Genomic DNA, 249643 nt, shown 5'->3' on the forward strand with positions numbered 1-249643 from the left:
ACACAGCTCAGCCCTCATCCAGCTCTTTAACCTCTCTCCCAAACAGGGTGGCCCCATCCAGACCCCTGCTGAGGTTTACCCCGTGCTAACTCCTGGGCCAAACCCCACCAGGGCCCCATTAACGGTGTCACTGCCCCAACGATGGTGTTTTGGGGCCAGCGGTTTTCGGCACTGCTTTGCTGCCTCATTGAGATGTAGCCAGGCAAACCGTGCACGGAATACCAGTACGACCAGTACAGCGCTGGTAAAACAGCTCTCGTTCAAACACCCACCCCAGCATCGCCCGTGGGGAGCAGCGGGGAGGCAGCAGTGCCTGGAGGAGCCAGCTCTCCTCTTTACCAGGAAAAGGACTATTTTGCCACTAGATGTCAGTGGAGACGGTTTCCAGGGTGGGAAAAGCTTCTTTTCTCTCCTCCCTCTTCCCCAGGGATTCATTTGTCCAGGATTTGAGGGACAACAGTGACATTGGCGAGACAGAGCCTGTCCGGAGCAGCCAACGATCCACTTTGTAAAGACAGCTACTGGTGAGGGACTTGTACCCCCTCTTGTTGTCACCGAACACCTTTCTCTCACTCCTGGGGTGTCCAACCATCACACCCTGCCCTCAGCCAGCTCCTTCCCCTCTCTCTAGGCCTGTCCAAGCTTTGGCTGTCCCTCACCCTCCACCCTTCGACCTCCCTCCCCACCCTCTGCAGAGAGCTATGATCTCTCCAGAGAGAAGGGACACAGAAGGACACGCTGTCCCTCACCCCCATCCCCCTTTCCTGCTCCAGTTGTGCCCACTGTCCTCTGCTCCCACTCTCTTTCCTTGCTCTCGGGCTGCCAAAGCACGTTGACCTCAGTGGTCTCTCCTTTCTTCTCTGTGCTCCTCAAGTGCCAGTTACTGTCCATGGACTCCAGCAGTGCTGTTCTCAATGGGGACTTCCTCTTGGCCAAAATTAGGAGCCACAGCTCCATTGATCCTGATCTCTCCCTTGGGGACTGAGGCTGGGGCCAGGCTGGAGCCAGGTTGACCACAGATGGATTTGAGGGGCACTGAGGGCCCAGAGCTCAGACTGGGTGACACAGTGTGGACAGAAAGACCTGCTTTAGGCACTCTGTGAGCTCCAGATGCTCTTCTCCATCTGCATCCCTGGGCACAATGAGACCAAGCCAGCTCACATCCAGATGGCAGAAGAAGTGCTGGTCCTTTCCTAGTGCTGTATAAATCACCACTGACCTTTCATCCAAGCCTATCTCTGCAACAAATTGACCTTGGTGTAAGCCACCCTAATTTCTGTCCCCCCATCTAAGCCTGCAGGTTGCTCCTCATGGTGCTTTACGAACTGACCCCTCAGAGGGACCCACTGAGCCTCATCCTCTGGAGGAGCTGGGGCCGTTGGGCTGCATGGAGCTGTGGCAGAGCTGCAGGGGAGTTCAGGATGGTCCTCAGGATTTAAAGCAAGTAGGAAAAGGGCACAGGGTAACCACCTTGTGAGGAGATACTAAAGCCAACAGGCCAGGGCTGTACCTTGACCATCCCTAAACTATCCGGATGGAGCATCGGCCTGACCAAAGAAGTGTGAGTGTGCATGTCACCTTTCCCCAGCCCATTGCTGAAACACGAGATGAGCAGGAGAAATCACAGCTCCAAGGAAAGCTTTCCTTTTTTCTTCCAGCATGGTGCAGTATCGCATTTTCCCTGGCAGCAAAGAGGCTTAGAGGAGCTCCCCTCTTTCCTCCCTCACCCCTGCCCTTCCTCCCCCTCTTCCTGGCCCATCTCGCTGTTTCTGGAGCCTGGATGTCAACTAGCTCCCAGAAATGATCCAACACAAACACACATATATTTTGGAGGAGGTTATTTAAAGCCCAGCTCCACAGCAGCCTCTAAGCACCAAGGAGAGGGCAGCGAGTTGTGGCAGGGGGATGGGGCCAGGCAGGAACATCTTGCTCAAACGATCACGAAGGAGGTCAGGTTCGGGGTGGCACTTGGGGAACCATGGTCCCAGCACTGTGCCAAGTTGAGGGGATGTTGCGTTTGACATCCTCACCCCAGGGTAACGCCGGACCATCAGATACTGGCTTTGGAGAAGTGGCCAAGAGCTGAGGATGCCTCTCTGCAGGGATCCGAGCCCAAGACCCTATTAACCAGGGTCTCAAACAATTTTTAAGGAAAGACCCTCCTAAGCTGCACAAAACCCACTCTGTTTGCTGGCTTCCAGCTTGGGACCACGATACTTCAAGAGCAGGAAGCATCTGCCGAAGATCATCTTTTTTTTAGGCTGAGTTTACCCAGGAGGGGCTCAACCAATGTATTTCTGGATTGTATAAAGCCAGGGAAAGGCACAACATTAGCAAAAAGCCTGGCTCTGACGTGCATCGCCTTTTCCATGCCCTATTAAGGAAAAACTATGTGTTGTGTCAGCATTTCAGGGTCAGCATCGACAACCAGAGCCGGGGTCAAGCTGCACCCTGGTATAAAGCAGGGGCCTCGGTGGCATTTGGCAGCAAGGGAATGTCCCCTCTCCCCCCAGACGTGGCCTGGCTAAGCCAGTGGGCTCCGAGCTGCGGGCTTCGCAGCCGGGAACATTTCAGTCCCTTCCACAAATAGCAATGTGGGATTCCTCCCTCAGCTCCAGCCATCCCCCTCTGCAGCCCAAGCCAGCCAGCGCGGCTCCCAGAGATACGTGGTGATGCTCCGAGATGGTGTTTGCAGCCAAACGGGGTTGGATTCACCTCTGCTCCAATCCCTGCCGAAATGGAGGCTGGCAGCATCCTGAAAAAGCTGTGATGTGCCCGCACCCATCACCCCAGAGAGCTCAAATCTGGTCCAGTGAAGGGCCCTGGTGGGTTCCCAGCCCCAGCAAGGCTGGTTGGTGACTTGGATCTGCAGCAGACCCATGACTGTCCGTAAACCCCACGATGGGAACGGCCATTGCTCAGGTTTCTGGGGCTGGAGGGAGTAGGGGAAGGCGTGGCCGCCCTCAGGGACTGCAGCCCCGCTGTCCCCCATGTCCCCACTGCTGTTGTGAGGAGCCAGTCACGAGCCTTGCCCCGGGGAAAGGTGCTCGCTTTGTCCCCAAGGCCCCGGGTGGATGGAAAAACCTTCAGCCTCCCGTCTGCTCCCAGTTGTCATTAAAAACCCCACTGCAGCCCCCACTCTGGTGCGCAGCACTTGGATCTCCTCGTGCACTCGCAAAACATGTTCCCTCTCGCAGCTGTGGGCAGGAGCAAAAGCAGGGGATGCCCAGGAGGGGTGTTACCCCCGGACGTGGCATTTGGCAGCACCAGAGACCCTCCCCTCCCCGTGCCCGCGCCGAGGGCCCTTGCGGGTGCCAGGGGCTGAGTGGCAGGTTTCCTCACTGTTGGGGGTGCTGACTAGGAGCAGGTTGGGGAATCAGGAGCTGTCCTGGCTCCCCTCAGCTCCTTTCATTGCCCAGACAGCAACATGGTTTATGGCAGCCGACGGCCATTGAACAAGCTCAATTAAGCCGGCATCCCAGCGTTTTCTCCCCGGGAACCTGGCTCAAGTTCAGAGCATCCAGGAGGGGCTGGCAGCCCTTCGCAGCAAAGGGGCCAGGACAGCCAGCGGCTTTCCCAGCTTGCAGGCACGCTGGATTTTGGGATACCCCGTGCTTTCCCTAAGCGATGGTGAAAGGTGGCACTGGGAGCAAATATCCTGCCTGGGAAGGTCCCCAGCTGCCATTACTGCTGCTTTTCACGTGGTAAAATAATGCCAGCACTGCAGGGAGATCCTGCAGGCACCCAAGGACCCTGCTGGCTCTGTGAAGGAAGAAAGAGTCAGGGAACAGCCTCGGGGTCATCAAAACTGCAGCCGGACAAATTGATACAGGCAGAAGCACAGGGCCTGCCCCTTCCTGCCACGCCATTCCCCAGTGACACGGGGCATCCGTGGCCCGATCTGGCCTCTTCCACCTGCGCTCGCAGAGCGAGATGCAAACTGAATTTCTCGAGGGGGAGGGAGTTGAGGTAAAACCTCATCCCCATGGTCCCTCGAGCTCAGATACCTGCAGGATTTTGGGTTACAAACTGGGTCCCTGCTGAGGACAGGCCAGGCCCCCATCACCTCTCTGGATACGACACCTGAGGAGTTCAGAAACCTCCTTTGCAGGAGCCTGTTTCTTCTGATTTCTCTCCCTGAAAAAACAAGCCGTGGCACAGTCCTTGGGGCCATGTTACGGGGGGATTTCAACAGCTCAGCAGAGACCTTGTCTCTACCCACAACAAACCCCAGAAGAGGCCCTCGAGAGCGAGTCCTCACTGTGGACTCTCTTCTGAGCTCTGGCTCTGAGGACGCCCCTCCTTCCCCATAAAGCTTTTTGGGGTGTTGGAGGGATGTCACTCCTGCCTCTAAAATCATCCCTTTCACAGCTTTTCTCCTTGCAGCTGTGGGCAGCAGGAGATGGAGCTGGTGCTAAATGAAAGGGGTGGCTGCTTGGAGGGAACTGTCTGGATATAAATCTACTGGCTGAGGCTGAGAGATGGTCTCTAACGGATGGACCCCCTGGAGCCGGCTGTTCCCCAGCAGCATGGTGTACTACAACCCCGGGCTGTCGGGGCAGAGACTCCTGAATCTGTGACACTGGACCGAGGGCCAGCATGGGGCTCACCCAGTCACCTGCAGGCCTGAGGAACGGCAAGGAATGGCGTGGAGAACCAAGATGGCCTCTGCAAGGAAAGAGATGCCCCCAGCAGCAAGAAATCTGATGATCACTATTACCGGAATAGCCCAATCATATAAAGGAGTTAAAAAAAAAAAAAGCACTTACGCCAGTCAGCTCTCAACCATGTTTCTCAGCAGCAAGGAAGCTCTCCTGTGACGGGGTGGTTCCCAGGGGAGAATGTCTGCTACAGGAAATGGGGCACGAAGCAGAAACCTGAGCCGAGGCCCTGCTGTGGGCTGGGAGCTGCAACACGGCAACCCAGTGCTGCCAGGACCAGAGGAGGGGACCAGGATCACACGTACAAGAAGCCAAGGGCAGAAACTCTCTTCACATCCCTAACGGAGGGTGCTGAGCAACTTCCTTGTGTCCCTGAGAACGGGGCTGTTCCCCTAAAGCAGAGTAATCTGAACATGAACGATCCAAAATACCTACATGGATGAGTATCTATTCAGACCCATCGTTCAGACTTGTTTCCATCAGTTTTGCCCAGCTGGGATGAGGGCTGGGTGAAGTATGGGGCATAAGGCCCAACAGTTTGATGTGCTGACCCAACCTTGTGTCCACACGGCCTGTGAGGGGCCCCAAAACTGGGCCATCACCATCCTCAGAGGGACAGGCTGTCTGCCCCGCTCTCCTGAGGGCCTAACCCCCATCCAAAGCTCCCAGGCCCTGCTGTGACATCAAGAAACAAGACCAAGGTCAATATTCCAAGTTAAGCCTATGTCCCACCACCTTTTTGTACAGGAGCCGGAGGCCTAGAAAGGAAAAACATCCAAATCACCATCCCTACAACCAGCAATTTCATCAGACATGCCACAGAGTTAATGAATTTTCCCAGCAAGTAGCTGTGGAAAATGAAACCCAGGGTAGAGATGGACAAGATGAGATAGTTTGCATTAAACGAATGGAGACCAGTCCTGGAAAGTAATTCAAGTAGAGATATGATGAATTGCAAGCACCAGTTGTAAAGCATTTGTAAAGTCTGACTCAGATGGGAGTTTTATTGCAAGAGTCGGAGTATTATAGTTTATTGCTGCAGTTGGAGCAGCTGCTACCATTCGAGTTGAATTGCCATGTCTGTTATAAATCCCCTCACCGAGTTCCTCATGACTCTCTGGCAGCTCTGGAAAAGTTCCTGGGAAACGTGTCCTGCCCCTGTGGAGCCAGTTGCCTTACGGGGAGCCCAAGCCCTGCTCCGGCGAGCCCCTTCCCACACGGAGCAGCCTGAGGAAGCTGTTGGAGCAGGGTGAGATGGAGTGGAAACACATTCGGGAGGAGCCGGGAGTCAGGGCCACATTCACAGGCTTTTTAAAAACATTTTACACACAGGAGGATTTACTGTTTCTTGGCTTGGCAAGGACATGGGGGACTAAGTCCAGCAAACCTTCCGGCAGCACAAGGTGGCACAATCCTGCAGGACAGGGAGGGGAAAGGGCACCATGTTTCCAGGCAGAGACAGCATTCAGCTGCCCCAATTCCATCTCCCTCCCTGCTGCTGGATTGAAACTGGGGCACAAACAGCTCAGGTCTATGCTGAGGACAAAAACCTGTGGTCTAGTGAAATGCGGCTCTGGAAACGTGCGTGTGAAGCTCCAGGAGGAGACTTCACACGTGTGAGAACGTGGTTAAAGCTTTTGAGTGATGAGGCTTGAAAACCAACACCCCTAAACTTCCAAATGGGCAAACTGAGAAGTTCTGCACCAGAAATTCTCTGGGCTTAATCCCCAAATTGCAGCAATCGCCAAGCTGTTACTGAAGCCCAGAAGGCCGCCCCACCAGCCTGACTCCATCATAATCCTGGCCCATTACCTCTATTAAATCTGATAAATTGTTGGCAGCGTTTTAGTGGTTGTTCACAAATGGGTCCATCACTCTGACACTTTCCTTTGGGCATCTGCCTTGGTAAACAAGATTTGGCTTCAGTGCCTGGATTCACTTAAAGAACTTTAAGCACATTAGTAAATAATTTATACTTCCTTTAAAAACAGGAAATGAAATAAGGATGCTCAGTGTGCTATTTAGCTGGAAATTGTTCGGCTCTTTATTATTTAATGAACCGACTGGCTGCTAACAGAGGTCATTCCAGCAGCTCACACCCTGGCCCTATGGCTCTGTGCGAGCCACGTAAATTGAAACTTTAATGGGCATTTCAAAGAGAGCAGTTTGCCCTGGTAGTATCACTTGAAACCCATCAGCTTAAGTAAGTGATTCTTAATCAGCTTTCAAGCTCCGGGAAATAAGCAGAGGGCAGGAGGTGGCTGTTTTCCCCTGCGTACTGCATTTTACGATGATTTATGGGTGCATCTGGATCAGCCGCGCTGAGATAAGGCCGGTGGCAAGGGCCATTACCTGCTCTTCCACTGCTCTCCCCGAAACGGCGGCTGGTGGTTTGACCGCTCGCCGTGGTTCTGTGAGACAGGAGGATGTGGAGACCTCAGGCCTCTGTCGAGATGGACCTGGCTGTGCATGCACTCAGTATGGGGAGAGAGCAGGGCAAAAAGGGTTTTTTTGCTCCGCTGGCCGACAAGCGAGGAACTGCGCAGTTTCTCTGCGCCCCAGCCCAGCACGGATCCCGCAGGAGGCATTTTTACTGCTTTATATTGAAAAAAAGTGGAGAGTGGGAAAGTGCCGCGGTGCCAAGTTTCAGACTCCTCGGTTCCTGATGCTGCTTTTCGCCCGAACCCTCGGCCGCACGTGGCGCCTGCTCTCAGCAGTGTCTCTGGAGCACTCAGGCTGCTGTAACAACGCTCGTGCCTCGTTAGCTCACCCGGACAAAGCCCCCCGAGCTGATGGTGATCGCAGCTGCGGCAGCGTGGAGCCGATGAGGGCTCTGCTGTGTTTCTCCCGCTACCTCTTCATGCCACTTTTGATTTTCTGCTGGGAAGCTGGTCCTTGAGGGAAGTAATACTAATGCCCCAAAGCACAGAGGGAAGAAACACAGCGTGAAACCTCGATGTGCCTTCTCCCCGCTGTGCTGCAACCTACAGCCTTATGCTCCTTTCTCCGCTAGGTAATGAGGTGATTAAAAGCCATAATTACAGCAGGAGAAATACAGCGCCAGAAAATTAAACCCCTTTTCTATTTTTCACAAAGACGTCGTGCCGCATCGGAGACTAACTGCAGAGGAGCTTTTCCTCCTGCCAGCAAACATTTCCTAAAATGGTCCAGAGGCCCCAACATCGTGGTGGGATCTTGGCCTTGCACACAAGCACTCTCCCTCTTGCACGTGGCTGGAGGAGGATGTCTGGCTGCGGGCACACAGGTCTCTCCCCTCTGGGCTCAGAGTGGTGGCGTGTGTTTTCCACACCTCCCCGGCGCACATGTACCCTGCTGCGATGGAAATGTCACTCGTTTCACTGTTGTGAAAGGGGACAGGCAGGAGAAGAGCACACATGAAGCTGCAGCAGTTCAGTGGAGAAGACACAGGTGTCCTATTTACCTTTTCCACCTCACTGGTGTCTCATTCCCCATGTCCCCCACATGCACCCCACGACTGCTGCAATCAGCTCAGCCTGCGTGGCTCCCCTTTCCTCCCAAAGAGGAGTCGTGCTCCTGTGGTTCCTAACCACCAGCAGCTGTATGGCCTAACACAAATCCCCATCTCTGCCATTCTTCACCCAAAGTTTAGGCAACAGTGTGGCCACACCTGGAGTGTTGTGTCCAGTTTTGGGCACCTCAATACGAGAGAGATCTCGAGGTGCTGGAGCGAGTGCAGAGGAGGGCAACAAAGCTGGGGAAGGGCCTGGAGAATAAATCCTGTGAGGAGAGATTGAAGGAGCTGGGACTGTTCAGTGTGAGGAGGAGAAGGTGAGGGGAGACCTCATCACTCTCTACAGCTCCCTGAAAGGACGTTGTAGAGAGGTTGGTGCTGGTCTCTTCTCCCAGGGAATTAGTGACAGAACAAGAGGGAACGGCTTTAAACTGCAACAGGGGAGGTTCAGACTGGGCATGAGGAAAAAATGTTTCCCAGCAAGAGTGGTCAGAGAGTGGAATAGGCTGCCCAGGGAGGGGGTGGAGTCCCCATCCCTGGGTGTGTTTAAGGGCCGTTTGGATGAGCTGTTGGGGGATGTGGGGTAGGGGAGAACTTTGTAGAGTCGGGCTGAGGGTTGGACTCGATGATCCCGAGGGGCTTTTCCAACATGAAGGATTCTGTAATTCTGTGAAAAGCACGGGTTTATAAATACACTTTTCAAATGCTTTCCCCCGCCCATGCTTCTAGTAATGGAAAATGTCAGCACTGGCCCCAGCTCCAACAGGAGAATTGCAGGCCGCCCGCTGACATCCCACGCTGCCACTGTGTCACTGGGGGATGATCACGAGCCCGCCCTGGTGCTGGGCTCGGCCTGTGGCACCAGCCAGCAGAGCCTTGGCAGGCAGCTCCGGGCTGTCCATGCCAACACGCACACCGAGCCCTGAACCCCATCGCTACCACGGGCAGCAGGCGGGAGCACAAGTATCAGGGTTTGAGTGGTTTCACTGGCCTCTTTTTTTTCCTCTTTTTAGTGCCGGTGGCACAGCTCTGCAGAGCTGCTTCCCCGAGGAGCGCAGGATCCACAGGGTTTCTCCACCTGGCTTCCTCCTGTGTGATGTTCACACAACCCCGCCTGTGGCCACCACCAGTCTCTGTGCACCCAGCAGCATGGCTATAGGTGCTATAGAGCCTGTTCTCATCATTCCCTCCTTTTCCTGCTGCGGGGCAGCCTGCAGCCCTCCACGGGCAGCCAAACGCAGCTTCTTCAGCAGTCACCGGGCCAGGGCTGCAGATGAGCACCACATTGCGCTCACATCTGCGATGTCCTCGCGGGCCAAGACTCTCCAAAACATTCCTTATTTTCACACTATTATGGCCAAGTGACAAAGCTCCGAATAAAACTACAGCGTTCTCAACAGCCTGTGTATAACGAGGCGATCAAACACCAGACACTGAGGTTGGGTGATGTGATTGATGGTGGCCATACTCAAACAATTTAACTGCCAGTTCCGCGTCTCTATAAACAGGCAACACCTACGCTCAGTGCTGCCCTCACCTCCGGAGCAGAGGCCGTGCTGCTTAAGAATGTGAAATCTGTTATGCTGCAGAGTGATAGTGATTTGGGGTTTTTTGGGGGGAGTCTGGGGATTTGAAGAATGTAGGATTTTCCCTACTCGGGGGAACAGGAGAGGAGTGGTGCTCATCCCTGTCTGATGTGACTGAAAGCAAAAGTGATGGTGAAAGATTCCCGGTGGGGAGCAATAAGATGCAAGGCCTGAAAGGGCCAAAACTCAGCAACGTTTGCTCTGTCTCCGAGACACTGAACTTCTCCGGGGAGCCATCTGTCTGCAAGGATGACACCTGCAAAATATTTTAAGAGAACCAGAGGCAAGTACCAGTGAAGCGACTTGGTAAGGCTGCAGCAGGAGTCTCGAGGCCCAGAACTTGGTCCCAGAGCTGCGCCTCGAAAGATTTCAGCCGTGTCACCTCCCTGTTGGGGCTAGGGGAAGCAAAACTGCTTTGCGACGCAGAGAATGAAGATGAAGGCATGAAAGAAGCAGCATCTTTACTTGTAATCCCACACCAGGGCTCCTCGGGGTGGTTTTCTGATCCAGCGCTGGCTCGGTGACAACCCAGGGCCAGCCAGCTGTGGTGAGCAGGGACGCTTCAGGCTCGGGACCGGCAGCAGAGCCGGGGCTGTTCATGAGCAGCCTGGCAATAACCTGGTTCTTGCTTTGCCCAGCTCCTGCAGGCAGTTCTCCACCCCCAAGAAACAGCAAGAGAGCAGCAGTGATAAAATGGCTCTTAGTCTAAGCACAAGGTCATTTTCTAGGACATGGAGCGGAATCCTCAGAAGCCAGCTTGCAAGAGACCCCTGAAGAGCAGAGAGACACCTGACCAGAATGCAAAAGCAGGGCCACAAACTTAACACCTTTTTTGTTTTTTCTTGTCAATCTTTTAAAAATAGCTTTAAAGGAAGGGTGAGCTGAAAGCAGTTAGCGGTTTGAATGGCTATTTGCCTTTGAAAACAAGCCGCTTCAGCAAAAATATCAAATGACTGCTATCCAGAAAGCTCCTATTTTCAGTTTCTCAGCTATTCACATCTCTAAATAATAAACATTCAAGCTGCAATACAACACAACTGTTTTGCAGGGGCTAATAAATAAATGAAAAGTATTTACCAAGCCTGCTTTTCTGTAGGAATAATACCCCTAACATCCTAGAATTATCTCCATCTACATCTGGCTAGGACTTCAAATCAATAAATCGTCTCCTCATCCTCAGATTAGCTCAGTCAGATAATTTCGAAAGCGGCAGCAGCAGTTCCCCGCTATTAGTTGTAACAGCTCTGCCAGCTGAATTAACATGAGATCCCCCTTGTTATCTGAGAACAATCACACTCTGCCAGTGTCCTCGGGTAATAATTTGCACTGACCTCGACAACAATTTGTGGTAGTCTGAGAATGGGCTGCGACGCGGGTTTCCTTTCCAGGAACATTAACTGCCTGGCATTTAGTCTTCTCGCACCCGGCGTGGCTCTCTGCTGCAAGAGCCGGGATGCGGCGATGTCGGTGGAGGGAAGCAGCGCTGATTTACGGAGCAGGGAGACCTGGCCCTGCGAAGCCAACGGCAATCAAAAGCCAACTAGTACGAGCCCGTTCAAGAGACGAGAGCTGGGTTGAAGGAGATCACAACGGTAGATTTACCAATGCACCTCTCGGTCCAGCCACCTCTCTCCTCTGCTGCAATCCCTCTGATGACACTCTGAGCCAAGTCTTCAACACTCTCTCTTTCAATCTTACAACCACGCAGCTCCTGGGGCTGCGTCCTGCATTGCAGCAGGCTTCCACTTCACATCTGTGCAGGCTCTTCGCCAGGGGGATGCTCAAAATGTGGCATTTCTGTTCTGCTCAGAAGTCTTAACGTGTTAAAAATAGGTATTTATGAAGTTTAATACTTGGAATGAAACTTCTGTTCAAGCTCTGGCAAAAAACCCCACCTGTTTTGGAAAAACTGAAGGCAGATGCCATGAATCCCAGATGCATTGACCCAGAAGAGGCCCTTGGTACTGGGAGTGAGGAAGAAGTCCCCATTACAGGGAAGCCCAATGAGGCATCGGGGGCTTCTTGGCTCTGCACATGGCTGGTCTGCACCTCTACGTGCCGCTCGTGGGCTTCCAGCTCCGCACACGCAGTCTGCAGCCGCGATGCTCCTTGTCCCTGGGAGGAAACCCAGGAGTTCCCAAGGCCACAGCAGTGTGTGCAGGGACTCAGGGGGTCATGAGCCTCAGCTCTGCAGGGAGACAAAACTTTCCAGCAACGCTCACCAGGGTGTGGGGGAGTCCTCTACGCTCACCAGGGTTTGGGGGAGTCCTCTATGCTCACCAGGGTTGGGGGAATCCTCTACGCTCACCAGGGTTGGGGGAATCCTCTACGCTCACCAGGGTATGGGGGAGTCCTCTACGCTCACCAGGGTATGGGGGAGTCCTCTACGCTCACCAGGGTGTGGGGGAGTCCTCTACGCTCACCAGGGTGTGGGGGAGTCCTCTACACTCACCAGGGTGTGGGGGAGTCCTCTACACTCACCAGGGTGTGGGGGAGTCCTCTACGCTCACCAGGCTTTGGGGGAGTCCTCTCCCAAGTTCCCACGCGACTGATTGAGGCAGTGAAGTGTTCTGGTTGACATACTGCTACAAATCTTTAAAAGGTTTTGCCGAACCAGCGTTTCCTAATGAAATCTGCTTCATGAGAAAAATATCCCAATGGTTCTCACAGTTTGCTTTTTTGTTTCAGAAACAAGACTCAGCCCAGTGTCCCCCAAGGCCTGGCACCGGTTTGTCTCTGCTGCACCGCTACAGCCTCCAGCACAGAACTCACACCAGCTTTCCCTCACCGTGCTGCCTGCAAGGGGACGTGCAAAACCTGATTTGACGTATTTTTGCGACCCAGACAGATAAAACCCGGCCTGCTGGTACAGCACTTAACCCATCGAAGCGTTTTGGTCACGTGTGAGCTGGCAGAGGGAGTTTATCCAGACCAGCGCTCCGTCCTACGGGGCCTTGGCATTCCTGGATTAGCACAAGGTGCCCTGAAGCTGGATTGACTCTATCACCAACCCACGGCCTCAGGAAGCCTCCTGCCACTTTCACGCCTTAACAAGTGATTAATATCTGGCTTAGTCTCAGCTCTGCTGGCTCAAGCACCCCAAGAGGAGTGCTCAGATCCTTTCACTGAAATTCCCAGGAAGTCCAAGCACTCGCTGCTTCCCTGTCTTCCACAGCTCTGCCAAAAGGAGCTTCCCTCTGCAGAGTTCGTTGTCTCCCACCATTACCGATGTTCTCAGTAACCACACGCGCTCCTCAGCCACAGTCCCCTCTTCACCTCTTCTCCTGCTGCCATACAGACCACCCCTTTCTCCTTTTTAAGGAGCAGCAATAATTCCTCATCTCATTCCCGAGAAAAATGCCAGTTCTTAAGTTTTAAAATCAACTCTGCTCACTCCACAGCAACGCCTGCAGCAATAAACCGAGGGAGCATCAACAGAAAACCACACGATGCAATGGATCAAACCTCCCTTCTCAGAAACCAAGATATTCTTACAAAGGAGAATGTGAAATTAATAATGGAGTATATATTTTAAAAATCCTGTAACCGCACTTTTAAACGATCAGCCTCTCATGTCTCTTCACGCAAGTTTACTCAGCAAGTTAATCGGAGGTTGCTGTTTTCTGTCCACACTTGATGCCTGCAGAGTGCCCTCACTTCATCCTTCCCTTGTGTTAAGCAGGAAGGAGGCCCCAGTCTTAGAGAAATTAATTAGTGCAGTAATTTGCCCGGGACACAGAGGTGAAGCCGAATTTGGCCCACTCTGCAGGATTCAGCTGAGTAAAAACGACAAATAGCTGTGCTATGGGATTTAAAAAAGCTGCTGTCAGCATCCCAATGCAACTAGACCTGGAAATTCATTCGTCTTTCAATAAACAATGGAAAAAGGAGAAGCAATTACAGTAGACAAAACTAATTACACCAGAGCAGAAGCATACCTCACAGCAATTGCTCTTGAAACTGCATTAAAAAAATCTAAACCAGACCCCACTCCATCAGAAAAAGGTAAAAATTTGTGAGCGAAATAAAAACAATTTCAAAACAGAAGGGTACTTTCTCATGCAGCTTGGTAACGCCCAGATTTATCTTGGTAAAGAGCAACAGACAGATAAAACCCGGCCTGCTGGTACAGAACTTAACCCGTCGAAGCATTTTGGTCACGTCCGAGCTGGCAGAGGGAGTTTATCTGGACCAGTGCTCCATCTTACGGGGCCTTTGTAAAGTTGAATCTTCAGGTGACACTGGCACTGCTCTGCAAAACAGGGTGCAGGGGCACAGAGAATTTGTCCAGGGAGGTTAACGTCGGGGCACGGAGCAGAAACGAGCTCCCAGCTCCTCAATCCAATGTTTTAATGTAACCGTTTCTTCCCCGATTGGGCCCATTTCACATTCGTCTCGGTAACACCACAGCCACGACTGTGTTCATCGGTAACGCCGCTCGCTCGGCCCGACCTCTTCCTTCAAAGCATCTGGTTAATTTTGTTTCTGTCCTCGCTGCAAATCCAGAATGCAACGTAAAATAGTACATTCTCAGGCAGGTCGAAGTGTAACCGTGTATCTCCTGAGCCGTTCTCAGCCGTGTGGCGACATGCGGACGGATCAGTGACCCAGGCCTGAGCACCGGCCTCAGCTGTGCGCTCCCTCCCAGTGAGCGCTCGGAAGAAGCCCCAGATCTTCTCCATCTGGGGGTGTCTGCGCTGCCTGTTCTGCATCCAAGCACATTTTTGGCTGAAATGATCTATGTAGGTGCAAGAAGAACTGGAGTAGCTGGGGAAACCATCTGTGGAGCTCAGCTTGCAGACTCGAGGTTGAGTAGCTTCTACTTTCGTAGCGAAGATGAAGCACTAAAAACAGAAGCTGAATCACATCTCCTTCACGGAAATACTGGATGACTCAGGAGAGTATTTAAGAAATATTCACGTGGTTATGGTTTTTTGTTGGGTGAAATGATGTAAGAGAATCCGCAGCCTTCTCTAAAGTCCATTTAATCCTTGGCCATTGCCCAGGCTGTCGAGCAGCCGGGACAGGAGCGGTGACAGTCCTTGTGAGAGGCGATGCCTGTTGAGCTGGATGGAGGGCGCCAGGCCCGTTTCCTCCACCGTGCCCTCTTCAGCTACCAGGTGTGAAATTCAGAAGACAGCAAAAGAGGGTTTTAAACAAAGTGGAGGAAGAACTGCTGCTTAACGCATTCGAGAGAGGCCAAGAGGCTGGAAAATCGATTGCAGGGAGCAAACTTGAAATGGGAAGAGGAGGAGGAAGGAGATCGGGCTGCAAACTGATCTGGCAGACACCGCAGTGTGCCTCATTCACTGGTGATGTGCTCTGGGCTCAGGATTTAAAAGCTTCCACAAGCCACTTCCAACGCCCAAAGCAGCCAGTCTCTATAGTAGGTGTTTTCTTCCAAAGCGTTTTGGGCAATAGAAACAAGGCCACGCCAGAACAGTTTTTTGCGGACCGTTGAGGAGGTACCATTTGAAGCCTCGATGCTCTAATCTCGATCTCTGCGTCTCTGTGGCGGTTGCGCAGCGCCCACCCTAACGCACTGTCCAACACAGAGCTGCTGTGTCAGACCTGAAGCAGCAATCTGGGACCCGCAGACAACACAAAGTCCACAGCACTTGCTTTCTGAGAGGTTTCTGGCTGATTTAAAAGCTCTTCTTTGCAGGGAGAGCATGCAGAGATGTACAGAGAAAGAAGCTTGCAGCCTGGAGAAGGCTCAGGGGATCTCACCAATGTGTATCAATGCCCGAAGGGAGGGTGCCAAGAGGACGGAGCCAGGCTCTTCTCAGCCGTGCACAGGGACAGGACTAGAGGCAACGGGCACAGACACACACACGGGAAGGTCCCTCTGAACATCAGGAAACACTTTTCACTGTGAGGGTGACCAAGCACTGGCACAGGTTGCCCAGGGAGGTGGTGGAGTCTCCATCCTTGGAAATACTCAAAAGCCACCTGGGCACGGTCCTGGGCAATCGGCTCTGGGTGGCCCTGCTTGAGCCAGGGTTGGACCAGGCGACCTCCAGAGATCCCTGCCCACCTCAACCCGTCTGTGATTCTGTGGCCCTTGGCCAGCTGACAATCTCCTCAGCTTTCAAACAAAGCAGCGCCATATACTTAGAAAACTCGGTGATGGCTGTATACAAGAAATAGTTTTAATAATTTACTAGGAGATGCCTTTTTTTCACTCAGCCCATCTCAATTTTATCCCCCGCTGGGTCTGCTGCACGTGATCTAAACTAAACCGTGGTCTGCTACAGATAAAATACAATTCCAGGGTGTATTTTTGAGGGCTGAGTTTTCCCTTGGGACGTAGAGCACGTTCCAGCATGGTAACCGACAGCCTGGCTGCCTGCTGCCCCTGCTGCCTGCAGTTCTGCTTCTGCCTGCACAGGAGAGCACGGCTGTAGCACGACTGTACACCCAGACTCCACATACAAACGCTGCCGTGTTGAAACAACGAGCGGCTGCACTTGTGCTTCAGCAAAGCCGTTACCATCCTCCCCCTCCTCGCTGCCAGCAGAAGTGGTTATTCACCGCACGTCTGGTGTTCGACTCCACTAACCACAGAGATTTCTTACCTTCTCCAGCCTGGCACCGGTATCGCTGCAGTGCTTTTATTTTCGGGATGGAATGACCTGCAATGCAGAGGCTTGCTCGCTACAGTGATCCTTCTACCAGATCTCTAATCCTCAGTCCCCCTGGGTAATGCCTGGAGTAGGAAACTACTTGGCATAGTAAGCACGTCAGCATTTTCCTAGCTGCGTTTATTGGCTCATTTGCTGCATCCCTGACTTAAGTTTTGTTTCCTTTTAGCCCTCACTTTCTCCAACCTCCTGCTGTGCCTTGAACTTGGTATCCCCCAGCTCACCTCTCGCTGGCCAGACGTAGGCTAGAAGGGGGCAGCACGCTCCCTCCCCTCATTTGTATGAAGGGCGGCAGATCTGAGAATGGAGGAAACGTGGGGAGACAGGACTCTCCAGGGCAGCAGCATCTCCCCTCTCGAACTTCCTGGGAGGCTGAGGAAGGCTGATGAAGGTAGAGCCTCCCACCTCTGCCGTGCTGAGATTTGCAGGTTATTAATTACAGGGACCTCGCCGGAAGAGCAAGCAGGAAAAAAGTGCAAGTGGCAGAGCTGCCAGTCTCCAAGTTATACGCAGAGAAGCAAAAGATCCTTTGTTTGGAGAAAAGGGTGGGGGTTTGGTTTTCTTTTTTAATCACTATTAACCGTGAGAGATATTAGTGCTATATGGGAAAAAGAACTCACCCCCGTGCCTGGGTTTCTTTTAATATTTCTCTGAAACAATTAAAAAGAAGCCCCGGCACAATTAATTTGTAGTAAGGCACATACTACATCATTTACCCCCATCACTTCTGTCAAATCTCACTTTTATTATCCTTTTTGAAAATCTGGGAACCAGAGGCATCAGAGGAAACCACAGCTGCAACGGAGACAGCGACGGTCCTGCTGCTGCCTTCCAGAGACCAACATTTCAACCCCTGCGCTGGGCCCGTTCCCCATCCAGCTTCTCTAAATATCCCAAGCGGAATATTTAACCATGGAGCCTTTGTTTTGCCTCAGCACCTTTTTTTTTTTTTTTTTTTTTTTTTTTTTTTTTTTTTTTGCCACTAAACGGCCGCCGCTGTTAAAACCGCAGCCATCTCCCACTCGCAGGCAGCAAGGGGGGCTTCCCGCTCACGTGGGAAAGCACTTCAGGGTGAAGAGATTTTCATGGAAATAAGTTATGCTCATGTTAATGGCAAGAATGATGCAATCGCAGCACACCTGCTGAACGGGCATTATCTGCTGGGTTTGTTTTGTCACTGCCTGGCTTTTAAGGAAGGGGGAAGGAGAAAAAGTAGAGGCATGAAGGGGGCCTGTTAAAAAATGGAAGAAATGAAAAGTGGCATCATTGGGGGATTTGAGGATTAACATCATTTATAAGCGATACTGACGGTGAAAAGAATCACAAGCAAAAAGGTTTGTGTGTGATGCAGCAAGAAAAGGAGAGATGCAACGAGCAAGAAGCTAAAAGGACAAAGCGGTCAAAGCAGCAAGCCAGGACAATAATTTTTGGAGGAGCACCGTGAATGCATATAAAAAGCAGGGGAAGATGGGATTTCTCAAAGGAAGAGGCTGCAGGAGCTCAGGGGAAAAAAAAAAAAAGATGAAAGCCTCTGTAACAGTTCTGTGTGAAGAGTGGAAATGAAAGATTAAAGCTCTAACCCAACACCGCAGCAATGCCCAGCGGCCGATCGCGCAGCGAGCTGTGTTCAAACGGCCTACAACAGCCTCGACTCCAATCAGCTGAAAGCAAAACTCGGGAGGAAAGGAACAGGCGGAGCTCACGTCTCACCCGGCACCTCCCGCAAAAGGTGAGAAACCTTTGAGAAACTGCCAAGAACCAAGCGAGGAGCTGGGCACCGGCGGGCGGCTCCCGAGAGCCGGTAAGAAAATGTAACACGGAAACCCGGCGCAGAAGGGGATCCTAAAGCTACAGAGGTTTGGGATGCGGCGGAAATCCTCCTCGCACGAGTAGGGAAATCACTCCTATTAAAGGATGATCACGCCGAAGAGTTATTATCGGTCACTCTCCCTCGCTTGCTTTATGCAATTATCCTAATTATCCTAATTGCATAGAGGCTATTCAGCGATTAGTTTGGTAACTGGACTTTTGTTACAGGCTCTCCGTTTTTGGCATAATTTTGTTCCTCATACAAATACCACCTTAAAGCGATATTTAAAGACCTCTTTAAGTACGTGCACAAGTGTTTTCCTGAGCAGGAGATTCAAATTTCTGTGTAAAAGCATAAACCATAAAAATGATACCCAAGCAAATGTACGTTTTTATTCTCCCTCCGTCACAGACCCACACCCAACTCTTCGAATGACATTTCGCCACAGGCATCGCGGTGTCTGTATCAAGACAGCGTCATGCATTTAGTTCCACTTTTTTATTATTCAACTTTTTATACATAATAAATACAAACTTTTTACAGCCAATATAAAGAAAGCATTTGCAGCTATGCTTTCAGTGTACTGACGCTGTACATGATGATACGTCGAATACATGCCCTGTATGAAGAAATCATAGTTAAAAAGGAGGCATATTTTTACAACTTTTCTTTTTTTTTTTTTTTTAAATAAAATTAGCAGCTCTTACAGAAAATATTTTAAAATACAACTAAAGAGACTTTAAATAACACTTTCTGAATTTTGAAAGTCCAGGTATGAAGGACACAGAAAAACTGGCCAAAGAAATTGAACATGAACATTATGGCAATACTTGCTTTTCTTCTGCATTGTGAAGCTTTCAAAATTTTTGCAAACAGTTAAATCTTTTTTAAAAACTTTTTTTTTTTTTTTAAACTTAAGAATAAGTTTGATAAACACATAAAAAGACCTCAAACAGATCAACAGGACAAGAGGTGCAAAAGAATGAAAAATATGGAAAAGACTTCATTGGACAGTCACTGATTTCATAACTGACCCATGAATTGTTTTCTTCAAACAGCCCCACTCTTGGTTAAAGATCCCACTGGGAAAGGAGATTGGCAAACACAAATGTCTCAGAGACCCAGCTTGGGTTGGGATTTACAAGTATGTGCAAAGTTTATGATAAAATCTTGTTAGATGATTTTTTTTTTTTTGTGTGTAAATGCAGCTTCAAAAAATAGCCCTTGTTAGTAAACTAAAGGTAGAAAACTTACTGGCTTAGAAAAAAAAAAGAAGACATAAGAGCGCATTCAACAGAACCCATATAACAGCTCAAAAAAACCAACCTTGTGATGCCTTTTAACCGAAGCTTTGATCTGATGGAGATTGCTGAAAACAATTTAGTAAGTACACAAAGAAAACCCCGTTTTCATCCAGTTCTTCCCTCTCCTCTGACCATTTCTCTCCATGTTAAACCTCAGAATACCCCCGGTCCTTCCCTTTCAAACAACAACAACAAAAAGCTTCCTTTCCAGAGATCTCCGATTGAAAATCAGTTTTGAAAGCCTTTTAGTCTTTATTTCTTGCCTAAGAGTAATTTGAGACCATAGTCTTGGCCACAAAGGCGGGCTGAAAGCGTCGCTGATACCAGAGCTCTCCCTGGCTTCTGGCTTTGGCTAGTCAACGGGCTTCGCACGGGAAAATGCTACAGGACCATCCAATGCAAAAACTAAATAACGCATGTAAATACTCTAAATGTAACTTCTAACTCTAGCCAGATGTTTTGATGACAAAGATATACTGCTAATGTTGGATAATAAAGTACACGGCAATAACTGGGATAAGAGTGACCCAAATACTTTAAAAAAAAACCCAAAACAACCAAAACCCCCAAAATCTGCTAAGAAAAAAATGAAGCTCAATTTCCAGATCTAGACAAAATCTCACTTACTTTTCTACCAGTTGGTTTATGCTATGGAACAAGATGTTGCTACTAATTCAGCACCTCCATATTAGATACTCTATTACTAAATGTACTGCATAAATATTAATACAAAGAACATAACAGTTTAACTGTTAATTATTGAAGAGGTGTGCATTAATGTAATTAACGCCATATGATCTGCATCAGTTTTCCTTATCTATAAGATTATTTTCCTGTTTCTTCCTTTCTGCAAGGGGATTAAAGAGGAGCCAGCCTCTCCTTATACTTATTTTTCAGTTCCCTTTTTCATTCCGCAAGATCTGATTAATACCTAATCAGACAAGTAATGCTACTTGAAGAATTGACAAATCTTTAACACATTTCTATGGCAACAGTAATATACTGTACTAATGCACGTGATCGAAGTATGCTATGACTAAGTTGCATGAACGAGGCTCTTTCCTCAGCCTCCGTATAAAAATTGACCATCTTCAGCCAAGAGAGAAACCTGCTCCAAGGCAATCCTCTGCTCGCTGTTTGGCCCGTCTTGGTTTGTGCTAAGAGAGGAAGAATGATGTATATAAATCAAAACAAAAAAAAGGCACAAAATATTCATGACTGTGGGAAGGAATCCACCATGTCACTGCCACATAAAATCCTCCCTATCTCTTGCTCTATTAAAAGTCTTCATCATGCAAAGGTGCCTAAAAACGAGATTGACCAAATATCGCGTTTGGTCTTGATTGTAGCACTACTACTTAACTAGTCCAATCATTACACCAGAGTGATTTCCACGTCCTCTATCTTCTCTGTTGTCCGGCGATGATGCTGTGTAGGGGGTGGTGGAGCTGCTCGCACCTGAAACAGCCAGAACCAGCCTGTAACTATCAGAAAACTGACAACATTTCAGAACTTGCACAGACTAAAACTGCAACTTCGGGCTCATACCTCAAGATGACACAGATATACAGATTGTTTATTAAGATCGACAGAACTACAGTGAGTATCTAGCTGAATTCAGGCCCAGTAGTCTCAAATTAAGCCATCAAGGCTTTTTATTATAACCTGTCACCATGCTCTGGTGATTTTTCATAAAATACCAGGTTGGACGGGACCTCAAGGATCACCTGGTCTAACCTTTCTGGCATCTTGCTCCAGGATGACTAGCGGTCACAACGGGGCAAACACACCGGGTGAAAACACCCATCTATTCTGCCTGTACCATGCATAAGCCGGTACATAAACCTGGGACGGACTCTGGACTTTACACCAAATGCTGAAATCTGATGACGCCCTTGCCTGGAATTTCTGGAAAGTACAAAAATGTCTTGTTGCATCTAAGTGGCTTACTCATATTTAATCAATCACTGACCTGAACGATCCACACCTGAAATCTGGTGCTATTTTTACACTCTGCCACATCAATAAAGTTGTTATTGCTCCTGATGGAGATTAGCTTAAGCACTAACAACATTTCATGCGGGATTTTTAGGATTTCAGAATACACCAGAGTGGAGCAATACCATTAACAAGCTTCACAATATCTTCAAACCAGGGATATTTAAAATGCAATACTAACAGAAATCCTTTCAATTAAGGCATGACACTGTAGTAATATCTTGAAAAGACAGTAAATTGCAAGAAACTTGTGAAGAAAATATAAATCTACAAAATGGAAAAGCTGATTCGCTGTCTTTTTATAAGGGAGTAAGACAATGTGAAACTGTTCATTACTTAACGATGCAGTTCTACCTCTGCCTTGTGTGTGTCAGAGAATAAAACTAACTCACGGGCTACTGGGATGTTCAGAATGTAATTTTTGAATACCCAAAAGTGCTCTTTTTCTGCAACCTCATTCATTGAGAATGCCAGGAAAATACAGATGTTACATCTTAATATGGTTTGGTTTAGGACACTGAACCCCCCGAAACTTGATTTCAAAGTTAATCCTAGGAGATGGATTTTGCAAGTTCTAAGTGATCAAATTCTTCCTTTTCTTTTTCTGGCAAACTCTCCCTTTCTAGGTCGCAAAGACATCACCAAATATATAGACCTCACCGTTTGGAATTTTTAATCCAAAACCTTCAAATCAAGGGGTTCGGAAATAAATTTAACCCTAAATGCAATAGAGCCCCAAGGGCCGCGTATTACATCAAACTGCTGGCCAGCAGATTTGTCTGCCAGCACATTGGAGAAGAAGCAATTGTACAAATGATATGATTAAACTGTTCTGGCATTTATTCACCACCTCTTTTTTAGTTCTGTTTAGGGGTTATTACATGTGGCAAGAACAGAAACAACCTCCCAACGCCTGAAAAGGCAGTATAAGTTTATCGACTAACATCTATTTTACTATCGTTAGAGGTGTAATTTCCTCCCAGGTTCGATTTCACCCAGAGACACGCAGGTATTACAACTATAAAAGCAGATACAGAAGGGCAGGTTAGATGAAGGACAGGGGAGGAACAGGATTCAAGGTCATCTTTAAACAGTGACTTACTGTTTAAACAAGTGCAGCTCTGTTTTGTTCCAGCGTTCACTTAATCTCAAATAGCTCTGATGTTCTATAGCTTTTTATCACATCTATGGTATTACCAAAGAGACTGAACAGACCTTTCCTCGCAGTATTCATCTGAGATACTGCATTTTTATACACACTAACTGGATTTGCAGAACACAGAGAGCCAAATCATCAGGTGCTGGATCACCACCTCGCTTTGAACATACCTACCCCAATTTACCTAGACTTGGCCTGATAGCTTTGTAGCATCAATAAAAACAACAGCATTTGTTTTTAACTTACAGGTCGCAGTTTGCCATACGAAGTTTCGGGAGGAATTCGCGGAGGCTGTGAGAATCCAGGGGAGTCTGAACTGAAGTTGTTTTCTGAAAGAGTAAGCAGCAACCCATCACAGAATCCCAGAATTACCAAGGTTGGAAAAGATCCTCCAGTCCAACCATTAACCTCACCCTGACCGTTCCCAACTCCACCAGATCCCTCAGCGCTGGGTCAGCCCGACTCTTCAACCCCTCCAGGGATGGGGACTCCCCCCCTGCCCTGGGCAGCCCATTCCAACGCCCAACAACCCCTTCTGCAAAGAAATCCTTCCTAAGAGCCAGTCTGACCCTGCCCTGGCGCAGCTTGAGGCCATTCCCTCTTGGCCTGCCGCTGGTTCCTTGGCTCAAGAGACTCATCCCCCCTCTCTGCACCCTCCTTTCAGGCAGTTGCAGAGGGCCAGGAGGTCTCCCCTCAGCCTCCTCTTCTCCACACTAAACCCCCCCAGTTCCCTCAGCCGCTCCCCATCACACCTGTGCTCCAGACCCTGCACCAGCTCCGTTGCCCTTCTCTGGACACGCTCGAGTCATTCAATGGCCTTTTTGGAGTGAGGGGCCCAAAACCGAACCCAGGAATCGAGGGGCGGCCTCACCAGTGCCGAGCCCAGGGGTAAGATCCCTTCCCTGTCCCTGCTGGCCACGCTAGTGCTGACACAAGCCAGGATGCCACTGGCCTTCTTGGCCACCTGGGCACACTGCTGGCTCATTATCAATCAATCCCCCCCAGGTCCCTCTCTGACTGGCAGCTCTCCAGCCACTCCTCCCCAAGCCTGTAGCGCTGTTGGGGGTTGTTGTGACCCAAGTGCAGCACCCGGCATTTGGCCTTAGTGAAACTCCCCCAGTTGGGCTCAGCCCATCGCTCCAGCCTGTCCAGGTCTCTCTGCAGAGCCTCCCTACCCTCGAGCAGATCAACACTCCCACCCAACTCGGTGTCGTCTGCGAACTTACTGAGGGTGCCCATCACAGACAAGCCACTCAGTATTACTGAATTAACTTCATATTGCAAAAGCTTTTTTTTTTTTTTCCTTCTGAACTGTGAACATTCTAAATTAAGCATTTAGCTGAAATGTTTCTTCTACTATCACAAAATTCCTTACCGTTAGTTGATGGTGATCTGGGGAAGTACTGAGAACCTCTTTTATCCGGACTGTGGTAGGGACTAGTGGGAGGCTGGTCATACAGTGGCAGCGGTGGAAGGGCATTATTAGGCTTTGGAGTCGGGGATACCTGCGTTAAAGAGAGAGGGGCTGCAGAAAGCCTTATTCCTCCACAGTTTTTACATACAGACCGAGATGCAGCAAGTTCTCTGACACATCAGTTTGCTAGGAACTTTCATCTGGAGAAAAACTGTCAAAAGTGCTGTCAGGTATGTTTGGGAAGGAAAGCCAAGACATCCCACTGTGATTATATATATTTTTTTAAAATCATAGGTTGCCACTGAGCAGAAATGTTCATCCTCTCCCAGACAATTTCGACTTCTTGAATGTTATTTGGAAAAAGTCATCTGGCCAAGTGTGCCTCTCCACATCTATTCCCACAAAAGCATTAAGATCACGAATTTTATCCCAACTCAACTGCATATATATAAATTAAATGTTAAGTTTTCATGGTTTTCTCAAATCAAAGTATAAAAATACTGGAGAAATTACTTTGTAGGGAACATGGAAGTCCACTTTCCAGCACCACAGTTACACATGAGAATGCGTCTGTTTTTCTAATATGCTCTAAGGATTACAGAACTATATTGAAATGAGGGCATTTTAGCAAAAATTACTGTAATACAATATTTGGTAGTCAAAAATTGAGAGGATACAGAACAGATTTAAGTATGAAAACATTAAATTAGGGCTGAGAGAGCCCGTAATTCTCTTTTTGCCAGGTTCTGTTTGATGTCTCAGTCTGTGCCATAAATTAACTACAGGAAGCAGACTGTGAATTTTCTCCTTTGGTTCATTTCCTTCCTACCCCAATATTTGCCTTTATTCACAAATTTGTTACATTTACCAAAATATATCAGTTGATAATTATTAGGCTGGGTAAAAAACTAAAAGGTAAGTACTCAGGGTTTTTTTTTTTTATTTAATTTGGTTCTAATTTTTTTTCCTAAAGAAACAGCAGATCTTTCCAGCCTTGCAAAATCACCCTAACAAACTAGTATCGTCCGTGCAAGGCAGCACCTCAACTCTTTACGTACCTGAATATCTCCAATCCACTGAGTCTCTCCATTTTCTGAGGCCGTAAGCTCTTCAACTAATACTGATGGGAACACCCCAATGCGCCCGTTGAATTCTCCTTCCCAAAAGCCATCATCGTCTTGATTTTCCTTGTTCAAGATGCGGATGATTGCTCCTTCCGGGAAGGAGAGCTCATCATCTGTCTGGCCCTCGTAATCATAAAGTGCTTTTACGAAACAGACTGAAGAATGGAAACGGGGGAAAAAAAAAGTGTAATTGGCAAGAGTTTAAAAAAAAAAAATAAGTACTATATGTACTCTTATGGTTGGACTCGATGATCTTAAAGGTCTTTTCCAACCTAAATGATACTATGATACTGTAATTGCTGAGTCAAATCACTTTAGTTTTCACTGGTTTTAGTTAATGTTAATCTCAACTCTATGCCACAGCCAGGTTAATTATGCAGATGTGATAGGAGACAGATAATTCTTGAGAACAGTTGTACTCAGATACAAGTCAAATACGAGACATTCTCAGGTGCGACACCCAGACTCGATATGCAGAATGCTTTCGAGAACGAGCTTAATATACTCTTTATTTTTTAATCAGTATTTACCACTGGAGTCTCCATTCAGGCTGCCTGAGACTAAGTCAGCCTCAGTGGAGTTATTTGAGGTGTGTGATCGACTGTCCAGTGCCGCGAGGGACTGCAGCATACTCAGCAGGCTGCTGGATGTCGGGAACTGCAGGTACTTCTCCGGCACGTAACCCACTTGACCCGCTTTATTCCGTGCCTGGAAATAAAACGACAGAAAAGATGCTCTGCTTTTGTGTACTACTCTGAAAAGAACTCAAATACTTTCTCCCGTCCCAAGTTCTATTTCTAATAGTGAAAAGAAAACAATCTCAGAAAAATGATACCTTTACCCAGTCTTCCATATCTCCGTCTTCAATAACCTCCAAAACCTCGTGCTCCTCTATGGTCAATTCATCTGGCTGAGAAGCCTGAAGTGTGTAACAGAAGATTAGAAAATAAAAGTGTTTTCAGATGCACGGGACAGGCAGTGTAAAGAACATTCTCACCCAGACTTCTATTAAAACTTACAGGTTTTAAAAAATTCAAAATGTTACGATGTAACATACTCAAAAACTTACTAATGAGGAGGGTTCTGTATACTTACTGACATTCACAAAACCCTTTTCCACTCTAGAGACAGATGGAAGCCCCCTGAATGCCACCCAGCACGTCAAACCCTATTTACTTTTGAAACTCTAATTACTCCGTACTCTAAGACTAAGCCTAAGCCTGCCGTCGGCCTCGGCTGCCGCAGCGGTGATTTACAGCTGACCCAGCAGTGCTGGCCGAGGTAAATTGCACGAATGCAGTTTGTCAGCAAAGCTTTAACTCACAAATGGTGGTGTCGCTATTCCAGCACAAAGAGGAGCTTTGTGGTGCAGCGTACAAGCGTGCCTGACACCCAGAAGGCATTTCTAATATGGCCACACCGGCTCAGCAACAAAAATTAAAACGTCTTCTAATGGCAGGCACGCAGCTGGTCTCCTTGAAGCCAGACAGGGACATCTCCACGCACATGCACAGGCTCCAGTACTCTGCCAAAGTGTAGTTTAAGTGTGTTTCACAACACTGCTGCAGTTTTTCACTAGATGCTCGATGTATTTAATGTGTGCCATTACCGAGTCAAGTGCTGACAACCTGCCTCAAACTCCCAGAGGCACAGTCACATCTATTATCTGTTTGTTGTATAATTCACTTTTCTAATCCGTTTTTTCAAAAAAATCACAAACCTTATATGAATAAACAACTTTGCAGGTGAGAGGATAATTTCTTAGAGTACCAGAAGGGCTAGAACTACTGTCATCAAAAACATCCATGCTGTCTTCAAACTCTTCACCTTCTTCCTTTTCTGCATCAGCATTAATCTATGAAAACAAAATAAATTTGGCATTATACCATCAAATAAAAATAAGTGAAGAAATAACAACAAAAATTAATCGAACGATATTCTTCAGTGTAGGGTATTTACTGCTCATGATTATTAAAACTGGACAAAAAACAATGACTCAATAATATTCAATACGATTCTCAGGTAACATCAGGAAAACAGTCACCAAACCAAGCAAATACAGGGAAACAAAAGAATAAGAGCTGTCACCAAATCCCATCTTTGCTGAACTCAGCTCTATTTCTTCATTCAAGCACAGGCCCATGGCCTCTAAAAAGAACTGCGGAAGATTTTGGAAACTCAACTGCTGGACAGTTATTTGCATAAGCTGTGAAACAGTGACTAATGTACTTTGGAGATGCTGTTTCAGAGGCATAGTGAATAGTTTAATGGAAAAAAGAGTCACTTACTGAGAATTTATGCTATTAAAAGATTAATGTACCTGTGACCACAAGTTATAAAATGAAACTGCAGTGGAAATAAACTTGAAAAAATAAAAATTAAAAAAAAAAAAAAAATCAGCCTTCCAGCTGGTGTATTCTGCACAATAGATTTGCTGCAGTTTATATTAAAAAAAAAATAAATCCTTAGAGAAAGCATGATGATTAAAAACTAGCTATAAAAGTTTAAATAAAAACTGAAGTCAATACACTGGAAAAATACAAGTTTCTATAAATGTAGTTTGGGCAACATTGACATGAGCTGTGCTTTGGCCTTGTGCCTGGATTAAACTTTGAATAAACACTTTATCTCATGTGAAAACAGGCAAGTCCTTCAAATCAAAGCCACACTGTTATGGTATTTGCCATCTCCCCTTTATTTATTCCTTTTTATTTGAGAGTGAATTTGGTATTCCTCGTGAAAGCTGAAAGGCTGGTAAATCAACAAAAAGTTAGGCTGAGACCAAAAAGCCACTGTGCGGGCTCCCTAAAGCAGCTGCCTCCATACCTCTGCTCCGTAACATCTTTGCTCTCCTACACCTGGAGTAGAAGATCACCAAGCTTCACTATTTTGTGATTTGGATTAGTTTTATGTTACAACTTTTACCATATGTCCTTGTAATTCATGTTATTTTTTCCCTGCTCGTTGTCATTCACGTGGAGTTTGCATCCATTGCTACTTAAATGCATTAATGGATGTTGTAGTAACAAAAAAATCGCTGTCCTACCTAGCTAATGCTTTGATATATTACCAACCAACTATAAATTACAGCAAATTTAAGGTCTCCCCCTCCAGTTTCTAACTGCCTTTTGCTGTGCATGGTCTACATCCCAGCAGCCAAAGCTGACATGCAGCTGACAGCCCTACGAAACATCATGGAAATTAGTGTATCATGTCTAGAAAGACTCGTTTGTAAAATATCTGGTCCTGGTTTTCTAACACGAGGAGGAAAAACACATTTTAATTTTCAGTGTGTGGGCTGCTCAAACTCCTTGAATAGAATCATTTGCAAAGTAGGCACACAGAGGGAAAACAGCACTAATGATATAGAAAACTTAGCAGTTTGTTTCATAAAGCTCATCTTTCTGTGGAGTCTGGTAATGAAAAGACATAATAAATAAAAAAAATAAATAAAATAAATATAAATATAAATACAAATAAATAAATACAAATAAATAAATAAATAAATAAATAAAAGACAGTGTAAGCAAAGAATAAATACATCAGCTACAATCATCCCGAAGGTATGTAACAGGGAACAAATGTAAGAGTAAAGGCGGGTAAGGCGACACGATTAGCTCGATTATACATATGAAAAAAGGCATGTGAATAGATTTCTCGATCTGGTTTTGCTGCCCATCCTACACAAAAGGGATTCAATACCAAAAAGAACACCAAAACTGCTTTTCTTCTGTCCTCAGAAATGCACAGACCCTGGCCACAACAGAGAACACATTTATACTGAACCGCCTCCGGTTTGATTTGGACGTATGACCTGTAGGAGCTTAAAAAGGCTGAAATTTCCTGCCAGTTCACTAACAGAGCAGCCACCGGAGCACGGGGAGGTGTCGATCAGCCAGAGGCAGTTTGCCATACCCGTATTTAGGGACTGAAATCACAGTTGGTTTCGCACAGGTTGCTGGTACCAGATGACCATCAGGCCTGAATATGAACCAGTAACCTAATAATTGAAAGAAACTATAAGCTTTGACAGTTAAAAGATGCTCTATGCCTTTACTAAAAGCACCATTTTCACGTTCACAGTAAATGTACCAACTGCAAACTTTATTTCTAACCCTAAAATACTGTACTTCTACTGTACAAATGTTTCTCATAACTGTACTGCTTCAGGTCCCAGCAAATACAGAACAAAACACAAACCCTGTAAAGACGTTATTCTTGCCTCCTTTTTGAATAAATTACATAGTATTTACAACACATTTGTTGTAGGCAGCATAAAGGTTTCCCAGAGATGTTAATATGTAAGAGTAGCATTGCATACGTTTTCCAGGTGACGTTAGAATTAACTTTTTTGGGCATGTACACTGGGAAAAAAAGTCTTATCTCCTCAGATTACGCATTTCATCATTATGGCAGAAAGTCAGCCAACTGGATAGGTGATGGGATATTAACTCCTTCAGCTTGTTACATTATTGGAGCAGGTTAAATAAATACAGTGATACCAAGCCATCGGTGCTGCCTTCTTCTTTTTAAGCTCTTTGAAAAGAAAATTTCCCGAGAGCTTTGCTGATCAAATTGTATCACGACAAATACGGGCATGAAGCAAAGCAGCGCACAACGTAAGGATGGCAGAGAGCTGCTTTCTGAACATTAAACACTGCCTGCTCTTCAAGGGTGAAGTGAAAGCACTGCTTGTTATATGCTGCAGTTAATTCTTCTAATCGTTGCAAGCAGCGTAATTTCGGTAACAGTGCTAATAATTCCATCTTCGGGCTGTCCCCATCTGGCCTGCCAAGGTCAACAGCATCTTTTTTTTTTTTTTTTTTAATACGGGAGCGTACGTAAGTGTAAAAGAGGAAAATAAGAATCAGAGTTTAACCTCCCACGCTGTGGCATCTGCTGGCTCGCCAGGGACTAGCAGAGGGTTTGGCTCCAGGGCTGACTGTTGGCATGGCTGATGAGACAGAGAACAAGGTACTGGGCGCGGTCCAACGTGCACAACGGGAAGTTAAAGGAGGTGGAGTACAAGAAGAAAGGGGAAAACCACTGTTAAACACAGCTATGTAACATATCCTCATCTACCCTGGCTAGAAAGGATCTGAAATGGAAGTCGGCACAAGAACTCCTTTGGGATTGGGAGGGCTGGAGCTCGGATCTGCATACTACACCTTTAATCTCTAATTATACCACTAACCATGGGAGTAAGGCCTGCAGAGACAGGCTACGCAGAGCAGGGACTGTAACAACCTTTACTGCAAATCACCGTCACCGTGTTGGAGCTCTGTGTGTAACATCCCAGAAGCAACACCCTAACACCCTGAAGAGAGCAAAGAGTGGGTCTTGTCAGGATTTGCTGAGCTTCAGCGCGCGCTCACTTTTTTGAACTAAAGTTGACCTGTACATCCAAAAAAACCTTTCCCTCTAAGGGTTCGCCACCATTACCAAGAAAACAATAAAGAAGCAGAAAAACATGAAGAAACATGGGAACAAGCAGGATTTTTTGTGTGTAGATAGCACATACTTGCTGAAATGGAGATTTTGTTTCTCTTAGGTGGTCAGCGAGAGCAAGCCATCCTCTAAATTGTTTGCAATGCAATGAAAAACCACATCCCCGTTCCCCCTGAAAGCTTTGTTAGACATATTCTGTCTGTCCAAAGCATTGAAGATTAAAAAGAAAGTGTGAATTAATTAATTTTAATAGCGTATGAAGACTATAGTTAGGAAAACATCCACATGCAAAGTGAGACTTTATAAAAGCCTCTGCGTTTTGTTAAATATATAAACACACAGAGAAAATTTAAAATTTGTTCGAGGCAAACTGACCAAACCTTCAGGAATTTTATTTTAGTTGGTTACTGGTGAAGAGCAACAGATTGGTTAGTTTTACTGCCCAAGGTGACAGCTCAGCATCGCATGCCATGTAGGGGAATTGAAAAAAAAAAGTTTTTATGAGCTCTTTTAGCAGTTCCTCTTTTCTGAACAGGGTTCAGGCAGCTGTTCGATTCAGCCATCACTATTTATTTTTGAAATATATCATTCTTGGGGGGCTAATGGGGAGGAAAATGAGAGTTTGCTTTTTATTTTTTCTTGAATTACATAAAAATGAGCTTTCTTCCAAGCTAAACAGATGGGAGATGTCTCTAGCCTATTTTGCAAACCAGCCATAGACATTACAAACGCAATTAGTCTTACGCAAAACTGAATAAAAAATAACGACCAATCTTCCACTGATCAAAGTTGCTTTTCAGTTCAATTTTGGGTATATTGGATAAAATTTTCAGAAGAGTTAGCTTGACTTTGAACACAGCAAGACACACGCAATTGAATTTAACAGTTTAAGAAGTTACCAACTCTTTGGATGAAATGCAGTAGTGATCAGGTTTGTGGTCTGCTCCAATTTAACTTCTTTACTGCTTTAAGTGAAACTAGTGATTCATATAGAAAATGCCAAATATTTACTGTGTCTCAAATAACACGGCAGTAACTGGCAGGTGAATCGCAGTAACATCAAAATCTATGACAAATCTTTGAGGGAAACATCTAACCCTGCTCACAGGAATGGACAGTCTGTTTTCCAAGGCCTTACGCTGATTTTTAATGAATTAAATTTTCATCTCAAATATCCAAATCAATTTGGGAAAGAGGCTTTGCTCTGCCAATGCCTTTCACTGTGATCTCTACATAAATGACTCTTTAAGAGATGATGTAGAGTCTACAGTTTTCTAAACATTTAGAAGAATAAAGCCTTTCATCCAAGTATCTCGGATAACATCGTAAACTATTAATGAAACTTCAAAAAACCACGCAGACATTTTTCTTTTCAGGAGATGGCAAATATATGTTATGGCACTTATCCAAGGTCAGAAAAATCAATCTAAATAAACTCAGCAACAGAACCCAGAAATCCTTTTTTTTTTTTTTTTTGGTTGGTTTCTTTTGCATTAAATTCAGCCACATGCTTCAGCCACATAGCTACAAGATTTTTCCAGTTAGCTAACAAACAACCAAATATTATCAATTTTGGTTTACAATCAATATTAACTTAGGAGTTGCTACTAGGGAAGAGCCACATGGGGACGAGGTGAGGTGAACTGGTTGGAAGGCGTACCAGGTGTGAAGAGCCGTTGTTGGTCACCGAGGGCAGGCTGGCCCAGCGTTCGTTTTCCAGTTCTTCCATCACTTGGTTCATGGCGCTTTTTAGCCACGTATCCACGGACACACCAATCTGCTTCAGCAGATCGAGACGGGCTTCTGCTTTCAGCTTAATTATCTGAGGAAATAAACACGCACAGGTCAGAATTCTTTCAAGATTATGTTTCGCTCCTTGCCACGATTCAAATGAGTTATTTCCTGATCCGCAAATTACTCAGGTGGCTCCAAAAGCTGCTCAACGTGGAAACGAGTCCGGCTCTTCATTTCCTTGCCTGCAGGAACGTGGTGTGAGAGCCAAGAGACAGGGAATGGTTTTCTAGAGATGCAAAACTACAGGCACAGCCAATTTCACAAGTTGGTGTTTTTAAAATAACATCTGTTCGTTTACGCTAACTTTCTATTCATATATGCTAGTGGTTGGTTAGTTTAGATTCTTTTCAAAGTGCAAAAACTCAGACAAAACCCAGTGCTTCACAGTATTTTTAACATTAGGAATACTCCTGGGCTACGGACCCTGGATGCCCTCACAGCTGGTGACTAAACTGGATGTGCTACACAAATAAATCTGATGCGATACACACACGCAAACCCACCACCCCCCAAAATGAGGCCATTTTCCACCAGCGCTTGCCAGAGATCACAGTAAGTTTATTTGTTATGGAAACAGAATATCTTAATAATTCCAAAATTAAATAAATATCACACTTCAGTGAACAGATTCGTGATTTTTGTCTTTAGAACAGAACGAAAAGTTAGGTTTTCTGACAGCTGGGTTCAGCTCAGCATCCTGGCATGCTTTGTGGCCTACAGAGCCAAGGCTTTAACAAATTCATGGCAAACCACCACCCTGATCCAAATTATTTAACAATCTAAACAGGAAAGAGTAGCATGAAGAAATTCACAATTTCAAGAAAAGCAGAATTTCCAGAAAAGAAAAGCAGAATTTCAAAGACCGCATCAAGAAGTGGGGGGCAAACCTAGGAATAAAATCGAGGATATTTATGTCCAGTTCAGCCCTATCATCATCGGCCTGTTGCACTTGCTCATCAGAGGAACAAAAATCAAGTGATTTACCAAAGGTCCTTCAAGTGAGTCACTGATGGAGGCAATAACAGAAACTCACTGAACCGCCCTGGAGTTCTTCCTGCATTTCCTTTCACAGCATTGTTCATTCTTAGCACGTTACTGGACAAGTAGCAAAGTTCCATCTCCCTTCTCGCCCTTCCGCCCCCCTCCACGGGGATCAGAAGCCCTTTACTTCAGCATCACTGCCTGTATTGACACATCAAGCTGTCAGCGGTGCTGGGGAACCAAGCAGAACCAGCAAAAATAGATGGGTCTAAGCCAAAATCAGAGGGAAATTACTTTTTCTGTAGTGACTGAAGCACAGTAGACTGTGTAAGAATCGACGTACAGTGAATTAAAATGCCAACAGGTGCTACATACTTTTATCTCTTACCCATATCCTGACTACATACAAAATTTTGTGTTGAGCTGAAATGATACTGGTATTTGTCTTGTTTTTGACATGCTGCTGCACTTTACTATTATCTTTCTATTAAGAAGATAAATCAGAAAATAAATGACTGTAACTTTCATTCAGCTGAACACTCAAACGTGGATCCATTTTAATTTTAAAACTATTTGCAAAGGTGACTTTAAACCTGTTTCAAACAATGAAACTACTTTCGAGAGCTATTATTTTTAATTCCCTTTAGAAGAAATGTGATTTTTACAAAGTAGATAAGTTATTAGAGTAAAATTTATTCTGTGACATGTTATCTTCATATGGGTACAGCTGCATGCTCATACAGAGACTGAAGGATCGGACAGGGTGGAGAAATATTTCCCATGGGAAAAGCCAAAGCCACTTAGCAAGTGAAGTGTCCACTTCTCCGTGCAAGTGGTCTTCAGGTGAATAATTAACACGTACTGTAAATACTGTTCATATAGCTGAGAAAATGAGGAAAAAACTAAAATACATTAATATGCATCACACTACTTCAGCCAAGATTCAGAAAATACTGATTTAAAAAGAATAAAAAGTCCAAAGATTGATCTCACATCAGCATTTACACTGAAAGGCAGATCCTTTCAATTCAATTGTGGCATCAAGCATCTTCTGAAAACCTTGTAAGTCAGTGTGGCCCAAGCCCCAACCTGAAATTTGTAAATATTTACAAAAGCAATACCTATGAAAAGGTCTGAAATCACAAGTGTTAGATGGTGTTAAGAGTTTTGAGTTCCAGGGGTGAAGGGAGTAGGAATTTTATCCCTTTCCTGGTCTTAGAAAGGCAATACCTCTCACTTAGATTGTTTCATTTTGCCCCTACTTATATTAGTTTGCATATTTTAAAGCTGTAAGAACATGGAAACAATAATAATTTTAATTAATCATTAACCTTTTATTTCGAAAAATTTGTTTTAGGAGCACTTATTAAATTGAGAAGTGGATTTCTCACTCTATCAAGCTAAACAGAGAACACACTTTAAATCAAAGATGTTAGCACAGATGGGTTGCACCAAAAAAGCTGAATCCAAGGACGCCAATTTCTGCACGTGAACACACCTCTCTCCTGTTAATAAATATTCAAGATTTTGAACAAACCCACCTTCTAACTACATCTGTTTTGAAAGAAGGGGTGATGAGTGGCTCTACAGCACCCAGTGAAGATGAGCACTGCTCCTGCCTCTTATCTGGATGCTCCTACACCCAAGATGAAGTGTTGGAGCACGGTCAGCTCCAACCCTGGCAGCTGCACATCAACGCGCAGGTCAGACACCTGTAGTGGGAGCACAACCTAGTCCAAGGCTACTCATCCAGATGGGGTTAATTTGTGACTCTGGTAGGGCACGGGTGGGTTAGCGGCTTCGGTGGCCACATCATCCTTTTATTGGGTTCTGTTTGAAACTGTGATAGATTGACTCAGTGCAGGTCAGTGCAAGTCATTTGCTTTAGCTTGTTAATGAGAAACTCCCCATTTCATCACGTTACCAAGCTGAGGTGCCTCCGTGTATATATGTACTTGTGGAGTAAAGTAGCTATCCCCTAATTTGTCTTTATATTCAGACATCATATTACGAGGACTTTCCATATTCCTTCAACAAAAGTTGCCTGGGAAATGATCAGCCTAGTTGTTCTGCTGTTTTACCTTGTTATGCAATTTCCAATTAGCTTGAGTTATGCAACAGCAATAAACATTAGTCTAGGCATGCTATAAACATTTGTAGTTCATATTAGCACTCAGTCTGCTGTAAACCATGTTGTTTGTACAAACTTGTTAGTTAAAATAAACAAGCTGCTCCAAGATCCTTGACTGTACTTGCTAAGGGTCAGACAAGAGTTTTTAATTCAAGGTACCCAGCGAATCCAATCGAGTTACCCCACTCTATTTACACACAGTAGTCTTAATATTCAACAAATGTTTGTTCCAAACCACAAATGTTTTGAGTTTCATTCCACTGCAGACAAGCCATAAAAGTACTTACAGTATTAGGTCAGGCCTGCACTTGAAAGATGGATAACGTTATTTACAAGCATACATATATTTTAACCTAAATAATTATACTGGTAGACCAGAGTTAACAGCTTCCTACCTATATGAAAATAAAACCAAAACCCAAAACCAGACAGTAGTATAACTTTATTCTGCTTCTCACACAGGAACAGCTACATATTTAAAAATACAAGCACCTCATTCAAATATCACTATGTCTAAATTAGCTGGGGTTTGATGCTTTCATTATGCCAGAATAAAATGTTAAGTAAGAGGGAAACAAGGGATCATCCTGCAGAAATACTGGTGTTTTCACCTGCACCAAGTCATGCAACAAGCTTTTCTGTGTGTGTACCCAGGCACAAGGTAGGCTCTTCCCTTTGGAAGGTGAGGGTTCTGCAAAGCTGGAGCCCTGACTCCAACATGGAGGGACCCGCCTTGCACGAAGGTTGCAGCTCCACGAGGAGCCAGATTCCCACAGTTTCTGTTCCCCAAAAAAGAAAAGAGCTCCACTCTCTGTTTGACACGGGAAGGTAGTCAGAAAGTGATGCAGTGACAGGAGACACGGTGTGTTTCCTGACAAACAATACCCTTAAAAAAGGATGCACTCGTCCTCGAAGCCTTGTTCCCTCAAAAAGATCATATATTTCAAATTAAAAACTAAACAAGGCTTTAATCATTGATTTTCCCTCTCAGCCAAATGGACTCTAGCTGACACACATGCTTCCTGACTGAGTGACCTCCACTGACAGAGGCTCACCCACTTGAAAATATTTGAAATCAAGTAACCACTTATATACTAAGTATCTCCAGGAAGGCTGCTGAGGTTTAAAAGCACAGGAATGCTGGAGTCCAGCACTCACTCTGAAACCTGGGTGCTGCTCAATTTTCATTATTAAGTCTCATTGTAGGACAAATGTTTTCCTATTTAACAGTGAAATTGCTGTTTACAATTACTATTTACCAATTACTGTTGATAGCTAAGGACTGGGATATCTTTGCACTGATTTAAAAACTGTCAGCCACCCACAAAGTTTACAAACAGTGTTCTGGGTGGTTCCTGTTCTCTGAGCTGTTCTTTTGCCTTAGCTGATGGTAGGTTATAAGAAGATGAAAGAAAAAACCTCCAAAGTTTTTAAAAATATAAATATTGTTATCTATTTCTCACATACCTATCCTTGCTCTACATGGAAGAAGGCACAGTTTTGTTTATTTACTGTTCCAGTCTTAATTAAGCAAAGGCTTTAGACCTACAGCTTGCACAAGATGAAGATAAACAACTGCTTTGGAAGTCATGAAAATTAAAACCAGCAAGAATACGTTACATAGCTGTTCTCTATTCCCAGAAAGAAAAGGGCCTGTAAGAAACCAAATGTTCATTTACATCCCACAAACACCTCGCTTACAAGTCTTTTAAACTCATTTATAAGTGTTGGGGTAAAAAGCAAACACAGAAATCCAGCAAAGCTGATCTAACGCGGCCCCTTAAATATTTCAGTTTATGACTGTTAGATCACTTTTGAATGGAGTTTCTTGAAAGTAGAGTTGCTTTAGTTTACACGATTTTTCAGGGCGCAGAACAAGACCGTGACTCTTGCCCATCAGAGCGCTGCCCTCCCTGTCGTACATTCCCTGTGCTTTTTCATCTGTACTAAAACCACTTGAACCCCACTGCCCAGCCCAGATTGTTTCTCTTAAAGAATTCAGAATTATTTATTTTAGATGAAGGTTATACTTACGAGCATGTTCAGATATTAAAATCAGATTAAATTAGGATTACAAGTAGACCTGAAGTGTCTTTTGTGAGAAATATTTGACTCCACTGCAATGTTTTTCTAGTGGCAGGAACAAAATCATTAGTGGGTTGGATAGTCTCATTTGGCAAATTGTTTTAGCTAATAAGAAAACAACATGGAAAGGCTGGAAAGATACTATCTTTATTTTTCTCATTTAGAGTAATTTTTGTTTAAATTCTACGCTTTTTTAATTAAAAAACTATGAAAACAAAACAATGTTTTTTAATGAGAAATACCCTATCATTTAAATTTTGCGTCACCAGAATTAATTTGCCCATTGACAGGTAGAAGTAACTGTGAGTACAGTAAAAACAAGTATTGGAATGCCACAAATTTCTCAAAACACAACGTAAGCCCTCCCCTGAAAATCAGTTTTAAATCACAGTCCAGCATTATTAAGCAGGGATGCATGAACAGATAATCCAGGTAGCTCAACTTTCACTGCCTTGTTGATGTTTTGGGTGTAGAGTTAGATATGCCAAAAACGCCCCAATCAAATAAAAAATCCCATCTGACACAACTCATCTAAAATTTTGATCCTTGAGGCACAAACTTGAGCTCTGCCTTGAAAGGGGAGTCTATCGGTAATTTTAGCTGTACAGTGCTCACCTGCAGTACTGTAAATCAAGACCGTACAATGCCAGAGATTTATAAAAAACAGGTAAGAAAGATATTCTTTCTGCTCTAACCTGTGTTTCCCTTGTCTTCTCTGCACCCCAAAAAATACACTTGCTACCTGGCTCCAGGTGAAGCTCAGCCTGTGCCTGCAACAGAGCAAGAGCAGTGAGTTCTGTCACAGCCTGGAACCACCCACTGCTATGAATCCACCTGGCCAGGACCAAAAACCCCAAACCCAGTGCTTTTTCTGCACCAGCTAGGGAACGAGCTAATAAATGACATTTTTCAGCACAACACTGAGTGGGTTGTTTTAAGTGGGAGGATGGGTGTGAAGTTTCTACAGATATTACAGCAGAGTTAGTTAATTTATATGCTAAATATTCTGCATGGAGTTAAATCAAACGAGCCTCTTAAGGTGAAGCAAACAGGAAATGAAACACTGACACAGATAACATGTCTCAAGAGTGAATGCCAAGGTTAAGAAAACAGAGGTGAAGCTATTAATGGAGAAGAGCCCACCTGCGTAGCTGCAGCCCAACTGGAAGGCTGATTTTTTTCCCAAGCTCAAGAATATAAAAACACTGGAGATTCCTAAACAGAGAAAGCAGTTGGTAGGGAAGGAGATGGAGAGGAGATGAGAGCAGTAGCAAAGCATTTTGTAGGGTTTAAGAAGTTGTTCCCAGGCTACTGGTAATGGAACTGAATGGAAATTACCCACATTCTGTAAGTAGAAAATGAAATGGATATAAAATGTATGTATGCAAACCTTTATTAACACATTTCTCTGCAGTCCTGGTAATGAATACTGGTTCTTAATATAATGAAAGATGTTGCATACATTTCATAGTCAAAAGAGGCAGTAAGACTTAAGCAGAGGCTGGACTAGATTCACCCCCAACACTCCTAACCCAAAATGATACCACTTTCAAACCACAGGTTTAAGGAACTGAGTTGGATTTGCAGTGTGATCCACCTTTCAAAAGAACTGAATATTAAAAAAAAAAAAAGACAAAAAGAAAATCTACAAAACAGGCAACTTTAATATTCTTGTGGCCCAGCCTAATCCCTGATCCCTTTACCAGAAAGACTGAGAGATCAGATACAGCAATCACTCGTCATCTCAGCAACATTTAAAGTCATGATGACTGTTATTTGTAGGATGTTTTCAAAATAACTTATCCATTTGTTTTCATATATAAGGATATCTAACCTTTATAGAACAGAGGGATCTATATAGAGAGCACATATGGCTCTTCAGTTGACTATATCCTTCCAGGAATCTTTACGACTGGATTTCATCATTAGTTTCAAAACATCTCTGTGTTTGTTCTTGCCCCTTCATCCCACAAAATACTTTCCTCTGTTAAATGTCCACTAATGAAAAAAAACTCTTTATCATTATTGTGAATTCATATACCCCAGTCTTATAAAGACTTCCCTTCTCATTGTTCATACCAGAACAAGCAGGTTTGTCAAAAAAATATACTGTGAAATATTTAAGCAGGATCCGAGCCTATTGCATGCTCTCCAAATTTCTCACAGCAAGTCCCTGAAAAATAATTATGAGAAAGTATGAATTCAAGATAAAAATTCACAAATATGATAGTAAAATTTTTGCAACACTGCAGTTGGAATGATTAAATGTTGGGATACGGCTGAAGAACTAAGGCTCGTACATCTTCCTAATACCATAATACAGCTTCAGGGCTCTGATGATGTTCTCAACGACATTCTCATCTCTGCACATGTCCTCACTAAACTGTTTTACACCAAAAGAGTTCAAAATTCCTGATCTGTGGATGTTGGTGGCATTTTTCCAGGCTAGTCCTCAATCTGCCTAGCCGGAAAGACTAAGAGCTCCTACAAATCTCCTGCCGAGAAGGCAATCTGTTTACCTAGCACAGCCCTCCCAAGCATATGTTTCCTGAGCAAAGCCATAGATGGTAGCAAGTGACATTTTACAAATTCAACTTTTTTGGGGTTGGTAGCCTCATTCCACGTCATTTATTTTAGTGAAGCATATGGAAGTAGCTTTCCTCACAGTTCTTACGAGCAGAGAATGACACCACTCTTGCAGTTGAAAGGTTCCACTGCAAGAACACACAAATAAAACCAGGCTGAAACGTAGCTACGTCTACTTGAGACGCAGTAGGACCACATGCAGCATACGATTAATAGATTAATCCTAAGATAGAACAGGAGCCCAGCCAGCAAACACAACTGTTACCACAGCACAATAATAAATATTCATAGCCAAATATAAGGCAAGGGAGAAAACAGCCCTCTATTTACAATTAAAAATGGACCTCAGCTTCTGAACTAATCAAATGAAGTAAACAGCACCATAATAAGTCTTAATCAAATCTTATCTGGTACAAATACTCCCTTGAGAGTTGTAGATATCCTAATGATGACACAAAACACATCCCCTTACAATGAAGTGGAAATAGGACTAATTGCTGTGGAGGCCCCAAGACCTTCCTTGAGCGTAGACCTGAGCACAAATGGGGAATCTCCCATCATCATTGAGAAAAATTATGTCAGCCCTGGGACCAGCTATACTGCTTGGTGAGACCCACACTGGGCTGTCAAAGTACCAGAGTCTTTAGTTTGATAGAGACAAAATAAGATGAGAGGAAGAATTTGAGTAACCCAGCCTCAGGGTCCAGGATGCAGGCTGAAAGAAGGATTATAGAAACCAAGGGAACAGCTTCAACTTTTGTCTTCCCTTATTTCTGCAACACAAATCAGTGGAGACAGTAAATTTTTCTCTCCAATAGTTTAAAGGGACATGGACAGTGGAGAAATAGAAAGCTATTTTAAGGCAAATCAGATCTATTCAACTGGCTGAATTAACAGCTGTAAAATGCCCAGCAACCTTCCTTACTGTTGTGACAAAAATGAAAGCTTCAAATACAGAAGTTCTAGTTCAGTTACCTGAGTTGGTTGAGTAAGTACAAAGGAGCTACAAGAATACTTTATTTTCTCAAATTACTGAATTTCAAAGGCATTGACCTCCTTTAGAGATGATGCTTGAATCGTGCCACCTTCAATTTAAGTGAGCACCCTCTGCTTTCAGTGCTTGTCTTTATCAAAACCCAGCCCTGATGCAGCAGTGGTTAAATGCTGTTTTGACAAGGCTGGAGTTCCTCTGTGATCTAAACTCTATGGTGTAGCATTAACCACAGTCAATTTGAGCACTCTGCCAGTGCCAGAGGTATTATGAGACATACTCTAACATTCCCTTTAAAAACAAGCAAGCAAAACAAACAAAAAACCTTTAACAAAACAGAGACTTCCCATTTTCAAGAAGAAATATGTGTTCTAGTTATCAGTTACAGTCATTGTACATCATCTACCATGTATCAATTGTACAGGAGCACTCCGGCATAAGCTGTAATTTTCCCCAAACTTTAATCAAGCATGTTTCTGCTGCCTGAAACATCACAAGGAAAAATACCTTCTATCCCGGGGAGAAAAAGATCAAAAGTAACCCACTGAGCAGTGAATATGCCAGTCTAAGGTTTCATGTTCAGGCACTGCATCTTGCAGAAGACCAAAAAAACTTTAGTTTCTCCAATGTGTCTTGATCCTGTGCACACTTTTTCTGTATTTCTTTCCTGTATCTTCAAATTACGCCTGCTTCCACACCCATCGTGCTTGTCAGAAAATACATAAGTTATATGTATGGTACAGTTCCTCAGCTCCTCTCAGTTGTTAAGATTTCAAAAGATTTGGTGTCTCTGAGGCAGAGGGCAACGAGATGAATACATCTATGCACAATACACCCCAGAGAAATCACATTACCAATATTTATCGTCTCTAAAAGGTTCTGACTCAGCTCATGTTCTATTAGATGGCACACAGAGACCTGTTTGTCTTCTGAGAGTTTAGCAGGCTGGCACTGGAGCAGTGTGTCAAGAATGTAAAATTCCCCAGGGAGAAACACGCAAGTGGAAGCATCTAGCGATGACCAAAATAGCTTTGCCAGAAGAAAGGCAAAATTTTATCCCAATCTGTTTGTGAAGTTATCTTCCCCTTCAGAAAGGATGAAGAAAGAAAAGGAGGAAGAGAGTAAATTTGCAAAGGAAAAAGCACCAAAGAGTGGGTGAAGAAGCCAAAATGGGATAGATCAACAGGCATGCTAGTCCAGAAAGGAAATAAAAATAAAAAGCATTTCAAGAGAAAAACATTAAAAAAACCAAAAGGAAGACGGTAGAACACCTCTGGAATGAGGATACATACTATCTAACACACCACAAGAGGAGAGAAAGCGTGTGCACAGACACATGCACACACATGTGACCTACAAATAACATTCAGCAAAATGTCTTCAAAGTGCTGGCAGTGCACACACACCGTCATTTAGAAACAGTAAGTCCTACACATGCTGCTCTGCAGGTATTGCAGGTTGATGCAGCCACTGACTTGAGGAAATTATCTCAAGGTTATGAAATTCATACCCTGCAAGCACTGCCATCTTCTAGATGTGCTACCCTCTAGTGCTTTATTCAATGAGAATAGATGGGAGCTTTCCTCGTGAAATTTGACCATCGTGGCAAGAAACAACAGTACATTAACCAATACTTGTTGCAGCTGCGAGTAAAGTGTGTTGATACCTTCCCAATAAAACAGTTTGTTTTTTTAAAAAAAATAAATCTACATGCTACCATCAAACACTTTCAGACACGGCCCCAGAATATATTACTCTTCCAGTTACAATCACAGCAGTATCCACAAAGTTTTGCAGATGGTAAGACTTAATGTGACAAGGTGATAATGAACTAACTAGTGTCAGAGGGCAAATTACTTTGGGCTGTTCACACAGTGCAGCCGTGTATGGTGTCAGGCAACCATAAAATATCATTCCTTCAGTAACAGCCACAAAGGTAAATCCAATAAAGAGTTCTTTGTATGTTTTGGGGACTTCTTTTTTTGTTGCTTTACTTTATAAATTGCACACATCAAACTGACTTTCACAAAAAGAAACAAAGCCTGTGCAATCTTTCTTTTCCCACCTTCCAAGTCCTCTTTTTCTGAATAACGTGGAGGTGTTGAAAAATCTTTCTCCTTCCTAAGCCAGGTCCTTCCACTAATTGCCCACTGACTCCTGCCAACTCTCCAGACACTCTTCTTTCCCCACCTGCTATCCTGAAAAGGACCTCTTTGAAGCAGGGAGATAAATCAGGGGTGTCTTTGCTTTGCTTTCCTCACCAGCTGCAGCTCCTTGACCCAAATGCAGTGCAGCGGGATGGGGAAAAGGCAGCTCCTCAGCTCCCCTACAGCCTAAATACATGACTATAACTTTTTGCACAAATACCATTCCCGTACCCAACCATCAGTAATTCCAACTTAATCAGTTGCACTTAAATATGCAGGAATGCTGCAAATGTTTGGTTTTCACATACTGAAAAGAATTATAATTGTATTACAAAAGAAAATGGTTTTACTCAAAGCTTACATAGTTTATTCTTCTACAGATCGTACGTGTGCAAAAATCTCTTGTCTAATTATTGGTCCTGAAATTACTTAATAGGGCCACTTAGAGGACTGGGGACTAATAAGGGTTGAAGCTAAAAGAAAAGCCCATTCCTAAGTAAAAAGGCTTACTGAATTAATTTACTAGTCTCTCTTAAAAAAAACTCTGTACTGTAAGTAACTTACATAGCAATATGTAAAAGTCACGAAGTGGTTTACACACCTTCCATTCAAAAACTCAGAGACAACTTCATGCCTTTGAAATACACACTAGAAAACTTGTACCAAAAGAAAAGGAAGAAAATAAGTGAAAATCACCCAGCTACCGAATCTTCCTGGACTCAAGTACTTGGCACTTTCACCCTTTTCTGTTGGAAAACAGAACACGTGTTAAATATTAGAAAGGTAAGGGACATTTTAACTACAACTCACTGGCTAGCACTGGAAATCCACGGAAACACAGTACTTGGTAGAAAGCATTTAATAGAGACAATAATGTAAAACACATCTCGGGGAAAAATATTCATGCTCTCTCCCTCTTTGGAGTACTGTTTGGTGTTTATAAGGATGCGCATATATGACTCCACATTTGCGCCTCATTACATCTGAGAATTATATGCTATTTTTGTCCCCCTCCACTGCTTCATGAATCACCTTCCTGGCCGTGCACTCCTTGCCCAGTATGTTTCCCAGCGGAGCTCTATCCCTCCCTCTGCTTTTGGAAAAGACTGCTGCCTTCTACAGCACACTACAGGGCTTATTTCAGACCTCACATCTCTTTTTTTATATAGAAACCTTGCACTTCTTGGCACTTTCCTTCTATCCTCAGTTATACTCTGTGGCTGTGGCCAAGGCAACTGCAATTTTGTCTCAAGCTCTTTTAGCTAATTCTCGCCGAAAAGCCAACCTTCTGCTGGGCAAAAGTCCTCATGTGCTCTTAAAATTTCTTCTTTGCTAAATCTGCATAGGCAATAATTGGCATGTTATCCCTGCCTTTGTGCTCTCTATAACATTCATACAGGACCATGGCCTGATTTCTACTGCCGAGATCCTTCTTAGCCATTACTATAGCAGCACTTACTTTCAAAGTTCTAACTTTCCAGAATTTAACAAATTAAAAATATTCCTGTCAATTTTTCTCTCCCCCAGGAAACATGTTATCTCTTTGCTCAGTTTCCACTGATTTATTGGGTTCTATTAATTATGCATTCTTCAGACTTGCAAATACTTAAGTTCCAGACTTATTTAATTTGTAGCTCTTGTAATATTTTTGTGAGAACCTTCTCCTCTGCAACTTCTTATCCTGATTTTATTTCTTTCTGCTGCTGCTTTTATCTTTCATTCTCAAGCTCTCTGTCCTTGCATATTTAATCATTAACTTTATATACACTAAAGTAGTTTGGAGTATAGTCTGTTTGAAATAATTCACTCAAAATGAAAGGCTATTGCATTTTATAACACTTTCTGTTAAGAGAGCATATTCTGGATTTGTTTTAAAAAGAGAGCCTAACATCACACCAGTAGGAGGAATATTTTTACTCTGTATTTTCTAACCTCTTGAACTGTAAATCACATTTCTAATTACATCAGGTACTCTGAATATCTAGCGGTATGAGAAGCATTAACTGAAACAATTACATTTGCTCTACAGTTTTAATTAAGCAACCCGCTCAGCTGAAAACTAATAGATTAGTTCCTGTGGCTTGCAATAGGTTTTCTGAATCACTGGCCATGAAAACGGTTAACTTCTACCAGCCCAACACTGGCAGTCAAGTATGAAACTAGTTTATCTTTTCATGAGTCTTTCTTAACCCAGAACACGCCTCATAAGGCTCCGTAACTGTTACAAAAGTACCTCAGAGTAAAAGTAGTAAGAGGCACAAAGATTATTTCAAATATTTTCCCATCAACATTATAAATTAATATGTATATTAAAAAATACTAGAAGGCACACCAGTGTATGGCAGTTTCTTCTAGAAGCCAAAAAGCGTGAAGATAGAGATACATGATCACCATTTTCTGGTATTAATTCCTTCAAGCAGAAGGAAACTAGTAAATGTGAGATTGTTTTTTCTCTGTTTAAGACAAAGCCCCTAAATATAGAGATTCTTGACCTTTGCACAATAGCAGAAAATGCAGCAAGTTTAATCATTCTTCATCAGGAGGTTTTTTTAATATTACTCTTCTAATCTTGAGGTTTTCATTAAGTTGGTTCAGTGATTTGAGAAGAATGAAATCAAGGAAAAAACAGGATATCTTAAAATTCCCTGATTTTTGATGCTAAAATTTCCATATTTCCACAGACAAAATTAAATAGCTGTAACATAAATCCTTCTGTGCCAAAATAATTTCCTTCTTACCTCAGCTTTGCGAATACTCTCTCTGGCTTCATCTATTTTCTGCTCCAGTTCTGCTCGGGTTTGCTCAGACATCACAGGCCCATGGCACTCTAGCTCTTCAAGTGTCTGTCAGAAATAAGAAAATACACCACAGATGTAGTAAGTGCTAGCAAGTCATTTACATGATAAATATTTATGATGAGTCAGGGAAATTATTGTTTGATTAGATGCTGGGTTGACCAACAATGGTCCATTCCAGGAAAAAAGATGATGACCAAGGCAAAGCACCATTTAAAAGCACAGTATTTCACATGGAAATTCCACTTGGGGGAATGCTTCAACATCTTCATGAAAACATGATATTGTGGTAGGAATCAACTCATCTATATTTTGATAATTACGTATTTAAAATGGATATGTTGCTCCACATTTATGTCAGGGTGAAAAAGAGCATCTTAAACATGGAGAGAGAAGTTGCTAATGGCAGCCCTGCTGTAGGGGAAGCCAAGACAGGTTTCCTGCATTCACAGGAACGTTGTGTCCAGAGGATTTGCTGAATCATGGAAGATTCTTTGGAGCTTCTTAGGTTCACGTACATGTATGTTGACTGTACAGATCCAAATGAAAAATTAAAAAAGTGTGCGACTGTACAAATCGTCACCGGTTATCTGCAAATCTGTGCCTGGTTCAGTGACTGTTCATGCACTTTGTGTTAAAGAGTCTGGAGAAAGAGGAGAAGGAGCATCAGGTGCTAGGAGCAGAATCCACGACAGCCCCTCCTTCCTCTGAGGAGAGTTTTTTCCTATCACATTTTGGTTACAGACTCTGTTAATACCCCCTGCCTGGTGCTACAACTTCTGATTTTTTGCTATAGAGTGACCCAGGTTCAGCAGAAGACAGGTAAGATGGTGAACGCCTACTTGGGCCTTGCTTCCTCCTTGGTGTATTCTCCTGAGGAATGGCTCAAATCTCTAAAGTGGAACTAGAAGCCAGGTCCTCCACATCCTGGGCAGCACTCACTGAATACTATATATTATATATATTGTAGTATAGACACATCCTCTTTAACTGAACTGAGCCTATGCAAGTTAGACTTGATTTGAGCATGTGAAACACATGTTTTTTAGGCAGAAGCTAGCCTGGGTCCCAACGCTCTCTCTAAACAAGAGCATGAGAGCCTTGCTATAGATGTTTAAGGAACTCGGTGACCCAAGGGATGCATTTCTACTGGCTGACTTTATTCTCACTCCTAGACAGTCTCAGCTGCATACAGCTACCTGAAGCCCCAGTTAGGACATCCTAGTACAGCTCTAGGTTCTTCTATGTTGAGCTGCATATGTAGAAATAAATTTATCAGTACACAATTTTGCATCTTTTCATTAGATTTAAATGCATTACTCTTGCATTTTCCTAGTGTTGAACAGACTTTTGATATCCAAACGAATGTATTTTTTTCTGCGGGTAATATATACATGATGTGGTGGAGATAAGAGAATCCCTGAAACTTGAGTTGGAACAGAAGGATGCTGTGTAGAATAAAAGTAGGTCTCTAAGTTATCTGCAGTAAAGTAGAAGCTGTAACTTCAGATTTGTATGGGAATAGCAAAATGTATTGATGAACGAAAACGTCTGAGGAGCTGCTAACCTGGCAGTTTGAGTGTATCACATCAAGAAAGGCTAAGATGAAAATGGCAGGTTGCCTGGAGAGATAACAGGACAAAAGTAATTCCTTAGCACTTGGAGCAGCTCCTCTTTCATGCAGTGGGGAGCTGCAACAAATCAAATCTGTAAATGAATGCTCTCCTAACCTACCCGCTGACTGTGGATGATGTTTTTGTGCTCTCGGGCTACCCGGGTAGCCCATTTCCGAGCCTCCTTGTTGAGGCTGTGCTCTTCAGTCGTTCCAGTTTCTGATTCCAGTTGTCGACTCTGGAACAGAAAACAACAAGAGAACGAGTTATGACATAGATCCAGGGCTACCTCTGTAGATATGATGATATTTAGTTATAGGATAACTTTATATTACATTTATCAGCCTGGGATCTGGTTTCATACAAACCAAGAAATTCGATTACACAAAGTCAACTCTCTTCCTTATGACCTTTGTGATGGTACCATGTTGTGGAAAGCCAACTATGAAACCAAAGCAAAGTTCACAAGAATTCACAACACAACTGTCTTGGGAAAATCAGCGTGACACTGAATACCAAACACAGTTCTATTGCAATGAAAGACATTCATGAGGAATAAAACTGAAGTACTGTTTCACCCATACACTGTATCAAAGACACGAAGAATAACTAGCCAAGGAAGTCACCTAATTTCTAAGGTAAACATGCATTACAGGAAGCAAAGAAGAAAGGTTGTGATCCAATGGGCCATTTGGGCTCATTCTTTGCTATTTGTGATAATGCCATCAAATATTTTAGAAGAGCACAGCAATTTCTGTCCAAACAAAAATTTGTCTGCAAACCAACTCAAATTTCAAATCACATTTTTGATAGTTTCATCTTATGCCTGTTTTTATTGCGTCAATAATAAAAAATTCTCCCCCTCAAGAAATGCCAACTAAAGCAAGATGAAGCAGTTCTCTACTGTCTACAGATTGAACAGAACCCATGTGAAACTCTGAAGACAGAGACTTCCCAGCATTTAATTACTGAAATCAGTCCCAATCTTTCTATGATTTCTATTACTGCACTACCCAGTGCATTTACATATACGTCTCAGTGTTTAGGATGTAAATCAGTCTCCATCTTTCCACTGAAGTAGGTTTCTTGATATTCATTCTATATTTGTGGGTATTCTGTACACATTTACCACACCTATACTACATAAGGATAATTATTAATAGTGATTCTGGAGAGAGTCCAACAAAGGGCCATGAAGACTGAAGAATCTCTCCTATGAGCAGAGCTGAGAGAGCTGGGACAGCTCAGCTTGGAAAAGAGAAGGCTCAGGGGATCTCACCAATGTGTATCGATACCCGAAGGGAGGGTGCCAAGAGGACGGAGTCAGGCTCTTCTCAGCCGTGCACAGGGACAGGACCAGAAGCAACAGGCACAAACAGACACATGGGAAGGTCCCTCTGAACATCAGGAAACACTTTTCACTGTGAGGGTGACCGAGCACCAGCACAGGTTGCCCAGAGAGGTTGCAGAGTCTCCATCGTTGGAGAAATCCAAAAGCCACCTGGGCACGGTCTTGGGCAACTGGCTCTGGACCAGATGACCTCCAGAGGTCCCTTCCAACCTCAATCATTATGTGATTCTGTGATTATTATTTTTTTTCTGAGCCAGTCTCATACTCTTCCCATCAGTAAAGTTAGCTGTGAGATGTTATATTCACCCCACCCTCCCGGGGTGTGCTCCTGGCGCAATAGAACAGATTCTTACAACATACATTTCAGTGGTTTCTCCAATTTCAGTTAATCAATACTCTGAAAGGGATCCTCAAGAACAAAGCCTTTTCCTGGAGGACTCGCTGACTCATGCACATCTCCCTACTGAGACAGTCACTGCAGCCCAGAGCCACCCTGCATTCCTTTTTATCACAAGTCCTCTTCAGGCTGATATAATCTTGCCCAACCTTTGAGATTGACCAAAAAAATCCTGTTATAAATTAACACTCAAGAAGAGTATGTTTAGTGCTGTTCAAAACAAACAGAGGTTGCGTATGCACGTGTGAAAGAAATGACCGTTTCATTAATTTCTCACTCTCTATGGTTCAAAAGACAGGATTTCTCTTCATCAGGTGTAGTGTGAAACCAGAGAAGATCCCACAAGTATGAAAAAGTTGTTTAGGAAGGAGAAATTCAAGATTAATTAGCAGGAAAAGGGTAAGAAAGCAGAAAGACAAGGAATTATTTTCAGGCTAGCTAAGAAGCCTGCAGCTGATGCAGAAGAAGAGATGGTGTTATCAGGTATTTTAGCAGGCAAAGTGGTAAGAGTTGTGTCAAGGAAGGAAAACAATTTTAATACCAGCATTTGGTATAGACTGGAGTCAAATCAAGAGATACCAGGAAGCAAACCAAAGTGATATTGAAAGCAAGATTTTTATGCCTTTAGATTAAACTGCCCTCGTGGGAGAGGCAATAATACTAACTTATGCTAACTTCCTATCAAAGGATTTAATTGAAAATGAGGCAAAAATTGGTTCAGCTTGTTATTTTGTTCAGCTAAGCTCCTTTTCATCAAAATTGAATCTGGCCTTTATTCTTAGTCATCCTCTTATTACAAGAGAGTTGGGGGTAGCGGATTCAAGGGGTTGTGAAAGAGATGATTGTGGTAGAGGCAAGGGAGGGAAAGCAAGACAACGCCTACATACACACACAAACACACACACTCCCACCATAGGGCTCTGAAATATACCTAATGCATACATTAATAGACATTAAAAGAGGGGTGGAGGGGAGGTAGCATCCGTGTGTTGCTCACAGTGAGCAAAAAAACCCCCAAGAGGCTTTTACAATCCGGTAAAAATTGTCAAGATATTTTAGCTCAAAGCCAGAAACGAGTATTTCCATGAAGTTCACCCCCTGGAGCGGGACAGAGCCACAAGGGCCATGTCAATCGTATTTTCAAAGTAAAAGGAACTGTTAGACAAGATGTAGAGCAGCCCAGAAGAGGAGGAGGTAAGTTATAAGCACGTGGTTGGCTCTGGCACAAAGAGGCAGGAAGGCAAAGCTGCCTACCAAGCAAAGAACAAACAGGTGAAGCTCTCTTCACCCATCCCCTCAATTTAAATATTAAGTTGGCTTTTGCCCGCTTATATATGATCATGTTTCTTCATTGCTGTTTGACCTCCTTAATTACCTAAGTTAAGCTACTGCACTAGGTCATTGCAAAATGTAAAGAGAACAAACACATGGATTTGTTTAGGCACATCCAATCCTTAAAATAACATTTGACCTCAGTTTTTTCCAGCTTCTTCCAGCTGAGTCTTAACAGCTGCAAACCTGAGCGGAATCGTTTGACATTGCCTCTCCCCTATAAAACATCTCATAATGAATTTTCAGTGTTCCCATTGGTCTTGCTCCTACTCAGCATCTCATTTTCATTAAGAAAGAATACTGACTTCTATTTAGTCTCTTGATAACCTTCTGGATTATCCCAAGTGTGCTTCTGGTTTTTAATCTATTTATCAAAAGCACTTGACCGAAAAATGAATGCAAACTTTGTGGCTGCTCCTAAGGGCATACTAAAAGAGAAATGATTTGTTATTGGATCAGAGTGGTTATATTAGTTATTCATAAAGCAGTATTGTATTGAAGCAGATCTCACCCTTGCTTAAAGGTCTAAAAATAAACAACATAAAAATGGGGTAATAAAAAGAGTTGGGGAGAAACCTAGAGCTGTGATCTGTGTTGATACCAAAAATATAAACAAAAGCAGGAGACAAGATCTAGAGGCAAAATTTAGTCTCCTGGGGAAGAAGCTGGAAACAGGGACTCCTGTGCTGGACAAGACCAGAGACAGCAGTGGAAACACACAGTCTGAATACTTGGCCGAGAAGACGGCGCAAGGAGAAAGGTTTCAAACCCATCAGGACTTGGAATGCTTCCGGAACAAATGGAGCTGGTATGGCATGGAGGGACTTCACCTGGTCTGTAAAAGACCAAGCTGCTGGCACTTAAGAAGACCGTGAAGAAACTCATAAGTAGAAGAGCAGTAGTAAGCTGGAATGGAAGAGTACATGCTTCAGGAGGACCTCAAGGATGACCTGAGAAGTCTGTATCCTCAGGTAAAGATAAACAGGCTAGAGGGGTACATCAGGTAGGAAACGAAAAACCAACTGCCACTTAGGTAGGTATGAAGAAGGAGCTAAACCAGAGATTTATCTGCTATAGACATAAAAATCAAAATTGTAAGGAAGAAGGTGGGGCAACTGAAGTGTCTGGTCTTAACCTGATTTACTAAATTAAGCACTTGCTTAAATGTTTTTAGGACTGGAACTCGGTGGTGGTAAGATGTCCAGTGACTCAATTTAACCTCTTCCAAAAAAGAGGGAAACCAAAACCACTCACCATGGCCAAGGAATGAAGGAAGAGCCAAAAAACCTGAGCTAAACATAGATGGACATTCTGCTGTTCTCTCAGGGTTTAGATTACAGTGAAAGCAGTGTTTAGTGCTAAAAATTCAATCGCACAACCAACAGAAAGTACTAGACGACTCCAACCAGCTAAAGAGCTTACAGGCTGGCAATGTTGGTTCTTAAATTAACAAATGCATTTGGTCAGTAGACACATGTCGCTTCTCCATTTTTGTCTGAAATGTTGTTGCAGGTGCAGAAGCTCCCTTATGACAGGGACAAACACACAGCTTGCATTCTCTTATGTATGCAGTTATATCTGGATGCAGATGGCACATGCACAGTTTTTGGAGCAAAAAAAAAAAAAAAAAGTTGGCTCCTTATTTTTGTAGCTGAAGACTAAAAAAGTTCACTTCAAAGGAAAAACGTAGTAAACATTTATTGCATGCAAATCGCCAACACAAAACACACCTAAAAATCATAGCCATTTCTTTTAAAGAGGTGAAAATAAGACGTTACCATGCCAATGTTGAAAAGCAAGCTCAACCTCATGATCAACACTTCTCAGGAGGAGGAAGGAATATGCATGACATTTTTCACACAACTCAAGAGCTAAACACAGCAGTTATAAGAAAATCGTGAGTCAAGTTTGGTGCTCGTTTTAATTGAGCTAATTTAATTTTAGTTTTGCCAAGAGTGAGCTAGGACTGACTTGCATTTCAGTAAATTTTCAACGTTACAAACAGGACACCCCCCGATCTTTAAAAATAAAGGTTATTTGCATACAGCGTTGGGTTTTTTCTACTCAAAAGAATAAAAAAAGTACCTACATCCACTATTAATAAGTCACATAAACCTCTGTACATATGTTTCGATAAAACTAAAACCAAACCAACCTACTACTGCTGCTTTATATAACCACATTCTGGTTTTTAATCTAATAAATTAACGTCTCACAGTGGTGAGTGCTGGGCGCTGCAGAAGGGTAAGGAACATCCTATCAGGGGATAGAGAAAATAATTACATTTAAACTCATCACAGGAAAGATGGTTCTGGGATATCTGAAGAGAGAAAGGGGATCCTGGGACTTTTTGACATCATCTGGGCTGAAAAATAGTCCCACCATGATTGCATGTTTTTTACTAAAGAATTTTTCTATAGCAAAATATTTAAATCCCAACAAATAGTGAAGCTATTGTCTGACATCTGGTGTAACTGAAACTCTCCTTACTGAAAGTACCCATGAAAGGGACAGTTGTACAGCCATATGCATGAAATAATTTATCCGTTGGTTTTTAGGGGGCTGTTTATTTTTAATTCCAGTTCAATAATTATTTTGGGGGGGTCACTGACCGTTAGCTAGAAATCTCCTCTGAAACACACTATGTACGCAGACTGTTGCAGCAGCTGATGCCAAACATTTTAGGATCGGGTTGTTGTAAAGGCTGTAGATCTGGTTTTTCCCATCTCTGTTCTGGGGGTTTTTTGGGGTTGGGTTTTGGTTTTTTTTTTTTGGAAAGACTAGAATCTTAAAAGTACTGTTTTTTGTTATATGTCAGTGATTAATACAGCTTTGTTGTTCCTAGCGCCTGATGGTTTTGTATTAAGCACTTTGTTATATAGCAGAGATTAAAAGCCACAAATATTGTTTTAAATTTTAATCTTATTTATTTTTAAGTTTTTAATCTTCACACTGAAATTCATTTTGAAATTAGTGCAGTATATTTTTGTTAGTGTACCTCCAATTCTCACCCTCATAATTATTCTCATTTGCCACAGCTATCACAGCAGCTGCATTCACATCCAACTTTTCCAAAAATCTATCGTACATTCTATTACAACTAGAAATATAGAAAAATTGCTCTCATTAGGTAACCAAAGGAAAAAAAGAGTAACTTTTGAATCAACTCTGACACAGAGAAATTGATTTCAAATGCAATATAAACAAAGATCTATTTCTTAAGTGGCCACTTCTTTCAAGTATTACTTCTGCTCTCTAGTCTCACTGTTAGAAATTATTCAGAGCTTTGCTTAAACAGTGTTTCCCAATTGTAAAAAGAAGAATACTAACAGCGTGCTCTCTAAATTAAAATAAAATCAACTAGGTAGTGAGCCAATTTCAGCTCATACTTTAAGGAAATCAGAAACGATGTTAACATGCAACCCAAGATAAGAGACCCAGTAACTCTAAGGTGTGGCCTTTCCCTTTTCTTTAAACTAAACTTTCAATATCAACCACAAATATGAGTATTATATCTCAGACCTTTTTTTAACCATGACTGGGGTGGGAGGAATTAAGTAAAATTGGTTTTAGTCACGTCAGCCATGCACAAGACGTGTCAAGTTATATAGGGAATGTACAGCTTTGCCAGGCTCCCACTTGCATCTCCTGAACATTTCTTTACCTGAATGGCTGTATTTCTCCTCAGCCATAATTCCTAATATTTTATACATTGATAAAATTAAATCATAACTTTTTTTTTCTTATATTCAGCTTCAAAAAAGTTATAGTTAAAACCAGTCACTTTGTTCTGGTATCAAGAGCACAGACTGCTCTAAATACAGAAAAAGTAGTGCATTCTCTGAACTTGTTAGTTTGGGCTTACTTAGGTGAGGGATTATTTTTTACTAGCAGTTTATATTTCATGAGCTTTTTTGTACTTGAATATTTCTATCAAACAAAAATGTTTACATTCAATAATTACAAAAAAGAATGTTATTTAGAAAACAAAGGTATTTTAAAATATTTAAAAATATTTAATACTAAACAAGTCTTAAATATATTTTAAATATTTAAATAAATTCAGTAGTAAATGCTGAAATGTGTAAATACCTCTGCATGCATGCAGAAACCTGGTAAAAGAAAGTCTTACAAAGCAGAGCCCTCGACTGAGTCCTGATTCCCATTTTTGGGAATTTCTGTTTACTTTCAAATCCCTGAGCACTTGCAGAATTGAGAACACGTGCCTTGCCACAAGCAAGAATGATGTCCTTTTTTTAAGTATATCTTATATAACTTATATATTACAGCTTAATATAAGCTGCTCAAGATATTCTTCTGCAATAGTGAAGTGAAATTCATCTTTATTCTCACAATCTATCCACAGAACTTGTACCTCCAAGTAACAAGGGGTGAAACTGCAAAACTTTCCACTGATCTGAGATGATTTTTTTCTGCAAATTACACTGAGAAAAATATTTTTTTTTCATGTCGATAAGCTGTCATACAAATCAGATTTGGCTCTATTTTTTACTTGCGTGCTCAAAGAAAACGACAGCATCAGTAATATAAGGGGAAACTATAGTCACAGGCGACATGTAGATAAAAAACAGGAAAAAGACCTCAAAAGTTTAGTGTCAGCTTTTTGTTGCCATTATCCTCTCGCATTATGGACATGCTCTTTGTCAGCTGGCTCATTTTCTCACATGATAACACGCAGTTCAAGGAAAAAGAATCTTTTCCAAACAGGAAACAGAGAAAAGCTGGCTAATTTCCTTTATATTTTGTCCTGTTCTTATGGCTAGAGCTTATCTGTGAAGCATGGGGACAGTATGTTTTCAACACGATAGATTTCTGCGGACTTAATAAATATCACTTGCCTCATGGGAGGATGTTTGATGATTAAACTGTCACTACACTGAATACAGCGTGTGTAAGGCCAGCATGTGCTCACTGGCTTTTCTTGTTAGGCTAAAGGTATTTCAGAAGACTCTCCATCTTGCTGTTCATAAAGGCCCAATCCATTTTGGGAATTTATTAATGATTTCTTACTGAATACTTTTAAAACAAACCATTTCCTTAAGGGGAAATGGTTTGTTTTAAAAAATGTTAAAAACTTCCTTTTTTAAATTATGAATTTATGTTAGTCAAAATTAATGGAGACACTGAAACAATCTAAATAATTCAGTAACATGAACAAATGTATGATGTTAAGATCAAAACAATTTTTTAGATAATGGAAAATAGTAGTGGGCTTCTCTTTGTGGACACTCAAGAGTCTACGTTTCAGCCAGTGTTAGTGGAATGTTGGGGAAACAAAAAATCCTGAAAAACTGATGGAAAACCATTTCATACCTACCTTTCTTAGGAACAGTCTCTTTTGGAGGCTCTGACTGTGCACATTGAGAGTATTTTGAAAGGACATTGAGCTGAGGGTTTTGTACCTGACTCAAGGATTGCATGGCAATCCATTCTGTGTTACTCCTTGACAACAGCTCTACCCTCAAAACAAAATTTTAAGATGGACCACGTAAAACTAGAATTTACAACAGCATTCACAGCTTTCCATGTAGGTGAGTTCCACATCCAGATTGCTGATAACATTCTTGCCTACAATACTCAAAATTTCATTCCAGTAATACTTAAATGCTCCAAACTTTGACCCCAGTTACAGTGGATCGGGTATTTAGTCTGAAGAGAGGCCATAATTTGTTCTTGGAAAAGGTTAATATTAAACATTTGATTAGATGTATTAATCACTCTACTTAGATTTCTGCCAGTGTTAGTCTTTGGTGTGAAAATTATCATGCATAACCCACAAAAACTAAAAGCCAACTGATAATCTCTGCAGATCATCTACAAAGAGAGTATGTGGCAAAAGAATGCTTGATAATGGTTCTTCAAATAAATGTCATTCGCTTCATTAGAAAACATCCAGTTTCTGACAAACTCAAAAGCCTGAGCAAAAGGTCTCATTCTCTTGTGCTCACTGATTAAAAATGGTGAATGTGTAACCTGCAATTGCCCAGGTAGGATCCTGTTAGCTGAGCATAATTATATGGATCATAAAGAAGCCTGCATAATTTATTTATTTTGTGAGAATTAGTTACAGCGTAAGCAGCTAGAAGCTCAAAAAAATGCAGTGCAATGAAGAAATGCAGTCATTCTACAGCCCATGTGGGTTAGGCAAGTAAAGAAGTCACTGCATCTGAGGTCCCGAGACAGCTTTAGACATGAACAACCCATTCGCTGCCTTCTGAGAAGCTCCTGGAGTTGAGCAGTACAGGCAGCGCACATGTACACTGTCAGACCACACAAGTGCCATGTCAAAGAATCATGTAATTTTTCATGTTGAAGAGTTTAATAAGAGTGAATTACAGTTCCATTTTACATGGGGATAGCCCTCTGGAAAAAGAACAAAATTAAATTAGTAATAGGACTGCATTTCATCAGTGCATACTAATAGCCTCCAGTTGTTATACAAGCTTCCCCATCCACATTAGAGAAGTAACCAATTACACACATCACTATCTTGAGCTGTGAAATTTTAATTCATGCCCCCAAAAGATTAGAATATCAATTACAAATGCTGTGCAAGTGCAAAAGATAAGTGTGAAGCTGATCCCCACAAATAACACAGTTAAATTGCTTTTTCCTTCTTCAACTTAAGTCTTATTGCAGAAAAAGCTGTGCTTTTTTTCATTTTATATATATATTATGCATTCTGTTGCCACCTCTACATGAGAGTAAATTCAGCATCCCGAGTCACATGCATAGCGATAAGGACACAAATGCCAAAGGCTGATTGTAAATACTACAATATACCTCTGCTATAGTCATTCTCATAGCACTGACAGGTGAGGGCTCAATATCCACCAGCTGAACTGCATTAAAACTCTAGATGCAGAGATTGCACAAGGATGAAAACACACAGCAGCAAAGGTTAGAAAGGCAGGGCAAAGACAGAAAGATTCTGCTCAATGTATTAAGATCAACCTAAATCTTTATGGAAATAACTGACTCTATACAAAGGAGCTGGAAGAAAAATCAAAATCACAGTTTGTTAAAATGAAAAGACAAAGAAAACTGTGTTACAGATGTTAGTATGTCTGGAAAAATCACTCTTGCATATCTATTAACACGGTTCTTGAATTTAATCACCCGAACTGGAAATCAAGACATTTCTGTCCAAGTCAGTTTACTTATGAATTCAAGCAATAAAAAGCTGCACAAGGTTAACTTTTTTAAAGATCTAGACTTACTTTAAACTGCTATTTCTTAAAATAACATTAGTAACGTTGGTGGGACATCAACAACCCACTTCTGTTAAAGTGCTGTTTGGAAATGTATTTACACACCATGATTTACTCAATTTCAATATCATTAAAGACTGCTTTGGAAGCAACACACACACCAAAATAATATTTTCTGAGATGAGTTCGAAATGCAGTGTTTTAACAGTACTCTTTTTAAATCAAGAACAACTTCTTCTACGTATCTATAGGTATTCCTCAAGTAGTTTAGAGGTATATGGACACCTTATTTGGCTTAGCATCACACAACCCAGTATTAGTGAATATTACCAGAACCTTGCTGGCGTGATGAAAAGCTAACAAAATGTAGTAAGAATTACGCTGAAAGCAGAGAAACACAGGCCTGCTCTAGTCACAATCTGGAAGCAAAAAAAAAGATTCAGCTCTTCTGTGGATGACACTGAGCCTGTTTGATGCTTTTGTTACGATTACCCACCTACTGCAAGCAGAGCTGGTGGAATCAGGCCACTCTCCCTTTCTTTTCCAAAAATATAGCACGAAGTTAAACCAGACTGGGATACCAGTGAATGCTATTCTCTTACCCATTTATAATAACATTCTTAAAAATAGAGCGAGAACAAATGAATCGAGGAATTCAGCGGGGTTCTTACAGTGTCACTGTCACTTGGTTGGAACTGGAAAGGCTGCGGTTTGTGAAACACAGAGTTCTCTTGTAAAAACAGCTGTAGATTGTAATCCCGCACCACCTGAGAAAATAAAAAATGCCATTTAGATTTGTTATTTTGTAAACTTAAAAACATCCTGTATGGCAAAATTAGGGCAGCGTTTCAAACGGAGATCAAATCTGCAGCAGAATCTTGACTGCAACAAAAGGAAACACAGGAGCTGATTCTGGGCAGTACTACCCATGGTTAGTCAGAAGTGACTGGCAGGACACACACTGGATGACAAAGACCTAAAATATGTCTGCCATGAACCTATGAAAAATACCACAAAGGCAAAAAAGCCAAGGGGAAAAAGCCAACTATCAAGTATAGAGTATGTGGTGTCACCACCATAAATATTTTTCTCTTGTGCACAGTTCCTTCTTAAGCTGAAATGTCTTATTTCTACACAAATTATTACTTGTGGGAGCTGAAAAGACTATTTGGAATAACGCATACAAAATCAGTTGCAAAATTCATCTCTTTTTATTAAATTGCTTTCAGAGAAAACTCTCAAAGCTTGTATTTTGGTACACCAAAACTACTTCAGCTACTAAATGTGTTTAATGATACATTTCAGACAGCATGACATATATCCCTAAACAAATCTCTTATGTCACAATTTACACATATTTATGAAGAAAAACTCAGTGATTGCAATATGAAAAAAATGCTATCGCTGGTTGAAGAACTCTTAGAGAGTATTCACTGCTTCAATTGATGAAAATGCATAAATAGCAGCATGAAATTATAAAAATCTACTACAAACTGAGGGTATAAATGTACAGAAGTGTATAATAAAGATGGTATTTATCCAGAAATAGCAGCAGCATTGTATATGACTGAGAATTCTGATTACATTGTATGTACAATGGTAAATACAACATGTTCTCTAATGCATCAAAATGTTGATGCTTGTGTTACTGAAATACTGAACTGTAAAAAATTAATCTTCAGTTAAAGAACGTAAATAGTCCTCCAGGGCCAATAATAACGCACTCATTTAAAACAGTAAAGTACATGATTACTGCACCAATTTGAGCAGCTGAACGTAAACATATTCAAATGCATAGAAAACATACAGAGAAGGCATACAGGGAGTCTATACTAGGAACTCCCATAAATAGAAATTCAGAAAATGCTAAAGGAGGAATCATCTGCAGCTTCAGATAATGCTCAGCACTGACCATGGCACTGAGATCATTTCTGTTAAACTGCTCCAGTCTTCACACAGTCCTTTAGATATACGTGAACACCGACCACAGCACACAACTCTGTGCCGTGTCAAATATATGTAACTATTTCAAACCAACTTCAATTAGAAAAAACCCCAAAGCGTAGTTACTGAGGACGTGAAAACCTATAGTTACTTTAATGCAACACGCTTTCACTGTAGACCTCTAACTCAAAAGCAAAAGCAACTCAACTCAAAAGCAACTCAGTTCTTCAAAGAAGAAAAACCATCTTTACAACAGCACTCCTAAGAAATTTTCCCTCAAAGCAACAATACTTATAAATGAGAACAACTGTTATCATAACGTGAAACTTGGGAGAGTGTGTAAGTCCAGCAACCCTGGAGCATTCTGCAGGATATATTTGACAATTGTTAGAAACAAAATAAAAAGACTCCTAAGCAACATCGTATTCTCAGGATTAAGCAGCAACTTTTCCAAATAGACTTCCTGTTATTCAGAAATTAAGTCAACGTTCTTACACAGTTTCTTTGTGAAGTCAATGTCAACTGACATCTTAAAACAGACTTGAAATCAAATGTTAAATATATACCATATGCAGAAAGAAAGCATAGTCAGAGACGTGTAAAAACATAATTATTTGCCCTAGGTTGGTGAAGCTTCTTACCAGAAACATCACAGAAATGTTATTCAAAACAGCAAATGGAATTTCAGAAAATGTTCCAAAGAAAATCAGATTTTTTCCAAAAGAGAAGTGCAAGAAGAACAAGTCTTGAATAAGATCGTTCAAGGATGAAAAGGAAGTTAAATTGCATTTTCATATGCTCAGTGTCAGAGAGTAGTATTTCCTGGACAGGCCAGAGGAATGCCATGGGTCACCCCAACCTAGCCGTAATAAAACCTCCAAAGTTGCAACAAATGATGCTACAATAAACTGTGAAAAACCTTCATTTTATATGGAAAATTTAGTTTTGAGATGTTTCCCTCAAACTGTGAAAAACCTTCATTTTATATGGAAAACTTGTTTTTGAGATGTTTCCCTCAAACTGTGAAAAACCTTCATTTTATATGGAAAACTTGTTTTTCAGATGTTTCCCTCAGTCTGGATGAGCTTTAGATGACTGACAATCTCCTAAGCAGCTGAGTACAACACTGCCCTGCCCAACCCAAGCAGCCACCTCCGGCTCTCTGACATTCAAGAGGTAAGCAGGCACTTCTGGGAAGCAGATGTAATTTAATTCCATCCTGTAAACAGAAATACAGTTCAGATGGAAAACCAAAAGCATTTCTACCAACGATCTAAGGTGTCTTTTCTAAACGTAGCTTGGCAAACTTGTGATCTTGAACATAAAACTAACAAAGAACAGGCAAAGTACTAAAGAAGCCCAACAAATATTTAAAGTCTTTGCTTTGATGGCAGGCTGGTTTTTATTCCAAATTATTAAATTGCTAACAAATTTGTTCCGTGTTTAACTCTCAAGCTACTTTTGAAACACATGCATGGCTTTCAATATAGAGTTTCTATTCCAGCTTCACTTTGCCTTTTGGAGCTGATTCCTGCAACGTGGACCTGCAGGGAATGCAGAAAGTTCAAAAAAAAGGATGAGCAAAGCCTATGTCTGTGGAATAATCCACTGATTAATGTGTTTAGTAATTAAGAGCAAGACACACATTTTCAGTAGTAATATAATACAAATTTTTCTTCTCTGCATTCTTGAACTGCGAGAAGAAAATTGGTGCCACTGAGCTATAAACCAGTTGTAAAAATCCTGTTCAGACCTGACAGCTGTATTTACAGTTCTGTTCGTTCTCCAGGCATTGTACTAACTTAGTAAGGCCGAAACAGAACTATTTTCCTCAAACATACAGCATGACGCTGTTACTGTGTAAAATAAGCCAGACCTGCAGGCTTCTGGCCGCACAGAGGCTTGCTAACACAAGCTACCACAAGCTCAGCGCACACAAATATACGACCAAGGTATTCCTACGCAAATGAGCTGTTTGGAAATGACAGTTTAGTTAGCTGAAGTCCCAGCCAGGCAGCTCTCCAAGTATTCTGAACATAAAGGATTTAATATAGTACCGAGAAATTAATTATGAATACGTAGACATTATATATAAGCATATTTAGTTAAAAGATTCAAAAAAAGCATTTTGGAGGAAGATACTTTAAGCTGACCTGCATGATATACACCAAGGTAAATTATTGAAAGTCCATTTCCAACAGAAGATAAAATGGTATTTTCATTATCTTTACAGTTGCTGCCAAGTAAATTCAAAGACAAGCTAGCGTGAAGCCAATTTTTAATCCACTCACTTTATATCTAATAAGGTGTGAGTTAGCATGCTTGCAAGTGAATAAGGAACGTGTTAAGTATGTTTTTTTCTACATAATTCCCTGCATAAATGAGCTCTGTTTCCGTGCGGGTGGTTAAGGTAAATGCATAAAGGAATATTGTGACTGCACCAAAGCAGCTCGTTTGAGCTCAATGGCAATTATTTTTTTTTTAGCCCAGCAGATGAATTATTTAAGTATCAAAATTATCCTGGAAGTGATCAAGTATTTCTGATTCTGGCTGCTCGACAAAGCAAACAAACCACGTCTATGACAAGATTCTAATCTGGTTTCTGTATTTGCCATTCTGAATTTAAGGGAGAAAACATCGTAATATTTGGGTTTTAAGTTGACAGTCAATTATTAAGAAATGATCCAAACAGTTTCACAGGGCTTTACTGTGATGGATGACTAATGCAGTTCCAGATTACACAGCGCAGAACTCTCGGCTGCAATTTCTCTTCCAAACATGCAGAGTGAGTATAACTGAACATCTCTTGATCGCTGTTCTCAAAAGATCTTGTACTGTGTAAATGCACTCCTGAGAATGCAATCTGGGTGGCAATAGGAAAAATTCTCCGCAAGAAAACTGTCTAGTTTCTTTTAACTTAATACCACTCAGGGGTAACCAAAAATAATAACCCTTCAGTTTTGTCATTATTTTGGAAGCAAATCTTAAGCCTGGGAACTTATATATGCTGTAAGTATTCAGTTACAAAGGATCATTCAGTAAAAACTTACCCTGCTGGAAGTCTCCAGTAAAAACTGGAATGTGTTTTGTACAGCTTGGCATGTCTCTAGTTCAGTCCTGCTGAATGCCATTAAATAATCCTTAAGGTGATCATATACGTTTCCATCAAGAGCCTGTATGAGGGAAAGAATTCAAGAAAATTAAGAAAAACAGTATGTATTTTCTGTATGATTTATTTGTATTCATGTTTAGATTTGTAAGATGCTCATACTTTTTAAAAAATATATATTTACTTGCAATTATTAGCCCGGATAGTGACAGGTGGATGTCTTTTATTTTTGACCAGGAGGAATGACAGTGCTTTATTTCCATTAGATGGCACCACAGAGCACCGTAACAATATCACGTTATATGACATGATTCCATCCAGTTGTGTAATACGGCCATAGCAGAACAGTGAGGTCAGGTTTGGATAAGTGAATACGCTCAGGGAGATGTCATTTATGTCAAGAAAGGGACCGACTAACTGCAAGGATATGGGGCTTCTACCAGCCAGAGCACTCCTCAAGTCACTGTACCACGCTCCAAATGACATTAGCAAGACACTCAACATACATATGCTTCAGATACACGGCTATTTGCTTATTAAAAACTGCTGATCAACAGCTGCCATTTCATTGAAGCGCAACATATCTCTTTTGTGCACAGAAATACCAAATGCATTAAAAAAAAAATGATCATAAACTTAGTAGTTCCCGGAGGATGACATCAAAGTTCAAAGTCAAAAGCCCTGTTGTGACCAGAACTGAAAAATCACATCATGGCCTAGGTATTTAATGCAAGTTCTGTATTAAACATGTACAACTTGGCAAGTGACTGGCAATTTCACTTAAATATTCAACTCTGGGTATATTTAAATATATATATTTTTAAATATACCAAATTTCACAGATATCCATTTAAATAGTACATTCATTGAAATAGCGTATACCAGATTCCAACAGATTCAAGAATGCATTTCTATATAAAATTGCATTTGATTATTGAAATAATTTTGAAATGTCAGGGGGAAAAAAGGGATGGAACCCCTTAAGAAGTAGTTTCTGCCCCAGTAAAATCAAGCCTAACATTTAAGACAAGGCTAAGAGACATACGTAAATCAGACACAAATCATTCAGAACTTACGACTAACAGAAGCAAAATCAAGCCTAACACTTAAGACAAGGCTAAGACACATGTAAATCAGAACTTATGACTAACAGAAGAGATTTTCCTTCTGCAAAAAAAGTTTCATCCACCATCCGCACACAGCTACAGCAACCACCAGATGAAATTAAAACTTAACATACAGACATCCTCAGTGAAAGATGCTGTGAGGAAAATAATAAAATTGTGCAACTGGAATTCTTGTCTCCAAAATTTTATAACCAAAATCCACTTTATACTACACTATTTTCTTCATCCTCCACCTAGCAAGTGTAAAGCACTTCCGAGCACAGGCTGATTTTTTCTTTCAAACTTAAGACATTAAACCTGCCTCAAACTTGCTAGTGCAAAAACTACGGCCACCAGAAAACAAACAGATAGGCCGCCATGCCAAACCAGCAGCAAACATGGGAATTTCTTTCAAGCCCCCACAATGTAGCCGCTCACTCAGCCATGCTGCCAGCTCCCCGGATCAAAGGCCGGTCTCGCGGGGTCAGCAGCCAGGGCAGCTACTTGAGGCCCCCAGCCACGGGAAGGCTCTGTTAAGCGAAGGAAGACTCACTGGATGGCTGGGAAAGAGCTATAGGTTAACTTCAGGCTCTCACAAGTGATGTCAGCTCTATCAAATACTCCGTTAAGCATCATTTTAAAGAAAGAAAATCTTATTCAAAGAATTGTGTAATAGAGCTTACAGCTAGGATGTTCAATTGATAAAAATGTCAGGAAATCCCCAACCACAAATCCATAAAAAAACCCTACAGCAATACACACACGCAGCTTCAGTCCTTGCCTGTCTCGATATAGGCACAGCTTTACTGGAATTCATCTTGCACCTTTAGTTCATAAGGCATAGTCCTAGGTTAGCACGAGGATTTTAACACTTTCTGTGTTTTTATAACACTAAAGGGATAAGCCTTCAGTATCAGAGTTATATGAGTGCCAAAGTTACCACCCAATTTCAAGGGCATTTATTTTCACACCAAATACACGCAGTCCCAATAGCAGGTCTGTCTTGCACTTTCAGAGAATACAAATGATGTATAAAATTGCCAGGACTGGCTGTGCTCTCAGGAGAATTGCTGCACGACGATGGCAATCCTGAAACTTCCCTACAACAGAACTTGCAGGCATTTATGATTGAGCGTATCTCTTCCTAAAGCTTTTCAGATCAAACACCGGGCTGGAGTGCAACTCTGCTAATAAATGTAAATAAATAGTTTAAACTTGGCAAAGCAATTATAAATGCTCAGTTTGCAAAGCAGCTGTGATTTTTTCATTCCAGTATGCTATAAATGAGTATTTCAGAGCTCACTCCCCCTGCCTTCATATCAAGCCCATATGTTCTTTTTATGTTAAACCCAGCAGGAGGGGTTTATGTCATTTAACTCAAGACTTCTACAGTGCAGACATGTACGTTGGAGTTTGTCACTCTGGGTCCTTTTTAGAGTCAGTGTTGGTAGTTCTGCGGTGTGATTCATCTCCCTCTAAGATAGATGGCTAAAATAGGTCAGATGAAACGCAGCATGCTAAGTGCCTATTCCTCTTCACTGACCGTAAATAGCGCCCAGACAATTAGCTTAGACATACACGTCTACACGGTGGTCATATAAAGCTGGGTGAGATGAAGCCCATCTCAACACGTGTTTATTCTCTGCACCTATTATCTACCCAGCATTAGGGATTCATTCATCTGCAGCTGCATGCTGTAGGAATATAAGTTAATAAGTTAATATTCTAGGAATATAAGAAGATATATAAATATTAACTTCATTTTCCCCACTCCTCTTGCAACGACCACAGCTCTGAAGGTTTTGAGCCAGAACACCCCTGCAGTGTGATATAGAGATATATAAGAAAGAACATCAAAGTGTAGCAAAACATTACGAACCACACAAATCTGTCAGCATGTGAGAAGTGTATTACAGCCTTTCTCCTTTCATTAATTAAAAGCAGTTTCAATATGATGAAGTTCTTAAATACCGATGAGAGCTGCCAGGATTGAAGTTATTAAAGTCAGCGCAATATAACACAGGCATATTTGTCAGCCAAGTAAACCCACGGCTAGTGTGCAGCTCCAACACATGCTAAAAACCTCAGCGTTGCACAGAAAATGTGACATCCCATCAGGTACAGAATTAGAGAGCTGGTTGGTTACAACTTTAAATGATAATGTATCTATTCATTCTATAAAATGGTAATTATTATATCAAGCTGGATATGTTACTATCAAAACAAAAGATTTAACTTGATGAGCTATACGATATAAATTAACATTCATGTGGGATTTTATAATCGGTATCTCATTTACTTAGAAACACTCTGACCCAAACACTGAACATCACAATTTAGGTTTGAAATAAAAAGGTTTTTTTCAATTTCTGATCACACCACTTGAAGGGGAAACTTAAAAAAAAAAATAATTCAAAAAACCCAATACACATTATTCCACTACAATGGCTTTTGTTCTCTTTCTGAATCTCAAAAGATTGCTAAATCACTTACTGTATTACAATCAGACTGAAAAACCTGTCTTCAACCTCAAAAGGAAATCAAGATTTTTTTAAAAAGCAAATCTGGCATCAGAACTAAGATAATATGAAGGTAAGTACCACAGAATTACAATTTCCAAGGATAGAAGAAAGTCAACGTGTTTAAAGAACTAATTTCTTTACAGTGGAATTGTCATATTAAAGGTACAAAACTACTTTCCCACCTGAGTACAAGCTTTAGAAGACAGCAGCTGAAATCAGGACTGAGAAGAACTGAAACTGTTAACAAGGGCAATGGATACACAATTAAATTAAACTGTATTTTTGTAAGAAATCCTTTACATTAATTGAAACCAATAAAATGACATATTGAGGGGTGGACGGGACATGGGATGAGAACATTTTTCTGATTTCAACATAAAGTTTCAAATATAACGTAATTTTCCTAGGAACAAAATTTCAGTCCAAGTTCAGATCATCATTTTGAGGAGGTTTTTCTTTTTAATTCAAGAGATTATATTAAACATTTTAGAGACTTGGATGCATTGGCTTTAATCATTCTACATTCCATGAAGATTTTCTCAAAAGCAAAGATGTAAATAAAACTATTTTAGATATTGTTAGTATATTTGGTTGCCTTTGAGATGTTGTTCTTAATCTAAGATGCTAGTGCATGATGTAGAAAAGATTCGGCGTTGAACATACCATGTTCATTCATGCAACTCACTTCAAGGTCTTTTCAACTAGAACATTTACAGGTCTCAGTCACTCCATTTAAAAATGACCATTTCAGTTTCTGGGAGAAGACAGAGAACAAGCTAAACTACTATGTATTTTTTATTTTAAAAGATTCATACCTTCTCAAATCCCAAAGAAAAAAATGGAAACTATCTAACCCAGACCAGAGTCATGCAAAACCACCGAGGTGAGTCTTCATTTTTATGTCATTTATTTCTGAAATATTCCTGTTATTCATGTTCATCTTGCACAGAAACTGCTAAGCTGTGCTGAAGCTCTGCATGCTATTTTTACACTTTAAACTCAGGTGTTCAAATTAAACCTCTCATTTAGTGATCTGAAACCACCAGGCACCAAAAACTGGACCTTACAGTACTAAGTTAAAAAAACACAATTAAAACCACACTTGTAAAGCCACGTGGGTTTTCACCACCTAATTTACACTAGTCTCATCTGAATCATCACTCCCTAGAAATAATTTTATATTTTCAAACATGGGCGTTTATATTTTTATACTTTTTTGAACTTCCTAAGCCTCACTGGAATCCTGCTCTTTCAATAAGACAATGCTTGTGGATCAAATTAAGTTTTCATTTGTAAACTTCCATCCTTTCGTGACTTGATGCAACTCAACAGTTTACCTGTGCTAATTTTGCCTGCGCTGAGCGTTTAAAACCTTGACAAATGCTTCGTGAGCTGCCACCGCTTTGCCGGAAACAATATAGCTGATGTTGAAGGCAAAGAATTTCCTTAAATGGGTGGAGGTAACATAACAAAATTAGACCTGACCCTACCACACCCGGACTACAGTCTGAAAATGAAAAGATAAGGAAAAAGATTTAAATGAACTGAACAAAAATCATTGTGTTCGTGCAATGATATCTTCTCTGTGAAGTAATGGTATTGCATCACGATAACATGACATATTTTCCTGTTTAGTAATCAAAGCAAACCCCACAAATAAAAAGGGAGATCTGTATCATGGATGCTGCCTTCTATCTATTTCAGGTAGCCTATTAAAAATGGAAATTAAATTCTTATGTCACCCTATTCTCATTTGCATTAGAAACCCTGTTTTATCTACCCCTGATCTGTTCTGTTTTGAAAACAACCTGTAACCCATTAAGAACAGGGACTCTATTTTTCATCCCATATTTTCTGTAACACTACTCCAAACTTATTTAACATTTAAAAAACCCACAATATAAATTACATAACAAGCACGCTACGTGATGCTTTAAACCATGCCTATAATCCATTAAATAAACAGTGCAATCTCACGGATGGTACGGTCTGGGAATTTTCCGTTGAATGATTTTGGTAAATGAGATTCCACGTGTTTTAATTTTTATATGCAAATACCTCAGAATATAAAAAGGAATATAAAAAAGAAAGGGTGGGGTACGTACAATAACAGCTAAATTGTTAACAGGAATTACTACTATTAAGACATTGGCTTAAGCATCCTTCTGGGTCTATGAGAGGTTAAGAACAGAAGTAGTTTGTATGTATTTTATTCCAAGCATAGCAACAGATCTCATATTATTTGACAGTGAAGGATAGAGTATTTTAAAAACTCATCTAAACCTCAGAAGTAATAAAGTCAACAACTTGAATCGTCTGGCTTTGCCGAACTCAGCAGTACTTGGATCAGTGATACGTAACAGCATTTCCCAAGGACATTGGGAGAGAAAGGAAGGAAGGACAGGAAGAGCTATCCTTTTCAGTTAACATTCCACAGTGATTTTCCTTTAAAAATGCTGATTCCTGGTAGTAATTTATTCTAGGCATCAATTTCTCCTGATACCTAAAAGGAGTCTTGCTTTCTTTAAGTCGTTTTAAATTCTTCCATCACTGCAGCGTTTGTCACTGCTGAAACACCCTTCTTTTCCATCAAGACAACCTAACGTAGCAGTACATCAGGTCTGTATTTGTCAACAAAACGTGACTTCTATATATAAAATACCAACAAAGCCAAGATCAAAGCAACAGAAGTGTCCCTGAACAGCATGCCTGCAGCGACCGCGTATCGGCTGACAGAAAACCAGTGTGAGCTCCTGCGCTTCTCAGTCATTGCAATCCTGCAGGAACAACTGTGCAGCGTCTGCACCGATCTGAAGTCTGAAGTCTGACTTCAAAATGACGGGAAGCCTGCTGCCTAGACTGCCCTTTACAGGCTCAGCATTTGGTAAAAAACCTATTTTTCTGCTAAACCATACGTGCAAAAGAGAAAGCTGCAAAGAAAAGCTAACGAGAAAAACCTACCCTCTTTGCTGGATCTAAAAGTTAGTACTGAATCTCCTCAGCCAACAAGGAGAAAGGACCATCTAAAGTTAGCTCTGTAAAATCAGAATTTCAAGTTATGCAGCAGTACAGCCCCATAGTTTCCATCCAATGCAAACCAGCTCTAAGCTAAGGCCGTAAAATTCTCTGTATCCCAGGATAATCTTGCACGTCCAAAGCTGCTGTAGTGATAAACCACCTTCCCAGTGAGGTCCAGGTCCAACTCACTCTCAGTGAAGTAACACTTCAGTGGGGTCCCACAAAAGGGAAACACAACTACCCTAAAGAAGATCCATCTGGACAGAGCAAGGAAGGCCACTATTTAATTTGGAGCAGGCAGCTGCTACTCAAAATGCAGAGCTACGAGAGCTGGGACCAGTCCCAAAGAGGCAGGTGTAAAAAGGAGGATGGGACTGAAACTTGGTTTTTCTTAGACAACTGGTGCTACCTGGGATGTGAACAGGGAAAAAGGTTTTCTAAATCGTGATTGAGCTACATCAGCATTTGTTCCTTCCCCAGTGTGTGCACTCCTGTGCAGAATACTGTTCATCTGCTCATGCTGGTCCCTTCAACACTTGGTAAAAATTAAATACTGCGCAAACCCACTCTACTTTTACTTGAATTTCCCAATTAAAGCTGCTTTAGATAGCTTCTTCTGTAACATGGCATCTTCAGCTCTACTCTGGAAGTATTTCAGCAGATACTAACCCTGACAGACAGGTGGACAGCCAAGTGTCCTGGGCACCTCAGTTGTCCTTAACTCCTGGAGCATTTAGTTTCTCTGAATGTCAAACATTTCAGTCACAAAGTAACAGCCAAAACAAACCAAAAAGGTAGTAACTTGCAGACATTTTTATTTTGCTAGTCCTTACTGCACTTAGAGCAAACTCTTCCACCTCCCCAGCCACCAACCTGTTCATATCTCCTTGAAACGAAGAAGATTTTGGCCCAATAACTCAAGAATCCCTACAGAAAGATCCTCTGCCACCTCCCCAGCTTCTCTCTTTCTTGCAGTTTCATAGAAAGTAATTTTAAGGAATTTTTGTAATTGTCTTGCTGTACTGCTGCTATCAAGCTAATCAGCTTCTCCTGTTTCTTTTTATTTTCTTCTTCTTAAATCAACATCCTGCATGACTGCATGTTCTTCAGAAGTACATTCCTAAACAGCCAGCTGTGAACAAGGAAGCGAAAGCTATTCCAGGGACATATCCATACCGCTCAGGAGCAGAGAAATGATAAAAAAAAAATCTGGGAACGAGTGGAAATAGGAAAATCAGATCAAAAGGAAGGAAGAGAATATGTTGAAAAAGACTGCAAAACGTATAAAGTGTCTATTTAAATCAAAGGTTGCAGAAGCTATCTTAGTTTCCTCCTCTCTTCCCCCAACCTAGAGAAGCAGCTTTCATCATGGCAAACACGGGAACAATAAACACTAGAAGACAACAAGTGCCCTGACTTCTGTTTGCTTGCCTTTCAGCTCAGCCCTCATAAACACACTTTGCACTTTCCCTTACCCCAGAGCTTTGTATTTTCTAGTGTCAATAGTTTTGGGCTTGTTTGCAAGTTCTTTGTTTGGTCTCATTAGTCACTTGATGATGGTTCTGCACATCATTTTGTTCCTTTACAATTTAGGCAGGGTCATTGTTTTTAATGACAAAACTTTTGTGGCTGGTGCACTGAAGTCTACTCTGAGCACAGAAAAACATGGAATGCCCACCAGTAGATGCCCATCACCCTCCCCCAATCCAAAGACAAGGTCCCTTTAAAACAAGTATAAGCAGAATTAATGATAATCTTAAGTACTCCTTCCAGATTTGCCTCCACAGATCTCATGGTAGTGCCTTGTAGTTGTCACACTTAATGATGAGGGTCTGGTAGGTGAACGCAGGCATGGAAGGGAATCTCCTTTAGAATTCTTTGCCCCATGAGGCAGACAGCTATGACAGTCACCTGATGAAGACAGCATTAAATTGACACTTCAGGGTTCAAGAATAATTCCGCTTAAATCAGTGGGAATACCCTGATGTGAAAAATCAGATCTTCAAATTTAACCGTATAAGGCTTAAAAAAACCTGGAGGATGAAAACAGAGTCTTTATAATCTAGAAATACACCCACTTCTCCCCAAAGTTTTTAAGTATCATCTCTGAAGACTTCTTGGACCTATTTTGCTTTATCTTTCATAGTACTGGAATAAATCCCAAGGGCATCCTTCTTCTGACATGATTAATTTTTAATAAATTGCACTGATGCAACTGTCTTTGCTTTTGTATTTCCTCATTCTTGGAAAAAAAAATTCTGTCTCAACTCCAACACTCAGAAGAAGACTCTGTGGCAGACTGTCATGGTCACGTTACCTTCGTATCTGAAGAGTACTCCATACAGTTCCTGCCAACAATATTTGGCTTCATTCACATGGAAAAATGTACATTTAAATTGTTCAGTAATTCGCCACTGATTTCTGCTATTCAAGGATTTTTATGCTGACCACATCATCATCATCATCATCATGACTGCTGAACAGCAGTGGAGTATGTGGTATGTCTAAAAATTGCAGCTGTTTTTCTTATTTTTTCTTCAGCAGGAAAATGTATCCAACAATGAACTATTTTGTCGCTTAGTTTAAAAAAAAATATTTATATATTTACATAATTTGGAAAGTATGTTAAAGAAATGTACTTTGTTCGAGAACGGGCTAGAACCATGACAATATTTAACTCCTACATTTAATCACACACAAACACAGATCTGTCTCCAAGAAAGCTCTTAAAATTTTTCCTTACTACAGATTTTCACTGTGTCAAAGGTGTGAATGTACCAGCAAGTCCCCATATAACCCTTCGTACTACAGATAAAACACCCTTGACTCAGACACACCAGCTTTTCTGGATAAATCTCAAAATGTTCTGTGTTCTACAAAAGGACAGACTAAGGAACAGAAAGCTTAAATTGATACAAATGTGCGTGTAAAATGCATTTCATACCAAGTCCCATGGTTTTGATAGTTAAAAATACTCCCTTGGCAGATAAAATGCATAAAAAAATGCAAAACAAAAAAAAATCAGATACCGATCATATGCATTACTCATGAGCTTTTATTTTCTCTTTTGCATCCTTCCATTTTTTTAACCATCTATTTTGCCACTGCTGTCTTTAGTTTTTGTTCAGTTGATTCAATCTCTGTATTATCATTTTAACAGCAGTTAATTTTTTTTGCCCAGTGTGCTTTTCATTTACTTCTTCAAATAAATCTGTTGAACAAAACCTTTTCTACTCCAACACAGGCTGTTGGTCCCAATTGCTATTAGGATTTATCACTTCCATGTGGGTTTTCTTTCTGTACATGGGTTTAAGGTTACCTGTCATTTCTAGCAAACTATTCGGTGAACAGGGTTTTCTAAAGATGCTCACAGAATAAGTTTAGTGATGGCAACACTGCAATACTACAAACTTCAATAAATTTAATCCATTACTGAACATTTCAGATTCTTATCACACCAAAGAGACATAGCCTGCAGTTTGATGTGGTCCTACAAATTTAACATTGCACTGTCTAACCCACAACACAAAGGGTCTTTTCAGGATAATGAAGATGTTTTCCAACTCAAATTAAAATGCATTTTAAAAATTTTATATTAAAATGTCAACTAATTAAACAATATGAAAAGGGCAGAGCATATTTCATATAGCAAACTTCATGTTCCTGAAAGGCACTTTACTGAAGGATTTTACCAGTATTAAAATTTAAGAACCAAAGCAAGTGAAACTATTTTTAGGAATTTTTGTAATCTACACAAATGAGCAACATGTTCTTAAAAGGAAAATGGCTGAGAGTCACAGTGCTGTGATTATTGTAATAATTATAGAATCACAGAACAATGAAAGACATTATCTTGAACAATAAAGGAAAAAACATCATAAGGGTATGCCAAAGGTATAGCAGCTGCATTGCAGCATAGAAGATTAATTCGTGTTTCCCAAATATCGCTCGGGAATTCCACGTGCCAATTATGCTTTATTACTTTTAGTAGTCCATTCTCCTTTATTCCCGAGGGAATCATGCTAACAATTTATGCATGCACTCCTTATAAGCACCAGTGGGTGAGGAGAAAGATAATTTTAGTCTGAAGCCTGTATTAAAAATATTGTGAAAGGTTTCTGCCTTTTAAAGAGATTCCCCCCATCCTCGACACAAAGCCTGGCACAAGCAAAGCCATTACAACAGTATTCCTAAACAAATACTCATGGCTTCACTGGTTGTACCATTGTCTCCAGAAGCTGACAGTGTTTTATAAGGTTTTACTATTTGATACATGATGGTGATGGGTAACAAAAATCAGCAGAAAAGTGAACAAAATAGGATCCGGTGGTGTTAAACTATCTCTTAATTAAATCACTTCTTAAGCGTGGCCTGATTGGAAACACCTAAATAGATCTTACTCTCATCATTTGATGAAAATAATTGCATTGAAGTAAGCTTCTTTTCAAACTTATTTCAACAGTGCTGCACACTCTCTGATTACTGCTCAAACCTTCTTAAAAACGGCTTAATTTCACAATAATACTGCTCAGATGTCCTAATGACATTATATGGTCAGAATAGAGCAATGTTTAAATCACACAGGAAGAGAAGTCCCAAGAATCTGGTAGGCTTGAGATTTCTTTGATACAAGGTTATTTTTAATACCTAGTCTTTGCTAATAAATAAATTGAGACTTTCACCAAAGTTAATTCAATGAACACCGTCTCTGATATCCCCTTTTAAATTTGAAATGAAGCTTCTAGACGCAACTAGATAGCAGGGTCTGTGCTAAATGTGAATGTCAATACACAGAATTTAAATAGAGACATTGTACCTGAAATCACATATGCATATCATAAAAATACACTATAATGATCCAACTGAATGAATGCCCATTGAGAAGAGCAAAGCATGACAGAAGTGGGTTAACTATTAAAACTTGTGAAATTATTTGGGTATACCACACAATCACAAACACTTGTGATGATTTTACTTAGAAAAAAGATGTCTCACTCAGATTTGTCACCTTCTTTTTGTCAACCTTCTTCTTAGGACTCTATCTTTTTAAATTTCTCTTTTATTAAATTGAAATCTCATTTATTAAATTAAATCATTATATCTAAGGTCTAATACAAAACACTGAACAATTTGATTACTAGGAGTAGTCTAAAAATTTTATTTCTAATATTCTTTAGCTTGAACTAGAAACCTGATTTCTCCACATACCTGGTTTTATACTTCCATCAAAAGCAGCTTCTCCAAATAAATTTAGGCACCCAAAAATCAGGATATTCTCATGATTCTTTCCAACAAATTTTCTTCCAGTATCTTTAGATCATTTTCAGCTCTCATAACTTTGTGAGATGAAAGCCCTTGAACCTAAGCATTTCAACTTCCCTGAAGTTTTTGAAATCCATTAAGATTTTAGAAAGGTACTAATTGAAGGGTGCTGCTCGATGCTTCTGGACGATGCTGCTGCTGAGGGGGATGCAAGTGCACACACAGCAGACGGGGTTTTGATGAACCAGCTGCACCGAACAGGTTCTTCCCATTAACCGTGAGCAACACTGGGCATACCAGAGAGACATTACTTCTTTTAATTAGTATTCAAATTCTATGAGCAGTTACCTTAGTGCTTCAATAATTTGTAAAACATTACAAAATAATATCCTCGTTCAGCTGGACTACACTGTTCCAGCTAGTCAGTCATCCGGCATTATGGATCTAATGAATCTCCTGGTAGGGAATATTTCCTCCTCTTCCACGCCAAGGGGGTTTATCCTAGCTGTAAAGCCTTTTTAGCAGAGATGACAACTTGAACAGATGGGATTTTTTTTTTTTTTTCTGTATGAAAATTAGCAGGTAGACAGACAAATCATATTGCAGGATTCCCCCTCCTCCTCCACCCTTGACCGAGCTTTTTGGCCAGCTTTCCAATCAATTATCTCCCTAGCAATTTGTAAATGCTAAATAGGAATTTCTTGCCTCCTAATGCCCTTCTGTGGCCTAATTCCAATGGCGCATGGATCAGTTCTGTTCATTTCCTTTCAGAGCAGCTTACAGTGAAGGAACAGTTTGCTCTTTCGATACCAGTTGCACACCCCATTCAGTGCTGACGGAGCCCTGAGCTATTTACCGACCTCTCAAAAGAAGCCGAAACTCGATGCTGTGTGTTGCCTTTTGAGCGTGCACTGCAAGCCACAGCACCCTAAAGGCTCACAAGCACAAGCCCAGAATTCAGCTGCAGGAAGGGATCCCAAGGCAAGAAAGTTTTCTAAAGATTGTGCCAAAAATACAGCTTAAAAGCCACTGTTCAGGCTACGACAACTGATGACCAACTCCTCACCTCCATCCACCCATACTAGTAAACACCTCCACTGTCACCAAATGGACTTACGGTGAAACAGCGAAGCAAAGCCTTTGAAGCTGAAACGATAAAAAGCATCTCAATTTGACAGCCGTACCCTATGTAAACCTTCTCAGTTCTGTAAAAATTCTTACCGGGTTTGCCTCCCTCCAGGGTGACATCAAGACGCAAAAAATTAATAGATTAGAAGCCATTTTTCCAATAACTCTTTTTAGGATTTAATTATGCTTCAAATTCAGTGTGACATTTTCCATCTTACACTTATTTGGCTTGTGCTACTTTGAGTCTTATCTCCTTGTAATTTACTCGAGCGTGTCCAGAGAAGGGCAACAAAGCTGGTGCAGGGTCTGGAGCACGTGTCGTACAAGGAGCGGCTGAGGGAACTGGGGGGGTTTAGTCTGGAGAAGAGGAGGCTGAGGGGAGACCTCATGGCCCTCTCCAACTCCCTGAAAGGAGGGTGCAGAGAGGGGGGATGAGTCTCTTGAGCCAAGGAACCAGCGCCAGGACAAGAGGGAATGGCCTCAAGCTGCGCCAGGGCAGGGTCAGACTGGCTCTTAGGAAGGATTTCTTTGCAGAAGGGGTTGTTGGGCGTTGGAATGGGCTGCCCAGGGCAGGGGGGGAGTCCCCATCCCTGGAGGGGTTGAAGAGTCGGGCTGACCCAGCGCTGAGGGGTCTGGTGGAGTTGGGAACGGTCAGGGTGAGGTTCATGGTTGGACTGGAGGATCTTCAAGGGCTTTTCCAACCTCGATGATTCTGGGATTCTGTGATTCTGTAATTCCTCTACCTCTTTCATCAGTTAAGTCACTCAGAAATGTTTTCTCCTGCCGTTGATGTACAAGACACTGCATCAGTCCCCACAGTCTCCATCAAAAGATGGTCATTATAACATGTTTTGCCTTCTTCTAAACCACTTTCTGTGTTTCTTGAAGACAACAAAATGTATTGCAAGACTGTGCTTCAAACACTTTTAAAATTTTTTCTACCATTCCTAGAGACTTTGCTAGAGGATTAAAACCAGCTCATCTTTGCCACTAGCTCCAATACGTTGAGACAACCACTTTCAATTTGTAACCTATACTGGCTAAGTTTCATCAAAATTAAGTATCTAGCAAGACAACTAGATATTTCATTTTTGATGAAGCAGCAGTTATTCACGGAAACCTTTGGATTTCACTTTGAATCATCCAGCGGAGCATGGGAATGTTTTCAATACCTCCATTATCACTTTGGTCCTAAATAACCACTCTGGGGGCCCAGGACTGCTCGTTTCCCATATAGATGTTAAGTCCTACAGACTGCCATTCAAGTTATGCACATTATTAGCCCACTGTTTCAATAACGTATATAGTTAGTTTCCCATTTAACAGGACAAAACTTGTGCACACGCACTCAATTTTAAAAACAGTACGTTTTTCACAGTTTCAATATAAATACATGTAAACTCCAGGTAAGTCACTGAAACACTGCGTGGCTATAAGTAATAGCAGATAAAAATGTTAGAATTAAAAAAAAAAAAGTATTTCTTCCTTTGCATCTTCAATTCTTCAAGTGAATCTGGAGTTGCTAAAAACAAAAACCCCAACCAAACAAAACCCCGTGAATGATCTGTCCGGGATGTCTGACTCCATGACTTCTAAAACAGGAATATCGCATGTTTCTAGTTAAAACTTTTCACTGTAGCCCCACCTGCCTCTCAACCAGAGCCCGCCAGGTGCTTCCTGAGTTTGGTTATTTCTCCGCGCTAGCTACAGAGCGACTCGAAGGCATGCAGGCTGCTTTCTGGCAGAGCAAAGTATTTTGGGAACTGTTCTTATTGTATTACAGCGTGGCTTTGAAACAAGATGGCAAAGTTTCATTTCCTGTTCAAAATGGGTAGTTTTATGACATTTGACAGAAAAATCTTGAAGCCTGATCCAAATCCTAAACAGTTTCTACATAAAATCTTTAAAAGTCAAAAAAAAAATTAAAGTTTTCTGTTACCTCCTCAAACTAGATTGCTCAACAAGACCGCCTGGATTCCTGTTAAGTACCTCCTTCCCCATCTTAACCCTTACACTGCTTTTCTTGTGCCCTCTTCCTAACAGTGATTTTGAATTTTTTTGGCTTTCCAGTCATTTTCCTTGTTCTACTGCATTGCATTCAACCTTCAGCACTGATTATTTCTCTTTATTCCTTGCCAAGTCTCACTGCACCCACAATACCAGCCTCCTGTTAACTTTCTCATAGAAATACATCCCTGGCTTCTCCTGCATAACCTCCTATACAGGAAATACCTTTCATGAGCATCTGTAAAATCACACTACATTTTTTCGCAATCAACCTTTTTCTAAAGTTATTGCTGTCAAAATGCCAAAGGAAAACTCGCTGACAAGCCAGAAGCATTATCGAGAAATAGTTTTATTACCCCATGAAAAATGATTATTGTTTTAAGATAACCAAGTTGCCTTCATTTATATATTAGTCTTTGCTATGCTCTGTCTTTACACTATACACTTCCCACCCATGGAGGAATAAATACTTAGCCCCTTGGAAATAAACAGACTTTTTGGACCAAATGCTTAAAGAAGGAATGGATTTGTGGTTAAAACACGAGGTGAGACAGAGCCAAGTATCATCAGGCAAATGTGACCATCGCTCAGTTTTTCATCTGAACAACAGAAGTAGTTGTGATTCAGACCCACTCTTTTGTCTCGAGTTAGCTTGGGAAGGCTGTGTGATGAGCAACGTGATCCTGCAGGGTATGACTTGAAACCGAGAATGTTAGATGCTACCACAGCTAGTGCTGGCAGTACCACTTACTGTAAGGCCATCTGAACTTCCCTTGCTTGTGATTTTGCCAAAATTACCACCAGAAGTGGTTGTCTTTCTGGTGGGAAGCCTCTTTTCACTTCTCTGTAAGTGTTTACTCACAGTCAGCTGGAATATAAATGCTCAAAACTGTTAGCATGTATTCAATAGACTATGAAGGAGCTAAAGCTCTCCAAAGCAGCACTTGGGTATCAACTGGGAAGAGTGATACATGAGCATTTAAGAAAAAGCCTAAAAAGAGAGCACAATTTTGTATTAATTATTCAACAATTAACGTGGATGCATAATCACACTGCAAACAGGGCCTTATTAAAGGCATTAATTTCCCCAAGGTTTTATGTGCACGTATGCACAAAGACTGATGCCCCTGGAAGGGAAAACAGCGTGGTATCAGCTATTGTGAAGCCTACAATGAGCATCTTCTGGAACACTCGTATCATGTGTTGGGCAACTGCCTCCCTTCACTCATCCTCCATTCACAGGAACGAACACGAGAAAGCAACGCACACTCATCGACCGTTTATAAAGCAAAGTTACTGTGCCCATCTGATACTGTAGATAATGCAATCTATGCCTGGCTTAATTGTAATTACAAAATATTTGTGGCTTGCAGCTGACAAGAACAGAAAGTAAAACAATAGTTCTTTCACTTACATAAATTCCCTCTACATTTTAAAGGGAGTATTCCAGGATCTTAAAAGAATAGCTAGTACTGAATTAATAAAAGAGATTTATAGAAGAACATGGAAACCTCTAGTGACTTCTAAATTATTTTATCTTAATGCTATTTTTTCATTTAGGACAGAATCTCCATTTTGGAAAAGTAATTCCCTGGGTGCTTCTAAATCATTCGACAAAGCATAAAACAATAATGCCTACGTAAAATGATTTCTTACAGTGATAATATTGGTTCTGCTTGCTCTGGAGTCTACAGAAGTACGACTCACGCAAACGTTAACCTTTTATTTATACAGGACACACAGTGGCCAACCACTGCTAGGAGAACATTCCTGAGACAATTTAAGACCTTCAGCTAACATGTCAACTTACTTTTCAAGCCACATAAGAGTCACCAGAGGAAAGAACCATTTGCCATACACATCCTATTAATTTCTGGGCATAAATCAAATTATTAACTGAAAACCACCAAGTCCTCCATCTTGGGTCATTTTTATAAACACTGCCAGCTTCATGAGAGTCTCATTTGTGCAAGTAATGTTTGGAACAATGTAATGTTTAAAACAAATTTACATTTGTTTTAAATGATCATTAAAAGTGCTCAGTGAAAGTGGTGCATGACTATGCTGAAAACACAGATGTCAACTCAGCTTCAAAAACTCCCAACAATGCTAAAAAAGAAAAAACAGGGTTCATCAAAACATCACCTAACACTGTTGGCTCATGAAGTTACTCCAATTAATGGCAGAAAAAAAATCAAGAAACTAGAAGTTAGGGGTTCCCAAGCAGAATCTTCTTAACAGAAAATGTTTTCATGGAATCACAGAATAATTTAGGTTGAAAGGGACATATCAGTCCAACCTCTGCTCAGAGCAGGGCCAAACAGATCAGGTTGCTCAAGGCTGTGTCCAGTCAAGTTCTGAATGTCTCCAAGGTATGGTGTTCCTCCCCTTCCCGAGCCCCTGTTTCTGTCTGACCACCTTCATGGCAAAACATTTTCCTATTTAATCAGAACTTCCTGGGTTTCAATTTGTCTGCCTCCCACCATGACACCACTTCCAAAAAAAAAAAAAGCCTGGCTCAGCCTTCTCCATACACCCCCCACTAGGCAGTTGTAGATCATTAAGGCTCTTAACATCTCCCTTTCTTTCCTTAGGCTCAGCAAGCTCAGTTTTCTCGGCATCTCCTTCTTTAACATGTGCTCCAGGTACTACACTCACTCTCGCTGTTCCCTTGCAACAGCTCAACCATTACTCACGTTAATCCTCATGACTGCCAGCTCATTCCTCAGAAGGCAGACAGATCTCTTCCTCTGTCAGAACCCTTTAAGACAGTGCTTAACAACAGGCAAGGATGTGAAAACGGTACACATCAGCTGTGATTTTCAAAACTCATCTCTCAAATTGAAAAAGCAAGGCTGTAACATGTCTCAGTATCGTCACCCACGCGTAAGTAAAAATCTGTTTCAGGGAAATTACATAACATGAAATCTCTATTTAAACCTGCCATATCACCACAAGAACTCTGATCAAGAACAAGAGCCAAATTATACAACTGCACTTCCTCATGTCAAGCAAACTGGAAAGTACAGAAAAAACAGGAAAGATGACTGATACTTACAACAACACAAAAAAACCTTACTGAAACCACAAAGACAAAAAAATAGCAAAGCACAGCTTTCGACACTATTCCTCCGACGCAGTCCTCAGCCACCAAAGACCTCACTAGGTATGGGATGAAGTTGATTTTTAAAAAAATGCAGAGTGCTTCATTTAGAAATACCTGCTACCTCATTGCTTGTAAGAAATGCATCCCTATCTGTAAACAGTTCCCCAACATTAAGATCACACTTGATTGCCAATGGTTTGGTGGGGTTTCTTATTTTTTTTAATTTTAATGATACCCTATGATACCATTCAGGATCCTTAAAGTGTTTAGCTGCAAAGGTGACCATATCTTTGGCATCAACCACGAAGCTCCACTGATGACAGAGCTCTATAAAATAACTTTGAAATCTTAAGGCAGATTTTCCTTAAAGATTTCAACTTTGAAATACAAGCATCAGAAGGGAAACCCTTGAGAGCAACAGAAAACATACCACAGAAACAAAATAAAATACTTTATTAAAATATTTTATGTTGTGTCAAAGACCTTGGTTCGTGTGAAGCTCAAACGAGCCAGTCCTGAGCCCCATGACTCGCATGCACACACGTGCACCACCTGCCACAGGCTGTAATGGAATAAACTGCTGAGCTGATGCTCATGTCATTTACAGAAGTCTAGACTTTGAAATCAATTTGAGTTTTAGTTCTCTCTTTCTACTAAAAATAATCCAAGAATTATTTAAAATGTTCATGACACCTTTTTTTTTTTTTTTCAGATCAACATTTCCTCTTTATAAGTTGCTTTATAAAGTCATAGAGGTGGTTCATGAGAGGAACTTACAGAGGAGTTCAGTAGAGCAGTAAAAAATGAAATGCAGTCATAATAAAGTTTCTAAAAAGACAGGTATCAAAACAGCCCTGAATTTACTTCAGCCATCATCTTACACTTCCTCCTGACCTCAGTTTAAACTTCCGCAGAAGCCTGAGCACCAGGCAGACAACTTACACTTAAAAGGGTTTGCAGACTATATCTTAACAATCAGGTGATGGCAACTGCTCCTAAGCAGCTTGTCAGGAAACTGGCAAAGAATAAAACATTATGATGCTTTAGTCTATGCTTTTTTTTTTTATTAATTTGACTACAGAGATTGAAATGGAGAGCTCAGGTCTGTGGCACAACTTTGTTATATTCAGATGTAAATTCTGGACAAAAAGGACAGATACAGAAAAATGCAATGGGATTCCTATTTTTTCTAAAGGGAGACCTAGAATGGGTTTCCTTCTCATTTACTGGTGTAACTCATAAACTACGGTGGCACTATAGAAGTAATTCTCAATTCTTTTAAAAATGCTGGAAGCATTTTGCATTTTCTTTCTAAGCATCTCCATTTGTTTGCGATGGCTTTCACAGTTACAAACACAGCAGACTGACTTATTTGTTCTTCTTTGCATAAAAAACGTTGCAAACTAAAGTAACATATTCTAAACGACTGAAAATTATCAGAAGCTGTACATCACCACAAATCCTGCCAATGAAAATGTCCATTTGTTGCCTGTTACAGAAAACTAAATAAGGCCATGATGTATATTTGTGATTCATTTGTCACAGGACAGTACAACAGCAGCATTTCTGAGTCAGAGACAAGGAACACGACCAACACTGGCTTCTTCTGAACACGGAGTAACCCGAGGAGTCTCCAGCCCAACATACATTACGCTTTCCCAACAACTCACAAATACCTTGTGCCAGCATAAACCAACAGCTTGTAAGAAATGCATCACTATCTCTGAACAGTTCCCCAACATTAAGATCACACTTGATTGCCAATGGTTTGGTGGGGTTTCTTTTTTTTTTTAATTTTAATGATACCCTATGATACCATTCAGGATCCTTAAAGTGTTTAGCTGCAAAGGTGACCATATCTTTGGCATCAACCACGAAGCTCCACTGATGACAGAGCTCTATAAAATAACTTTGAAATCTTAAGGCAGATTTCCCTTAAAGATGTCAACTTTGAAATACAAGCATCAGAAGGGAAAAATATCACCACTCCTCCTTTCCCTTAACGACAGTATGAACCATTATTGGATTTTATTGCTTATAAACCCCTGATGAACATGCTATTGTCTAGGCTGCCAGCAAGCCAAGGTTTGCATTAACATTACGCATACAGGATGCAACTGTTGATGTACACATCCTATAACAAACACCAGTGTTTTGCCCTCTTCACTAAGTAGAAGTCAAAGGACGTGTGTAGCAAAAGAGTTCTTGACAGCTGGGCACTATAAAACTGAAGGCATAGTTATAAAATCACAACTCTGTTAAACGTGCACAAAAGCTTTTAAGAAAAGTCACACAAATTGCCACCTTCTGATCAAATGTCACTAAATAAGACCTAGGTTTTAGCAAATTAAAATCAAAGGTAATTTAATACAAGAAGAAAACAGATAGCAACAGACAGCAAAATCAGCTTATTTATTTTCACAGAATCACAGAATCCCAGAGTCATCGAGGTTGGAAAAGCCCTTGAAGCTCCTCCAGTCCAACCATGAACCTCACCCTGACCGTTCCCAACTCCACCAGATCCCTAAGTGCTAAGTCAACCTGAATTTTAATCCACTATTTATCAAAGCTAGTAAAGTTTTGAGTTTTCTAGGAAAGCGAGTGCTGTCTGCACACACAGCTAGTCCAACGTGATGGTTTCAGAGCGTGCTACACTACAACTCAAACCCAAAGCCAGCAGCAAGCAGCATTTCATGGCCAGACTGGTTGCGTTCCCGCCAAGCCAAGCCCAGCTTCAAACCAGCCAGAGACCGACGACTCTCTCACCAACAAAACCCACACAGTACAATTCTCATTCTGGAAACAATAACCCAATTAAAACTAAAACCTACAAAGAAATTGTTTATGATGGATGCAAACAGAAACAGTCTCTGAAGCTTTTGCAAATAAGCATGTGTTTTACTTTCTGACACAGTAATATAGCCAAGTATCAGCTGAAATTTCTTCACTTTTTTTCCATTTCTGAAGTTTTTATCATCTTTGGGTAACCTAACTAGAAAAATATGGAAAGCTTCAACTCTTCAGTGAAATACATACTGATGCACTCCAAAGGAGCTGTACCAAGCAGCCATCATTTTATACCTAAATGCCATTTAAAACAACTGTTCTAGACAGAGGATATACAAGATCTGCCTTTAAAAATGGAACAAAATTACCTTTTTTCTGCTTTCTACATGATTTCTAATGGCTCTGTTGTAAAACTGATACTTAAGCTGAGGAGTAGGGAGATTCTGAACGCAGGGGAGGTGGGGTAGTTTGTTTTTCAAGTCTGAAGGTTACTATATTAAGTAACATTCTGAAGTATTATTTAGATAAAGGATTTCTCTACAGGTTACTGAATAACTCTGAAAAACAGCCTGAAAATAATTTCAAATGTATGTGTCTGCCACATACAGAAATAGTTGCCCTGATAAAAGGCTGAGGTAATGCATCTGATTTCAAGCAAACTAATGAAAGTGGTACCAGAGTCGTATCTCACTACATAGATGGTGTGGGGTCACAGGAATCTCACCTCGTCTACAGGGTGGAGATAATCACCAATTTGCAGAACTCATCCTGAAAGAGTAGACACTAAATAACTGAGTAAGTCCTCTGATGTTTGAGATGCTATTGATTTCACTCAAGAATGCCAACTTGCTCCTTACAGGAGTCAGTCTTCCAGTTCGCTTTCAAATGGGGCAGCTGGTATGAGAAGTGAATTTTTCAAGAATGCCTAGTTTGGTCTTTGAGAGACTTGGTCAAGAGAAGACCAAGAAAAGAAGCTGAGTATCTGCAAGAAGGCAGTAACTCCAAAGGTGCTGCAAGACAGAGAAAATCTGAACAGTTTAAGGAGAAACTTCATGTGATTTAGAAATGTGGGCAGCCCTGCAGAGTTCAAAGGGAAGAAAGTGCATCAGCTCAACGGCAGCTAAATGGAGGATTAGACAGCATGGTGGCCACTGCTACAGGAATACCTAAGGACTTACTAATATTAAAAAGCGCATTTTTAGAATGTTAATCTCAACACACAAACAAACATGTTTAGTTTAGACACTACAACTGTATTAGAGCATGTAACATATATTGGGTCACACTGCCACTCAACCTATTAAAACAAGGACCATGCTGCCTAGGAAGGGCTTTAATACCCTTCCAAAATATCTCCCCCTTCATAGTGATGTTACCTAGAGGAAGGATTAAAAACATTTAATAGACAAAGTCTCCATTTCTTTATTCTTCATTCCTTTTTCCAGTTCTAGTATCTCTTTCACAAATGGTAATTGCTATGCAGAGTTCTTTATTCTGTAGGCAGCAATTTTCTCCCCAACTGACTGCTTTTCTCTTTTTAACATTAATTTCGTGTGCTATTTTCTTGCCCAGTCAACCAAAATTGCCAAGATCTTACTACATCTCTTGGACATAAACTTTACGTTTGCTTATACTGAACAATTCATCACCTTCAAATCATCACCTCTCTCTCCAGTTCCTTCTCCATATTGTTGACGTTAAATCATTATGCTAAATAAAATCATCATTTTCTCAGTATTTTAAACAGCATGGTTCCCACATACATTTCAGAAGGAGATAGGTAAGAGAAAAACCAGGACCTTGCCAGCAAATCTCCTTCCCTTATAAACCCCAAGTATTTACTTTAATCCCACATCTTCTGTATCTCTTCATCAGTTATTAATCTATGAGAAAACCCTCACCGCCCTACCTGTAACAACGTTGTTCTTTTACGTAAGCAGAGACTGAGTGGGAAGTTTGTTGAGAGCTCCCGGCAAATTTGAGACATTAAATCAGATGAATCACCCTTATCCCCAGGCTTACTGACTCCTTCAAGATCTCTTTTTGAAGGACACTTTCCCTCTTCAAAAAAATCACGTGGCTTGCTCCCACTGTATCATATCTATCCGCGTGTGAACTGACTCCATCCATCACTGCGCTTCTTTTATCAGCCTGCCTGGTAGGGAAGTTGGATTTCTTCATCTATAATTCACAGGGCCCCTCCTGGAGCCCTTTTCAAAGGTTGGGACACACTTGTTGCTTTCTGTTGGCACCGACGTGGGTTTTAGCAACACATTACACACTGTTGTTTATTTTCAGCAGTTTCATGTTTGAATTTACATTCGAGGTCTTGGAGGAACACAGCTGGAGCCCAGTGATACCTTACACTTGATCTTCCTGAGGACTTTTCCCCACTTCTTCTAAAATGCATTCAGTAGCCACTTCAACTTGAGACCTTGCCTTTGATTTACTCCCTCCCTTGCTCCAAAGAATGACCCTGTTGCAAAGAGGTGTGGGTGTGCTCCCACTTACTTTTTTCTCACGAACAACAATGCAAAAACCCCGAATTCACACTTCTTCATTAAGAACACAGTTGTTTACCAGACAAGGAGATTCAACTGCTATAAATGAGATATGCAGAAAAAGAGCCCTGAATGTTGTCCTTTCCTTCCAAAGTAATCTGGCTCGGTGAAAGTACTTGCAATTTAGGATTGCAGTAAACCACAATTATGTAGATAGAAGAATAGGTTGCACAGAGAGGTTTCCACATCAGAAAAAGGTTCACTTTGAAAAAAGATTCAAAACAAGTTCTACAAAAGAAAGGAGTGGATAAAAGGGAGCCCAGTAACTGGGTAAAGAAACACCATAGATCAGCAGTGACTTCAGCAACTGGACCCCGTGCGTGTGGAACATCTATGGAAGGCAGCACACATGCAGAGAAATGGCACCAGCATGACTCGGTTTTCCATTATTGTATTTTTCCGTCTTTCAAAAATGATTCAATGGGTTTCAGTTTGATGTTTTATTGCAACTTATAAAAAAAAAAAAAATCCCACATTCCTGGGGTACCCGCAGGTTTCTAATGTCACAGTACAGAAAGCCCACACCATCCAAAAGGCAGAAATGTTTATGGAAACTCAAAGAAATGAAGATCTTGCTTAGCTCACTGTGTGCTTAGTTTGTGATACACACAAAACGTAGCCAGACATACAGAGGAAACAAAAATCCCTTTGCAGGGTTTGCGTTACAATGCCCCGAGACGAGAGCAGCCATTACCCACCAGAGCCAGTCACAATTTTACCTGGGATATCTGCTCATTTTTTGACTATTTCAAATGCCCTTTTTGTTTGTTTTGTTGTGAATATATTAAATTCACTTCTGGCAATGCTTCCAAGTAAGAGCATTAACTGATGACAGGCAATCATGCATGTAAGTATGGAATTATCTTATGTAAGCATCGATTAATAATTTTATCTCCAGTATTAGAAGGAAATACTTACTTTATAACCATTTCCATGTACTAAACATTTAGTCAGCACAAATATTCATGTTCTACTAATAGAAAAGCACAATCACAGATACACACGGAGGAAAGACAGGATTGCTGCCTCAAGGACTATCAGCCCTGTGTTGCCTCTGAGATACCCAGATCTGATTTAGCCTTTCCAGGAAGTCAGATATCAGGCAGAGCAATGAATTTATAACACAGGCTGTGATTTACTCTAAGAGGCACGCAGGTATTGCCAGAGGAGTGGTTAACTTAGTCAGGATATAATGGAATTACATATAAGAATCCCTTGGAGGCCTTGTTTGGTGCTCTCATTTTCTACTTCAGTTACCTGCTTTTCATATCACTATTTTTTTCCCCCAGTATGCAAAAGCATGCTGAAAATACAGTGATTTGTTATAATACAGTGATAGTTCTTCAATAAAGCAATTTTAAATGCAAATTACAGACTTCAAAGTTGCCATGCCTGATTGCATCACCTGGAAATAGTTTGCAGAGAGCAAATTTAAATAAACTTTGGAAATGTCAATATATGAAATGCAACTCATAAAGTGTGAATTAGCTTTAAATAGCTGATTTTACAGATTTTTACAATTTATCTGTAACTATCTAATTCTAAGGTACTGGAATAGTGTACATTTAAGTAATTCTAGGATGATATTAAAAAAAAAAACCTGTAGCAATCATATTTGAACTTTTTAAGTATGTCATTTCCTATGAGTTCAAGTACCTACTCTTGGCTTGGCAAGCTGCCACATGTACGAACAGCAGCGCTGATTTGCTATTCTCTAAAATTCATAGTTTGAAACCAAGATATTTAATGATGATATTTTCATTAATCATACCATAAAGAAATGTTCAGAGCATATAACTGGATTAAAAAAGGAATTATGGGATATGTTAATGAAGAACTAAAAAAAATCTCCAGCTTACTTAAGGTTCACTACAGTAGGAAAACACAGGTCTTAGTTTTACAAACTTGATTCCTTTATCTCCAAGTGAGTTTTTCAGAAAAAAGTGAATTAAAAAAATAAAGGTGACTGTTTAGCTTTGGGGCTTGATAATTGGTACTAAGTATCCTGCACACTATTGAAGGATCCATCTACTGCACTGCACCCTCATCTATTGCAGCATATCATAAAATTCAACGCTGGTGTCACAAATCAACCCAAGATTTTATACTTCACTCGCTTTGCTTTCCAGATTTCCACACTTCCCAACTTTCATACATAAATTAATTTCCTTACCTTCATAATGTTTACTAAATCTGTTTGATAATAGCGATCTTGGTGTGCATTAGCAGCTGCTAAAGTGAGAAGATAATCATTCCTTGCATGGATAGCCTTGGAATTACACTCGGATCGTCGTGCTTTTAACTACAACAAGAAATGGAAGTTAAAAGATAGGTACTAATGAGACTTAAATGACCAGACATGTATTAAGAGTAAATTAACATGCATATCTATGTATTAATATAGTCCAAACTTTAAGGGATTAATAGCTTAATGGCTTTGTTAATGGTCAGGGGATTTCTAATGCATTTTTCTCTCATACAGTTGTAATTTCACATATGGTCTTCAAAGAACAGTTATAACTCCCACTGGAAAAAATTTCCTTGTAAATCTGGTCATATGCAATCCTGCACTCTGACTGCCGAAAGAATGCTCTTGTCTCATCACTTGTTCTAACAAAAAACCTTCCAAAATGTCAGTCATCTAGATTCCAGACAACTCTGGTCATATGCCTCATAAAATTAGCAGCAAAACGTTAAGTTTTTCTTATACTCACCTTTACACTTGCCTTCTGCAAGCTTATTCTTGACTGAAAAAGACTAAGTTTGGACCTGAAAGAGAAATTAAGAGAAGACATTACTGTCATATACCATTTCTACAAAAGTACAGCATGATCAGGCCACTGCAATTTGCTTCTGCAAATTTTTAATTTAATTAACTTCTTATGCCCGATTTTTATTTGTAGTTTTAAGTAAAGCTTAAGGATCAAGGAAAATATTACAAAGTATGCTGAGGTACATCAATAGTACTTTCACTGCATGTTCTGCATAGCTTGCTTAACTTTTGGAACAAAATTTAAATACAATCGCAAAAGGGAAATGGGATGGCAGCTGCAACTCAAGTTATTTTGGTATTTGATGGATTTTGAGTTAGCCCTCCAGACACAAACTGCTATAAATTTGAACTACTGGTTATCTGAAGGAATGCTAATGCAAAATCATCAGTAATTATATTCCAGGAAGCTGGAGGAGTACCCATGAACGCAGACATATTTTTAAAAGCAGAACTGGTCTGAATTTCACATTTGGATTCAGAAAAGAGAAATTAGAGAAGTACTTTATTAACTATTTGAAAGACAGTGGTTTAAAAAGTAAATAAGAAAACAAAATCAAGTAAATAGCTATTTTAATCTGGACAATACTGTAGTATGAATCTGTCCCAAAATTCACAAACTCAAGTTTTTGGTTGTTTTTTTGTTTGTTTGGGTTTTTTTTTTTTTTTTTTTTACTTTCTTCAGGTATTGCAGGTAATCTTATGAAAGTTCTTCTTCTCACCATTCAGCCCTCAAAGTGAAAGACATAAAAATTCTCTAATGAAACCATAATTTCTTTTCATTCCCTGAGAAGAATTCTGAGTAATTTCTAAAAATAATAAATAAATAAATTCACAAAAAAGGGTGAGGCAAACCCCAATAAAACAGGCCAAACTCCAAACATGTGGGTTACTTGCTTTCCTGAAAGGAAGGAAATCAACCTCTTTAGGATGTCAAAGAGCATAAAAACCTGAAGCCCCAAAAATGTATCTTCAAAAATGGAAAATAGTGTCCCATCCCCTCTCCCCCTCCAAATGGACTGATATCAAATTTGAGATCTGTGGAGAGAAAATGAAGGAAGCAGCCTTTAATATCAAAAAGGGTGTCAGTGTCTTTTGAAAATGTCAAATTAAAGCAGTTAGTTTAACTTCCTTCCTAAAGAAACCAGCCTAAAGTTACACTGTACTATCAGGGTAGTAGCGTGCTTGAAATGGTTACAAAAATGTATATAAGGAAAAAGAAGAAAAAATTGGCACAAGCTCATTGAAAGCAATTATCTTTCTTCCAAAATAATATCAAGTGTAAAAACTAATACAAGTACAAATCTGCTTTATACGCAATTATTTATACATATGCTATTATAAAAACATACTTGGCCTCAATATCAGCTTTCTCCCGCACTGCTTGAGCCATCTGTTCAGTCTCAAAATATTTCTTTTTGCCTTTAGCTAAATCTTTTACTGTCTCTTGTAATTCTGCTTGGATCCTTGTCAACTGGTCCACGCACTGAAAAAAAAATTCAGGAAACAAAACATTAATGGTTTTTTGCATCCAAATAATACTATCATCACCATTTTATGGCTCTTTATTACATTTTACACAGAACAACACAGTCTCCAAGTCACTCCTGGTCAATTATTCATGCCTTTCTTTTAAAGCCGATCAGAACATAAAATGTATTTCTTTCTTTCTGCTGCTGTTTAACTATTCAAATTCAACGGTAACTCGCAAATTGAACATAAAAGTTCTGAAAGCTTTGGATGAGGTAATTAGTTGAAATAATTGGAATACAATTGGGAAAAATCCAAAGGCAATCTGCTGGAGGTGATACAGAAAATGATTAATCTTTCCTTCTCTAAAATTTAAAACGCAAGACAAAAGCTACCATGTAAAACACAACAGCAATAAGAACATTTTGATAAACATTATTTTAAGAGCTTATTTTTCTTAGACTATTTCAAGAGCTTTCCGACAAATAGGGTTATATCAGAAATCTGTGTCATTCACGAAGAACACTTAGAGGCTTTCCATACGACTCAATCAGCATTATGACATACATTTCAATGTCAAAAAATAATATTGAAAGGAACAGCAGAAATGTTACTGTACTGGTTTGGGCTGGGAGAGCGTTAATTTTTTGCGTAGTAGCTGGTATGGTGCTGTATTTTGGATTTGTGTTTAATGGTTGGACTGGATGATCTTCAAGGTCTTTTCCAACCTAGACGACTCTGGGATTCTGTGACCAAGACTGTGTTAGTAACTCAGGGATGTTTTAGCTGACGCCGAGCAGTGCTTACGCAGTGGCAAGGCCTTTTCTGTTTCTCACGCTGCCCCGCCAGCGAGCGGGCTGGGGGTGCACGAGAGGTTGGGAGGGGACCAAGGGGACAGCTGACCCCAACTGACCCAAGGGGTAGCCCAGACCATACAGTGCCGTGCTCAGCAATAAAAGCTGGGGGAAGGAGGAGGAAAGGGGGACATTTGGAGTTACGGTGCCTGTCCTCCCACTGTTAATGTGTGATGGAGCCCTGTCTTCCTGAAGATGGTGAAACACCTGCCTGCCAATGGGAAGGAGTGAATGAATTCCTTGTTTTGCTTTACCTAATAAACTGTCTCTATCTGAACCCCCAAATTTTCACACTTTTACCCTTCCAACTCTCTCCCCCATCCCACCAGAGGGGAGTGAGCGAGCAGTTGCGTGGGGCTGAGCTGCTGACCGTGGTTAACCCACAACAGTTACTAAAATGTTCAGCAATTCTCCAAACATCCTATCAGCTTCAAAAAAAGGGAAAGGATTTCTGTTAAACAGAAAGGATCTACTTAACAAAACAAATGTGAATTATCAATGTCTAGAATTACACTATCTTTCAAAGAGATTTATAAAGATTTTCTTTTACCCAAACTTGAGTACACATAAGAGTGATAGTTCAATGCATTTATATTTAATTATAGATATTACAGACTAAATGTGGTCAATAAAGGCTCCAGGCAATACTTAGAGGCAGAGCCTCAAGCTAGTTTAAGGAAACCAATTTGCCTTTCAATTTGCCTTTCTGTTCTTCAAAGACTAGACCCGAGGTCCCAGCTCTTTTCACATCATTATCACATACCCGACTTCTCCCATTCAAGGTGCCACACTTTGTCCTCTTACTGAACACCCCTCCTAAACACCTCAGGCTTTTCATGACACTAATTATTAATGCATGTAACCTCCTTTACAAGCATTGCAAGACTAATAGGTGATGTAATCCAACAATGTAACATTAATCTCATAGTATTCAACAATTGTTAAAAATAATATCCAGCCACCAGTAAAAAAGAGGCTTTTTGTTTCAATCAGTAGAAATTGCTCACCTTCTCACCACACAATTCTGCTCTCATTAAAAATGACAAATTCCTTTCTGGCTATAAAGTTTATAAAAATTCATATAAATTCACACTGAAACCAGTATTTGATGTGTGTAGACCAATAAAGCCATAGGCTTCACAAGGTAAGCTTCGTGGTGGGTGGTTTGGGGAATGGCAGAGGGCAGGACTGGGTTGTTTAAAGACCTCCACGTGTATGATAGAAAAATGAAAGGTAGAAAAAATCTGTATATATTGGACAGCTGACAGAGACCTAAAATCATTTCAAATGGACCGGGGGTTTTGTTGCATCAATCGGTATTTTGATCCGTGAAGTCTCCTGCCGGCATCAAAAAATTAAAATATCAAATAACCTCAGTTGTTAACATGACCATTTTAAAAGCCTAAAATAATCTTGCTTCTGCATCTCTGAAGAATAAAAAATTGTCAGGAGACTGGATGCCATTTAGGGCTTTGGGGTTGGGCAGACACTGGTTGCACGTAAAAAGCTGTTTCAGAATGCTGACAGATGGTTTCTTGTTGCATTGCCTCCACGCAGAGCGATTTTACTCTATTTGTCTTTCAGCCTTCTGATACAGATCCCTGCAAACGGCTGCAGTGGTGGCCACATCATCTTTCCTGAAGATACCTGATGAACGTACACTGCAGCTCTCTGCCTTGTCTTCCAAGGCCAATATAGGAAACCACACATCACTTATGGGATAAGCTTACAAGGTCTCTGGGGAAAGATAATGGCAGGGGGTGGGCTGCTGCCCTCAAAACAGCCTTCTCGTCTGCGTCCAGGAGCCGCTGAGTGAGGGCAGGGGATCAGTTTTCTTAAGAGGTCAGACATGGTCTACAAGAGACTCATTTATTACCCCTGCTCCAGAGTCACCTTGCCACTTAGCAATATTTTTCAGCAAATTATAAGGAGGTTTTCTGAAATTGTTCCAGTTAAGTATTAAAACAAGTCATAAAAATGAAGTTTCTATACGCTACCGAGTCCAGGAGGTAAAGGTTTAGAAAAACATCTGGAAAATAGAGATGACATTTCATCAAGAGCAACTCAATACCTACTGCAATCTTGAAGGAGACACTGCTTCTAATAGAAACTTGATTTTAGATTGACATTCCAGTGTAACATTACAAGTACTCTACTGACTCCGAATTTCAATTTTGATAAGCTTTTGTCTGGATGGAGGTCAGTATAATACATTATTTATCTGTTTGGAAATCCAAAGGAAAGCGTGAGAGACTGCACTGAATAAAACACTAAATTTGTTGTGGAGGAAAATTAATACCACCAAGTGAATGGTTATTCCATGTTGTAGAAAAAACATATTGCTGTTAGAATTCTTTGAACCAGAAGTACTGCCCTGACAATTGTAGTAACCTGTTCCGCTAATTCAAAAGGGCAGGGAAAAAGGAACCTCTATCATTTATATAAATTTAAAGAAGTGGTCCCCACTTCACTGCTGACTCATAAACGCTGAACTATCAGCACTTGCAGAAGAATAAAACTGGAGGTTATTTACCCAGTAAGGATACTATAAAATTGCTACAGCATTGTTTGGAAAGCTTCACAGAAAAATAAAATTCCATGGGACAATAAAACAACATTAATAAAGTTATTTTTTTTCCCCCAGAAAAACTGATACTGAACATGCTTTTAAGAGCTGTATAATAATTTGTTCAGAAACTGAGAATTCGTGTTATATTAACGTCTATTTAAAAGTTTGTAGCCAAATGTTTTACAAAATAACTATTCTAGAAAATAACTGTTCTAGAACATATAACTAAGGAAGTTACAGTTAGCTGTCACTTTTTAGCAAACAAAACTGAAATGGCTTGTGGTTTGGGGGAAGGATTTTGTCTTTTACTTTGAATGGATCCTTCAGACTACCTTAAATTAAACCCAGAGGCGATGTTAATAAACGCTCGATAATAATGTCCAGGACTTTATTAGGACTACCAACTAATTGCTGAGAAAGTGTGTTCCACCAGCATTTCTATTTCTCTCCTTATGTTTTGTCCAAATCACACAGAGAGCATTTCAAAAGGTCATTCTTGAAAACTCCAAAAGATATATGTTTGGTGCAGCGAAATCCACAGACCACAAACACAAGATAATTAAAATATGAAGAGCACTTAGCTTTACATAAATACACATCACTGTATTTTCAAAACGTGTCTTACTGACTTATGGAAACAGATGGAACGTTGCCTTTTATTCGAAACACATCCTGTATTAAGAGACGTCTTAAGACATAAATGACTTTCAAATGCAACAACCAATTAAATGAAAGTCAAGCTTACTTTTGTCCTTGAACTACACTATTTTCTTTGCATGGATTAATGTATCCATTATAGCAGCTTTTGGAATACTTGTGATACCTTCACAGCAGGTGGCTGGATAACCTTTATTCTACATCTTGAAGACTGCACAAGTCATTCCTTCAGGTTTAAGATACACCTTTTCTTAAAATCAGAACCTATTCTAACAAAATCCTCTTGCAATTGTCACTGCAAAACCAATTCAACATAATTGCTGCAGCATTTATCACGTATACAGTCAGCAATTGCTGCAGATTTGCAAAGATAGTTTTGACCAAGAGTGTATCACATTTTGAAAGCCTCATTTCCAAGCAATTTTAATTCAGATAACACAGCTCAGAATTTTGATCCCTCTTCAATGAGCTGGCTATTTATTTCTATAACAACATCCATAGGAAGAGACTGAAAAGTACATATGTATTTTCAAAATGCTATACTAAAACATTTCTAATAACCTTTTTTTCTAAATAAAAATGACAAAAGTTTAAAGAACTTATAAAAGAGCAAATACCTTCTTCAACTGCTGTTCCTTAAAGCACCGTACAGTCCTGGCTGGTTCAGAAATTAAGTTTTTATAGTTCTCACAGATATTGAGTCGGGACTGGGCCACTTGCATTGTGCCTTCTAAAAGTGATTTCCAAACTGAGTACATGCTCCTAAAATAATGAAACACAGAAAGGTTGTGGGTTGTAGGGAGGGAGGCATTACACTGAAAATACAGGTTAGTTTACATAACAGTAACACAATTCCTCAAATAATTGCTTTTAAAAATAAAGCTAAATAAAGCACAATCCTTCGTGCTGATCTAGTAAATATGTGCACTTTGAACAAAAATTTTAACTGAAGTTTTACCAAAAGTAAAAATTTTCCCTCCTGCTCCTGTTTTGTGATTCAATTTTTTGTCAAACCGTTTTGGTTGAACCTGTTGCTCCAATGGAAGAGACCCTACAGAACCCAGAGGCCAAAGCATCAGATGTTGGTGATTTTATCTAAGATCACGGATTTTGTGATTTAGGCATCTTGCAATCAAGCAAATAGTTACAGATTGTTCATCAATTTTGCTTTAGCTGCCTGTAGTTTCTTCATCACGTGTAAGGGCTAAAACCAACTGTAGCTGTGTAGCGAGCTTTGCAAGGCCCAAATAACTCGCCACAAAAGCTCAGAAGCACCCAAGTGAGCAGGGAGAGCAGGGGAAGAAGGTGGCAAGATCCCCGCTGCAGCTGGCAGAAAGGAAAGATTGCTGGAGCTTGCAGAGCCCAGGCACTTGGTGACAGGGAGGGAGGGGGTGGCAGGTATTTGGAGAAGACCTCTGGGCACTGTGGGTGTATCTGATAGCACAAAAAGCTTGATATACACCCAAGACTAATATAACAGTTTATTTCTTCTTAGACACACAAGTGGTGTGAAGGTACTGAAAGGCCAAAACACAAATTTATCAATAATTTCTTCCTGTTTGAAATAAGACTTGTCAGAACACAAAGAACACATTAAAATAAAGTATCTCAAAACTTTTTCAAAATATTTAGGAGGTACTATTCAAAGGTGGGAGGCTTTCAGCACCTGAGTCATTTCTGTTTTCATGTTATGATCCACCTTTAATGTTAAGGAAACTAAGTTTTGTAAACAACTGTTTCTTGCTTTGCCTCCTCCTTGCTGTCAGATGTGATCTTCATGAAGAATGGCCTCCTAAAAAGAAATTTGTTGCTGTCTTTTCTTATGAAGAAATCCACATGCCTATTACTCTAACCTTAAAGCTATTTACTAAAATATATATTCAGATACAAGCATTAATACCCAAACAGGGTGCACAATTATAGATGCTGTCCTGTCTTGCCATTTTGTTTTTCCAATCTTCCCAAATTATTAAAGTAATAAACATCTATTTAAGACTAATCTCAGAATTTCAGGGGAAATAAAGCTTCATTTTTAACTGGCAATGCTCTCCAAAGGAAAAAAATAATGTTAACTACAGAAGAGCAGTGTTTCATTGTTGAGTAAAATAATTATACAAATTGAAATTATAAAGACAGCTATTTCGAGATATCCAACTGTGAAATTACCTATAATCACTTCGTTCATCAGCTTTTATTCCAAGCCAGTCCTTCTTTAAGTATTGGCTAGCCAGCTTCTGAATGCTCTGTTAAAAGAAGGAAAAAAAAAAAAGTTAAAAATAAGAAGAGGTACCTAAAATAACATTTTTGCTCCTGTATCAGAAAAATAACCTGACACATAAAGAAGCAATCAATCTATAGTATTAGCAAACTACTACAATGCAAGACTGTTATTTTTACCCCTTTTTATATTTTTGTTTGACTTTAGCTTCTGTTGAGAACAATTAATGAGTTTCATGTTAATATTTTACATCAGAGGGACTCTAGCTGAGATCTACACATGCACACCTCAGCTCTGAAAATATGTCTGCATGTGACTAACTCCAGCAAGACCAATAATACAGGAGATGTTTGAGCAGTGTGTGGCAGTCAGAGGCAGGAATATTGCAAGTAAAATGTCCCAATTTTTCACAGCTGTAAGAATCAACATTTTTATTTAATTGAATAAGCACAACTTTGATCATTCAAGGTTGCACCGTTATCAGTGAACCCAAGAAGCTCTAGTGCTCACAGGATCAGGCCTTTACTCAGAGGATTACAATAGACTAGAGATTGAAAAATGCAGTTCATTTTTAATTATTAATGTTAATTATGCTCTTTAGTCTCTGCAATTCACTTTGCATGGTCTCAGAAAATCCATAACAACATTTTCATATTCGAGTTCAGGGAGCAGCAAAATTTAATTTGTAAACAATGCAAGGGAGGGGGAGTTGCTGTGGCAGCGGTCCCTCCTTTGGCTTGTAATCTCATTTAACAGTATATATCACTTATGAATTGAGTACCACCAAATGGAAAAGAGGATGTATATTATCTAACTCATGGAGTTGGCTAACGGGTTCATGAACACCGAGCAGCATTCCTGCTTCTTCAAAAGAGCCATCACCGGAGAAGCACTCTCCAGCTTTTGTATAAAAGTCTATTTAGCAAAGAAGTGGGAGATCTGGGTTGAAATTCCCTTTCCAGCCAAGCAAAACCAAATGCACAGATGCTTTCCAGAAGACTGTATCCTGAGGAGAAGTCTGGGGTGAGACATCTTCGCCTCCGACCCACTCAACGAGAGGCACAGCACAGTACCATTTGTTTATGTTTTCCATACTGTATTTAAGATGTTATCACCTGCTAGGACAGCCTTTAAGTTCTCTTAGAGAAAAATACCAGAAGTATCTCAAAAAGCAGAACCAGATTTCATTCTTGTCTTACCAGCCCATTTGACGCTAAAATTTATTACTGAGCTTACAGGCTGATTGACACTTTCACACAGAAAAATGTTAATTGTTGCTAACATATCATTAGTGGCAAACATGCTCCCTCATAATAAGTAGATGTGTTTCACCTTAGAGGCCAACTCCAACTGCTCTGAACTGTTCTGCTGAGCTGGGTACCAGTTTTTGGTGTTAAGGAATCTTACAGCTGGGTTTACGTTAACAGTCCTTGGGAAGCCAATTTCTTAACGTAAAACTCATGAACATGTGTCCCACTGTGTTGTTATTTCCCATTCTGAGCTTCCACATCATCCCAAGTTACCGTCCCTGATTTCCACTGCACCTTTTTGCTCACTTAAGGATCATTTTCAAATTCCACATCGGTTATTTCATTTTGACATGTTCACATATACAGTCAGCAATACATTCCACAGGCAAAGTTAAGCCTGTAACTATAAGTTCCTGCGTTTCCATTGCAGTTTCTTACTTTTTTTTTTTTTTAAAATGCACAAATTTCATTAGGTAGTTGTTAAAAACTCCAGCTAAAAGGAAAAATAACATTTCCTTTAACTCTGGCAGAGCAATTTGTGATGACATTTGGAGCTTTATTACGTACTCCCACCTGGTGCTATTTTCATGTTTCCATCCCTTCCGCACCAGGCTCCACCTACAAGATCTGCCCCAAAATGCTGAACAACCTTTCACAAACACAGACCTAACCATGAGAAAAAGCTCACTGGCAGCTGAGGACAAGCTGTGCCAAAATTATAGATGCAAAAAAGTCACAACAGGGATAAATAAAGCCATTTTTGCAGACAGAAACCCTATTACCAATGTCAGCAAATCAACTATAAAACTAGCATGATTAAATGAGCTTAACCATTTATTTCCAAACTGAATAAGCTGGCCACCTAAATCGGTGAAACATTGAAGAGAGGGCTCCAGCTGCCTGTCGAAAGGTGTCAAATCGTTTAGTATTTATTCATGAAAACTGATAAACCAAGTGTTGGCATTTCATTCAAAACTGCTCTAGGCAGACCTATAGATTTTAATTAGACCAGCACGGTAGGTTTGCTTTCTTAAAATTTATGCTGAATGTAATTTTTTTGTATGAGATCCTCCTCATTCTGTTCTCAGTAACTTCTTGTTTTGCCGTATTGGAACAAAGAATACCACTGTTGGGCTCAAGCGGGGAAGTCAACTAATTGTTTAACCTTTGGCATCACCCGACTTCACCCGCAGCCTAGGAGTGTGCTTGTTTCTTCCTCGAAGGTGCACATCGCTCACGTTTAAGAGGCTTGAGATAATGACATTTAAATGCAAGAATAAATTTGTAGAGAAGTTTGTGCAGAATGCTCTCCCGATCGCAAATACTGTTCGATGACACATTTCCTTAATCTTTATGTAAAAGTAACTTTAGAGAATGGGACAGAGCTTCCCTGAGTAAAGGCACTATCAAAAATTACAACATAAAGCCCCATCCAAAGTTAAGTGAAATCCATAAAACCTCTCCTTCCTCTCAGTTTTGTACAGTCAGAGTGTCATGACTTAAAATCTTACTCAGGAGAAGCAATACTGCGAGGTTGGTGTATCCCCAGCTGCCCATGAGCTCTGTGTCCCACTGTGCTGGGCACTCCATGTACCGTGCAAAGGCATGGGCCTGCCTTCAAAACTGTCGGTATCTGAAGAACCACTAAAACAATTTTTTGTATAAATATGTAAAACCGTAGTTCACCAAAGCGACAATAATGGTCTGCTCTCTGATGGCTGTGAAACAAGAAGGTTTTTTGATTTAGTTTTTCCACTTTGTTCTAAGGTTTATATCATTGAATCTGAAAAAAATTTCAGTTAATTGTTTTTGAATGATAGAAACAATTGATTGGAAGTACACTATTTTTAATCAATAATTATTGAAAGGTCAAAAATGTCTGAAATCCCCCACAACTACTGTTCAACCTCTGCTCACCCTTTGTCAAAAGAAACATTCTTGATGACCCCGCTTGTGTGTGTTATTAACACATTAAGCAGGATTTAGAAAGAGCAAACATAAAACAGCACACACAGACCCATAAACCCAATTTTAAATCATCTGAAGACGACGCATATTCTTCTTCCATGTCTTGGTTTTCCCTCCCTTCCCCCATCAAAATGCACATTGTATTGCTGTGCTACAATAACACTAATATTACACATCCATGGGTACTTCAACTGTTTGCAAATCTGCCTAACAGATGGATGGATGGGACATAAAATTGTGTCAATCAATCATCCAAGGAATCAACACCTAGAAATGAAATTCTGCTGAACAGAAAGACCATCAAAAAGTCAGCAGTTTCATATATACTCAAATTCATTTTTCCCAGTGCTGCAGCTTCTATTTGATGTTCCCTAATACCAGATCTTACCTCAAGTCTATTTATTGGTATTTTCCAATAAGGACAGTTGTGACAGATATTGAGGGAGGAAAAAAAAATAAATTTGCTATAATACTAACAGAAAGTAATTGCCGACAGTAAAGAGAAAGATGTCCCAAATTAAAAGATCATTGATAGAAAAGTATGTGGTTTTTAAAAAGACATATTAACAATGCTTTTCACAGCAGTCCTAAGATCTTTATCTCTAATAATTGAGAGGTGCTGATGACAGCCAGCAGAAAGCACGGCAGGCACTAGCTGATGTAACACTGAGTTTTGGAAAAATCTATCACCCAGACAAATTTAGTGCTCGTTTTCATTTAGGTGGTTTCAGTATCTTGCATCATTTTGATCACTTCTCTTTATCAGAGCAGAATCCATCAACCAACCAGTTATAATTTTCATTTCTACAAATAAATCTACACTCTGCTATTATTGTTGCACTAAAAAGGAACTTTGAATTGAAAAGGCCAGAGAAATACCATCCTCTCAGTACTCTCTAATATTCAGTGATCCAAGCAACTCCACCATAGGCTGTAAGCAAATGGCCCAAATAATCCCTCCAAGTGGGAAAAAGAAAATGGATGGTAGAAAAAGCCCAGCCAGAAGGGAGGGCCTTAGGCAACACGTTAAATTTGAGGCTGGCAGACGAGACGGGCGTATGGACAGCAGCTGCTGGAAAAGTCTATGAGTGAAAAACCTTCCTCTGGCCACGCCCGTTTGCAGCGGTAGTGGGACCTGAAACAGCCAGCGACGGAGACGATGCGAAGAAGAATTAAAGCAGGAGAAAAGGGGAGAGTTCCTACCTGAAGCCAAGCCCGAGTTAGGAAGATGACGTCCTGTACGTTTAATATTTGTTAGCTACTACGTGATGTCAATAGACTATTTTTCTAGTTTGAAGAGCAACTTTTCCAAGCACTGATCACTGACGAGTGACAAAAAATAATGCTTTTTTTCCCCCGTGGATGCATGCATGGCAATTTGCTTCACTGATCCTCGAGATCACTGCCTATGTATTCTGTGCCACAGCAGCAGCTTTCTGACATTATTTTGTTTACTAAGTGGCATTATTTTGTTTGCTAAGTACTCTTCTGGCAGGCAAATACTCCACAAGGGAGAGGTTTTTAGCATCTCTTTTATTTGACGACTTCTCTGGGAGGAGAGAGGTTACTCCCAATTCAACTGACTTCACAGCAGTTTGGAAGCCAGTGGTACTATTCAACACTTGCAAATTAAGGCTCTCCAATAGCAGCAAGACAAAGTAATAGTTTTAATATGTATAAAGTCTTATTATCAGACCCATCCACTGTTTATGAGCAAGACAAATTTGTTTTGTTTTATCCTTAAATCAAAAAGTTCAGTGATGTCGGACCATTATTATTATTGGGAGTTGCATGTAAGATGGAAAATTCTATTTTATTTCAGTACTGCTGGTTCTTCAAATATAAAATTGAGAGTTACATTAAGACTTTCTTGCCGTCGTAAAAACAGCAGTGTGACTGATACCAGATATTTTTAAAATCACATTTTTAGCTGTAGGAGAGTAAGACGGGCTGAGAACGAAAAGAAACTGCCACATACAGAGAATCTCCCAAAAAGAGAAGAAAAAAACCCAGTGCAACTGAGCTATGTGAAATTTCTACATTTTGAAGAATGCTTCTACTACAAAAATGAAAAAAATAGATGCATCCAAAAAAAGACATTTCAGATGCTCGTGCTTCCCCGATGCTCTCAGATTTTTCTTAAATCAGTAAGATTTTACATGACTTTAGCTAGCTCAATGAGTCTGACTCACTGAGACAGCGAGATTCTTAGTGCCAAAAATTTCGTAGACAGCTTTATCAATCATACAGATGTTTTTTTCACAAGCTTGAAGAGTAACTTGAAACATATTTTACGCTGTTGCCAATCTCTTCAAAACAGTTGGAAGAAGGGAATGTGTGGGAGCTGCAAAGGCAATGCAGTCTGCGTGGTGAGGACTCCAACTCCTGAATACAGAACAATTTAGTCTCAATATTAAATTCCAAGATAGTTATTAAGTGTTCACAGTGATTATTTAAAGCGGCATTTTATTTACTAGAGCTCGATTCAATAAAATCTGATGATTTAATGAGAATGAACTCCGTTCAGCATGGACTCAATTCAGGGATTCCACGCAGGATATGACTTGGTCCAATTTACATTATAAGCTGACGACAAAAACACTGTCAGACAATTATTTTGCTCAGAGCTTACACGGGGCCTTAGGCAACGAGACCGTGACTAAAGTGCTGCTGCAGCACAAATAAAAATGAAAACAAACGACATAACAGGCAGCACATAGACTGCCACAGCGCATCCTAACACTTTTTAAAAGGCGCAGATCAAAACTATGCTTATCTGTATTGCCTTTAATACAGCTGAACGGCCGATAAAAGAGGTTTCCGTGTGCCTGCAGCATCAGCTGAAACACTCCCCAGAAACATGATGAAAGGCTGGTTATCTAATGTAAAGCTGCATCTTTCCCAGAGACGGGGTATCCCTTCCTGCCATTAGATGATTCCAGTTCCAGAAAATATGGAGTTTCATTCTTTCATTCGCAATTTATTTCCAAGTTGCTTCATTTCTCTTTTTTTTTTGATATTTGAGGCATGACAAGAAGGCAAAAGAAAACAAAGGGGAAAGCTGAAAAATTAATTTACAGCGGTTAAATATCACCTAGGGCGCTCTTGCAATCAGGTTTAGCAAAGGAAACATCAAATCTCTTATCCTTCATGGGTTTTGTTCATTTCTTACGTTAAAAGTTAAGAGTTAAAACCGTTACTTCACTGGAAGCATATAATTATTATTTCCAAAACATCTTGCTCCTGGAGTTTAGCATTAGTTTCTAGATACAATCCTTAAAAGGGATTAAAAAACAATAAAACAAACCGCCAAGAATTGCGTATTCCACCATAGGAGAAGTATCTGTGAGATCCTACAGAAAAGAAAGGCAAAAGGCCAGCTACACATCAGGCCCCCAGGTTCAAGAAGTAATGAGCCTAAACCAGTGAGGATCATTCAGGAAAGATCATGGGATCTTATCCCAATGCCTAACTCTTTTTTACTCTAATGTGCCTAGAATCACTTACTGCAATTTGCAGCATGTTATACAGCAGATAAACCAAAAAATTACAACAGTTTTTTGAGCGTTTCAAGACTTTCTTAATGCCTTAAACATGTGCCTCTTCATTCAAACCCAAATTTTTCAGTCTTAATTCGTAACCTGCTTATTTTCTTTGCCCTTGATTTTCACTGGTCTCTCTCCAGTTGGTCCAAATCTTCCTTGAAATGAAGCAGCCAACACTTGAAAGACAGTACACTGAATTTGCAAGCTGATTTTGAACTTCAATACTGTTGGCAGACTCACCTGCCACCCATCCTGACTCAGCATCAGTCAATTTAATACAAAATCCCAGAATCATCTAGGTTGGAAAAGCCCTTGAAGCTCCTCCAGTCCAACCATGAACCTCACCCTGACCGTTCCCAACTCCACCAGATCCCTCAGCGCTGGGTCAGCCCGACTCTTCAACCCCTCCAGGGATGGGGACTCCCCCCCTGCCCTGGGCAGCCCATTCCAACGCCCAACAACCCCTTCTGCAAAGAAATCCTTCCTAAGAGCCAGTCTGACCCTGCCCTGGCGCAGCTTGAGGCCATTCCCTCTTGGCCTGCCGCTGGGTCCTTGGCTCAAGAGACTCATCCCCCCTCTCTGCACCCTCCTCTCAGGGAGTTGGAGAGGGCCAGGAGGTCTCCCCTCAGCCTCCTCTTCTCCACACTAAACCCCCCCAGTTCCCTCAGCCGCTCCCCATCACACCTGTGCTCCAGACCCTGCACCAGCTCCGTTGCCCTTCTCTGGACACGCTCGAGTCATTCAATGGCCTTTTTGGAGTGAGGGGCCCAAAACTGAACACCAAATACGTGTACATCCTCCATCCTCCTCCAGGCTATTTAATGATAGTGCTGACTACTACCAGATTAAGGACAGGCCCTGAGAAATCTCATTCATTTTAACAAAGAAATATTTGATATCTACATGATTTTCCACACATTTTTCATCAGTTTTGTCATTCTACCCAGACCACATTTCCTAGCATGCATTTTAGGACCACCACATGAAAGAATCAATAACCTCCCTAAAGTTAAGACACCCAGCACCTTCTCTATTTACAGACCTGTTACCCTGTAACAGCAAAAAAGAAGTCAAAAAAATTACACCAAACTGGTGTTAAGTGGTTTTTAACACTTCTATTTGTTGCTGCAATGATCTTCTAGGAATTTAAATTAACATGAATGACTTAACTCTTCATCCCTCAGCACTCCTTTTTTAAAAAAAAAACGGCACTACATTTGCCCCTTTTTTCAAAGACAATGCTCACAGCTTTAAGGTGGGAAATTATCAGAGGCTAAATCCTCCGCAGCCAAGCTGACTGGACCCAGAGCCAATTCAGATTTATTCATCAAAATATCCTCTAACCTATTAAATTCTTGATCTTTCATCAGGCCAAGACACATATATATCCTAGGGATTAATATGAGCCAATCTACCCACAGTGCTCTACTTCACCTGGCAAAAAATAAACATTGGAAGTTTCTTTATCTGCGTATCTCCATTATTAAGAGTATCCTGACAGATTAGTTCAACAAATTTTAAGTAACAAAACCACACTTTACTAAGCTTCGAACAGTTTTAGTTCAACAAATTTTAAGTAACAAAAACCACGCTTTACTAAGCTTCGAACAGTTTGCTTTTTCTCCAAGTTCTCCTGCCTTTGGCTTCCAAATTTTAGGATTTTAGGCACTCAGAAAAATAATTGTCATCTTCATGATGTGGCACCATGTCCATAACGAAATTGCAGATCCTTCCAACTCTCAGCAAGTTACAAACTAGACTAAAATCAGTTACTACCAAGCTAAGTATTCATCTGCATAAATTACTTTCACTTTCTAAATTATATATTTCAAATTGGTAAACCAGAGGTATGTTGCCATTTAGAAACATTCCAGGTTATATTTAAGGCCTTTTGCTAAATTACTCCTAAAAAATTGTCTATGTTGATGCACAACTGTCGTATTCCATGGCCCAGTGAGTATTTCAACATGTTTTCTCTTCTGAATCCACCGTAGGGTTGCCTGACTGGTACTAAGAGCCAGCTTCCAGTTTAGGGACTCTCTTCTTGCAATTTTTAGCCCCACAACCTACAAGGAGGTACAATATGCCAAGCAAACAGACACCCCCCATCTGTCTGAGACACCAACAGAAACAGAAGCAGGCTGAGCAAAACTGCCCCACAGTCTTTGAGTTTGAAATGCGGGAAACTGCTGAAAAATTTTTTTTTTAGTCTCCAACATATAAGTAGCTTGTGTTTAGACCATATACAATTACTCTCCCTTATACTTGCAACAACTTTTTCTAGATTGTGAAGCCGTTCTTCATAAACCTAAATACAGAATCCTTTTTCATAGCTAGCTTTCTTAATGCCTATGAAACTGTTAGAAAACCTTAGGAAAGGGCAGAGGCTTAGATTATATTAAAAGAATTCAGAAGGTTCCCACCACACCGCTTTTCTGTGGAGCTGAAGGCAGATCAGCAGCTCTGGAGAAGAAATTTGTTTACCTCTTGGTTCAAAAGTCTGTGCTTCTGGAGCAAATCCCCACTCCTAACAAATAAACTAAAGTCCTGCACAGTGTTACTGGATGGGGTACCGCTGCTTTACATGGTTTTTTATAAAGTAGATCTCTTTTCCATTGTACTGCACTAAACAACACCATTTTTGGCTGAGTTCATTTTATACTTTCAGGTAAGCTTTTAGCAACGCTGGACCTTGACTAGCACATCTAGACATTAAGGACGAAGTCTCTGAAATCTATTTAGTATTCCATGAACATTCAGCACAGAGAATGACTGATGAGTGTTTGTTGAGATGAATGTGCTTTCTATGAGCAAGTGTTAGAAAGTTAGAAAGGAGGTTGCAGAAAGCTGGGGATGAGCCTCTTTAACCAAGTAATAAGCGATAGGACAAGAGGTAATGGCCTCAAGTTGCACCAGGGAAGGTTTAGACTAGATGTTAGGAAGCATTTCTTTACAGAACGGGTAGTCAGGCATTGGAATGGGCTGCCCGGGGAGGTGGTGGAGTCCCCATCCCTGGAGGGGTTCAAGAGGCGGGTTGACATAGCACTGAGGGATATGGTGTAGTTGGGATCTGTCAGTGCTAGGTTAACGGTTGGACTAGATGATCTTCAAGGTCCCTTCCAACCTAGATGATTCTGTGATTCTGTGAAAGTCAGGTGCCACACTGCAACAGAAAGGTCTGCAGGACCCTTTATCTGTAAATTGAAGATATTTTACCTTCAGACCCCACAAAGCAGAGGAAAGAAGTGCCCCCACCATTATTTAACTAACCCCCATTAGAGAGGAAGAGTGCAGTTTTTCAACCAGGGTTTGGGAGGAACGTGCTAAGATGCCAGCAGAGAAGTGCTACCAGCTCTGCTGCTCACAGCCAGCCTTGGCAAACTGCTGCAACTCCTGCAGCCACTCCAAACTGTTTAAATCATTCAAGATCTTCTCAAGGCTCCAGAATAACTGGGAATCAAGAGGGCACAAAATACCATTTGTAAAGATTCCCTCGCTCTAAGTTTTGAGGTGCAGATCATATATAACTGGTATTAAAGGACTGAAGAGAATCACGGCATGGCTAAACATCTGGTTTTCTCCATTTACAGGTCTGGTTGCTAGTAGTAATTCAAAGTAATGTTTCTCAGGACATCGCATCTTCACCTATGCAAAATATAATCTAGATATTAAGTGTAAAAGTGATAGTAAAAAAGCAGTTACATCATTCCCTGAAAAAAGGAACTACTTTCACACTTACTGGACCCACCAGTCTCCCCTGTTCTCTGTGAAACAAATGCCACATCCTTCCTCTGTCTCAAACAAGCTGTTTCCACAAACCTTATCTGAGCAAGCACTGCCTGTGAAGAAGGGGATGGGAGAGATCTGTATCATTTCCTCACCATCATTTTCTGCTGTTTTAAGGGATACAAGCCCAAAGCACCTCTTTAACATGACTTTGAAGGCACCTGATGTGGGGTTTGAACTAGCGCTGCTGTGAGAGTTATTTTTCTTCTCTGCACAACTTTCTGTTTGAACTGCTGAGAAATATCACTTGTAACAAGTACAAAACTGACTCTACGGACACCTGAAATGCTGATTGCTTCTTTCCCCCCACCCAAGTAGGAGCTCTGTGTTGGTGGAGAGAAAGGCAGACAAGGATGCTGGTGCTGTGGGACAAAGCAAAGCACTAAATAGACAAAAAAAAAAAAAAGCAACAGCTTCTCAAATTCTCACCTTCCCCATAATTATCTCCACAAGTTCTGCTTTGGTGAGGGAGACCATAGCCTGGCACTTCCCAGTTTTGTTATGTGTGAGAATTTAGTGTAGTGTTAAATTCCAAATTCCCTGTAATTCAGATCTTGGGTGGCTGATGGAGTACGGCAACAATTTAATCTTCTACAGTATTTTTGTTGAGAGACTAATGTGGCAAGCACTCCTCTACAAAACAGAAGAATCAGGACAGGATCTTGTAGGCAAAGACTGAACTAGGAATTACAAAATGACATTAACTAGTTCACCTGTTTGATGGAAGAATTTGAGAAAGAAAAACTTTATCATCCTTTCAGTGAAACAGCTCTAACAGCATCGATCTGCACCCGTGAACAGCCCCGCCTGAGCGCTTTCACCACCACCACTGGAACCAGTTTCTGATTCAAAACATTTGTTAAAGAAAGTAGCAAAAATGGTTAACACAGCTTTGCACCCTCCCAAGTTTGGTAACCCCATTCATGCAGCAATCTTACCCTCAGTAACTTCAATCTGTCATGGTCAACACTTGTTATTTTTTCCTTCTAAAGAGGGAAGTGCCTTCCCCACCCCACCTCACTCCAACCCTTCCCTCCAAAAAAAAAGAAAAAAGACCCCATATTTACAATCTAACCAAACCCTTTTTGCAGAAGACTGGTCAAGCAATGTTGCCAGCTGATGCTGGCTCTAAGGCTGGTTTGTAGAGGAACCTGAAAATCAAAACTTTTGCTTTCAAAATAGCGCTTAGCGCTTGATGGAGAGAAATGGTTGAAAAGAGGATAAGCACATTCTCACACTGCAAGTTCAAATGTGTTTTTTAAAGCAACTTAATGGGTGAGTCAATTCTGTTATGATTTTCTGGGAGACGAAAGGATGCCCAATTCATGCAGATGTGCAGAAAAATGAAGCAAAAGAAGAGAATTGGACAAGAATAAAAACACTGGGACACTGAATGGGACACAAAAAACATAGCAAGTAAGCGATAGTAGAATATAACATTACAGAATGTATATATTTTCTTATATAATTTCATTAAAGCATAGAAAAATATGAAAAGGAAGTATAAATTGAAAACACAGGCTGGAAATGATGTGAAAATATGATGATAAAATTACATGCTAGATCAGTCATCCACAAAGACAGATTCAGCGATAATAAAAACAGACTTCTCAAAATTAAGAGATTTACAGAGATGGTAGGAAAGGGGATTTTTAAGAAAACTTGAAAAACACATGTAACATCAAATTAGTATTTTAATTGAGGAAGTTCAGTTAAGGAAAATTCCACAGTCCAATTTTACTTCCACTTGATCACAAGGTTATAAAACACATGTAGCTGAATTTTGACATGGTGAAATCCAGAGTTCCAGGAAAGTATTAAACAAGTGGGAAGTTTAAATTAAAACCAGCTTTTAAAGCTTGCAAGTGTATATCACAGAAAGATGAAAATATTCTAATAACGGCAGTCACTGTTTGAGACTACTAATAAAATGCAGAATTATGAACTAAGCAGCATAAGAACCTTACCTAAATTAAATGCGTTAATCTTCAGTTTATTTAAAGAAAACAGATGTATATGGAAAGAGCATACGATTAAGGACAAGAGTTTAAGAGACTCAGGACAGAAGACAGAGAGGGTGATAATATCTGTTAAAACTAAATATTTATCTTACCAAATACAGCTGAAACCCACCAAAGAATCAGGAACTACAAATTAAAGAAAGGAAATGTATAGCAATAGGCAAGTCATCTGATATACCTGTTAAAAAAAAGCCCTCACAGATATTAACATGTAAGAGCATGGTAGACACAGGTTAAGCATGACAGTGTCTTTCAGTGTAAGCCAAAACATATTAAGAATTGTTCTTGAAAACGCTTTTAATTCAGTAGTTTCCACTGACATAAGTTAATATTAAAGGGCAGCTAGAAAACATTTAGTCCAGTGCCAGAAGGTGCTGCAAAAATGTACATTGGGATAAAGACAAAATGGATTCAATTACAACAACAAAAAGGATAAAAAACATAGATAACCTCAGTGAAGATCATCTACAACTACAGGAGTGTAGCGACGTCAAGAGGAGTTCTCTGGCTCTACCAATAGTAGCAACGGCATCCAAACTGCCATATAAAGCTACAGAGCTCATCTCTTGAACCTGAAAAGTTATCATATTTTCTAAAAAAATTGCAGACAAATAAACCCGTACCAGCCCAACAGATTCTGTTTCCATGCTGAAGCTCCTTTTTGTCCCCAGGTAAGCCCCACTGGCTACCGATCAATCCACTTGCATAACCGTCCCTTGATACCGCACGGTAGAGCCGGATTTCAGATGCTTTGGCAAAAAGTGACATTTTGAAGAAATTGGGAGGACAGAGGAATACACAAGTTGGAGTTATTTAGTCGTTGGGATGCAGGAATTTAGACTTGGCATCTGTTAACCAAACCGAGTTAGTCCAGTTTAAGGTAACTAATTTACTGAATTATCCCGTGTACACACAAGCCAGCGCACCGTGTGACCTTAACATATTTGTTTGCTTTAAAGTTACTTTTACTTATAGTTAAACTAGTTCAAAAAGCAGTGAAATGTTAAAAGAGTTAAGAAGACAGCATATAGCATTGTCGGAATAAAATAAAGACTGGTTAGAGACCTCTCTACCTTGTTTCAGACTGCTACTGAAAATTGTATTTAAGACCGGAAAGTCAGTCACAGAGTCTGGGACTGTAAAATTACGGTTCTCTCATACTCGCTGCATGACTTTGCATTTGTAAGTACAAATAAAGCCATAAATGTGTAGGGTTTTTTTAAATAATGCCACTCATGAGAATTCAAATTTTGAATATCTAATATTTTGAGAGAGTGTACAACTGGAAATACCAGCATCTAATGTCACAGATATATTAGCATTGTAAGGACTCTCAGAAGGTAAGGAACTGCAAAACATTTCTGGCAGCTATTCCTTCCAAGTTAGTAGAGCTCTTAATTGGTGAATCTGAATGCTCATCTCTAATAAGCATTTCTTAAAAGATTCTGTATTTTATTGCCCTAGAAACCAACTGCAAAACATTGCTCCTTTCCATTTTCCAACTGCAGAAGAATACATCCTACATTCCCTTTCTTCCACGTCATAAAAAACATTTCTGAATTCATTTTATTCTTTGAAGTGCTATTACCAGCCATTCTGAAGTTGCTTGGTGTTATTGTAAGTGTCTTCGTAACGGAGCAGGTTGGCATTTTCTATTCTGTGGGAACTTCTTAATTAAAGGTTCACATGATTACAAAGCATTGACACAGCTCGTGTAGCACAAAGCTTATTTTTTTTTCCACCCTAAAACAGCTGGCAGATAACTATATAAATCTGGTGTGCTCCATGTAATATTTATTGATCAGTTTATGACGACCAGTTTTAGTATTCTGTCAATACTATTCTGGTACAGTGCCAAAATTAATTTTGCATTTGGTAATTAGCTTCTGAGCTTGTTCTATCTTCAGAATATGGAACACACAATTAGGTAATCTTTTATATTAAAATTTTGTAAGTCAGTTTTTGGCATTAGTTTAAACATGTACATCATATTGTGGGGGGAAAAAAACACAAAACTGCCTGAAAACAGTACCATATTTTTAATGAATTTGGTATATTTTGGTATTTGGTATGTCTGGCAAAGTTTACATGAACAAATTTTGCTCTGGGAATGATTATCATCACTATTCAGACTTCACAGTTTTCTTTTTTTTTTTTTTTTAACTACTATTTCTTGTCTGTTCTCTTTCTTTTTAAACACTAAACCCTGAAAGTCTACTTCTAGCACTGCTGAAATCTTACACCCTCTTATACAGATAATAATGATGATGATGATGAAAAAGATTATGCACAGCCAGTGTGTTTCTACAGCTATATATGTACTGATTTATGTAGCTTAGGGCTAATTGAGCAAAGCGAATTTTCTTGCCTCAGTTATGTCAGCAAACACACACACATGGGCAATATTTCACCTAACTCTACATTCATGCATTGCAAGTGTGACTGGTGCCCCCATCACAAACAGTCTAACTGATCAATGCAGTCTTCTCCAAGAAACTTGTATTTTCTGTAAGTGTCCTAGATGCCAGACCTCTTTTAGGTTTTGGGAGTATTTCACATGTTCTCATTGGAAAAGAATATCCCACTAAGGACAAATTAAAATGTTTATTATGAAATATAGACCTTAATTATAATATATATGATTAACTTTGATGATGTGAGAAGGCACAAGGCCAAAACTACCCAATTCAGCAGTCAAAGAGCAGTCATTTCCAAGTCTTGCTCAGTACTATCTTCCCTTCCTCCACCCCCTCAGCTGCTTTTTTTCCAACTAATACAACAGCTAAGTAGGAGGAAAGGTTTGCCACTGCTGATCTAGTTACGCACAGAGCAGTAAAATAATTAACTGTAGTGTAAACACTACAACAGGCTGCTACAGTCAGTAAATTTAATCCCTAGACTGATAGTTTTGGTTTGTTTTGAACAAATAACTATGTACTAAAAGTACTGTTATGAATTTTAAGTGTCGCAGACAAAGAGACATAAAGATCTGCAAATTTTTAAAAACAAATAAAGATGATTCACCTCGGTTGGTCATCTCTTTCAGCTGAACAAACAACCCAATTGTTCTCTGGAAATCAGAAAGAAAAGCATGCATGCTTACATCTGCAAATAAGTTTTGGCATCGTGATCTAGTTATCGAAAACAAAGGTTTAGACTTTAAGTAAAACAGCTGGATTAATCAGCCAGCTTGAGGTCGAAGTAAGTATGAGTCCAGTTGTACCTAACATTATTTTCAAAGTTTGAGGTCGGCAGACACTGAAGATACTTTACTTCTGCTGCTTAGTGAAGTTTGACAACTGACCCACAAAAAGTGACTGATGAACAAATATATTTCTCAATAACTTCAGTGGACATGATGAGCTGTGGTGGAAAAAAGGAAGAATAAATACATTCTGGGTAAGGGGAATGCCATGTAAGTGGTTTTTCGAAGGAATCCACATTCATGCAAGGACATAAAAAACTGATGGAACTGCATCCTGCTGGGAAGCACTGAAGAAATTAATAAGCTCAAGAAATACAGTTTCAGGAGAAATGTGGCCAAGCAGAGGTTTTTTTCCAGTCTCTGACTGGTGTGCTGATCTGCAGCTTAATGTGAGCTGATAAATGGATTCATGTGCCTTTAAGAACAAAAAAAATCTCACCTTCCACTCCCACAGGCAAGAGATTTTGGAAGGTATTTCCAACAAGAATAAAATACAAGTATTGTTTCCTTCCCATAACTTCAAAGTTTGGCCTTTACTATGTATCAGTCAGAGCAACACACCACTGATGACTTGGGACATCTCAAATTTTTGCAATTGCTATTTTACAACACCAACAGAAGTTTCTTCGATCTTTCAGCTGAGCTGAGATGAAAAATGACATTCTCAAAAATCTCTAACCCATGGTCTACTACTCCAGTTAATGCCTGGGCCGCCACCAGTACTTGACACTGCAGTGCATGAAATGGTAGGTGCCAACGCAGCACTCAAGTTCAGTGATGAGAAATTAACTGTTTGTCTGAAATTGTCAATGTTTGTACCCCAAGATGACAGAGTTGAGCCAAGATTTCCCAACGCTAAATGCAAAATTGAATTTCGCACTCCTGGGATGAATATAAAATCAACCTTAGTAAAACAAGCTGGCTGCTTCTTGCATGGTGATGGTGATAAGAAAAGACAGCGGCTTCTCTGCACGTCCCGAGTCTTCTTGGCATGGCAGCAGCAGCAGGTCCAGCCGCCCTGGAGAGGCAGCGGGGCTGCGCTTCCCCTTGCCCAGCACTGTGGGGCAGTCACAGAATCATGGAATCATTTAGGTTGGAAAAGACCCTTAAGTTCATCAAGTCCAATCATTAACCTCGCACTGTCAAGTCCACCACTAAACCATGTCCCTGAGCACCACATCTACACGTCTTTTAAATACCTCCCGGGATGGGGACTCAACCTCTTCCCTGGGCAGCCTGTTCCAGAGCCCAACAACCCTTTCAGGGAAGAAACTTTTCCTAATACCCAATCTAAACCTCCCCTGGCGCAGCTTGAGGCCATTCCCTCTTGTCCTGGCGCTTGTTACCTGGGAGAAGAGACCGACCCCCACCTTGCTCCAACCTCCTTTCAGGGAGTTGTAGATGGGAATAAGGTCTCCCCTCAGCGTCCTCTTCTCCACACTAAACCCCCCCAGTTCCCTCAGCCGCTCCCCATCACACCTGTGCTCCAGACCCTGCACCAGCTCCGTTGCCCTTCTCTGGACACGCTCGAGTCATTCAATGGCCTTTTTGGAGTGAGGGGCCCAAAACTGAACCCAGGAATCGAGGGGCAGCCTCACCAGTGCCGAGTCCAGAGGTAGGATCCCTTCCCTGTCCCTGCTGGCCACGCTAGTGCTGATATAAGCCAGGATGCCATTGGCCGCCTTGGCCACCTGGGCACACTGCTGGCTATCTGCAGTCTCAACTATCTGCAGCTTTAGGCAACTATTTCTTTTGTCTGCCCTAAAGACACGTTCAACTGTGCAAAGGTCCAAATACACAGGTTGCACTGTGTTTTGCAACATCTCTCATTCTATCCCTGCAAACAGATTGGCAGAATTGTTTTTTTTTTTTTTTAAAGAAGCAACCGAAACAAATCCACTTTAGGTCGGTGAAAATCATATGCCCTGCTTACTAAAAATTTTGGGGGGCTTTTTTCCATAGAGCAGTAAAAGTAAGCAATGCCCATATTACCCGTGAAGCCAGAAAAAGTCTGCTGTGAGAAGATCCCAGGTAAATGTACCATGCCAACACTACTGGAAATCATTAAACAAGGTCTAAAGGCAATCACAGATACCAGCATTCCTCAAGCAAGGTGGCTCCAAAGCTCACATCCAGCTTTTAAAAAGCAGCAGTGGTTTTCAGGGTTCGCAGTCTTCGTACTTCCCTTATCGAGGGCCCTCACTGTATAAAACTTCCCACCATCCTAAGACTCCACATTAACTCTGAGTGGAAGCAGAATATAATTTAATATAGAATATAGAATTTAATATAATATAGAATATAATAACTCAGCGCAGAGCACTTTCCTAGAATGCCTGCCCTCCTATCCCACAGGTCATGCAAGAAACTTTTGAGATGACACCCACATTCCTTAATCCGGCCTGTAAAAGTACTGGTATGTATTTCAGGGTTTTTATTGTGTTTTATTTTGTCCTTTTTAAGTCAAACAGTAGCAGAGACACCTCTTTAAACATGGATATTCAGACTATGCAAAATTATAAGTAAGCCTTGAGTAACCTTAAATTGTCTTTACTAGCGTTTTAAGTTTACCAAGGGTAAATTTGCTATCTCAAGGTATATTGGTACCTTAAATCAAGGGTATCTTTTTAAAAAAAAAAAAAAAAAATAAAAAAAAAATCTCTAGTTTCAACAGGACAGAAGAGCAGGGCAGTTGCAACCACTGCAGAAATGTTAAAGGTTGTGTTCATGTTCAAACATCTGTAGAAAAAAAGCCTCCACAGCCCAGGATACAGGTGCCAAAGCACTCACTAAGGGGAAAATCAGTCTATTAGGAAATATTTTTTCTCTGAAGTTACAAGGCAAGCCAACTCTTGTAAGAGCTGCCAAGAGCATCCAAGTCCAACTCAGTTTGACTTCATTCACACACACACAAAAAAATTTCCTTCCTGCTCATTTAAGAAAGAATTTAACAGCAGCAATTCATACCCCCCAAAAAAAAAAAAAAAAATAATCATAAGCTAGTCTCTGCACAGAAAACAAACTGGTGAAAACCAGCCAGAAGAGAAGGAAAGGCTTGTCTTTGGTTATTTACAGCACAAATTTATTCAGCCTCAATGTTTGCAAAGTAAAGGTCCACCCACAGGAACTTTTTATATATATATAAAATTATGTATATTTTTTTATATATATATAATTTTTTCTTTTCCCACATGTGAAACTCATGGACTTGGCATTACCAAACAAACAGAACAACTGAGAAAAGCAAGAAAATGCCCGGCGATGGGGGAAGCGGACCATCTGGTCTCTAACACACTAACACAACAGGGAAGGAGTTGGGTTTGGCAGCTAAGGACTGGAAAGCATATGGTACGTTTCCTCTTAACTGGGCATTTTCTGGCTTCTCCTTGTTTGTGTCAGAACCTTAACAGACCTCGCGTAGTTTGTATTAAGCTTTCTCATACTGAAAATTAAACTATAGAGAGCCTCAGAGTTCTTAACTTCGTGTAATTCTGAAGCAGGGTAAGTAGGAAAAAAGTAAAAATCTCTGTAATCTTTTGAGATTGTTGTGTTGGTATTTATTTCTGCTTTCCGAATGGGACGTGTGCTAATTTTTCACCAGGGACAGGCAATGTCCTCCTATACTATTTGCGAAATTAGATATGGCAAATTCCCTAGTCTACTGCCTGGTCAGGTCCAAAAAAAAAGAAAAAAGAAGGCAAGACTGAAATACTGCAGTGAAAGCACACTAAGATTATTTGGACCAAACTTATTTGGGCTCAGAGTAAGTTTATTCTTAAAAAAGCAAAGTTAATCTTTTTATTTGTGTATTTACTAACAGTTACAAGACAAGCTCTCGAGCTCCGAGTTTACTAATGTATCCATAAAACAAATCAGAGAAGTCTGAAATTACCACAAATGGAAGACTTAGAGGTCTATGCTGGTAGAAAATATACTGTATTTTAACGTAAAATTAGCTGAGAACAGGACTGAAGTGAGTTACTTGGAAACAGATTCGTATTTCACAGAGGCTCACATTAGTATTAGAGACAGCATCTCAGGTTTTTTGTCCACCCAGTTTATCATAAGGTTTCGCTTCAATGATAAATGGAAGTTCAGATCAGATCAGCAATTTAAATGAGATAAATGCCGACTGCTGTAGATTTTTCTACATAGCCTACTGTGGTATCTGGGAGCACCAATACCCTCTGCATGGGTCAGCACTCTGTAACATCAGGGCAGAAAGATAGAGACCAAAACCTCCAAACATCAAATACGGGAACAACTGCTCAAGTTTAAGACAAAAATTATATACAAAGATTAATCTAATGTAAATGAATCAAGCACAGGAGACAACGAGACAACATGAGTCACCACAACACTGATATCAGCACATCAGCACCTTAATTTGAGATTACACAGCAGTTACGTGAAATTGCACTATTTCATATTCCGATATGTTCAGCTATTATGTACTCAGAGTAAAATCTTGATGAGTATTTAGCATTACTTTTTTGTACCTAGCAGCAACCTTCACTTTGCAAAGATTACTAGGTGCTATTCTTATCTTTGTATCTAAAAACATTAAAGGATAAAAAACCCCCTGCAACTTCCAGGAATAAGTATTAGCAACTACTACAAGTTTATTCCAGCAGGAACAGCCTTGCACAAGCCTGCTGAGAAAACCACAAATTGTTCCTATCAAAACTGATGCAGACGAGCTGGAGGGAGAAGGAAAACTGCATCCGCAAAGATGAGGCCAAAAGAACTGGCTGACCCTTCAGGTGCTGTGCTTTCACGGCTAGAAAAAAATAATAATATTCAGTAGACTTTCAGGATGTAATCATGATGAAACAGCCATAAAATTAAGATTACTAAGCATCAGTAAAAAGCAGTCACTGTATGCATGGTCTTACCAGTGACAAACACAAGACTGGATTCATTCAGCGCAGAGTCAAACATTATTGTTGATCCAGCAGATGTGTTGAAAAAGTAATTGCCTGAGGGCAAACGCAGCTATACTGCAGTCGGCAGCTGGAGCTGAGCTCTGCTTGAGCATTTTATTCTTCTAATGGCTCGACTGCTTGATGTTAATGGTAACTGCTTCAACCATTCCGCTTTCTTTGAAAACAACGGCGTGCGGAACCCTCATGGCAGCCAATGGTGCCGGCCAAGAGCACGCCAAGAGTAACCCAAGCTCTGCTGATGCACAAAACCAGGTTACAGCACGGTAGCGTGATCATGAGCTCTGCTACTTCTTTCCCTAGAGTTGACTTTTAAGTTATCCGTACACGCAACGATGAACATCAGCATTACGTCTAAGCGAAGTCATTGTATGACCACCAATACATCAAAGGTAGTGTTTCGTATGTGAATATTTGTATTTTGGTAATTTCAGAAAACAAACCATCACAACTGAAGTGGAAATATTTCAATCCTTCAAGTAGAAATAATATTATCCAAAGAGTACTATTAAGCACATTGAGAGGGGGAGTGGGGAGCTCCAGTAGAATTAAAGTGTGAAGGTTGAAGGTTTTTAGGGAAAAAACCAACAAAATTTAACATCAGTATTGCAATGAAGACCAGCTCCCCCAAAGTAGACAGGCCTTGGAAAAAAGAGATGAGTTTAATTGCAAAGAGGGAACAGACAAAATAAAGTAAGGAAAAGTGAATCCACGCTATAATTCTGGAAACTGTGTGGCTCTTCAGAATTAAATTCAAAGCAATACAAAAGAAAATACAGGTCTACATCTTGAATAATATCCTTGCAACAACTGGAATAAGCCAAAGAAACAACCATTGAATATGGTCACCAGAACGTCTCCTAATGTCTGTAGAGCTTCAGTGTAAGAATAACAGCAGAACTAGAACTGAGCAAAGCAGCTGCTCATCGACTGGAGATGGAACAGTCACATCCAAGAACGTCAGCAGTACATTTTATAAATATTTCTTCTCTAGACAAATGCTTGAGAAACTATCAGTAGAAACTGCTCATAACTTTTTAATTTTATAACATTTATAGAAGTGGAAAAAGCTTACAGCAAAACTCTTTTACTTATGGAGATAGCGTTTACAGACAGTATTTTGTCCAAGGAGCTCTGGACTGTATTTCTGGTTCTCTCTGCCTTTGCACATCTTCAGGCAACTCGGTCTAACAGCACTTCATTCTCCTGCACCTGAAAACCCGGGTGTGCTTGTCTGTCTTTGATGTAACAAAGGTTGGAAATCTCAGTATTTTGTTAAATATTAAACTACTATAAATTATTTTGCTATAAGGTGTCCATGTAATTTCTAAGAACAGTCACTCATATAAACACCAAGTACCCTGAAATTATGATACAACAGATATGCAATTGCTTTCCTCCCTTCCCCAGCATTACATTTTTTTTTTCCAGTTTAATACATTTAAGGTTACAGAGCACGAAAGAAGTCACCAAGTTACAAGCAAATTCAACTGAAAGGAATACAAGAAATGCATCTGACAAGATTTGCAAAAAAAATACTGTTGTTCATTTTCTGCTTCACAAGGGTTTTTATGTATTCACAATACACTGTAGCTCAGAGATCTGAGCAAACTGCTACATTTAGGTAGCAACACAAAGCATTAATTAATAGATGACAAAGTCATCTGGTTCTGTATTCTCCACTCTTCTTCAAAGCAAAATCATTTCTAACCTAAATACAGGCTTCATAGAAAGCACCGAGACGTTAAACAAAAACCTCCTCAGTCAAAATGCTTACAACTCTTAAGACAGCAAGCTATAAATTATTAAGTAGCTTGTCTAATTGCTTCATGATGGCATCCAAAGATTCCAGTCCCCCCTACCCCCACATCCCAAGACGCAATTCCAGCTGGATGCACTTTCACCACAGACCATTATTCACAAGAGTCCGCTCTAATGTTAAAATGAGGTACCAGAGGTCAGGCTCCTAATAAGAAAACAAAGAGTAAGATTCCCATACCCACATAACATCCTAAATCTTGACGCTACATCAGCAAGCTGACAACTGGAAAACCTAGGAAACCTCATCAATAAGTAATGGAGAAAGGAATCGGATTACACCGAACAGTCAGATTTTAAATCCTCCAAATTAAGTCATATACGGACAACTGCTCCTATAAACACTGCTCTGAACCACGGCTGTAAATCAGAAACTTAAAACTACAAATTAGGGGACTTTCAGGTCTTCAGTCAGAGGACGAGAGTACAAAAAGTGAAATAAATTTCCAGTTATTATGGAAGAGATAGGCAAAGCAGGAAAAAACAGCACAAGATAAAAAAAAAAAAAGTCCAATTCATCAACATGCACAGATTTTTCCAATTCACTACTTTGCTGGTTTTTAAACAACACATTTCAGGCAGAGAAAACACATATTTAACGACTCAGGGTTTACAAACTACAGCATGGCTTAAAAAGCAAACAAAATAGCTCTTTTTTTACTGGGTAATAGTAAATAACAGCATTCACAGTTTTCTAAAATACACAAATAAATCATCCATTCACACAAAATCAAAAGCTACATGAAAATGTCAACTGCTGAAGTAGTAAGTCTTGGCTTGAAACTTCTTGTCTTCTTAATTTACAGATGTTAAATATTTATTTATTCTTTCCTGCCTACCACCTGTAATTATATTCTTTTTCATTACAGCAAAATGCAATCGATTGATCTGAGTGTTCTCTCTCGCAAAAAGAAGCATGTAATCTGGCAGACATATTTGGCTTTTTTAAACCAGCACTACTGACCAACAGCTACTCGAGGGACAGATCAGTCAGTTCTTTCATGCAGTTTTCATACCAAAGTCCACAATAATTCAAATACCTGCGCAGCTGATATCACCAACATGTAAGTCACCTGTAAATAGGAACGTGCAACGTTCATCAGGAGTGTTACCAAACGATTGCTAACTCAGGGAAATACAAGAGCAGGAGCAGCTCTATACCCATTCAAACAGTGGTAAACGTGTATCAGGAACAAGATAGAAGCAAAACAAGGTAGTAAAACGTACGTGGTGTACGTCTTGTCTCAAGAACATAATTGCAAGAGCAGTTGATGATTGACAGAAATCTCCCATCCTCTTACCCACTGCCACCAAAGAGCAATCAGAAATGCCATGGGCACTGCAGAGAACTGAGTAAGGGCTCAAGAAGAGAGTTAAAATAATCATGTTCTATTGGTTCAATGCATCTCTTACCTTGAACTACTACTGGAAAGAAAAAAAGGCAGAGGAACAAAAAAACTCACGTCCCTCTTACTCGTAACTTACTAACGATTACTCAGCCAGACTTTGGCCAATTGTTTTTCAATATGGGCAAAAGAACCCAGCAATAAAAGTATGAAAGTAAGGAAGAGCAGTATGGAAGTCTTACTACCCAGGTTAACTTACAAGCCATTTACGGATAAAAAAAACGTTTGGAAGGGTTTGGTTTGCTTTATCATAATGCAGCAATCGAAACTCAATCTTTGTATATTGAGACACTCTCAGTGCAAAGGTTGATGGGCAATAAAACGTGGCACCAAGGGGTTGTCCTTCCTACACTCTGGCTATCAAAAGCACCAAACCTACATGGAAGAATGCATTTTATATTTTTCCCCTTAAAAGCGGAAATTCAAATTAGTTTGTTACTGCATCTGTAGTCTCAGGGGTACAAAAGATCAAGAAACAACATTCATACATGCAAAAGTCAAAAAAAATGTGTATAGCTAACAAGCTTCATTCTTGTGATGAAGCACTGGCAGGGTAGTGTCCTCAGCACCCCTTCCTACCCTCTTCTTCCTTCGCTAAGAATTCAATTGTTTAATTAATTGTTTTACATAGGTGAAATGGACCATTAGAAAACATTAGACAACACTTAATTTATCATTTATACAAGGATGAATGCAAATCATTTTGAGGTTTGGGTTTTTTTCTTCCCACACCCCTAATTAATATTCATGAGGATAATTTCACAAAGGCAGTTATAAAACTATGTCAGAGGCAGCTTGAAAATATAGTTGTGCTAACACAGAAAGAGGAAATTCTCTCCCCCCTCGCCCCTGAAAGGGGGGATTTAAACCCAACACAAACATTTACTGAATGATGGGGTTTTATAATATTTTAATCGAGTTATTCATTACACAAAAATAACACTGTGGAAAACCAGATAACGTTATACAAAAGCTAAGTTCATTTGTTCTGGACAGGTGGCCAGTCTGCAACTCCGTGCCGGCATCCAAAGCCCGCCCACAATAGCACTAAAGACGATTATGCAAATGTTCCCTATTCCCTGCTATTTTCCCAGGAATGGGAGAAGGGCTCCATGTGGAAGAAGCAATTGTTTCCCAGTCATGTGGAAAACAAACCAAGAGAAAGAAGGGAGGGAATGTGAACGGGAGATAGCAACACATACCCTTACCAGGCCGGTCTTCTGCTCGCTCTCGCTGAGAAATACTTGAAATGATCATAACGGTAACGTGATTTCCATACTGGAGTGCGGATAGCAGGGGTCAGACACAGAGTTCAGAGCCCAGGAAATGTATTCTTCATACACAGCTATTCTACATTTTCCCTTGTATTCTACCGAGGGACAAAGCAGTTTAAAGATGGTAACTCTCCTTCAGTTGTAATACATCACTTAAACGTGAACGGTGGGGCCGTGCGATGCTTTACTAGAACAAGCAGAAAGTTTGTACAAGATGGGCAGCAGATCATCTAGTCATCTGGGAGCCTGAATTTTGTCCAGATTTCATGCTAATGAAGGATTTTTTTTCTAATTCCACATCTTGATCACAGAGCAATTAAAAAAATGTGAACTCTAAGTCAGTGCATTTGTTTCATTTCAGTCCTCCAGTGATTATTAATTTTAAAATGTTTTACTAAAATACAGCACCTTGTCCCACAATGTAGACTAGTTTAAAGGTACATAAAATTTATTCTTAAAAAAGTACTGGAGTATTTCTTGTATTTCAAACACAGGTCTTCAAAACCCATGGCTTAAATCACCCATTTCTACATAAAATGCTTTTCATTTCTCTCGAACATCAATTTTCCACCTAAGTACCCATCTAAATAATTCAGCTGTCCTTCTGCTTATATAATAACTGTATCTTAGAGGATTCAGCAGGACATAAAAAAAGACTGTAGGCAAATGAACCTGATGCACCTAACCAGCAGCCTGCAACTTTATTAACTGTTAGGCATAACTAATTATAAGGACACGACTGTCCCTTCCCCCAAAGCACCAGGTATTAAATGAAGAACAGCATTCATGGGGCAGAAGCTGTAACAGATAAACACTCTGTCGCATTAGCATTAATTTTTACACAGGTTGAGGATTCAGCTCAGTAGCTGAATCCTTCCAGCCACAAACGGGTACAGGAGCAGCAGCATTAGTCAGGGATAAATTCCCCATCCACCACAACTACCAGGGCCCAGCCAGCTGCCTCCCATTGAGATTTACTCCAGTAACTGGTTTCATACAAGCCAGACACCCACCAACAAGTTGTAATATTTGATGCAATAATCATTTTTTCCTCAGTTAGCTATTATTCTTTTATTCTTGCTCTTCTAAAGGAACCAGGTTTCTACAGCTGGTATCAGGAGACTAAAATAAGAAATAATCATCCGGCTAACCTTGCTCAAATGAAAAATGAAATAAAATAAAAATCTTCCCTTGTTCCCAAAAAAAATAGACATGGCAATCAGTTACAGCGAGCCTCAAAGTTTATTGAGTGTAACTTCTAAGAGCAGTGTTAAGGATAATCTGTGTGTGGCAATTTGAAGACCAATACCTCCTCTGCTTCAAGTAAAGAAACAGGACAGGCTGGGAGAGTTGGGGGGTTCAGCTGGAGAAGAGAAGGCTCCAGGGAGACCTTAGAGCGGCCTCCAAGGACTGAAAGGGGCTATAGGAAAGGGGGGAGGGACTCGTCATCAGGGGGGAGGGATAAGACGAGGGGGAATGTGTTTAAACTGACAGAGGGGAGGTTTAGATGAGATGTAAGGAAGAAATTGTTCCCTGTGAGGGTGGTGAGGCCCTGGCACAGGTTGCCCAGAGAAGCTGTGGCTACCCCCTCCGTGGAAGGGTTCAAGGCCAGGTTGGACGGGGCTTTGGGCAACCTGGGCTAGTGGAAGATGGCCCTGCCCGGGGCAGGGGGCTTGGAACTAGATGGTCTTCAAGGTCCCTTCCAACCCAAACCTTTCTGTGATTCTATGAAACACAGGTTTTAACCCTATTCTAGCCCTGTAATTTAAATTAGTAAAGATAAAAGCTGCCTCCTATACAAAGATTTTTTTTTCTTTTACTTTTAAAAGTATAGTTTTTTAAAACTTAGGTTTTTATGCCTCTTTTTGCTTCGTCTCACCACCACCTAATCCTTGACCCAGGTTTCCAAAGCATATGCGCTTCGCTTTCCCAGTTGTTGGAAGTTTGTTTCCATTTCCGATCGCTCCCTCTTCTCCATTCAGACCCTGACAACTGAAAGCCTTCATGCTGATCTTCAATTCCGAAGAATTTCTTGGCAGTTTCTGCCACTGCTTTAGAGCGATTAATAAAATCCTCCTTACATCACTGATATTATTGCTACTCTTCCTCATTCAACAGAATTTACAAATGAAAGTGTTGAGTGAAGGCTCTTGCTCATATGTCTGTCATATGTACGCTGCCTTTATCTTGTATCTTGCCTGTCTATAGTTACTTCACGGTTAGTTTGACACTCCTTAGAATTTATGTTCTTCCCTTTTCCCAAGCTATCAAGTGCTTTGCATTTTCATTAACTCCACTGTTCTCTCTCCCTCCTTCTTGTAGGAAGCTCCTCCAGGATCTGTCTACCTGTTGGCTTCTGGGCACTTTGTAGATCTTCCAAATACCTTTCAACTATTTCTGTTTGTGTGCTTTCTTGTTCTTTCAATTATTACTTGTCTTTCAGCACTGACATCTTCGATTTGAATGTTCCACTTGAGAGCTCTCTTATCTTGCGATACAGCTCATTTCAGGTTTCTCTCCACACACTCTTTTTACCATTCTTTCCCTACCCAGGCATTTCTGTATTCCCATTTTCAGCACCAACTAGCTGGTCAATCTCTTCAATCGCTTTTTTTCTTCCTCCTGCAACTTCTAACATTTTCCAGCTCAGCAGCTCCTCGTTCTTTACCCACCTCTATTTCTTTGTCTTGGCCTGGTAACACAAAACTTGGTCAGCCATTCCTATAATCTCATTTTTTATGCTGTTCCACAGCTCCTCACTATTCATTTCTTCTTTCACCAGAGACAAAATTCCACCCCCCAACTCCTTTGTTTTCTTTCCTGTATCTGGCTCTTTCCATCTGTGCTTATCGTAGATCTTCGTTCTTGACACTTTTTTGGTTGCTCTGAGCTTCACTGATGCCAGCACTAACTTTAGCTCTGGAGGTAATTCTGTGAGAGGGGAAGCCTCTGACGGCCTGAGGAACATACCCTGATTTACTGCAGACTCCCTCCGGAGTTATCAATTCTTGTTGACTGTCATGTGCAATTCACTGAATCTTTAGAGGACAGCGATTATTCTGAGACTGAACCATATACTTGCTCGTGTAAATAAGCAGGAATTTCAGAGAGAGTTAAAAAGGTAAGCATAAGCATGGCTAAAAAAAAAATATACACATTTCCTATTTTAATTAAAGCATGCCTGCAGGTCATGGCAGCATTCATGTTGCTTTGGGGGTTACTTCTGCATATTAGAAAAATTTTTCCACATGAGAATACCACCACCAGCTGTAATTATATGACCATACGTAACCGGATTTTACTAAAAGTGCTGCTCTATCTTTCATTTAGTAGATTTTATATGTTAATTACTATGGGTCTTTTTTTCTAAGTATACAGAAAATACATTGACAGAGGGACAACAAGCATTTAGAATATCAAAATAGGTTGACAGAGACAATACTGTTTACTAAAGGTGGAACAAATCCAGCCTGCTGTAGTAGAGTCCAATCCACAGACTTCTCCCCATCACCTTTTTTCCACCCAGAATTCCCATAACCATGACCACAAATCATGTCAGATGAGTTGTTGCAGTGCTGTGTATGCTCTCCCTCTTGAGATTGCGTTTATTCCACCACCGCTCTGGCACATCACCGGGCATAGATTCGTGCTGGGACCCACACGTGGATGCTCCCCTCAATCCTCCTTTGCAATCTTTGACTTTAGAGACACTTGCTGAGCTGCCCAGCCAGGGACCTGCACAGGACGTGGTGCGGGACATGCCCCTGCTCCAGCTGATGTTCACCCAGCCCAGTGAAACACAGACTCTTACGCGCATTCTCAACAACTTCACTTTTTTTTCCCCAAGTTAATAGATGAGTAAACTTTAAAAAAATAGAAAAGGTAGTGCTAATAAAAAAATTATGACAAACTCTCTTTCAAAAATGAGATTGAACTAGTCGCTTTTTCTTATTCACATCATCATTATACACATACCTGAGAGGAAAGAAAACACATTTTTCCCCTTTTTTGGCATACAAAACCCGTATGATTAATTTAACATATAATTAACATATGTTTGTCAACGCCTTGTTTCCCTGTAGGCCTCTAGCCCAATATTTTCTGTACAGCTGTATAGATAGCGCCACCATTCATTATTCAAAGGTTTCTGCTGCAAACCAGAGATGTCCTGACAAATAACAGTTCCAGACTCATTACAAGGTGAGTCATATTCGAGTTTCCAGTCGTTACAGGTAACTCAGCTATTCATTCTTAAAATATTTTGGCTCGTTGTGTATTATCTGGAGTTGTGTAGAAAAACATCTTTGCTACAAGCCATAGGGAGAAGAGGAAAAAGAAATTCATTGTAAATAATCAGCTGCTCCTGGGAGACAGAGACATTGCAGTGTGCCAAGTCAAATTAATCCCAGACACAAAGATGTGAATAAAGCTTTAAAACTGAGATAAAGCAGGGAAATTAAATAGATCACTTAGAGAAATAAAACTAACTTCATTCGGTACTGTATTTTACACACTGGCCAATGTGTGCTTAAAATTCAAAGTTTCTACAAAGGAAAATGCTCTTCACATGAATGCTCGAAGCCAAAAAGAAGAGAGTACTGTATATAGAGACTTGAGAACGCAGATGGGCTTTCTGAAGTCTTGTTTTAAGCAAATACATCAAGAACAAATTTCTGCTAAGAAAAGCCAACAAAATCTGTCTTTAAAAGATCTGAAATAGAATCAGAACCAAAGTGAACTTCATTCATATTGAAATCAGCATTGCCAGATAATAGATTTTAAAAGAACAACTTTTATTTAGCCTAGGGCAAGCTTCAAATTTGCAGTCTGGTCTCATCTCTCCACTCAAACCTTTCTTTAGCACGTTTTTCATTTTGACTCCTTTAAATAATCAGTGTGTTTCTGAACACAAGACGTCAAACTCAGCTCTGATGTGACTTAATTAACTTCTACAGGGGTAGGTCATTAGAAAACATTTATATATTGTTGCAAATTTACATAGTGCTGTACAAACACAGAGGGAAACAGATTTCCTACCTGGAAGCACTTACAACACAAATAAAACCACCAATAACCAGGGTAATCGGAGTATGTTGTGACCTGGCAGACGCAGAGATTAGGCAGTGGTTTAGGGGCACAGAACACTATCACTGAAGGCAAAATAGTCAAGAGATTGAGAGGAGTGAACTTAAAGCAGAGGCAAGCCAACACACAAGGGCATGATGCTTTAGAGCTTCACAAACAAGGAGTTTAATACAGTAAAGGACAGATGAACACTCATGTGTAGAAGAAAAGCACAGAAATCTATATCAAATATTTCCATGAATATTGAAAAAAAGCTTTTGTTCAAGTCATTTCAGTTGCTATATAAGGGATTTTAGTACTTTGATGACTGAGAAAGACGTTCTGGCAATAATAAAGAGGCAAAAAGGAATCAAAACATATGTGAAATATGAAAAAATGGTCACTGAGAAAGATGCTATCTGTTTTCCAAATTACAATCTAATTTGTTTGAGAAAGATGAAAAAGCAGATTAGGAAAAGAAAAGCAAATACAGTGTTGGTTAAAGACAGGGGAGATCTACCTAAGACAGGACTGAAATCACAACAGTCTACACAAAGAGGATTCACTGAAACCATTTGCTCACTCCCTGAGATATTCAGTGTGTGGGATCAAACCCAGGGATGACCAGAAACTGAATCAGCTACAGAAAAGCTTTCATACAAATCAAGCATCAGAAAAACAAAGACTATAACCACCATCACCTAAAGCCATACATAAAGCAACCCTCGCAGCAGCATATGAACCATTTAATGAGTCCATTAAATGTTTTGGTATCATGTGAGACTGACGTAAGTGAGGGGCAATTAATGGGACTAAATAGCTTCTCACCTTTAAACAACATCCTAAAACCATGCATGATTTTTCTTCATTTGTTTTTGTATCCCATTCTTTTGCTAATATGGCCTTCTGTGAAATATGATCACAACCAGTACCAAGATTACGAAAAACACATACACAAGGTCATCTTGACAGGGCAGGTGCTCTGTGTATTTGTATTTTTATTAGTATTTGGTAGCATATCTGAATGTACAAGCAAATACATCTTCCAGACACTCTGAAAGGCAGCAGTGGCAGTTCTTCATTTTGTTTTTCATTCTCCACTCCCACGACACTGAAATTTCTGGGCACTTTGCCAAATGATATTTAATTAAAGGCTATTCTGCTTTTGATTCTTTAGTAACCTGGTTACCAGCTCCAGTGACCATTTATGCAGTGAGAGGAATTTAATATAAAACTGGTTTTCTATTGTGTTTACAGAAGTGGTAACAGTAGAATTTTGAGTGTAGAGGCAACTGGCAGTGCAGTTTGCTTAAAAAAAAGCTCAGAGAGGTAAAATACAGAAAAAGTCGAGATAGAAAAAGCCCCAAATCAATGGAGGTTTATGTACACTAACGCTGTACGAATGCTATTTATTTTAGTTTACCGTTTGGCAAACGAATGAACCCCTTTTCTTTGGCAGAGAGGCAGTTCTCCCAGAGTACCTCGACGATGCCAAACCTATCAATTCCTGTGTTGCAGCCTGATATCAGAAAGAAGAAAAAAAAAAGGGGGGGGGGGGGGGGCGGGGGGAAGGTGTGTGGGGGGGGATCTTTGATTTAAACTACATCTCCTGCACTCAGAGAGGGTTGATTAAACACCTCTAGTACAGGGATACACACCAATTGTGTGTATAAACACTTCTTGGATAATAAAGGGATGAAAGTGGCTGGCTGAAGAATGCACTAGTTCTTTTTATTTCAAGGTTGGGTTTTTCTTTTTTAAATGGTAGAAAAATATCTCTGATCCTTTCAGTAGCCTCTGGTCATGGATTTAAACACCTGAAATCATATCTTAGCCTGAGCAAACCAATTACTGGCCTTTCTGATAACCTGAGTACAGCGGCATTTAGAACCCAGTCCACGTAACCACCTACGGAAAAACACTCACTCCAGACATTTTTCAGTGCAGCAGCCACACACCCAACTGAGGAAAACTGATGACTTTTCCCGAAACTGGTAAGGCAAAGTGAATTTCAACATCAGAAGCCAGAGCAAAATAAAGAAAAGCGATACAGGCAATACCTGCAGAAGAACTGGCACTGTATTTTCAATCCTAACTCAAATAAAGGAAAGCTGGACAGTACTTTGTGAGCAGGGTTGGACACACATGCACAGCAAAACAACCTCAGATGCTTTCCCATCTTTACTGGGAGATACTTTTCTTTTAAAACACGCTGAACACTTAAAACCGCATATTTTACCAGAAAAAAATCATATCAGAAAAAACACTGAATACATCTAAACAACGGAATTAATGTAGACCTATTCCTGCATCCCACAGTGCTGAACACACATGCTGATACCATCAACCAGCCAGGCTACACTCGTGCTCACACCAGGTCTAAATTCCAGCAATGCTTCCTCAGCATGTCCTAATCCTGCCATGAATCATCAACCATTTCACGGTCCTGAACCCGGATAAACTGTAAGAATAATCAGGAAGAAACTTTGTCAAACACAATATTAGAAATTGGTTGAAAGAGTAAATCTCTATTTATTCCTCTTACATACAAGCCAGTGAGGCTTGGAGTTGGTGGAATTTTACAGCTTACTTAGTCTAAATGATTTTAGTGAAGAAACTATCATCACCATCTAGTGAAAAGAAATTTTTGTAAACCAGAGAGTATTTTATTTTTAGCTATAGCCTGTGACTCAAATTTAGCTTCATTTAATATCTTAATTTGGAAGTTAAGCCTCACTTTGGCTCTGTGGCTTATAAACAAGAGCACACGTATTAAGAACTGAAAAATATTTCAGAAGGTTGTTTTCCACATTTCTATCTTACAAGCTCTTTGTCTAACTTCTTAATGCCAGACACAGAGGGGGGAAAAAAACCAAACAACTTATCCAAGCCATACAAACTTGCAAAGCAAGGAGGAAGATACCGCTTTTTTTTTTTTTTTTTTTTTAATATTGAAGAGCTCAATTAACACACAGTAACAACCCTTCTCTCACAGATTTCTCACCAGCAACTTTTAAAGAAACTAAGCAGTCACAGCAAAAGCACGTAAAGAGATGCAAACAAGGAAAACGTATCCTAGTTTCCTGTGCAAAATGTTAGGTGGACCATTTCCATGCAGGGTCAAGATCTTGGGGTCATAACAGATAGTGCCTGAAAAACATCAGTGTCTGTGAGCAGTCAAAAAAACCCAGTGGTGACAGGAGTTAAAATGGGAAGGATGAGCTTAACACAGATTATTGCCATCACTACAGAAGAGATGGAGCACCATCTCAGAAGTCTGGGCACTGTGGTGGTCTTTCCTTCTGCCCCATCTCCAAGAAATAAAGAAGAGTTGGAGAAGGAGGAATAAGGATGGTAAAAATGTGCAGATCAGCAGCCGCACTGCGAATGGCTGAGAGAGCTTGGACTCTCCAGTTCTCCCAGGAAACCAGACAACAAGGGACAGAAGAATGATGTTTGTTTACGAAATCATGACCAATATAGTGACAACAGATAGAAATTAATTCTTCTCTCTTTCTCCAATAAATTGAGGGCATCAGACGAAACAAGCAGAAGTAGGGTTCAAGGTAAAGGACTCATTAGCCAGGCTGTATCAACAACAGAAGGTGCTGTAACTTCCCGAGTTCCAGCCAAACAGCAAAGCTCTTAACACAGAAGTAATATGGAAAGAAAGGAAGAAATACACTCAAAATTTCAAGCAGAAAAAAATGGCAACCTAAAATATCTTACACTGGCTGGATAGCAAGACCAGCCGAAAGCTGATACATGGACTATGACATAAATCTGTAAAGATTGCCCTAAAATAAAATCACAGTAAGGGTGGGAACACAGGCAGGAATCTACAGCAAACAAGCCTAAAGCCCACTGCCTCCCCACCAGGTTCACCGACATGGCTATAGGTTCTCTGTATTATCTCACCTCATCAGGGTTTTCTTCAAGACTTGTCCTAACGTCTTCAATCTTCTGAAAGAAACTGAGGTGACATCTGTGCTGTTCCAGAACACAAAGGATATCAGAGATTTCATATTAAGTTGCTTTGGATGGTTGGTGAAACAGTACCAGGGGAAATAAGCACAATGAGCAGGTCATTTAGAGCAAAGATGGGCAGCATACTGCTGCCAAGAACAGCAGGTGGCAAGTTTTCAATGTCATGCAGCAATACTAGTGGTGGAGGGCTGCAAGCTGTAACATTTATAATAAAGCACCTAGACAAACAACTTGTCAGGAGGCAGAAATACCACCTTGGACTTAGGCAACACTTCTACTGATTAGGTGACCAACACATCTTCCTTCTGGTATTCTGATTCCATCACCTTTCCTGTATGCTGAACCACCTCGACCGCAGCATAAGGACCTTCAGGGTTCCCTGCCCCTATCTGGTGTGGCCTCCTTGAACACAATCTGACAGCCACAACACAGAGGTTGTACCTCATCCACGGAACATATGATCTGGCTCACAGACAGAGGACACCAGCTACCTCCCATGGAAATGGTAAGGTAGGAAGGTCCTGCCATGCTACACATCCAACAGAATCCCAGAATCATCAAGGTTGGAAAAGCCCTTGAAGATCCTCCAGTCCAACCATGAACCTCACACTGACCGTTCCCAACTCCACCAGATCCCTCAGCACTGGGTCAGCCCGACTCTTCAACCCCTCCAGGGATGGGGACTCCCCCCCTGCCCTGGGCAGCCCATTCCAACGCCCAACAACCCCTTCTGCAAAGAAATCCTTCCTAAGAGCCAGTCTGACCCTGCCCTGGCGCAGCTTGAGGCCATTCCCTCTTGGCCTGCCGCTGGTTCCTTGGCTCAAGAGACTCATCCCCCCTCTCTGCACCCTCCTTTCAGGGAGTTGGAGAGGGCCATGAGGTCTCCCCTCAGCCTCCTCTTCTCCACACTAAACCCCCCCAGTTCCCTCAGCCGCTCCCCATCACACCTGTGCTCCAGACCCTGCACCAGCTCCGTTGCCCTTCTCTGGACACGCTCGAGTCATTCAATGGCCTTTTTGGAGTGAGGGGCCCAAAACTGAACCCAGGAATTGAGGGGCGGCCTCACCAGTGCCGAGCACAGGGGTAAGATCCCTTCCCTGTCCCTGCTGGCCACGCTAGTGCTGATACAAGCCAGGATGCCATTGGCCTTCTTGGCCACCTGGGCACTGCTGGCTCCTGTTCAGCTAGCTGGCAATCAATCCCCCCCAGGTCCCTCTCTGACTGGCAGCTCTCCAGCCACTCCTGCCCAAGCCTGTAGCGCTGCTGGGGGTTGCTGTGGCCCAAGTGCAGAACCCGATGCAGTCCTCAAACATCAGCCCCAATGACTCACTTCACCCCACAGAATTACGTGCTCGTTTTCACATAGCTCAGTTCCGGTGATCACCAGTGACAACCCCAAAATCAAGTTATGAAGATTGAGTGGTCAATGCAGATCACATGGGGAGGATTTCTGAAAACACACGTAGCCAAACACATCAGTACAACTGTAACACAGACGTATTTTCAAGCATGACCTGGAGCAGAGGCATTAATGGAGACAGACTAAATAAAAAGGAGATCAAGCACAGAAGGATAATAGCAACTGATCCAAAGGTTTTTCACCATTTGGCATATCAGAGAGAACAAGAAGATATAATTCGTGTTTTTACTGAAATTGAGAAAAAAATACGCTCATAAAATCTATGCTTTATCTATCACGATGGCTGATGCCGTTATTGTCCCTTCCTTCACAGATGTTCAAATGGGCAATCAAAAAAGGTTTCGCTTTGTCAGTTTTTCCACCGCCATCAGTCACAGAAAAAAAACCCCCAAACAGCTCAAGTGAAACAAAAGGCTGGAAGAGAAGGAACTGAAATGCTCATCTTTACTCTAGGTTTTACAAAGCAGTCTCCACATATCAAAGCAGCTAGCTAAGTACCATGATTTCTCCTTGCAATCAAACCTTTTTATTTCTCTCGGAAGCCTACCGCAGGAACAGAATTGCACGACACTCCTCTGCGATTGAAGACTTCACTTAAGAGTACCCTGCATGAATGCAAGGTGATGTAATGAATAGAGACCATGTCAAAAGTAACAGCACTAAAGTCAGAAATTAATTCTGCAGTATTGATGGAGCTCTCAGATTTGCTAGCAGCCTTAAGTTTCGCCTTCAAAAAATAAAGACCTCTGTTGTCCCTCCTGATTTTTACACCTGCAAAAATACCTTTGCTGTTATATGAAGTCTTGCACTGCTGATGCAGAGAAAAACTTCTTGTCTAAAGATATTACGGTACCAGAAAAAGTAATTTATTTTAAAAATTAAAGGGGGCCAAACTTGTAAAACTCTGTAAGCTACATGAAAACATATTTCATTGTAGTATGGTAAGTTAAACAAGTAGGATCTACCCAATTCAATATTTTGTATTTTATATTCCTTTCAAGAATTTCCAGGAAAAATAAAAGGGCATCTGAATACCCCAAATCTTCACAATCTTAAATAGATTTATTTAAATCTACTCCTTAATAGAACAACAAAGAATACAGTCCATGCCAACTTTTGTAGCTCTTCTGTGCAATCTCAACTTATCAGCCTCCTAATTCTGGAAAGTAAATTTCAAAACATGAAAAATGTATTTCATTTCTTGAAGCTACATATGTACAAAATAGCCAGTCAGACACATTTGCACAAACCGTATTGGGCAGAATCTTCATTCAAACCTTGAAATATCTTGAGCTATTTGAAAGAGTGACATGAAAATTAGACAACTCATTTCTATTGACTGCTAAATTCCTAATGTTTTAATTGTTTAGAAATAAAATCACAGAATGACAGAATAGTTGAGGTTGGAAGAGAGCTCTGGAGATCATCTGGTCCAATTCTGGTCCTAACAGTAATCTATAAGGCACTGGAAATGTACTTTTATATTCCTATAAATAACTACTATAAAGTGGTCATCTAACACAACTCTTGAGGATGGACAGCTTGGAGTGAAAGAAGGGGATGGGAAAGTAGGTAGCACAAGACTTCCAGCATGAAAAAGCCCTATTGTTAAAAAAAATAAACACCACTCACCCAGTCAAACTCCACAATTTTTATCCTTTGTTGGTATGTAATTATTGCTACACAGGAAAGGAAATGAGCTTTAAAGTCAAGCACCCCCGTTTCTTTGTTATTTAGAGGAAAAGCAGACATACCTCTACTCCATATAATCAATATGCCATATATTTTTTGTTCTTCTTCTATGGAAAAACCTACCTCTATAGGAGTGAGCTATCAACAGTAGTAAAAAGCACTTTTTACACAGCATGATTCTGTCTGTTTGGGGGAACTGTTACTAGGTAAGGCTGTAAAGTAATTCCTAAATCCATCTTCCCAAGGAAAGCTGGTTGAGCCATCAGCCTACTGCCTTGGATGAGCCCATCTGGTTCCTATCAAGAAACACCATTTTGGTTTTGTAAATTGAAAAAGGGAACAGGGCAGATCTCACACAGCGTTGAGATCTCTGAAATAGCTCTGGGGTAAGAGGTACATCTCTTTGCAGAAAGAAAAAAAAAAAAAAAAGTGACAGGATGTAGTTTCAGCAATGTGTTAGTATTTCTTAAAGATATTTCTAAGTCATCACAGTGGAGTCCTCATCCAAAAGCCTTCTGCATGAAACTTTCCAGAAGTTGTCTGCACCTAGATTCAAACTTCCTGAGCCTTTCGTTGTTGAGGTTTTACAAGAGGGATTTTGCTTTCCAAATCTGGATCTACAGGCTACAAGAATGATCAGAAATAAACGTTTTGATGTATTTCAGCTGTTTCTGTCTCTACACAACCCCTTTCAAGAGAGCAAGGCATAAGCAGCTGATGAACAGAGATCTTCATGCTGATGCCATGTCTTTGATTTAAAAGCACACAACGTGATGGGGTAAAACGGAAAGCTGTGTTTAAAGGAACATTTGATCTTTGATCCTCATGTCCCTTTGAGAACCTTCCCTTGGCCATCAATTGGGACAAAACCTTTTTTTTTTCCCAACTAGGAGGAACAACTGACAAGTCAGTCATGGTGGCAAGCTTGGTGGCAAAGAAAACTGAAGCAGAACAGGGCAGGATCAGTTGTAGGGTATCTTCACTTCTCAGACTACAGATGTAAGAGTAGAAATGAATGATACCTTTCAAAAAAAGGATGTTTATTTACTCTTTTACATATATGAACCTCTCTATGGAAGATTTAGCTTAGTTTTACAGGAGTATACACCATTCTGGTTTCATTCACGTTCTATCATAGCCTCCATAACCTGGACGAATTTGTTTGGCTTTTTTCTCTTCTATCTATCTGACAGCAGCATGTGCGTATTTACAGCATCTTTTCAAAACCAAAGGCCTAAAAATGGGCATATCAACCAAAAAGTTTGCTTTTCCCCCTCAGTTTTCATCATAGTCTTATAGAAGTTAAATAAAAATTTGTATCATCATTACACCTGATAGTAGTTGCAAACTTGAAAGCTCTTTTTAAAAAGCTGGAGAGTGCATTATCCTTCTCATCCAGAAGGAGCCACCTTTCTGAACACACAGAGAAGGCAATCCTACTCACAAACCCACCCCCAACAACATTTCCTGGAGGGCATTCATACCAATGCTTTGCTCTACCTTAAGTGAACAGAAATTACCAGGAAAAACAAAACCAGAAAATCAACACCAGACAGAAAGTGTCTTTCAAGACACTACCATAAACAGAAGAAAAATAATTTGATAGGAAAAATGCAAATGTCTCTCTAGCCTAGTTGGATAGACAATCAAAAAGCAAACACAGATGTACTTGGCATCCTGGCCAGAAATTCATTCAGGAAACCTAGTAGCTCACAATTTCACATCTCAGAAAAATGTGACCAACCCTTACTATTTTTTTTTTTTTTATTTTAAATTACTTCTTTACGGTTTGTGAAGGTAAAAAAAGCTTTGAGCCACATTTGTACACAATCAGAGCTAAGAAAACCAGTGCTGAGATTTATTTTTTTTTTAATAAATCTGCAGGCTTCCTCCTACTCAATTAGTTTCTGTTTGCAACCAGTATGAAATATGCTTTTATTCTTGTTGAAAATATGACACACTACCCATTAAACTGCAAAAGGCAGTGTATTAAGTATATTGCTAGTGAAATGAACAGCAGTAAGAATATATATTAAAAAAATAAAAAAGGCATAGGAATAGTAAGTCTGTACAATCATCAACACAATTTTAGTGATGAAAGGAACTTTTTATGTATATAAATTAAAATGCAAATCAATGTTAAAGATTTGTTCCTGCGCTATACTTACATTGGATTTCCACTTCATGCGTGACATTCATATTTACTGATGATGATGTCACTAACCAGTCAAGCTGTATTTTTAAATGTTTGCTCAATATAAGTACAGAGTTCATTTATTTTAATATACATGGAAATCTCCCAATATAAAGCTTATTGCACAGATTAATTTTTATTTTTCATGGAAGATACTGAAAAATGCTTATCCAGTTTCTCAAGCACACGCACTGCTGCAGCTAAGGGGATACAAACCAACGAACACGACTAAACGAAGAGAAGTCAGCAACAGTTTCAGAGGTTAAGAAAATAATCACCGTGCCGCTTATATTGAAATTGCAAGAGACTAACCCACAGTATGTTCCCACTATTTCATATTTGCAATCAGGAGATTCATTTGCCCACGTGAGTTTTATGCAATTAGAATAGATGCCATAATGCAAATTTCTTCCCCATTTTGGCTTCAATTCAGTATTGTACTTCAGACACATACTTACATCGATCCCAATTTTCTACAGCTAAGGCAAGTAACAGTTTTGTTGAATTTGCCCAATATTTCATGATTTGGTTAAAATCTTTCACCTAAGTAGCAAACTACTGTTGACTTGTACTGAAGTTTCATTAAGTGCTCTAGGCAACGCTTCAGCGTTTTTTGTTTAATTATTATTATTTCAGTGATAGCGTCAATCCAATCAACAAGTGGAACACATCACCTATACGGACTGTACACCAGGCCACTTATTTTTTCCAGAATCTGGCTGGCCAGCATGTTCCCTCATCACTGTTAGTTTTGTATTAAAAGAAAAAAAAACCCAAACCACTACTTTATTATATTTAACCAAAAAAAAAAAAAAAAAAAAAAACCAAAACAGACCCCCCCCGAACACTTCTAAACTGGCATCTTCAAGATCTTTGGCACTGCATCAACAAAAAAAACTAGAGCACCAAGCTTTTAAGATACTGTTATTTATTCTTTCTAAAACAATGTGTAAGGGAATGACTCAGCTGAGGTGAGCTTCACTGCTGGCCACACAGACCTGAGAATACAACAATAATGTTTGAGGCAACAGCTGTTTTTTGGTGAACTATCAGAAATAATGCCCTAGGATCTAAAAGCTGATGTGATACCTACTTTTTGTTCGTGTTTACAGTAGTTCCTTTAAATGTGGGCAAATCACTTTATTTTTAAGTGAAAGCTTACGTATTACTGCTAAAGAATAAGAAGATGTAACAGCCTCTCATCTACAGTTTATAAATATACCATATCTTTATCATAAAGCATGCAAGTCAGTAAGAGGGTTGCACAGTTGTAGCTCCAGAGTGGACATGAAGAATAAGCTTTATTTCCACAACACGAGAAACATCCTACATTTACTTATGTATTTACCAAAGGAGTAAGCCATACAAAGAGCAGCACGCACTCACTTGCCTAGATCATATAGAGAGACTTCTTTGCTGCTAGCACATCTTTGTCAGATTAGCAGCACATCTTTTATTACTTTGCAGCTGCCATTTGGGACTCCTCTCCTGCACTGGCCTGAGTAACCTTACGTTTCCTTTCTCCCTCCTCTTTCTTGGGAGAGTAGACAGGACTGGCTGATAAAAGGCCTTTTATCTGTATGAAATTGAACAAGTCAACTACTGTCTATGTAGGGTCTTATACTGAATAATCATTTACAGTAGATTTGACTTAAACATTCTCTCCATGGTTTTTTTGGCTTTTTTTTAGCTGTCAACACGTTCTGGTTTGCACAGGTCTAAAAGCATAACTTCCAAGGTTGCAAAGGGAAAGAAGGGAGTATAGTTTTTAAAAATAGTTAAGAATACATCTACTGTACCCTTTAAAGTAATCCTCAGTCTAAGACAAACAGCTTTAGTAGCCAGGAAGGTCTGCCCAGTTTACCTTACATTCATCTACTAAACTGCTGTCAAGCATAAAATCTGGATCACTGGGGTCAGGGACTGCTCTAGAACTGAAAGGATGACAGGCCGCTCCTGTAAAAGTATGTTCAGGAATTTTAACAGTGTACATACAAGTTTATCTTTCTTAATTATTGCACAGTGGGTTAAATAAGCTTTTTTTTTTAAACTAACGGAGACCTTATCCTCAGTAAAATTAAGGTAACATGATCTGAGAAACATGAAAAGTAAGAATAACGTCTCAGAAATATCACTACCTAAAATACATGGAGTCATACATAGTCCAAACCCACTCCAGTTACTGTGCAGAAGGTGCAATCAAACATTTCTTTAAAGTCTCACAGAAGAAAGGAAAAACAAGTCTTACAAATTATCTTTGTCTGCCTAACATTTGAAAACCAGCTGAACTAGATGAACTGCAGAAAAAATAATCAGCTGAATTAACTAGCTGAACTTCAGGATCAAACAAAGAATGAAACTCTACACACCTTTATTTCTGCATGGATTATTTTTTTTAAACAAACGTTTTCCTTCTAATTACACTTTCCAAAGTACCATTCTCATTCAATGCAGTGATTGTTGTTTTTCCTTAAATTATGGCCTTTTGATTGTAACAGAGAACATGCTCATCAGGTAAAGAAGCAGTGTTACGTTGGAATACAAAGGATTTTTTAAAAAATTCATGGCTCCAGAACAAATGCAGGGCTAACTGAGAAAGTGCATAAATGCAAACAGAAGACAAAAGGAAGTTAAAAGGCAAATGGCTTTTGACTTGCTTACAGTGTGCTAGAAAATATGAGGAAGGGATGATAGGGGATGCTCATCCACCAAATATTTGCCTTCTTACCTAGAAACTTTGGGGATTTAAAAGAAAACAAACAAAAAACCCCACAACACACATCCAAAGCATTCATAGGCGTATTGACAGCTTGTAGATCTCTGCACAGAAATCTCCAGCAGTGGCTTGCAAACCAGGATGCATTTCCACCCCTGAGGAAATGATACCAGCCCAAAAGCCAAGAACAAGGGCAGGAAGAGAACAAAGTGTGGAAAGGAAGGCACAGCCATTACCAGGGGACGGTGAAAAAGCAGGGGCGTAAATGGTCAGAGGTGGCTTGGGTAGGGCCTGGGCTATCAAACAGCCATAAGAATGAAGACATGTTTTTCATGAGGGCTCCTGAATGGTGGAACAGCCCCACAGAGGTTTGGGAATCTCTGTGCTTCAAGATCTCCCAAACCTAAAGGGATAAGGACCTAAGTGACCTCACTGAACTTTAAAGTTGGGCCAGCTTTGACCAGGAGGTTGGACCAGATAACCTCCAGGAACCTCTTCCACCCAAAATTATCCTGATTCTAAAATTAAAGAGTAGAAGTAGAGCTCCAGTACTCAAAGGTCCCAGGAAGAGGCAGTCACGACTGTGACTGAAAGAGGGACGACTTAACAGCCATGATACCACCTTCATTCCTGACCTAACCCACCACCACTGCCTGCTCTCCATTCCAGTTTTTCTCAGGAGTGTTCTCACTACATACCTGACCCAGACACCTTATTCCAATACATTTTCTGGTCCACTTTTCCTCGTCTTTCCCCACTTCAGCCACCTCCTCTCTTACCACACCCCAGAAACATTGCAGGGATAATCCTGCCAGCCATCCCCTTGGGTGTAGGAACTAGTTTCTGATCAAGGGAAGGAAGGGCATGAGAACTAGGATGAAACAAACAGCCATTAAAATATAGTTGGAATAATCGTCTTTTTTTTCCAAAAAAACCCAGAATTATTAATAGGATGTGGGCTCTCTTACTGTAAACTGTATGCCTTGTCTTAGTAGTAATTTTTTACATGTTCCAAAGTGTAGAGTAAACATATCCCACTCCCTTCTCCCAAGTCATTCCTAAGGTTTAGAATAAATAGGTCCATAGTAATTGTATTAGGGGGTGACATAAAGCCAGACTTAAGTAACTCTGAGATGAGTATGTGATGTGTACGAAGCACACTCATATGGAAAGCTAGGAAATAAAGAGCAGCCTTCCTCTTGCACACCCAGGCCAAGATATGTGAAAAGACACACATGAAAAAGGAAGCCTAACAGAGGTGGAAAAGACTAGGTAGCATATTGCTGTGTATGACTCAGTGCTGGTACTGCTACTACTTTGGAGGCCCAAAGTTTCCACTGCGTTTATTTTTAAAGCATTGAGTTGTGACTAGCCTGCCCTCTTAAATCACAGGAAAGAGAAAAGCAGATATTGGGAAGGATGACTGGATTGAACGTGTTAGAAAAAAGAAGTTGCACTTCTTGTGGAATCTGAAAAAAGCTGAAATGCTGATGTAGTTAGAAAAAAAGAACCAAAACACACACAACCTACAGTAGAGAAGACACAGAAGCAGCTCACAGATAACTCCACAGACCGAAAGATACACTGCCTGGTTCACTAAAACTGAAAGACCAAGTAAAAATGAACAGCTTTTTAGAATAAAGTTTTTCATCTGAAAGTAGAGCACTTACATGTATCAAGATTCCAGGCAGTGGATGCTTATGAGCACAGTAATTGGAAAGAAAAATAACAGCTAAAAGCAGGCTAAGAGAAATCTGCTTGCATCAGTTCAGCAAAAAATGTAGTTTCTTTATGAAGGGCTTTCTTTGTAGAAATAGCATAATTCTAAGCTTAGCAACCCCTTTATAAGGAACTAGATGTTTTCACTGAAAATAGAAGCTGACAGTCCACCTCTGTTCTTAGAGAAATATTATTTTAACCTAAAGAATTCCATAAAAACTGTAGCAGATAGCTTAGCATTTTTAAAAGGCTGCCTTTTAAAATTCTGTTTAAATGGACAAATATTTCAGTATAAGGCATTTTAATTTTTCATCTAACAGAACAGAACAGTCAGTGAGACAAGACCTAAATCAGATACCTGACTTTTTTTCCCCCGCTTTAAGTGCTGACATGTGTTTCTTGGAGAAGAAAAAGTACACGAACGACTGAATGTAAAATCTACATAAAAAGAGAAGGTCACCGATAATACTGTTTGGAATGTCACACGTAGACCCATAGTCTTTGTTCAATGCAAAGTATATTATATTTAAATGTTAAACGGACATTTAATATAGAGAATTCTAAAGAGCTTCTTGTTTTGCGGTAAAAAGGGAAACGTGCACTAAGAGGTTGAACTGTGACAAGTGCAGAATAGTATCAATAATCCCATTATAACACCTGATTTGTCAAACTTGTCTCTACAAGTTATTCTAAAATCCACAATAGTGTTCTTAACCATTTATGAAATGGAGCAGATCACGTCTTTGTAGCGTTCACGGCCACTGATTCTCCATGCTTTGTTGGAAAGAATGGCATGAATAGCTACTAAGTCTTACACTTCATTTTCTTCAACCTCTTATTGATATCCTGGTGTTTTGAATGGTGTTCAACTATTGGAGAATATAATACAAAGGTAGTATCAAGCAGGTGTTTTCTTTCTGGAACCAGCATGTTCTGTTGATGTATTATGCAGCATCGTGGCTTAACGGACCAAACCAGGTCATCAATATGCATGATCTCCACATCGGGCAGTGACCAGGGAGCGGTACGGATCCTCTCCTGAAAAATGGAAAGCCTGTCGAGCTGAGATTTAAGACAAACCAACAAAACAGTCCAGGCTCCAGGTGTATCCGAAATCATGTGCATACATGTGCTCCACACAAAATACGAGACTTTTCAGTAAAATGGCAAGGAATGAAGACAAACTTAAGAGTGATGACTCATTAACATATATTTCTCACAGTCCAGGTTGAAAAACAGGTTTCCCTCCTAGTTTTGTACCTTAACTGAATGAAACCAAAGCTCTTTTAGAGATCACCATGGATTACCCTGAAGAAATATCACAAACTAAATGATGGCACAGAATTAAATACAAACCAACTTATTTTGCCAAGTCAACACTTGAAAGCTACTTTTTTTTCCAGAAAAATTATTTGAGCATTATTACTAACTTCGGGACACCTCTAGAAAGTAAAACCTAAGAAGGTTCTTAACTTATAAGGGTTTTTTTATAAAACAGAAAATGAAAGCACACACCAAGACAACTATTTAGATCTTCATTTAGACAAACACAGACTATTAAATTCTTGGACTGGAAAGCAGGGATGCCTTGTAGATCACTGATTTTAACCTGAGTAAGTTGTGTAAGCAGAGGAAGTATCAAAGATATGCAACAATTCTCTCTAGCTCTTTAAAAGAAGTTAATTACTCCAAAATAAGAAAAAAAGAGCAAAACTAACAACAAGCAAAAATGTAGACAGACTGGGACAATTAAATTTGTCAGATAACTAAACAAAAGTCATAATTCATGCAGAAGGCTTTAAGAAAAAATATACACAAGATGGAAAAGAGAAGAAATAAAGGCTACTGAGAAATTCAAACTGGAACAGAGAAAATTCTGCTGGCTGATGGAACAATGGACAAGAAGTAGGAAGAAGTGGTAATACACACCCACTGTCAGGTGTGGAGATTAAGTTTATAAATGGACTTTAAAAGAGCAAACATGATCGATATCTACATCCTGTACTTGGAAAGTAGCAGTTTGCTTATGTTTTAACACAAACCAGCACATTAGTACCATGGAGAATGTGCGACATTAACGAGGAAAAAGACTTTATCAACATGTCCATAAAACTCACATCTTAAAAGAGAAAACTGTTGATCCACTGATGTTCCATTTTTGTTAAGTGCTGGAATATCAGAAGAAAGATAAATGTACAAGGAAATGTTCTTCCTCATATAAGAAAACACTATTTAATAAGTATTTGTACCAATCGGATTCTGCTTTTTGCAAAAATAAAATGGATAATGTTTTCATAAGAACCACTCTTGAACATTTCCCCCCATTTTTTCCACTTGATTCATATCTCGGTGTATCACAGCGAATGGAACCATAGGTTGGTATGCAAAGACTGCCAATCTAGAATGCGTTCATGAGGTAGATGCAACACATTTTCATGAAGCATTTGTCTTGGTACCTAATGAAGTTTTAATTTAAAAACAACACTAGATACCAGTAACTAAGACTTCAAAATGCAACTGTCGAAAGAATCATCAATTTAAGCCACTTTCAGTTGAGTTTTCCACACACCTGCCCAAGACTCTTATTATTTTGTGCCTTCATCAACTAAACAGAACAAAAATCAGTAGGGAAGTAACTAACCAAGAGGACAAAACATTCACAAAAATAATTTGAGTCACTGGTAAACTAGGAAAGTTGAAACAGAAGGCATTCTCACACAGTTCTTCAGGCTTACATCAAGCATGCCTGGCACAAAGCGCTTCAGGAGGAAGAGATGACCGCAGGCAAGGCTGCTGGAGGTCGAAGGAGGAAAGCAAGAACTCTCACAGGTTGGCCTGTGCTTCAAGTGTCAGTGGTGACATGGATGTCAACCAAAGACATCACCTCCCAGAAAGCATCAGGTACTTGTGAAGGCTCTACATCCTCCCTAGCGTTAATAAAAGAGCATACCTTTTTGTAGGAGTCTGGGCCGCGCTGGAGGGAAGTTAGTGCAGGCAGAAGAATGCAAGGACGAAGACAAGGCCAGCAAAATAAGGCTGGCAAAAACACACAAGATAGCAGATAAGTGAGAAACACCTGTGGTCAGCAAAAGCACACAAGTCTGAGCAAAACAGGGTATGAGATAAGGGAGTTTTTGGCAAGTTTTGGGCTTTACGTACTAATTGCAATTAACCAATGCAAATGCTTGTAGAGGCACGTGAACAGCGCGTGTAGATAACCTGTAGCCTACTAGAAGATAGATAAGTGTGTGTATGGAACTTAGTAGAATATAAATGTAACCAGGATTGGGAAATAAAGGTGGACGATCTGATCATCATATTGGAGTTGTGTCGTTCCTGTTCCCTCACGGAGAAACAAGGACCCCGGCTAATGGTGACCCCGACACCTTTTCTTCACTTTTTTTCTTCCCCACTTTTATTTTTCTCCCAGAAAAACCTGCTCAGGTTTTAATATTTTTATCCCTGAAGCAGGAAGACATCTACAGAAAGAAGCACAGAATGCTTACAAGCCAACCTGCCTGACATGGTTTCCTATGACAGATGGGATCAACCAGAGCAAGATTCCAAAGCGGGAGAAACAGAGGAGCCTCACAGCCCTTAAGTATCCATGAGGGAATATCACTCAGAGCAGGAATAGGCCTGAATGGCTCTGGCATTTTTGCATTTGGATCCAGAGGTTTCTTGGATACAGCTCTTCCCCCTCCCCCAAGTAGCTGTGCCAACAAGGCTTAAGGGAGTAACATCCAAAATAAAAAGTCACAGATGAAGCTTCAGTGGGTCTGATGACGTTTCCTATAGAAATTCCTATAACAGGAAAGAGAGAAAATTCAATTCAGACCTTGGATTGTAAGATTTCAGTAGCTGTTATCTCTGTACAGGTAAGAAATGAACTCTCCTAAGTCAAGGAGGTGCCATATTCACACAGCCACTACGGGAAATGACCGAAGCTGGATAAAGGCCAGGCAGAAAGTCTCCCTCCAGGCTCTGACGGTGAGGCCACAGCTCTGGCTTGGGAGGAGAACATTCCCCAGCGTTGGAGGACAAAAATGTGATTTTCATATCCAGTTAAAAAAAAAAACCACCACTGAAAGATTATTAAAATGCTATGCAATACTACTGATAAAGCAAAATAAAGCTACCTCAAACCTACTGACATACTTTTGGGTAATGCACGTGGACCGCCTCAAGCCTCCAGGATCACTTCACACAGCCAGTGTGAGCCAGGCTGGATGTGGCTTTCTAAAGAGATCTAAAACAGTAAAGATACTGAAAATCTCAAGAGAAGGATTATATAAAGAAAACTCAGAAATTTAAAGGGATTTTATTTAGAATTTTTTGTCTGTCTTTCAAAATAGACAGCAATGATAAAGCCAACACCTGCAGACATGCAGTGAGCTCATTTATGGAAAAATATTTCATTGATTTTCTCCTAATGTTTCCTACAGAAAGTCTGAAAATACAATACATACACAGACCGATTTCAAAATAATTTGCTGTCTTCAAATTAACTGCTATCAAATACATCCAGCTATAGCAACCATTCATCTCACTGCCCAGTACAGAAATTTCCACATAGTCTACTCATTTACTACAAGCGGAAGTCTCTCTGCAGAGAAACTGCAGAACGGTAGCCAAGTTTCTTCAAAAGATAAGCCTGAGAAAAAAAACCAGTTTCTGTATGTGTGCTAATTACCAACCAAACCCCTCCTCACATGATCTGGAGTACAGAAGTCAAAGCTCTTAATTCCTTAAGAGATAAAGTATGCCTAAGGCTTAAAAATACATCTTCTCCACACACACACACCCCCCCACACACACCCCCCCCCGAAAGCTAATTTCACAGGTATTTTTAAAATACAAATGCTTGATTACAAAAGCCATCGATTTCAGCCGTAAAGGTAAACAAGACAAACATCTTAAATATTACAGAAATACTCTAGAGGGAGATTTACTGCAGCAGTTGATCTAATATCATCCTCAAAGGAAGAAACAAATAATTGAAGTTCATGGGTTAACAAAAGAGGCTACTGACCAGTCAACCTAGGGCTGCTGCTTGTTTGTCCCCAAGTCAGGGACCCACCCTTAAAGTCTACAATCTCTTCCTGCTCTCTGTAAGGCCACAGTACAGTAACCTTCTGTATCCTTTGGGCTGAAAAAACACCTCGTTCTGTCCACACTGCAGGGAATGAACTAATAGAAAGTTGCTTGTGGGATTTTCAAGGCAGACACCTCAAGGTTGGTTTTTTTTTTTTTTTAACTGACACCCCAGGGGATAGCTAACTGCTGAGTCAGAGGGAAGACTTCATTTCACCCAGAAATTTTTTTGATTCCAAACCTGTGGTAAGGTTGTATTTGCCAAGCTGCAGTTGTTTTGCCACGTGGGATTTCTGAATCAATCCAGGTGACTTGCATTCAACGCTGAAATGGTTGTATTCACAGAGCTCGCTAGCACCTTCCCCAAGCCTCACAGATGTTGTTGCTCTTCTTGTGTAGTGTCTGCCATCCTCCTGCTCTTACATTTAATACTTCCACATTGCAATAAGGCAGTATATTTTCAAAAGAGAAGTACTTTACCTAGCACCTTACTTTCCTTTCTTGAAAGAGTCTACTTTTACTACAAGTGGAGCAATCTGATTTTCAGTAAAGTTGTCTGTGATCTACTAAAGCACACCTTACCTCTTCCTAATATGCCAGCACAGGTACTTTACAAATACTTGTACAGGTCTCCTCATCTATAAACCTCAAAGCATTTTACAAGGCAAAGGAAGAAAAAGGATTTGAATTCTATTGCTGAAGCAAAATTTGCATTAATTACCAAAGGCTTCTGTTTAAAAAAAATTAAAAATATTCAGAAGACCAGGGATCTAGTTCCCATTCTATCAAAAAGACCCATATTATGCAGGCTAAAATTCACTCAAATTTCTCCAGTTCCTTATTAAGAAAATAATACCACTTTTCCAGCCTTCACAGTATAAGGATAAATCAGTTAACCTTTGCAAAGCATTGTACTACATGGTCAAGAACAGCAAAGAAAAAAAAAATTAGCCACAGCACAAGTTAGTAAGACATTGGGGGAAATCTCTGATTTTAACCCTTAGAATTTTAATCCACTGAAAAATTGTTTAAAAGGCCACTGTATCTTAAGGAAAGCAGCCTCGCATCCTTGTCAGAAGATGGTAGAAGAAACAGTCAGCTTCTATCTTCTGATTTTAAACAAAGGAAAATACAGTAAGGGGAAAAAAAAATAAAGCAACCATTTGGGCACTGCAGCCTATAAATATTATTTAGATATATAAAATATATAATAAATAAGTACGATGTATAATTTGTTTGCTTTATATATAACGTATAGACACACATTATATATACACAAAAATGGCTGTTGGAATATTGCAATTTTCTAGAAAATAGGTATTCGCATAGTCTGATGTCTTGAAATAAGCGTTTCTGCAAGTCTGGCGAGACACTTAGGGGGTGAGAAGCTGGTAAAGGCAATCATACTATCTATCTGCTTACATCCACCTTTCCTCTTGCCTTTCCTGCTCCTCTCTCCACTCCACCTCCTCTCGCTCCGTCTGCTGCTCTGACAGGCTGCTTTTGTCTTTGGCATTCATTTCGTCTTATTTTAAGGCTCCTCTCCTGATTATTGTCATTGATACAAATACCACCAAAGGATGCACTTGCACCTCACTCCTAGCTGCCGATAGGAATGTGTGGATAGAAACGATACTACTTTTTATTCTCTCCATATTTTAAAATGTTTTAAACGTATCAAGTTTCTCATTGCAACAGACACAGCAATCAACACCAAGTGACCTGTCCACTCTCTCCAGATCACAGATAAGATATTTTTACTGAGCACACACATCTCTTCAATGTTAATTTGTCCTCCAGAAAAAACAGACCGGAAAAAAAAAAAATCATAACAATTAGTGCCTTTTTTAAAAATCTGAACAGAAACTTCTACTCGCACCTCAGTTCAAATTTAAAGCTCTAGTGTAGCTCACAGAATGGAGTTTCCTACCTTTTTTCTACATTATCAATGCCTTCAGTTGAGGCACTACAGTTTGCAACTAATTAGCATGCACTGAAACGAGTAGCACGTTTCACAGCTCCAGCTCTTTCAGGTTACTTGCAGACCCAAAGAGATGCGCCGTTGATTGCCCAGAGTCACATTTTACTCTGAAACAATGACAGCGAAATATCAAACAAAAACAAAGCATGACAAAACATGACAAGGAAGGTCATCTGTGTGTTCCCAGCACGCGACACAGACTGTGCGAGACTGCTGTTGAGTCAAAAGTGTTAAATAATAATAAAAAGTGCAGCAGAGATGTAACTACAATCTCAAAAAAAAGCAAACATTTTACCTATTTAACACGCTAGGTAAAACAGTTTTTTACCAGGTCTGCAAAAGCAGACATTCACTACGTTGTTCTTTCACCTAACAAAAGGGTATTCTTAGCTACTGATTTCAGCAAGCTTATTAATCATGAAGAATACCTAATAATAATAATACAAGATTGCAATTTAAATGCTATTACTAGGAATACTGTTAATGAGAAATGAGAGCCTTTCTATACTCTCAATTCTGAATATTAAGTAAGCCTTTAAGTGTATATTAAATAATACAGTAATGAAAATACAAGTGAAACAGCTTAGTGTGTATTCACAACAGATCTAGAAAGGACTGCAGAATTGCAGTACTAGGGCCGATACGTCAAATACTTCTCCCCTTTCTACCATGGCACAGCCTAGAAAAACCAATCAAGAACCCACTGGAGACAGACAATAAGCAGAACAACAGCTTGGAAAACTTCAGTGGCAATAGGTACAATACAGTAAAAATACTCAGTAAAATAACTCCCTTGATAAAGTAAGACGCAGGACAATTTACATACAGATCCTGTAACTCATCACATCCATTCAAGCCACTTACCATATAATTAGGGATAAATTATAAACACTGAACCATGGTGTTTCACTCACATTTATACAGGTTCTCCTTCTCCAAACAAAAGCTCTCTGTGTATAGAAACCTGGCACCCAAGTGCAGTGCATCAGCATACAAGTTTTTTAAACCAACAAAGCAATCAGTTCTGGGAAACTTAATTTTCACTGTCTACCCTTCCTTTCCCCCCCCCCCCCCCCTAGATTGCCAAAAAAAGTCCTAAATTAGAATATTCTGAGTTCCCTAAGGTGACAAAAGGCATTTGCACAGAATCTGTGAAACGGTTTAGAAATCTTGCTTCAGAAGCTAACTACTGAGAATTTTCATTCTCTAAGTGATTTAAGTGGAATATCCCACTGTTGATGAATACAACTTCACACTTATTTTGATTACAATTTCTCTCACCAAAAGGCTTTATGTGAAATTTTATCACTACCCCAAAAACAGAAATCCTTTTACAGGCCCAAGAAGAAACATCCAACATTGTTCTTGAACTGTACACTTATCAGCAACCCAAGGAAGCAATTGCACAAGACCTCATTCATATGAGCAGCCATTCAATGAATCTCAAATGATGCAGCTGTATGGCTGGAAAGTTGGGGGTTTTAAATGCAAGTATCTGAAAGCCTCAGTTGTTAAGACTGAGCCTTCCGAATCTGAGAATGTAATTATTTTTCCAACTTATCAGGACTACTCTCTAAACACAGCAACTGCTGTAAGTGCCTCTGCATATAAAAAACATTCCCAGTGTAGAATGGATAAATGTATTAAGAATTGATCTTAAATTCTCTACCATGTCATTACAAAAATCACTAAAGAATACACACTTTGAAGTTTCATGAAGCATATATCGATTCTGTCATTGAAAAATTGCTATATTTAATCAAATTAAGTGCAACTGCCAATGTAATCAGTGTATGCTCATGTAAATTCATGCACAATGAAACAACAGAGCACCAATAACTGCAGACCCTTAGAGCACTACTGTGAGCGTCTGGATTAAATTCAGTAGAAATTTCATTTGATTTACAAAGTGTTTTCAGCTGAGTTTTGGACTGAGACCACATGCAGGAAATCTAGGACTAGAAAATGTGTACATCGCAGATACAGAAACCCTCTTTCATAAACTGACAGTAAAGTCTGGCCCACTGAAAAGGTTTGTTCTCTATATACTTGTGGGTGATGCAGCACTGATGACTGAAAGGATGCTTAACACAACAGCCTACAAACTCCATTTGGAAACATCCTAGCGACAGCTTGTGTTTTCACATTTCACTTCTGTCACTGAACCAACATCAACAATTGTAACGTCAGGCACATCTCCAGTTGTATTTACCATATATTGAGCTCCACAAGCTCCCTCACTTCTATTTTATTCTACCTTTAATCTATTTTAAAATAAATGAATGTATTTTTAATCTGTAGTACTTGGACTTCTACTCCAAGGGCCTTTACTGTAAATTAGCAGGCAGCTGCCCCTTGTTAGGTGCTTTCTAATTTTGGAACAAGGGAGAAAAACCAATCCTCCCTCCTTTCTTGCAAACAGATCAAAATTCATTCCACTCCCTATCACAAGCACAAGGCCAAATCTGTCCGCTTTTATTTCAGATGAATGGGAAGCTGCTCTTACTGAAGAATGTGAATGTAAATTTATTTTGGACTGAGTATGCCAGAACACATTTCCTCTCCCTCTAATTGACCTGATTTTACTTTTTACTCAGGTTTCACACTAACTTCTGAGAAAACCTCAAAGACTTTATAAAAAATTTGAAAAAAAAATGTTAAAAATGTCTTCTGTACCCAAGAACTTCCTCAAGTCAAAATGTCCATGAAAACACAGAATGGGCCTAAGTCCTGCACAGGCCAAACTGTCCGATTCAGAACTCCAACAGGGATTTTCAGAGTAACTAACTGATGGAAAGGATAAACAAAAAAACCCATACGATGTAGAAAATCTGATAACAAATAAATTACCTCAAGGGAACAATGCCATAGACATTAAAATTATTCCAGAACCTACCTGTGCATATTCTTTCTCAATTGCAGCTCTCTTCTGACTGAACGCTCTGAAAGAGGAAAAAAAATATAAACCCATTAATACATACAGCAAAACACTATAAATGCAATAATTTACTTAAAATTATTGACTGCTGGACAGTCTTTATAGTTAAATGAGCAACAAAAAAGCAAAATTGTTTGACAACTGTATATCAGTAGCCTAGCAACTAGCACATGTGGACTTCACATACGTGATGTTCAAATTTCCAAGTTTTATTGGACAAATTCCGTTCCCAGGACTACCAGTGTAAATACCATTTACTTACTTAAAGGCTCATCAGCTTTCCACCAGTACAGCCTAGGGAAGAACTTGGTAACGCAGGACAGAATTTGGCTTTATGCATCTAGACGGACTTCCTAATTATTTGGGGTTTTTATTTAAGAAAAAGTCATGTTTCCTCAACAGCAACTGAACGCGCCATATTCATAGTTGTAGTCACAAGACTAACAGCCTCTCTTTAAAACCCATGCTGTCCCACAGAAATATCCCGATTTACCCATTAATGTAGCTGCATCCCATTAAACCCACTTAACTTGGTGCCAATCATAACACATCGTTCCACGTTAACGTCAGAACTGTACTCTCATGCAGGGGCTCCTGATGTTCCATCTCAATGTATTTTAAAATAGAGGGTTTCAACACTATCACCACTGTAACAAGAAGAAGGTTCAAATACCTAGCTGTGTCAAGGCTCTTTCTTCTATAGCTTAAGCTACTCCCTCTTTAGCCCTTGAACAGTCAAAGCAGAGTAATTTTCTTCAAGCTATAAACTACTAAGCTTAAGGCTACGCCATCAGCAAAAGAAAATCTAATTCTATTTAAATTAGTTACACAATAATTATGGTGACACGTTAATAAAAAAATCCTCAAGAACATCCTATAATAAGGTTAACTCAATAAACACAAACAAAAGGGGCTCTGAACAGGCTCTTTCTACTCCTGTCTACTCCATTTCACCCATGAAGAGCATCCACATGCTGATAGGGCGTTACAGGCTCGGTCTCCTCAACGGGATGTAAAACAAAAGTCTAAACACACCGCGATTGCTTAAAATTCTTTCCAGATTAATGACAGCCCCGAAGATCTGGCCATATTCCAACTCCAATAATTACATCCCATCTTCCTAAATCCCCTTCGTATAGCTCAGGTGGGTACAAAGGGCTGTGCCACAGGAAGCACCTCTAAATGAATAGGTCAAGTTGTCCGAGATGCTTGTAAATGAATCTACTTTGTAAAGCATTCGAGGTATTTCATCTACTATTACAAAACAATTTTTTTTAGGCTCTCCTGTTCCCAAGTCCAATATCCCAGTCAGTTTAGCAAACATCTAAAAACCACAGTATCCCTCTGAAAGAACTTACTTTCCTTTTAAAAGGGTACATAACTGCAGAAACCACTACTAGGAATAACTGAAATGTGTTATCAATATTGAAAAGGTAAAAGAAAACAAGCAGCTGTCTTTGAAATGTAAATCTGGGAAGACTTCAGGCAAAGGCAGTTATTTTCCAATTCTCAGCTAATCTTACTTGAAAACATATAATCAGAGCTAAATGTTAAGGATACTCAGTTTACACAAAACCTGGATATGGAGCTGTATACTTCATCACGGGTTTCCCCCCCCCCCCCCCCCCCATACAAAACAAATTCCACTTAAACTAACTGCATAACAACAATTGTGACAAGCTGGAAGCCTAAGATATCCCCTAAAAACCTTCTACATTGAAAGGTTTACACTAGAGAAGAAAAAACAAAAGCATTCAAGTGGCCCTAGTATAGAATTACAAAATACCATGCAAATCAAATTTACTCGCAAAACCGACAGAAATCTCGGACTTGGAACAACTGCAAGCTCCAGCTTGACGAAAGCACCTCCATAAATTGTACAGTAGCACCTCCATAAATTAGAAACATTTTAGAGTAGTTTTAGATTTTGTTCTGTATTTTAAATGGGGTTTTACAAAAAAGTTGGCAAGGCTGCACGTAATTCAATTTATACAATACTTAAATTTGTGTTTGATCTGTGTTTTGGTGAATGAAGAAAATGGTAAATACTGAAAGACCAGCAGGATCAGCCGTCTGCATTCCTTGAAGCTGGTGTTCTCTGTCGCTTTGTGACTGCATTTCCCTCGATTAGTCAAACACAAAGCTGTTTTTAACCTCGGGACAGTTTATAAAGGAATCCTTTTATGACAACCATAAATATATTACAAAACATGACAAAAATATGAGACTGAAGTAGACAAATTTCCCAGGAGAAAATTATTTTGAGCAGAGGAAAAAAAAAAGTCTGACTAATAAATGCATCATAGTTTCATAACTTGGGAAACCTGGAAACTTTCATATGTGGAACCTGATTTTATGTGCAAAGCAGGGATATTCTTAAACTTACTGTAATTCAAGATGGAATTTCAAGTTCATATAAGGAGACATTTGGTTTTTATAAGATAATAAAATGTTCTCTGTTACTGAAAAGTTTTTAAGAAATTAAGTAGTGGGTCTGCAAGAAAGCAGGAACATTATTTACAGTTTCTTTAAACTAGGATGCATTATATCTGCTATTACATCTTTTTCACAAATTAACCATTAATTAAATGCAAGAAACACCAGAATTGCACGGCCAGAAAAGGATCTTAGTTTTTGTTGCTGGACAGTGACTCCTAAATATCATCTCTATCCTGCAAACATACTTCATGCGATATGCTTACTCCCTTTGCCAAACTAATAATCACTCAAAAGCATTTAAAGTATTTGACAGCTTAAAAAGAGGGTGAGAAAGGATAAATACAAAAAAATTCAACAGTATTTAGTGTGTATAATCAAGCTATAACCATTTTCCATTTTAACTCTACTTGCCACAATCCTTATATTGCAGGAAAATCCTGACTTAAGCCTCCAGAAAAAGAAAGCCAATAAAAATAAAATTACGCTCACCATCAGGACAAGAAGCCGCCATTTAAAAGAAACACGATTTTATTACACATCCAGAGTGTGACCAGGCGCCTGCTTTTAAAGAGCCTGCTGCAAGCCTGAAGGAAAAGTCACACTCAGGAAAGTTATTTCAATGGTTTCAACATACATGATTTAACATCAAGAGGCAATGCCAGCCACCCACTGCATTCCCTCACACGCTGCTGCCTACAGCCCCTTCCACGGCTTACGCCTTCGTATGATGAGAATGAGCCTAATCCCGGAGGGATTATGAAGGCATGTTCCTTCCGAAGCACAAACAGCTAGAGACACTCTGCAGAGAAGGGTTGTCTTCCTTTGAAATGTCAGCAACTGGCCAAGTCTGGTCGAAAACAGAGTAGTGGGGTTAGAGAACAGTCGCTCCTATTGTCAGTAGGACAATAAGGACTAAATGCGGGGTTGGAAAGGACTTCTCCTTCAGACTAAAAACTAGTAAGAATATCTGAAGAGGAGGAGGATGGAGATTTTTCTGTTGCATAGCAGGACGTCACCCACCCACATCTCCTCCTTACGCTCCTCACCGGGCTTCTGACCCAGGATAACACCCTCCAAGGTGCGCTGCGAGGCTGAGCTGGTCGCTTTGTTTCCTAAGGAAGGAAATTCTTTGGTCTTAACTCACAGGACTTTACATGACAAAATATACCTGGATGAAATGTCATGATCTGCAGTATTAAAGAAATTGGATTATGCGATCTGACTTTCCCTTGGGCTCTGTGAAACGGTGGAAACGTAAGGGAGCAGGGGAGAGAAAACTACACTCACCGTCACCCCCACTTTGCTAATATTTCTCTTATTAATGCTGAACCCTCCCTGTCACTGCAAATTCCCAAACACAAATTCCAGCAACTGATGGGTATTTAAATTACTCATATCAATTTAAGGTAACAGATGCTATGAAATATTTGGGTATAATTTAAAATTTTCATTGTAAATAAGTGTAACAATGTGAAGTAAGGAGTCAGGCCAGTAGAGAATGGTACTTCAAGAAGTCTTCCTCTAGAGAAACAGGAGAAACAGATGGGCTCAACCCGGTATGTGGATGCCCACCTGGGCTAGAAATGTTTAAAGCTCCCACTTTCACGAGAAATCAGTGTATTAACATTAATATATATATTTGAGTTATATAAAACAATGTTGTATTTGCCAAGATTATCCAGGCATACAAATCTAAGGATGAAAGTCACAGCTTGCACAGTAAGAACAGTTAAACACAGTGACACCCCAAAAATCAGAAAGCGAATTACTCTCTATATTAAAAAAGCTAATTTAACTACATCTAGAGAGCTATGCAAAAATGTAAACAGACACTTCATGTACAAGTCTCTTGAATAAAAGAAGGAGTTAAATTTGCATAGGTGAATGTATTTCCATTTGAAGGCTGAGAAATTCAACAATGAGCCAAGCAGGGGTCTGAATCGCATTTGCAATGAGTCACCGTGCAAGATCAAAACAATGGTCAAAAATCAGATGTAATAACTGGCAAATTGGTACAACTCACCTAGCACTAGCAGTTTGTGTTACTATGATTTTTTTGGCTATAGACATTCAGAAAAATTGATTAGAAATTTAAATGAAAAAAATCCTTAACAACTATGCAAAGCACCAGAAAATGTACAAATTAGTATCACATCCGGAACATCCAAAATTGTTAGACTAAAGAATTGCACCTGTTTTAACCGACCTTGACCTAAGAGAGTCCCCAACTGCTACACTAACAAAAGCAAGGAGCAGACAATGAGAAAATAACATGCTCAGCTCTACAGAGACACTGGATTTCCCAAATCAGCAGAACACAGAGCAACAGAATTGACACTTTCAGTGCCGTCTTTCAGAAAGGTGATGAAAGGAGGGGGAGAAAAAAAAATTACATGTGCACACACTGCATGGTGATGGTAACTCTCCAAAACCTTTTTTTAATCCTTTTAATACAGTCTGCTGTATCCCTAACAGATTCAAAACAACAAAGTCATGACCATATTCTCTTTGCTTTACCAACTGCACATCTCCCCAAGTTGACAAAAAGTGAAACCCACATTAAGTGATGCAGATCATTAGAGTAGATCTGTAAAGCCCCAACACAATGAGAAAAGGAATGGAAAAGGTGTACGAATAGAAGATTTTCCATTGTTTTGATTTTATGAGGTGTTAAGACAATTTCAAAATTCAGTTTAAAAATGAATTCAAGGCATCCAAAATTCTTGAAGTAAATCTACTTCAGAATTGTAGAGCACATTGCAACTGCTTTTAAACTGACTCAATCCACCAACGCTCAAGGAGGTGAATCAGTGAATCATGAAATACCCAAAAATTTCCAGCTTCCCCAAAAGTAGCTCAAGAATAATTCATGCCATCTAGAACATATGCCAGTGGAAAATTATGACTTTGCAGCTTCTGCTTATAATGTACACTGGTAACACACACCCTTGGTGTGCAATGATGTCCAAACTAATACTATACTGGTTTTCTTTTTAAGATGAAAGTATATACTCATTCCAAAACTTTCCATTAAAAACATTAAAACAGACAGCTCTCGTTAAAAAAGAAAAAAAAAAAAAAAAGGAAAAAAGGAGGGAGCAACCCCAGAAAACTCAAAAACCAATATTATGTATCAAGGCAGAATTACACAGCTGGCTTTGTTCATTCTTTTTGTCCCATTCAGAGAGAAAAATCACTCCTGAACCACCTAAAAAATCACCTAACAGTGAATACACCTGCACAAACACAGTCTTAGCTCCCCCCCAAATGTCCCAATCTACCTATGAAATGTAAACAAACAAAAACCTGCATGCAGCAAGCTAAAATACAGCGTTAAATACCAATTCCCTACCTCCCTTAACTGACAAACAGATCTAGAATGCCTTTTACAGTGATGAGATGTATTTATTCTAAGCAAAGGAAACAGATCCTAATACATGAGCAACAGGGGAAGAACCCCGATCGTGAACTACACACACGTGAAATATTTATGTACAAGAGGGCATTGAAATTTCCAGCTGGCCGCCCCAGCCTGGCCCGTTGCTCAAGGCCGGCGTGTCCCAGGGGCAGGACTTGGCATTTGCCTTTGTTGACCTTCACGAGGTTCTTGCCAGCCCATGTCACCCATCTGAACACAGCCCTGACTCCAGCCTTATTATCAAGTGTTCTCCCCCAATTTGATACCCTTCATCAACGTGCTGAAAGCATGCTCCATCCCATCATCCAGGTTGTTGTTAAAGTTATTAAACAGTACTGATCCAGTATTGTCCTCTGAGGGATTCCCAGGTGCCCACTGGGCTTTGGACTGCTCTCCATCACTTACAGTTGGGAAGTCCAGCCAATTTTCCACCCACTTATCAGTCCACACATCCCTGATGTGGCTATAAAGGTACTACAGGAGACTGTCAAAGGCCTCACCTAAAGCCAACACGTACAACAGACACCATGCCCACATTGCCAGCTTTCCCAGAAGGCAATCAGGCACCATTTGCCCTTGGTAAGTCCATGATGGGTGCTCCAAATCACCTTCCTGTACCTTCAAGAAATGGCTTCTTGAAAAAGAAGCCTTGGAAATGGCTTCTAGGAGGTTTTGCTCCATAATGTTCCCAGGACCTAAGGTAAAGCTGACCAGCCTGCTGTTCCTCAGATCCTCCCTCTTTGAAAATGGGTATGGCCTCTGCATTTTTCCAGTCAACAGGAACCCCTCCTGATTGCTACCACCTTTCAAAGATGACAGAGGGAACTATCTTACCACACCTCTGTATTTCCAATAAGCTCATTCCTCCTTCTTGTTTCCCAGCCACACAAGCTCATGTACAAGCACCTGTGACAGATCCCCAGTCATACTGGGGAGAGCCTCTTCCAGGACACTGTGCCCCAGACACCTCTTCATCAGACCATTTGCTTCAAGTTATGGTAACTCTCCCTTAGCAGACCTCATTTACAGCCTTCCTCACTAGGTCTAGCTATTGGCAAAGGTGCTTGTGCCCCACCTTGTCAGATGGATCCCATCCCTCTTCAGCATCCTCGTTTCAACAAGGCTCTCACGTTTATAAGATCCAAAGCCCTGTCTGCAACATCAGCTGTGCAGCCAGGTGCTGACCTGCTGGTCCTTCACCTCCATAGGAAGGACTAGGAATACCCCCAAGGGCCCCCTGCCCTTCACACTTGTCCCCAGAGTTCTGCCATCCCCCTTTACACACTCAAGGTCACCTCTGGTAGCATCCTAGGTGCCCACATGGGGTAATAATCCCCATATTGGCTGAGCCTTTGTAGTTTTGCTGCAGTATCCTAGATCTAACTCCCCAGCAAACAACAAACCTCCCAAGATATCAAGTCAGCTCAGCACTTGGATGCTTCCATTTCTTGTAGGAGGGAGTCTCCAGTGACCATCATCTGCCTCTGATGGCACGCAGTCTGTTCACTTCCTTCCACCACTCCTTTGCTTGGTGGCAACTCGGCGCTTTATCAGAGCCCATCTCCCACAGGGGAGGCCACTGTTGACCCCAGCCCCAGGGAGAAGCACCACACACACGTTGTACCCAAGACCTGGACAGCAGCGTACTCTGTCTGGGTTGAGGCCTCCGTTGTGCCGGGGTGGTTGCTCCCATTGATGTTCCCAACACCATCGTTGCTCAATTTCAAGCAATTCCACATCCTGAGCAGAGTCTTTGGTCCACCTTGGGTTCCTGCTGTGCCATCTGCTACCTGCACTCCAGGCTAGCAGCTGTACAGCCACTCTCCAAACATGTGTTGGAAGAGTCACTTGGCACTCCCTGGTCAGTCTGTTGAAGACAAAAGGTTTAAGTACTCCCCTGTCAGGAAACAGCCAAGAGAAGCTGTCTGCTAGACCAGCAGCAGCAAGCCAACAGCAGTGACCAAAGGCGATCGCTGAACAAGCAGCCCAGAACAGGCTGCACCAACTGCTACGTCAAGTAGCAAGCTCTGCGGCACCATCTGACCTTGCTGGAAGCACGTGCATGTGTAAGCAAAAGGTAAGAAACTTCTGAACGCTTAAAGGTACGACAGATAATGTTTAACAGTTACAGTTGTTATGGTCATAGTTGAATTAAAACATTCTTTGTAATTCCAGCTTCCACTACAAAATCAAAAGGAGAGCAATACTGAAATACTTTGGAGGAGGGAGGGAGGGGGTCAAAATATTTTCCTCTCTTGTAGGAAATCAGGATTTCTTTAGGAATGCTGATGTTCTTGTTTGGAGGTTTAATTCACTGCTTTCATCTGGATGCCTCATCCTACTCTCCCCAGTAACATGAAAAATGCACCCTAATGAATCAATATCACACAACTGAACAAGTGCTTTTACCCGGTTTTTAATTTAAGGACAGGTGTGTCACTAACAAAGGCATAACTGAATTAAAATGTACTTCAGCTAACATAAATCATCACCGTAGCTCAGTTCAGGCTAGTGGTTGGCAATAAATGCTGAGATAACATAGCACACTAGCAGTCACATGCCTAATTAGGTACTTCAGGAACACCTGTATATGCAGGGACAGACTGATTAATATTCCCTTTCCATGTCCAGCAGAGACAAAGATGACATACCTGCAGCAATAATTCACCTACAGAAATTATTCATCACGACACTCTCAAACGCTGCATGTAACAGGCTTCTCTTTGTGTTCTTCTGTTTACACTAAACAGAATAACCATTACCGAAGCATTTTAAAAGATACGCATAAAATTCTGAATGTCTGAAGGATAAATCATTTTACAGAAAAGCACTGATTTCTGAAGTTATCTATATGCAGACTTCAGAAGCCGTAGCAGCAGCCAGAGCCCAACAACCCAGGTTATTAAAATTAGAAACATATTTCTAATAAGAAGGGGTCTCCTGTTAGCTCCTTTCACCAGGTAAGCACACATGTGGTTCTTCAAAGAAAAGAGCGAGCAATGCGCCACTTCAAAGAGGCGATTTAAAACACTACACACAACGGAGGCAGAACGATCAGAAGCAATTTTCATCACAAAGTACCCACGGCTTCAAATTCAGAGACTTTTGTAGGTTGGGGAGTTCACATAATTATACAAAAGACTGGCTTTCCCTTTTCTAAGTAAAACTTCTCTGAACACAGCAAATGCTGTCGTCTTAAGGCAATGCAATAGCTTTGCCTGGAATACAGTAACAGAACCATTTCACTCCCTATAGCATCTAAAAATTCACTGTCAGCTTTGTGATTCAACACAAGTATCTGACAGACAACTGGAAAGCTCTCTAGGCTTCTTCAGTCTATATAAAGTCCAAACAGGCATTAACAGGGAAAAAGGAAGATGTATCAGAAGATAATGTCCCTTCTCTCCCTTATCACCCTGCTAAAGGTAAGTTGAAGCAAGTTCATGACTTTCAAAGTTACATCTACTGCAAAATAGAAAACCAAACCAAGCACAGTGGGAGTGGGTTAAGTGGCCCTACAGAGTGAATTCTGGACTCTTAACTGAAATTATACCAGCATTAATTTCTGGGTAAGGCTTTGTGCTACCAGTGAAAACGGTAGCGCAGTCCTCTTTCCTCAACAGTGTATTTCCCTGTCCCTTGAGCCAGCCCTAATAGTTATGCAGCTGCAGAGTCAACAGGCTACCTGTTTTTCAAATAAAGAATTGTAACTTGAAAATCCATGCAGCACTGGTTGTTTTTTGTCATTTTTCTTCAGTTTTAGGGTGCTCCTTTTATTTATAACTTACATGAAAAATCACAAAAGACTGACACAGTGATGAACATCAAAAAAAAAGAAAAGTATTCAACACACCTATACACAAAAATTTGAGAAAGTAGCATTAGTGATCACGTACAGTTTATTTCAATCTTTTCTAGCCATAATATGTTTCCTGGCAGAAATTCTACTTGTCCACCATGCCTATATTGATCATTGACCACCACTAATATTTTACTTGTGCATCAAAAAATTCACCTAGGACGAAGCATGTAAACTTAATTCTACAGCAAAGCTTTTATCACGACAGTCTACTTTTTCAAACTAAGTTTGTGCCAACACATCCATTCACTATTGCTATCATTCTAGCATCACAAATAAAGTATCTTTTAAAATCTGATAAATCTAATGCAAATTTAACTTCTACGTTGACAGACTGCTATAAATCCACCCCGAAAAACAAAGCAAAAGACAGGCATGGTGCATGTCCCAAGTGGGCTTGTACACCTGGTACAAGTGTGACGGTTCCTCTGGTCGTGGTCCAAGCTGGCTGAACATCCAACAGCTCTGAGCTGGATGCTCCAGATCTAACGGGCCTGCCAGCTCCAAGGACAGGGCAAAGGAGCTTTTCCATCTGCATCCATCTAGACAGCCATGCTCAACTGTCTTGGGAAAGGAAGGATAAACCCAGTTTAAGTATTCTCTACTAGTTAGTGGAAAAGTTTTCTTATCCAAGCAGGCTACTGGGACATTGCTCCCTGAATCAACCCTGGAAAGGGCAGAGGTACAGAGATCCCCACAAGGAAGCAGTTCAAAGGCTCTTTAGGCAAAATAAGGCATAAAGTTCCTCTTTCAGCATCCACAGGCAAGGTGAAGTTTCACCTTAATCAGAACATGTAAGAATTATCTCCTTTATTACAACTCTTTCTACGGTCAGACCACCCGAAAGTCACTGGCAACCAAAGATATCCCACCAGGGAGGGCACCGCCTCCAATCACTTTCTGACTAGTTGGATTCAGTTTAAACATCCCTGCATTTCAGTGAAACCAATGTTGCCTCTCTAAGACTAGACCTCACACCCTTCCTCTCGCAAAAAGGCAACTGCAGAAATTAAAAAATTGTAAGCAAGCAGAAACTCACTTCCATTTCATTTAAGGCCGTACTCTCCACTGCCACAGAGTGCTTTAGCTTCCATTTCAGCCACTCCAAGAAAAAAAAATCACCGGATGCTGTTACAGCAAATAATAGCCTTTATGCTTGGTTTTAAAAATAACAAACTCTCTTTTGTTCAGTGATTTTATATAATCTGAAACAGATCTCTTCCTAGAAAGGTGACTATTTTATATGCACACTGTTACCTTCCAGATGTACCTGATAAAGAATAAGCAATTCACCAGCATTTTTATCAAGGAGCAGAAGTCTGGATCCCTCAGTGCATACTCTTCCTATTCCATGTCAGGTTTGAATTATAGCAGCACTACTACAATTGCCTTTCCTGCTGAAGACTTCGTACCACCTATTAAATAAACTCTAAAGTAAGTTACTGTATTGTGTTGAGCATTTAATGGCATTATTCAAACACAGTTCTATTGCTCAGATTTTGGGTTGGCTTTATTTGCCTGGTCTCCAGCTAAACTTGCTGTCTCATACATGAGCACAAGATCATCATCCATGCTCTTCTGCACAGAGATACATATGTGCAACTTTTCCCCCAGGTCTTGTAGAAAGATGTTCATCAACATTTGTATCAGAGCATTATCTTGGCTCTTCTTTCCAAATGATACGTTAAGCATGTAAGTCTAGGTAAAGATTTCACCTGCAAAGACCGAGGGGAAAAAAATTATAAATGTTGACTACTGCAGCCTTTTCCCTAGAGGCCATCACTAGGCTGCCTCCCCTGTTGCCTCTGAAAATATCTTGCTGCTACCATTCTCGTAGCATGCCTTTTATTACTCTTCATGTCCCCAACCAGCTGTAGATGTAACTGATCTTGTCCTTCAGCAGCCAAGCAAAGCTTTAATACTCCTCCTTTTTCACTCGTCGTATGCTGTCCTTTAGCTCCTTGCTCAGCCTTGAGGGGCTCCTGCTGAAATTCCTGATCTTCCCACACAACAGGATGGTTTGCTCCTTAGCTTTCTGGAAGCCTTCCTTAGAAAAACTACGCTAAAACCAGCAATCCAGGCATATTTCCCCTTCCTGGCTGCTTCCCAGGAGATTCTGCCCACCAACTGCATGAACAAGCTGAATTCTGCTCTCATGACAGCGTGGCTCCAGGTCCTGAAGTCAATTTGTGGTCACAGAAGCCCAAGCTGCCACTAGTCTGGACAGGACTCCTAACACCAAGTTAAGAACACCAGCCTTCCTCCCACGACAAGTATGGACAATTTGCAGTTCTTATACCACAAGCATCTCAACGCACCGTGAATGTGGCCTCCAGGCCAAGACTTTTAACAAGAGCATGCTAATATGATCATTGCTGGGTAGGTCAAGTTCCCGTCAGCTGTGAAAGCACACAAGCCAGAAGAACAAACTCAAAACCACCCTTGCGAGGTCACCCACAGCCTAAACTTTTGCCCACAGTGAAGCTCTATGACCCACCACGAGTCTTCCTGCTTGTGCATCAACTCGAGGTCTGCCTGATCTCAGCAGACGTGTGAAGGACATTTTCACAACTCTTAAAGCACAAATATTTGTAACATCAAGAAACTCTCTGCTTGCCGAGTCAAGAACTTCAGCTATCCTCCCTGCAGGGCACTGTTCTTGCAGCTTCTTGGCAAGTCACTCCTCACTCTCTCTACTTACCTCAGCATACTTGTCCAGTTCTCTGGCAAGTATAAAATTAAAAAAAAAAAAGTGGGCTTCCTTGAAACTCGATTTTAATATGCATACTCTTTGTACTATCTCCTCTTTAGTCCTAATCCTAAAATCATCAGCTTTTCTGAATACAGCCTCATAAAGTCCTGCAAAAAGGTATTAATTGACAATTCAAACATCCTGTAATGTATCAGAGCTCTTCTCTCCTCTACAGATTCCTTACTGTAACACACATCACTGTTTTCAAACAGTAGTTTTCCCCAAGTAAATAAAAGCTACAGTATCCCCCCCATCCCTTTTATAGCCAAGTACACAGCAATCCCTTGTTGATTCAGCTACTACAGAATATTTTACCACCCTGAGGAGTCCTGCTACATCTTTCTACTCCTATTCTGCTACACAGAGGGTTTGCAGTAACTCACCAACTGTGACAATTCACCATTTCGATGCCGTAATTAGAAATCTGCTCTTCCTGCCACTAAAACTAATCATCTCAGGCAGCTCTGCTATGATTTGTCTTTTGGAATGTTTATTCTTTAAATATCCACTTATTCTCAACTGAGATAAAGTACACTAAAGGAAAATTCTCTTGAATGTAAACAGAGGTATTAAAGCAGAAAACATTTCAACCAATTTGCAGAAAATCTGCTGATAATTTAAATCGGCATATAGCAAACTATATAACAAAGATCCTCCTAAATCAAGGATTCAAAGTTGTGCATGGTACCTTTGTGTCTAAAGTCGTCTTTGCCTTTCCTGCTGGCATTCATCTACAATTATTTTACTAGTTTTCACACACAATTTTCAGTATCTAGCACACAATTTTCAGTATCTAGATCATCCTCCTGCCCTCCCCCCAAGCAACTCTCTGAAATGGAAAAAAAAGATTTTTTTTATGCATTGATTCCAGAGGAATTAGAAAAGCCTCGGCAGAGAGGCAGAGCTAGAAACGGTCTGCTTCTGCTTGGTTATCACCAAGCCCCACCCCTGACATAAAATACAGCTGTTTCTAACCACAGGTCTTCATCGACATTCTTCTGGATGCAGGAGCAGCTTATTCTAATCTGGACCCAGAGTTAACTAAACCAGAGAAGGCTTAACTTCCTACACAAGAAACGAGTGGCAGCATGCTTGCAAGCCTGAATTTCTCTCAACCTTTTTACTATGAAACAGGTCTTGGTAAATAATGGAAGTTATTTGCTTTTCTCTGTCTTCTCCAAGTGACCCTTGGCTCTTAGCGGTTGGGTACTGCCACCCACACCATCACAAAATTAAAGACTCTCAGCTCTGCTACTACCTTTCAGTCATTGCACTGGCACACACTTTTAAAAAATGATCAACTGTGGTTATTTTTGGCAATCTAGGCACCACTGTTCTTCTAACCCCACTCATTTCAAAGGAGTAAAAAACTAATTTGCCTTCCATGCCCACAGAGATCAGATAGACGAGATCTTGCTTTGAAACACAAAATCCAGACAGTCGAACTTTGAATTTCTTGACTTCAGAAGTTCTTACACATGAATGATTTCCTGCTGTTTAAAAAAATATCCCTCCCTAAAAAGCCCATTTAAAGAGAATATTGCTTATTCACAATAGTTTAACTGATGTACTTAAAATCTACAACTTCCCCATACAAGGTGTGATGAAGTCACCATTTTCACCAGGACATCTGGAAGTCAACCACAACTGGCACAGGCCAGTGGGTGCAAGTTTAGGTGCTCTTTACAACATGCATAACGTACATCTTGGTAACATTTATGTAAAACACACTCAGTAAAAGTTACCTGATTTAAACCAGAATATTAATATATATGCAAAATACTTAGTGTGATAGTACAAACCCACAAGCAAACTGGACTTTAAACAGGATATACTTGTGATTTTTATCAGCACAAGCTTCCAATTAATCAGAAGCTTCTCCTTCACAAACCTATCAAAAATGACAAAACAATTTTCTCCCAAGTCTCAGTTTTAAGTATGCTTTTGAACGGAGATTTTATTCATCATTTAAAATGTTCTAATCCACACAACCTACGATAACTCTTTTGTGAACCATGAAATATCTTTACCTCGTGCCTGAACAATGACCCTCTAGCAATGCACACTGAAAAAATTTCCAGACAACATTAAACAGCAAGAAATGTACTCACCATAAATCACATTACTGTACAGTTTGGGATTAGGATGAGTTGCCACTAGCAACAGAGCCAAAAAAATCAATTCTGTCACTATATATAGAGAATTCTTGTAGCCTCAAACGTACTCAATGTTTTCAGCAATTTGTCTCAGAAAAGTATTAGCAGTCCAGCATGTGATCAGAGAAACATGACATCCAGACACAAAACAATACTAAAACAATAGAGTTTTCCCTTTAGTAGAAGAAAACACAAAAAGACCAACCAGAAAGCTGCTGGTGAGCATGAACATTTCATTCCCCCTCTTGAAAATAAAAGCGCACCATCTTTATACCATTAGCATTTACAACAAATATGAAGATTGGTTTTAGAGCTTAAGTGTATTTAAAATGATCACTAATGAGTTTTTGGTTTAAAACGAGAAACTAAGCAAACATTAGGGAGAGATGCAATTTAGACAAATGTAAAGGTGCTTTTCTATAGCTTACCCAAAACTGATTCATCATATTCAAAATATTTCCTATTTAGAAAAACACTAGCATATTACAATTCAGACAGTCTACCGGCAGTTTTTAGAAAACAGGAATATGAGGAGTTTCTTTGATCCCCATTTTCTGAACAGCTCTCTGAAGAAGCCAATACACGTTTCATCATTCACACAGCTTATTTCATCCTGGATCTGCAAAATGTTTTGCAGTAGGCAACAACAACCTTAAGAGTTTTTACTTTATTCATCTGTCACATTTTAGGAATCTTGACAGTGCTACTCTGATTTATTACAAAGACTTTTCTCCTTTCCTTACCTGTATTTTTAATACAAGCACTTCATTTTTAAATTACGCCCTTCACAAGGTTTCTTTGTCATTAACACTGACATAAGTCAGATTCTGTATTTTAATGCATTCCACAAGCAATAATAATTACCATAACGTGTTTTTACTCAAAGGACAATTGCCCTGTCTTATAAAAATATGGTACATGTACTGTTATTCTTTAAGTCAATAAAATTTAATAGTTCACTGAAAATATGTGGTCCAATTTTTAAAATATAGCTGTAGGTATATCTCAGAGTATTCCTGATAAAGTTTTAGAGCAAGAAAACAAGCTGCAACTGAAAACATCTCCACTTTTCACACAACGTGCAGACCTTCAGCACATTCACCACTAAAACACTGTCCATGAGGTGTCTCTGTGCGAAGGCAATATCCACGCGCTATTTACACCCCAGTCACACCACTCTGTGTGCCAACACATTTGTCCCTTCACAAAAAGCTGTTGTGTTTAAGAAACAGCTGCTATTTGTTGCACATCTCTCCTAGACACTACCACACGTACAACAGGCGGCGGGGAATGCGCCCACACCTCCGCCACTTCAGTGCAAAGTCTCGTACCTTTGCCAAAGCAAGTGGGTTTAAGATGTTTAAGGATGGTTGTCACCCCACAAGCCAGGTGCACCAACCCAACTCTCTACCCACAGCTGGCTCTGTACGCAGATGTCGTATCAAGAAAGCACATTCCTGGTCACCAAATAGCTTTCTGTAAACAACATTGCTCACAGTTTTCCTTCAAAGGATATTTAAACCTGCCCGTACCTTGGATGCAGGAATCAGATCCGTCAGTCACCGAGAACTGCAAAACGCACATTTCCTCCACTGCCATTTTCTCATTTCCCTGCCAGAATAATTCAATGCTACATCGCTATTACAGATTGTGGTTCGCATACCATGGAAAAACAACTCTCCCTACCCCCACGAATGCCTGTTCTAAAAAAGCAATGCAAAGGTTGCTCAGTTCCCCGCTATTCAGCTCATGTGCGTTATCCCTGGGCCAGATGGGACCCAGAGGATGCAACAGGAGAGACACTGAAACAGAATTATGCTTTCTGAATTCAGTGACATTGTTGAAATAATGAGAAAAAGTGGAGGCTGCTAAGTTTCTGTAGGTAAAGCATCTGCTGGGTAGGGAAAAAACCCCACAACAAACCACCATGAACCCTAGTTTTCTTACTAATGCCACTTGCCACCAGGGCACTACCTATCCTTGAACTGTTTCTTTTCCAGTTCAGCTTATCTCCATTTCTGGAATGGTGGCATTCCTTACCTCTACCCATTTCACCTGGGAAGGTTCTTCTGAGTACAACTAGTCCTTTCCAATCCTGCTTTGATCATTCCCTACCCCAGGGAAAGACAAGCCAGAGTCCCACCCCATCCTTTTTCCAAAAAGCAGAAACTTAACGCAAGCCTGCTGCCAACCAGCCTCCTGGAAAAGGTATTTGAAAGAGTATGAGAAGTCTTTTCTTCTTGCCACTGGCTTTCCTTGATCTCGTTTACTACCTGCAGTAGCATCAGCTGCTACAAACACCTTGGAACAGGAAGCCCAACAGAGGATAATCTTCCCAGAGGGGAAACACAGCTCAGGTGCTTAACTGGGAATTAAGATTTTATGACTAAATTGGAAATTTGTGAAAACAGCACTTTTGGGGAGCAGGAGTATCATCTAGACTATTTTTCCTGAATGAAAAGCTGGAGTAAAACTGTAACAGTTGCTAATGCAGGTTGTCTCTGCGGTGGCAGTTCGCCAGCATAGCTGGGTGAAGATAAGGTGAAACCCATTTCAAACATCTGGCTAGCTATGCCAACAAAACCAGGCCCAGCCCTCATCTAGCGTAATATTGAACTAACCTGCCAAATTTAGAAAGAAAAAAAATGTTCAAAATCTCAACAGATAAACTTCTACAGCAGGGAGATCCATTTGCTCACTTGAGAGTAGAAAAGCATTTGGCTGTGTCTAGATTCACGTAACATCTCTCTGGCTGAAAGATCTGGTCTCAGTTATTAACTGGACAGCAGCACGGCACTGCACCTCCATGGGAAGGACTCGGCATTAATCAGCCCCAGCAAGCAGTGAACATCAAAGCACCCCTGCTAAGGAAAACAAACTTTTAGGGGGAGACCAAAACTCAACGCACTGCACAATCTAGGCCCAGGGTGTTTAAAAGACTGCCCCGAACTCCAGAACAAAGACCACTGTCGACAGTCACATTCCTCTGGCACAGCAGAGCTCTGTGGTAACGGTAAGCCTTGGCTGCAGGACACAGAACACGACTGGTCAGAAGTCCAAGTCTCCCCAGGAAATCAGGAATAACAACACCACCATCCTTGATTTCAACTAAAAGAAAAATACCTTCGCTCCTACTTGCACACTGGAACAGATGAAAGCGAAGACAGTCCCTCTTACCAAAAGAAAAGGGAGCGCAAACAGGAAGCATGTGCAGAAGAAAGAATTAAAGAACATTTTTATCAGGCTTCAGCAACACACTAGATGATGCTCAAACGCTTTATGTAGATGTTTATACTATTTCTTGGGTACCGAATGCCTGGTAGCTGCTACAGAAGCAAGAGAAACATAGAGGATTTCATTCCCCTGGCATTAGAGACAGTAGGTCACTTCTCCCCCAGCGACAGACTGGAATAGCAACTTCAACTAGTCTTTGGATACTGGCATCAAAACTCTGCAGATTTACAAATTAAAGACTCCTATAATAACAAAGATTATGTTTACCTCCTCAGCAGAAAAGCCCAAGCTTCAAATGCTTAGAAAAAATAGAGGACATAGCTTGCTTTGTTTTCTACACAACTGATGAGCTTACAGTAACTAACCAAAATCTGCTCTCACATAGATTAATAGAAATACAGATTAACATTTTTTAAAGTTTGGGGTTTTTTTGTTGGTTGGAGGTTTTTTAACCTATTTGAACATAACGGACGTCATTTAAGCTCTGCAGACATTTTGCTAGAGCAGAAGTTTTTAGGCAGATGCTACTCTGCAAGCCTGCACATCGGTCACCGCATCGTATCAAGTGCTTCTGCACCTTTTACACAGCAAACACAGGATGCCCAAAGAGAACTAGTGCACTTCAAGTCTGTCACTATATATGACTCAAAAGACTCAGCACCTCCTAGATCATTACACTCTTGAGCTCTTCACTTGTATTTAAAACACACAGAAAATAGCTATGAAGCAGATACAAACTAGCCTTCCTGCAACTGCTCAAAGACACTGTAGAAATTACTCTTCTTTCATCTCTTTTCTACTATTGGGTGGAAAATGTGGAATATAAGGAATAGCTATAACTCCCGCTAACAGACCCAGAGACATTAGTTATACAAAGTACTTCAGCACCCCAAAAATATTAATGTTTGCTATACAGAGATCTGAGTGTTCTTTTAACTGCAAAGATTCCTCAAAAATCTAGAAAGAAAATCAAATCATAAGCCTTGAATCTTTTTTCTCACAAACTCACACATCTTTCTGTTATCCTGCTTAGGCATACCTGAAATAAGAGAACTTCTCCCCCCAGAAAAAAAAAGAAAACAACCAAAAAAACCACACTACAGGCATTTTCTTCCCTGTCTGGATGATCAAAGTTTCAAAAAGATCAACTCTAGTAGATTTATTGGCTGCTTTTATATAGAGGAAAAAACATCATCTAGTATCAAAAGGTTTTTAAACAACCTAAGGATAGTTTCAGTAAACAGAATTAAATTCTCTGTTGTTATGAGGTATTGACATGCACAACATTCAGCTTTTACAACCCACAGTCCTACACCACACTACCTTGCCACATAGATCTGCTATTTCAACACCGCTACTGCGCCAGACACAGTCTCATTCAACACTCTCGTCCTCTCCAGGAGCACTGAAAGGAGGCGAGGAAAAAAAAAAAAAAAGAATTTTGTAGTCTTCTACTTGAAAACACATAAATACTACTGGCTGTGTTACCACTGAGCCTAAACTAGAAGGGCCCAGCTCTACAATTCCTTGTCTAGTATGGTCATACAGCTTCCCTTCACAAGGAGCCACATGGAGAAGAGAAGGGGCAACAGTACAAGTTGTACTGGGAGGGGTTTCATCTTGATAAAAGAAATAATTTTTTTACAGGGAGAACAATCAATCCCTGGAACAATCTCCCCATGAATGTGGTAGAGTCCCCATTGCTGGAGGTTTTCAGGACAGGATCGGACAGGGTGCCAGGTAATCTCATCTTGGCTCCCTTTTCCACAAAAGGTTGGACCACGTGGGTCTTTTGAAGTCCCCTCCAACCTAGGCTGTTCTATGAGTCTATGAACTTGTGCCCCACAGCACACATTTTATCAATTTAGAGAGCAAAGCCAGCCAGATCTGCTCCCCAATATTCTATCTGGACGTATTCCCAGATACAGACCTATGTATTAAAGAAATACAAGTCACCCCTGTAGCTCTCATTGCATAACCCAGTGGGGTGGGGGGGTGAGATCGTTCCAGTCACCAAACTACTTCCTCCAATCCAGTATCAGGAAGGACAAACTACAGCTCTTACTCCCCGTACGCCAAACTGAAAGCAGTGCTAGACAGAAGCAGAGCAGTGTAACATCAAACAGATGCAGCAAGAGCAACTGCTGTATTCAATTCCATCTCCTCGCTGAAGGAGAAAACAGCTGGTTCTGTCAAGGCAAAAGGTGTGGTAGCTTGAAATTCTTACTGGTTAGACACCCCAGGGGAGATACCTTGGAGGCACATCTATTTTTAAAGAGCACCTATGTATTCTGGTATTGCTGGTATAGTGAATTAAGTTAAGTTTATCACCTTACACTAACACCACAGGAGCTGGGGAAATAAATTTATTAAAATTCAAAGGTCTGGGCTTTGTTACAACTCATGTTTAAAAAAAACCTTGCGATGGTCCTCTCCATTCGTTTGTTCTCCTTCTTGTAATTCAGATGGAACCGAATCCTGAAAGTAATACTAGCATTCCCAGAAATGGCTTGGTTTCCCCCAACTATACAAACATAGAAATACTGTAGCAGATCTTACACAGAAAACATGAACACTTCACCTGTGCACTATGTCTCTCACACAATTACAGGGACTAACAGCGTTGAGAAAAACAGGGCAAGAATGAGAAGATAAAGAGGAAATTCAAAAGCAGGACCTAATTAGGTGTTACTAGGCAGCTATATTTACTTGTCCTCTTATTTAGTCAGCTTAGATCACATAGAGATAATTAGAAACAATCACACAAAATCAATTAACATGAAAGAAAACTTCATAAACAACAAGCACATTAAAATAACATGTAAAGCCGCTGCCATCTACACCCTTTTCCACTAGTGGCAACACAGCTGAAAACAAGCAAAGTACATTTAGAGATAAGATAGGCCAAAACCAGGCTGGGTAGGCACCAACAGCATGAAAAGCAGCTGCTAGAAATCAAGACACCATACTGCTGCCTATTATTGCCTTTCTGATTTTTTTTTTTTTTTGAATTCTCAAGTCATTCTAGCCTCTCTCCTCTGTCTCTGCCTGATTTTAGGATGGGCAGACATTGATTTTTAGATCAAACATTAACAGACATTCAGCAGCCTAACATATGGTAATGTTTCCAGGTAGAATTTCGCAATTATGTCAAGAGATACAACTATTTTACGATGCTGCTAAAAGTCTGAAAAAGGTTTGGGTCAATTTTATTTAATTAAAAAAAAAAAATTCAGGCCCTCATCTCCGTCATCCTCAAGCTCTGAATTAAAAGCAAAGTACTTCCACCTTTTATACCCTTAGAAAATAATCTTATGTAATTTCTCAAATTTCCAACCTTTCCAAATATTGCCAGGAATGTCTCACAATATATACAGATTCAGTTATTCTTATATTCAAACATCTTTAAAAGCACTTTTGATCTGAGATCATCTTAGAGTATCATACCCTCAAGAAAAATTGTGGTTTGTTTGGTTTTTTTGCCTCCTCCCTTTTTCCCCCTCCTCCAAATATGCATACAGAATATAGCAGAGCCAAAAAAAAAAAAAAATTATTTATGCTCAGTATTGTATGTATTTAAACATGGTCACAAGTGCCAAATTTTTCTTCACTAACACTGGCTCACATCTGGCACACAAGCTAGAAATAACTATACTTAGTGGCTTTACCACCATAAATCTTCGAAAGTTTTCTGCATGGCTGAGCTCTTCTCATAAAATTAGACACCAACGCATTTTGTCTTTCTCATTAAAAGGATGCTTGCTGGAGAAAGCGCAGGAGGATAGAGATGTGTGTGAACAACCTTCTTGGAGCCGCTGGAGATTGGACCTAACCGCATTCTCACAGGCACAAAGAAAGGAATACTTAAAATAACTCAAAACACTGTTACAGAGAACATCTCCGAACATTAAGAACAAGTTTAAAAATCTAAGAATAGAATCTACATGCTTACAATAGCACACAGGAAAAAACCCTAGATTTCAACAGATTTTTTTTTTTAGTTACTTTGACTTTCTTTCCTGAAGTATTAATTGGAAATATTATTTATTTCTGAATTAATTTCTGAAATAAACACAACTGAACACTTACAAACACTAATTCAATAAAAAGCCTCTAACTTAACATTCCTACTATGCATTTTGGAAAAATGTTATTAAAATTTTAAAACCTCCTATAAAAAACAAACAGAAAAGCACCACTTTGAGCTATTATAAACCAGTTTCGTTTACTGCAAATACTTGACTGGAATAACTTTGGTTTGATTAGGTTTTGCCCCTTTTTTTTACAGCCCCTTTTTAAAAAGATGAATGCAGAACACCTTTTTTTGTGTGCTTTCATACTGCAGTAAGCAACTAAGAAGATTAAACAAGCTCATAGATTGTACTAAGACAAAAAAAAAATAAGACGTTGGATGCACATTCATCAGAAAACTAAAATCACCAACTGTAATACAAGATAACAGCCGGGTTAAATATCCAGTAGGAGCAGGAGAAGCTGATGTCAACGACCAGCTGGGAACAGCAAGCAAAGCAACACAGTACCAAGTTCTCTGCAGTCAGATAACCACGCTACATTGGTCCCTGTCTGGAAAAAACCCAACCAAACAACAAAAACAATCTCTGTTTTCACCTCTGCCTCCCCTATGAAGAGTATTTACATGAGGTATGATCTGATAATATCGTTTCCCTCATTTGTCAGGACAAGCTTCCCACTCACTAGCACTGAAAAGGTTCAATGCAAAAGGTTTTCAAGGTCTCCTGATGGCAGATGAGACCAGCCATTCCCTTTTGATTCCTAGGCAGGACTTGGCCCCAATGCAGAAGCTCAAAGATTAAAAGGAAATTCACACAACGCATCATCAGGAGACTGGTGAAACAGGTCTATAAGGTAAATTCTGTACATTTCTTAAGAGGATCTTCAGCATCCACTTAGATCAGTTTCAACTGGCCTTTAGGAGACACAAAATACACACAGGTGCCAATTACAACTTTTAGTAAAAACATTAAAACCACTTCAGATACAGTAAGGACTGTCGTATTCTGAGTCATATCAGCATCTACGAAAAGCAGTATCTTTATTATTATTATTATTATTATTTTTCAGAAGCACCAACCTGCGACGCTGTTTGCATTAGGGACAGTGGACAAGGTTTTACTTTCCGATTAACTCCAGTTCTGTGGCACAAACATTGTCATTGCCAAGAATTACCGCTCACAGCGTGCTAGTGGGTACTTTCAGCATGACAAAAATTGAACTTGTTCTGAGCCAGCTTGACACACAGTCAAAAACACTTCAGCGAAGCCAGTTCTGGTGGTGTAATACCATCTCCTACTACTCACCACACCCTTCTCACAGAGGCAAGAGACAAGAATCTGTGCCCGCAAGACAGATAATATAATGGACCATGAACCGGACTAACACGAAACCAGCTTCACTAGCTGATGCACATCTCCATGTTCATCTGTGAATGTCTAAAATAACCTCCAGAGGAAAAACAAGGCTGGCATGGAAGTGAAGAAAAAAAAAAAAAAAAAAAAACATCTTCAGCCACAAAGCTAGATGGAAAGGGTGGAGTACCCTCTATCAACAGCCTCCGTGTCCCAAGCCACAGCAGATATGGTTTACAGAAGTCTTTCTGTAGGTTATGCTAAAAAGGCTGAAAGCACTGTCTGCAAAAGATGCTAAAAGCACTATTGGCAAAGGATGCAAAACCTTCAAAATAAACCTTTTCCCACCAAACAAGATGAAACAAATACAACAAAACACCATAGGAAATTAAGCCAGGCTACACTAATTGTGTCTGGAATGATAAGAATGCTCTTCCTCTTCCCAATACAGCTTATCATGACATTTGCGGTATGTCCTGAACATCTTCAATTCCTTTTACGTACTGGGTTTTGGAAGTAAGAGTCGGGATTAAAAATACTTAGAGCCTCCAAGGGAAAGCCTTCCTCACGGAATCAGGCTTGGGTTTGATCAAGTGGATCAAAGGAAGAGCGTTTTGTTCCTTTAAAATTATCCTGTACTATATATTCTAATATACATCCCTAACTTGGTCGATTTTCAGCTGTGCCTTGCAATTGTCACCATAAAAATCTGTAACAATGGCAACTTTACAGGACTGCAGACTGCTGGTTTTCTAGAGCTCTGCCAAGTAACATTGTGGTGAAAAATGATAGCTCCAGGAAAGGCCATATTGGGATAAAATTCCAAACAAAAAAAAAGCCTCCACAACTTTCTGAAAGCTAAAGAATTTATTCTTAAAAACGAAGCACCGAGTCCAAACTGAAAATGCAACCTTTGGCAAAGAATGCAAGTCGTGTACTTAGTACCAGAATCACCTTTTTACTGTCTTCCAAGACAAATGCACACTAAAGGCACAGCGCTCACCAGCAAACCAAACAAGCCCAAATTCTGCTGAAAGCTTCTGAGGAAACACAAGCCCTTAAAAACCAGACTTCCAGAGCATGTGTTGGAATTGCTTTACTAAACAAAAGCTCATTCAAATGTAAACGTTAAAGCTAGAGTGGAGAAAAAAATTAGTTTACTTTCTGATGTGAGAAATGGTTTGTTGTTTTTTTACACTAGTACTTCTGCTACAAATAAAACCCCAAAGAATCATCTTTTGACAATTGAACCTTCATCAGTTAACCAAAAACTATAAAGCTACTTAGAAATACTGAAACAGGAGATTCGTTACTTTTTGTATGTCAGGGATAAAAAAAATGAAGGAGTGTGGTCCATTTCTCAATTTCACTGTGCCAAGATAGGCCTGAATCATTACACTGTGGCTATGTTTATACTGAAACTTATTTTTTTTTTCCTCAAAACTTGGACTTCCACACCCAGTAGGCAACAGGTTTTTTTTAAGTACATTCCAAGCTTCCCTCAAATAGTTCCAGTCAAAACATCACCAGATTTTAATTCCATCAAGAATGCAAGCATCTCATTAAAGGACTGCCTAATTATAGGTAACGTGCCCAGACCACAGATTCTGTGGTATCTTTATAGGGAATGTTATTCAGAAGTAACACCATCAACTTTTCTCAAAATTTCTGAAATTTCTGCATATTTAGTGTTATAGCAAAGAATTCTGCTGTGTGTCCTCAGCTAATTAACCGAGCTTGGGAAAAAAAAATAAATACATGAACTCACAATACTCACTAGTGGTGAGAAAGATCAACCCAAGAGGAAAGAAATGTCATCAACTCCTAAGGAAATTGCAAGCTTTAAAGAAAAAAATTAAGACTCTAGATCCGCTAGTCACACAAGGAAAGCCCCAAGCGTGAGTCAAACCCAGACTAGAGCAATATTGTGCAGTTTTCATGAGTTTTTCTAATTCTTCTGCTGTCTTGCACTTTGGCGGGTGGCAGATTTCAGAATCTGTAAGCACAGAAAAAAAAAAAAATCACTCTGCTCCTACTTAAAGCCATGAACACTAGAGGCAAGCATTACATCTGCTGAATGGAGTGAACGACCTTGAAGGAAAAGGAAAGGTGGCAATGAAGGACAAATTTCTGAGAAGTAAAAAGGAAAAAAGATGACCTCCTCCTCATGAAAAGAGAGGAATTTAAGATGAAGGCCTTATCAGATACCCACTAGCCAGAGGCAAACATGCTCTGAAGCCCAATACAGGGTTCAAGAACATCCAAACAAATCACATTCCCTGCAGCTGGAGACTGGAAAGAGCAGGAAGAAGGGTAAACTCCTCACTACTACTTTGCCTCAGGACAGGAAAAGTAAAGCTTTCTCACAATTTTTCAGAATCTCTTACAGCTTCCTAGTATATGTGGCTATATATACATATAAATATATATTCTTTTACAGTTTTCTTTTACAGTTACTTATCCTTCTGCAGCACTATCCATACCGTGACGAGACTTTTCCCTAACACGGTATCTGTTAAGTGATCTGCGTTGTAGCTGCTATATTAGATTTGCTGTATTTAAATTTGGAACTGCAGTTAGTTTCTACTTCAGTAGCTTGACTCACAGCCAAAGTTGCCGTAAACCTTATCACGAACCCACCAACATAATCAGTGAGATTACAGAAGCATAGTCAAATTCCACCGGAGAGTACAAAGTATATTCACAGCAAAAGGTTACGTGCAACTTTATTAAGTGGAATACATAAAATGACATGTTAAAACTAGCAGCAACTGGCTATCTACAGATACATACTCATTCATACTTTTTTTTTTTTTTTAAGTATCTGTACTGTTCACTCAGGCTTGTTATGACAGGAACGAGACACCAAGTTAGAGACGTCGAAGTAGTACTCTGTCCTTGTACTGGGCACATAAACACAAACCCCTTGCAAGTTCATTCTTTCCTCACCCACATACTCCACATCTAACCTGCTGCTACGTCTCAGCAGAGCAGAAGCAACAGCCCAGCTGACAGTGCAACAGCATCTGAGACCAGAAAGGGCTTGGAGTGTTAAGGAAGACCCACAAGAAGATCTCCTCACTTAGCAAGTAAACCCAGAGGCTTAACAAACCTCGCAGGCATAAGCAAGCGGTACTGCTGAACATTAAATACGAAAGCAGCTCGGAAACAGAGGTGATGCCCAAGAACTAATTAAAACTCACAAGCTCGGAATTGGATAAAGGACGGACTAGGGAAGAGGTGAAGTATCTGGCAGGAAAAACAAGTAAGTTGTCAAATTGGAAGGAAGAAGTAATCTTCAGAGAGCAAAGCTTTGGAGGAGAGGATGGAAGACAGAACATACCACGCAAGCAAAACAGAAGGAGAACAGCGAATGACACAGAAATAGAGGAGAATGTAGCTTTACCAAAAAAGTAGTTGAATGAATTTATAGGATACAATATGCTGCAATATATGCTAGACCAAACAATGAGAAGATATTTTAAATAATAAAAAGTAAGGAGGGAGAAACCACAAGGACAGAAAAGGGAAAGAAACAGAAGGAGGTATCTGTATCTGTACACATATTTGCATCCGTATCAGGAGCACACGAAGATTACGAGCCTATCATTCTGACAATTGCTTTTACACTGTGAATTTAGTTGAAAGTGATGAAAAACTAAATTTGCGACCCAACAAATGACTGTACTGCTATTCCATCTCAGCCAGAAATCATGCAATCCTTACATCTATTTTCAACATGCTGTACAGTCAACTGACTTAAAATGATGAAGTGACATAGGATCAACACATCCAGAGAGCAAAAATTAGCTAAGACTTAAATAAGGTGGCCTTTCTAGCTCTGTAATTCATAAAGCAGCAGCTGTGCCTTCTACAGGAGCTTAGGCGGTGCTTACACAGTGACTTAAATCCAAAGGGAACCTGGGCTGCTACTGCACAGTCTTGCTTTCCCTCTCCTCCTCAGGTACCAGTTCCTCCTACCTCTCACACTAGCAGCAGCACTTGTGCAGCCATGCAGCAAACAGGGGATGCATTTATCCAAAAACCATCCCCTTTAGGGAGAAGAGTCGGGGAAGGTTTGATTTCAGGTGGGTAAATTCCCTAATCCACATGGTTCACCCATCCTTGTGCTCCTACAGGGAGACAGTAAAAATAGTTGGCAAGTAGAGCTGGCCCTTGAGCGGCAGTCCAGACTTTAGAACAGATTAAAACAGCCATGTAACCACAACCTCATTCTTGCTGGCAAAACATGAAAGCAAAGAAGTTTTAAAAAAGACATTTTAGAATACATTAGCAAAAACTGTAAAGGCATATAAGTCCTTCTGAAAAGCAGGCCTTGAGATAACATTCAAGGTAAACCAACTATCACCTAACAAGTTTATAAAGTCTATAGCCTATAAATACATTACAGAAATACCGAATTAAATTAAAGTGTGGATCATACAGAATTCTTTACAATTTTGCAGACACAGGCATACTTTCCTTTTGTGTGCGTGCACATGTCCTGGCAAACGAAAGGCAATTTCAGACTACTACGTGTGACTGACTTACTACCACCAATCAAATAAGGCAATCTTTAAAGCCAAAATAAAATACATGAAAATTGCCAACACCTCTGATAAATTCAGCCATTCATAACCCAGTTGGCCTCTGGAAAAAAAAAAAAAAATTAACTTGCTGCCTAAAAGCAGCCAGGTGTGGATAGAGTGAAGAAGTACTTCCAGGCATAGAGAAACTCTGACGGATTTCTGGTTCACAGCAACAAAGCCTACATTTACCTTTCAGGGGGAAAAAACCTCCTTCTCCATCACAGTTGCAGAAAGACAATCTTTTTTATAGTAATGCCAGCACAGATCTACCACATGAAAGGATATAGTAGCTTTAGTGAGCTACAGAAGATAAACATATGTCATGCCTAAAACCAAGCCAATGATCCTAAAAGCATCCTGAATCACTTGTTCCACAAATTCCCCAGTCACCAAGTATGAAGAAATGTAACACGAAGAGCCAAATAGAGATTATAAACACAGAAATGTATTTTTAAACCTATTTGCTAACACATTTCAGAACACATTTTTTATTATAGTCTTGTCAAGTCATAAAAAGATACTTCAACTTTACTGCTACTAAGCTCCCACAGAGAAGAGAAACACAACGCGGTCTGTAAGACTGCTGTGGATATTTTTATTTTTTTTTAATGGGTATTAGAATTTTACGTTGTGTCAAAAGTCATCCAACTCCCAGGAAAGCTTTCTACTCAACTACCAGCATGTAGTTTTGTCAAGTCCTAGGTACGCTTTTCCATGAGCAAAACACGTTGCCTTTTCTTCATGGCCTCCGGCACCTGAATCTAAATCCCTGCATACAAAAAACTGTATTATCGCTCAAAAAGAAGACATATTTTAGATTTAAATAAACACGGTGGTTTTGTTTATGTACAGCCCTCAAGGAGATGAAGTATCTGCAGAGGGCCTGGAGAAATGGTAGTTACACCTATTTGCCTCAAGCCTGACCAAGAAGAATCCCATTTGGAATAAATAGTAGTTCAGTCTTCGTCCTCTCAAAATGACATAGTTTAAGCCTTCAAACTACAAACATTTAAAGCAGAGCTCAGTTCTGCATAAAGATATCAAAGCTATTGGAATGGCAAGTATGCTTATGATCTGGTAGGCTGCCAAAAATCATCTGCTAATATACTAGACAATAGATATATTCTGCTAGAACTCATAAGAGAACTTTTTGATCTTTTCCTTGTAATGCTTCCTTTTAGTTGTATACAAAACTGAACCAAAATGATATTAAGAAAATATAATTAGGCGTTTTAAATCCTATACAAATACTATGGTATGTAAGTATTGCATATGTGATTCGAATGCTTGCATTTCTATGCGAACAAATACAATCATTATTTGGAATAATTTAACATTTTAAGATATACATTCTTAATCACTAGCTTGCAAGCCATGTATTCAGAGTTTCTTGTTGCCACTGCAGCAGTTAAGTTTGTAGAATTCAGAGCAGCATAAGACAAGAGTAGGAAGATGTACTCGTGCAGTGCCTGAAAGCTCCAACAGTGCTACGAAAGGACCCGGACTCTCTCGTCTCGATAAACAAACAGCATTCAGTTAAAATTTAATACTTTTGGATAATAGCAGGCTGCTTTCTATAAAAATAATTCTTCATTCCAGAGACAAAAAGATCCTGTGTGTGGTTCCAGCGAGCGTTGCTTTCTGGAACACTCCGGCATCACGGTGGCTGCATATCCTGAATACAGTCATAAATACACAAGCAACGGGATGATGAGGCTGACACCCAACTTCTCACACGAGTGTCACACGCTGACCGGCGCAGCCTCGAGACTACCAAACCTTCAAAGCCCCGCTCCTCCTTCACAGCTAGATGCGATTAAAAGGCCTCTGCATCACAAACCAAGACCAGGGGTTTTTTCAGCAAATGTTTTTAAGCAAAAATTCTCTCGTTGTCTCTTTTTCTGTTATCTGATATTTGAACATTGACACGATGGAGCTGTCATACCCTATCACATCATTCCATGTTTAAAGAATGTTTAATCTGTAAATCCACAGTGATTCTGCAAACACCAATTGCTTGCAACAAGAATGCTGAACAGAGACTATGTGGATTAAGAACTCGGTTAATATATTTAATTCACTAACATAAATATATTAACCGAGTTCTTAATCCATAACAAAAATTTACAAATTAATTGTAAAAATTAAATTACATTAAAGAAGAATATTTTAAGCCAGCATTTTCACATGTTTTCCTGGTTTTGTATCCACAGGCTAATAATGCTTATGACATCTTTCAGCTTATGACTTCAGACTGAAGTAATTATAAGCTCCTGGAAAATAGGAAATACTAACAAAACCTGGACTAGAGCAGCAGTACCTGGCCTAGATGTTCTAAAAATAAGTTCCTATCCAGGGGGAAAAAATTCCTTGGATCAGTCTGTTACTTATTACTCAGCATTTGCTAGTTAAACACTGCACAGCCACTAATTTCAATCTAAGGAAATGAAAGCTGTGATCTTTCCCATACAAAAAAAAAAGTGTTTCAACGCCCACAGAAGAAAAACGGGAGAGAAGGCTCAAGCCTCTACACTCTGATTTATGAAAAAAGGACACTGTGAGAGCAAGACAACAGTACGTCATCTGTCAAAGCTAACACATTTGCATTCTATATGCAAATAAAAAGCAAGAAATCTCATTTAAACAATTAACAAGTGGACTATACATTGCCAAAAAGAACAGGACAGCAGTGGACTTACTGCTGAATATTTTACAGAAGAACCATTCTAGAAATTGATGTTCCCCGAATGGAATGATTAATCCTCCATATAATGCCAGGTACACGCTACCACTCTATTTTGTTAAAAGCGAACTTTTCACTTTGAGAGAAGCAATCACGTTAGGTAAAATAAATAATAAACCCCCCACAATTGATGTCATGTAGATTTTCCTGATTGATCTTCACCTGTGCAGAGTTTTAAATAATAAATGCAAGAATCTTCTTATAAGTTTCTGGTAAAAAATATAATCTATTTAAAAGTATTGTTCAAAGCTATTTCAGTGAGACATAAATCATCAGTGGTTTTAAAGTATTTTAATAATTTTAGCAGCCTCTTACAACTGGTAAATCAAAGTCTTATTCTATTATATAGAGAAATATTGCTGAAAAGACCAATGCTTTTTGTATGTTGTTTGTGACTTTTTTTTTAACATTTCCCCCATTGAAGAGAAGACAAAATGGTTTGCATTGTGTTAGCTCCAGTTATAATTTCCAGCTGTGTCAAAACTTTAACAGCCTAAAAGCAGGAAATCCAAAGAGGAAATTCCATCGTCAGTTCCTGAAGTTTTGTAACTCAAATGTTCTTCCAAAAACTGGATCTTAAAAGAATTTTGGTAGCATTTTCTGTAACCTTACCTGATATCTTCAAGTAGCTCACATTCTGCCTGATGTTTGGCCTGAAGTTTTGTCATCTGCTCAACCTGAATGTTTTTTAGCTCTTGTGTAACTTTCACCTACAAAAAAAAAAAAACAACACAGACCACATCTATATTCTGTAGAGTTTAAGTCAAATTTCAACAAGAAAAAAACCAATTCATGTCCTTCAGCTATTTTGAAATTGCACATTTCAGTGGAAAATTCAAAGAGGGAGTTAAGTGTGCAGTTTAACCCTATGCAACATTCATAAAGGCTGATTTCAGTAAGTGCTGTCACCCCAGCAGGCTGGCACTGCACATGGCAAGAATCTCATGCTTGTGTCCAACTACTAACAAAAGTGCAATTTTATTCCAAAAGCTAGGAGGGTAGCTTGTGTGCAACAAGATAATTTTGCCTACCAAGAAAAAAAAAAAAGCAGGCCATGGGAAAACAAAAAAAAAAGTATATACGTTGAGCACTTCAGTGCAAGTCACCCAATTTTGAAATTTATTAAACTGTCCTACAATTGCTATCATTTAAAGATAGCTAAAACATCAAGTTGCTTTTTTGGTTGTGCATCAGATCAAAAGAGCCCTCTATACAGCACTTCAGAAGACTGGCCTCCCATTTTTCAGTGTTGGTGTAATTTTCCTTTGAATCTTGTGATCATGAAGCTAAAATTTCAATACTCTGGGAACCTACTTGATAACTGGCAGGTAGCACCATTGGCACTGGCATCAGGAATGATTTGATTATGGGAGGAAACCTTGGGGTTATTTTGTTCTTGTTTCTATAAAACAAGAGGTCTTGGCATTTAAGCCCTCTAGTGATCACAGCGAATCCATGTATCGGCCTAAAAATTATCACCAGCATATCTGAAGACATTCTGTATTCATGAGGACAGAAATGCCAAACAGTTACTGTAATGGGGGAAGAGAGATGAAAAATTCAGAGGAAGAAGACACAGATCTCCCTCTTCTTCGCTAGTCAGGCAAAAAACCCCTAGATCTCATCAGCCAGCAAAAGCTTCCTCAGTTTTAACACTGAAAACAATCCCCCAGCAACAAGCACCCTTTAATTACAACATTATATAAAGACAAGTTTTTCACATCACAAAAAAAATCTCATGTATGCCCTCAACTTTAAGCAGAAAAAGTGTCTATTTTTAACATGAACTTTCAGCATTTTCAGTTTTGTCTATATATGAAAAAAACCCTACTCAAAATAAATAAACCCCCAGAAGATGACCCGTGTAATGGAAATAATCTCAAATGAAATAATATAGGCAAAGAATGACACACACGTAATATAAATAAGCTGCCAAATGCAAGCTAAAACAGAAATAAGAACTGTTTAACAAAAGCAGAGTCCACCCGCAAAACAAGAGGTCGAGAGGCAGGAATGAGCCAAGGAGAGATCTCCACCGCAGCTGCCTGCCAGGGCTACTGGGGAGCTCAGGGGATGACAAGGGATTTCTGTTTACGCTCCCTCTCAACTCTTCCTCCCCTCCCAAGCTCTCCTAGTCACTATTATACAGCTCTCCACCCGGCAAACCCCTGCAATCTCCTCTCCTCACCGAGAAATCTCAACATCACAGATGAGATCTCAACCATCTACAGCGAGCAACGACAATCAGACTGGAAACGGTTACAGCCCAAACCACCCTAATCGGGCAGCATCGCAAAGAATATATAACACACACAAATCTCAAAACCACAAAACTCCCTTCCACGGTGCCTGTAAAGGAGCAGGCTCCCCATCCTGAGACCCACTTCCCCGTGTCCAGCTCCCCCTTTCTCCCCACACACCGACCACTGCATACAACCCTCAAAATAACTAACCAATAAATCTCCATGTATCAGTACTTACACGTAGCTCAAGACCCCACTACAGCTCAAGTCTCCAGATAACAACCTGCCTACACCGACAAGCCACCCTAGGAACAGCCTTTTTTCCAAGTCTACATTCCTTCTTACGTCTCTTCCCGCACCAGCCCCCCGCTAACGCGAAGCACCCCATATTCCCATGGACTGCACGGACAGCAGAAAGCCTCCCCGCTGCATTTGTAGATTGTTCCCATCACACATTATGTTGCACATTCTTGGCTGCCCCTGTTCGCCCGCACATGCTGGGATAGCCTGCATCCTCACATCAGCTCCAGACGTGACCTTCTGCTCCAAGACAACCAACCCATCGCTCTTGGCATCAACCCACCACAGCACCCAAACACAGCTGAGCCCCCAAAATACAGCTGCTAGCCCCCCACAACCAGTACATGCTGTCTCAACACCCTCTGCAGTCATTGACCCCCTTCCAGTCCTACCCAGTCACTGCTTGCCTTCATTTGGGGAACCTCCACTGGGTGGGGGGTTCACCCCAACACCCACTGCCCAACCGCTGCCCCCCCCCCGCCGTGCCTCTTTCCTCATCAGCCCTTCCCCTGTCCTGTCCTGACTCCAGAGCCCAACACCTGAACCATCCCACCCCCCCACCACCCCTAACCCCTCATGTCCAGTCTCCAACCCCCCCTCCCCAGAGATTTCCCACCTCGTATGGCCACTCACTAAGGCCCCACCACCCCCAATTCACCCCTCCACCCCCCCTTCCCTCCCAACACTTGCTCTCCCTCTCCAAACCTGCCTCCAGACTCCACCACTACACAGCCCACGGGCAGCCCAACCTGCTGCCCCCCACTCCCCCCCACAGTGCCCTCAGACCCCCTCATCCACTCCCCACTCCCCCCCATACCCTACCCCCAGCCCCCCCCTTCCCCTTGCCCCAAACCTACCCCATCCCAGTCACCCCCCCCCCCCCCAGCCCTCAGCCCCACTCGGCCGCCCCCTGCACCCCCCCCAAAGCCCCAGCACCCCTCGCCTCCCCGGGGGGGCCCTCACCTTCCTCGGCGGGGGCTGCATGGTGCTGCGCTGGGTCTCCACATCAATTCCCTCCCCCCGGCAGCAGGATGCGGCCCCCGCTGCAGGAGGAGGAGGAGGAGGAGAAGGAGGAGGAGGAGGAGGAGCGGGCAGCGACCGTCTCCCTCCCGGTTCGGGGCGAGTCCCGGTCGGCGGGAGGAGCGGGGATGGGGGGTGAGGGGAAGGGGAGGGGGGGGAGAGGCCGCCTCTTCCTCACGGGCAGCGGCGGGCGGGCGCCGAGCAGCGTCCCGAGTCCCGGCCCTGGGGAGCGGGGAGGGAAAGGAGGCGGCGGAGGGAAGGCGGGGACGGAGCGGAGAGGGCGGGGGAGCGAGTTTGACAAAAAAAAAAAAAAAAAAAAAAGGAAAGGAAAGGATTAAAAAAAAAAAAAAAAAAAAAAAAAAAGAGGCGGCGGAGCGCAGCTCGGGAGCGCCCCGCTGAGGGGACGCGCGCCCCGCCAAGGGCCCGCCCCGCCGGTGGCAGAGTCCTCCCGGCCGCCTAGAGCGGCCACCATAGAGTGGGGAGAGGGGAGAGAGCGGCGGGAGGGCAACGCCCACCCCCCGCCCCGCGCCGGCTGCGGCCGCCAGGGGGCGCCGGGGGCAGAGCGGGGGGACGGGGGGGCGGGGGGGAGCGGGGGGTGCGCAGGGGGTGCACAAAGGGGTGCGCAGGGGGGTGCAGGGCTGCACCGGGGGGTGCAGGAGGGTGCACAAGGGGGTGCAGGGATGTGCAAGGGGTGCACGGGGGGGTGCGCAGGGGGGTGAAGGGGGTGCACAAGGGGGTGCAGGGGTGCGCAAGGGGGTGCACAGAGGGAGCACAGGGGGGGTGCGCAGAGGTGCGCAAGGGGGTGCACAGAGGGATGCAGGAGTGCGCAAGGGGGTGCAGGGGGTGAACAGAGGGGTGCGCAGGAGGTGTAGGGTGTGCACAGGTGGGTGCGCAGGGGGGTGCGGGGGGTTCATAGGGGGAGGCACAAGGGGGGTTGCAGGGTTTGCAGAGGGGGTGCAGGGGTTTGCACAGGGGTGCGCACAAGGAGGTGCAGGGGTGCACAGGGGGTGTAGGGGTGCATAGGGGTGTGCACAAGGGGGTGCAGGGAGGGCACAGGGGAGTGCACGAGGGTGTGCAGGGGTGCACAGGGTGCTGCGCAGGGGGGTGTAGGGGGTGCACAGGGGCGTGCACAAGGGGGTGCAGGGAGGGCACGGGGGGTGCGAGGTGTGCACAAGGGGGTGCACGGGGTGCACAGGGTGCTGCGCAGGGGTGTGTAGGGGGTGCACAGGGTGCTGCACAGGGGGGGCAGGGGTGCACAGGGGGATGCAGGGGGTGCACAAGGGGGTGCAGGGGATGCACAGGGAAGTACACAAGGGGGGTGCAGAGGGGGTGCACAAGGGGTTTTCACAGAGGGGTGCACAGGGGGCGCAGGGTTCACACAAGGAGGTGCAGGGGTTTGCACAGGGGTGCGCACAGGAGGGTGCAGGGGGTGCACAAGGCGGGTGTGAAGGAGGTGCACAGGGGGGTTGCACGAGGGAGTGCAGGGTTTGCACAGAGGGTGGCAGGGGGGTGCACAAGGATTGCAGGGGGGCGCACGGGGGGTGCACAAAAGGGTGCAGGGATATGCATGGGTGGTGCACAGGGGGGTGCCCCGAGGGTGTAGGCTGTGTAAAGGGGAGTTGGGGGGCTGCAAGGGGGGGGTGCGCAGGGTGTGCATATGGGGGTGTGGGGATGTGCACAGCAGTTGGTACAGCGGGGTGCTGGGGGGTGCACATGGGGGTGCAGGGGGTGCATGGGGAGGTGAAGGGGGTTCACGGGGGGGTGCAGGGAGTGCACATGGGGGTGCACATGGGGGTGCAGGGGGTGGATGGGGAGGTGATGGGGGTTCACAGGGCGGTGCAGGGGGTGTACATGGAGTGCATGGGGAAGTGATCGGTTCACGGCGGGGTACAGGGGGTGCACAGGGAGGTGACGGGTTCACGAGGGGGTGCAGGGGGTGCACATGGGGGTGCACGGGGAGGTGACAGGGGTTCACGGGGGGTGTAGGCTGTGCACGGGGGAGTGCAGGGGTGTGCACAGGGGTGCAGGGTGTGCACATGAGTTACAGGGATGTACATGGGGGGTGCATATGGGGGTGAAGAGGGGTGCATGCAGGGGTGCCAGGGGTGCACAGGGGGCTGTGGCTTTTCAGGCCGCCCAAGCAAAGTGGGGCAGCAATTGGGGTACGCAAGGGACCATCACCCTCAGCCCCTGGAGACAGCAGCTGGAGCAGTCCCTTGAGGCTGCCACCTGCATCCTGGTGCATCCCAGGGCCACCACGCTGGGAGCAGAGCACCCCAGCACCCAACACCCAACGAGCCTTTTGCTTTTAATCAAAGGGGAATCAAACAAAGCTGAACCCTTGAGATGCAGGAGAGCCCAGGAGGCAGAAATGATATTCCCCGCCATGCAATGTCATGTTTCTCTGGGTGTGAATTAAACCCCCCTGATCAGACATGCTGCTTTTTTTTTTTTTCCCTCCCAGTACTCAGGTTGCTTGGCTTAGCTTATTAGATCTGCTGCGATGAAATTTTTCAAATATTAAAGTGCAGTTGGATGTTTCCTTTAAGCAAATTACGAGGGCAGTTTGCAGAGCATAAGGCAATTCTCATAATCGCATTTTCCCAAGTGCTCCAGTGTTGCTGCTGCTCCATCGCCAGCTCCTTCATTATTGATGAACTGCTTTACTCCAGCCCCCAGAAAATGACCCCTCGCCTTTAAAGATGCTTTAACCATCTTTAAAAAAATAAAATGCAACTTGAATTCTCCTTTCTCCTCCAGCTATTAGTTTATTTAGTGCTGCTAATTAGTCTAACTCGTTCTCCCCGGGAAAATTTCTCTAAATGATTAGTGAGACGTGGAGCATCGATGGATGCTGTGAGAACACATTGCATCTCTCTAGATTTGAGCTGCACAGCCTGCACACCCCAAAGGTGTTCCATGCCTCACAAGCAGTAGCAAGTTTAAGTGCATCCAAAGCGTTTCCTACACGCCCAGGTATAGCTGGGAAAGTGTTTTGGGAAGACAGAAGCATTGAGTGCATTCATTATTTAAGATATATTTATATTGCAGCTCCCGCATGCAGCGCGGCGCTCAAAGCCAGGACAAGCAAATGCAATGGGATGCACTCAGGAGGGATGCAGGGGATGCTTCGTTCAAGCAGGAGGGTGGAAAAATGAGTTGGGATAGGAAAAATTAGCCGGTGTTCTGGGCTTGCAAGGGGAGCGGGTTTTTGCAGCTAAATTCTTAAGTCAATGGTGCAACGTGCAGCGATCTGCTTCCCCAGCCATAAAATCATCGCGCTGAGCCGATGTGAAATGCAACCTTGGCTGAGCTCCTGGTGTTTTAACCCATTGCCCCAATACAGAATCATCCTGCAGAGCTTTGTGTCTCACGCTTCATTCCTCCAACCAACCCAAAGGCGTTTCCTCCTAAAATATCTCAAAGTAGCATCTGCGCGTGCAACCCTTTGCACACACAGGTGTAAATCATCCACAGGCTTTTGCACGCAGGACTGAGAAGCATTGTAGGTGCCACGCCTGCAAACAGATGCATCATCCTCCCCCTATCATTCATGGCAGTAGTTTTTCCACCATTTGCTTGTATTCTTCCGTGAATAATTTCATTTGATGTATTTGACTGCAGATTCCCTGAAGCCTGACCCACGGGGTGCTGCAGGTTCAACGTGGGTCCCAGGGGAGTTTGTGTCTTTGGTGATAAATTGTGATGGAGTTGCCTTTTGCAGCTGCCTGTAGCACCTGTGTATCTTTATAATACTGATAATAATCATGATTGGGGAGGGGAAAAGACATGAAATACAGAAGATGATAAAGAAGTAAATAGCATAAGTGTCTAAGTGCTGTATATTTTATCAAAAATATTTGTTTTCGCGGCATAACTTGAGTTCAAGCTGCATATTCTGAGCCTTTACCCCTTGATTTTTCCTTTTTGATCTCACAAACAGAAGCAGGACTTGAAAGCAGCTGAGTATCCTGCAAACCCAAATGCTTACAGACAAGACCGGCTGAATCTGAACATCGCAAATGAAGCTAATGTGTGGTGGTTTTTTTTTTTCCTTAACGTAACTGTCAAGGAAGTTCCTGGCCAGATGTTGGAAATATAATCATTAATCCTCTACCAGGCTGGCTTGGTGGCCCGCATCCTGAGCAACCCCCATCTGCTACATCCACCCGCTAATACAGCTGCACCAGATGTTGCTCGCACATGCTCCAACCTTCCTCGCTGCCAGAAAATAACCTCTTGGTTGCAGCAGCTCAACCGACCCGTAAGAGCAAAAGGGAGTTTCTGCTGCCCATCTGGGGCATCGCACAAAGATTTGCACTGAGCTCGGTGCTTCTCTGCCCTCCAAAAAGATGGACCCACCGATGGAGTTTTAGAGGTTGGAGCAATTGTAGGGTTCATAGTCAAGCGGGGCATATTCAGAAGCCATTGCTTCGATGTGCTGTGTCTAAAGTCTGTGGTAAATTTTAATTTTGGTGATATTTATTTGCTTTGCATTGGTAGGAGTTAGTTAAGGCCATATAGGCTTAGCTATAGGTGGCTAAAGGGCTATCAGCCCCTGATATTCACCAAGATAAGCAGAATAATGAGTGAAGGAGGTTTATTAAGGGTTTTGTTCTCCAGGGTCTCCACAACTGTATTCACAATAAAAAACAAACAAACAAACAAAAAACCACAATAAAATAAATGGATCCACTGCTACAGAAATAGAGTTATTAATGGCAGGGGGTGGGCTGGATTAGTAAAATAATCATTGAAAAGGAAGATGCAGCATCAATGAAGAGGGAGATGCAGCATCATTTAAGAGGGAGATGCAGCCAAAGGACTTTTTAAATAGTCATTTGTCTTACTTTTTCCCCAAACAAGAAGCACATGAAATATTTCTAATGAAATGTGATTTTTCCATGAAGCCAGGCCGAGCTTTAAGCAGAGATTTATGGCTCCAGGAAAGTGCTGGCATTGGGTTGCAGCTGGCAAACGGGGCCATTTTGGATGGGTTTTACTTCTCCCTCAGTCGGGGATGCTCAAAGTGTGGCTAAAGATGTTCATGGCATGGTAAACCAGTATCCTTCAGACATTGTTCTGCATGCTGAGGTCGCTTAAAAAGCTTTTCCATGGGGAAATGGAGGATTTGGATTAGCTGGTGGCACCCACTGCAGCTGTCTGGCTCCTCATGGGTTAATCTGCCCTGCCAGCTAACGAGCTAGAGGTATCCCAAATGATCCTCCATCAGGAGAGAAATATAGCCTGGAACTGGCTCCTGGTCCCCAGCTTAGAGCTGCTCCCCCACTAACTGGGATCCAGTTCATCTCCCTCAGTGGGAAACCAGGATTTGGATGTGCCAGGAACCAGCTGCGTATTGGAAAGAAGAGGGAAATTTGTTAGTTGGGTATTGGGATAAAAACCTCCCAGCGATGGGCATGAGCAAATACTCCCCCAGCATTCCTTGGAGCAGTCACGCATCCCTAATTCCCTGAGCAATGCACAGCTCAGCAAGCAAATAAGCAAGGAAATGACCTGAGTTATGAGCTGGGAAAAGTAAGGTATCGCTGTTTTGGCTAAAAAATAGGAAAATAAATCGTGGTCCTCATTGAGATAAGCAAGTCCTGGGGTACGAGCATCTGTGCTGGTGGGGAAGATCTTTCCCAGGTCAGGGGTTGTTCTGGGTGGCGATGGAGCAGCTCCAGCTGAGCTGGCTGGTGGCTTTCCCATCAAATCCGGCCACAGAAATGAGATCCCAAAGGATCTGCCTTCCCTTAGGGATCTGCCCATGCTGCCAGGTCATGCCTGTGCAGGCAGCTCTGCCTGAGCATCCCTGAGCACACCTTGTCTGCTTTCAAGAAGAAAGCGGCTCCCAAAATCCATCAATAAGGTGGGATCCAAGATGCAATCCCACGTGGTGAGAAAAAGGGTGGGGTGTGCGTGTCAGCGACAGGGAGCTGGGGAAGACCTAAAGAATGAAGGAATTCTGGGATACTTACGCTCCATTTGGGGACCCCTCTTCTTCATAAGCCAAGGGGAGGCTGTGTGCCTCCCCATTTGCACATCTCTTGGCTGTGCAACCCTCCTGCTTATAGAGTCACAGAAACATTTAGGTCAGAAAAGACCTTTAAGATCATCAAGTCCAACCATTAACCTCACACTGCCAGGTCCACCACTAAACCATGTCCCTGAGCACCACATCTACACGTCTTTTAAATACCCCCCGGGATGGGGACTCAACCCCTGCCCTGGGCAGCCTGTTCCGGTGCTTGACAACTCTTTTGGGGAAGAAATTTTTCCTAATATCCCATCTAAACCTCCCCTGGCGCAACTTGAGACCATTTCCTATTGTCCTATCACTTGTTACTTGGGAGAAGAGACCGACCCCCACCTCTCTGCACCCTCCTTTCAGGGAGTTGTAGAGGGCCATGAGGTCTCCCCTCAGCCTCCTCTTCTCCACACTAAACCCCCCCAGTTCCCTCAGCCGCTCCCCATCAGACCTGTGCTCCAAACCCTGCACCAGCTCTGTTGTCCCTCTCCAGAGGACACTCCAGCACCTCAATGTCTTTCTTGTAGTGGCTCCGTTGTTTGTCACATTGTGTCATGTTGTGTCCTTATATGCACAACTGTCCTTCATCTCAAATAAATAGGGTGGTAAAGCCCATCCCCAACCTGCTTTGGATCCCCAACCGATGTGCAAGGTCCAGCACCTGGGCTGGCTCTGGCAGTAGCTCTGTTGCCCAGAGAGGTGGCAGATGACCCCTCCCTGGAAGGGTTCAAGGCCAGGTTGGACGGGGCTCTGAGCAACCTGATCTGGTTGAAGATGTCCCTGCCCATGTCAGGGGGGTTGGACTAGGTGACCTTTAAATGTCCCTTCCAACCCAAACCATTCTATGATTCTACGATATAATGATGGGAAATGCCAAGGAGAGCAAGCTGTGGATGCACCCCAAGATCTTCACCTCCAAGTCTGGCTCTTCCCACCTCTCCGAGGGGACAACATGGAAACAACCACAGGAGCCGCCCAGGGTTTCCTGGCCGACACATCCCATAGAGGGAGATAAAAAAAACACAACCGTGCCCCGAGCAGTTAAGAAAATAATTTGTCAGCCCTGTTGATTTTAAACTTTTGGAATGTTTTTTTGTAAATATGGCTGTTTGCAAAGGTTTATCCCCTCCCTGTAACCTCTCCAGGAGGGGCTGAGTCCTTGTGAGGGTGCTCGGGGCATTAATAATCCTGTTTCTCCTTGGATATGCTGGTGGGAATGGGGAGCTGCTTCCCTAGTGTCCACACTGGAGCAAGGAGGGGGATGAGATTTTGGGGGAGACCAGCACTGAATTAGCTGAGAAAGGCAGGAGCTTGAGATGACATCACTAAGCCAGGTAGAATAAACAGCTTTTTTAAAAAAGCTGTGTGGTTGGTTTTCTCTTTTCTTTTTTTTCCTTTTTTTTTCCTTTCCTTTCCTTTCCTTTCCTTTCCTTTCCTTTCCTTTCCTTTCCTTTCCTTTCCTTTCCTTTCCTTTCCTTTCCTTTCCTTTCCTTTCCTTTCCTTTCCTTTCCTTTCCTTTCCTTTCCTTTCCTTTCCTTTCCTTTCCTTTCCTTTCCTTTCCTTTCCTTTCCTTTCCTTTCCTTTCCTTTCCTTTCCTTTCCTTTCCTTTTCTTTTCTTTTCTTTTCTTTTCTTTTCTTTTCTTTTCTTTTCTTTTCTTTTCATTTTATATTTATTTTATTTTATTTCATTTCATTTCATTTCATTTCATTTCATTTGAAAGAGGGTACAGAATATGTTCCCAAAGAGATACACCCAGGGAACCCCAACAGAGATCAGACATAAAAGGTTGGAAACCCCAAGAGCCAAATACCAGCTGATGGTGACAACCCACAGCTGAAGATAACAGCGTATTCCCTCATCTAAAAAAAAAAATAATCTGGCCATAGAGCAAAATATGGAGATGAACCCTGAGGAATGGAGGCTCACTTGATTCCCACCCTCACACAGCTCCCTCGGTGTGACAGGCATTGCTTTGGCGTCGGGCTCCCAAGCGACCGCTAACCCATGCGCCTCTTTATTCTTCACATCTCAATTTAATTCCTGAAGGAGTTTAAACCTCTTTAAGTACAAAAAGCTCACGGCGAGTGAGGAAAACGCTTTGCATTTAAGGACTCTTTGCTGCAAGGATGCGCTTCAGAGCAAAAACCGACATGTTTTAACCCACGCTGCAGGCAGGGTGATTAATGCATGAGGCAGCTCTGGCTGCAAATGCCTCGGCAGAGAAGCGGTTCCACCAGCAAATCCGAACAGTTGCTGATAAAGCAGATTTTGTCTTGCTGAACTGGCAGGAGTTTTCCTGGCAGAAGGATTTGCTTGCCAACGGAAACCACGGCGGGAGGGGGCTGCCAACGCAGCAGTTGCTGGTCTGCGAGGTCCCCCCTGTCCTGGGGAGATGATATGGGAACTGCTTCCTCTGGGGAGGTCAGCTTTCCATATTAAGTGGGAATATACAGGAACATATATTTTATATTAAATATGGATATATAAGAAAAAGCTTAATGTGTATTATAGATAGATAAACAGATTGATAGATGGATGGATACATAGACAGAAGGATGGATAGATAGAGACAGATGGATAAATAGAGAGATGGAAAGAAAGAAAGAAAGAAAGAAAGAAAGAAAGAAAGAAAGAAAGAAAGAAAGATGGATGGATAAATAGATGGATAGCTACATAGGTAGACAAATAACAACAAAAGAATGAAAAAATAAAAAATAAAAAAATGAACGAAAGTATAAAAAAAAAAGAATGAAAGAACAAAATTATCTGTAATAATTAACTGTGATACCCTGGGGCATGGCACAGCTGTTCCCTCCCCGTCCGTGTCTTTGCCAGCATCGGAACCAACTGCTCCAAGGAGCAGATAAAGCCAGAAATTGAGTTTGGGATTATTTGACAGCCACAGTTTTGTTCTGAGTGTTTCTCCCAGGGCTTCAAAGGTCATGGTGGCACCAGAACAGATGTTTCCAGCCTCCAGATATTGTGCCTCTGGATGTTTCCAGCTCCTCTTTTCTCCTCCAGCCCTTGCCTCTGCTCTGATAAGATGGGGACAGGTTTTCGGAGGCCACGGAGATGCTTTGCCATGTGCACATCTCAGGCTGGGGGTATCCCAGCATCTGTTGCGGGGGCTCCTCGCATCTCACCACTTCCCGGGATGTGATGAAACACAGTGATGGGTTCTGGTCCCACCTTTGTCACTCAAAGCAACCCATGTGCTCAAGAAATGACGCTGTCATGCACCTCGCACTGCCCCGGCAGAGGTTTCCCAGCACAGCCCCTGTTTTCCCTGGATTTCCTCCTAATTAATTACTTGATTTTTATTTCCCCCTCTTCATTTTTTCACCCAGAAGGCTTTGCACATCCGTCAGAAGGAAAATGTCAGGCTGGTGATGGAGCCTCCAGGCTTTCCCCACGTGGGGGTGCCATGCGGATGCGAATTGGACTGGTGTGCATGTCCTCCAGCCATGGCAAGGCAAAAGGTAACACCCAAGCAACTGAGACTGCACGGTTTTTTGGCCATAAAAAAGAAAATATATAGACTGGGAAAAATAAGATTCACAAAGCATGCAAAAAGCAAGAAATTATACGGATGGGGAAAAATAAGATTCACTTATTGCTTTTTTAAGCACACTCTGTGAATCTTATTTTCCCCATCTGTAGAATTTCTTGCTTTTTGCATGCTTTGGCATTCCCCAGTGGAGGAAAAAAGTCCCTCTTTGGAGCTTGCTGTAACCTGGTGCAAGTTGAAGAAACCTTGAAGTGGCCCTTCAGAAGCCCAGGGGATGAATCAACCTCCTTCAGGTTAAACTGGGGCAGAACGACTCGTCCTGCAGCTGAGACGGCCGCAGGGGGATAGAGGTCCGGCCGAGCTGGAAAAGAGCCCGTACGGCCCTGCCACGTCCTGCTTGGGCCTGTTCCACCACATTTCGGTGAAGGCTGGTACACCCAAACAGTTTTGTTCCCCATGCTCTGCTGTCCTGGCCTCTCCCCATTCCTCACTCATAGTGTTTACCATACCTGGAGGGGTGAGACTGGGATTAATTTCCATGAGAACACATTGAAAGAGTAAATATCTCCGAGCAGGGACGCTTGGCAAGTTTGTGGGATTTGTTTTCCTCCAAGAATTGGCAGCTTTCCTGCTCTTTTTCTGGTTGCTTGTGACCAGATGTGAACATCAGGGTCCATTAGAGGCATCTGCCCATCTGGAGCAGGACTCAGTCTTAGACCTTTGTCCCATCACAGATGTGGGACTATAACTGTTTCCAAGCCTATCCAGAAGGTACTTCTCGGTGCTTTCAAATGGAGATGACCTCTCTGATGGTGTAAATCAGGTAAGTCCTAGTGCAGCCTCCTCCTTACACAAGTGTTATCTCCCATCCTGCAAGCTGGGAGCAGATGGGGGGAGGTGGGGAGAGGAGATGAGGGTTATGTCCAGTGATGGGTTTTAGCCCTTGGGTGGGAGTGAATCTGTGGGGCTGCTATGGTCTGGTGTAGGAGTGGCACCCACAAAGCACAGCCCCATGGGGTCACATCAAACACTTCTCCGTTGCTTTTCTGATATGGAGCTGCACTACACCAGTGGCACCTCAGGGGCAGGGAGCAGGAGGTCACCGATACTACTGGAGTAGAGGAAACATGGGAATAGTCTCCAAGAGCCATCCAACAATGCTCCTGAGGGATATTTTGACAGCAGGCACAGCTTCATGGGCTCAGGTTGTGGATCACATTACCCCTGGGACCTTGGCACCCAGCGATGGGTGCAGGGCCTTCTGCCAAGAGCGAGCCCTGCACATTCACCATCTCTGGGTGTAACTCCAGGAACCCACATCTGCGTTCAACCAGGAGTTGAACTTCTGTGGAGCTGGGATGAGATCTGAGGTGTTACTGCCACCAGCCTTCTTCCTGAGGGTCATCTACAAGGTCCAGGAACTGGGGCATTGGCAAGCCTCCACCAGCCTCTTTCTTCCAAACTCTTTCACATGACATGGACACGGACATCCCAGTAAGCAGCAAGTTCACCTGAAGACCCGTTCAGGGTCCTCAAGTTTGGGACACAACTGCTGAGCTGCTCCTGAGAGGCAGTCGTTGAATTTGTCTTCAGGAATGCAGCCTTCGCCTTCCTGAAGGTGATCTCAAAGTGGTTGACATAACCATCAGGAAATTATGGGACAATAGGAAAAAAGGGATGAAAGAAAAGAGAAAATCTCTGAGGGAACAAGAGACAAGAGGAGACAGGAGACTTGGACCAGGGAAGAGAAAGGACATCGAGGCAGGAAACAGGTTGTAAAGACAAGGGAGGAACTCTGGGGTTGCAAAGTGATGAGGTGTGTAACAGCAAATATGAAGATGATGATGCCACTTGGATCTTTATAAAGCAGCAGGAGGACCCTGGAACGTTGTGGACACTTTCCACATTGCAAGAATCTTCCATGCTTGCTTGGTACATGTGGGAGGACAAGGCTGAGGGGACACACACTGGGTCAGACCTATGAATCCCCAAAAAGTCTTGCTTTGTGCTCAGGACTCTCCCAGACAAGATGTCACAGTTTGGTTTCACCTGGGAAGAACCAAGGTTGTGCAGTAGGTGGGACAACCCGGGCAGTCACAGCAAAACTGCTTGTTGCTCTGAATTAAAACATTGCTTTTGAGTCCTGTGTGCTCAGCAGCGCAGAGCTCCTCCGTGCTGCCCCACCGCATGGTCCATAGCAGGAAATATGCCTTCGATGGTGGAGGAGGCAGCACGCCATCTCCATTCTGTAGAGGTTACCATGTCTGCACCTGAACATCCTCCAAGATGTGTCCCCTTTTTAACAGAGGGTGATTTGGGGAGAAGGATGATTGCATGCACAATGGTCATGGAGAGAAGTCTGATGGACACGTGGGAGACCTCTTCCCTATGGTGGAGCTCAGAGCCAAGCTCATGTGTCTGGCTGTCTCCAGGTGGTGTGTTCACAAGTCAGGGAGGTGTGGATTGCTCTCAGTTCCCTGGCTTCGTTGTGAGAAAAGACAGGAAAGATGAGGGTGGTTGCGATGTAATAAGGCAGACTTGCAGGCATGCTCAGCAACGGGGAAACTGGATCCCTGAAGCTGCTCAGAGGGTGGCTATGAGATCCTCCTCTGAGATAAGGTTGAGCTGAGGGCCTCAGCAGGCTCCAAAAATGGAGGTGCTGCTCATGGGTGGCAGCTCTCCAGCTGGCTTTCATATCTTTAGCAACCAGTGCCTGCACTGGGGTGCAAGGTCAGAGCTGTAAGAGCATTTCTCAGCTTTATGAGAGCTTCTCCATGTTTAGAGGTTTCCCACGCCTTCCTTGGAAGTACAAGTTGTCAGACTGACAAACTCCTACTCTAAATTGACTCTGGCCTGATGGACATGGATCTGATCCCAAAAGCAGTGTTTGCCCTGCTTTGCTGGGCCCACTCTGAGTGTGTCCAGCTCAGAGACCTGCTGCTGCCAGCCCTGGCTTGTGCAGGAGCACATCAGGATGGGGCTGTCCCCTCTGTTGTCCCCTCTTCGTGAGCTGAGCAATGTGTGCATTCCTGCTATAAATTCCCCTGCCCATTCGTGCGTCACCGCTGCTCTCCCCCATTTCTTGTTAATGTGTAACTTGAAACTCGCTGGGGCACATTTCTGTGATCCCAGAGTTATCTGCTCCCAGCTGGGTGCATCCCTGCCTGCTCCAACCATGGGTGCTTTTATCTGTGGGTAGATGGTATCACATGAAGGGCAGTGGACAAGGAGGGATGAGCATGTTGGAAGGGTTTCCTGGATCCCTCCAAGGCAGCCAAGGAAAAATCCTTCTTGGACAGAGGGTGAATAACCACCTGGAGAGAGGTTCTATAAAAACATGCCTGAGAGCAGTTTTGGGGACCAGGAGCTCAACAGGACTCAGGGCTATTTTGTGGTTGGGAGAAGATATGGGAAGCCCTTCTCATCCTTATTTGCCAGCTACAGAGGGAAAGAGATTGTGTCCATGTTCGGGAAGGACACGATGCCTGCAGCACTGGATGGTTTTTAGAGAACACACGTGTTGCTCAGGAGTGGTGTGGGTAGAGCTGGTTGACCCACAGAGCAGGGGGACAGTGGAGATGCTGGGAACTCGCTGCACCCTCCCATTATCAGAGCACTGCTCTGCACCAAGGGCTTGGTTACACGGGGACCATATCAGCCCATGGCTGCCTGGGCTGGATGGAAATGGCCCATTTCCAGCATTCCTCACTTGGTCACGTCCCATTGCAGCCCTGGTTATCAACACCAGCCATCCCCACCACCCTGGCACTGATGTTTCTCCTGGTGATTTTGCATGAAGACATCTCCATTCACCCTGACCAGCCTTAATAGCTCTGTTTCACCTCTCTGCCTCTCTTCCTACAGCCAGGGACAACTGGAGGGAGGAAGAAACAGTGTCCTGCTAGGAGATAAGCCCCTTCAAACCCCAAACACTCCCACCTTTGGAGCCCATGAGAACAGCTGTTGTTCAGCCAAGGGGAACTGCGTGCTTAGGGTCTGGATGCAGCCTCAGATCCTGCAAGGACCTTTTCCCAGCACCTACTCCGAACAAAAGATGACTCTGGCAAGTCTCCTCCTGACATTGTGGCCATGAGCCCAATCCTACCTTCTCTTATGCTTCCTGTTTCACATGGAAACATCTCGACCACTGAACTGACTGTTGGACCAGGAGAATTTCTTCCTTATAAATTTTTCTACTGCTTCTGACCACAGAACTTCTGTAGTGTAACTCAGCAACATTTACATCCCTTCCTCTCTCATTTCTTGAAAACCTCACTGCCTGATTCATTTTCCTCTATTTCAGTATTTTCTGTGAAGTGGGTGAGACCCTGACATGAAATTTTACATCCAGTGGCACAAAAATGAAGCCACACAGAGGTTTTGCTTGTTTGGGCAAGAGGTTGTAGGAGCCAAGAGCATCCTTACAGGGAAGGATCCCATCATTGTTTGCTCCTCCAAGGAAGGGCCTGTCCCTGGGTGTCCATCAGGGAAAGAAAACAGAGATGAAGCTCCGAAGAAAAACTCATGGGGAATGGTGACCTTTGTGGTCGTCGGCTGGACCCTGCTCAGGAGGGAGCACCTGGACGGAGACAGGAGGAGAGGACATCAGGAGATGGATGGGTGGCCTTGGAGGTGCCCATCTCTGAATGGGTGGAGATCTTGGAGTTACCCTTCCTCTAGCAAGGCTAGGAAGTGAAACTAGGTATGGAGCTGAAAGTGTTGTGTGAGGCAATTTCATAATTTTTTTTCCCCATTTTGTGGAAAGGCCTGGAACGCTCCTTCAGTAGATGGGTGCGGGGGAGACTTTAGAGCTGGGCCTTGGCATGCAAGAGGGAAACTGAAACTTCTCCTGTGAAGGCGAAATGGTGGCAGGAATGTGCTGATGTGTCTCTAGCTGCTTTGATTTAATTCATATTAAACTCTTCTTTACAAAAAACTGCATCTCTTCTACGGAGATGATGCTCCATGGTCAAGCATTGTGCTTGCTAAAGCAAAGTGACTGCAAAGCACCCGCCTGAGAGTAAAAGTGGTTTATCCCCACTGTAAATGATCAAAGGCGCAGAGAGCAGCCCCACTCCTGTTTCTTGTTTTTGCCAGTGAAACAATCTTATTTGGAGGGCGAGTCTTTGAGACACGCAGAGAGATGAAAACCCCGATATGTGAAAGAAAATAAACCAAATGGCCTCAGAGATTTTTATTTTCCTGGAGCAGAGCATGCACTGAGAAAAGAGATTGTGGCTGTAATTATCAGATCTAATCAAAGCTTTTTAACAATAAGTAATGCCCTAATTTAGCTTCCAAATGTAAAAATACAGATATATTGAGTGTTTTAAGTTTTCTATGAGCATGCTCATCTTGCTTTTAGCTTGAGCATCAGAAAGCAACAATAAAACCTGTACAAATACTAATTTCAGTGCTGATTTCTCATTGGTACAAAAGGCAGAACAGCCTCACCTTGCTCTCCCAAAGCTGAGTTCGTTCAGCCTTAGTAGATTATCAACAACTTCCCAGAAGCACTAAATAAACCTGGCTCAGGTGTGCTGGCTGAAAGGCTGCTGGGTTTATACATCACCTGCATAAAACCAGCCCCTCTACACTAGAAAGACCTGTAATTTTCCAGAGCAAATTGCTTTTGCTGCTTCGAGCGTGTTATTCATGCTCTGTGAAAGGTTTTTCTTCTCCGGGAACGGTTCATAGGTTACAGTGGCAAACAGTAAAATCCACTTACCAAGCCCACTCTTACACAATAGCCACTCCGGAGAGTGAGTTTTCATCTCTGAGTCATAGGGGAAATGAAACAAGAATTTGATTTGTTTTTTTAGCTCTGTGAAATATTTAATCCATTTACTTTGTCCATTCACAAATGCGGATTGTACATCCGTAAAGTCCCAGCATTTAGAGGCATAAACACGAGCTTAGCTAAGCCTTATCCTGGCCCTTCAGCATATACAGAGAAGATGCACGTCTGGAAATGCATGGCTTAACAAATCTCAGAAGAAGGGCTGGATTTGGCCAGTGTTTGTGTGAGCAAAATTATGTCACAAAGCCCAAGATCTCACAGGTGTACTCATGGCATGGATAAATCTAAAACATGCAGTATAAGGTTTTCCATCCTTGCTTGTTGCTGCTGCCTTCACAGGCACGTTTTGCTGCTGGTGTTTGCTTTTCTACATGCCCAAACTTCCAAAAAATGTCATGCAGAGCTGGCTGCGCTGCTGAGAATGTCTGACTCATTTGCTGTGCCCTGCTCAGCTGCTGATCATGGCAGGTCCCAACTCAGGCTGGGACACGACGGGGAGCCCTGCAACGTGGGAACGCCCTGAACAGCCCCATGCCATTAACACCCCCAGCTCCTGGCTCCAGGATAACATCTGGGATATGTATTAGTGGTTATAGGACATGAGTAGCCTCCATGGTTGCACAAGCCGAGATGACCTTTGTAGGCACAGAGCATCCCCATGCCCTGGGTGAGATGGATTCCCCAGCCGAGGTCAGGAAGGAAACTCTGCCCGGGGGTGAAGTCTGTCCTCGCCAGGACGTGGGAGCATTTTTCCTCTTCAGAGCATCCCTTTTCCAGTTGCAAAAGGCCTTGCCTGGGGCTGGGCAGTGCCTTGGACCAACCTGCTTCTGATCTCGCTGAGCCCTCAATGCAGCCCTTTGCCTTGCCCCTGTTTTTGTCAGCCCTCCATGGCCTCCCCTTGTCCCACTCCTCCCCAAAGGTCCACTCATTCATCACTGTCCTGACGGGGACACCTGACTACAGCCCATGAATGGGGACCCCAAATGAGGGTGTCATCTGGTGGCACAGGGACATGGCCTAGATGCTGTTCTCTAAGAGCAAGACTAAATCTGGCCATGCAGATGCTGCCATGTCCTGAGATGATGTCCATAAGAGCTAGATTTGAGCTGGAAGACCCCTGTGTGTGTTTATAGGGATGGACAAGGATGAAGAAATCAGGACAGGGCAACGCCAGAAGTGGTGTGGGTGTGAACGGCAGTGACCATCCCCTACCCAAGTTATGCATCTATGTGGGTTCTCCATGAAATGCTGGGAAAGCAGGGGACAGGGAGCATCGCCTAACTCCAACCCTCACCCTCACCCCAGCCCTAACTCTAACCCCAGCCCTGGGAAAGATCTGTGGGTGAATTGGTGCTCCCCAAAACCCTTGCGAGTATCAGAGAAGAGCTGTTTCCAACCAAGGAGCATCCATCAACATTTTCATGAACACCAAACCAAAGCAGCAGGACAAGATGTCACCTCAACTGGAAGGGCAATTGGGTGGTGCTTGGGACGGGTGTGGGCAGGGAATGGCCAATGTATAAGGGGATAGGACGTGTTTCCATGCTGGTGGGACAGGGTTCAGGGTCACCATCTTGTGAATAGGGCCCTTTAGATAAGGAGTTGGCAGCAGTGAGGCAGCCCCAAGTACTGGACAGTGCTGAGCTGACCCCACAAGACCTTAGCACACATGCATGAGGAGCATGGAACTCCTCTTAAATCCAAGCGTAGACTCCTGATGACTTTTCCTCTCTTTTGCCTCACGATGAAGCACCATGAACACTCTGGGAGGCGAATCATACAGCCAGGAGGAGAAGGGATATGAAGAGTTAACCCGATTTCAAGGTTGTTAGTGCCGCAGACGCAATGTCCCACTGCAGCTGCACTTCTGATACCCTCTCGTGCATGCTCTGGGGAGGGCTGGAGAACCAGGGCATGCTCAAGTGCTCTTTCAACAACCCCATCACTCTTGTAACCACCTGCATGATGGGATGGAGAATGCTCAGAGAGCTTGGGAACAACACCAGGTTGGGGAGCATGGTTGACTTGCTGGAGGCAGGGCTGCTGGAGGGACCTGTAGAGGTTCAACAAGGAGCTGCTGGAGGGACCTGTAGAGGTTCAACAAGGACAAGTGCAGGGTCTTGCTTTTGAGACATTTTGGCCTTGTGCAACAGGCCAGACTGGGGTCGCTGGCTGGAAGCAGCTGGTGGCTACTAGTTGCCCCCAAATTAGAAGTGTGCATCTGCAGCAGTGAAGGTCAACCATGCCCTGGGTGGCATTTGCAAAAGTGCAGCCATCAGGGCCAGGGCAGTGATTCCCGCTCTCTCTTTGCACCGGTGAGGCCATGTCTGGGCAGTGGGTCCAGTTTGGGGCTCCCCAGTACCAGGCAGAGGATGACAGATGAATCCAGGGGGGTCACCAAGCTGAAGCTCGGGACATGGAAGGAGAGGCTGAGAGATGGGTGTGCAGTGGGAAAGGAAAAGGCCAAGGGGAATTTTATTGCTGCCTGCAGCTCCCTGCTGGGATGGTGCGGAGAAGATGGAGATGGAGGAGGCCAGTGATGGGACAAGAAGCAGTGTCACAAGTTGCAAAAAGGGAAACTTTCATTAGATACTAGAAAAAAATACCATAAGGGTAGTCAAGCCTTGGAAGATGACCCCGAGAGCAGGAAAATCTCTGTCCTTGGAGACAGTCAAGCCTGTCCTCAACACAGCCTGACCTTGTTGAAGGTCAGGCCTGGAACAGACTTGGAGCAGAGGTGTAGAAGGTCAGACTTGGAGCAGAGACGCCAGATGACGCCCAAGCCTCAGTTATTCTGCAAGTTCCCCACATTGTGCTGAAGCTTGGGCCCACATGGACAAGCTCGTCTGGCAGTAAGTCCCCAGCAGTGAGGCAAAAAGCCACTCAGGACCTGCTAACAGGGGAGCAGCGGCACAGGCACGTCCCCACCCTGAGCAACAAGGGACCCCCCTGCTCCATCCATGCTGTGGCTCCCCAGCATTCACTGGGCTTTTTGTTTTCTCCAACAAAAGCCAAGTGATGTCTTTTCCTTCACCTGGCAACAAATTAGCTTCCTCTGTAGCCAACGGGCTCTGAAGCCAACAAATTTCTCATTTGACATATCCCTCGGGGGTCCTTTGGAGACTTGGAAAACCCATTGGGAAAGTCCATTTGGAGTCTATTGGGAAACCCCCTTCATCTCCTCCGAGGTGCCCACAATCCCCTGGGGTCTCACCAGCTCCTGGTGGAGCCGGACAGGGAGATGCAGTCACCAGCAGCTCCATCTTCCCCATAGATCATCTCCTGGGCCTCACAGGGGACACAACGGCAGAATCCAGACCAGACCAGAGCCTTGGCCCTGCTGCTGTCACCCCATTTCTTCGACTGGTCCTTAAAAATGAGAAGGAAGACCCAGAACTGAAACTGAGATGGCAAAATGTGATAACATGCAAAATGATTCCCTGGTTGTTGTAAACAATGGGAAAATAACATGGAAATGTAATTAGGTAATGCGATTAAATTGTTCCACTTCATTCCACTGGCATTGTTCTGTTTAGGCTCTCGAGAGCTGTGGAGGTGTAATACTTGTTCCATACTCACTTTTAACAGATGGGGAAACTGAGGCACAGTCTTTCCCTGGTGGTGAGTAACCAATGTGGCCAGGGAGCATGCATAGATGTGATGACAGGACTGAGGATATCGCTGGCTGCCCCATCCCTGAGTCCCAGAACAAAGATGCCCTCCTCCTGAGCAATCCCTCCACTCGTGGTGCTGCTCTCCATCCATTACAGAGCTCATGGGCATCTTGGAGGAGGTCAAATCTTGGTGCAGAGCTCATGCCCCGATTGTTGGGGAGGCTGGTCCCACAATCCTGCCCTTTCACCCCTGTCACATTGCCCAGCTGGGTTTTAGGGTTACTTTGGGAGCTGAGTTTCAGAGCAGAGGACACCCATCAGCCTCGTAGTAGGTCCCCCAGGTGCCCTAAAACCATGTTGGTGTGAGATGACCATGTCCCACCTCCTCATGGCCCATGGAAGATAACCACAGATCCCTCAGCCCAGTCTTTGTGGGGACATGCAGAGGTTCCCCTGGGCTCCAGGGCTTCGCCAAGCTGTCAGCACGAGCAGTGAGCCTTGCCCAGAGTTGCCCATCAGTTTTCCCACCAGTCCAAGCTGTTTCCATCACCCCATAGTCATACTGGGACAGAGATCATGGAGCCAGAGTGAGATGGAGCATCACCATTGTGCCAGGGATTCCCCAGCCCACGCTGTTGGCCCCAGGGGACATGGAAAGAAACGAGGCGTTGTATCCCAAAATAGCTGCCTCCTTACAAAGGAAAGGTCAGTGGAGAGCCAATCTGTAGGCTCCACGACAGCGGGAGGGTTTCCTCCTGCCACAGGAAGGTGAGTGACTCACTTCTATGGAAACTGGAGGGACAGGGAAGAGGCAATCCCTCTCCCTGGTGGCTATCTATCTGCAGATAAATCTCCATCCACTTCCCTTGCAAATACCTGCTCCTGAAAATATCTATTCCTAGTTTTTTTCTTATCAGATGGTCTATATATTCTGAAAAACATAGAGCCCTGAGGGGCCTCGCTGTGGCTCCGAACACATCCCAAGGCTTTGCCATGGCCACCCCATGAATGACACATTGAAAGGGAGAACCTGGCTAGTCCCCATGCCTGGAAACATCAGGAAACACCTGCAAGCACTTAGCTAAGGGAAGGGTCTTCCTCACGGTGTTTTCTAACCAGGAAGAGGTAGATCCTGGTGACAATGAGACAGTCTGTTTTTTCTGTGTGAGTCTGTGGTTCAGTTTTAATGACAGCTGCCATCTTGAGCATAATGGTGGGTTCACAGTCCAGACCATGTCCAGGGTGTCCTTCAACTTGGTAATGTGTGAACTGTGCACTGTGCCCCAGTCCTTGTCCAGGCTACACCACGATGGGTGGGACAAATCTTGAAAGGGAGCAAAGCCATCATCTATTTTCCACAGGTACCTTGTGTGTGGTCCACCTCTCACTGTAAACCCAGGGCTTTTCCATTGGTTTGCAACAGTCTGGGAAGTGTCTGCTGGTGACCACCCTCCACCCATTCACTTTGCAGCCCAGAAAAGGCCAGCTCAGCTTCTGTTTTCCAAACAGGCTTGTCCAAATTGTTGAAAGGAAGATCAAGACCTGGTTTGCACGGCACAAGGCCCTGTGTCATGTGTCAAAGGGCCCTTTGGTCACTAGATGTCTAAGCCAGACACATGCTCATATTAAATAAGGCACAAAATGTTAGTAGATAGGTCAGAGACTGTGGGGAAGAAGCACTGTTATGTGAAAGGACCGTCTTGGCAAGAGGCAGTGGAGTCTCCCCATGAATGTCTCTAATGCAAGACATGATGCCTTTCTAACAGAGATCAAGCCAAGCACTAGTTACTGGCTTTCATGAGAGGTTGCAGGGTGAAATTCAAGTGGCAGCTAAAGACCTGGTTATCTACTGGTCTCAGCAAAACTCCCTGGCACTCACCCAATTTGAGAAAGAAACTTAGGGCTCAGTGCAGTGGAGCCACGACAGACCAGGTCACAGTGCTTCTCCATCACTGATGTGTGTCGGCACCTTCAGCCTGACCCCAGCCTGCTGGGATCCCCTGATCAGAAGATGACAGGATCACTCATGTTGGAAAGGACCTCAGGAGGTCTCCAGTCCAACCTCCTGGCCGTGGCAGAGGCAGCTCTGGGGTCAGCCCAGGTTGTGCAGGGCTTTATTCAGTTCGGTCTTGAAAACCTCCAAGGACAGAGGTTGCACAACCTGCTCATGGTGGGGCAGTTTTCCCTTATACTGAACCTGAAAAATCAGTGGTGGTGGTGTCAGCCATGTTGCCATGATAATTAAGACTCACTCAAGCAGGTCTCCTTGGCCCTCATCATGGGAAGAGAACGAAGGTAGCAAACCCAAGAAGCACCACCACCATCAACTGTCCTGGGACAGCCCCACTGGCACCGGGAGCAGCCCTGGGGGACGTGGAGAAGGAAGCCTTCTGGTTAAAGCATGTCCCAGGCTGCTTCTTGCAAATTCGGATGCCATGGGTTTGGTCCATCCAGCTGAAAAAATGATGTTTTTATAAACATTTATGTCTCTTTGCAGAGAGTGAGATGGGAGAGAACATTTACAGTTCCCACTATCCTTTCTCCCCCATCTTCTGATTCACAAACCATGAACTGTCTCTTTCTTTCCTTGGGCATAACGGCATCATCATTTCTCTTCCCCTTCCCTCTGTCCTTGCTTACACATCCTCGGCTCCTTAGGCACTATTTATCTTTTCATCTAGAATTGGCCTAACTGATACCCGCTTTGTTAAGCACTCAATTGCTCTCTGCTTGTATTTAGCTTGGAAATCCATTCCTTTGATTCCAGGACTTGTCTGGGAAAAAAACAAGCACAGGACCAACTCTATGAATTGGTCAAATAAACACTATTGCCTCCAAAGCTTGTTTTGCAAATCTGGACTTCCCAGGACTGCTCAGCTGAGGGCTAGAAGCAGATTTACAAGGAAATAACCATTTGACCTCAAGGAACTGGCTTCTGTTTAGCTAAGTCTTGCTGACAACTACATCCCCAGCTCACCAAAGACATTGAACCCGGTGCTGGTGACAAGTCCACTCCCGGCCAGGGGATCTCCAGCACTGAGAGCACACACCCAGCACCACAATGCTCTTGCTCCACGCCGGCCCCATCAGCGATCCCAAGCCAAGGAGCCGGCCTGAGCGGCTCCAGATTAATCCCCGGAATGTGACCTTTAAATGCTGGGAGGGGTGGGAGAGTTATTTTAACTGTAGTGGCAAAGATCCAAATAAGAAACACCAGCCAGGCCTTAGATAACAATATTGGCCTCCTGACAAGGACACCAGTTGGGAGCGAGCCTTTGGGCTGGTCTCCCTCCTGGGGGGTGGGTTATCACAGGGTGGACACGGGAAAGCAAGTGCTTCTATCCTGCCTGGTTGGAGGTTAAAAAAAATACACATCCATGATGGAGCACCCAACCGTCAGCCTGCGTTTCCCCAGGTCCTGGAGAAATCCATGTGGACCCAATTTTCCACCTTCCCTCCTTGCTCCAGCCATGGCCAGGGAAATAGGTGTCAGTCGCAGAGCCCTGCACTCCTCAGGGTAGGCTTTGTGAGCACACTTTGGGTTTAATTGGTGTTTTAAATGAGAAAATATGGGAAAATCCAAAAAAACCAATATTGATGATAGGAGGGGTTTTAAAACGGAGTAGCTGAATTACATCCATCCTCTGCAGGGAGGTTTTCCTGCCCAGGGAAGGGGTTAAGTCACCATTCCTAGAGGTATTTAAAAGATGTGTAGACGTGACGCTTAGAGACATGGTTTAGTGGTGGACTTGGCAGTGTGAGGTTTACAGTTGGACTTGATGAACTTAAAGGTCTTTTCCAACCTAAATGATTCTATGATTTTTTTGAGAATTGAGGTGGAGCTAATGTTGGACTGCTTCAAATGGGGTTTGTAACCACGGGGAAGCTGCTAAGGAATGACTTGGGTGCAGGAGGGTGCCACCAACCTTCTTCCAAAGGCCATGAAGCAGGATGGGTCCCCAAGGAGGATTGCTGGGGTATCACAAAGGTGTAATGCTGCACTCTCCATCCTAACCCACTCATCAACTCCAGTTGCAATTGGATTGGGGTCTAAAGAGGGACTTGGTGAGGTTCTTTCACCCACTTGAAGCATTAATTTAGTTGGACATCTCCAAGAGACCATGCACGACCTAGACTCATCCTGGCATCACTTGTGTGTGTGCTCTCCCAGCCCTGCCTGAGCAGCCTGGGGCTGAGCAAAACTCTTGTTCTCTGGGCTGAGCTGAACAAGGAGCATCCCCCACCACATGGCATCCACAGGGAGAAGTGGATTTCTGGGGTCCACGCATCCATCTGACCCCCCAGCACCATGTTCTAGGTCATCTCACCGTGAACATCCCCGAGGACACAAAGGTTATTTTGGAGCAGGAGGGGAAGGAAATTAATTCAGAAGCCCCATATTGAGAACAAGGGGGTTTTTTCAGAAACAAAGGGATTCCAGGGTGGGACCCTGCACTGGTCCCTGCAGTCTCGCTGCTGGGAGCTGAGAGCAAGTAAAATGATCCAGAAAACTACTGCAAAATGGCTTTCCCCACCACCACTGATGGGAACTTGCTCCTGAGGATCTCTGTGGCTCTTATCTGCTAGGTCCTTCATGAGGAACAGATGAAAAATGGGATTGCAGACATAGGATGATATGGGGAGTCCTGCCATCCCAACCAATAAACCCACCTCTGGCCAGAGGAGCCAGAGCAAAATCCGCCGTGGTGCCAGGCTGTGCATCCACCTTCAGGCTGCTGCTGGGTCATTCAAGCAGTGACCCCCCAAAATTTTGGGGACAACTGGACCCCATAATCCAGCTGCCCATGCCCCCCATGTCCCATCACGCTCCTACCAGGGGTTCGTGTGTGGTTGGACCCAAAAATTTGGAGAGCAACTGGACCCCATGATCCAGCTGCCTAAACCCACTGTGTCTCACCACGCTGCTACGAGGGGTCTGTGTGTGGTTGGACTCCAAAATCTGGGGGCAACTGGACCCCACAATCCAGCTGCCCATTCCCACTGTGTCCCACCATACTGCTACAAGGGGTCCACATGTGGTTGTACTCATGCCTGCCTGGGTCTTCAGCAGCTCTGCAAATAGAGAAATGAAGCTTTTTTGGGGAAGCCTCTCCCCAGGTGCTATTTTAGGCTTGGATCATTACGTGGATGGTTCACTGCTGCTGTTTTTAGGAGGACTGAGTTTCAAGACACGTGCTCCTGGACATCAGGATCAGCGCACAACCCCTTCCAGCAGCACCAACCATGCTCAGGGAAACACGTCTCCTCCCAGCTGCCACTTCCAGCACCTTCTGTTGTTTCAATTCACCTAAATCCCCCAAAATCCAGCTCTTGAAGTCGACCTTGTTGGGTTTTTTTTAAAATCTCAGTCTTATTTACTATTTTCTGGGCAGTCCCAGAGGAAAATGAAGAAGAGGAAGCATCAAAAAACGTTGCGAAATTTGGCAGAAAACTCAACATCTCCACTTCCAAGCAAGCCATAGGTGGGGTCAGCAGCAGCAGAGCTGAGGATGATGCCCAGTGGGGGGAAGGCTCACCTTGCCAGCCCATGAGGCTTCACAGCATCGTTGTGGCCCCCCTCCTTCCCTCCGCCGGCTGCGGTGCAGGACCGCGTCCGCCACACGCCTACTGGGAACCAGCCTGCACTGCCCACAGCACACGTAGCTCAAGCCGATGGGTTAATTTTAACACGCCTGCCCCAGCGTGTTTTGTTTATTTAAGGTCTTTATAGAAGCAACACTGTTGGCCACAACGGGATCCTTGTCTTCAGGGCCTGGCAGCCAGCTCCTGCCACCTGGGAGGTCGTGGCAGCATGCGAATCGCTCTCTGCAAGCATCCTCCTGAAGGATGGGGATGCGCTTGGAGTTTGCAAACACCTCAAAAAAAGCTGGGTTATGTAGGAGCTTGGAGGAAAAGTGAGCAGCTTGAAGCCTGGGACCTCCATCGCCCCTCCTGCTCTGAAGCCCCGCGGTCAGTGGAGGAAGAGGGCTGGGGCATCACATGCGCTTGGTGGGGAGGAAACGAAAGCCAGGCTAAAAAAGAAACACAACCGCTGCTGGGGAATAAAAAAGCTAAAGCCACAGAGCAAAGCCCTCTCTGCACTGAAGCAATGTGGAAAAGATCAAGTCTTGTTGCTTGGAGCTGCTTGCTCCAGAGAGCATCAATGTGCATCAGGTCTCCACCACGTGCCCTGTTCCCCAAGATGTACCGGCTGGATGTGGCCCTGGACAGAAAAGGTCTCCTGTGCCCTGCCCACACCCACTTATTGGTTCTTGTTGCAGGGATGAGTGGAAAAAGAGTGGAGGGTGCCTTTCTGTGCTCAGCACCCACCCACCCACCGCTGTGGTTGTGGCTTGTGGGTGTTGCTCCTCCAAACGCCACGTGGCAGAAGGACGTTCATACAAGAGTGCATGTCCAGCCCCAGCTTTCACCTCCAACACCTCTTCCTCTAGTCAGCCCTGATGTGGAGCTCGGTTGACTGCTGGGAAGGTCATCCCATGGCTCCAAAGCACCCAGTGGGTGCCAACCCCACTTGACCTCACCCGCTGCACACCCCATTGGTGTTCACCATCGTGAAGAGATGCTTCATCCTCCAGCTGGATTGGGTTTTGCTGCCTCTTATATACCCTTAAATGTTGCTGATGGTCCTGAATTAGAGCATCCTGAAGGGAAATTACAACCACCCTGGGAAGCTGCAAAATCAGATCTGCTCCCATGGGATGCCCCTCTTGCTCCCATGGGATGTCCCTCCTGCTCTTGTGGCATGTCCTTCCTGTGTGCCTGGTTATGCAGGGCACATTTCTGCCCCCCAGTTAGGTGGCTGAACATCTTACCAGCCAAGAGAACATGAGAAGTGGTCAAAGGTCCATGGCCATGTTGGATCAGGGCATCAGTTTGCACTTACATAGATTTAGATGAGCGTTCACGACCCTTTCCTCTCCCACCAACAAACGTGAAGCAGGTCTGCAGGCTCAACTCAACACGTCTGCAAACTTTCCTCCTTGCTTCCACTAAGGCTTTAAAAAAAAACGCAAGAAAAAGATTTGATATATCACAGTTTATCTCAAGCGCTTCTGCTGGTGTCCCCCTGCCCACACCACAGGTTTAAGCTGCACCCATGGGTGCAGTGCAAGGCTCTACTTTGGCTACCTTGACCTTCCCGGTTCTCCCATTCCCGTATCGCATTCTTCCCTGCTAGACAACATGAAAATGTTTTGAAAGCGTCTTAGAAACCTGCATCACTGCCAAAACAGTTGAAAAATGAAGCTGTGAAGGGAAATGCGGGGCAGCTTTCCAGCTCAGCTCGAATGGGTATCGCCGCTCGCCTCCATCTTCTGTGCTGCAGCTGCACAAATCATTTGCTTCTCAACTGGATTTAAAACATCTGCCTCTTTCTTTGGCTTGTTTGAGCGGCTTTGGAGCTGGAATATGGAGATTCTGGGAGAGGGAGGCTTTTGGTTTGTGTCCCCTGGGAAATAGGTGACCATCACCTCCATGAAGGATGAAAATGAGCAAGGTGGGATAGGGTGGACATCAGAGGGTAACAGCCCTCCTCCCACCTCCCTCACACCCAAATGAGTGGAGAAAGGTGAGAAAATGCAAAAGAAAAGGAGGGAAAGACTTTTCCTTGCAGTGGGTAGTGAAGCTGTGAAGCTCCTGCTTGCTGGAAGTTGCTGGGACTTCAACCAGGCTTGGAAAAGGTCTGATGGGAAGAGGACTCTCTGGGGGACCACTGCATTGCTCCAAACAAGCTTTTAGAAAAACATCTCCTCTTGATTGTTGAAGCATCCAGCAACGAGCCGCTGAACAAACCACTCAGCCAGTCGTGGCCATAATTAATCACCTCTTGACATGAAAAAGCCGCCTGCCTCTTGTCTGGAGTTGTTTGGTTTTATCTTGCGACGGAAGAGCTGTGGGTGTTCAGACCTCAAAGGATCAGGCTGAGGGACATGACGCCGGGCAAGGGCTGCTGAGCACCAGCGACCTCCCCATGGGCAAAAGCTCGTGAAAGGACAGACAGCAGATCTCTGGACATCATCCACATCTCCATCCATCGTCTCTGGACATCATCCCTCCTTCGGAGGGAGCCAGGGCAAAGGATTTGGAGGATGAAACCAGGGTGCTACGGTCTGGTTAACCCAACCCTTGTCCAGGAAGTGTTTCCAAATCCCAGAGAGATGTGCTTAACTCAGCACCACGCTGGCATCCCCACAGGGCACCCTAGGCAGCTTCACCACTCCGAGCCTCACTCAACAGCTCTGCCCAGGCATCTCCCTCCCTCTGTGCAAGCAACAAACTTGTCCTTCCTCCCTTATGAGCCCCAAATAGCTGCAACGTGATGTATTGTTTTCCCTCCTCAAACAAATTACATCAGAAGAAGGAAACAGGCATTATTTTTTTTTGTTGTTTTCTGGCATGGAGTTCCGTCAGCAAGATCTCTGCAGCACCATTTCCATGCCAGACATTCATATCCTCTTTGCACCAGCTAATGCCTCCTTAGCTGGCTGCCTCTTCCTGCTTTTGAATAATAGATGGCATCGGTGCCTTTCCCCTCCTCCCTTGGGGGCTTTATGGCCCCCCCCAGCCATATCCAGGAGGCCCAAGGAGCCCCCACGTGAAATCGGATCCAGCTGCAGAAAAAGGATCTGGCTTACGCCCACGGACACAGATGGGGAATACACGGGGGAGCGCTGGGGCTCGCTCTGCGCTCGCAGCGGTGGAAAACAACTGGGCCACCTGCACGTGATTCGGTGGTGCTTGTTCTCCAGCCTCATCCTGCCCAAAAATCCTCCAGCCCTCCCCAGATTTGAAGGTTTTTCAGCCCAGGTGAGTGAGCCCCACCGGGGAGGTAGAGTCAAACTTGGCCACTGCTTCATTTGGGCATTGACCATCTGCAGGGAGAGGGCAGATGGTGGTGGCCCTCCATAGCTTCCTCCAGCTTCTTGGGAGGCCGTCTCATGCCAGGACTCAGCGGGGACAGACCCCAGAGCATTTCTGTAGGGTGTTGGGGGGACCTGGGGGACACAACCCCCCAACTCACACCCACAGCACCCAAACTCAACGTATTTCCTAGAAATGTAGGACCTTTGAAGGATTTCTCTTCCACAGTATGGTCTGGTTTGCCCTTACATTTCTGTAGATGTTTTTCATCCCAGCAGACGGATTTTGGGAGGTCTGTTCCCCATTTGTGGTTGAACCCAGCCCCCAGCAGCTCACAGGAGAAGACACGGCAAGGAGTAAACCTTGAGCAAACCTTCTGCCACGTCCTCCTGGCTCCAGCAACCTCTTCCCTGAATGAAAAGTCCCAACGTTGGGATGCAAGAGGTGCAGCATCCCCTTTCCCAAGGGTTTACCTGTATCCCCAAGGAAGAAGCGTTTCAATGGCACGTGGCTCCCAGGAAAATGAGAGCGGAGCAGGAGAAGCTGAGATGAATCAAGCCCCCAAATTTATTCTTCTGTAAAATAAATTCCTCCAGCCCAGGGAGTTCGTGGCAAGGCAGCTGGTTTTGACTTAACAGCTTGGTGTCACCCATGGTGGGACAGTGCCCCACATCACGGTGGCCATGGCAGGACCCCCAAGCTGGGCTTGTCTCCCCCCCCAGTTCAGAGGCATTTCTTCCCCTCCTGGACTAGGTTCTGGCACCCCCTTATCCCTGTGTGGCTGCTCCATGCCCCGGGTAAGGGACTGTGGGCTCTGCCACCGGGGCAAGCTCCAGTCCCAGGGCACCCTGGGATGCGGGGGGGGGGGGCGGTCACCAGGGTTGTCTCCCTGAGGGAGGCAGCTTTCTAGGGACCCTGGGGCCGCTGTGGATGGGGGGAGGTTAGATGCAGTGGGGGTGACTGGCCCCAGCCCCGCGTGGGTGGGATCCAGCCCTGGTCCCAGCCCTGATCCCCCCATGCTCCCATCCTTGGAGGGGGGCTCCTGCCCTGATCCCACCCACATTTTCATCCTTGGAGGGTGGGGGTCCTGTCCTGATTGTCCTGATCCCCCCCATGCTCTCATCCTTGGTGGGGGGGGTCCTGTCCTCGCATCAGCCCCGGTCCCAGCTCCGATGGGGGGGGAGTCCAGTCCCAGTCCCAGCCCCGATCCCATCCATAGTCCCAGCCCCGGACTGGGGGGGGCTCCTGTCCCAGCCCTAACCCCAGTCCCATCCCCGGCCCCATTCCCGGCGGGGGTGGGGGGGGTAAAGAGGGAGCGGTCGCGCTCCTCTCCCTGTCCCAGCCCCGTGGGGGGGTGTCTAGCCCCGGTTCCAGCCCTGATCCCATCCATGGCCCCATCCCCAGAGGTGGGGGCTCCTGTCCCGGTCCCATCCCCGTGGCGGGGGCGGTCCCAGCCCCGCTCCCAGCCCCGGGGAGGGCGGTGCGGCCCCACGCCCGTCCTCCCTCCCGCTGCCCGGTTCACACGAGGCGGCAGCGGCGACCGGGGGCGGCGGGGTCGGGCCCTGGGGGGGTGGGTGGGGGGTGCGGGGAAAGAACCGAGCCCCGGACATGGAGCTGCCTCCGCCGCCCGCTTGAAGGGAGCGGGACGGTCGCCACGGAGCCACCCGGCCACGGAGCCACCAGCTCGGCATCCCCCGGTGAGCGGAGCCGCATCCGGCCGGGGGCGGCGGGGGGGGACCGGGAGGGGTGCGGGGGGGTGGATGCGTGTCCTGCCCACCCTGTGCGACTGTGCGGGACGGGACGAGGCGGGGGGGGGGGGCGACCCCCCGGGTGTGCAAGGCGTGCAGGGTGTGGGAGTGAGCACAAGGGTGGGGGGGACACCCCTGTGCACACCCGCAGCCACACGGGTGGCAGTTGGTGCTGGGTGGGTGACATGGGTGACACAGGGTCCCCAGGCACCCAAAGCAGGGAACGGGGCACTGCAAGGGCAGAGGCGAACCCCGATTCTCCTCCTCGGGTGGGGGCTGCTCACACCCCACGTACTGCACACACCGCCATGAAAACTGCCCCAAAACCCCCAAACTGACCCAAAGATGGGGTGGTCGGGGCAGTGTCGGGCAGCGAGCTGCTGGCGAGGGCTGGTGCTGGCATGAATGGTTCATGCCAGGCACTCGAGGAAGCCTCCTGGTCTCCCTTTGCTCCTCTTTGCCTGAATTATTTACGTGTTTATGCATTAATTCCCAATAATCTCTTTGGCCGCTCGGTTTCTCCCTTCCCGGGGGAATTTCCTGGCTGTTTATCAGGGGTTTCCTGTACACACCTCTGGTAAAAGCTGTGGAGCTGACTCCCAGCTTTACTCCAGCTTGTGTTTTAACACCTCTTTGCATGCTGGGGTCCCTGTGTAATTTATTTGGGGGTGTTTTAGTGTGCACTGGGATCGGTGAGTCTGATTTCAAACCCTTTGACTCCTTTTAATAGTTCTAACCCCAAAAACGCCTTCTTCCCCAGAGCTGGGTGCTGGGTGACATCACTGCAGGAGCAATTTTAAGGGCGAAGCATCTTATTTCTCTTTCTGCTCCAGTTTTCTTATCGGCTTATTGCAAAACCCATTTGGCAACCCACTGCCTTCCTGCGCACAAGGCAGGGAGCAGTAAACCCTGCTCCTGGGGGGCCACCGGCGCTGGGGGACGGTGGCCCCAGCTCAAGGCTCATGGCTGCCAAAACTGGGCCATTTCATTACCACCAGGCACGTGCCCCAAGTTCCTCTTCCTCATTTATACCCGAGCAAAGGGAATTCTGGCCTTCGGCCTCGCTGGCTGGTGGGCTAAGGAGCTCCAGAGCAAAGGGGGAGACCCCTAAATACACTGCTGAGCCCTGGAGCGCAGCCACATCCTGGGGCTTAGTGGATTATAAAACCCCGAGAAGTATTTTTGACTGTCCTGGCACCGCGTGGCTTTACCCTGTCTCTGCCCGATGCGATTTTTATCTCCAGTTATTGACATAAAGCCAAAGCCATGAATAGTTTGCTGGCAGCGGAGCGTGCTGCCGGCCACGCCATCCTCCCTTCTTAATGCTGAACATCCCCTGTTAAAGCCTTAACAGGAACCGGTCCATGAAGCAAAGACCCTTTTGCTCCCATGGGATGCTCCTTATGGAGGAGTAAATTGTCCCCCAAAGTCTGCCCCGTGTGGAGTTTTCTGGGGTTCCGTGCTGCTTTGGCTTCATGGTGCCGCGTGGTTGAGCCCGATAATTGCGTTATCCCCAGTCTCGGATGCTGGTTATCTCCCGTATGGGCAGAGTGCATTTGGTTTTGTGGGAAGGAGGGGTTGTGGTGTTGATGGGTGACTCCCTTGGTTTGGGCAGGAGGCTGTTAGGTCTCTGTGGAAATGTTATTTCTCCCAGATATGGGGCTTGGAAGGTAAAACAGTTACTAAAAGCAGGTGATCAACCAGAAACTGATCCCACACTCTTCTCTGGTTCAACTGTTGCTTCCTCCAGTGAGCACCAGAAAATCGTGGAGGGCAAAACCGAAGTCAAACTCCAGGTATAAAAACCAGCACAAGTCTCCTTTCTATCTCCAGAAAGTATAAAGGATGTGAGCATCCCATTTTCCCCCTGCAAGACATAAAAATCAAGGTTTGGAGGCTCAAATAGGATCTGCCCCCAACCCCACGGGGTGCTGCAGGGTGTCCCGAGGACAGGTGATGTAGGGATGCCGGGGAAAACCACTCAGGGACATCACCTTTGCTGTAGCAGGGAGGGAAATGTCAATGAAGAGCTTAAATGTTGGACAAGGTGATATTTGCTTCCAGCAGGATGTGTCCCCAGAGACCTGCCGTGCTCGGAATCTAGTCAGGTTCAACCAAACGAAGGCGGCTTTAATTATGCACGAGCTCCAGCACTGATGGGTTTAATGCTTTTATCTAATTCACTCTAAAGCCACAGTTTTGGTTAATCCGGATTGACTTCCCGTGGTGTGGACAAAGGCAGGAGGTTTTGGTACCGCCTGGGCAGTGAAGGCTTGGAGGAGGATTGATTCAGCGAGAAGTTCAGGGAGTTTCTTGGGAGAAACCAGAAATTCCCAGAAAAAGACAGTTTCAAAGTTTAAAAAGACAGTCATAAAGTTCTTTTTAAGTCATTATATCTTTTATCCAAACTCTCTCTCCCTTTTTTGGCTTGTGTCAAGTTACTGAAAAACCCCCTAGGAAACCAAAACTCCCCCAGAAAAATACTTTTCACAGAGAAAATAAATTCAACTCTGCTGCCTCTCAGCCTGGGGCAGGAGGGGAAACTGAGGCATGGGGCTGCTTCAGTTTCTGTCGGCTGGAGCAGAGCTGCCCAGTGCCTTCCAAGGGGAAAAGAAGAAAAACACAGATTCTTTGCAAGCTTATTTTAGAAGAAATGAGGGTATCTGGCTATTTTGGGGATGGGGGAAGAGGTAGGTCAGACCCATGGAGGGTAAAAAAAGGAAAGTTGCCTGGGGCTCTGGGCAGGGAGATGGGTAAAGCCCCATAAGCTGCTTAAGGTTTGCTTTTAGGTATCCTGGAAATGTATCCCGGAGGTATCTTGCCTTGGAATCCCTGGAGAGAAGCGCTGGGGAGGCCTGTGGGTGGCAAGACTGGGACAGCTGGGGATGTCCTCAGCCCACGCCGGTGGCCAGAGCCAGCCTGGAGGAGAGAGGAGCTGAAGGTCACTGCGGCAGAAAGGAGCCAAATGGAAAGGGCAGATGAAACCAAGCAGTTTGGCCAGGCTCAAATTTCAGCCTGGTCCCATCTCATGTCTTCCAACCAGACAGGCTCAGTAGCATGCCACTGCGCTGTCTATTTGCTTTTGGTTGTGGAGGGTTTCAACCACCATCCCAAAGGAGAGAAAAACGATGCCAGGTCATTTACTTCCCAGCATCTCAAGTAGTTCCTGATCCAGAGTGAGGATTTTGATGAGTCTACTAAATGCCTATAAATTAGGGCAGGGAAAACACCCACGCTCTCCTCATGTCTGTTGCAAAGGAGTTGGTGGGGAAGATGCGGTGAATGAATCGTGGTTTCGACCTCCGGCGTGAAACGGTGGGAGCTGTGGTCACAGTTGGTGCATCCACACCGCATGGGTTTGATTTCTCAGAGCTTCCCATCAGCAGAATGAAGGGCTGCATCTGTGAGGTCCTGCCAGTAAATTAATCCACATTAATTATTTGGGAAGGTCAATTAAACCTCATCAACCCGCCGTGAAAACGCCTTCATCGCAGCCGTGATTTGGCTGCGCTTTGTTTGCTTTTGTGACTTTGCTTCTGCTGGCAGGTTCCCAAGCACAAAACACCACAGGATGGATGGTGACTGCTGGGATGGCACTGGGAATGCTGAAAAACGGGGCAGAATCCAGGTTTAAAACCCTTTACTCAGTGATTTAGTGTCCAACCCATGACCCCCCTGTGCTGGCCCTGGGTGCTGCTCATCCCTCAGCTGCCTGTGACCTTCTCCAATGACAGCCCCCTCCTTCCCCGTATTGACTCATCTAAATATCCCCTGCCCGACTGTGGTAGATACTGTTACGGGAGCATTTTGGGATGCTGGCGTCACATGCACATGCCTGTGGGTATATATATTTGAGGGCATGTGGCTGCCAGGATTGCAACACCGATCTTCCTGAGCTCCTCTCATCCCATCCTGTCTTCATCCCCTACAGCTGATGGGACCCGTTTTCTGGGGGAAAAAAATGTCCCGTGGGATAAATAAGTCCAAGGCCATGCTGCAAAGAGAGAGATGGTCCAGCCGTTGCAACTAGGTTCATCTAGACCCAACACGTGGTCCAGCATGGAGGAACTGGTTGGGGTGATGCCCTTGCTTGGCATGAGTGGCAGGAGGGCACTTAAAAAGCTCTGCATGGTCACCTGCACTTAACACCAGCAAAAAACCTCCTGCCATGACCCCAGGAAGGGCCGGGAGAGCCGATGAAACAGATGCAGGTGGTCCTCACCAAAGCATCATGGTGGGTTTGCTTTTGGTAGTCATAGAAGTATTTATCCTGCTTGGCATCCTTGGGGATTGCTGTTGCTTTCTCCCTCCCCTCGTTCCTGCCGAGGGCTCAATGCATCACTGTAAGAGCTGGCGTTCGTGCCGTCCAGCCCGTAGGCAGAGGAAAGGGCAGCTGCCAGCTTTTGTGCCTTCACACGCCTTGGCTGGCCATGTCCTCTCCGGCTCGCTCACTGCGGATGCAGCGGGGCCAGGGGTGAGGGGGTGGACTGCAGCCATGGCCCTGACAGACACAGCAGGTTTTGTCCTAGGGATTCTGGGCAAAAGTAAGGAAAAAAAGAAAAAAGAAAGGCTTTTGCATTTCCAGAAGGAAAAAGAGGGAGAGCACGATGGCAAGGACAAGGCTGCCTTGTGAGCAGGGTTTTGTCTCTGTGATTACCCCGTTCAAGCCAACCAGAGAGCCCTGTTTGCTCCTTGTCCTGAAGATGGAGATGTGCATCTTGGCCCATCTGTGGCCACAGCATGGCGTGGGGCAGCCCATGCTGCCCTGCACACTGGAGGAGATTCCCCACCTTGGCTTACAGATGGAGCATGTCCAGAGAAGGACAACGAAGCTGGTGCAGGGTCTGGAGCACAAGTCCTGTGAGGAGCGGCTGAGGGAACTGGGGGGGTTTAGCCTGGAGAAAATGAGGCTGAGAGACTCATCACTCTCTACAACTACCTGAAAGGAGATTGGAGCGAGGTGGGGGTCAGTCTCTTCTCCCAAGTAACAAGCAATAGGACAAGGGGAAATGGCTTCAAGTTGCACCAGGGGAAGTTTAGATTAGGTATTGGGAAAAATTTCTTTCCCAAAAGGGTTGTCAAGCTCTGGAACAGGCAGCCCAGGGAAGGGGTTGAGTCCCCATCCCGGGAGGTATTTAAAAGACGTGTAGATGTGGTGCTCAGGGACATGGTTTAGTGGTGGACTTGGCAGTGTGAGGTTAATGATTGGACTTGATGATCTTAAGGGTCTTTCTCAACCTAAACGATTCTGTGATTCTGTGATTCTCTCCATCCGCAGAGACAACCCTGCTGCTGAGGACTTGAGGGAAGCAGAGCAAGATCAGTCCTGGCTCCTCATGTTCATTGAAGAGTGGTTCCCAAAGTTGTATTTGGGTTTCTGCAGATGTTGCAGATTAGTCAGGGTGTGAGCGTGTGTGTGGTTTCTGCCCATGTCCTCAGGAAGCGTGAGCCTCAGCCAGCACTGCCTGTGGTCTGCTCCAAGGGGAAAAGCAGTAAAATAGGGGAAACACCATCAGGGATCGTGACCATGCCACATCTGGACAGGTTGTTTGATCCAGTTCCTGGAACAAGGACTGGAGTTATCCCCATGTGATGGGCTGGGGACATCACTTCACCCCTTCTCCATCAGCTATGAGTTGTCAAGGTGCTTTTTAATGCCATAGTGCTTCGCTTTGGTGAGCGAACTTCTGGACTGGCAGCTTCTAGGAGACCCTCATTGCCTCCTTCCCTGCAGGATCTGAATTGGAGGTAGGTGCAGGATAGCTCTGGCTCAAAACGGTGCTTGTTTGCAAGAAAGGGCATGCCCATGCCATCCTGCAGCGTGGTAGCACCAGCTTAGAGCTGAACCGTATAGCTGAGAAGGCTGGGATTGCTTTTTTTCACCTAAAATCATGGTGAGATTTGGATCAGGGCACATCCCACATACTCATGCAAAGCGCACCTTTACTCTGTGATGGATTCATCTCCCTGTAACCCCATTTCCACAGGCTCCCCATAACAGGGTACGGCAGTGAGATCAAACCAGCTTCTTTTATAGGAAGGGAGGCAAATGCATTTTAATTTGATTCCTGGCCGATGGGCTTGCTGAGCGATCATGTGTCGACTGAGCCGTGGGCTGTCCCCAGTGCACAAAAGGGCCCTTGTCCCTCCTGACACAGACAGCGCCAGACTTTGTGTGTCTGCAGAGACTCTTTCGAGTCCATTTTTCTCATCTCAACTGGTCATTCTGATGCATAAACCAGCTTTTCACAAGCATGGGCAGACTTTCTGGTGGTGGTGATGCTGGAGGAGCAGGTCTCAAGCTGGACCAGCAAGATGGCCCTTATCAATCCAACAATAAACCCATTAAAAACCCATCATCATCATCAAAAAACAACCCAGACAGAACCCCTGTGGTGGAAAACATGCTTCCTTTGGCAAGGTTTGATTACAGGGGCTTCCAGATGTAGTGGTGATGTTTGCTCTGCCAGAAGGAGCTGAGGACATCTGAAATCAGGCCTGTGCCAGTCACAGGGATTGCTCGCTGAGGAGCACGGTTCCCTTTTCTTGCCCTTTCTGCCTGGGGTTTAGTAGGACCTACCTTTCACAGTGCTCAGCTGAGTAATTTCTCATAGATGGTTAAACACGGAATGGAGCATCTTTCCTGTTCTGTAGCACAGGAGACCAAATTTCTGTGTGAACCTGGTGGGAAGGGTGGATTGGGACATTGAACTGGGCTGCAGGAGATCTGAGTTGGACTCCCAGGTGTGGCCTGGGATTTGTTGGTGACTTTAGAGCAGCTTATTCCTCCTCTGTGCTCCAGATGCAAGATAAGGGTAAATAAAACTCCCTTTATCTGCTTGACCATAAATTCTTCATGCTAGGGACTACCTCGGTTGTGTCAACACCCAGAGCAATGAGGCCACGGTCTTCATGGGTTATGCGATGTGCTGGCAGGAGGCACACACTGCCACCTCTTGAGTCATTGTCACCTGCACTGAGATGGCACTGCCTGCCAGACAGCGAGCCATGGCTGCAGGTAGCTTTTGGAGCCCAGCATTGATGGCAACCTTGACAGGAGGAGAAGGGAAGGGTATAGAAATAGTATATAGTAATGACAGTATGGACTACGCAGCGTGTCACAGCATGGTGGCACTGGGGTTTTCTCATATAACCCACCTCTTCCAGGGACTCCTTACCTCTGTGTCCTTACAGCCTCTTTGCTTTTCCTCCAGGGTGATGGCGAACTTAACAACTCCTCCAGCCTGGACCAGAGTCATCAACAGCTCCTTGGACCCAAGTGGCACAGGAGACACCTACAAGTGCATATTTGATGAGGACTTCAAGTATGTCCTGCTGCCCGTCTCCTACGGCATCGTGTGTGTGGTGGGGCTCTTTCTTAACCTGCTGGCCCTCTACGTCTTCATCTTCAGGATCAAGACCTGGAATGCCTCCACCACATACATGTTCAACCTGGCCGTGTCCGACACGCTCTATGTGGTCTCCCTGCCCCTCCTGGTGTATTATTATGCCATGGGGGACAACTGGCCCTTCAGTGTGGGCTTGTGTAAGATAGTCCGTTTCTTGTTTTACACCAACCTCTACTGCAGCATCCTTTTCCTCCTCTGCATTAGCATCCATCGATTCCTGGGCATCTGCTTCCCGCTGAAGTCGCTGCAGTGGGGACACGTTCGCTATGCCCAGAGGGTGTCGGTCATCGTGTGGGTGGTGACCGTCGCGTGCCAGTCGCCCGTGCTCTTCTTCGTCACCACCAGCGTGAAGCGTGACACCATCACCTGCCACGACACATCCAGCAAGGACCTCTTTGGCCAGTTTGTCATTTACAGTTCGGTGATGCTGGTGCTGCTTTTCTGCATCCCTTTCCTCATCATCATCGTCTGCTACTGTCTAATGGCCCGGAGGCTGCTGCAGCCAACACGGGGCATCTCCCGGTTGTCCCGATCCAAAAAGAAATCAGTCAAGATGATAATCATTGTCTTGATGGTCTTCATTGTTTGTTTTCTTCCTTTCCATGTCACTCGTACCTTGTACTACTCCTTCCGGAGCTGGGACTTGAGCTGTCAGACCCTCAATGCTATCAATTTGGCCTATAAGGTGACTCGTCCCCTAGCTAGCACCAACAGCTGCTTGGATCCCATTTTGTATTTCTTAGCAGGACAACGATTTATGAAGTTTGCGGGCAGCAAAATGCCAGGGAAGCCTCAAAACGAAATGGCACTGGGCATCGTGCCCAACAGTCACCTGGGAACCAGCAGCGACACAGCCACGTTATCCAGGGATGTGAACTCCTAGCTCCACTCCGGCACGGCTAGCACCATCTCCGAGACAGAAGGGTTTATCCCAGGTGTGGAGGGAGGTCAGGATGCTTCGGGGCCCGAGGCTTTTGGTGGTTGAGGTGCCTTGGCTCGCACCCACTTCAGCATGGTCCATGTTAAATGCGGTCCTCTGCTTGTCACTGTTTCAAACATGTTTTTTCAGGAAGTTGTGGCTGTGGTTCTACACACAAACCCCGTATCTCTGCCTCTTCGTCCAAGCCTGCCTCTGTTCAACACTGAATGGCATCTCTCCACCAGTGAGGCTGGGTGACCTCTATCACGGTGGCCAAATCTTCTAAAAAAAAAATCACACCCTGTATGTCTGAGATCATTTTCTAAAGCAGAAATGTTGTGTGCAAAAAGTTCCCCTAAAGAAATCCCTCTGCCCTTCTGCAGATTCCCTGGCACAGAGGTAACAAGGGTTTCTCTGTGCCTTGGCAAGGGAGGAAAGGCTTTTGGTCGATGAGGAGAGTCAGCTGCGGTTCTGCTAAACAGGGCGATGAAAATGTCAAGCGCAAATACCACCCGCAGCAGGAAAGGGTCTCCCACAGCTTCGCATCCATAAAGAAATGCTCTCCCAGCTTCAATCCCCGGCATCTGCTGGCAGAGCCGGAAGGGGACTCCCAGATCCTGTCCAAGGGCTGGCTTCCCATTAAAAAGGGTGCTGGTAGACCTTCCATCCCACTGGAGTATACTGGTACCATCCCACGGGAGTATACTGGTACCATCCCACTGGAGTTTAGTGGTACCATCAAGTAGGTCACCTTTAGAGTTCTCCAGTGGGGTCAACATCTTCCAGGAGACCCCTTAGTGCTTCCCAACAGCAACTCTTGAAAAGTTTTTAAGAACCCGTAGCTTTCTCTCAGCTGCTAACTTTAATCATCATCTCCAGCTCATCAAAATTTAGGGTGAGCTCTTCATGTCTTGTTTTTAATTTTCTTACTAGTGACTCATATTTCCAGCAAAGAAGTGAAGACCGTTGCTCACCCCCTTGGCTGAGTGCTGCCACATCCTTATTTCTGCTCAGAGGTGACAGCCCTCTGTGACCTTTAGCAGCTTGGTGTGACCCAAAATGCTGCCCAGATGCTGCTGCCTGGTCTCCCCATAATCCCAGTAATCCCAGTGCTCCACTGGAGCCAATCAGCATATCCCTTACTGACAGTGTAGACCTTCCCTGGGAAATTTGGCAATGCTAAACCCTGGGTTTAGGAGCCATACCAGTAAACATGGTGCTAAGCTTAACCCCAGTCCTGTTTGGATTTGGCCTTGCATTCCCTGTCAGCCAGGACAGTTCAAAGTAAACCGGAGAAAATATCCACAAAATACTTCCCCAGAAGGTCTACTCGGTCTTTCTCTCTAATTGTGGGGTTAGAGAACAGAGAGCCAAGGTCTATGGTTTCCTTGACCAGCTTTGCCACGAGGATGCTGATTCCTCACCCCAAAAATGAAAATTGCTTGTGCTGCAGCACTGGACGAGTCATATTTTAGGATCGGTTCTATTTTAGTATTAGGCAAACACATTTGATGCTGGTTTAGACTGATTCCTCAGACCTCTTAGTTTCTCCTATCCCTCCTTCTTATGAAGTGGCTTGGTGGAGATAAAGACACGCCGCGACGTAACCAGACGAGTTCAGTCAGGGGTGACTGGGACCATTCAGGGTTAACTGGGAGGTTCCTGTGGTCCCGGCTCAGTGGAGCCGTGGTCCCATGGAGGGCTCTTGTCCTAGCCAACAATGTCCCAACCACAGGAGGCAAAGGAGGAGACTGTCTCAGCTCTGAGCACCATTGACAAAGAAAAATAGGACATTTGTAGGGTGGTTCATCTCATCCTTGAGTGAACTTTTAGAATAGGATTGGGTTAAGATAGGACTTGCACTGTGGCAACACCTTTTTTTCCTTCTGCCTGTGAAGGCTTGGCTTTATGGGGTGGGTCACATTATAGTCACCAGGGCGAGACAAATAATTGGGAAAAATTAATTCAACCAAAGCGCTGAACTGGTACAAACGTTACTCCAGGCCAGGTCTTGCCTGGTCTCTCACACTTGCCAGAAAGCAGCATGAACACCAAGTTACGTGCTCTGAATAATTCAGCAAAAATGTGCTCAAAGTTCACTCCTGCAATCCTGCTCCTCGATTCCACCTTACTCTGAGCTGGCATCAGCTGGCTTCAAACCACCACCTTGGACAACACTGCCAGTCCCATCAGGGGGGGTCCCTCTGTGGTCCCGATCCCGCACGAGCTAGTGGCACTGTTCACATGCAGAGCGGTTGGAGAGGTACCAACTGGAAATTTATATATAGATTTTGGTTTTGTTTGTAAAAGCACTAACTTATACTAAAAAAAAAAAAAGTTGGTTTTGTGACAATGACTGTACATTTTTATTTTTGTAACATGCAAACACCTCAGATTTCTTATAGTAAATAAATTTATTTCTACTATGAGCACTCTTCTGCCATCTCCTCCGATATGTGCACAGAGGAAGGGATGCTGGGGACAGAAACTGGGTTGTTGAATGTCATAGACGTGTTCCAAGCTCCTGATACAGCTGTCCACACAGCTCCACAGTAGATACCTCCAGCATCTGAACTCCTGTAGGAGTCCATGGAGGAGATGGTCACCCCAAAGGACAGGTCTCATCCCTGCTCAAGGTGAGATGGAGCTGAGATGGAAAGAGCTGCTGGAGCACCCCCAAACCCAGCAGCTCATTGGTGAGGGTTTCACTTTATCTTGCTACTGTCTTCCCTTTTCCAGAAAGCCCAGTAACACCAGTGCTTGTCTCGCATCCTTGCTTCTCAGAGACAGAAAGATCCAGAGGAGCAACTCAACTGTCTGATGAGAACTTTCTCCGGAGGCAGGCTGGAGCATCCTCGTACACTCCAGGATGGCTCCTTATAGCTGGTCAGAGCAAACCTCTGGACCTCAAAAGCCACCAAGCAGGTCTTCAATCCTCTCTCTAACCTATCCCCAGGGGGGTCATGCATCTGCTTGCAGTGTGCCCATGGGCATTGCACTGCAGACCCTCACAGCACTGCCCGTAACTGCAAGAGGCTGACCCAAACCCTCTGATTTACCCCTTAAAGGTCTGGCAAAGATTCAGTCAGGGTAGAAAATGCCCCAGAAGAGCCCACTGCTCCTGGAGTCCATCTGCCCAGGAAAACCTCCTCTGTGAATTCTCCTGAATTCAATTCTTGCAGGGGGCTGATAGCACCAGTTCTGTCAAAACCCAAGTGCAGAGACAGTGTATGGTCAGGGCAGGGATTTACAGGGGCCAAAAACCCTGGTAGCATAATAAATTCAATAGCCAGTCTTTTCAGTTGTATTGCCATGGGCTTGGTGGGTAGATTCTCCTAGGCTGCTCCTGTTGAAGACCAGTAGAAATTGCTAGATTAAGTAATTAATTAATAATCTCTAAGTAATTAATCTCCCATCCCATAGGACACTTTTTTTTTTTTTTCTGGTTCACCCAGCAGCTCATGGAGCCACCAAATCAAGAGGTTTCACTTCATGAAACATCTTGTTCTCAAAGTCTTCTCACATTCCCCTACAGACACCAGGAGAAGAAGGTTTCTTGAGCCTAACCACAGTCCTCATGATAAAATACATTTTGTTTTCCATTGCAATTTATCTGCCACTTGCTCCTCAGCCTGGCTTTTGCTGTGCCTTTCTCTGCTGATGAAACGAGGCTCTTAGGACACACTCATCTCCATTGATGGATATATTACAAACTGTGATCAAGTCACCTTGAAATCTGCTCAGCAATAATCTGAGCAGCTCAAATTCCTTCAGTCTCATCCCAAAGTTGATTTCTTCAGCCTTCAAATTAGTTTACACCTGACACAGTAACTGCCCATTGCCCTGCAGTGTGGGACAGAAACACTTCATGGTCCCCTGCACCATGGGAGAAAGCACCGCTTCGGTTTCTCTTTTAAAGAACTTTCTAGCCCTTATAGTTGCCAAAACACGAAGACTCAAAAGCATGAAGCCAAAGAAATAGCTGCAAGCCCCAAAATTGCTGAATTAGACATCCCAAAATACACCCTCTGAAAAACCCCTCTTGATTTTCAGCCCAGGTTTCGGAGTCCCACCCTGGGGTGAATGCCATGTGGACCAAGGGCTTGCACGTGAATGGCTTTAGCTTCACACCCAACTTTCCCTTGCAAGTTTTTCTGCGCAGCTCATGCCAGCGCTGACTCGTGTGAGTCACTTAAACACGAGAATGAGAATTAAGCAAGAATAACATCCATTGACAGGGAACACAGAGGTTGTGCAGTAACTTCAGAGAAAACCCAAAACCACTTTTTCTAAATATCTCCTAGCACGGGGAGGAGGAAGAGAAAGTTAAGAACATTGATGGTTTCCTGCCAAGCGAACAAATCTGCTGTGTGGGCTGGAGGGATGCACACTTCTACTAGACCTTCTGAGCGTCCAAGTATGGGGCTTTTCCTTCCCAGTCATGCCTTTCTAGGAACTGCTACCTTCTTAATCTGGCAGAGGCAGGCAGAGAGTCATGTGGTTACTGTAAGTCACTTGGTATGTCCACTTCTTTTTTGAGTAGTGAGTCCTGGCTTAATTTTTCATTTGGTTTTCCTCCTCAGGGTTTGATTTTCTAAGGAACAAGCCCTTCCAAGTCATTTCTGATCTAGTGGGCCAATTCAGCAGAGGGACAAATTGAGCTCCCACAGGTTTCATAGAAAATAGCTTGCCACACAAAGGAGAAAGAGCCAAAGGAGCCCTCACCCAACAGCTCAACCTTTATATTAGGCAACAGAGAATCCACACCCACTTCCCCCTGCAGTGGCTTGGGAAGGTGTCTATCACACCATCAATGATGAGCGAAGAAAGGTGACAGATGGTGCCCCAAAACCATCCAGGAGACCAACATTGTGTTCAAACAAAGGGAAGACGTTCCCAAATCCCACAAACTAATCATTACTGCAGAAATTCCCCAAAATGGATGGGCCAAGGCAGCATTTTCTTTGGAAGAAACCAAACCAGTGGGTGTTTGAAATAACATGCCAATCACCCAGCTTTGTGAGGAGTTTATTTTAAGGCTTCCACAGGTTTAATACCAATATTTGCAGACTCCTTGCCAAATAAATGCTCAGGAAAGCCTGAAAGTTTAAAATATCCTTTTCTTTTTTTTTTTTTTTCTCCCCAGATACCTGCAGTTTTTTAAGCACTGGCTAAACACCAACATCTAGGTGTGTGTTTTGGGGAGCAGCTGGACTGTCACACTGTGATTGCACCCATGTACACATATATAAGCACATATATGCCCACATATATAAGCACATATACGTGCACAAATGATCCTTCACACGCTCCAGGAGAGCAGAAACTTTTGAGCCCGTGTGCCTGAGCCCTGCCTGGTGCCTGCCCTCCCAAGGGCATGGGAAAGCAAGCAAAACAGCCCTCTGTACCCCAAAACCTTCTCATTTATACAAGAACAACAACTCTTCAAATCCTCCCAGTGAGATGAAAGCTGCCTGACTGTGGCTGGTCACCCGTGATAAGAGCTGCAAGGTCTCAGCTTGGCGTTGGAGGTTCCCACCTTTCCAGCAAAGGATGTGATGAAGCGGCCCCCTGCCAAAACCCCATCTTGACTGGGTGGGTTTTGCAGCCCCATTTTACACTGCTGGTGGTAGAGCAGGAGCTCCTCTGCCAGAGCAGGATCTGCTTATACCACCCAGTGTGAAAAGGCAACATGTCACAACCCCATTTCCAGCCCCCACCCCTAAATCCTGGGGGAGCCCTGAGATGCCTTTAAACCACCAAGCTCCCACCCTTGAACTTGGAAAGGAAGGGATGGCGGGTTTCCAGCTGAGATCCCAGCTGGTGGGATGACCAGTGGGAGACCTTGGAAGACGGTGGAAGATGCATGGAAGACTGAGGACCTCGTCATGCAAAAACCAGGCCAGCATCCTGCATGGATTTTTAATAGGGAAACCAACTGGATAGGCTGAACCCTGCTGCAGCAGAGTCCTCTGCTGGTGTTAAGGCAATGTGGCAGCAAGGAGCAAGGGGTCCACCCTGGGGAAAAATGGGGTTCCCCATGGAAGTGCTAACAACTTCCTAAGAACACCACGGAACCAGACCAAGGGATGGGACAGAGTCCCAGGCTAGTGTTGGGAGCATCTGGGTGCCAGCGGTGGGTCCCTGTCCTCATGTCGGGATTTCCACCCAGGTCATTCAAGGCAGGGTCCTGGTTTTCATCCACGGGACTTTCCAGGGGATGGAAATGTTTTCTATTCGCTTTGGAGTTCCCCTTGCATGAGCTGAGCCACAGTGTGCGAGACGGACGGGGAATCAGCCTCTCCTCCCATGACCTGTGGTTTTAAGAACAAGGGAAGAGCCTGGTCACCATCTGCCTTTCATCCAGCCACCCACCCATCACTCCAGCTCCATCCCTGCCCACGTGTAAAGGCTCAATGCTTGTTTAACATAATTTCATCCTTTTCTCATCAAAGCTGGGACAAGCGAATTGGAAACCAGCTGGCCACCATTGAGAAAGAAGCCCAAGTGCAAGCCCAAGCACATGGATGGAGGTGGAGGCCATTTGGGACCCATGTTGGGAAGGACCTTGGTACTTGTCCTTCACAATGGGGATTTGCCACTACCTCTGCATTTGGAAATGGGTTTATTTTGGAAGGATGTCCCTGACCAGCCATTCACCTGGGCTATGGACCTCTCTGCACAACCTCACCCATGACCAGACTGCTGGACCAGTCCTGGTCCCCTGAGCACCTCTGCAATGCCATCAGTGAAGCTGTGAGGCCAGCACCAGGATGTGGGATGCAAGCCAAGCGCTGGCAGGTGCCCGCACACCTCCTCTGCTAGGATGCAAGAGGATGCGATGCCTTTCTTAAGACCCTTGTTAGGTGAACAGCTCCACCACCCCCAGCCGGATGCTGTTCTTCTCCTGCTCCAGCTTCATGACTGAGTGTGTTTTTCAGCCTGGCAGCAGGACGAGATGCCACATGAGTGCCAACACAGCCTGTTTGCATATAGGGTGTGGGTGCAACGTCCTGGCACAGTGGCTGCTCCTCATGGCCTGTTGAACGAGTCCATCTAGTCCCAAACGAGCAAACGGGCCTGAGCACCTTGGGATGGGATTGCAAAGCAGGTCGTAACTCCTGGGGGGAAGCTGGCCTTTTGGTATGATCCTGTCACTGCATGCTGTAATTTGCAGGGCCAAGTAGAAAGGCTGCAAGGAGGGGAAGGTGCTCAGGGGACGGCCACATTCAGTTAGCACAGCTTCTGGTTCTTCTTGGGCAGAGGATTCACCGATCTCAGCTTTCACACTAGGAGAGAGGACATTGCTGTGGCTTTTGGGGAGCTGTTGGATACCCCAGAGCCTGCTGCATGCCTTCATCCCTCCATGCAGGACCCATGATCACAAGGGGAGGATGCATTTCCCATGGTCCAAGTCCCCAGGGGAATGTATTCCACATGAATGGATCTCTAAGCATCAGTGGAGGACAGAGGAGACTGGCTGTCCTTCCACCAGCCCTATGGGAAACCAGGGGACCACTCTGGCAGATCCAGCTGCATTGGTGGCACCTCCATTGAGGTAGCTGCCTGGAGTCCATCAGGATAGGATCAGACAGGACCTAGGAAAGGGATCCATGGAGGTCTTAGGTCCAAGTCCCTGCTCAGAACAGGGCAAGCTCCACAATCAGAGCATCCTGGACATGACTCAACACACCCCAGAGTTGCATCTCAATGGGGTCCACGGGTGCATGATGCAGAAATGCCTTTTCCTCTCCACTGGGTATCACGAAAGCCTGGCCAGCCAGCTGGGAGTTGTTAAATGACATGAATTGACCCCAAAGACCCTGTGCAGCACTGACGGGGCCCTGTGCTCACCAAGATGCCGATACTCCGATGTCTCACCCCTCCAGCATCCTCCCAGGATTAACTTGCAGGGCTGAGACTTAAAAATAACCAACGGGGGCAGTGGGTGGGTGGGTATCGCTGTCACCACACCGTCACTAACGTCAGCTTTCCCAAACCCATCTGTACACTGATGCCGGCTGCGAACCCAGTCCAGCATGCCGCGGCTGCGCAAAAGCATCAGAAAAACCACAGGGGTTTGCCAAAAAAGTATCAAAAGCCCTGAAGCAGCCTCCTCACTGATGCCTCCCCATCTGCTCTTCATTAGGCAAATGAGCTGTGTGCTTCTGGCTGGGTGGTCTGGGCTCAGGGACCCCTCTGTGGTTGGCTCCTGGGGTGATGCACAAGGGGTGGGGAGCAACGACAGTGCTTGGGGGAGTGGAATTTTCGGGACTGTGGGCCTGGATCGAGCAGCATCCATATGGATGATGCCTCCAGCCAGGGCTGTGGGCAGCAGTGAGTGCCCGTGTCCCATGGCTCTGGTTCCAGCTGGTAATTAATACCCCACTGTCCTGAGCCTCATCCAAACATTCTGGGATCATTTCCTAGAAATTTATCATCCCTTCCCAGGCAATACATCCCAGATGTTGCAACACATCTCTGTGTTTCGGCATCTGGCTGGTGATGCAAGGCGCTCCCCTCCACAGGACATGGCCTGGAGGAAGAGCAGCACTTTATGACAACCCCTTGTAGCATCTAAATCCCCCTCATTTTCAAAATATTTCCATTTTTTGTCACAATTAGCAAAGGACTCCAGAGTTATGGTAACTCTTTAAGCATCTCCAGAAGGCAGCTGGGTTGAAATGTGATGTAAAAATTAATTTGTAGCAGCTGTTCTTCCTCCTGGTTGCCCATAGATGGAGGAAGAGAGCTTCACCCCTTTGGGTTCCCTGCTTCAGTGATCTGGTTGATGAGGTTGAGTGGTGTTTTGGGGCTCTTCTCCTCCCTGCTTTGGCCCACCAGTTGCTTGGATTGAGTGATTTAATGACTGTCCTGGGAAAGATGTTGGACATGACCTGCACAAGACCCCGCTACTCAATGACTTAAGAACCCACAAGGAGTAGATGGTCCCTCCAGGAGCCCACACACCTTCTCGAGACACTCGAGATGCCACATGAAACGTGGCTCCAGGATAAGCAATGGTGCGAGGATAAGCAAACACAGTTCCTCCTGACTATGACCGTTCTGGTCCGTGAGACAATCCAGGACCCATTTTCTGGGTACACACCCTCACCACCCTGACTCAAGTGGCCACATCCAACCCACTGATGGGCATCCTGAAAAAAAGATGCTTTGGAGGAGTCCAAACCATGCCAGTGATGGTGCAATGATTGATCTGGACATTTGCAGCCTAGGGACATGGATCTGGCCAATGATGTCCGAGGAGACTGAGTCATGCCAGGTGAGCCCCACAGATGGAGAGAAAGATTTCCCCCAAAGAGTTGTTCTGCTGCTCAGACACTGACGTTAGTTGAGGATGGAGATATTTTCAGGGGAATAACTCAACTCCCGGAATATGTCATGATTTTTGGAGATTTTTATTATTTTCTTCCAAAATGAAGTCATTTGTTCAGGAGGGACAAAAGTATTCCTTTTCCTCCTTTTCTGATACAAAGCACTTAACTTTTCACTTCAAAAAAGACACGTTTACAACAAAAAAACACTCATCTTTTTTTAAGCAAGCAAACCAAAAGAGGCAAGGGTTAAAAAAACCCAACAGAAACTATATGCTTTGACCTCCCTTTGACTGGGATCGTGTTTTCCTCCCAAATTTTGGTTCACCCACCCAGTCGAAAAATGCCTCCTGCCCCAGCCTCGCCGCTCGGGCCGGCTTTGTGGGTTTTGTCCGGTTGAGAGTAAATGGGTTTATTGTGAAACTGGTGGACGCACACTTGACGTCGACACTGTGTGGGAGGAGGAATCAGTTAGAAGACTGTAAGAAACCCGATTTAGTAGGAAAAAAGCAAGAGAAATACTTTGTTGCTTCATTACCCTGCAGATAAAGCATTCACAAAAGCAGGGAAAGATAAAGCAATCCTTTTCCAGTAAGAGCAAATGTTTACCCTGCACGATGCAAACTGACCCCAGGTAATCTCAGGTTTAACGACATGGTTTAATACCACTGAAAAGGGCCTCTTTTGTATTTCTCAGGCTGTCATCCAGAGATGTCCTACCTGCCGGGGGATTTCCTACAGATATCTGAAGATATCCTGGTAACAGTGACGCTTTTTAAACCTGCTGTGGAATATGTGTTGTATTTAAATATATATTTTTTATTTGTTTTAAACATGTTGTGCATTTTTATATACATATATATATTTGCATAAGCCCTAGTGTTCCATCGCTGGCAGAGGCCACTGGGAGAGGGACAAGGGTAAGGAACGAGCAATGTGATACCTGCTCTGAATGACGCCATGCTTTTGTGGCTGCAGGATTTTGTGAGACAGAGGTGGGGTTAGTGTGCTCGATAATCTCCAGAAAATTTCCCTGCCTTGGAAACTTTCCCACTTTTATAACCTCCACGTGTTGCCCTGCCTCCTCCAGGTAGGACACCGGGTGGGTGATGGAGGATGAGCCGCAGTGGCTGTCACCCCCACGCTCCATCTCTTGATGATGGCAATCTGGGTCTTGGACAGGCCTTTTACAGCCATGAAGAGCTGAATAATTACTGGTGGAGATCTTCATCCCGCGCCTTGGGGCTCATTACAGCTTCAGACCATCTCCCTGTAGGACAGCAGGACAGGGACAGCTCACGGGAGATGCTGGCACCTCCTTGCCACCATACAATACAGCACAACAAATTTTATTCGACAACATGAAGTTCTGCAGCTTTTCCTTGCGGGCTTTGGTTCCTGTTAACTCATTTTGCAGTTTTTAGTGAGTTGTTCCCCAAAATCTTCCATGCACACTCGAGTGGGTTTTTGCCTTCATTCAGCTTGCCGTGTTCATGACCTCTTCCATGCCTCCCCCTTTGGACATGGCATGGACCTTCTGCAGGAGATTTTCCTTCTTCTAATGACATTTTTCACCCTGCTGTTTAGCTCTGAGAGCCCTGGGGAATTAAGGCCTTTTTGAATCAGTGCTTTGCATCCTCAGTCCACTTCTACTCCGTCTGCAAACTTTTCATCCTTGTGTTCAGCTGCTTAATTCTGAGGAGCTTCCTCATTTCTCTGTAATTTTCCCTTTGCAGTTAAGCACTGCAGCTTTTTTTTTTTTTTTTTTTTTCACTGCAAATACTTTACAGTCACTGAACCGCCTCTGCTAAATCCATACTACTTGCTAACCATGGCCAGGCAGGGATTGAGCCTGTGCCAACTCAAATCCATGCCCAAGCACGGTCAACCCTATAGGTTGGCCATACAGCTGTCCTGGAGCACACACTTGGGGCTTGATCAGGAGGGATTTCAAGACATGAGAGCTCTAAAGGCTTTTACAGAGGTTGAACAGTTGTGGACCTCTGCAAGGAAAAGCCCAGAGCATCTTGCATCAGACAATCCAGTGGACCAGCTCTACTTGTGACTGTTTCAATATGAGAGAGGAAATTATATTGTCTTGAAAGCAAATGTTGTTGCATAAAATGCCTTTTTCAGACATATAATGGTCTAGGCCAGGCTCCAGGGGATCTCACCACCATCAACATCTTCCCAGGGCAAGGCTGGGTTTCCTGGGAGACCCTCCCTGACACACACAAGGTTCTGGGACAACCAGACCTGGTGGGAACCAAAGGGTGCTTCAGACAGGAGCATGTTTCCACGGACATTTCTAGTCTGGGGCTTGGGTTTTTGCCCAGTAGAGACAGTGTGGTCACCCTGCTTAGGGATGACAGTGCCCTCTGACCACACTGCTCCAGGGTCAACCTCTCCAGACCTCTGCTCCAGCCAGCAGACTCTGGGCAGGCAGTGACTTTCCTGACACGTAGCCTCAGTCTAATTAGTCTAAGAGGAATATTTGTTCTGGCTTTGCCCAGAGCAGCTGGCCGTGGGCCAGGATGTTTTAACTTCCCAGCCTGAGCCCTGGAGAGTTGCCAGTCAGACTGTCGCAGCACAACAAATACCTTGCCCCCGACCGTCCATCACAGCTTGGCTGCTCAGAGCTCAGCAGCAACACCAGGAGCTCGTGCATGGCTGCTCCAGAAGAAGAATAAAAGCTAAGGAGAAGCATCCTCAACTTCTAGTGATGCAGAATCTACAAAATGACTTGGCTTGATGGTACATCTGCATCCCTAAGATAAGTTATAGTCCCTTTTTTCCAGGAAAGCTCAGAATCTGCAAATTTACACAAGGGTGTAAAAGCACTTTCTCATGCAGCTACACCAAAGGCCCTCTTCTTGGTGCAAAAATGTTATGGGGAACTGCAGATGACCCTGATCTGCAGCCAGCCCTCTTTTTCCAGAGAGAACGGTGTATAACTCCCTGCCTGGCTGAGCACACAACAAGAGATATCTTGGGGGTCCTGAGGGATGAATCTCTTTCCTAACCACTTGGCTTTCTGATTTCATGGAGAACAGAGGATAGGGATGTCTCCTTTCTCCCCTAAATACTGTTCCCTGCCACCACCACAACTTTGTTGTGGTTCTGCGTGGCCTGAGGTTTTGAATGTAATCTGGAGAGAAAGCAAAAATGGAAATTCCCCAGGGCACAGAGGGAAGGAGAATGGAGACGGAACAGTCTCTCATTTTGTGGCAGCTGCAAGGTGGCTCCTTGCCCCTGGCTGTGGACCAGACACCCTGGACTGTGCTGGCTGGGAAGCCACAGGGACCACTGGGACATGAAGCCCAGGGCAGGCTGACCTCCCTGGTCACATCTTAGCAGACTTTGCTCCTCAAACGAGCTCATCACAGATACAGAGGTGGAAAGGGGCTGAAGTGATGTGCCTGAGGTCATAGAGTGGCAGAGTCAGGATGAGACCCTGGGTCCCTGATCCAGCATCTTACAGCCAAGACCATGGGCAACCAGGAGAAGGAGAACAAGGACTGTGGGATCTCTGTCTGGCTGTACTGGTGGGGGAACGGGGGGACAGGCAGCCACGTGCTTTACAGCAATGCCCAGTACGTGTGTTCCCTGTGGAGCTGGAGAAGCTGGAGGCTTTATCACAGGTGGATTCTCTGAGGTCTAATAGGGGTTTCTCCCTGCCTTGTCCCCCATGGAGAGATCATTCAGTGTCTGTCTCCTTCCTCTTCCACATGCTGGTGGGAACACCATCGTCTCTGAGTTTTCCACCTTCGTCCAGGTGTGATCAAATGGACTGACAGGCTCAGAAGTAATTAATCTCATGGAAACACACTCCAGTGAGCAGATGAGCACCCGCTTTCTTGGAAAAGCAACCGTCAGGCCCCTCTGAAATAAAATACATCTTCCTTCAAGAACACAATGAGTGATGACTGTTCTATTATTGGGTTCTCTCTGCTTATTTTCTCATCCCAGAGTTTTTCCAGTATTTTCTAGGCATCCCTTGTCCTCACAGGGGAGAGAAAGCTGAAACTTCAGGAATCAGCACTTCCCAGTCTGTGAACTGGGACAAGTCCACCAAAGCCAGCAGCTCCTCTCTAGCCAGTGGATGGATACCCATTGTTAGAGATGCCAGTGAAGCACCAGCTCTGCTTCTTTCCAAGCAACTTGAGGGCACAGTGAGGATTTCTGATCCATATTTCATCGCCATTTCTTGTTCATCATTGTCCCAAGTGCAAACACACTAAAATGATCCAGCTAAATTGCTGCTGGCTGCGGTGAGAAATGTAGCAGGTATCAGCCACACACATTACCGCTTGGTTAAAATAAACCATTAAAACCAGCAAGGAAGAAGACTTGGTGTCCTAGGAAACATCACAAAGAGGAGTTGAGTTCACTGTTCAGGATCTGGCTAAAATGCTGGTGCTGGATATTTGCCCCTGATATTATTTTCCAGCCAACCTGCTGCCCTCCAGGCTTTCTTCCCCTCTGCGTTTTCCCCTCCTCTTCCCTTCCCCTTCATCCTGGTTTAGGGCCAGGATAGCTCCACTTTCTGCAGGAGAAACCCTCCTCGGGGGAGCGTGAAAGGACAAATACTTGGCTTTGCATGTGTTGTTTGTGTGCTTGTGTGCACTATTTCTAAGGCACTGGTATGTCCCCAGTGCTCCCACCGTCGCCGGTCGTGGGAGGTCACTGTAATTCAGCGGTAGGCAGCAAAGAGCTCTGCATAATCCCAAGCCTTGTCCCCAAATATTCAGAAATCGCTAGCTGATGCCCTTTGTGTCATTAAGCGCTTGCGTTGTCCTTTGAAAACAAGTTCAGCATTGGGTGAATGGATAAACCAAGCAAGATCCTTCCTGAGCTGAAGGGAAAGGGAACCAGGCAAATCCTCAGGGATGCTTAGACCTGCTCAGTGTACATGGACCAGGATGCAAAGAGCAGTGCTGAAATCAAAAGAGATGGGGAGGGAGGGAGGGAGGGAGGGAGGGAGGGAGGGAGGAAAGAGAGAAATGTTTGCAGTACATTGGACCAAGCAGAAGGACCTGGGGCAGCTGACCTCCAAGCATTAAAGGCAAGGCCAAGACAAGGGAAACACCCAGTGCCAGGGTGATTTTCCAAGGGAAACAACTCTGAGCTTGCCATTGCATCCAACCACGGTGCCATGGAGAACTGGAGAAGGGGCCAACACCTGGATCCCACAGCGGGAAGGGCAGAGCTGTATTGGCCTTTCCTGCCCATGTGTGAATGTTCAAACACAGAGAAATTTAACAGCCAACTCAAAGACACTGTAGGGAGACAGGGAAACACATACAAATAGGTCATGGAGAGCTCTGCATCTGCTGTTTGGAGCAGTGACCAGTTGCATCCCCCTCTAGATGAGGACAGGGTTGTTATTCCTGGTCCATGGATGATCTTTAGCCCACTGTGCTGCTGAGATAGCCTTGTGACTTCCTCCAAGGAGATTCCTTCATTCCTCCTCCCACTTCGCTGCAGGCATCACAAACTTAGCAGGGCCCATGTGAGAGCTGTGGTCCCCGTGGCTGGGGGTCAGTGCCAACACGCAAGGCATGGCAGGTCTTGCACGTGCTGCTGACCTGCTTGGAAAAACATCCAGCCCTGCTGAAGGGCCATTTTTGCCCTTTCTGACCTCTTTACACCACTTCATCCCAATTTCCACCAGCTCCTGAGTCTTTCCTGGATCAAGGTGCCAGTGGATGCTCAGTTATAGTTATTTATAGCGGTGATTTTTAACCCGGGGATGCAAAGGGCAGCAGAGGAAAGCAATCCAGTTTGAACGTCAATGATTTTGGACCTGGTCCCAGAAGGACAGGATGCGTCCATGCCCCCAAGGCTGGCAGCATGTGTCCCTCTCCTATCTCTGGCACAGTCCAGGGTTGCTTCGCCCTGGATGCAGCTTCGCAGAGCTGAAACATTTCCATGCTTTACCGCTTGGCAGCGTTTTGCTGATGGCTGTTCTCCCGCACATTATCTCAGCCCAGCTCCCTGTGTCTGTACCAGCCCTTATCTGCCCCCAAACACTCTCCCTGTGCTTTTAAACTGGGAGCACATCCCTTCCCTAGAAGCTCGTTTTGCAGGCTGGTTGAGCGTGGTGGCACGGAGGGATGATTTAGGGCAGGAAATATGTGCTTGTATCTATTTTTCCTCTTTTTTTTTTCACCTTTTCTCTTTACATTGTAGCTTCAGTTCTCAAACTGGGAGCCAGTTTGCCCCAACATGGATGCACTGGGAGGGATGGGAGAGGCGTGCTGGGAGGTATTGCTGGAGGAGAGGGACCTCCACTCACCATGCACAGAGTAACACCGGGCTCAGTGGCTCTCTCCCCTTATCCACAGTGGGTGAAAGGTGCAAGATGCCCCCAAAGGTGCTGAGCCAAGCAGCCCTGGAGGGCAAGCATGGGCTGGAGCCAGTGGCCGGTGGAAACGGGACTGTTTGGGCTAAAAGAGAGGCTGATTAGAGCTGCTCAAGGCCCTCAGAAAGCCAACCTTGCTGCAACAGCAAGGGTGAGGAGCTGGAGCAGAGCGCCTGGCTTGGACATCCCACCACACATGGGACCCCCTCTGCCCTGATTGCTGAGGTCAAGCAGCCCAGCGTCCATTGTGGTTGTGATTTCTGGAGACATAGTGATTTTAGGGCATTTGCAGTTGCCTGAGACACCCCCCCGCAAGCCTTGGTCAGCAATGCTCTTTGGGAACCAGACGACTGGTGGGCCTCTGCATCCTTCAAAACAGTCTGGGGCCCCCCAAAGTACCACTGCTCGAGCACAGGTGGCACTTTGTGCCCAGAGCCACATGGCTGAAGACCATCACACCTCCTCTGAACACCTCCTGGGAAAGCATTGAGCTTCAGCCCTTTGACTCTCCCATCCAGAGCAACCTTCCCTGCCCTGCTCCCTTCTTCACTCCACGTCTGTGGTGTCGGTGAGGTGTGAGATGCCTGTTTTGGACAGAAAAGAGTGGCAGAAAGTAGGAAGTGGGACAGAAAGCAGGTGCCTCCATGTTACAAATCCTCCTCCAAACTTCACTTAACTGAGTAATTTCTCACCAGCCCAGTATTTTACTTCCTTTTTCCTCAAACTGTATGCAACCTTGGCTCTTTGTGCTTAGTCTTCCACTTAAGTCACCAGCCTCCAAACTCAGGGGTTACCTTGGTCCAACCAAGGAGGATAATTGCCATGAGTGGCAGCAGACACAGAGGTGCCATAGCCTCCGGAGGAAATATCTAAAATGAAGCAAGTGCGAGAGGCATTTCTGTGCTGTGTACAAATCTGTGTATCACACTGTGCTGGTTTCAGTGGTGCTTAGTTGCCAGCTGAGGTTAAACCACACCATACACCCATCCTTCTAGCTCCATCTCCTTCCTCATCTTACTTTCTGTGATTGCAAGATATTCTCATTGAACATTCTCCAGAAGAGCATTTACGGGAATTGGGACCTAATTCTCTCAAAAGCCTCAAGATTGATGTTTTCCACAGCCTGAAGAACATCTTTGAGGTGACTGAGATGGTGAACCTGGCTTGGCAGAGCACTTGGATGAGTATGGATCCCTCTCTTGGGGGAAGTAGGGTTCATCTGTCCTGGTTTCAGCAGGTAAATGTCAACTGTAGGAGTGTGAGCTGTGTCTCTGGCATCAGTGAGAAGGATATATCCAAAAGACAGCTGATACTATCTCCAGAGATGGAAGGTGTATTGTCCTCTGGAGGTAGCTAGTTCTCCCCATGGTCTATAGAAGCAAGCTCGAGACTCAGACATGGACCTTTTAAAACACATCTGGACTCATCGGACCAAAATTAGGCATTTAGGATGGATCTCCACCCAGTGTAGCTACCCAGATTCTTTGTCAGGAGAGATGTAGGTGCTTTGCGGTGCTGTTCATCCCCATCTGTGCCTGTGCTGCCTCCCCAAATCAGTTGGAAAAGGGCCCATTTCCAAGCAGAGCAGATTGAGGAGCTGTTGTGCCCAGATGTTTCTCCAGAACCAGCCTCCTCCCTTGCCTCACAAGAGCGCTGACATGTCTGCCAGCTGTGCTAACAGCTGGACTTTGCTATCCTGCAGGAACACCCGCTTCAGAGGACAGAAGTTCATCTGCTTCAGCCAGAACTTTTATCTCTGATCTAATGACAAACCCATGACGCTCATCCTCCGCAGCATGTCTGGAGGCTGGCTGGGGTTTACTGAAGAGGGAGGAGGAGGAGGATGACGAACTCACCGTGTCCTCACAAGGCCTCTGCGTGGGGCAAAGCAGCCCCGCCTGTACTCCTGATGTGCACTATAGTGGGTGGGAGAAATCCTCACATAAAGGCTTGGAAAAGGCTGGCATTAGCAGCACCTCCACCTTGCAAAGGAGTAGACAGAGACCAGGACAGGCACGTCCTTGTTTCACCAAGCTGTGGCTTCAAGGACTTTCCTGGCCACCTCCCAGGCACAGGAGAGATCCCCACCTTCCCACACAAGTGCACAGGGTTTATTTCCTAAGGGTGTCCTCTCCTCCCTCCCCTTCCACAGAATGACTGAGGGTGGCAGGGACCTCTGGAGACCATCTAGTCCTACCACATACTCAAGCAGACTGCCCAGGGCCACATCAAGATGGGTTTCGGGCATCTCCAAGGATGGAGACTCCACAACCTCAACTGGCAACCTGTGCTAGTTCTTGACCACCCTCACAATAGCAAAATAATTTTCTTATGTATAAACAGGATTTCTTGTGTTTTAGTTTGTGCCCATTACCTCCTGTCCTGTCACTGAGCACCACTTAGAAGACCCTGGCTCCATCTTCTTTATTCCCACCCCATCAGGTATTTTATAAGATCCTCCCAAGTCTTCTCATCTCCAGGCTGAACAGTGGCACCTCTCAGCCTCTCCTTGTATAAAAGATGCTCCAGTCTCTTCTTTGTCTTCACGGCCCTTCACTGGACTCAATCCAGTATGTTCATGTCCTTCTCATGCTGGGAGTCCCCAGAATCCCACCAGGACACTCAAGACCTGCTCTGCAGAACTTCTTTCCAGCCACTCAGCACCCAGCCTGTGCTGGTGCCTGGGATTAGTCCAGGGCAGGACTTTCCATTTCCATTGACTGAACTCCATAAGGTTCCTCTCTGCCCCTTTCTCCAGCTTGGCCAGGTCCCCCTGGATGGCAGCACATCCATCAGGTGTATCAGTCGCTCCTCCCAGTTTCATATCACTTTTCCCTTTATCAGGACTTCCTAAAGGACAGGGAACCACTGGGCACCACTGGGCATAGGGCAGGGGATTTTCCATCCAGGACTACCATTCCCAAGATTAGTGAGTAGGGTCAACCTGGAGAGGGGACAGCCAGGGGAAGCTCCCAAGCACCAGGCAACTTCATGGTGATGAGGCAGGTCTGAGGCCAGTCCAGAGCATCAACCCATGGTCAGGCAGGGCTGAATACTGCTACAGCATCACTGGGGCAGGGACTGATGGCCCTGGGCTGAGCTGAAATGGGGATCCTGGGCCCATGGGCAGAATTGGGGGAGGCCCCAGAGGAAGCTGGTCAGTGCATTTAAAATGAATAATTGTCCTCAAGCTCCCAACACTTTTTTCTTCTAAGTGGCCAGAACTGATCACAAGGAGGAGGGAGTGCACAGGATGGATGGTGCAAGACGGACACGGTGCAGGTCTCTTGAAGACATGGCTACTGAGTGTTGGTCGTCTGCTTAAAATCATAATAGCTGTGGGACTGGAGGGGTCAGGAAGATATTTTCCCTTCTGGTCTGGGCCATGGAAAGTTTCACTGAGGCTTTGGCTCAGTTTCTCTCCTCCCACAGCACCAGCTCCAGCTGAGATGAAAGTGGCTCCATGCAGAGACACCATGGTCCAAGGTGATGGATGTCTCATTTCTTCTAGGGATTTTCCATTGTCTTTAGATCTTTGTCTTGCAAACAGGCACGGGAGACACTTCCTCCCCTCAGCCAGGGCCTTGGGGTGGTCTCACCCTGTCTGATCTCCAGCAGTGACACTCAGAAAGGCTCTGGACAGGCTACAAGAGATGAAAGCGGTTTGGTTCCCCATTGTCCTTGTATGGGAATTCGGATGGAAACAAACACGTAAGAAGCTAGCCAAAAGGAAATACGCTGCGAAAGATGTCAAAGCAGATTTTAATAAATGTTTACAAACTGCCCACCAGCTGAGAGCGGGAATAAAGAGGGAAATAGCTACAGAAAAGGAAAGTTTTACTATTTAAAACTTCTTGAACCATTCACACTCTAAAGAACAATGAACTCTTACTCATTTTACTCAAAAATAGAGACCTTTGGGAGTGTGCAGGACAGGGCTGCATCATCCCATGCCGGATGACATGTGACATGTGGAAAGGGACCTTCCCAAATCTGGGATGGAGGCTGTGACCCTGTGGTACCCCTGTGCCTCTCAGGGACAAGGTTTTTCTTCTCGGTGTCATTCCTCCACAGCAGGGATGTCCTGCTGACTCTGCTCTGCTTGAGGAGCAGAGGTCCTGGGCACCAGAGCTGGGGAAGGGAGAAGTATTTCACCTGCTGCAGCTGAATTTAGAGAGGAGACCCATCTGGTGTCTTCTCCAGGACCATGTGGATTTTGACACCGAGCAATTCCCAAAGCTCAGCTGAGGCCTCTGCTTTTGTGCTTGCCTTGGCACAGGGCCATCGTATGAGTCATAAACCGCTTGCTGTTTGTTTAATGTACCAATTCCAGCTCTATCGAATCTCTAAGAGGGAAGTTAATTCATAAGCCCAATCAATATTAACTGCCTGAGGAGGAGGATGAGGATGAGGATGAGGAGGAGGAGGAGGAGGAGGAGGAGGAGGAGGAGGAAGAGAAGGAGAAACCAGCCAGTTTGGCATTGCCACCATGCCAGTGAGCCATTTCACATTGCCTGCTGGTGTGAACATGTCTTCCTCACCCAACGACCCTAGGACAATGTGACAGTCCTAGGACCTACGTGATATTCCTAGGACATACATGACATTCCTAAGACCTACACGGACTCTGTTGTCCTCTCCAGGCCCTGCGTGATACCTACAAAGACTTTCTGGGGATGTAAGAGAGGAACACAACCCACTGGAGACATCTGCTTGGAAGATGCCCAAAGAAATCATCCTGTCTGCACACAGGTCCCAACACCCTGAAGAGCGAGCTGGTGACGTCTCTGATACCTGGGAGCTCTCCTATGTTAATGCTTGGCAAGTGATTGGCGTGCAGAGGAGGGAGGAGCAGGGCCGGTCTGCTGAAATGCAGAGCAAGGAAGAGGGAGAAGAGCCAACAGAAGAACACATCCAGAAGTCAGCAGGGTGGGAGCCAAACCCTTGAGCTGTCTTGGTTGTTTGCAGACATAAAAACCTTCTGCACACATGAACGCTGCGGAGGCAAGTGCTATCTCTGGAGGTTGTGAGCTACCAACCTGGGAATGGCCAAAATGGATCATTGCTGTGTTGACTTATGGGACACGTGGTACCTCTAAAATACCCGAGATCAGGGCATTTGGACACTCACCCAGGAGGAGATCAAGCACATGGGATACAGCTCAGCCCTTACACTGGGACTGAGCAGAGAGGCACGTTCAGGCGTGCCAAGGCGAGATGAGACTGTAAGGTGTGCCGTGCCCCAAGGTCTTGGTTAGCCAAGAGTTGTTTGCACCTGCTCTTATCCCAGTGGAGAAAACCAGCATTTCCTCTTATATCTGGGTTGAAAAATAGATGTCAAGGTGCTGAGAAAAAAGAGATTTAATGACATGCTTAATTGCAGCCACCAGGTCGCAGGCTGTCCCCTTGACCTCTGGAAGACAAGGTCCTGTTGACCGCTAATACTTTGTGCTCAGAACCATGTGTCTCATGGATGGACTCCTCCACAAAAAATTTTAGAGAAGGTCCAATGGCTCTTTCTCCAATGACCCCACTGAGATGAGCCAGTTGGGACCAAACAGGCCCAAGCCCACCAGCTGCTGTCTTGAAGGCAACGTAGCACCTTCATCTCCCCCTCCAACAGAAATTTGGAGTACGGCACAGTCACATCCCCGTGCGGGAGATTCTCCTCGAACCTTCCTGGAAGCCCAACCAGCTTCTCGATCATTATTCCCGTTATTTTTCTGGTTTTATTTTAATCTCATGTTTGTTATTGTTCAGTTTTCCTTTGAATAAATTTTTCTGAGTATCCAAGAATAGAAGATCATGTCAGATAGATAATAACAGGAAGGAAGTGAGAATGCCTAGGGTTACTGGATATATTAAATTACACCTAATTCTCAAGGTTTTTTCTGTTTATGCTAAAGACTCGTCTGGGCCTTTATCCCTAAAGTTTATGTTAGAGCAGCTGCCACCCTGCTGAGATCAGGGCTCTTGGTTTGATGTGCATGGAAAGAGAGGAACCCATCCACATTTAGGCTCCCAGCCTAAATAAAAGGGTTTAAAATGCTATATGTCTGTCTTTCCCTGAACCTGGAGCTGGGTCTAAGCTGTCTGGCAGTGTCCACATGGAAAAAAATAAATAAATTTGGAATAAAGTAGACTAGACTAGACTAGACTAGACTAGAATAGAGTAGATTAGAAGTAATAAAACAATAAAATAAAATAAAATACGAAATAAAAAATAAAATAAAATAAAATAAAATAAAATAAAATAAAATAAAATAAAATAAAATAAAATAAAATAAAATAAAATAAAATAAAATAAAATTAAATTAAATTAAATTAAATTAAATTAAATTAAATTAAATTAAATTAAATTAAAATAAAATAAAATAAAATAGTTAAATGAAACCAAACCTTATTTGTGGGAAGAAGGATAAAAACATATACACATTAGAGAGACCGATACCCTGCAAAAGGGTAACACAGAGCACGCTGGTGTTGTGAGTTAAGTCACCCACTGCTGCCTGCGCTGCCTGAGCAGAGCACTGCCTGCGCTGCCTGCCAGCACACGCAAGCGTGAGAGGAACGAGCTGATCTTGTTTGCAGTCCAATTCCCCTCCTCCCTCCCCACTGGTGTGCAGAACATCGCTGCCGCCTTGGTTTTGCAACACATCCCCAACGGGACGGACCTGCTTGAACATTTTTGGTTTGGGCAGGTCTCAGGCGTCCTGGGTGACGCAGGACAGGCAGGTTGAGGGCAGGAGAGCCCTGCCTGCTGATCCAGAGGGTTTCACCTATAGCAGACATGGGGTACAACCCCCCCATTTGAGGGTCCTGGAGTGTTTTCCAGGTGTTAGCTGGGAGCTGGGTATTCAGTCTTTTGTGCAACTGGGGAGACTGAGGCACAGATGGGGCTTACCACAGCAATGCCCCAGGAGCTCGCTGGGCCACGCTCCAGCTCCCAGCAGTGATGGGTGCAAACATTCTTGCTCAGGATGGTCTTAGCACCCCCCAGGGATGCACCTGACCACCACATCAGCATCTCCTGAGCATCCATGAACATCTCCTGGCCACAATCCTGTGCCGGACAGGCACCCAAATATCACCCTCCCTCCCTGCAGCACCCAAAAACCCAAACACATGCAAAGCACCACATCGAAAGAGAAGGTGCAGCAACCGTGCTTGGTCTTGCCCAAACCAAGACAATTGATGGCCAGGACCCCCCAGGATTGTATTTTCCTTGTTATAGTTTCACCCCAGTGTTTATACAAAACGTCTGGGCACGGGCTCTGCTCTGAGGTTTGTTTAAAAGATGCTGCCAAGGGTAATGCTGCTTCCAGCACTGTTGCATGAGGACCATGTCCCTGCAAAAATTGAGTCCATCCTGGGAAGCTATTCCTGTCTCCTTCCTTATCCTGGGCACCGAGCTGGCCCTGGACCCCTAATTCTTGCTGCTATAGGGGTAATGTTGCCCATAACCCAAAGCAAACCCTATAGCAAGCCCTGAGTGGGTTTGTTGGTGTTTCGAGTCCTCCTCTGCTTGCAGAAAAGGGGGTGCAAGGGTTTCCTGGTGGACTAGGTGCGAAGAAAAAGATGGGAATCATCCCCATTTGAGGATGGAGGACATGAAATGACCCCTCTGTGGGGATGCTCCTGGTAAAGCCTCCAGCAAGCTGTGTTTCAGTTGTCTCCCAGAAAGCAGTGCAGAATAAACTGTCATCCATAAATCAAGGAGTAACAATATCAGGGATACGTCCAAAATCTTCCTATAACATGTTACCATCACATTTGGTTTAGCTGAGTAGAAACCTCAAGCACTGATGGGGCTTTTTTGCCAACCCGTAAATGGCGGAAGAGAAAACTTGTGTCTAAATTTTGCCTTGTTTCTGTAATTCTGCTCTTTTCCAAAGACAAATTCTTGGAACATGGCTTCTGCTTTCACTCTCTTCAAGGGCATGGCGTGATCTTTGAAGAAGCAGAACCAAAAGTGAGAAGCAAGAACACGTGAGTTGCTTCACACGGAATACATCACCAACAATGCCGGACATGAAACAATTTTTTTCCCAAAATAAATGTTCAGTTTGGTCGCCTTTACAATAGAAGGAACAAGACACTGTGGCTTAAATATTTGCAGCAGTGGCCAGGTGTGATGGACCCACTTGCAGGCAAAGGAGAACCAACTCAAGAGTTGAGTGGGTCCCTGCGTGTTCCTGGGAAGCAAATGGTCCATGCGCTGAGCTTTAATTCCTGGAAGGTTTTTGTCCCTATGGGAACCTCATGTCTGGGTGTTATTCTGGCTGCTCAAGAATCCCCAAGGTCTCCACCGCACCCTCACAGCCCTTGGCAAGGGGATGGACATCCTGAGTCAACAGCATTGCATTTAATGGTGTTAACAAGCAAAAAGAGCTACGAGAGACTTAAAATTCCCATTTCAGAAAGGCACAGAATAATTGCACGGACTAAAATTTGCACTTCCATCCAGCTGGGAGATTTGAGCCATGGCTTGGAAGTCTCGAGTGAACTCATCACACTCAAAATCCCTTATCGCTTGCTGCAGGAGCAGCAGAACCGAGCATGGGGTTCCTGGGGAAGGAACAAGAAGTTGCACCAACAAGTAGTTTTTAATGCAAAGCATTAAATTTGAGGGGCACAAAATTGTTGGGTTCCTGGTGACTCACACCCAATTGGGTGAGAAATTTGCCTGTCTTGCCCTTGTGCTGCCTCAACCCACCCATAAGACCCAGGTGTTGGGTGGCCATGAGGTCGGTGACAATCTGTGCTCCTGCGGCAGCACATGGTGGCAAGTTGGGACACTTTGGCCCTGGTTTATGGTGATGGACCATGATCATGGAGTTCCTCTGGTTGACTCATACCTGAGATGCTGGTTTTCAACCTTAAAATAACTGTTGTCACCCTATGAATGTGCTTGGGTGTGTGGTCCTGCTTGGGATGGTGGTAGCCCAAAAGCAGGCATCTCCATCAACATTTCCACCCTTCATCCCTGGTTGTAACTTGGGGACAACCATTTCCCAGAGAGGAAACTCTCCAGCTGGAGAACTCTCTCTGGTCCAACAGCCAAAACAAACAAGCTATCGAGGAAACAGCAATGAGTTGAGGGAAGTTATTTTAAATCTTTCCTGGATGGAAAATACCAAAGGTACCCACAGGTCTCCTGCACTTTGACCTCCTTATTCCTTCCTCTGGAAAGCACAGGACCCTGGAGGCGGTGAGCCAAAGGGATACAGCATGCTCCTCCATCACCCCTTGGGCACCTGGCAACATGGCCAGATCCTACAGGTCCCCATGGGGATCTGACCCTGCTTTTGGACACCCTTTGATTATCACCTGATACCTGCACCCATCCCTGGGGCTGCTGGCAGAGCCCAGTTCTGCCAGCACGATGATGGTTGAGCTCCATGCTAGGTTGCACTTCTGCTCCATACCACGGTCCCCCATCATGGGGGATGGGAAGGATGGGTGTTTATGAAGAGGTGTGTTGGTGAGAACACTGAGATGGCCATCGCTGTGCTGAGCCTCAGAAGCTCGGGGCTCTCCCAGGATGGGAAGAGCCACAGAGGGGTGAAAACCCAAAAGGGCTGGGTGTTCTGCTGACATGGGAAGAAGGGGAAGAAGGTGCATGAGAGATTGTGGCAAACCTGGAGGCATTTGATTTCCACTCAACCATGCAAAACTCAGAGATGTCCCTATTTCAGGCCCCGGTTCTGTCCTCAAAGGGAGAAAGTGCAATTATTTGTGAGGATGAGGCAGTGAGAGTCGGTGACCTTCCCCTTTGCAGAGCCTCCTAGCAGTGGGGGTGAAGAAGACCTCTCAAAGGTGGCTACAAAGTGCGAAGGCCCACCTTGGAAACCTCTATCATGAGACCCCCTCATGCCCTGACATTTCCCACCTCTAAAACCCCCAGAAGCGAGTCCCAAAATCTCCCTTCCCAACCTGCTTCACCAACAGACAAACAAGGTCTCCTGTGCCCAAGCCACCTCCCAAGCACCCACCACTTTCCTTCTGCTGAAGTCATGGATGTAACAGCTGGAGCCTAAGACACCACCCATGCCTGGATCCTCATGCTCTGCACTGATTCTTGAGGATTCCCAAGAAAACCAATGAGCAAAATGACCTTGAGTCCCTGAGGCACATCAGGGTGTGCCGAGAGGAAAGGAAGCCTGCAAAGATCAAAGTGTTAATCATCTACATGCTGGGAGAGGAGAGGCTCAGCAACCCCTTCCTCCCCTGCTGATGTCTGCAGGGCTCTAGGAAAGCAGTTTGGGGAGGAAAATGAGCTGAAACACCCTTCTTGAGAAATGCTGATGCATAGGAACAGCAGGTCAGTTCGCATCTGGAGCAAAGCCAAGGCTTTTTTGCCTGGATTCCCATCAAAGCCAAGGTTTCCTGGCACTGCCGTGGAGCCCTGACAAAATAGTTGCATTGGGCTCATAGGATGCCTCTGGGACCTCGTCACCTCCAGAAGGAAATTTGGGTTGGATGGCCAGAAACATGGGCCTGGGACCCATCATGGCAATGGAGGTTGACCAATTTCTTCAACACAGAAGTCCAGCAGCGAGACTTGTCGTCTTCTGTTGGGGCTTTCGCCCCAGGTAGCTGCACTGGTTTGACTGCGGTGAATGTTGACTGCAGCAAAAGGATGGAGGGCACCATCAGAGAGGACCTCAGGAGATGAGACTTTCTCCACCAAACACCCTCTCTGCCAA

The 249643-nt window shown here is 43.2% G+C and overlaps 2 protein-coding genes and 1 long non-coding RNA gene across 6 annotated transcripts; 2 read left to right on the forward strand and 1 right to left on the reverse strand.

Annotated features, from left to right (window-relative positions):
* Positions 1-18677: 18677 nt before the first annotated feature.
* Positions 18678-185921, reverse strand: FCHSD2 (FCH and double SH3 domains 2). Of its 2 annotated transcripts, XM_074816521.1 has the most exons (21): positions 185269-185921; positions 182375-182472; positions 151144-151189; positions 97113-97189; positions 95564-95708; positions 90749-90882; positions 89341-89395; positions 88800-88928; positions 63071-63193; positions 58748-58843; positions 57649-57720; positions 47886-48002; positions 46095-46199; positions 32302-32463; positions 26914-27048; positions 26029-26112; positions 25724-25901; positions 25128-25348; positions 24031-24160; positions 22902-22984; positions 18678-20956 (listed from the first exon to the last, which is right to left on the reverse strand). In XM_074816521.1, the coding sequence occupies exons 1-21, from the start codon at positions 185287-185289 to the stop codon at positions 20873-20875; spliced, it is 2295 nt and encodes a 764-aa protein (XP_074672622.1). In that variant the 5' UTR covers positions 185290-185921; the 3' UTR covers positions 18678-20872. The 2 variants fall into 2 exon arrangements, with proteins under 2 accessions (XP_074672622.1, XP_074672623.1); XM_074816522.1 differs by lacking the exon at positions 57649-57720.
* On the forward strand, positions 58861-71995 carry LOC141919932 (uncharacterized). The gene is made up of 4 exons (XR_012622173.1): positions 58861-61196; positions 62713-62805; positions 67565-67640; positions 69314-71995. It is a non-coding gene; the product is annotated as an uncharacterized LOC141919932 (long non-coding RNA).
* A 28825-nt stretch (positions 185922-214746) lies between the features above and the next one.
* Positions 214747-225664, forward strand: P2RY2 (purinergic receptor P2Y2). Of its 3 annotated transcripts, none has more exons than XM_074816525.1 (3): positions 214747-214856; positions 216658-216703; positions 222122-225664. In XM_074816525.1, exon 3 carries the CDS (start codon positions 222126-222128, stop codon positions 223197-223199), a length of 1074 nt encoding a protein of 357 aa, XP_074672626.1. In that variant the 5' UTR covers positions 214747-214856; positions 216658-216703; positions 222122-222125; the 3' UTR covers positions 223200-225664. The 3 variants fall into 3 exon arrangements, with proteins under 3 accessions (XP_074672626.1, XP_074672624.1, XP_074672625.1); XM_074816524.1 differs by lacking the exon at positions 216658-216703 and adding an exon at positions 220186-220655 and having other exon boundaries at positions 214763-214856; XM_074816523.1 differs by lacking the exon at positions 216658-216703 and having other exon boundaries at positions 214749-214856.
* Positions 225665-249643: the final 23979 nt, after the last annotated feature.

Source organism: Strix aluco, chromosome 2 (genome assembly GCF_031877795.1).
Source record: "Strix aluco isolate bStrAlu1 chromosome 2, bStrAlu1.hap1, whole genome shotgun sequence".
Lineage (NCBI taxonomy): Eukaryota > Metazoa > Chordata > Aves > Strigiformes > Strigidae > Strix > Strix aluco.

Bases quoted from the DNA above. Each gene is read 5' to 3' on its own strand.
- FCHSD2 (XM_074816521.1), bottom strand. From the start codon at position 185,289: ATGCAGCCCCCGCCGAGGAAG. The intron at 63,194-88,799 runs GTAAGGAAATTA...TCCCTCATACAG, and splicing joins ATTTAGTAAACATTATGAAG to GCTCTTGATGGAAACGTATA. The intron at 25,349-25,723 runs GTAAATACTGAT...TCCATTCTTCAG, and splicing joins CCTGAATGGAGACTCCAGTG to TCTGTTTCGTAAAAGCACTT.
- P2RY2 (XM_074816525.1), top strand. From the start codon at position 222,126: ATGGCGAACTTAACAACTCCTCCAGCCTGGACCAGAGTCATCAACAGC.